The following is a 217,833-nucleotide window of genomic DNA, read 5'->3' as shown; positions in this document are numbered from 1 at the left end:
ACCTGTGGCTCAGGGAGAGCAGACACCGGCCTAACCCCAGTGGCCTTGAACGTGCTAGTGGGAGTGCCCCAGGCACACGTCAGTGCCGCTGGAGCCTGGGTGGGCAGCTGCTGCTCCGTGTTGCCAGGCACACTGAGGATGCGGCCCGGGCTGTGGGGCATTTCTGGGAAATCTGGTTTACCCTTCAGCAAAGGAGAGAACCACCCGAGGGGACAGACCTTTGCACCTGCCCCTGCTTCCCTGCGTGGGAGGCTGACATGGGATGGGTAGTGGCAGTGGAAAGACTACAAGAATCATAGTGTCACCAAACAGGAGCCCTGGTACCACTCAGCTCCTATGCAAACCCAGGGAGCTCTGTCCCCAGCTGCCTGGGTGTCTTTAGGCCACTGTCGATTCGCCCTTTGGTCATTGGCAGCTGTGTGTGTGACTGCTTCCTGGCACAGCCAGTTAGGACTCCCATTTGGGCGAGGTGCTCAGGGCAGCCATGCACATCAACCCCCGGCCCCTAGCACCTGCCCCAGCGCAGTCCACGGGCAGCTGGGGAGACACCTGCATGGGGCCTGGTTCTGAGCTGTGGCAGCGTCATCCTCCAGCTGGTGCCCCCTGTGACCGGGTGTGTGGTGGGGGTGGGATGAGCCTTCCAGGCTGCCCTGCCTTCAGCCCCCTTCTTGGTGAAACTGGGGAGTGTGAGGTTGGCTTCAAGATGCTGAGGAACCAGTCCTTGACCAGGTTGGGGTCTGTCAGTATAGCCCCCCCAAAATCGCACTCGGCCTGTGGTCAGTTCTAGCCATTGGCCAGGAATCAACTCCCATGAGGGGTTCGGCCCTTAGCAGCATGGTGGGTGCTCACCCATCCCCTTGCCCTCTGCCTACACCTCCAGGCTGGTGACCAGCAGTCTGGGCTGGGGTCTTGGGGTCTCAGCTTGCCCCTCGTGTGGTGCCTGTGACAGGCTGGGGTCCTGGTCCCAAGCTTGTCCCTGCTCTTGCTTGTACTAAGTATAACTTGGAGTGAGGAATGTGGTCTTTCCAGCCAACCATTCGACATTGAATTGTGTCACCACATCCCCCACACAGACATGTGAAGTTCTCACCCCCAGGACCTCAGTATGGGACCTTTGGAAACAGGTCTTTACAGAGGTCATCACGTTAAAATGAGGCTATAGGATGGGCCCTAATTCAATATGACTGGTGTCCTTTTAACAAGGGGAAATGGGGACACAGAGACAGATGCACACAGTGGGAAGGTGGTATGAAGAGTCACGGAAGGCCATGTGAAGACAGAGGACCAGAGTGAGGCAGCCACAAGCCCAGGGACACCAGATGGCCAGCAAAGCACCAGAAGCTGGAAGAGACCAGGAAGGATTCCCCTACAGGTTCCTGAGGGAGCAGGGACAGCTTGATTTTGGACTTCTGGCCTCCAGACAGAGAATATATTTCTGTTCTCAGCCACCCGGTCTGTGGGACTTTGTGACAGCAGCCCCAGGAGAGAATAACAGACCACCTCTTCAGGGCTCCTGATTTTCAGACGGGCCCTGGATCCTGGTATGGGTTCCCTTTGCCTTCAGCCATCCTAGCATTGCCCGAGCGTATTGTGCATACACAGTCCGTTTTAATACTTGGCTAGACACTATCCAGTCTTAAAGATCCTAACGCCCTACCACAGGTGTTTATTTTCACGCACGTGGGTGTTCAGGGTGGCAGGCAGCTCTTCACAGTGATTTAAGGACCCAAGTCCCCTACCTCTTTTAGCTCTGGTACCCCTTAGGGCCTCAGGGTTCCTGCATCCAGCGTGTAGATGGGGGAGGAGAGTGGAGCAGGCAGACCTTTCTCAGTACCACAGCAGGAAAGGGACACACATCACTTCCATTCCCTTTTTGTTGGTGAGAACTTGCCCCATGGCCTCACCTTAGTGTAAGTTCCAGCAAAAGCTCCACACTATAGAGGGGACCAAGAATCCTCGTGGACAGTGAGCCATCTTGGCCACAGCCAGCCCTGTGACATCATGTTTTGGTTTATTGTTTTTCAGTTTCCTAAAACTAGCTTTGCAGGCACACGGTCAAAGGTCAGTGGGCAACAGTGTGACTCCTCAGCACCACGTAATAGGACTGCAGCCTTTTCCTGGGGCTGGGGGTCCTCAGTCCCCCCAACCTCCGGCCAAGTCCACGGTGTGGTGCTGCCTCCTGCAGCCCTCCTGGTGCCAATCTGCTTTCCACCCAGACTCCAGCTTGGAGTGAGGGATTTGGTTTTTCCATTGTAAGAAACAAGCCCAAGTCATATTGGCTTAAGGGAGGCAAAAGGGAAGGGCCATGTAGTGGCTCAAATAGTATGTCTACCAAGACACTGATGTAACTGTCACCAGGACTCGTGTCTAAGGGGACTTCATTCTTGGGCACACTCTCCCCTGCTGTTGGAAAACCTCCCTGCAGGCCCAGGTTTTCCCACCAGTTTAGCCATGGCAGCTCCTGTAAAAGTCACAGGCTAGCTCTGCCCTGCGTCTCCTTTGGCACAAACAGTGCCAGCATGAAGCTAAGGAACGAGGACAGTCCTCCCACCAGGCCATGTGGCCTGAGAGTGGGTGCCTTTGAAGAGCTCTAGGCTCCCTCTGCAACTGTCCCCTCAGCCCTCAGGACCCTGGCTCAGAAGTCATGCCCTTGACCTCTGGGCACACAGGGTATATTAAGTGTTGGCCCTCCCTTCCCCCCTGGACTCTGCCAGGTACACCACAGGCCTGAGTGTGTGGCTGTTTGACAGGAATGGGAAGCTGCCCTGAGGAGTGACACCACATCCGAGGTCTCTGTCCCACTGGTGGGAGCAGAAGGTAGTGCCCCAGTCCAGCCCTAGGCTAATCCTCATCTCGGTTTAACTCGGGCACCGACTGGCCTACACGTGCCCCAGTTCTGTGCCTCAACTTCCCTGTCCTTGTCAAGGGGCCCTTGGACTGTTACTTGTCCAGGGAGGCAGTGCTGCCCACCCAGCTGGCTGAGGTGCCAGCAAGGCCTAATTAGCCCACTGCTGGGGGTGGGGCCATCCCGAGAGTGGAGCAGCCCGCTGAGGTCACCCTGGACACCGCTCTTGGAAATGCCAGCTACTGCCCTGCCCACAGAGGAGCAGGCCAGGGTGTGGGGACAAGGCCCTGGCTCCCCCGAGGCCTGGGCGTCCTCCATGCCTGAGTCAACGCAGCACATCCGTCCTCCATCTCCCCGCCTGGGCCTCACCCGCCGCCCCCACACCCCTCCTGCCCTAGGGACGCCAGCCAGGAGGCTGCTGGCTGACGCCACTGCCTACCTGGGGAGGAAGTGGGCTTGGCAGGACAGGGCCAGTCCTTGCTACGTAAGCCAGGGAGACCAGGGCCTGAAGACCAGTCAAGCGCTTTCATACCTTAATTTATTGGCACTTGAACCCTGAGTTCCTCAGTGGTGCTTTGGCGCCAGCTTTCAGACATTGGCACTATTGTCAGCTGCTGCCAACAGTTCTCTCTGGCTCACAGATTCAACGGGAATGTAGCCACCACAGGCCTCATTCCCAACACTGGACGCTGGGCTCAGTTGGGCCCCCTACATGTGTCCTCATTTGGGCAGAGGAGCTGTTGCCCCCTGCTGTCCCCCGAGTCTTGCATTCAAGGCCCCCTTAAGTTGGATTCCGCACAGCGCTCAAGCCAAGGGTCTCCGCTTGTCCACGAGAGTCAAATCCCACGGGTGGCGGGCTTCGCTGGCCTGCGCAGGGCTGTGCCCTGCTGGGTGGCGGGTTTCGCTGGCCTGCGCAGGGTTGTGCCCTGCTGGGTGGCGGGCTTCGCTGGCCTGCGCAGGGCTGTGCCCTGCTGGGTGGCGGGTTTCACTGGCCTGCGCAGGGTTGTGCCCTGCTGGGTGGCCTGACCGGGCTGCCCCCCGAGCAGGGTTGGCTCCGTTGGCTGCACTGGTCGCCTGAAGGCTGTGGTTGGCTCTGTTGGCGGCACGGGGGGCACTGCCCGCCGGGGACTTGGGCGGCTTGAGCGAGCTGACCGCCCGGATGAGGCCCATGCGGCGGCGGATGGAGTGGTCCAGGTTGATGGTGCAGCGCAGGAGGCTCTGAGCCTCGGCCACGGTGAAGGGGAAGTCGGCACCCAGGAAGCGCTCGAAGAGCTCGGGGTCGCCGTCCAGGTCGAATACATTCTGCAGAGCCTTCGTCATGGTGTGCAGCTCACTGCTGTTGTCGCAGAACACGTCCCAGAGGCGCTCGCGGGCCTCATGCGCGCCCCCGGACTGCTGCCGGTCCTCCAGGCACTGCAGCACCCAGCTGAGGCGACAGGGCCACTGGTTGGCGAGCACGACCCAGGCCACGGCCTGGCGCGGCGTGGGGCCTCCGAAGTCCCGCCGCTGCTGCTGCAGCAAGCGCACGGTGATGGGCACGGTGTTGACGATGCGTCGCATGGACACCACGTTGTCGGGCACGTACTCGTAGAGGCAGTCGCGCTCGTTGTGCAGGCAGAAGAGCGCCTCCTGGATGCGGAGCGCCGCCTCGGCGTCGATGCAGCTCTGCGTGCGCTCGGCCCCCGCCTGTATCTCCACCGCCAGCAGCTGCGCGCCCTCGTCGCCAATCGGCCGCGACGGCTGCAGCTGGCGCGTCATCTCGCGGTAGAGCAAGTCGTCGCGGCTCTGCACGGCATCGTGCAGGAACTGTAGCTTGGTGCGGCGGCCCATGATGGGCACGGAGAAGGGCAGCGTAACGGTGCGGTTGAGGAAGAGGTAGCCATTGTCGGCCGTGCCCTTCATAGAGCTGGCACTCTCCAGGCACGCGGCCAGGATGCTGGGGTCCACCACCAGGATGAAGATGAAAGGCGCGTGGCTGTCGGACAGCAGCGTGTTGATGGCGTTGAGCACACCCACCACGCGCTCCGGGTAGCACGTGTCTAGCCCGGTGACCTCGAGCACGATGCGCAGCCGGCACCGCTGGTAGATCTCCAGGAAGCACAGGAAGTCGGTGAGCAGCTCCACCTCCTTCTTCACCTCGCACATGAAACCCAGCTGGCTGCCGAACTTCTCGTGCGACACCAGCCGTTCGATCTTCTTGCGCTGGCTCACGAACAGGTGCTTGCCCACCGAGTACACGGCCATGAGCAGCCCCGAGCCTGACAGCGTAGTGGCTGCACCGCCGAACAGCCGCATCAGGCTGCTGCTGGCGCCGCTGTGGCTCGGCACGTGGGTGCCCAGTGACAGGTAGAGCAGGGCCACGCCGAGGCCCAGTGCCGCCACCAGCACCACCAGCGCCAGGCACACGCGGCGCCGGCAGTGCCACTCGCGCTGGCGGAAGGCCTTTGTCGTGGCTGGCTTGTTGCCCAGCACCGAGTACAGACTGAAGGGCAGCGCTCCGTAGTGGTGGCGGATGCCCTCACACAGTGTGGTCACCAGGCCGGCCCACAACTTGTCGGCGCCCGCATACTGCCAGGCGCTGAAGCGGATGAAGAGGAACTTCACGTTCTTGCGCCGCAGGTGCACCTCAGTGATGACCGGCTGCAGGAACACCAGGTACCACAGCAACTGCGGGAAGCCCCAGCCACGCACCGACCGAGGCCGCCACTGCACTTGCTGCAGCAGCTCGGCCTCGCGCTGCGTCGCCTCCTGCTCCATCAGCTCTGTGGGCGCGGAGAACGAGTGGGTCAGCGTGAGCGGCTGGGTGGTCTGGGCGGGGCTCGGGCCTGGGCGGGCCTCGTCTGGATGCGGGGCTCGGGCAGGGGCCTCGATATACGAGCCAGGGCACCGCGGAAACAGCTGGGACAGGTGCTAAAGGTGCAGGAGAGGCTTGGAGCCGGGCTTGGACCGTAAACAGTCTGAAGGCAAGGCCGAGGGTCGCAGTGTAAGTAGAGCCCCCAGAGGAGAAAAGATAGGAAGGGGCAGGGAAGGCTCTAAGGATGCGAGGTTTTGAGGAAAATGTTGGGTAGCGAGGGTACAGCCTTGGTCTGATTTTCCTGACTTACTGCTGCTCCTCCTACAGCTTTCAGCTCAGCTACCTCCTCCAGGAAGCCCTCTCTGATCCCCGGGCTGGATTAGGCACCCCCTGGCTTCCCTGTTGCAGTCGTCTCACCCACTTTGAGTTGACACTGTTTGGGGACAGGTGTGTCTCCCTTTCTGGACTGTGAGCCCTTGAAGGGCAGGGCCCTGGTTGTCTTGGTCACTGCATGTCTGCTGGGCACCAAGGAGGTGCTCGGGGGATGTCTGAAGGCTGGATCATGAGAAGCTGGGGCAAGATCTGTCTGCCATAAGGTCAGTGAACGAATGAGTGGGAATGTGTCAGTCACCTAGCACAGAGTAAGTGCCTTAGATGCCACTTCCTTTTTCCTTATCTTTTCTCCTTCCCAGACTCTTGTGTGTTGCTCTATGACAAAACAGGGAAGGACTTGGGCTTGTTTAGTAGGTGCTCACCAGGGCTGGGCACACGGAAGTGAGTGATCGCCTCCAGCCCCTCTGGCCACAATTGGGGCTGGGGTCTGAGCTCTATTGGTTTGCACCAGGGCCAGCCTGCTGCAGGTCCTGGCCAGATTTCAGCTCATGTCTTCAGTTCACACCTACCTATTATGAGTCTTGTGGGCACCAGGCCTGAGCTAGGGCTGAGGAGAAGAGATGGGTCTGGGGAACACAGAGGCCAGTAGAGACTTGGCTGGAGCCTGCAGCTTCAGTGAGGAACCTGGGCTTTCCCCTTAGGGTGCTGGGAAGCCATAGAAGGCTTTTGAGCAGGGGAACTACAGAGCTTGATCTTAGAAATCTTATTATAGAAAGATTCCTTGAAGTGGATTTGGCAGGGGAAGGGGGCGAGACTGGAGGCCAGGAGGCCAGAGAGGAAACTGGAGCGGGAATCCCGGGACAGAGGCTGTGGGCACGGGTGGGAGCTGGTGAAAGCTGAGTTATGGGCCTCTGCGCTGGGGAAGGCTGGGGCTGGGCAGGAGCCAGACGCGCTGTGTCTTGTGCCCCGACCCCCAGTACACACAGACCCTCACCAGTGATCTTGTCCAGCATCATGTGGAGGCGGCAGCCGAAGGGGGCATAGAAACCCACGGTCACAGGGACGGGCACATGGCAAAGGGTCTTGGCCAGGCAGCTGCAGTAGACATCATCCTCTGTCAGGATATCTGGGGGCCAGGGTTGGAGAAGGGGTAGAGGTGGGGAAACTGAGTCAATGAGGCTGGCCAGGCACCACCCTCCTCCCATCTGCCCTCCAGAGTGCCTGCCTCAGCCCCTCCCTGCACAGCCATCCTCCCCAAGGTGACTCAGGTCAAACGTCAGATGGATAGGGGTTTCTGTGGCAGTCCCCTCCTCCAGCGCAAAATGTACCCTTCCGGGCCCCCCAGAAGCTGACCCCAGACACTAGGCAAAGGCTGGGAGGCTAGACTATCCCCATCCCCAGCCAAGAGGCCTGTGGAATTTGACTGCACTGGCCTTGGGTCACCAGGCCATGATTCCCCTGGGAAAAATCTTCAGACTCCAGACCCTAGGACGCTTAAGATGTTAGCTCTGCTAGCCTGGCTCCAGCGTGAAGAGGCCCCAGTGACCACAGGCTCCTCTGTTTCCTGCCCACCCTTGACCTCTCTTCCTCTCCATGACCCCATGGCCACAGTCACGAATGCTGCCCTGAGCCCAGGCAGACCCGTCTTCCAGTCCTGGCCCCGGCACCTTTCTCTGCATGACCCTGGCAGGCTCAATCCCCTATGAATGGGGTGGCAGAGATGCTGGGGGCATGGATAGGTGCCAAAGGGTCTGGCTGGGGACAGGAATGGCTGCTCAGGGCACAGATTCCGGTTTAAATCCTGGTACCAGGCACAAGCACCGTGGTGTCCTCTCTGCAAGGGATGTCCTGCCTCCTCCCTTGGGCCCCCACTGAGCACTACTTCTTGGACCCAGAGTTGGGATACCAGAAAGGTAGGGCTCAGTTTTAGGGGGGCACTGGGCCAGCCTCACAGTGCCTGGTGGGGATAACACACCCACTTTCTGAGGGGTTGTGGGCTACAGGAACCGTGGCTCACTGAGGGCCAGCTGGGCCTGGAGGCATAGCTGGGAGGCCAGGGGAGCCTGGGACAAGGTCAGCTGAGAGGCGGTGGCCAGTGCGGATCTGCTTCCACTCTGCCTGATGGGTGGGTGACCTCACCTGGTTGAGCCTCTCCTTGACCGTGTGTGAAATGGGCATCGTGGACCAGAGGCTCCAGTGACAATGCTGGGCCTGACCTGAAGCCCCAGTCCCTGCTCAGCTGTTTCCAGCCAGACTTGGAAACCACCCACGAGTCTCTACCTCCGCAGTTGGGCCAGCAGCACCTCTGGCCTGACTTGGGCGTCCACCCCCACCTCCCACAGTCCATTCTGTCAGAGCCTGAGGCAGCTCCCGTCCCCTCTGCCCTCTCTGGCTCCTTCTGTCCTCTCCCCCTCACTCCCTGCACTCCAGCCACACTGACCTCCTTACTGTCTCTTGAACAGGCCACCTCCGAGTCTGCATTCGCTGATCCTGCTACCACTTACTTGAGAGAATGGCCCTGTCGTTGCTCAAATGTTGCCTTAATGAGGCCTCGGCTGATGATGCTCTTTAGCTTGCAAACCCTGACGCTCCCTATCTCCTCTGCTGTATTTTCCCCCAAGTGGTTCTCACGGGGTGATGCACTTTTAAACATTCCTATTTCTCTTGTGTCCTGTACCCGCCACCCCCCACCGCCTATAGAACGTGAGCTCTGGGAGGGCAGCTGTCTGTCTGCCCTGCTCCTTTTGCCCCTCCACCCCCCTCCCAACAGAGCCTGGCATCCGCAACAGGCGTTTCATATCTAGTCACAGAAAGAATGGGTGGATCCCTCCCATCATTGCATTGCTCTCTCCATCACCTGGGCCACTCCCTACCTCTTGCTGCAGCTGCTCGCTTGACCATCTCCCCCACACCAGAGCTGGCCAGCAAGCTGTGCTCATCACCCCTGCCCCATGTCCCCCATGGCCTGCTGGGCCAGGGGACAGCGCTACTGAGATAGAAAGCAGAGTCAGGGTGTCAGCATAGGGAGAGAGCTGGGGCCCAGGCCCCTGGCCAGCCCATAATAGAGGCACTATGGACAGGCCGGGTCTAGAAGCCTTGGATCCCAACAGACGAAGCAGAAGTGGCTGCCCCGAGGCCCAGGGTCAGGGACGAGCGCCTTCCCAGACAGGGACCAGAGCAAGGGATGAGGGCAGGCCCCAGGCCCGGGTGGGAAGCGTGGCAGCAGAGACAGAGCCCCCAGGAGGGCTGGGTGAGCACCGGAGCTGTAGGAGGTGAAGGGGCCGCAGGCTGCTGGGACAGGCAGGGCCCGGGTGTCAGCGGGCCTGCTGGGCTCCAGGAGGGTGCTGGCTGTGGAGAGCGGCGCTGGGCCGCTGCTGGCCATGGCAGGTGCCGTGGTGGGTGCCAGCGGTGGCTGGGGGGCGCTGGCCGGTCTCATGGGGGCAGTGGTGTTTGTAGGTGGCCCCTTCTGGCCACTGGGAACAGGACAGAGCCGCTGACGCAGGGGGCTAGGAGGTGGGGGCCAGGGCTGCTGCTGCTGCTGCTGCTGCTGCAAGGTAGGGGGCCTATGGCCCCAGCAACAGCCCCTGACACCCTCCCGGTAGCTGTGGTAGGCCAGCAGCCACCGCCCGTGGGGGGGTGGCTGACAGGGCCCATGGGCTTGAAGGGCTGCTGGGTCATGGCACCACTGGTGACAGCATCCTGGAAGGAAGGAAGTAGGAGGTGACTGGGCCTGGGTCCTGCACCCCTGGGGGGCACTGGCAGGATCCTGGTTGGGTCTTCAGATAGAGGCTGTGGCTGATCCTCGGCTGAGGCCCAGGAGTCAGAGAAAAAGCAAGGAGGGCTCTGTGCCCCACCATGGGTCAGGGGAAAAGAGCTGTAGGGCTTTACCTGGATAAGGGGCTGGAGAGGGGACAACACCGAGTCCCGGCTACTCCTAATGTCTTAGTCCCTGGGGGACCCCTGTGGGGGTGACAGAGGAATCCACGGGGAGCTGGCCTGGTTAGTCCAGAGGCAGCTAGAATGATGGGATAGGGCAGGGAATGGGAAGATGGGGGCATCTGGGCTCCGGCCAGGCTAGTGGGAAGGGGGCTGTCCTGGAAGCTGTAGGTCACCCCAGGGAGCTGTACCTGCCTCATGCATACATGTTCACTTGGGGGTTTCACTTTTCTATCCCTCCTCCCACCACACTGCTCCCCAGAGGTTGGGGGGCAGCCCCCATGGCCTGGAGATTTGGGGAGGTAGACTTCTTCTCATACTGGGGGAAGGGCAGGTGAGGTGGGCCCTCCCTGCTGACATGCCCAGCCTAGGCTCCCACCTTTGGGCCCCCCTGGGCCCGTATGCCGAAGCCTCTGTGGGGAGTGCTGGTGGCTTCTGCCCTGGGTCTGAGGTTCTGCTCCCCCATCCAGTCAGCAGTCTCCCACTACAGCCCTCTCTCCTTGCTAGATCTCCCCCAGACTGAACGCCTACCTTTTTGGTGCCCCAATTCAGGGTCCAAGAAGTAGCTCTCAGTGAGGGTCCGGGGAGGCAGGGTGCCCTTGGCGAAGTGGACAGTACAGTGCTGGTGCATGGCGGCTGGGGGCCTCCTTGGGGAGGGAGATGGTGGTCTCAGTGCCCAAGCCCCTGCGGCACCAGCAGCAAGAGCCCACCGCAGGGACAGCCCCGTGACCTCGCACAGGTGAGAGACCCCATCTCCGATGTTGGGGTCCTGAGTCACCCAGGTAGGGCAGAGGTGCTCTTCAGAGTAAAAGTGAGAGATCAGGATTGAGTGACAGGTGGCCAGATTCGGGAGAATGGAGAGGGGAGGGGGTGCGTGGTAATTTGGGGTGGGTGAGATTTCCAAAGATTGGGTGATTGGCTGTTTGGGAGCTGCTTGGAGTTTTCAAGAGGCCAGGACATGGGTGGTGAGCAGATGTGGGCTGGGGAAGCGTGGGAGCCGGTGGGGGGCTGAGTAAAATTCAGGAGAAACTAGACATTGGGGCTGTGTGCTGTGGGAGGTGGGGAGCTGGTGCCATTTGAAGGCCATGCATCCAGTGCACTGAGAGCTGGGGGGCAAGGAGCACCAAATAACTGAATCTCAGGGCTGGGTACATTTGGGGGCTGAATGAGGGGCTGGGGGGAGCAGAATCTGGGGGTATGAATGAAAGCAGGGTGGTCCAATTTGGGGAGAGGCTCAGCACACTCAGGATAGACGGGGTGCCCTGCGTGTAAAATGTGAAGCACTGAAAGCAGAAGCGAGGGAAGGATGCTGTTTGGGGGGTAGGACAGGTGAAGCCAAGGGCAGAGGAAATTAGGGTGGTGAGAGTTGGGCCTCAATGAAGGTTGGGGGCCCCTGCCTGCCATCCCCCCCGCCTGGGGTCCTCCATACCTGATGATGGCCTCACGGCCCCAGCTCCCTGCCCCGCCGAGCTGCTGTGCCAGCCCCACCACCAGCAGCACAGGCTCAACTGGTGAGGCCCGGAGCTGAGAGCCCAGCTACCCAACCGGTTTGCCTGCCCAGTCCCCGCCCCTTCCCCCGTCATACCAGCACCTGTTCTGGTGCTCTCTACTCTAGAGGACTGGGGGATCCCTTACCTTGGGTACCATGCAGGAGCCCAGTACGCAAGGTAAGGGATGGAGATGCCTGGCCACACTGCTGCCTGGTTGGGACCTGCCAGAAAGTCTATAGGGGCCAGCCCCCGGGCACTTCTGCTGTGGGTGGGAGGGGACCTGGGGCAGTGATTGAGTCCAGGACAAGAGAAGACGCAATACTGGTTCAGATGCCAGCTTTGGGGCCTTTGTGACCTTGAACAAGTGACTTCACCTCTCTGAGCCTCGGCTTCCTCATTGCTGAATGGGCCATTGTTGGTGCCTACCTCTCGTGGTTGTCAGGAGCCCGCTGAGCACAGAGCTTGGTACATACTAGTGATGACAGCAGCTAACATTTGCCGGGGGCTGAATGACCCACTTACCAGGCAGCTCTGAATGTTTCAAATATAACACGCTATGTATGCTATGCGGGCTTATCAGGGGCTCCACATGGAGCACACGCTGTCCACACAGTAACCCCTCTTCCGCACCACACCCTGGTGGGGTGCATGTGCTGCCCACTTCACAGGAAACTGGGGAAACTGAGGCCCAGAATGCTGAAGTTCCTTGCTGGGTCATGGAGACAGGGTGGGACCTTGAAAGCAGGCAGTGGTCTGTGCTCAGGCTCTGCCTCCTGCCTGCTGGGAGGTGGCGGGCTCCTTGCAGACATTTGTCAGGAGGTAAGGGCAGGGCTGGGGCTGAGCAAGGGGGGCCCAATACCATGGGGGCCCTGCCCTGCAGAGGTCCTAGGCTGCCAAAGAGTGGCTGCCCAGGGAGATGGGTCATCTCACAGGGACAGTGCCCAAGACAAGGGGTTCAGGACAGAGGAAACTCACATGCAGCCATCTAGGGGGTCTGCCTGGTGACCAAATACTGTCTCTGCCTGAGCTGGTCTGTCTCTCCTCCCCCCGGCCTTCAAGCTGTTTCTCCTGGGAGGGCTTCCTCCCTGTTCTCCACCAATTTGGGACTGTCATGACGCTACCCCAGTATGCCCCCTCCCCCCAGCCCTGAGGGAGGCAGGGCTGGTATATCTGAATAGGGGTGTCTGTGGGGAAGGGGCCTCCAGGATGGGCCCCTGAGCCTCTTGAGGGCAGGGCTGGGCCCATTGCTCCACCCCCACCCTCACACAGGGTTTAGCTGAGTAACTGCAATTCACTTGGCCAGCATCTGCCTGGCTCTGTGCTGGGCAGGGTCAGATCTGCGGACGGACCCAGAGGTGAACAAGTAAACAGCTTGGGCGGGATGAGGCCATGGAAGGGACCACCAGGGAGGACGAGTGACTGCTCAGAGAGCCTGGGTGGTTACTGGACACCCAAGAGGGAGCAGGAGTTTGGGGGTGGCTGGGGCAGGGCAGCCCCGGCCAGGAATGGCATGTACAAAAGGTACAGAAGCAGCAGCCCAGGGAATTTGGCCCTGGGTGTGTGGGCAGGGGAGGGCAGGGCAAGGCAGGGCCCAGACTCTACAAAGGCAGATGAGCCCCTGCTCTCGGAGTGTTTTAAGCAAGGAGACCCTTCCTCATCCCATTTGGGTCTCACCCCAGCCTCGGTTGGCAGCTCTGAGGCAGAGGTACTTACCCACATCAGGCAGCAGGTGGCAGAGCCCGGGCAGTCCAGGTGTGTGATGCCAGGTGCTATGAATGTAAGCGGGAGGAGACGGGGTGGGGGGGAGGATGGGGGCTCACTGTCCTGGGTGTGACTCCCATGGGCGAAGCATGTGTAGTGTGTACGCCTGTGTGTGGGGGAGTGGGTGGGGAAATGAGGGTGTCTGGCCCACTTCCATCCATCCCGTCTTGGCCATCTACCCTGCCTGCACTTCAGGCACCTGGCCTTGCCCCCCAGGGAGAGGTCCCACTGGGTGGAGGGCAGCCCCAGACTTGTTGACGCTGGTGGGGTGGCCAGGCCAGGGCATTTGTGCAGGGAGGCGCCACGCTCCACAGCTCAGACTGAGGGTGGAGGGGGTCCAGAAGGGGAGCAAATGAGGGGTAAGGGGCCACACAGGGTGTTCTGCCCCCTCACCACATGCCCTGTAACACAGTCGCTTCACAGACGCCCCCTGGCCCCTCACCCCCAGCACTCAAGACAGTGACCTCTACCTTCCACTTTGCACCTGGCTCCACATAGAACCTTTATTGAGCATCTGCCAGCAGTTTGTGACCTGTCCCCTGGTGGCTGGGACCACCCCGCCCTCAGGACACCCCCACCTCCCTGTTACACCCACTGTTGAGCACCGTGATGCCTGAAGCAGCCTGACCCCTTGCCTCGCTCATCACCCCCGGAGTCTGGGGTCCCCAGCACCAGCCCACGGGCCACCCCCAAAGGCAGCGCCCTGGGGTCCCTGGGCCAAGGCGGCTGAGGCTCAGCTGGGGCTGGGGCCGTGGGGTTCCTTAGGATCTCTGGATCACCACCTGGAACTTACCTGGAAGAGAAGGGCTGGTTTTAGCTGGAGGCTGGGATCTGAGAAGAGGTAGAAAGCACCCAACCGCTCAGGCCCTGCGCCAGCAGCCTGGGCGGCCTCACTGGTCCAAGCGGGTGTGCTCCCGCCCACTGGCCTGCATCCCAGGGCTGTGTGGCCAGGGGCACAAAGATCAAGCATGTAGGTTTCCGGGGAGAGGCCCACATGCACGGGCCTCTATGGCATGTATTGCTCAGGTCCTAACTACTTGGGCCCCAGGGCCCCCCATGGGTGGGCCTGGCAGCCCAGAAGACAGAAAAACAACTGGAGGGAAGCAGAATGGAGGGTTGGCTGCAGGCTGTCCCCAGACAGGAATGGGCTTCAGCCTGTCTGATGGAGGGCACTGGGGGTCAGAACACCCCCTCATTCAGGCTGCAAGTTACATGGGGTCTGGCTGCCTTTGGAGCCCCCATTTGGATGACTTCTATTATGTCCACCTGGGTTCCTGTTCTAGGAAGACTGTCGCGACCACACCAGGTCACTGAGGGTTCTCTCTGGGCTGGCACACACTGGGGAAGCAGGCTGGGGGACCTCAGGGGCCAGGGGCATGGATGCGCCACACCTACTGTGGGGTCTGGCACGTACCTTAAGTTCTCAGGGCCTCAAATTCCCCACCTATAAAATGGGGCTCAGTGGCCCGGCCCTCGGGAGAAGGGAAAGGGGAGCTCTAGAGCCCCCACAACACTCAGGAATGGCAGGAGTCTCCCCCCTAAAAAAACTCACAGGCTGGCAAGGCTGCCACGGAGGCAGTGACCAGGCTCTTGATGCCCAGGGTGCTGAGAGCGCCACGCAGGAGGCCGCAGGTGAAGGCCAGGAACTGGGGATGGGGGTGGGGGTGGGGGCACAGGTCACTATGGGAAAAGGAGAGACCAACACCCAGGACCGGAACAGGGCCGCGCTGGGCTTTGGACTTCAGTCGGGTCAACCCCTTGGCCTGGGGTGAGGCTTACGTTGGGGTAGGAGCTGGGTAAGTAGGGGAAGTGAAATGTGGATATCTCTCAGCACCCCCATACCTTGGGTGCTTCCTCCAGATACTGCAGGCCCGAGGACATCCGGATGAGGAAGGGGAAGCTGTTGTCCTGTAGGACGTAGGTCCCCTAGGGACAGAGGGAGGCTGTGGGGGCTGGAGCAGTGCCTGCGCATGTGTAGTGGGGGGAGGGCAGCGAGGACGTCCAGAAGGACACTTCTCTCCAAAACACTGTGGTCATGGCCCCAGGCTTCAGAGCTGCAGAAGCGCCCGCGGGCTTCCGGGACCTGGTGTTGCCCAGGGGGTGCCGGTCCTACCCCTCTGGCTGCATGGCTTCCCGGGTAAAAGGAAGGGTCCCCGCTTCCCCGGTTGTGGTGAGAAGCTGCAGGCCTGGCCGAGAAGTGGCAGCGGGGCCAGGCACAGCGTAGACACCTAATGGGAACTCTGACATGGCTGAGATAGGCAGTGTCATGCCGAGGCAAGAGGCTGCCAGCCGTAAGGCCTGTCTGCTCTGGGGCCCATCCTGGGAGGCTCTTGGAAACTCTCGAAACAGCCGCCACATCCCACTGCAGCTGCCTCAATGTTCCTGCCTCCCCAGCAGCCAGGCCCCATGGCTGGGTGGCTACAGCCTCCCTCAGTGGCGGTTCCCCTCCCAGAGCTTGTATACTTCACCTCTGCCTGCAGCTAGGAAGCCAGGTGCTGGGTGCGGGCACACACCTGATGATTGGTGCGGAGGCTGTCCATCTGCTTTTGAAACACGGCCACCCACAGGTCTTTGCACAGGAATTTGAGGACATCTAGCTCCTCTCTGAAGGCCAGCGTCTCCCGGGGTAGCCTGGGAGGCAGTGGCAGATACTTGGGCCAGGCCAGGGTCAGGGAGCCCAGGGTGGGAAGGATGGAGGAAGCCAGGCTGGGTTCTTCACCAAGTAATGCACCCTCCCATCTGGGGCCAGCTGGAAGGGGGGTGGGGGGGAGGGCAGGAGGGGGCTGGCGCTCACCTCTCGCCCATGGCCTGGCCCACGCGGAAGCCCATGCCCTCCAGGACCGACAGGCTCATCTTCTGTCCCTAAAAGGCCAGGAAAGAGAGGCTCAGGGGCCCTTGGCCATCTCCAACCGGGAGCTCCCAGGTGGAGCAGCTCCAAGCGGACTAGCCATCCCTCCAGTTCAGCACTGCAGGGCCAGGGCAGACTCCAGCCTGTGGAGTGGGGCTGGCCTTGCCCCTCTGCCCCATGGCCCCTCCACTCCCTTACCCGCCTCCGCAGACCCCATCAGCCTCAGGACCAGCTCCCCCTTGCTCCAGGAAATATGGGGGTGTTTCCCCCACTGAGCTTCACCCCTGCTCATTGTAAGCACTTTCAGGGTACAGCCTTACAACTCCCTAGGAGATAGATAGCACTCTGATCACCCTGGAAGCTCAACGTGACTTGTCCAGGGCTTATGCGGCAGCAAGGCGTGGACCCAGCGCTGTCAGCTGGGGGCTATAAAAGTCAACTACGATCATTATACCTTAAATATCAATCAGCCAGGAACCCTGGGAAGAACGCACAGGGGCTCTAGAGGGAGAAGTTCCCTTGGGTGCTCAGGGAAGGAAGTGGCAGCCAAGAGGCATTCTGGAGGGCAGGCCAGGGCCCCACGGTGGGAGGGGGGCAGCATGGCTAAAGGAACGCAGACTTGCAATTTTCCTTTGAGTGACCTGGAGAGAGCTGAGGGAGGCCCAGGTTGGGGCATCAGAAATACCAGGTGGGCCTGCGGTGTGAGGCACCAAGCTTGCAGACAGTGTGGCAGAGCCGAGGTGGGAGAGCAGAGAACCCTGGGAGGGAGGCAGCTGGCTCTCCTGGCTGGCTCCTCTCAGGTGGCTAGTCCCCAGGCCTGAGCCCCTCCAACCTTCCCCCACCTCCTCTCTGGCCACCAGCTTCGTTTGGGAATGACGTCTCCCCAGGCTCAGGCCATCACAGAGGAAAGGCTCAGGCTTCAGGCCTTTCCACTCACTGTTCCCTCTGCCCGACTCCTACAAGCCTTCCTTACCCCCCTCCCAGGGTAGGTGTGCAATGCAGGCCCTGCCCACTCTGTGCTGTCACTGAGTGGGGACACAGGCCTTTGCGCCTGGGAGGTACTCAAGCAACAGATGCTGAAGAGTGATTTCTTTACAATCATGAGAACGCCCTCCAGCGGGAGAAAAGCATGCCCTCAGCTAGGCTGGGAGTGCTCCTCTGAGGAAGCTGAGTCTGAAGGAAGAGGTAAGCAGGGGATGGAGTAGGTGGGAAGGCCCCCCCAGGCCCAGGCCACAGCCTGAGAGGCAGCAGAGTCCTCAGCTAGGCTGGGGAGCTCTGTCGGGGGGGCAGGGGGGGGCGGCAGAAAGGTTTCCACAACTTTAAGTTTCCCTTCAGCGAGCTTCAGACTGCCTGGGTTTGAATCCTGGCACCGCCACTTACTGGATGGGTGACTGTGGGCAAGCCATCTCACAGCCGTGCCTGTCTGCCCATGTGTGAAATGGGGCCAATGGCAGTCCCTACCTCACAGTGGTGTGACAGCTCAATCATCAAGGGCCAAAGTGTCTGCTGAAAAGACTGGGTGTGGTGTGATCTGGGGAATAATGAGAAAAGGGAGGGAAAAAGAGGAAGTAGGAAGGGAAGGGCCAAGGAAGGATGAGCAGGTGACAGGGGAAGAGAGGGTGGAGGAGGAAGGGAGAGAAGCCGGTGCACCTGCCTCTGTCACAACCTGTCTCCGGGGACTCTGCAAAAGCTCTTCGGAGATTAGGGGTTTATCACTATTCCCAGGGAAGGCGGGGCAGACTCTCCCATTCATCGGAATCTTCTGGAGCCTGCCTGGAGCCAGTGCTGAGTTTACACAACAGCCCCCTGAGAGGAAATGGGATAATTAGGAACAGAGGGGAACCCCTTCGAGGAGGCTTATCAGTGTGGCACCACTGGAGCCCCCACACAGCGCGGGTACTAGGAGGAAAGGACAACCAGACAAAGGGAAGTTCTTGGAAATGAGAAAGATCGTAGCCAAAATAAACATCTGTTAAAAGACAGCTGAAAAATAGACAAATGCGTAAGGTAGATAAAGCTTCCCAGATTGTCCAGAAAAAATCCTGAGGTAGAAAAAAATGAGAGAAAAGTGCTAAGACATGTGGAAGAGATTCAGAAAGTCTAATATTCCTCTGAGTGCCCAAGAGACGTGTGGACCAATGCGGGAGAAGAAATAATCAAAGCGATAATAAGAGAAAAATGTGCTGAGCTGAAGTTAGAGTCGAGTGTTGACAATGAGAAGGGCCACGGAGCTCTGAGCAGGACAAATGGAAGACAGAAACCAAACGCCCTCTCTGGCCCCATCCTGAGCACTTGAAAAGGAGAACAGCCAGGAGAACATTTGAGACTGAAGAAGGCAGGAGTCAAGTGACAGCTATGTGCCTGGCTGCTTCCTCTCTTCACTAGCCCTGCCCATGGTTATTTGTGAGGTTCAGTTCTCACCTGTGGGAGCCACTCTGAGCAGACCCAGGCAGGGGACCAGGGAGGGAGCAGCCCTGGTTCCTGCCTTAAGAAAAGCACAGGGGGAGGGAAATGAGTTCTCAGCGTCCTCAAGGTCACTGGCCCCAGAAGACCCAGAATCAGTATGAAGAGTGGACAGGTGAGTGAGGAGGGGTGAGGGGGAAAAGCCAGCACAACTCCCACCCTGTTGTCCTGGGGCTGTCCTCTCCAGTCCCGTCGCATCCCCGCTACTCCCAGTGGTCGCCCAGTCCTACCTCTTCCACCCCTAAGTTTGGCCCGCCCAGGCCTCTGGTCCAGGCTCCTGCAGCAGCAGCCCTTCCCACCCACGCTCCATCCAGCCTCATTCATGTGGCCGGGGATCTTTCTAAAAAGTCAGTCTGAGTCCGGCACACAGCAGTGTAAGTCTTTTAGGGCTCCCGTGCCCTCAGGACACAGTCTCAGGTCCCCTGTGGGCCCAGAGACCCACAGCTGGCTCCCCATCTCATATGTGCTGCGCCCCCTCCAGGGCTCTGCCAGGAATGGGGAACTGGTTGGTTTCCGAGGTTCTGGCCAGGACCTGATAGCTGTTACAGTGGTACCTCGGTTTTCAAACATAATTTTTTCTAGAAGACCGTTCGAGTTCTGAAACGTTCGAAAACCGAGGTGCAGTTTCCCCATAAAGTAATGCAAAATGGATTAATCCGTTCCAGACCTTTAAACTGCAAAACTGCAACCCCTAAAACTGCAAATTTAGCATGAATTTTGCTATCTAATGATACCACAGATCCATAAAATTTACGGTGTTCATAAACTGAAATGTTCGTCAACGGAGACGTTCGAAAACCGAGGTACTACTGTACATGCACCCCAGGCCCTCCTGAGAGAAGGGGCCGGCATGGGCACTCACTGGGCCTTCGTGGACAGAGTTCTGGCCAGCAGTGCTCTTCCTGGGCCACCTGCCAGCGCTCACAGTAGTGGATGACAGCTCATTATCTACATACACAGGAATTCACTCCTTGGCCAACAGCTCCCCTTTTTTTCAAAGCTACTGAGGTGGAGAAACCACAGCCTCCTCTTCCCTGATTTTTTCCTGCTTGGAGAACAAAGACCCTTTGACGTCCTGGCTCCTCTGGCCAGTCTTCCATTCTATGTAACCATTCAGAAGAATCCATTCAATAGCCACAAATAACCAGGCTGGATGTGGAGATCACAGAAGCTCCAAAGAAGACAGGTTCCCGGTGCCTGTGCTGTGGGGATAGAGGAAAACGAGCCACCGTTCCTGCCCTCAAGGAGCTCTGCAGCGGGTGAAGAGGCAGACCTGATGCCGACAAGTTTTGGAGCCCGATGCCTGAGTCCTGATTTTGCCTCTGATCATGGCTGTGTGGCCTTGGGAAAGGCCCTCCCTCTCCAGCACCTCAGTCCTTCCTCTGTAAAATGGGACAACACCTACCCAGAGGACTGTTCTGAGGACTAAATGCGATAAAATATTGTGCTGGGGACACCGTAAGTACCCAAGAAACAGGAGGGACACCGTAAGTACCCAAGAAACAGGAGGGACACCGTAAGTACCCAAGAAATAGGAGGCCTGCATTTGGTTCAGACAGGACACTTGTTGGATGACAGATAAGGAACAGAGAGAGGAGCAGCGAGGAGCAAAAGAGCACTGCGGGAAAACAGAGCAGTTTCCCACGACATGCCCCTGAAAAACGGGCTCCCAGGTTGAAGGAATGTGGGGACACTGCCAGAATTCTCACCCCTGGCTGCGCCTGGAACCACCCAGAAGTTTTTCAAGGCCTGCCGCCCAGGTCACATCCCAGCCCTGCTCTGTGGCAATCTCTGGTGTGGAACCTGAGCACTGGAATTCCAGGGGCAGCTGGGTCGAGGGCCACTGGCACTTGTGTGTTCTGAAAGTGCTGTGGTGAGCAAACCTGAGGGACCCAGTGTTCCCCAAACTCACTTGACCACAGAAACCCATTAAAATCCTCCAGGAGCATGTCAGGGAAATATAGGCCAGGGTTTATAGCACAGGCTTTGGAAGTGGGAGGCCTAGTTGCATTCCTGACTCTGCCACTTGAGAGCAAGCACACCATCCATCAAAGCCTGTTTCTTGATCTACAAAGAGGCGCATCATGCCTACCTCTGGGCATTGGTAGGAGGATCACAAGAAATCAAGAGAGTTAAGCCCATGGGAAACACACGTGGTAGGTGCTATTATCAGTCACTACTAAGTGGGTCCCAGTCCCCACCCCACCCTCCATAGCACAGGGGTTGCACCTACTTCTTCAACAAATCCATGCTGAGGACCTACTACTATGTGCAAAGGACCTACTGTTCGGTGACCCACACAGACCTGGTCCCAGCCCACACAGTGCAGTCTGGTGGAGATGGATGCGATTCAAAGGATCATACAGATACATCATTCAGATATATGTACTTACTGAGTGTGATGAGGGCTACCAAGGAAAAACCGGGGGGGGGCGGGGGGGGGCTGCAAGAATGTAACTTCTACTGCAAGTCAGATCCCCGACTTCTGGGGACTCATGGAAGGCTTCCCTGAAGGGGTATTTGAGCTACGATTGGAAGGATGAATAAGTGTGAATGCAGTGAAGATGTGACAGGTGAAATGAGCTGGATGAGGGAGGAGGCTGGTGCAGAGGCGGCAGGGGAAGGGACAAATGGGAAACACTGAGACAGCAGAATGTGCAGGGCTGGTTGAGGGCTGGAGGTGACGGAAAAGGTACATGTCGGGGACTACTGAGTTTCCAGCGTGAAAGCTAGGATGGATGGGCTGCTGAGACATTGCAACCTTGTTGAATGAATGAACTCAGAAGAAACCACATTGAGATCATAACACACCACACCCTCATTAGGGCTCCTAAATTGGGAAGAAAACCTAAGCCAATAAAAATGTTTTGTATGTAGCTGATGATGATCACGGTAAAACTAATAATGAGAAAAGTGACCACAGCCCCCATTTATTAAGCATCTATTCTCTCCTTAACCCTTTCTTCTTTGTAACAGAAGAGCTCCCATGTTTTGAGGGCTGATTATGTGCTAGACCTCACACTAAAAAGTCTGAGCTCATTTATTCTTCATAAGGACTAACTTCCAAAATGCTAAGCATGCTCCTACCTCAGAGCTTTGCACCTGTTGTTCCCTTTTCCTGGAATGCTCTTCCCTCAACTTATCCCTGGGGCTTGCTTCCTCCCTTCTCTTCCTCAGAAATACTCTCCTCCACCATCCACCCCTTGATCCCTCTTCTTTCCGACTTTACTGAAGTTTTTTTTACAGAACTTTTCACTAGCCGGTGTCAGTATTTATTGTTTGACACCCCAACTGAAATGTAAGCTTCTTGAGGACAGGGAAACAGTGCCTGGAATATAACAGGTGCTCAATAAGTTTGTTGAATGGATAAATGTCCCACTTGGAGATTTAGGTGCTATTATGATGCCCTTCGCCCCGCCCCCCCCCCCCCCCCCCCCCGCCCGTTCTTCCGCCTCCCCACCCCACTCTGGTTCAAGCATTTGTTGCTCAGTCTACTTGTGTAGGACACAGCTCCCTGGCCCATGCTGGTATTATGAGCCTTGCGCTCCCCGGCGGCCGAGGCAGTTGGTCACCAGTCGTGGGTCCGGCTGCTCACCCCAGCTCTTGCCAGCTGCCGCCTGCTCACAATGGCTGCCAGCCACTCACGCTGGCCACCGGTTGCTCATGGCAGTAGCACATGGTAGTCCAGGGCAGCTCACGCCAACCGCCAGCTGCTCCCCGTAGCCCAGCTCCAGGGAGAGCTGTTGTTCACAATCTTACCTGTAGAGGGCGGAGCTCACTGGCCCATGTGGGAATCAAACCAGCGACCTTCGCATTAGGAGGGCGGCGCTCCAACCACCTGAGCACCGGCCGGCCCATGATACCCATTTTATAAAGGAGGAAACTGAGGCACAATGCGATGAGTCAATGTCTCTAACACCTAGTGAGTGGCGCAGGCCACTTCTGGGATTCAACCCAGAAGTCCTCAGTACACATCCAATAATGGTAATTATTATAATTACTACCCGCTCACTCTGTGCCGGGCTTTGAGCTAAGAACTTTACCCCGAACTGTCTCAATTCTAGAAATAACGCGAGACCGAACTGGCTGGGACCCCTTTTCTGCAGAGAAGGAAGCCAGCGCCCCAGATCGCCCTGCGAGATAGGGGCGGGGCCGTGGTTCGTGCCGTGCCCCCCGCCTCCTCGGGGCCTCGATCCCGCCTTCCCGCCGCAGCCCTTGCCTCCACACCCCACCCCCTGTCCCCACCACCCCCGGGCCCGGCACTCACCCCGGGGCCGGGGTCGGGGTCGGGGTCTTGCGCCCACAGCTCCGCCACCATCTCCGTGTGCAGAAACTCGAACAGAACCGCGTCCGCCATGCACCGGCCTCGCGCGCCCAACTACCGCCCAGCGCTTCGTGCTCTCATTGGCCCGGCTGAACTAGCCCCGCCTCCCGCACCCAGGCGCGAGTCCGCTTACTCTCGCTTCCATTGGTGTTCCAGCCTAGCTCCGCCTTCTTCCTCCAGCCTCACTTGGTGCGCTGGAGAACCTGAGAGACTGCCTGTCCCATTTCCCGGTCCTCGAGCATTGCCATTGGCCGAACCGCTGGTTACATGTGACATAACTCGTTTTTAAAAATCCCTATTTGTCCACTTGCCTCGCGGCACAACCCGGAAGCGCCAGCCCAACCGCTTCTCTATTGGCCTTAGCTCCACTCACGTGACTCTTCATATCCTCCATCAAAACTGGTTCTGAAGACCTGCTTCCTGGTTGGAAGCCGAGCGGCCCATGTGACTGGCCAACGACGGCCCAACCTGCTGCCCTATTGGTTTGGGTTGCCATCCTCCTCCCTCGGTACAAGACCCCGCACTTGGCTGGGTAACGGATCTCGCAGTCTCCGAGCTTCTGCGACCCGGTATGATATCGCTACTTCCCGCCCCCACTAGTACACCCTCTCCAGAGTCCAGGTGGACTGTCACCCCTTCTACTATAATCCTGGCGCTGGTCCCTGAGCAGCTTCCGAGTGTGGTTTCTGCTAGGAGGCAAAATCGGAAAGAACCCAGTTTGGGACTTTGGGAGCTCCGGCCTCAGAGACTTGATCGAGCTGGTCCTCAGTTTCCCTATCCGTACACTGAAGAGGTTGGGGTCCAGTAGCCCCCATCAATACCGGCAGGGAGGATTAGCCTCGTTTGCATAAAAGGAAACTGAGGCTCAGGCAGGGGAAGCAGTTAGCCACAAATCACTGAGTCAGTGGAAGGGCTAGGAATCCAGAACCTGCGCCTTTTAACCACGGCCGGGCGCCCGCCTCTCACGCCGTCGCTTCTCTTTTCTCCCTAGCTCGGCGCCATGGCGTTCCAGGGTCGTCGGCGGAGGCCGCCGCGGAGACCCGAGACAGTAGTGCGAGGTGAGGCGGCCGAGACAGACTCGGAGCTGTCTGTGTCCTCGTCGGAAGAGGAAGAGCTGTACCTGGGCCCTTCCGGTCCGACGCGCGGTCGCCCCACGGGGCTGCGGGTTGCCGGGGAGGCCGCCGAGACCGACTCGGACCCTGAGCCAGAACCGACGGCCGCGCCGAGGGACCTGCCTCCTCTCGTAGTGCAGCGGGAAACGGCCGGGGAGGCCTGGGGCGTGGAGGAGGCCCCGGCGCCCGCTCCAGCGCGCTCGCTGCTGCAGCTCCGATTGGCAGAGAGCCAGGCGCGGCTGGACCACGACGTGGCGGCCGCAGTGAGCGGCGTATACCGCCGCGCGGGCCGCGACGTGGCCGCCCTGGCCGGTAGGTTGGCGGCCGCCCAGGCGGCGGGGTTGGCGGCCGCCCACAGCGTGCGCTTGGCGCGGGGAGACCTCTGCGCACTGGCTGAGCGCCTGGACATCGTGGCCGGCTGCCGCCTGTTGCCCGACATCCGCGGCGTGCCAGGGACCGAGTCCAAGCAAGACCCCGGACCTCGGGCCTAGCCATGACCCACTCCCCGCCTGACTCTGAGCACTGGGGGAGGCCTTGAGACCTCTGGGACCTGGCTCTGTACCCCTTTTTGTTCCCTTCCCATCTGGCTGTCACCTTCAGGGCTAACCCCATCCCCTGGATAACGCCGTGTGTGCTGTGGGTGGCATAATTGTGCTCAGCCCCGCCCCTCGCATCTGGTTCCTCCCCTTGGTCCTGGCCCAGCTCCCTGGTTCTGAGTCTGTGTCTGAGGCTTGGCTCCAGCCTCTGGGTAATTGTCCACTCCTTGATCAGTCTCTATCTTGGGGGCTCACTGTGCCCCATCTTTCCTTGTGCTCTGCCATTCTGAGTTTGGTTCCTGCACAGAGCCGATGCAGGTTCTTTCCGCAGGAGCCCCAGGATCTGCATAGATTCTCTTGCACCTTCCATCACCCCCTTGGCTCTGCCTCTAGTTCTAGCTACACTTCTGGAATTTTGTGCCCTAGTCTGGGCCCTTTTTCTGTTCTCCAGTCATGGCCCTGGTTTCATCTCCTAGTTCTAGTCCTTGCTCTGCCGTCTGTCTCCTTCTCCACTAGCTTAGCTCCTCCCCTAGGTTTGCTCTTCTTTCCTGGGTCCAGTTGTACCCTTAGGATTGGTTTTGCTTCTTTTTGCTGTTACCATCCTGCTTATACTACCTGCCTGATCCTGGGCTCCAGAGACCCCCTACATTTTCCTTCATCAGGCCCCAAATGGGGCCCTGATGCAAGAGGCCCTCCTCCCCACTCTTCAGGCCCAAGATGGCATCGCCTCCAGATCCAAGTAAATGTGTCTTCCGCACCCTCCAGGCCAAGGTGGCACTTTGTGCTCAAGCTCCAGATACAAGATGAGCCTCTTCCTGACTCTACAGGCTAGTAGTGGCACTCTTCAGGCACTTAGGGCCCAATACAGCCTGCGTGGCACTTTGGGAGCAGCATAACACCTCTTTGCAGAGAAGTACCACACGCATGGTGTTTGCTCACTGTGTTGACCCCTGGATGGTAAGAGGACTTGGATTTCTGGCTCAGCCCAAGGTCTGGGGTTAATTCCTTTTGTGTGCTCCTCACCTGCTCCTCCTGGTCCCAGCTGTAGCCCCAATCCCATTAACATCTATTCCCCTCCCCACTCTTCTCCCAACCTGAAGCTGAGTTGAGCCCCCAGGATGGAGAAGTGGAAAAGCACTCTATGGCATATTCATTAAAATGCAAAACAGTTACTGATACGGTCAGTTCCTCTTGTCTCCCACCTAAGCTGGGGATGGTTTGGTTGGTGATTTCTCTAAGAATGGGGCTCCCAAGACAGGGATCCTTCCTGCCTAGCCTATTGAAGGAGAAGCTGTAGCTGGAAATCAGGGCCCCTAGAATGAATGAGAACTGGGCTACCGATGAGAAAGGGTTTACTACTTTCCCAGACGCTGCATATGGGTTCTGCACTTAGTAGTAATCCAACCCCATTTGTATGTGAGACCCAAAGACTAATTGGGACACATTTTAAGTCCTCTTCAGATGAATTTAAATCAAGATTGCTCTCCATTAGGGAAAGTAGAAAGTTTGAAGTTTGATCTGAGGGCAGGGACATAAAAAACACTCTAAAAAATTACACTGTATGGTGGCATTACATTTCCATACCAAATCTCTGCCTAAGAAGTTTGCTGGTAAAGTCTGAAACTAGCAAGGTATGGTGGGTGTAAAGAAGGCCCAAAGAGATCAGGGTGGCCTGACATTGAGGCAGTAAAATAGGTTACCCAGAGGCACTTGGCAGCTTGAATGGACTAGACGCGGTGGGTAGAGGTAAACCCTCGGAGCCAATGGTAGAAAGAGTTGCACCAGAGTCAACTAAGAAATAGTTCCCCATCTTCTATTAAGTTAAATGGCGGGTACTGGTGTGTGACTGGGGATGGACTGACTGTCCACAGAAGGGAAAATGGACCCTCTGAGGGTGCTGGGGTCTAGGGAGATTGTTATTTAAGCTTTCCATTTTTTTAAATGCAGGGCAATTGTTTGCCTAATGTATTGCTTTTGACAATATCTGCAATTGTCTTGAGACAAATTGTCTTGAGGCTCTGTTCTGCAGTTGGCAACACAAATGAATCAACTTGGAGGTACTCCTAGAGTCAACTCTAGTTTTTCTAAAGACTCAAGGCAAGGACTGGAAATTTTAATTCCTTTTTTCCTCCTATTTTCCCGCTAGCTATTTTTAAAGAATTGACAAACAGTTATTTTATTTTATTTTATTTTATTGGGGAATATTGGGGAACACCGTGCTTCTCCAGGGCCCATCAGCTCCAAGTCATTGTCCTTCAATCTAGTTGTGGAGGGCACAGCTCAGCTCTAAGTCCAGTCGCCATTTTCAATCTTTAGTTGCAGGGGGCGCAGCCCACCATCCCATGTGGGAATTGAACAGGCAATCTTGTTGTTGAGAGCTCGTGCTCTAACCAGCTGAGCCAACCGGCCGCCCCGACAAGCAGTTTTTACAGTAAAACACTGAGAGATTGTCCAGCCCAGCCAACCACATTATTTTGGATTTGCATCTTTTTATCAGGGAGATTTTCCAACTCAGCGGAAATGAAAAGATTTCTATGTTCTGGGTTTGGTGCAGTGTATCTGAAAAGCCAGTATGACACAGTCCCGCAAACATTTTGGGATCTCCACCTTCTTTCTGATGTTAGGCCAGTTCCTCATTGGTGGAAAGGATTCTGGGATCACTCCTATTAGACCTTTGAATATGGGCCTCAACCTGTCATTTCATGCTCATTTGCAGGAAGGTCTGGGAGGGGTTCTGGCCATCAGTTTCCCCAGTGCGGGGAACTTTCTCCAGGAAGCCTTGGCACATAACTACAGTGTACTCATGGGTGGGAAGAACGTGCCTTAAAAGCCAGTCAAAACCCCTATGAGCATGGTTATAAATGGCCACTAATCTTTCTAACTCTCTAAATTTGGTATGAGCTTCTGAAATTGGGAATAAAAGGGCTTTGCCGTTTGAAAGGACGTGAACTCTAGTGGGGTACAGGATACGTTCACAAAGTACATTGCACGGGAAGGCCTGAAGCTGGTGGGTTTTGATTACAGAGCCCTGAGAAGGAGGAATAGTCAGAGATGGCAAGGCTGGTGGAGCTTCTGCCAAACTGTCCCTGCGATCAGCGTTTACATAAGTAACCTGTGTCCCTCGGGACTGCAGATGAGGCCAGAGTGCTTTCTGGAATTCTTGCAGGGAAAGCCAAGTTAACACCAGCAGCTGGGCATTGGAGGGGTTTTCTGGGAAGATGGAGGAGTTTTAGGGATTAAAGGAGTTTGCTGAGGGAGTGAGGCCAGATTTTGGGAAGGGAGTTTTAAGGCAAGGGCCCCGAGATCCAAAGAGATCTTCTGGAGGGCCAGAGGCAGGGGGCAATGGGACATCTAGGCATGTGGAGAAGGGGGATTTACGGTGGATGTGGATTTTAATTTTGTTCAGGATTTGTTTTTTAAGTTTTTTTTAAAGATTATTTTTCTTTTTAATTTTAATGGGGAATACAGGGAAACAGTGTGTTTCTCCAGGGCCCATCAGCTCTAAGTCATTGTCCTTCAATCTAGTTGTGGAGGGCGCAGCTCAGCTCCAAGTCCAGTCGCCATTTTCAATCTTTAGTTGCAGGGGGCGCAGCCCACCGTCCAATGTGGGAATTGAACCAGCAACCCTGTTGAGAGCTTGTACTCTAACCAACTGAGCCATCCGGCTGCCCTTTTTAACCTTTTTAAGGGAGGCCCTAAGGCTAGTCAGAATACTCTTGTATTCCTCTTTCAGTTTGATCTTAGGTACCAATAGACATTTGTTTAGGATGAGAGCTCTCTAAAATCTGTTTCAAATGTAAAAGTTTTTCCAAATGAAAGGATCCCTCAACTGGCCATTTGATAAGTAGGGTTTTCAAAAGTATTGTTGCCAAAAAACAACAACAACGGGTTCTTGGTGTACACCACTGTAAAGCATTCAAGGACTCACCGAATAAGCCAAGTAAGCAGCAGATTTATTAAAAGAAGGACAGGAAAGTTTCAAGAAGGTGAGAGTAGGCAGGCCTGGAGAAGAGCAGCTGCTCCGAAGAACAATGAAACTTGGGAATTTATTTCACTGTAAATGAAGGCGCACAATGTTCAAGACTTAAGGGTGGCTTATAGGCGTCCTTAGGTGGGGCCTTGCTCACCACTCCTTCCCTTGCGGGAGGAGACATTTTTGTCCCTATTTGGTTCTAGTTGGAATTGTCATGGCGACAAGAGGTGGAGATTTCCCTAACAGAAATGCTACTAACATTATGACCCATTATCACTAGCTGAAGTTCACTTTGAGGGATAAGATGGTGGCCTGGATCTGCTCTCAGCTACCGAAATCTAGTTCTGAAATCTAGTTCTGCCGGCCTGGTAGCTGCACGTTTTCTTAAGAATGATCTCTAAGAATGATCTCGTCTACTCCCTCCTTTGTCTCCCCTTATCTCCTCCTTCCCTTCTTCCCCCTCTCCCCTGAGGACTTATTCTTTCTGCCAATGCCAACAGTACAGGCATTCCAACAGTGACTCAATCCAATAAACCTCATCATGGAAAGACCCAGAAGTAATTTTCCTGGATTAGAATACATGTTTACCATGGATGCAGGAGGCATCCCCAAAACCGGTACAGAAGATGTGGCCCCCATGATCCACAAGGTTGAAACTGCAGAACCAGGTCAAAATGGTCCTGTCCTGTTTCTAACAAGATGCTGAGTTGCATTTCAGAGTCAACAGATCAAAACTAAAAGTCATGCAGCTGAAGCATGCACAGAGGAGAGAACTTTGACCTCCAGCTTACCCAGAACCAAAGTCTTTCCCAACCCCACGAAACCAAAGGACCAGGAGGACATAATCAGAACTTGAACACCAGAATCCTTTCAAAAGTGCAGGGTCTGTTGTTCAGGTAGATGGGTGCTGAAGCCCCTTGCCATATTCGTGTACCTTACCATAAATGACCAAGTTCCAAACTCTCCAATCAAAACCTGTCTGCTCAGCACTTCCAAATATCAGCCTGTTGCCCCGAACCCTCAATCTTTGCCTTTAAAAACCTTTGATGAAAAGCCTTTGGGGGGCCGGCCCGGTGGCTCAGGCAGTTAGAGCTCCATGCTCCTAATTCCGAAGGCTGCCGGTTCGATTCCCACATGGGCCAGTGGGCTCTCAACCACAAGGTTGCCAGTTCAATTCCTCGAGTCCCACAAGGGATGGTGGGCTCTGCCCCCTGCAACTAAGATTGAACACAGCACCTTGAGTTGAGCTGCCACTGAGCTCCCGGATGGCTCAGTTGGTTAGAGCGTGTCCTCTCAACTACAAGGTTGCTGGTTCAACTCCCGCAAGGGATGGTGGGCTGCGCCCCCTGCAACTAGCAACGGCAACTGGACCTGGAGCTGAGCTGTGCCCTCCACAACTAAGACTGAAAGAACAACAACTTGAAGCTGAACAGAACCCTCCACAACTAAGATTGAAAGGACAACAACTTGACTTGGAGAAAAGTCCTGGAAGTGCACACTGTTCCCCAATAAAGTCCTGTTCCCCTTCCCCAATAAAATATTTTTTTTTTAAAAAACAACCATTGGGGATTTCGGGTTTTAAATGAAAGCTTCCTGTTCTCCTTGCTTGGCACTCTGCAAATAAAATGGCTTTAATTTCTCCATTGCAAACCTCCATCGCTGGTCAGCGGTTGGCCTTTCTGCGCACCAGGCAGGAAAACCATTTTTCAGTTCAGCTGGGTAACAAGGTCATTCCCAAAGATAGCCTAAGAAAGCGAAGATCCACATGTAGTAAACATTGTGTTTATGAAAACTCATGTTTTTCAGTCTCCCACAAAAATGAGACACTTTCAATCACAGACCTGATAATCTGTGACAACGGGCAGGCCATAATGAAGTAGGAATTTGTCTCTGTGCGTCCCCAAATGATGCAGGGGAGTTTGGAGTGAGTGAGTGAATGCCGGGATCGTGTCTCATGAGACCGAAGAATGGAAACGCGGACCCAGGAGAGGCAAAGAGTTTTCAAAAGAGGATAGTTTATTGAAAGCAAAGGGTCAGAGCTCCTGAGCGGGAGGGGATCCCGAATGGGGGTGCCCCATGACTGAGGCAAAAGCTCTTACATTTATACCTTCCTTTGCCTGTTTGGGGAAAGGGAACTGTTTGAAGAAGGGAACTGTTTGAAGAAGGGAACTGACGCCTTCTAATGAAATGCGTCTACCAGGTTTGTTCTGCTTGCCCATCCTAAAGGAATTAGCAAAGTAACCCACTGTTATCTACCAGATCTGTTCCATTTGTCAGGCTAAAAGGAATCTTATGATTAATCTCAAGGCCTTGTTACATTATGTCCTGGAGCAAATGAGTGATTTCAAAACCTGGAGTTTTAGAATATGGCTGTCTTTGTTTATTCCACCAGGGCCCTCCCTGTCTACCTAGGCACATGCTAGCTAACCTGTCTCAATACTGGGGTGGGACTTTCCCAGCACTTCAAAAGCAATGAGGTTAGAGACAACGCAGTCCCTTATGGATTGGGAGCCCTTCTTAAGACAAACTCTCGAGACAAAATGCTGCTCTTCACTTTCCATCTGGGGTTCCTAGCCTGCTGACTAGCCACTTGCTGCAATCCTGACAACCTGTGCCCATAGCTGGTGGAAATCCAAGAAAGTATTCTCACTAGTTTACAAAGCCAAGCTCTCAGGACTCAAAGGAGAATCTTATCTGGTTTGCTTTTTAGCTGGTGACTCACAGCAAATTTTGTCCAGATGCCAGTCTAGCGAAAACTGTAAACATACTGGGCTGTGAGGTTGTTTCGAACAACCTCACAGATTCTACCCTGTGATTTTCCTTATGACAACACAAGAGACAGAGGCAAGGGAATACAATGACCATCTCTGGAATTAAATCAATTAAAACCAGGAGTATTCAAAAACAAAAATCACAAGTTGCTATACCCAAAGAACTAGTTCACACAGATTTTCTCTGGCTAATGTGAATTTAGAAAGGGAAACTGCAATAGACAGTTGATCAGGCTCCCATCCAAAGATCCAGGAGATTGAAAAGAATTCTTATCTTTTGCAGCCTTTGTCAAGTCCCAGGATCTCACAGCTGCAGCCTCCGGAGTGGGAGAGCTTATATACCATCATCTATCTGAATGGGGAAAAGGGGGGGAGAGAGGCACTTACAGGAGAGCACATGATTTTTATGAAAGATAACTGGGCCCTTAGGAGAACAGATAGGGGATTTGAGTTTGTGACAATGTCTGTCTGGGCATGCTGTCTCTTCTCCTGGGATGAGAGTCAACCTTCCTTGGTTGATAAAACTCCTGTGGAGAAGATTTACAACAAGTGAGTTTTTTTTTCTTTTCTTTTCTTTCCTATTTCCTTTCCTTTCCTTTTCTCTTTTCTTTGCTTTTTTTTTAAGACATGATTTTAGGTAGCTAAGGATAGGTCAGAGAAAATCTCTCCCACATTTGTTGATTCTCAAATGTTTTGGGCTCAAAATAAATCGTATGCCAACACCCACTCCAAAGCACCCTCCTTTCTTCTCTTCTAAGGCAGAAGAATCACCATCCACCCAGATAAACAAAAGTTTGAGGGAGTTCATTACCATTAGACCTGCACTGTAAGAAGTGACAAAGAGTCCTTCAGGCTGAAACGAAACAAAGTTAGACAGTAACTTGAAGTGTATGAAGCTAGAAAGGCCTCCAACGAAAGGTAATACATGGGCAAATATAAAAGCCAGTATTATTTTAAGCTTGGTTTATAACTTCACTTTTTATTGTCTACAGAATTTAAAAAACTGAGGGAAGCAAAGTTTGCCACCCCAAAATGTGCCTCTTTTGGATATTAATTATTTTAAGCTGGCTATTTTCAAGAAACAAAAGACTTGGGGAAATCTCTGACCTTCCACATAAATAACAGAGGAATTTAAGTAGAGGACTTGTTCCAGCTTATTATAAATAACACTAGTTCAATATGAACTAGTGTGTGATAGACGGGGAGGAACTTAGCAAGGCCCGTTTGATCAAAGTTCTCTCTGTGCCTCATTGTTAAAAATAGCTCAGCAAACATTTATTTACCAAACATTTGCTTTTCCATCTCCACGGGAATTGCCTTCTTTTCCTTTGAAGTGCCAGACTCCAACTTCCCCTTCTCTTAGCTCAAGATGGCGTTAACTGCCAAGCCTTAACTGCCTGATCTGCCCTCAGGTCCCATTTTTAATTTTTTGATTTAACAGTTTATTATGAATGGTAAGTGTCATTTTAAAAACATCGGTCCCTTAAACCATGTAGAAATAAGTATGAAAAAAGTCTGCAAAACAAAACAAAACATACTTTAAACATGTTTAAGGATAGAGATTCTCTGAAATTCCAGATTTTCCAGTCGCTTCATTATTATGCTACGGCAGCCAACTAATCCTTAACTTCAGGTGGAGTTAGCTTCCTAAATCCAGTTTCATTGCAGATTCCAACTTCTATGTTATCTTCTGTCATTTGCCCTTCAAAGTTTTCCTTCAGGGTTGATATGGCTGTATGAATGGCATCTTCAAGTTCTAGATATCTTCGTTGTATCTTTTCTCAAGGAAAGTTTTCCCATTCACATAGTTCTTTCCCATTGCTGTGGCTTTCCAGACAAAGTAAGCTCAGATGGATCTGACTGAAATAAAAATGGGCAGCCCTCATTCCAACCACAAATTAGTAAAGAAATTCCAAATGGATGAACACCACCTGACTGGGTATAGTCTTGCATCACAAAAGCTACTCTCTGTACCAGCTGAGCCATGGGAATGGGTTCTTGGTAAACAAGACAGTATTGCTGAGCCAGTTTTCGAGCTCTGTGCACAAGCACTCTGAAATCTGGGCCCGTGCCGCTAGACACCAAGCCTCTGTTTGGTAATTGGTTCCGCTTTGTGTACACTTCGCTCATCATACAGAATGGATTTCGGTTTCTTCTCAGTTGCTAATACCATACCATTTGAAGCTTTAATTCCCACCGAAGGGGCTCCTTCAACTACCGCAGCCAAAGCATATTCAATCTGGACACGTTTACTAGACGGGCTCAATGTCGTCAGCAAAAAGCTGTAACCACGCTCCGCCATCTTCACCCGGAGAGCCCAGGTCCCGTATTCTTAAAGGACCCTCATATGTACATATGTAATAAATTTGGTCATTTTCTCCTGTTTATCCGTCTCATGTTAATTTGATTATTAGTCTAGCCAGAAGAACTTAGAAGAGCAGACGGAAAATTAATTTTTCCACCCCCACAAGACCAATGTATGTATTATTTATAAATTATTAATGTGATCAAGCATTAACAGAATGAAAAAAGAAACACATGATTATCTCAACTGATGCAGAAAAAGCATTTGACAAAATATAACACTTTCATGGTAAAAACACTCAACAAACTTGGAATAGAAGGAAACTATCTTAATGTAATAAGGCTGTAGATTAAAAGCCTACAACTGACATCATACTCAGTAGTGAAAGACTGAAAGCTTTTCCCCTAAGAGCAGGAAAAGACAAGGATGCCAGCTTTACCATTTCTATTGAACACAGTATTGGAAGTCCTCGCCAGAGAAATTAAGCAAAAAGAAAAAAAAAGAAAGAAAGAAAGAAATGAAAGGCATCCAAATTGGAAAGGAAGAAGAAAAATGATTTGTGTTTGCAGACAACGTGGTCTTGTATGTAGAAAACTCTAAAGATTCCTGTTAGAGTTGTGTACAAACCTGTTAGAACCAATAAAGGAAATCACAAAGTTGCAGGATTCAAAATAGACACGCAAAAATCTGTGGTGTTTGTATACACTAACAATGAACAAACCAAAAAATAATTTAAGGAAACAATTTCATTTACAATAGCATCAAAAATCATGAAAAATAGGAATAAATGTAACCAAGGAGGCAAAAGACTTGAAAGTGTAAAGACTGTTCCTGGAGAAGGTGAGCCTGGTTGTAGACAAGTACAGTCAAGTGTAAGACTGTTTTCAGATGACTTGTACAACAAAAACTACTTCGGGGACTGGAATATAAAAAACAAGGATCAAAAGTCTTAATTCGGAGTTGATGTGAAGGGAAAGACCATGCTCACAGCCAACATTTGAAGTGGATTCCTTAGACATTTCATCATACAAATGGAAGCATTTAACTCTGGAAGAGGTTATGAAAAGAATAAAAAGAGACGAACACAACTGGAAGCAGAGAGAGAGAGAGAGAGAGAGAGAGAGGGAGGGAGGGAGGGAGGGAGGGAGGGAGGGAGGGAGGGAGGGAGGGAGGAAGGAAGGAAGGAAGGAAGGAAGGAAGAAAAAAGAAAGAAAACAGTCTGGTACTGATAAAAATGAACTGGCATCTTAAGAAACTAACCATAGAGCTGGGAGGTCTTTGGATGGAGCTGGTCCCCTTGTTAGCTCTCTAGTCCTGACTTTCTCTTGAAACTTGTATGGCAACTTCCCGGGGAAGGGATCCATTTTTATAGAGGCCATCTAGGGAAGGGGGCTCTCTCTTTTTGCATGGGTGTGAGGCCAGGTGGAGCCCAGCCAGAGGAGTACGTTCTCACACTGCTGTGGTGGTTTTTTTCTTTTTCTTTTCCAAATAAACTGCACTTTTGGTGAATTGTCTGGAGAGTTATTTTGGCCAGTTGACAGTACTCACATATGAGCACACATATAGGGCAATGGAACAGAATAAAGCCCAGAAATAAACCCTCACATATATGGTCAGTTAGGTTTTTGTTTGTTTGTTTTTGTTTTTGTTTTTGTCATCCTCTGTGTATATTTCTTTGGGACTTCAAAACAAAATTTTCCAAATGACAACCCAGAGCCTTCTGCCGATTCTACCACTGTCGTGCAGGGTGTCATGCAGGGTCTCTGGTCCCGCTCCCCATACAAGAACGCAGGATATGGTGAGGCCAAAAAGGAACACGCAAGGAGCCATAGATAGGGGAGTCATACCACTATATTCTCTCTGGCGGCACTATACTCTCACTGGAGGCTGGATCCACACTTGCCAGCCCAGCCACCATCTTCTTGCTAGCCCCCATTCTCTCTCTCTTTTTCCTCCTTCTGCTAGCATACCCACAGCAGTTATATTAGTGGCCAATGGCTCACTGGTTACAGCTGCCGGCCAACTAGCCACAGCTTATGGCCATGCAATCACAGTTGGCCATTTACTACCTGAGCCAACACCTTTCTATGTGAGGCCGAGAGCCTGGAAACTACTTTCTGGGGCTCTGCCCCCACACTCCACCCCTACAGGCTCTCGCCTCACAATCTACGCGACAAGCGTCTTCCGCGAGGGGCCCTGTGCGAGGAGCCTGAAGGTGAATGCAATATCCTGGACACAGCCAGGCTCTCTGGGCACAGCCAGGGTTTCTCAGGGCACCACCAGTGCTTCTGGGCACAGCCAGATTTCCTGAACTTCTTAGGGTACCACCTGTCTTCCCGGACACAGCCAGGGTTTCTCAGGGCACCACCAGTGCTTCTGGGCACAGCCAGACTTCCTGGACTTCTTAGGGTACCACCTGTCTTCCCGGACACAGCCAGGGTTTCTCAGGGCACCACCAGTACTTCTGGGCACGGCCAGACTTCCTGGACTTCTTAGGGTACCACTAGTTTCCCCGGGCACAGCTAGGATTTCCCAGGGCACTGCCACTCTCTCTAGGAACAGCCCGACTTCCTGGGCACAGCCAGGGTATCTTCAGGGCTCAGCCAAACTTCCTGGACTCAGCCAGGTCTCTCAGGGCACTGCCACTCTCTCTGGGAACAGCCCGACTTCCTGGGCACAGCCAGGGTATCTTCAGGGCTCAGCCAGACTTCCTGGACTCAGACAGGGCTCTCAAGGCACTGCCACTCTCTCTGGGATACAGCCCGACTTCCTGGGCACAGCCAGGGTATCTTCAGGGCTCAGCCAGACTTCCTGGACTCAGCCAGGGCTCTCAGGGCACTGCCACTCTCTGTGGGCACAGCCACACTTCCTGGACACAGCCAGGGCTCTCAGGGCACTGCCACTCTCTGTGGGCACAGCCACACTTCCTGGGCTCGGCCAGGGCTCTCAGGGCACTGCCACTCTCTCTGTGCCTCTCAGGGTACCCTGCTGGAACAACAGCGACTCACAATCAAGGTGCTTACATATTCTCAATGGCGGCCAGTCAAGAGACAAAAGCAAATATCCCCCAGTTCCACTAACAACAGTTCCCAAACAAACAGTCAAGCAGTCCATTAAATTAGGGATGGAAGGCAATTCCCCATAGTCCATAGTCATTCGCCAGGGCTGTCCTGGGGTGAAGGACGACCTTGACCTCACCCTTATCTCCCACGGAGGACTCAGCAAGCATTACCTCCTGGGACTATAAGTCCTGCATCCGGGCTGCCTGAGCAGGAACTTCCCCGGCCCACAGGGCTGCAACGACCTTCGCTTTCTCCGGCCTGTGCTGGTTGGGGAACCATCCACATCTTTCCACCTCTCCACGGGGCTCCATCTCTGCAGCAGCTGCATGGCTTTTCCTGTGCTGGTGGGAGAACCGTCCACATCCTCCCACCCCTCCACGGGGGTCCAGCTCTCCGGCAGCTGCTCCTCCTGGTCTTCCTGAGACTGAGTGTTCATACACACAAACTGCTCCACCGTCCTTTGGAGAGCTTTGGCTGGCACCATACCCTGCTCGCTGCGCCATTTGTCGTGTGGGACGGCCTGTGGGGTCTCTGGTCCCGCTCCCCATACAAGAACGCAGGATATGGTGAGGCCAAAAAGGAACACGCAAGGAGCCATAGATAGGGGAGTCATACCACTATATTCTCTCTGGCGGCACTATACTCTCACTGGAGGCTGGATCCACACTGTCCGCAAACCGCCATCCACGCTTGCCAGCCCAGCCACCATCTTCTTGCTAGCCCCCATTTGCTGCTGGTGTAGCCACAGCAGTTATATTAGTGGCCAATGGCTCACTGGTTACAGCTGCCGGCCAACTAGCCACAGCTGATGGCCATGCAATCACAGTTGGCCATTTACTACCTGAGCCAACACCTTTCTATGTGAGGCCGAGAGCCTGGAAACTACTTTCTGGGGCTCTGCCCCCACAACCACCCATCTGACATTATACAGAACTGAAGCTCAAGGAAGTCCCTGGATTTAAAAAAACCAAACAATACGAAAGAAATAAAGTTGGTCCCTTACCTTACATCATATGCAAAAATTAAAATGAATCAAAGACCTAGCATAAGAGTTAAACCTGTACAGCTCTTAGAAGAAATCATTGTGGAGATGGATGAAAATCAAAGTTTTAAAAGAAACTGTTAGAAGAAAACATAGAGGAAAATCATCATGACATTGGATTTTTTTCCCCAAAGATTTTATTGGGGAAGGGGAACAGGACTTTATTGGGGAACAGTGTGCACTTCCAGCACTTTTTTCCAAGTCAAGTTGTTGTCCTTTCAGTCTTAGTTGTGGAGGGCACAGCTCGGCTCCAGGTCTAGTTGCCGTTGCTAGTTGCAGGGGGCGCTGCCCACCATCCCTTGTGGGAGTAGAAACCAGCAACCTTGTGGTTGAGAGGACACACTCCAACCAACTGAGCCATCCGGGAGCTCAGCGGCAGCTCAGCTCAAGGTGCCATGTTCAATCTTAGTTGCAGGGGGCAGAGCCCACCATCCCTTGCGGGACTCGAGGAATTGAACTGGCAACCTTGTGGTTGAGAGCCCACTGGCCTATGTGGGAATCGAACCGGCAGCCTTCGGAGTTAGGAGCATGGAGCTCTAACCACCTGAGCCACCGGGCCGGCCCACGACATTGGATTTTACAAGGATTTCACAAATATGAAGTCAAAAGCACAGACAATATATATACGAAGGCCTAACAATTAAGTTCGTGAATTTGTTGCAACGATGTTGCTAACCTTTTTTGATATCAGAGGGATTTTCATTATGAATTTGTACCAAATGGACAGTTAACCAAGTCTACTATTTGGAAGTGCTGAAAAGGTTGCGTGAAAAAGTTAGATGACCTGAACTTTTTGCCAAAAATTCATGGCTCTTGCATCATGACAATGCACCAGCTCACAAGGCACTGCCTGTGAGGGAGTTTGTAGCCAGTAAACAAATAACTGTATTGGAACACCCGCCCTACTCACCTGGTCTGGCCCCCAATGACTTCTTTCTTTACCCAAAGATAAAGGAAATATTGAAAAAAAAGGAAGACATTTTGATGACATTGAGGACATCAAAGGTAATATGACGACAGCTCTGATGGCCATTCCAGAAAAAGAGTTCCAAAACTGCTTTGAAGGGTGGACTAGGCACTGGTGTAGGTGCATAGCTTCGCAAGGGGAGTACTTCTAAGATGAAGGATTCAGCACTGAGTATGTAGACAAATATGCATGATTTTTCTTATCTAGAATATTCAAATTCATCAAGACAAAAAGTAGACTAAAGATTATCAGGGGCTGGGAGAAGGACGGGTGGGGAGTGGTTATTTAATGCATACAGAGTTTCTGTTTAAGATGATGAAATATTCCTGGAACTGGACAGTAGTGATGGTTGCACAACATTGTGAATAAATTAATGCTGTTAAATTGTACACTTAAAGAGGGGTAAATAGTAAATTTTATGTTGTATATTTTACCACAATAGTAATAAATAGTAAACACTAAGAACAAGTTAAAAAAGGAAAAAGAAATAGAATTTGTAAAGGGGGAATGAGGAGCAAGGCTATGTAAAGCCTTTGCTTTTTTTCATTCTGCCTGAACAGCAAATCTGTAGGTCAAGTTTTTCTGATAAACTCTGTGTATTGACAAAATTTCCTGGTGATTATCAGATGAGGCCTCCATCAGCAGCTGAGTTCAGCGACCCAAACAAAGGTCACCTGTGGGCACGCATAGCCCAGCTCTGTGGGAGAAGCCAGAAGGCTTTCTCAGGCTCAACAGGGATGCCGCGGTCGGGGAACGGGACGGGGTGTGGATGTGTGTGTGTGTGTGTGGGTGTGTGGGTGTGGGTGAGTGTGTGTGGCATACAGCCCAAGTGTAGCCTAATTAGATCTTGGGGAAGGTGCTAGGGCTCATAGGCGTGGCTCATCGTCTAGAATAAAGCACCCGGAGTAGATAGAGTGAGGGGCGGGGCGAGACGCTTGATTTACAGTGTGGGCGGTGCTAACACTGAGTAGGCAGACAGGCGAGTGTTGAAATAGCTGCTTCCGAAGGCAGCCTTCTAGTTTTGGCGCTGGGTCTGATGACGTGGAGGGGGCTGTAATGGAGTCGGAGTGGGACGCACTGAGAGCGCTGGGGATGTTTACTGCCGTGTACCTGCTGCTGTGGGTGACCTGGGGGCTGAGCTACACAGTGTATGTGCACCTGCTGCCCCAGGCACGCCGGGGTGCCCCTTGGCTCCGGGCACACGGAGCCTGGGCAGGTGAGGGGTGAGGGCTTTTTGCCAGGCGGGTAGGGGTGGGGGCCGCAGGAACAGGACTGATGACAGGTGAAGGCCCCCAATCAGGCCCCCAATCAGAGCAGAGGCAGGGGTGGAGGTGGAGGGCTCCTGGAAGCAAGAGAGGTGAAGGCTGGGTGGACCAGAGCAAGACAGACACCGAGTCCCCGAAGCTACAGGTGAGGGGAGCAGGTGTCAGAGACCCAGATGAAGGATGAGGACCAAAATGGGATAAGTTTGGGTCACAGTGAGGGGGGCTGAAGTGGGACTGGGGCACAGTGTCAAGCTGCCCCTCCTGCTCTTCCTCCTTCTCTCCTCTCTAGTGGTGACAGGAGCCACCAGTGGCATCGGCAGGGCCTATGCCCATGAGGTGAGCCAGGACTTGGAAACTCGTGGGTGCTGGGAGCTTCTCTTGTCTGCCTGTGGTCAGCTGAGAATCATGCACTTTATCTGGTACCCTCAGCCATCCCCCAGGATGCTTTCCCTCTGCTCCCCTGCCTGAGGGCAAGTGTTTATCCTGGGCTTCTCTCGTTCCTTGACATTCCCCTGATTCATCCATTCAAAATGTATTTATTGAGCACCTTTATTGCCAGGCACGTTCCAGGTGCAGCGGGTACAGCAGTGAACAAACTGGACTGAAAACATCAGAAGACCTTGCTCTCACAGAGCTCACGTTCACTAGAGTGAGGGGAGACAGGTGCAGAAAAGATAAATAAATCAAATGTCTAGTGTGTCAAATGGCAGTAATGGTGAAGGGGGTGGGAAATCACAAAAGGAGAACAGGGAGCCCAAGGATGTGTGGGTTCCCATTTTTATATAGCGTGATCGGAAAAGGTGTCACTAACAGGGTGACATTGGGAAAAGACCTGAAAGACATGAAGTTCATGTGGATAATTGGGAGAAGGGATTTCCAGGGAGAAAAAGCAGCCAGGGCAAAGGCCCTGAGGTAGGGAGCGTTGCTTGTGGGAGAAGCAGGAAGGTGGCCCCTGGGATTGTCTCAGAAACGGAGAAGGAGCAATAGGAGATGAGGACAGAGATGCAATTTCAGGGCAGATCCTGGAGAATCTGGTAGGTTATTGTGGAGACTAACATTTACTAAGTGCGATGAGACCCGGGGAGGGTTTTGAGCAGAAGACAGATGTGATACTGTAGGGGGTGAGGGTGGAAGGGGAGAGCTCAGCTAAGAGGCTCTTGCAAATCCAAGCATGACATGCTCATGTCTTAGACCAGGGTGACAGCATTGAGGTGTGAGAAGTACTTGAATTTTGGATTGATTTAAAGGCAGAGCTGACAAGATTCACTGAAAAAATTGGATGTGGAGTATGACTAAATGTTTGACCTTGTAACCTAAAAACTTGTTAAACTCACTTCTTAGTTCTTGTAGCTTTTTTGCAGCTTTTTGGGGTTTTCTATGTAGACAATCATGCCATCTGTGAATAGACCATTTCATTATTCCATCTAGGAAATTCAGTATGATGTTGAGAGGAGTGGTCAGAGTGAACACCCTTACCTTGTTTCTGCTCTTAGGAGAAATGCATTCAGTCTTTAACCATTAAGTATAGTGTTAGCTGTATGTTTTATTTGTGTGTCCTTGGTAAGGTTAACGAAGGTTCATTCTATACCTACATTGCTGAGAGTTTTTAATCATGAATGGAGGATGAGTTTTATCGAGTAATTTTTCCGTGTTTATTGAGCTATTTATATGGTTTTCTTTAGTCTGTTTATATGGTAAATTACATTAATTGATTTTCTAATGTTGAACCAACTCTATATTCCTGCTGTAAACCCCACTTGGTCATTATCTATTATCCTTTTCATAGGTTGCTGGATTTGATTTACTAATATTTTGTTGAGGATTTTTGTGTCCAAGTTGATGAAGGATATTGATTTATAGTTTTATTTTCTTGTAATACATTTGTTTGATTTTTGGTATTAGGGTAATGCTGGCCTCATAAAATAAATTACTACAAGATTTTTGACTAGAATACCTCAAAGAATGGAGCTGCAATTACTGAGATGGGGTTAACTGAGGGAGGACCAGGTTTGCAGGAAACAGGCAGGATTTAGTTCGGGACATTTTAAGTTTGAGATGCCAGTTAGGCGTCCAAGTTGAGAACTATGCAGTTGGGTATGTACTCTGGAGTTCGGAGGGAACGTCCAAGCGGAGATATAAATTTAAGCATCAACATACCAATGCCATTTAAAGTCACAAGACTGGATGAGATAACCATGAGAGTGGGTGTAGATGGAGAAGGGGCACACAGTCTGAATCACCGCCAAAGTGGTCCCTGGAGCACCGGAAGTTAAGAGGTATGGAAGGTGAGGAGGAACAAGCAATGAGGCAGAGTAAGAGGAAAGCTAGGGATGGAGGAGAGATCTTACAAGCCAGGTAAAAAACGTTTTGAGGAAGAGGGGGTGATCAGCATGTCAGTTGCTGCTGGGAGGTGCTGAGAATACAGCACTGGCTTCACCAACAGTGGACGTCATTGGTGACTAAAGAGGTTTGCATGCCGTGTTGGGGGGAGCCCAACTGGAGCAGGTAACAAGAAGGGACGGGAGGAGAACCCGTGTAGACAATCCTTTCTTGGAATGTTGAATGAAGGAGGGGCTGGAGGATAAGAAATGAGCCAATGCCTGGACAGAGAAGAGGGGAAGGATTATGGCAGGTTTGCATGCCGATGGGAATAATCCAGCAGAGGGAGAAGTTGTAATGCGGGGGATGATGGGAGAAAAGCTGGAGCGATGTCCTTGACTGGCCAAAAAGGGAGGGGAAGCTGGGGTGATATGCTGGGCACTGGTCTGTCCCATCACTGCATCGTGAGCCTCATGAGGGCAGGGCTGTGGCTGTCTTGGTCAGTGCCTCCTAGCACAGGGCCAGGTACAAGCAGATGCTGGGCAAATGTTTGTTGAATGAATGAATGTCCTTCACAGCATCAACCTCTAGGAGCTGTTGAGATGTTTGTATCCAGCCCCCCTCCAAAGCTGATGGACACTCAATCCCACAAAACACGTCACCCTCAGACACACAGAGGGACAGACATGCACCAAAATGCTACTTAGCACCCATTCCACAAATGTTTGCTAACTCTATTTCAAGGGGAGAGGCTTTCAAGGCAGAAGGAGCAGCATGTGCAAAAGCCCAGGCACAGGAAAATCCAGGGGATGCTTTTGGGGGCTAGATGAACTGTTGGTAGTGCCTGGACTCCCATAGAGGGCCCTTGGCAGTAGGTATGGCTGAAGACCCTGGCTGGAGCCAGGCCACACAGGTCCAGGGGGGGGAGCATGGTTTTGTCCCAAGGTCCCTGGGGAGTCAAGGCAGGTTCTGTGGAGGAGAGCTTTGTGCTTTAGAAAGAGCTTTCTGGCGACTGAATGGAGGGTAAAGAGGAGGATGTAAGACTGAGTCTGTCATGGGCACCTTGTGTCCCCAGCAAAGAGCAGGTGCTGAGTAAACACATTTTAAATAAATGTATGAATGAAGAAAGAAACGAACACTTGAACAACTGGATTCTTATATCACCAAGAACAAAAGCCAAAGTCTTCACTGGGGCTTTCAAGGCCCTGCAATCTGATGCACAGCAGGTCACTTTGCTCAGTGCTTGCTAGACTCCGTGCTGTCCTCTAAGCTGCCAGCCTTTGTGCAAGGGCCTTTTTGCACTTGCTGTTGCTTCTGCCTGGAATACTCCTTCCCCGGGAAGCATGCTCCAGGAGGGCAGGCTTTTGTTTTTCTCTATAGTTTACTTCAGCAACCACAGCACCTACAACTCTGTAACGCGCAGTCAGCACACAGTCCACATTCGTGGATTTCGTGGATAAATACATGATTGAATCCCCCACAGCTCGCTCGGAGAGGTCTGAACATCGTCCTCATCAGTCGAAACCTGAGCAAGTTGGAGCACGAGGCAAAGGAGATAGGTGACCACCCACGGGCGGCCGGGCGGGGCTATACGGGGGTGTGGTCAAGGGCGGGGGCGGGGCGGGACGGGCGTGTTAGGAGGGAGGGGGCTCCAGCTGTATCTGGGCCCAGGGAAGGATGAGGTAGGGTTGGGGCAGAGGTGGGACTGGGTTCCAGCTCAGGGCCTGGCTCCCACTGCCACTCTTCCCAGAGCGGCTTCATGGCCGGGTCACTCGAGTCATCCAGGCCGACTTCACCGGGGGCTTGGAGATCTACGAGGCCATTAAGGCAGGATTGAAGGACCTGGAGATTGGAGTCCTGGGTATGTGCCCATGCCTGCTTGAAGGAGCCATGCCCTCAAATGCCCTCATGTTTACCCTGACCGGAATCCTACTGTGGTCGCCCTCTGTCTGCCCCTGCCGGGTCTCCCTGGGACTGCTGAAGTGACACAATTTGTCCCCTCTCGTTCAGTGAACAATGTGGGCATGCTGTATGTACCTGGCATGATGAAAATCCTCGACTGTGACAACGTCTCCAAAGTGAGTGGAACCGAGTACTAGCCCGCTCAGTAGCTCTTGCTCCCCTGGTGGAAAACCACGTAATACGCTACCTTGGTTAGAGCAAAGGACTCTATTGCTTTCAGCTGGAAATCGTTTTCAAAGCTGCACATCTGTGATGTTTAGGATGTGAAGGGGGTCCCCTTGGATGGGGCTCCCTTCTGCAGTGCCCAACTGGTACAACTGTTCAAGGTAGTCTGATCCTGCCCTTTTATATTCCCTGCTGCTAACTTTAAGGGGGAATGAGTCCCATGGGAAAACCAGTGCCTGCCATTTTAGAGTCTGGTTTTCTAAACGTTTGTTTGGGGTCATTCTTGAACCCATGGCTTCTTTTCTCTTAATCACCTATACATTTATCCCCATACTTCTTCTAATGGCAGTCACATGGTCTCTTGTACCTCAGTTTCAGATGCCTACCTCTTTTGTTAAATTAAATATTATTATCTTTATGGGTTTTTTAAAATTCAAGTTACAAAAAGTCAAATATTTCTACAAGGGTTGTTAAAGATAACTCATACTTTTAAATAATATGTGTCTAGCATACATTTTGATTTCTCAGTTTTAGCCATTATTTAGTGACTACAATGAACGGTGAGGCACTCATGCCCACAACACAAACACCCCCTCCCAGGCTGCCGTACCCCAGCATAATTCGTAGATGTCGCTATAGAATCACATCACTATGCATTTGAAAACGTTGTTCACAGCTGAGCCAGGTAGTGGTCTATGATGATTTTTCCTTTTTTTAACTTTTTTTTTTTTTTCTCCCTGGAGTTAGTCATTGTCTTGATTTTTCACCTTCTTGGGGTTCTATGTTTTTATCGCTACTTCAACTCCAAACTGTAACCTAAAAACATAAAAGTGTTCAAGCAATTTTATCTTATCGCTGGACTGGTTACCCTCTTTGCCACAAGTCCTGGGACCTCCCTTTATCTTCTCTTAGGAAGCCCCTGTTTTCTCTATCAAATGTCATAGCATTTTTAAATTTACCCCCTCATTTTGTTGGAACATATCCTTCAGTAGCCTCCTAAGAAAGAATGCATGGGTGGTGAAATTTTCAGCTCTGTTTTCTATAGGTTATGGACTTTGGATAAATGACTTAATTTCTCTCTGCCTTAGTTTCATATCTATAAAATGGGAATAAATATTTTTGTTGGCTTCATAGGGCTATTAGGACAATGGAATGCACATAAACCTAAGTTGTGTGCTCCATAAGTGTTAGGTATTATTATCAGACATATACAAAACAAGATCAGGATGTATTTTTAATTTTTAAATATTATTTCAAAATAACTCATATTCTCATGTTATAACATTTAAAGAAGTTAGCTGTGTATTCTGCCTCTGGTATTAGAGGCAGTCGTTGTTTGAAACTAACCCTGTAAATGAGAATGATTAGGAAAGCTGGATAAAAATTAAAAAGAAAAAACTATTTGAAGGCATCATATAACTACGAAAGCAATGCAGTTTTGTAGCACCAAGATTTGAACACATAGCTTTCAACATACTGTTTGGTGCTGCAACAATAAAAAAAAATGTAATTCAAAGCTTTGGGAAACATCCCAGGCTTTCAGTTGGGATCCTGAAGAGCTATAATCTAGGAGTGAGGGTAAAGTAGAAATAAGTTAGGTTTCACAGGAACTGAAACCGGGTTTCAAATCATCTCGATCTGGTTGGGGGATTCATGTGATCTGATATTTGAGTGCCCCGAGTTTTGCTGCCTGGAAGCATCAAAAACAATCCAGCATTTTTAGAAGAAAAGATGCACAGTTGACCCTCCAATAAGTGGGTTTGAACTGGGCAGGTCCACTTACATGAGGATTTTTTTTCAATTGACCTGCTCAGTTCAAACTTGTGTTATTCAAGTGTCAACTGTAGTCCAGAACTTCAAATTGGCAATACAATTTTATATTTACTATCCAGCACTCAACAAAATTAGAAGAAAAATCATGACTACAAACAAAAGAAGTGATAATGCAAACAGGTCCACATGTGACCGAGACAATGGAAATATCAGCATAGATTGTTAAAACGGTGGTTACCGTTTTAACCATTAAACAAAGTGTACAACTCAGTGGTATTAAGTACATTCACAATGTTGTACAGCCATCATCGCTGTCAGTTTCCAGAAGATTTTCATCATCCCAAACAGAAACTCTGGCTCTATTAAGAAACAGCTCCCCATTCTACCCTCCTCCAAATTTCTGTTCTAGTCTTTGCGTCTGTGAACTTGCTGATTCTAGATACTTCATACAAATGGAATCATAGAATATTTTTCCTTTTGTGTCTGGTTTATGTTACTTAACATAATGTTTTCAGTTTCATGTATGTTAGAGCAAGTATCAGCACTTCATCCCTTTAATTTTCTTTATTTTTTAAATTGTAGCAAATATACATCACATAAAATTTGCCATTTTAACTATATTTCAGTGGACAGTTCAGTGAAACCATCAGCATCACCCAGCTTCAGAACTTCCTCAGTTTCCCATACTGAAACTCTGTACCCATTAACAATAACGCCCCATCCCTCCCTTACCTTTAGCTCCTGGAAACCACCATGCTGCTTTCTATCTCTATGAGTTTGAGCACTCTAGGTACTTCATATAAGTGGAATCATCGAGTATCTGCCCTTTTGTGCCTGGCTTATTTCATTTAGCATATTTTCAAGGGTCTTTCATGTTGTAGCATGTGTCACAATTTCCTTTCTTTTTAAGGCTAAATAGTATTCCATTGTATATATACACCACATTTTGTTTATCCATTCATCCGCTTATGGTCACTTGCGTTGTTTCTACCTTTTGGTTGTTGTGAATAATGTTGCTGTGAACATTAGTGTACAAATATCTGTTTGAGTCCCTTCTTTTCATTCTTTTGGCCATATACCCAAAGTGGAAGTGATGTGTACAAGATTAGTTTGGCTAATCATGAGATACCATATGAATTTTTTGTGGGGTTTACTATTTCTGCAAAAAATGCTGTTAGTTTTTTAAATAGATTTCATTGAATCTATAGATCACTTTGGATAGTATTAGCTTAGCAATACTAAGTCTTCCGATTCATGTACACAGGACGTCTTTCCAATTACTTATCTACTCTCTAATATGTCAGTAATGTTGTATAGTTTTCAGTATGTAAGGCTTTCCTGCTTGATTCAGTTCATTCCTAAGTGTATTTATTCTTTTTGATGCTATTATAAATGGAATCATCTTCATAATGTCCCTTTTGGATAATTTGTTGTTAATGTATAGAAATGCAACTGATTTGTCTTTCTGTGTGTGTGTTGATTTTTGTATAGTGCTACTTTACAAATTTATTTACTAGTTCTCACTGGTTTTTTTGTGGGATCTTTAAGATTTTGTACATATAAGATCATGTCATCTGTGAATAGAGATAATTTTACTTCTTCCTTTACAATTTGGATGCCTTTGATTTCCTTTTCATGCTTAATTGCTCTGGCTAGAACTTCTAATACTATGTTGAATAGAAATGGCAAAAGCCATTTAGAGAAGTAAAAGCTTTCAGTATTTCACCATTGAGTATGATGTTAGCTGTGGGCTTTTCATGTTTATTATTTATACCTTTATTACGTTGAGGTAGTTTCTTACTATTCCTAGTTTGTTGAGTATTTTAATCATGAAAGGGTGCTGAATTTTGTCAAATGCTTTTTCTGCACCAATTGAGATAATCACGTGGCTTTTTCTCTTTATTTTATTAATGTGTTGTATTACATTAATCAGTTTTCATATGTCAAACCATCCTTGCATTCCAGGAATAAATCCCACTTGGTCATGTGTATAATCCTCTTAATGTGCTGCTGAATTTAGTTTGCGAGCATTTTTTTTTTTAGGACATTTACATGAATGTTCATAAGGAATATTGGTCTGTAAACTTCTTTTCTTGTAGTGTCTTTGTCTGGCTTTGATATCAAGGTAATGCTGCCTTCATAGAATGAGTTAGAAGGTGTTCTCTTCAACGTTTTTAAAGCGTTTGAGGACTGGCATTAGTTCTTTGAATGTTTGGTAGAATTAATCCGTGAAGCCATCTGGCCAGGGATTTTCTTCCTTGGGAAGTTTTTTAAATTATTGATTCAATCTCCTTACTAGTTATGGGTCTATTCAGGTTTTCTATTTCTTCCTGACTCATTTGTAGTAAGTTTTATGTTTCTAGGAATTTGTCCATTTCTTCTAGATTACCCAATTTGTTGGCATACAGTTGTTCATAGTGTTCTCTATAATTCTTTTAATTCTGTAGAATTAATAGTAATTTCTCCCTTTCATTTTTTTCATTTTAATTTTTATTGAAAGCTGTATGTAAGATTACTTTATTCCTGCATCTTCTCAATTGTTTCTTCCTTATATTTGCCCTTTTCCTTTCCTACTTGGCGAGATTTGGCTTTCCGTTCAAGGATCTTTTTGCAGTCCTGTTCCAGCTTTGGTCTCATGATAACCGCTTTGTAGAGTGTAAATGCCCAAATGAACAGTTATACCATTAGTCTTCTCCTGCTGCACTCATTCAGTGTAGATGACGTATTTCTTCCTGTAAACCTGGGCTACTTTGCCAATTTGCTGTCCTTTGTAGTGTCCTCGGACAACCTGAACTTCATCATTCTTTCGGATGGGCATGGATCGAACATTGTACTTCTGTCTCAGCTCTTTGGAAAGAGGAGGAGATATAATCTTCCTGCAAATGTGGGAAGGTGCATTGAAATGCCCTCTACAGTTCTTGTTCCGGTCAGAAGTCACAAAGCAGTTGAACTTCACTTTGGCCTCTGGTGATTCAGCAATGGCCACAGAAGAAAAGAGCTCACTTTCATTTCTGATTTTAGTAATTTCAGTGGGTTTTTTTTTCTTACTCAATCTAGATAAATGTGAATTTTGTTCATCTTTTCAAAGAAATAACTTTTGGTTTCATTGATTTTCTTTATTATTTTTCTATTCTCTATTTTATTTTTTTCTGCTCTACTCTTTATTATTTATTTTCGTCTGTTAGTTTTGGGTTAGTTTGTTCTTCTTTTTCTAGTTCCTTAAATTATAGTGTTAAGTTGTTGATTTGGATTTTTTTTCACTTGATCTTAGCCAAAAGGCCGAGAAGCTGGATTTTTTTTCAACGTAAGCATTTATAACAATAAATTTCCCCCTTAGCACTGCTTTAATTATATCTTATAATTTTAGTATTTGTGTTAGTATTTTCATTTGTCTCTAAGTATTTTGAAATTTCCTTTGTGATTTCTTCTTTAATCCATTGGTTTTTAAGAGTTGTAGAGGTTCTTCATGTATTATGGATATTAACCCCTTATCCAATGTATAGTATGCAAATCTTTTCTCTGATTTTGTGAGTTGCCTTTTTACTTTCTTGATAGTGACTTTTAATGTACTAAAGTTTTTCATTTTGATAAAAATACAGTTTATCTATTTTTTATTTTGTTGCTTGTGCTTTTGGTGTAATATCCAGGAAATAATTGGCAAAATCAATGTCATGAAGCTTTACCCCTATGTTTTCTTTTAAGAGTATTATAATTTTAGCTCTTAATTTTAGGGCTTTGATCCATTTTGAATTTTTTGTATATGGTCTTTTGCTTCATGTATGTTGGGGCTCTGTTGTTGGTCTGTGTAAATTTATAATCTTGTTGCTGCATTGATATTTTATAGATTATAACACCCTTCTTTGTCTTTTATAATTAAAAAAACCTTAATGTCTATTTTGTCTGACAGTAATATAGCTACCACAGTTTTCTTTGGTTACTACTTGCATGGAATATATTTTTCTATCTTTTCATTTTCAGTATCTTTTCATGTTCAGTATCTTTGTGTTTTTGTATCTAAAGTGAATCTCATAAGCAGCATATAGTTAGGTGATGTTTTTAAATCCAATCTGTTAATTTCTCTTTTAATAGGAGAATTTAATCCATTTGTAAAAAGTAATTACTGATGAGAAAGGATTTACTTCTGCTATTTAGTTATTTGTTTGTGTATGTCTTATTCCCCCCTCTATTTCTACTAACATTTTTATTTATTTTTATTTTTTTATTTTTTTTATTTTTTTAAAGATTTTATTGGGGAAGGGGAATAGGACTTTACTGGGGAACAGTGTGTACTTCCAGACCTTTTTTTTTTTCCAAGTCAAGTTGTTGTCCTTTCAATCTTAGTTGTGGAGGGTGCCGTTCAGCTTCAAGTTGTTGTCCTTTCAGTCTTAGTTGTGGAGGGCGCAGCTCAGCTCCAGGTCCAATTGCCGTTTTCTAGTTGCAGGGGGCACAGCCCACCATCCCTTGCGGGAGTCGAACCGGCAACCTTGTGGTTGAGAGGAGGCATTCCAGCCAACTGAGCCATCCGGGAGCTCAGCAGCAGCTCAGCTCAAGTTGCCGTGTTCAATTTTTTTAGTTGCAGGGGGCGCTGCCCACCATCCCTTGCGGGAGTCGAGGAATCGAACTGGCAACCTTGTGGTTGAGAGGATGCGCTCCAATCAACTGAGCCATCCGGAAGCTCAGCGGCAGCTCAGCTCAAGGTGCCGTGTTCAATCTTAGTTGCAGGGGGCAGAGCCCACCATCCCTTGCAGGACTTGAGGGATTGAACTGGCAACCTTGTGGTTGAGAGCCCACTGGCCCATATGGGAATCGAACCGGCAGCCTTCGGAGTTAGGGGCATGGAGCTCTAACCACCTGAGCCACCGGGCAGGCCCCTCTACTAACATTTTTAAATTTAGTTATTTTTTGTAGTGACCATTTTTATTCCCTTCTTCTTTCATTTTATGTATATTTTAAAAGTTATTTTCTTAGTTGTTAGCTTTGGTATTACAATTAACATCTTAAACTAGTAACAAGCTAGTTTTAATAATACCAACTTGTTTTCAATTGTATGCAAACACTCTGCTCTTGTACATATCCATCCATCCTTGTTTATATTGTTGTCACAGATTACATCTTCATACATTATGTGCCCATTAACATAGATAATATAAATTTATAGTGATTGTTTTATACATCTGCCTTTTAAATAGGAAAAAAAATAGGAGTTGTAAACCAAAAATAAAATAATGTTGCCTTTTCTGTTTACCTATGTAGTTATCTTGATCAGTTTTTTCTTAGGGCTTTGAGTTGTTTTCTAGTGTTTTTTAAATTTCAGCCTGAAGGACTCCCTTTAGTGTTTCTTGTAGAACAGGTCTACTGGTAATGATTTCCCTTAGCTTTTGTTTACCTGGGAATGTCTTAATTTTTCCCTTATCTTTGAAGGATGGTTTCGCTAGACATAGGATTCTTAATTGACAGGTTTTTGTTTATGTTTTTTTTAGGACTTTCAATATGTTACCCATAGCTTTCTGGCCTCCATGGTTTCTGATGAGAAATCAGCTATTGAGCACCATTTGTTCATGATGAGTCACTTCTTTCTTGCTACTTTCAAAATAATAATAATTATTTATTTATTTATTTATTTATTTATTTATTTATTTATTTTTAGTGAGAATCTTTTTTTTTTTATTTGAGGAAGGGGAACAGGACTTTATTGGGGAACAGTGTGTACTTCCAGGACTTTTTCCAAGTCAAGTTGTTATTCTTTCAGTCTTAGTTGTGGAGGGCGCAGCTCAGCTCCAGGTCCAGTTGCCATTGTTAATGCAGGGGGTGCAGCCCACCACCCCTTGCGGGAGTCGAACCCCGGCAACCTTGTGGTTGAGAGGACGCGCTCCAACCAACTGAGCCATCTGGCCACCTGGGAGCTGAGCGGCAGTTCATTGACTTCATTCTAGTTGCAGAGGGCGCAGCTCGCTGACCCATGTGGGAATCGAACCAGCAGCCCTGTTACCCAGAGCTCGCACTCTAACCAACTGAGCCACCCGTCCACCCCTACAAAAGTTTATTGATCAAAAAAATCAAGGGAGAAGTTTATAAAATGAAGGTGAAAATCTCCCTTCTCTCTGTAAAGCATTCCCCCAAAGAGACCCCCAATTAAATATGTGGTAGGTATTTTGTTCTCTATGCATATGGAAGCCTGTATATATAGGTTTTATCTGGATGGCAGGCAACCTACTGTTCTGTGCTATACCTTTTACAAGTAGACATATATCGTGGGATCATTCTAATTAGAAGAAATATCTGACCCATTCTTTTTACTTACTTTACTTGAGCATTCAAGATATTTCCTATTATATGTGATTACAAACAGTGTTGTAATGAGTATCTTTGGACATATTCATTTCCCACATGTGTGAGTATCTTGGAAAGAAGTAAATGTTCAGAAATGGAATTGATGGATAAAAGGGCATGTGCATTTTAAATTCTAGTGGGTGCTACTTAAAAAAAACAAAAATGTGTTCCATGTTAAAAGGAAAGTAAGCTAGGAAATAACAAAAGATGGGAGTTAAGGCAGGTTGGTGAAGGGAAGAACTGATGGTTCCATTTTCTTCCCCAGAGACTCTCGGATGTTATAAACTGCAACATGATGTCTGTGGCCCAGGTGAGACTGGGCTAGGAGGGGCTAAGTCCAAGGTCAGCATAGCTCTGACCACTCTGGGTGGTCCCCAGCATTCCCCTGGACTGGGCTGGCCTGGAGGAGGTAGTAGGGGACTATTCCCCAAAGGAAGGCAGGGGTATGAGCGTGAACTTGAGGAGGGGGCAGGTGAGAGGATTGGGAAGGGAAAGATGGGGCCCTCTCCACTCTTCTCTACAGATGACCGCCATTCTCCTGCCCCAAATGGTCACCAGGTAAGAGGCATCTCTTCCATCCTGGACCCTCCCCCTTCCAAATTCCAGGCTTTTCCCCTTCCGCAGCTGTCCCACCCGTGTTTCCAACTCTTCCCAGTCCCTCTGGCATTTCTCAGATTAGGGCTCGGCTCAGGGGTAGAGGTAGGGAAATCACCTGGATCCTCTCAGCCTCACCTTTCAACTAATGCTTCCTCCTCCAGGCGTAAAGGCATTATCATCAACATCTCTTCAATACTTGACAGGAGACCCTATCCACTCTTATCAGTGTACTCAGCTTCTAAGGTACCCAGAGCCCACAGACTCAAGGCGACGGCTGCCCTGCCATGCAGAGATTTCTGCAGAAGCCCTGGGGGGGGGGGGGGGGAGAGAGAGAGAGAGAGCGCCCACTTCAGTCTGGGGCTATGCGTAAGTCAGACAGACATCTGGGGCACAGTCCAGTGGATGAAGCAGGCTTTTTTTTTTAAGAGAAGAGGCTAGGGGTGGAGAGAACACGTGAGGTGGGAAGGAGATCAGAGACTGGCCCTGCTGGAATGGAGAGTGGGTGTGTGGGAATAGAGGGAGGGCTTAGAACACGGAAGAATTCAGGTGTTAAGGTGAGGACTTGGGCAGGGAACCTGGGGGCCTTCTGGACCCATGGGGTATTCTAGGAGCAGGGACAGCGCTGGGGCAAGGGCGGCCTGGATGAGTCTGCACAGTGATGCTGGCGGGCCTGGGACCTCCCTCTCTCCTTCCTCCATAGGCTTTTGTGCGGAGCTTCTCCCAAGCAGTGGGCGCAGAGTACTTCTCTCAAGGAGTCATTGTGCAGGTGCCTGACCACGGGGGCGGGGCTCCCAGGGGACAAGGCGAGAGTGGCAGCTCAGAAGGGGCGGGGCTCTGGAAGAGGGTATGAGTTTAGAGACAATAGAGGCTCTGGGGTTGGGGCAGGGGATTTCGCAGGGGACGGTGACTCAGAACGTCTTTAGTGGAGCAGCCTCAGAAGCGGTGGGTTGTCTCAGGGGACGTGTCTTCGAAGCGCGTGGCCCGGAGCATGCACTAGAGGGGCGGGCTCTCTGAGACCCTTGTGGTAGAGCAGCAAGTAGGTGGACCTCTGGGATTCTCAGAGAGGGCCTGGGAGCTTAGGCTGGCTTGGGCAGGGAGTTCTTTCCTTTACCCTGTTTCTCCCTGCAGACGGTGAGCCCCTCAGTGGTTGACACAAATATGACCCGTCCCATGAAATTCCAGCAGCTCAGAGTGAGTCCCGAAGACTTTGCTCGCCAGGCGTTGGACACTGTTGGCCTCACCTCCCAAACCTTTGGGTGCTTCAGCCACGCTATACAGGTGCCTTTATGGGACAACTACAGGCATAGGGCTAGATGGAACACTCGGGGGCCCAGGTCCACTAGTCCTCAGAAGGGGGGAGATGCCCAGAAGAGGGCAGGGCCACACTTTGGCCTGGGGACACAGGAGAGGAGATGGGTGACCAGAGGGTAACCTGACTTCTGGTTCTTCTTCTTCCCAGAGTTTCCTGGTGGATCTCCTCCTGCCCAGCTGGTTTTGTCACAGTAGATGGGGAGTAAAATTTTTATTTCTGTTTGGGGTGTACTCTAATAAAAGTAAAAATGCTCTCTGATAAAAGGCCTTGAAGAGGCGTGACCACTAGTTCTCTCCTCTCCCGCACCCCTTACATAGTCCCGGGCCAGGGCTGTTGGTGTTCGCAAAGATGTCCCACACGTGGGATGGAGGGACAAGCAGGCCCGTGGAACAGAAGTGGACCCCGGAATACCTGGACACTTAGTGAAAACTGCGACCTCTCAAACCTCTAACATTTTTAATATGTGGCTCTGAGACAATCAGCTATTCAGAAGGGGGGGGGGAAGATACATATATATATATACACACATATGTGTATATATATATATGTGTATATATATAAATGTAGTGGTGATTGTTACAAAACTTTGTGAATACACTAAAAATCACTGAATTGTACACATTTAAGGGTGAATTTTATGGCATGTGAATTATATCTCAATAAAAATAATTTTAAAAATAGAGTCCCCCCAAGTGTGTGTGTGTGTGTGTGTGTGTGTGTGTGTGTGTGAATCGGAACCATTCCTCCCACCCTGCACCTGCATAAATAATCCAGAAATCCCCATGTCAAATGGAAACCCAACAACTAGAAGAATACATGAATGAATTCCTTTCCATCTGGGGAGTAGGAGAATCTTTCATTAATACAGAAAATTAAAAGCAACAACAAAAAGAATCACTAACAAATATTGAACACTAGCTAATGATATGCAGGCTGAATTATTTAGGGAATGTGTACTGATGTCTGCAAGTAACTTTGAAATACATTGAAAAGTTAGGTGAATTAGATAGAGGAATGGATAGAGTGAATAGAAATATAAGATAAGTATGGTAACATATTAGTAATAGAATCTGAATGGTAGACACGTGGGTGTCCACTGCACAGTTCTTTCAACTTTTCTGTATGTTTCAAAGTTTTCATGATAAAAGATTGGAGGAAATCCAGGAGCAGTAAAATAAATTTATAAATAAAACTACTTATGCATATTTAGAAATTACTTAAGAAAATATGATTCTGTAAGCAAAGTAAAAGTGTGACAATCTCAGGAAATATTTACAACTTACATCATACACAAAATGTTTATCTCACTATATAAGAAAAAGACCAAAAGGCCAATATTTAAAAATGTATGAAAGAACTAAACAGAAAGTTCAGAGAAACAAATACAAACAGTCTTTAACTATATGAAAAGGTGCTCAACTTTTCTCATAATAAGAATAATGCCAATTAAAATGACTGAAGTAGCATTTCTTGAGTAGACAGGCAAAGAGTTAACAGGAGTGAGCTTGTGAGTTACCAGGCAAGAGTTAAAAAGAGCAATCTTGTGAGCTAGCAGGATGAGATATGCAAAGAGTTAACAGGAACAAACTTGTGAGTTTGCAGGAACAAGCTTAAAAATTCACTGCTTGGCTCAATCCCCGCCCCTACACACACACACACGCCGGCTAGAAAGACACCTGCAAGCTGACAAGTACCTTACATCCATCATAGATTGGAACAGGACGGTTCCCAGAAGAGGCAAATTGTGACTGCAAGCTAACAAGCACCCTACATCCCGCATAGAGAAATATAAAACCCCAGCACTCTTTCTCATTGGTGCAGCCATCTTCTTTAAACACTGCCGTGGTCATCTTCACAGCCTGACTTTCAATAAACTTTTTCTCACTTTCCTATTTTTCTGAGTCTTGTGAATTCTTTCACGTTCTGCAAATGACCAGAGGTACCCCAAAACAATGTATTTCTGACCTATGAAATTGGCAAAAATGCGTAAGTTGGAAATGTATAGCTGTTGGACATTCAAAATGGTACACCTCCATGAGGAGAGATTTGATAATAGCTGACTAAAAAAATAACACAAGTGTTTACTCTCATACCTAGCAAGGCCACTAGATTATACCGGGAAGACCCACCTCCACAGCTAGAGCAATCAGAGATGAGAAGACCTCACCTTAGGGTCAAGTTTGACAACTTCAAAGAATAGAAAGGAAGCGCAAATCTCTGGAACAAGTGGGGCTATTTTTTACTTTCTCTTTTGAAGATTTTTAAACCTGTAAAAGTTATAAGACTAGAACATGTATACACATCACCTAGATTCACTGCCCATTATTATTTGCTTTTATCTCTCTCCACGTACATGTGATTGTATATGTGATGATGACAGTGATGGTGATGATGATGATAATGATGAATGGGCCATTTGAAAGTAAGTTGAGACATCATGATCCTTTATTCTTAAATGCTTTAGTAGGTAATTCCTAAGAACAAAGACATTATCCTAATAACAACAATGTAGTGATGGTATTTAGGGAATTTATCATTGTTAATACACAGTCCACATTCAAAATTTTCCAATTGTCACAATAATACCTTTTTTAGCAATGTTTTTTCCTGTCTGGGTTTCAATCCCAGGTCATGTATTCATTTAGTTGTCATGGTTCTTTAGTCTCCTTTAACCTTCAGCAGTCCCTCATCTTTTCTTTGTGCTCCATGACACTAACATTTTTTTGGCAGAAATGTTTGGAAGTTGAAAAACAATGTGAGTTTTATGGAGTAAGGGATTTATTATAAGCATAAGATCTCACACAATTGCAGGTGATGGTAAAGAAAGAAGGTCCAGAAGAGGAGTTGAGGGATCAGTGGAAAATCACCTCTTGAAACACTGCTGTAGGTGGATAAGTCAGCTTTCAGGAAAAATCTGGGATGTCATTATATCCAGTTGCCAGAGTAGGATCACCAAGACAGCTAGTGAAGAAGTCGGTGGAAGGCTATTGCCTCTGCATGTGGTGGTATGCCTGGGTCACTGTTGGTCAGCAGCAGGGCAGAAATTTGAGAAGAGATGAGTAGAGAGTGAGGAGGAAAAAAGGTCCTGTGCTTTTGCATCTCTCTCTGTCTCCCTCTCTTTCTCTCACTACAGGGGAGAGTGAGAGCAAGCTGGAAACCCTCACTGGCACATCTCCATTTGTGTCTTGCCACAGCTAAATAGAATAACCATCCAAGAACAGTGACCATGTTTCACTTCTTCCTTTGAATTTTTATGCACATATTCTCTTTCAGCCAACTCTAATCCAGAACCATGCAGGGAAGGGGAGTCTAAGGAAGGTAGGTCCAGCTCAGCCCAATTGACAAAGTACAAAACCACCACCAAAGTGTTCCCTGTTTCTCTATTCCCTAGAAGGGTTTCTGTAAGACTGGTGTTCCTTCCTTAAGTGTTTGGAAGATTTCACCAGTGGGACCATCTGGAGTTTTGTGGAAAAAATTTTAATTATGTATTAAATTTCTTTGATAGATATAGGACTATTCAGATTTTCTATTTCTTTGTAGGTCAGTTGTGGTTTTATTTTTCAAAAAATTTATCCACTTCATCTAAATTTTCAAATGTATCAACATGAAGTGGTTCATATTATCCTTGTATTGCCATTTTCATGCCTGTAGGATCTATAGTGATGTCTCATTTTGATTCCTGTTTTTGGTAAATTATTTTTCTCTCTCTTATTTTTTTCTTCATTGGTCTTAATAGGGATTGGTTGATTGTATCAATCTTTTAAAAGAACACCTTTTGGCTTGTTGATTTTTATATGGTATGTTTGTTTTCTATTTCATTGATTTCTATTCTAATTGATGTTGTTTTATTTTCTACTTTGTTTTTTAATTTGTTCTTTTTCTACCTTCTTAGATATTTGATTTAAAAATTTACTTTTCTAATATTTGCATCAAAGCTATGCACTTCCCTCTAAACATAATGTTTCAGCATCCACAAGTTTTGCTATGTTACATTTTTACTGTTCTTCAGTTAAAAGTTCCTTATTCCCATTTTTATTTCTTTTCTGATTCATAGACTATTTAGAAGTATGTTGCTTAATTTTCAAACATGGAGATATTCTACTTATTTAAGTATGATAGTACTCTAATGTAATTCAAAAGTGATTGGAGAATATGTACTACATAATTTTCATCCCTTGAAAATTTTAAAGGCTTGATTTATGTCCCAGAATATGGTCATTTTGGTAAATGGACCATATTGAAAGCCTTTCTTTATTCCTTGATAACTGCTTGCCTTGAAGTCTTCTGTGCCTGAAATTATAATAATATAGGCAGACCTACTGGCAACAAATTCCATCCGTTTCTGTTTGTCTGAGAAAGTCTTTCTCTTTCGCTTTTGAAGGATAATTTTGCAGAGTTTTTTCTCTCAGTACTTTAAATAGTTCTTTCTATTCTCTTACTGCTTGCATAGTTTCTGACGATAAGTCAGCTATAGTTCTCATCTTTGTTCCTCTATGGATATTAGATAAGATATTTTTGGATAAGATATCCTCTATGGATATTTTGGGTAAGATATCCTCTATGGATAAGATATTTTTTACTTCTGTTTTTTTCCCTTTATCTTTGATTTTCTGTAATTTGAAATTGATCTGCCTCGATTTTTTTTTTTTTTTTTTTTTGACATTTATTTTCTTTGGTGTTCTCTGAGTTTCCTGGGTCTGTGGTTTGGTGTGTGACATTAATTGGGGGAAAACTCTCAGTCATTATTGTTTCAAAGATTTCTTCTGTTTCTTTCTCTCCTTCTCCTGATATTCCCATTACTCGTATGTTATATCTTTTGTAGCTGTCCCACAGTCCTTGGATGTCCTGTTCTATTTTTTTGTTTATTTTTGTTTTCAGTCTTTGTTCTCTTTGTTTTTCAGTTTTGGAGGTGTCTGTTGAGATATCCTCAAGCTCAGAGATTCTTTCCTCAGCTGTGCCTATTAGTAAATTGTGAGGACAGAGTCCCAGAGAGCAGTTTCCAGGCTCTCGACCTCGCGTGGAAAGGTGCTGGCTCAGGTAGTAGATGGCCATCAGATGTCATCAGATGGCCATCAGCTGCAACCAGTTAGCCATTGGCCACTAATATAACTGCCGTGGTTACGCTGGCAAGGGGGTTGGTTTGTTGGCAGAGAAGCGGATTGCGGCTCCTGCTTCCTGTGTCTCCAACCCAGCCACCAGTGAGTATAGTGGTATGACTCCCCTATCTATGGCTCCATTGGTGTTCCTTTTTGGCCTCACCATATCCTGTGTTCTGGTGCAGGGAGCAGGACCAGAGACCTGCATTACATAAACCCATCAAAGACATTCTCTATTTTTGTTACAGTGTTTTTTATCTCCAGCATTTGTTTGTTGGTTCTCTCTTAGGATTTCCATCTCTCTGTTTACATTGCCCACTTGTTCTTGCATGCTGTCTACTTTATCCATTACAGTAAATTAGTATATTAATTGTAGTTGTCTTAAATTTCAGGTTTGATCATTGCAACATCTCACCATGTCTGGTTCTGATGCTTTCTCTGTCTCTTCAAATTGTTTTGGTATGCCTTGCAATTTTTTTCTTGATAGCCAGACATGATGTTCTGGGTAAAAGGAACTAAATAGCCTTTTAGTAATGTGGTGATGAGGTGTGGGGGTGGGGAGAGGAAGTATTCTATAGTCCTATGTTTAGGTCTCAGTCTTTCAGTGAGCTTATGCCTCTAGACTGTGAACTTCACAAGTGTTTTCAATTTTTTCTTCTCTCTTAAGTGGGAGAGGATGGCTAGTGTGGGCTGGAGTTGGGTATTTCCCTTCCTCAGATCAGTTAGGCTCTCATAGTACTCCAGCAGGTGAGGCTCTGCTTAACTAATTTCTCCTGAGGGCAGACATTATTAAAAACAGAGCACTCTGGAGAATTTAAAAATGGTCTTTTCGGGGCCGGCCCAATGGCTCAGACAGTTAGAGCTACATGCTCCTAACTCCGAAGGCTGCTGGTTCGATTCCCACATGGGCCAGTGGGCTCTCAACCACAAGGTTGCCAGTTCAATTCCTCGAGTCCCGCAAGGGATGGTGGGCTCCGCCCCCTGCAACTAAGATTGAACACGGCACCTTGAGCTGAGCTGACTCCCAGATGGCTCAGTTGGTTGGAGCGCAGGCTCTCAACCACAAGGTTGCCTGTTCGACTCCCGCAAGGGATGGTGGGCTGCGCCCCCTGCAACCAGAAAACGGCAACTGGACCTGGAGCTGAGCTGCGCCCTCCACAACTAAGACTGAAAGGACAACAACTTGAAGCTGAACGGCACCCTCTACAACTAAGATTGAAAGGACAATAACTTGACTTGGAAAAAAGGCCTGGAAATACACATTGTTCCCCAATAAAGTCCTGTACCCCTTCCCCCCCCAAAAAAATTGGTCTTTTCCCCCACTCTCCCTGCCAGAAGCACAGAGGGATTTCTCTCTAATACTTACTGTGGGAACCTACTTGAGCTTCTGGAGGTAAATCTCACAAAATTGTGTGTGTGTGTGGGGTCCTCCTATGACTGTGTCCTCCTTGCGTTTTTAACTCTTGGAATTGTCCATACAGCTTCCAGCAATTCATCAGTGATGGTTCTGGTTTTCTTACCCTGGCACTGGTTTCCATTTCTGCTTCTGACTTTCTGCTCAGGTAAATTATTATTCTCTATGTATATTCGCCTGTCAGTCTGTGGGTACAGAGTCCCAGAGAGCAGCTTCCAGGCTTCCAGCCTCACGTGGGAAGGTGCTGGCTCGGGTAGTAGATGGCCATCAGTTGTAACTAGTTGGCCATCAGCTGTTACCAGTTAGCCATTAGCCACTGATATAACTGCCGTGGCTGACCTAGCAAGTGCGGACTGCAGTTAGCAAGGGGTTGGTGAGGTGGCCAAGAAGCGGATGGTAGATTGCGCATCGTGTGGCTCCTGCTTCCTGTGTGTCCAACCCAGCCGCCAGTGAGAATGTAGTGGCATGACGCCCCCATCTATGGCTCCATGGGTGTTCCTTTTTGGCTTCACCATGTCCTGAGTTCTTGTGCAGGGAGCGGGAGCTGAGACCCCACATGACACAGTCTCTCCAATCTTGGGAGCAGTGGTTGTCCTGTGTCCACATCTCTCTTAAGCATCCTAGATGACTTGTTGATTTTTCAGTCCAGATTTTTACTTGTGAAGATTGAATGATGACTTTCAAGATCGTTACATGTGAAAGTGGAAACCAGAACCTACCTAAAGGGCCATATACACTTGCAAAGAATGTATACTCTGTAGTTGTTGTGTGTTTTATATGTGTCAATTCACATTGATTAATTGTATTGTTCAGATCTATAGTCTTTCTGATTTTTTCTTTTTTTTTTTACTTTTCTATCAGTTATTCATGAAGCATGTTAAAATTTCCAGCTATGATTATGGATTTGTCTACTTCTTTTAGCTCTGACAACTTCTTTCTTCTTCTCCTTCTTCTTCTCCTTCTTCTTCTTCCTCTTCTTCTTCTAGTTTTTTAGTTCTGGTAACTTTTATGCTTTTGAAGATATGCTATTGAGTTGTAAAGGTAATTTGTATATTCCAAATTCAACTTCTTTGGCAGGAATACATATTGCAACTATTTTATCCCAGGTTTTGGCTTACATTTTCATTTTATTATAATATTGTTTTGAAGAACAGAAGTTTTAAGTTTTGATGAAGTCCCATTCATCTTTTCTTTAATGGGTAATGCTTTTTTGTATGTTGTCTAAAAAACCTTTGCCTACCCAAAGTTTGTGAAGACTTTCTCTGGGTTTTTTCTAAGAGTTTTATAGTTTTAGCCTTTACATTTAAGCCTATGATAATTTTTGTGTGTGGTGTGTTAGGTTCAGTTTTTAAAAAATATTTAAGGTATCTTTATTGGTTTTTATTAAGATGTTTTTAAATTTTTCAATTATAGTTAATAGATTCAGTTTTGTTCATGCAAATATCCAGTTGTCCCCAGCACCATTTCTTGAAAAAACTATCTTTTCCTCTCATAGAATTACACAGACATATTTATAGAAAAGCAACTGTGGGTCTATTTTTGTGGCTCTCTATTCTGTTTGTGTGATACGTATCCTTACACCAATACCACACTGCAGCTTTATAGAATGTCTTTAAAATCATGTAGTAAAGCTCTCTGTCTTTGAATTTCTATACAAACTTTAGAATCAGGGTTTCATTTTCTACAAGGAGAGTTTGCTGGGATTTTGTTTGGGTTTATTTCTGGACCCTTTATTCTGTTCCATTGATCTATTTGTCTGTCTTTATGCCAATAACGTACTGTTTTATTACCATGGTTATATAATAAATCTTGAAATCAGATAGTGTTAGCTTAGCAACTTTGTTATTTTTCAAAGTTGTCTTGGCCTTTCTCGGTCCTTTGCATTAACATGTGAATTTAAGAATCAGCTTGTCAATTTCTACCAAAAAAGATTGCTGGGATTGAATCTATAGATAAATGATTTATTTATTTATTTAGTTAGTTAGTTAGTTTCAGGTGCACAAAACAAAGTAATACTTAGACATTTATCATTTATATCCCTCACACTGTGTCAGCCCCCCTCCTCCCATCCACTATCCCTCTGACATCACACACAGCCCTTACATTTCCACTGTCTCTATTCCTAATGCTGTACTCCGCTTCTTGTAAGTATGTGTGTGTATGTGTGTATATATATAAATTTGTAGTTGACTTTCATTATTGTTCAGCTTCAGCTTCAGGTGTACAATGCAGTGATCAGGCATCCATAGATAAATTTGAGGGGAATTGACATCTTAACAATATGAGATTTCTAATTCATGAATATGGTTTATTAAGTTTCTCTTTAAATTCTCTCATCAAAGTTTTATAGTTTTCAGTTTCTATATCCTGCACGCATTTTTGTTAGCTTTATATGTAAGTATTTTATATTTTTGCGATGATGTTGTAAATGATATTTTTAAATCCTATGTTCCAAAGGTTTGTTAGTAGTACCTAGAAACACAATTAACTTCTTATGTTCACCTCGTATCTTACAACCTTGTTAAAATCACTCAGTGCTAGTCCTTTTTTTCTAGAATACTTAGGATTTTCTATATACATAACCATGTCATCCACAAGTAAAGAGAATTTTGCTTCTTCTTTTCCAATCTGTTACCTTTTATTTCCTTTTTCTTGCCTTATTGCCCTGGCTAGGATCTCTACTACAATATTGTGTAAAAGTGGTGATAACAGACATCCTTATCCTTTTCTTGATCCTGGAGGGAGAATGTTGTCAGTCTTTCACCATTAAATGTTAGTGGAGGTCTTTGTAGATGCCTTTATTAAGCTGAGAAAGTTTCATTCTATTTCTGGTTTGCCAAGAATTTTTATCATGAATGTCTGTTGAATTATGTTAGATTCTTTTCTTTTATTGAGATGATATGATTTCTCTCCAAATTCTATTAATGTGGTGAATTTGACTGATAGCTTTATGGTGGGTAAATCCACCTTGCAGTCTGGAATAATTCCACTTGATCAAGTTACATTTTTATATTTTGCTGTAGGAGATTTGTGAATATTTTGCTCAGGGTTTTGTATCTATGTTCATAAGGGATATTGGTTGTACTTTTCTTTCATTGTAGTGTTTTTGTCTGATTTCAATTTCAGGGTAATGCTGCCTTCATAAAATGAGTTGGGAAGTACTCTTTCCTCCTTTCTATTCTGAAACAGTTTATGTAAGAGTGATATCATATCTTTCTGAAATGTTTAATAGGATTCAACTGTGAAGCTGTCTGGCCCTTACACTTTCTTTATGGACAGGTTTTTAAATAATAAGTTGACTTCTTAAATAGCTATAGTGATATTCAGATATCCTATTTCTTCGAGTGTCAACTTTGGTAATTTACATTTTTCAAGGAATTTGTCCATTTCAACTAAGTCCCCAAATTTATTGGCATAATATTTTTCATAATTTTTTTTATTCTTTTAATTTCTTTCTTTCTTGAATTTAATAACCTTTTACATTTATTTTCATGATTTGATCTAGTGAGAAGTTTATCAATTTTATTAACCTTTTCAAAGAACCAACTTTTTTTCAAACTGAGTTTTCTTATTTTTGGTCAATTTCCTGTATCATTAGTTTCCATTCTTATCTTTATTGTTTCTTTCCTTCTGTTTACTTTGGGTCAAATTTGCTCTTCTTTTCCTAGATTCTTACAGTAGAAGCTTGGATTATTGATTTAAACCCTTCTTTTCTAATGTAAACACTTGAATATATACATTTTCTTTTTTAATTAACTGCTGTATAGGATGTCTTTATATTTAAAATGCATTTATTTTGGGCAGTAGATAGTTGTACCTTGCTTTTTTTATCCAGTCTGAAAAATTTCTATCCTATAATTGAATATTCACTGATTTAGGTTCAATGTGATTAGTAGTATGACAAGGTGTAAATTTATCAACTTGATTTTTTTTTTCTGTCTATCTCATCTAGTCTTTGTTCCTTTTCTCCACCTTCTTTTGGATTAATTGAGTATTTTTTATGACTTTATTTCTCTTCTTTGTAGGTTTCTTAGCAATTGCTCTTTGTTTTGTTATTTTAGTGTTTGCTTTAGAGTTTATAACTTTAACTTATCACAGACTACCCTCAGGTGATTGACCACAAATTCACATACGGTGTAAGAAACTTGCATAGCGTATTTGCATATCTCCCCTCCCGGTACTTGTGCTATTGTCACACATTTCACTTTTACATATTATATATTCCACATCACATTGTAATTATTTTTGCTCCAAGAATCAATTTTCTTTTAAAGAGATTTAAATAATAAGAAAAACAGTTTCTATATTTACCCACAGAATTATGGTTTCTGGTGCTCTTTATTCCCTTGTACAGATCCTGATTTCCATCTGGTATTTTTTCCTTCTGTCTGAAGAAATTTCTGTAATATTTCCTGTTGTGCAGGTCTGGTGATACATTTTTTAAGCTTTGGAATGTCAAAAAACTTGTTTTTACCCTCCATTTCTTAAGTTTTTAAAATTTTAAAAACTGTAGTAAATATATATAACATGAAATTGACCATCTTAACCATTTTTAAGTGCACAGTTCGGTGGCATTAAGTACATTCACATTGCTGTGCAATCGTCATCATCATCCAGCTCCAGAACTTTTTCGTCTTCCCAAATGGAAACTCTGAACCTATTAAACAACAACTCCCATTCCCCCTCCCCCAGCCCCTGGCAACCACTATTTTACTTTCTGTCTCTATGAATTTACTACTCTATGTACTTCATGTAAGTGGAATCATATATATCATTTGCCCTTTTGTGACTAGATCATTTTGCTTAGCATAATGTTTTCAAGGTTCATCTATGTGAAGCATGTGTCAGAATTTCCTTCCTTTTTAAGGCTGAATCATATTCCATTGTATGGACACACCACATTTTGTTTATTCATCTGTCAGTGTTGGCTTTCTACCTTTTGGCCATTATGAATAATGCTGCTATGAACATGGGTGGACCAATATCAGAAGCCATGCTTTTAATTCTTTCGGGTTTATACCTAGAGGTGGAATTGCTGGATCACATAGTAATTCCATGTTTTCCATACTGTTTTCCACAGTGGTTGTACCATTTTACATTCCCACTATTAGTACACAAGTGTTCCAATTTCTCCACATCCTTGCCAACACTTATTATTTTCCTTACCCCCCCAGTTTTTTAAAAAAATAATAGCCATCTTAATGAGAGTGAAGTGGTACCTATTGTGCTTTTGATTTGCATTTCCCTAATGAACATATTTTCATAGGCTAATTTGCCATTTGTATATTTTTTTTAGAGAAATGTCTATTCAAGTCTTTCACCCATTTTTGAATCGGGTCGTTTGTTATTTTATTTTTGAGTTATATTCTGAATATTAATTCTCTGTCAGATATATGATTTGTGAATATCTTCTCCCATTGTGTGGGTTGTCTTTTCACTCTCCTGACAGTGTCTTGATTCACAAAAGTTTTTAATTTGATAAAGTGCAATTGCTCTATTTCTTGTTGTTGCTGCCTGTGTTTTTGGTGTCATACTTAGGAAACCATTGCCAAAGCCAAGATTGTGATTTTACCCAATGTTTTCTTCTGAGTTTTATAGTTTTAGCTCTTCATTTAGGTCTCTGATCTTAATTTTTGTATATGTATAAGGTAAGGGCCCAACTTCATTCTTTTGCAGATGAGTGTCTAGTTTTCCCAGCACCATTTGCTAAAAAGTAAGAGACTGTCCTATCTCCCCTTGAATGGTCTTGGCATCCTCGTTGAAGAAAAGCTTGATCATATATGTGACAGTTTGCTTCTGACCTCTCTATCTATTTCATTGGTCTAGACGTCATCTCTATGCCAGAACCACACCATTTTGATTACTGTAGCTTTCTGGTAAGTTTTGAAATCAGGAATTATGAGTCCTCCCACTTTGTTCTTCCTTTTCAAGAGTGTTCTGGTTTTTCTGGGTTCCTTGAAATTCCATGAGTTTTAGGATGGAATTTTTTTATTTCTGCAAAAACACCATTGGGATTTTGATAGGGATTGCACTGAATCTGTAGACCTCTTTGGGTTGTATTGTCATGTGAACAAAGTATTAAGTCTTCGAAACGATAAACATAGAATGTGTTTCCATTTCTGGGGTCTTGTTTAATTTCTTTCAGTAATGATTTTTAGTTTTCAGTGTATGTCTTTCAGTTTCCTGGTTAGATTTATTTCTAATTATTTTATTCTTTTTGATGATATTATAAATGGAATGGCTTTCTTAATTTCCTTTTCAGATTATTCATTGCTAGTGTTTAGAACTACAACAGATTTTTGAGTGTTGACTCTAGTATATGATTCCAATTATATAAAGTTCAAAAACTGGCAAAAACAATCAATGGTGTTGGAACCAGAATAATGATTAACCTTTGGGGGGGAGGGGTTGGGAGGAGATGTAAGTGGGGAGAATGGAAAGGTCTATATCGTGACTTGTGTTGGTTACGTAGATGTGTTCACTCTGTAGAAATTCATTGAGCTTTTCACTAATGATCTGTGTGCTTTTCTGTGTGTTTATTATACTTCTATAAAGAGAAAGAAATCCAAGGAGAATAGTGTATGAATTTGAAGGTGGGAATCTCTTGTCTCCCTCCAATCCTATTCCTCAGAGGTAACCATGGATACAAATTGGGTAGTATCTCTACCTATGGAGTTATAAATATGTCTACTGAGATGTATCCACTGTGTTGCACTTTGCATTTTTCACCTGACAGTGTATCTTGGAGGGTGTTTCATGTCAGAATCTGAAAAGCTGCCTCCAATCTTCATCAGCTACAGTGCATAGCTTTTGGGGCCAGCTGACCCTTGACTGTTTCCATCTTTGCTACTTGAACAGTGTAGCAATGGCTATCTTCTTTCAAGTGTCTGTTTTGTATCTGTGTGACTATGGCAAAGGAATGCATTCCTAGAACTGAGGTTTCTGAGTTCAAGGATATGATCATTTTCAATTTCCCTTTGAAAACCACTCCATGTATAACAAAGTGCATTCAGTGAGACTATAAGAAAATGTAAGGGGTGTATTGTTTCCGTTTTCCTCCTTAGGGCCTCTGGGATATTGTGAAATGTAAGACGATGTCTGTGGGCCAAGTGGGGGCTGCATCTCAGCACACGTGCCTCCTCCTCCAGGAAGTTCCCCCCCAATTCCCAGACAAGGTCAGGCATCCTTTGGGCTCCTCCAGCTCCCTGAACTCCCGAACTCTAGTCCTGACCACTCTGGATGATAGATGTATCTACCCCACTGGACTGTCAATCCTGAAAGAGCTATGCCAAGACTATTGAGGTCACCACAGTGTCCCCAGAACTGCCTTGAACAAGGTTGGCAGAGGACGAACTCAAATGATTGAATGAACTCATTCAATGGGAGATAGGAAGGAAGGGATAAATTTATAGGAACAAAGGAAGTGGGGGCTCAAAGGATACCCAAGTGGGGGACAGGACTCAGAGTCCCCAGGGACCTAGAGAAGGGGCAGGACGTCAGAGGCAGAGGGGGTGGGAAGGCTCAGAGAAGAAAATGGAGATTTGAGGAATGGGAGGGAGCCGTCCAGAAGGGGACAGGGTCTCAAGAAGAGAGATAGAAACTCAGAGGGCGGTGGCATCTCAGGGAGAGGCTTGGGGACTTGGAGAGGGGACTGGGGTTTAGAGACGGGGTTGAGGCCTAGGGAGGAGTGTGGGAGCTCCGACAGGGGGTGGAGGTTGCAGAAGGCCTGGGGCTGAGGTTCTGAGGTAGGGTAGGAGTTTGGTATATTCTCTCCTTGCCCCTCCTCCTCTGTGTGATAGCAAAGCCCAGGCTTGTCTCAGACTTGCTCAGATGCTTGGATTCGGCCTGCTGATGAAGGGGACCAAGGACTTTGCTGGACAGACATTAGATACCCTGGTCTTTCCCTCCATACCTCTGGGGGCCTCTTGTACACTGGGTGTTTTGATGGGGCTGCTTCAGGCTGAGGGCTCAATAGAAAATTACCTGCCTGAGTTAACAGTTCAGCAGAAAGGCACTGGCCCATTCTGGAAGGGGATGAGGGGGCGGGGAGGCCCCAGAGTGAAGTGGACCCTGAGCCCTGGTGCATCTCCTTCTCAGAGTTTCCTACCCAGGTGCCTTTTTGGTCTTGGCTGCAACTTCATGTTTTGATGAAGCTAAATTATCCTGGTCCCAGTTGAGTCAACCCCAGTCCAAGCAGAGTGCATGGCCACCTGGCGCCTCCCCTTGCTTTCGCTCACCCTGGACCACGGCCATGGCCCAGATGAAGAGTCTCCCTTACCCTCTCGCTCTATCTTTTCTCCCCAGTGATGGGGCTGCTCAGCCACTTCCTGGCTGTGTGACCAGCTGGAGTCACAGTCAGGGCTTTGGGGACCTCCTTGGTGCACCAGGGACAAGAACACTACCCATCTCCTGGGTGGGGGGGAGGCGGTCTCGGACCAGCAGCAGGTGAGCAGTGCAGTTAGGCACGCGGTACGTGGCTGCTCAGTGGACAGTGGCTGGGAACTCTTGGAGTCTTTCTGATTGGGGTTCGAATCCTGGCTGCTGCCTCCAAGGTACTGTCGCCCAGCTGGTGCCTAATCTGAGCCTGCTTCCTGCCTGGGACAAGCAATCCTTCCTCCCAGGGCCAGGGACATGGTGACATGAGATGCTGTGCATTGAGGGCACACAGATACCCAGTGACGAGCTGCAACCCTGTCCCAGTCGCACAGCCAGGAAAGGGTGGGGTGGGGATGGAACACACCTCGGAGCCCAAACAGCCAACATTTCCCCAAGTGCTTTCCATGAATCGGGACCTGTGCCGCCTCCTCGCTGAGCCCTCCCGGCCAGATCACTCACAGGGTGGTTGTCGTAAGAGCCTGGAGTGTACCGGTGGGGTTCTCACACTTGTTGGGTGGGTGACTGGCTGCATTCCTTCCCCTGTCTGAGCCTCTGTTTCCAAGTCTGCAAGTTTGCTGAGAAGGGGCACTGAGTGAATCCCCAGGGGCATGGGACTCGGTATACAGTACGTGCTAAATTATTGCAGCTTTTAGGACACTTTCCCCCATTTTATAAAAGTAGAAACTGAGGGTCCGGGTAAGGTCAGAGTTTCTCAGGTCAGACCAAGAAAATGTTTGCAAAATCTGTAAAGAACACTGCCAAACTGAGACGAATTCATCTTGAATTAAATGCCTACAAACTGCAACATGTTAACTCTTCGATTCCTCTTCTTGTGGATCAGTGACACTGAAAGTGTCATTTCGGGAGTTGAAGTAAGGAGGATACATCCTCTGGACATCTCGCTTTGTCTTGGGCAAAGACCTCCTAGAGAGGGACAGGAACCACACTGGCCAGAGAGGGTCAGCTTCCTGCCCAGGGTTACACAGCGCTGGGACTCCAAGAAACCTGAGTCCGCACCTTCCCGAGTTCATGTGCGTGAGGCCACCCCAGCTCCAACGCTGACCCCTGGTTGCCTCCTCCTTCCGACTTCTCAGGAAAAAAAAAAATCATGCCAGGAAGCATCCATCATAGGCTGTCCAACCAGGCCGGAGGGGCAGAGGTCAACAGGGAGGTGACCTCAAGGTCTCCAGAATCCGGCGGGGCTGGGGGTGAGAAGCTGGAATTTTTCCCACCCTGAGATTTTCCTGCATCAACCCAGGAGGGCGCCCTGGATGCCGCCGGCCCTGCCCCCAACCTCCTTCCTCTCTTGACACAGCTTCCCGGTTAAGGATAGATGGGGAGGGCAGGCCAAGGTGGAACCGCCAGGCCCAGGAAAGGAGAAGCACTTTGGTATTGACAAAATGGCTCAGAGTGGCCAAGGGTTGGCCACGGAGATATGCAGCCTGCCAGTGGACCCTACCTGAGCACCTGGGTGCAAAGAAGGTGGCCTGGCTATTCCTGGCTCGCAGGGCCTCCCTTGGTCTCCACTGCACTGCCCAAGAGTTGGACCTTAGCCCGGCCTTGGGCGTGTGAGAAGCCCTTGGCCCTGGGCCCTGCCCCTGGTCCTTCCTCCCCCCACACACTGGGGACTCAGCCCTTCCTTGTGTTAAATAGAAACCTCTTTATTCTAAGTATCGTACATTCCTTAATACATTGGACTGGAGCCAGACCTTGAGGTGAGGGGAAAGGGGGGGCCTGGGATATTTGTGTAGAGCCTTTGCAACGCCACCCGCCACACATTGGGCTGAGGAGGTGGTGCTGGGAATGAGTCTCCTGGCCTTGGGAAAGTCCTTGCTCCCTCTTGCCCTCATTTCTCTCCTGTACAGGGAGTTTGCGGGTGGGTGAGAAGACCTCTGAGGACCTCTCCCTCCCAGGGGCTCTGTGGTCCCAGGCAAGGAGTCCGGAGGACTGTGTCAGCAGCAAAGATGGGGAGCACTGAGGCGGAGGGCTGGGAGAGTCTCAGCGTTGAGCCCTACGCCGGGATGGAGACAGAGGCCGAAGCCGGGGCAGATGGGCCAAACTGGGCCTGGCCAGCCGGGAGAGGGAGAGGTGGCCCGGGAAGAGAGGGAGGCCGAGGCAGAAAGATGGGCGGGGCACGGGGATGTCTGCGAAGAAGGCACGGTTGCGAGGGGGGGACAGGGCTCCCCCCTCAGACAGTTCCAGGTCTCGGGCCACAGCCAGGATTTCATGGCGGGCGGCTGTGTTGTGCAGGCCCCGGATGTCAAGGAGAGCGGCTACATGCTTCCGCCTGGGGGTAGAAGAAGGGACAGGTGCATGGGGGTTCTGGGCTCCAGGTGCACACCCCGCCCACCTGTGGATCCCACCTGACCAGCTCCATGTCAGAACTGTCTTAGCTCTGGAACCCCTCCAGATTCCCCCTCCACACCAGTCCCACAGATTCCTCTCTGTTCCCCAGACCCCCACCCGCTCCCCCCAAGCCAGCCTCCTTCCAGACCATCACTTCCAACCATTCCCAAATCCTCCCACTCACAAGGATTCCAGAACCCTCGCCTCCAAACCCAGCACAAGAATCTTCCTTTCCACCCCGGTCTCAGCTCCTGATTAAAATAACCTTTCATTTTCAGCCCCAACTTAGCTGAGACAGCCTAAACATTTCCCTTCTGGCGCCCTCACACCTGTTTAAGCTCTGGCATCTACAGCAGCACTGAACTGCATCTTCACCCTCATCTCAAACAGCCACACGTCATCACTCAAATGTGGTGCCCACCCACATCCCCAACCTAACCCTCACCTCACTTCAAGGCCTGGTCTGGAAGTTTCTCAACAGTTCCAGAGCCCTCAGCCAAAGCTCAACTCAAAATCTCTCAAACCCATTCTGGAATCTTCATCTCCAATTCCAACCTTAGAATCCTCATTCATTTCACCCCCCAACCCATTCCCAGAATTGTGCTCAACCAAAACTTTATTCCAGAACTGAAATTTACTTTGGGGACCCTCATTCTCAATTCAGACCCAACTCTATCCTACAGCCCTTGTCCCTAAATCTGACACAATGGAAACCCCCACCTCAGTTCCCGATCGCAGATCCAAAACTCTACTCCAGAGCCACCAACATATTTCAACTCAAGATCCTGAATCCAACATTCATTTCCAGAACTTTCCTTTCAGAACTCTGGGGCCTTCACTACTCCCTTCAACCCAGCTCAGTGTCTACACCGCCCCACATCCCAGGTTTGGAATCTCCACAGCTCCAAAACACTCACCTAAAATGAGGCTCAAGAACCTTCTAACTCAAGTGAACAGCCCCCAAACTCAGCTTTGGAACTCTCCTTCCAGCCCAGCTTGAGACCTCTCAAACCGAGATTCATATTCAAGTTCAGAAACCCCAATCCAGTAAGAATGCTGGGTCCCCCACCCTGATGGGACTCCAGGGCTCTGTGCCTTCCCAAGGACGTGAGCGCCGCACCCCAGAACCAGAACTATCCATCCTGAATCAGTTCTGGAACCCTCACCCTCAACCCTGGAACCTAAACCCCACCAATGCTTTGTTTCTCTGGGGACAGAATGTCTGCCTGCCCGAATAGCACCTTGGTACTGCTACCACTGCCACCACTGCCACCAGCATCCCACATTTACAGGGGGCAGTGTGGTGTGGTGGTGAGGTGTGCTAGCTTTAGACAGCCTTCTGCCTGGGTTCAAGTCTCAGCTTTGCTACTTGCTGGCTGTGATATTTGGGGTAAGCTACTTAGTTTCTGCCCGCCTCAGGTGGTGCCAAGCACTTAGAACAGTGCCGCCCTTCTCTTACAGAGTGGGTGTGTGAGATGCTTTCTTAGGTCTGGCATAAGGACTCAGAAAGTAAGAGCTGATATCGCTGCTGCTGTCACAATTGAGCGGGATGACGACGATTTCCTAATCCTATGAAAAGAGTACTGTTATCCCCGTGAAACAGATGAGAAAACGAAGGTCAGAGAGGACCACAGAGAAAGGAAATGGTCCACCAGGATCTGAATGGTGCCTGCCGCTGTGGCAATGCGTGTGCGCCCGTGTGCCGGTGCGTGTCCCCGTGTCCCCCGCGGTTCCCCTGTTGGGCCGGCCCTTCCTGCCGCCAGGCGGCCCCGCGCCCCCCTGCCCTGCGCTTCCTGTGCTTGCTTGTTTGTTTTCGAGCCCTGGTGGCGGCGGCAGCGACGGTGACGGCGGCAGGCGAAGGAGGGAAATCGTATTAATAATGCCCTGGGTCCAGCAGGAAACGGCCGTCAGACACGCTCGCCACCTCCCTCCCTCACCCCAGAGGCAGGAAATGCAGGGACGGATGCCAAGGCCCTCCGGAGACCTCGGCCTGGCAGCGAAGTGGGAAGGGGACACTCACCTGATGTCTGGATAGTCTCGCACCAGCACCCCCACCTCCACCTGGATGCTGGGAGTGTCTTCCAGCTGCAGGACTTCGGCCAAATGGGGCACTACGGCATCCAGCCACGAGGCCCGGGACTCCTGCAGGAGAAGGCCCAGGGCTCACACTCTTCCCAACGCCCCCTCCGCGAACCACACCCTCTCAAGGCCCAGCCCCTCCTGGCCTCAGTTTCCTCATCTATAAAACGGGGCAGAGGACAGACTGTGATCACAAGTTCTCTGGAACATTTGGAAATTTGAATAAAAATGCATAATAGAAGCTACTCCCAGTTTTGCAGTTAATTTGGAGCACCCCGTAGAACCTCGTCCAAGTTTGCAGACTTTGGGGGGAAACTGGATACCTGTACAAGTGATCACTGCCTTCTCAATAAAATTCCCCCCCCCCCAAATTTCCAAAGACTCCCGATTAGAAACTTCTGGAATCAAGTCTGATAAGGCCCTTTGCGTACTGCTGATGACAACTGGGTACAAATAAATGTTGGTGGTTTTAAATTCTTGAATTTGGGAACGCTAAGATTCTGAGTTTCTGTTGCATTTATTTGGCTTCCACCTGTGCTCAGAATAATAGCTGATGTTTGTAGTGTCATCTCTGTGCCTGGTAGGGTTCTAAGCACATAACTGATCTCAGCCCCCAACGATGCTTAGGGACCATAATTCTACTCATTTGCGCGCAGAGGCCAGCCGTCGCCGGGTTTTGCACTCACAGAGGGCAAGGCCTGGCGTGTTACGGGTTGCTATGGACGCAAAGTTGAGTGAGAGTCTTATTCTAAGCCCCGGTCTTGGCTGTCGGTCCTTGGTTTCGGACTGCCGCCCCCACCCCCACAGCCACACTGACCAGCCGCCTGAACAGCCTCTGGAGCTGTGCCGCGTCCTCCCGGAGTCTCCCGGCCACGCGGCTGCGGGTCCGCGCCGAGCGGCAGCGCAGGCGCCCGCGGAGCAGGGGCCGCACGTACTCCACTAGCGCCCTCCGGTGCAGCTCCGCTACCAGCGCCTAGGAACCGGGGGAGACACGAGAGCGTGTGAGCCGCCGGTGACCCCCCTTGCTGCTCCCCACTCCGGGCGCCCAACGGGAACCCCTGCCCAGCGTACAGAACGCCAGTCCGCCTCCCCGCGCCCAACTCCCGAGGGTGACCCCGGTCCTGTCTGATGATACCCTCCTCTTCCCCTAAACAACTCGCAGACACCCCCTATCGGCTCCAAAGGGTGGCCCATCCCAGCCCTCTCCCCATTCTCCGGAGTTTCACCTCGCCCTATGCCCCAGTACTCACGGGCACCGCTCCCCGCAGACCCCAGGCAGAGCGCCACCTATCTCACCCCGAAAGGGCTGCTCCCCGCCTTGAAGGGGTCTCCCCAGCACCCTCCTTCCCTCTCCTCCCCCCAAGCGGCCGCACCTGGTAAGGCTCATCCTGCATCCTGCGCAGGGTCAGGGCCTGCGCGCCCAGCGTGCCCACGATGCCGTCCAGGGCCTCGGGGCTGCTCAGCCACTTCCTGCGCATCAGCTTGTTGAAGTGCGGCTGGGAGAGACACAGTGGGGGGGGGGGTGTCACAGCTCCCCTTCCCGCCACCCTCTTTCTTCATTTACCAGTTCAACATACCATGTCCTCAAACCCTGCTTGGAGCTGAACCACGGCCGTGTGGTGCTGGGGACAGAGCAGTGACCGAGACAGCCTCAGCTCTGCCCTCCTAGGGATTAGAGTCCAGAGGGAACGACAGACACATCCCCAGACAGTAACCATCCAGGGCTGGGATGGGGGAGCCCAGGCAGGGGTTTAGGAAGCCCAGAGGGATGCCTGAGTCAGCATAGAGTCAAGGAGGACTTCTTGGAGGAGGGGACACCTAAGCTGAGGCCCTGGGTGAATGGTCACTGTTAGCCAGGTAGTGGGTGGGAGAGAGAGTGGCTCAATCAGAAGGAAGTGTGAAGTAGACTCAGATTTCAGAAAGGCTTGCCAGTCGTAGGAAGACCAGAAAGGTCAATTTGCAGGGCCCAATGCAAATGAAAATGGGAGACCCTTGTTCAACAATTAAGAACTTCAAGACAGAGACAGTAGAGAATTAAACGAAGCTCAGGCCCTTCTAAGCAAAGGGAGCCCTGTGTGACTGCCTCCTTCTGTGCATCCCTGAAGCTGGAACCAGTGATGGGGCAGAGGAGGGATTAGGTTGGTCAGATGGTGGGGGCTGGAGCATGCAGGGGTCCTCTGGGCTGTGTGAGGAGCCCCCCCTTTCTCATGCTGGCACTGCGGAGCCATGGCAAGTTCTGAACAGGAGAGGGAAAGGGTCAGGTTTGTGCTTTACCAAGATCTACGGGAGGGGGCAAGACTAAGGCAGAAATGAGGGTGGGGAGGCGGGAAGGAGGATAAAGCGGGGACAAAAGCAGTCAGAGGAGATGAGGAGGTGAGGGGGGAGAAAGGAGAACCCAGGTGGTAGATTCACAGGACTAGTAGTAACCTGCTGGGGGGAGGGGAGGGAGGCCTCTGGACAAGATACTGGAGGTGGGATGGGCAGTGGGTCTGTCCTTGAGACGGAGGCTGTGGGGAGCAAAGGGGACACGCTGCGGTCTGGGTGGATACCAGGAGGGTGAGGTGTCGGGAGACCTCCAGGGTTGGTGCCCGCGGGATTCTGGAGCAGGTCCCTGTTCCACTCAGCCCAGCACCCCCATCCCGCTCTCTAATCCAGACAGTAGCCCAGTTTGCTGAACCTACAAAAATGGGGCCTGTGGGCTCTTGTTGAAAAGCGAGGGGGAATTAAATGAGCTGATGTCCCTGGTACAGTGCCTGGCTCAGGACACGTTACTGTTGCTATAAAGTCTACATGTATGAAGACAACGATGGCCAATACCCGCGGGCCAGGGCCGGAGCTAAGCCCTTTATGGCCACCATCCCATTGCTTCCTCACTGCCACCTGAGAAACCTGGAAGTCCTCTGTTGAAATGGAGGCCCCAAGAGGATAAGCAATATGCCCAAGTCCCCCTACCTGGAAGCCGGGCCTGAAACACAGATTGTACCCCACCTCTGGGCACCCCCACACTCCCCCTCACCGACTCACTTTCGTTCACATACTTGTCCATTTAGTCACGCAATAAACACTTTCTGAGCCCTTCCTGTGGGCCCAGCCCTAGGTGGGTCACTGGGGACACATGAGAGAACCCTTGGGGACACAGCGCAGAATAAAACAAACAAATGCTGGATAATCATACACAGGTCAGAGGACTCTGAATGCCAAGGTGATATTTGATGACATTAGGGAAGTTTTGCTCCATGCGTCAGGTATGAAAACGGCATTGTCGTCATGTTTGTTTAAAAAGGATTCCTGAGCTTTTAGAGATACGGGTTGAAGGGTTGATGGACGGTGTTAGGATACAAAGGACCTGCTTTAAAAGAATCCAGTGGGCAGGAGAAATGGGGGGAGAGATGAGACAAGATCAGAGTGAAGCTGATAGTTGCTGGACGTGGGTGATGGGTCCCCAAGTGGTTGTTCTGTCATTCTGTCTACTTTTGTATATGTTTGAAATTTTCCATAGAAGCCACTATTTTAGAAACTTTCCAACAAATCCTTGCCCTTCGGGAGCTAACATTCCAGTGGGAGAAGACAAACAAAGCAAAGGATATAGCATGGCAGGTGACAGTAAGTGCTTTGGTGACAAATAGAGCAGGGAGTGAGGAAGGGAGTCTCGGGACGTCTATTCTATTTATTTATTTATTTATTTATTTATTTATTTATTTATTTTCTCTGTTTTTCTTTTGTGTGCTTCAGGGTGTCTATTTTAAATAGGGCAATCAGGAGAGGTCCCACTGAGAAGGTGACATCTGACTCAAGACTTCAGAGGTGAGAGAGGGAGTTATGTGGCTCCTGGAAGGAAGAGTGGCCCAGGCGGAGGCAACAGCAGGTGTAAAGGTACTGAGGCTGGAACGTCTGTCATGTTCAGGAGCAGAAGGGGGGGCGGTGTGGCTGGAGTGGAGTTACGTGAGGGGGAAAGTGGAAGATGAGGTCAGAGAGGGAAGAGGCGGACTGCACAGGGCCTTGGAGGCCATGGCAAGCACTTGGGCTTTCGCCCGGAGTGAGCTGGGAGCCATGGAGGGTTCTGAGCAGAAGCGAGACACGAGCTGATGTACAGCCTGGATGGAGCATGCATTAAAACCACTCAACTGCACAGCTGTCATCTCAGTCCCCATTCCCCCCCCCCCACCCTGCCCACACTCTCATCCACGTCTGAACCCAGCTCCATCCAGGCATGCACAAGAGCCCAGAGAAGGACGAATGGGGCCCTAGGGTCTCAGAGGGGCTGGGCAGGGATTTGGGGGACCTCAGAGGGGAGGGACTCTACCCAATCCCTAAGGCCCCTCCTGCTGGTGGCTCTCTGTCCTTCCCTGGACCATATCCTCCCACCTCTTCCTTCCTGTATCCCTCTCTGCCGCCCCAAATGGCCCAGACATGGCCATCACCCCCTACCCCCGCCTGCTTCCCAAACACTGAGTCATGGGCTGAAAGGAACTGAAGGATGGGGGGGTACACTCCTCTATCTGGCACAGGCCCCACCAGCCCCCTGCCTCACTCACCTGCAGCTCCTGGAACAGGAGGTCGGCCAGGACACGGTGGCAGAGCCGGGTCACACGGTCCAGAGCACTGGCTGCTGCTTCCCGAGCCGGCTCACTTTCAGGGGGCCCCACTCGGGCCAGGCGCTCTGCCAGAGCCCTGTGGGGATTAGTGGAGTCAAAAGTCAAGTAGCCCCAACATTCAGCCCAACTGCCTGGACCTGCCTTAGATGGACCCTGTTTTATGGGACACAGGGATGACAGGTCAGATGGGGTGCTGGGAAAAGTCAGGGGCTCTGGGGAGGTTCTGGAGGCTGAGAAATATCAGGGGATATCTGGGAGACTGCAGAATTTGGGGTCTCTGGGGAATGTCTGGGGGCCTACAGGGTGTTGTGGGATGGAACACCCTGTTCCTCTGGGTGAGAGTGGAGAGGTCTCCATTCTCAAAGTCTGTGATTCTAAATGTCTATACAGTGGTACCTCGGTTTTCAAATGTAATCCGTTCCGGAAGACCGTTCGAGTTCTGAAATGTTCGAAAACAGCCCACAACTAGGCCTCAGGATCTTGCACTCAGCGGAAGCTGCGTGACATGTTCAACTTCCGAGGAGCGTTCGAAACCCAAGCATTTACTTCTAGGTTTACAGCGTTCGTAAACCGAAATGTTCTTCAACGAAGACGTTCGAAAACCGAGGTACCACTGTAATTCTAAAATTCTACCCTTCTTGTTTTCTGTCATTGTAACGGTCGATGACCCTCCATCACTGAAAGGAATGTATCCCTGAGTTCCCGTGTTTATAGGAGTTGACCGATGTGCCAGGTTTTTCTCTGCAAAAGAGTGGAGCCAACTCTCCATCCTTTGGGGACAGAAGAAATAGATGATGGTACATCCAAGCAGTGGAACACAGTTCAGATATGAGAAAGGAATGTGGGAATTCTTCGTGGGTTAACAGAAAGATCTCGAAGCTGTTAAAGGAACAGAGTGTGTGCCATATTCTACCATTTGTATTTTTTTAAACAAGGAAAAGGAGTAATACGTATGCATATATTTAAATGTATTTACTTATATGTGCATTAAATATATGTATTCTGTGTATAAGATATGCGTATATCTACATATGCATGAAGTGGGCACAGTATATATGCCTATCTACACTTATTATGTATACATATTTACTGGTGAGTGTTTCAAATATCCCTGCAAAGGAATGGGAGACACTAACAATAACCGGCTGCCTCTAAGTGGGGGTCGGGGGAGGAATGTGGTGGGCGTGAGACTTTTCACTGTTTTAAGTTAATGAAAAAGAAAAGTAAGATTAAAAGGTTAAAAAAAAATAATTCTTAGAGCGTGTGTCTGGCTTCCAGGCTGCGGAAATTCTCACACCCGAGCGTTCTGATGAGTCCATCCTTCCAGTGCTCGGTGATGCTGTGGCTTTTTCTAAAAGTCCCAGGTTTTAGGCTTCGAAGGTCCCATGTACCTACCTGCCTTTGGAGGCCAGCTCTGTGATCCCCACCCAGGATCCAGGCACCTCAGTTCAGCTGGTCCCCTGGGACTGGCCCTCTCCCCCATGCACTGTGGGTGCTCTCACCTCAGGGGCGGCCCGCAATTGACCAGGGTGATGATCCTGCTGACATAGGTGTCGGATAGCAGCTCCCGGACTCCTGTGTTTTCATGGAATCGCTCCACACGCTGCTGGAAGCTAGAGGGAGGAGGAGGGGGAGGGCGGCACAAAGGTCCCTTGCTGGGCACTTAGCCCTGCAAAGCCTGCGTTCCCCACTGCCTGCTGCCCATCCTGCCTTGATTTTTCCTTTCATCTCTCCTCTGTTGGATCCTGGGTCCTGAAGCTCACCTCCCCACTGCAGCGCCCCCCTCCCCCCCCAATGCCCGACCTACCCCCAGCCACCATACCTCTGCAGGAACTCCGCCAGCGCCCCCAGGCAGCAGTAAGCCATCCGCTCCCCAAACTCCCGGCTGATGCGGGGCGCTCGCTCTGTGTGCTCTTCCAGCAGCTGCATGGTCCAAGGGGATGAGAAGGGATGAAGAGGGGGTGAGCCCCCACTTTCCCACCCGGCACTGTCCAGCCGATCCTCCTCCACCTTCCCGCTCCTACCTCACACACGTCCTGTGCCAGGCTGCTGGGCCAGTCCTCTGTGCTCCCCCAATGCTCCTCGTCCTCCTGCAGAGCCCGGAGCAGGGCTGCCCGAGTCTGAGCCTGGCGTGGGCAATGGGGGGAGAAGCAGGAGTTGGGGTCACCTGGGAGCCTCTCCCTCTCTTTCTCTCCATGATCCCCACACCTTAGCCCCAAGCAGGTCTGGAGTCTACCAGTGAGCTCGTCAAGTTTACACTGGGGAGGAAGGCTGGACGGGAAAACACCCCGAGCCTTTTCCATTGCTAAGTCTGTGATTTGGAGCTCGATATTAAGTGTCTGTGGTCTGAACCTTCCTCATTCTACTACCCAGAAGGTTTAAGGGTCAGTGCTCATTATTTGATGGCCCTAAGACTCGGCTCTCAGGTTCTACAAAGCAAATCATTCAAGATTGTCAGATTCCAGGATTCAAAAATTCCCAGGGTCTGGGATTCTAAGGTTAACACATCTCTGATTTTCTGGCCCGATGTTGTCTTCAACTCAGTGAGTCTGAGAATCTAGATATGTTGAAGTCTAAGATTCTAGACTCTCAAGTTGCAAAAATGCTGATTTCTGTGGCTGGAGCAGGACCTACATTCAGGCAGGAAACCCCGGTGACCGGGCTAGGTGCTTACGGTTGGGCCATTCTGCTGAGTGGTGCCAGTCCCAGTCAGTTATTAACCATGTTTAGGACCAGCCGTGCTTATATGCAACGATGCTTGGATGCCTCCGTCTCTGAGTCTCTGGGTCTGTGAGCTGAGGTTCTGTGACAACTTTCTCTTGCTCTGAGTTTTGAATGTTCAAATGTACTGACCCTTTACTGAGTGTCTCTATGCCCAGCTGGGTGCTTTGCAGCACTGAACGACTGAATGTAAGACAGAAGTGATCAGTATGGGCTTACACGCCTATGTCTTTTGGACAGAACTCAGAAGTCCACAACGGGGAAAGGGAGATGGAGACAGCAAAAGGGGGAGCGGAGGGACCCCCAAGCCCAGTGTCTGCAGAGTGCCTCCCCCGCCCTCCCAAATCCCCAAGGCCAAGTCTCAGGTACCTTGACGTCTGTGACACATTCATCCTCCAAGCCCCGCACGGTGCCAGGCGACAGAAGGGACCCCAGCTCCCCGTTCTCTAGGGCGACCACATCCACCAACCCTAGGACCTCTCTGGGGGTGGAAGGTAAGACAGGGAGGGAGGTCTGTGAGAGGTGGGACTGGACAACTAAACTCTGCCCATCTCCAGCCCTTCACACCAGTGTGTGACCCTGGGCCACTCCCTTCCTCTCTTGGGGCCAGCTTTGCTCATCCCTCAAAGGAAGTCTCTGAAATTGTGGCTCCCCTGGCCCCAGCTCTCTGAGTCAGCTGCCTGATGGATGGTGTCCGGGCAAGACTTGTAGGGGTGAAGTCCAGGCTTGATGAACTGTGGGCACGCAAGGTCTCACCCATGATCGGCTTCACCAGACAGAAGCTCCCTTCCACCTCCTCTCCTAGTCCCTACTGCGTCTGCTGGCCCTGGAGGCTTCTCCAGTCCAGCCCTCACTCCCCACTTTTATACACCTGCATGCCCCAGCCTGTGCAGTTCTCTCTCTCTCTCTCTCTCTCTCTCTCTCTCTCTCTCTCTCTCTCTCTCTCTCACACACACACACACACACACACCAGACTTTTGCTCATGACATCTTCTCAGCCATAAGCACAGCCTCTCTACGAATTGGACTTAACTCATGTCCCACCATTCCAGGAAGATTTCCAGACTCCCTTTCCTGCTGCCATCTCCCAGGAATGATGGTGTGAAAGTGTCGTTAACATATATTTCCAAGTGGGACCTCAGGGGTCACTACTGTTGGTAGCTGTAGCCTTCCCATTCTTCTAGGGACAGCATCCTGATTTTGTTTGAGGAACCACCCAGCCCCTTCACTCTCCAATGTGTGGTTTGGGTGCGGCCAACTCCCTTTTTCCTGGAGTGCGTAGGTCACAGTCATGGCTAATCACCGTATTCCATCTCCCAGCCACAAGAAGAGGTATGTTTTAGGATTCAAAAGCTTGATGGTTATCAGATTCCAGGACTGGGAGCGGCAATGGTGCTGAGGTTTTAGATGCTAAGATTACAGAATTCAAGGGGCCAACAAGCCTGGAAGGATGAGTGGCGTCAAGGGTGTACGATCCAAAGAGGGGAGGGGCTAAGGTTCAGGGTTTGAAGGCTCACTGGTGCTAAGATTCTAGTTTTGGAAGCATCATCAATCCTGAAGTTCTAAGATTGGAAGAGTCAACAATGCTAATGCCCTAGGATCTAAAGAAAGAGCAGTGTCAGGGGTCTAGGATTCTAAGGTGGACAGTGCCAAGATTTTAAGACAAGAAGGGTGAGCAGTGAGTGCTAAGATTGTAGGATTGGAAGGGTCAATGGTGGATGTTGCTAAAATTCTAGGTGTGTAACTGTCCACCACGTGAAGATTCTAGGATTGGAAGGGTGGACAGTGTGGAAGTTCTGGGACTAGAAGGATGGATTCAAGGAGTGTCGGTGGCCGTGATGCAAAGGTTCTAGGTTTGGAAAAATCAGCGGAGCTAAGATTCTAAGACTGGAAGGTGCTAAGCTTTCAGAACTGGAAGGATGGATGTGCATGAAGGGTGGACGGCGCTATGATTCTAGTATTGTAAATGGCACCGGGGGTCATCGGTGTTAACGTTCTAGAATCCAAGGTCGGCTGTTCCAAGGTCCTTGGGATCTGGAGGCCCTGGCTGGGGGTGGGGGCCGGGAAAGGGTTCCACGCGACCTAGTGTAATCCGTGGTGCGGTGTGCGGCGGCCCCCTCTCACCTGGGGTACACCTGGTTGTGCCAGTACAGCAGCGCGTAGCGGTCGGCCAGCGGCAGCCTCCGGCGGGCGGCGGCCCCCAGCCACTCGGCCAGCGCGCCGTGGTAGCCGCGCAGGTAGACGCCGAAGGCGCCCAGGCCGGCCGGGTAGGCGGGTGCCAGGCGGCCCCGCACCACGCCCATATCCTCCAGCAGCCGCGCCCGCAGCGCCTCCAGCTGCCCCGCCAGGCCGCCGGGCGCTCCGGGTGCCGCGGCCTCCAGGCGCTCCCGCGCAGCGCGCGCCACCGCCTCTGCCCAGTGGGCACGCAGCCTGCGGGCTGCCCCCGGTCCCCGGCGCCCGTCGGCAGCCTCCTCCTGCACCAGCACCTGGCCCAGCTGCGCCACGGCGCCCGCCCCAGCGCCGGCGCCCAGCCCGGGGCCCGCCAGCGTCTCGCGCACCAGCGCCCACAGCTCGCGCTGCAGGGCCTCGTACAGCAGCGCCACGTCTCGCGCCCGGCGGCCCCCGCCTGCGCCCTCAACCTTGGGCGGCCCAGGCGCGCCGCCCCCCGACGACGCCAGCTCCTCGGCCTCCAGCTCCAAGATGTGTTCGTCTGCTCGCGCGAGCTCACGCTGCTGGATCAAACTCAGGATTTCCAGCACTGTGGGTGCAAAGCGGGAGTCAGGGGGAGGAAAACAGGCGGGGGGGGGCGGGGGGGCGGGGAAGTAGGGGAACCGGAGAGAGGAGGGGAGGGGGAAGGTGTGCTGTAGAGAGAGGCGTCAGGGGCGGTTCCGGAGAAGCGGGAAAAGAGAAGGGTGTCGGAGGAGAGGTGTGGGGACCAGGGGGAGGGAGGAGATGGGGAGGGGAAATTTAGGGCTGGTGGGAGGGGGGCAGAAGTAGAGCAGGAGGTCAAGGGAGGGGGGAAGGGGAGAAGTGAAAGGGGTGCAAGGGGTCAGGGTTTGGGGAGGGGAGGATGGGGGCGAGGGGCTGGATGAGAGGGCAAGGGCCAGGGCCAGCACGGCAGGGAGGGGTCGGGGACGTTAGGGAAGGGAAGAGAGGGCTTGGCCATGGCAGCCAGCGTCCGCATGTGGGAAGTAGGTTAAAGGACTAGATAGAGGGTGTCACATTAGTAAGAGGATTGGAGGGGGGAGTCAGAGGAAGTGCGGGACGAGGGGTGAGAAAGACAGGAGAAGGTTAGGGGACGGGGTCAGGGGTCAGGGCAAGAGAGAAGGCACCAAGGGGTGGACTAAGGGTTGGGGACATCAGAGGAGTTAGGATAGAAAAAAGTGTATCTGGGCCAGAGAAAGGGGTCAGAGAAGGGGGGACGGGTTGTAGACATGGAGGGGATAGAGAAGTGGGAGGGCTGAGGGAGAACAGTCCCAGCCAGGTAAGGAGAGAGGGATGGAGAGAGCTGGTGGACCAGTGGGCAGGGCAGAAGCTTGGACAAGGGGAGAGGATAGCAAGACCAGAGATGGGTCTTTGGTGGGTGGGGACAGCTATTGGGGGTGATGAGTTCAGACTCCCCAAAGAGAGGGGAGCCTTGGGCTGAGAGGCCTCTGAGTGAAGGAGGGGGGGTGCCAGTGGCCCAGGGTTACCCCCGACATCTCCACCCCCCTCCACTTCCTCCCTGGCAGAGAAACTATTTCCTGGCCAGGGCTATTTCTGCCCATCCGTTTCCAGAAGGCGGGGGCTCCAGTCACCCCCTTCTCACCTCCCTGCAGTGCCCTCCCAGTCCCCAGGGAGCAGGGGCTGAAATAGCCTCTGGTCAGGATGTGGAGGGCATCAGAGGACGCACAAACGGCTCTCCTGAGGTCCCCAGCACGGGGACAGCATGGGCTGTCCATGGGGGGAGGGCTAGGAGCTGGGATGGGGACTGGGGATGGGATTGAATGAAGGTGGGGACGGGGACAGGGTCGGGGATTCAGAGGGAGATGAGGATGAGGTGAAGGTAGGCGTTGGGAGGAGGGAGGTTCGGGTTAGGGTGAAGTCGGGGTTGAAATCAGTACAGGGGGTGGGAAAGGAATTGAGAATGACGTCTGGCGTTTGGGGTAGGAATGGGGTTAGAGACATGGGTGGAGGTGAGTTTAGGTGAGAGTTGAGGATGGGTAAAGACAGAGGGGCATGAGTGTGAAGATGAGGTTTGGACGTGAGCTGGGGTTATGACTGTGGATGGAGTAGAAGAGGGAGGTTGAAAAGGGGGGTTAGGATTGGGACTCGGGATGGGAGTGGAGATGGGATTAAGAATGAAGGAGGGGCGGCCGGAGGCTCAGTGGGTTAGAGCACGAGCTCTGAACAACAGGGCTGCCAGTTCAATTCCCGCATGGGACGGTGGGCTGCGCCCCCTGCAACTAAAGACTGAAAACGGCAACTGGACTTGGAGCTGAGCTGCGCCCTCCACAACTGGATTGAAGGACAACGACTTGGGGCTGATGGGCCCTGGAGAAACACACTGTTCCCTAATATTCCCCAATTAAAAAAAATTAAAGATTTGTACCTGATTTATTAAAAAAAAAAAGAATGAAGGAGGAGGTTGAGTTTGAGGTTGGGTTTGAAATTGGGGGCTGGGGAGGGGCATCTAAAGACTAGCATCAAATGAGGAAGTTGGGGAGGGGGGTGAAGAGGAGGAAAATGGGCCACGCAAGAGGGCTGGACCGATTGGCAGTTGTCATGGTGATGGGCAGAGTGAAGAGGTTAAAAATGGCCTTTGGAGAAAGGAATAGTTTGAGGACAAGCATATGATGCGTCTCAAGGTGGACGTTGCTGCTGGGGTTGGAATAAGTATGGGGTAGAAACCAAAAAGTCATTGAGGAAGGCACTGGGGTTTGGGGTGGGATTGGGGTTGAGGATACAGATGGTGGTGTTATGAGTTAAATTGTCCCCCCCCCCATCCAAGATAATAGACTAGTGAAGTCCTAATTCCAGGACCTCAGAATATGGGACCTTATTTGGAAACAGGTCTTTACAGAGGTAATCAAGTTAAAAGGAGGCGGTAAGGTGAGCCCTACTCCAGTATGACTGGTGTCCTTATAACGAGGGGAAAGTTGGACACCAAGACAGACATGCACAGAGGAAGGTGGTGGGAAGAGTCACAGAGGGAACGCCATGTGAAGACAGAGGACCGGAGTGATGCAGCCACAAGCCCAGGGACATCAGATGGCCAGCAAAGCACCAGAAGCTGGAAGAGGCCGGGAAGGATTCCCCTACAGATCTCCGAGGGGGCACTTTGACTTCAGACTTTTAGCCTCCAGACCGAGAGAAGAATACATTTCTGTAGTTGTAAGCCACCTAGCTTGTGGTACTTTATTACTACGGCCCCAGGAAACTAACACAGAGCGTGGTAGATATGGGGTGAGATAGCCAAAAGATGAAGGTAGATGTTGGGCACAGAGCTGAGTTTGAACATGAAGCTTGGACATGGGCTGAGTTGGGAATGAAGTTAAAGGTCAAAGCTGAGGCTGAGGGTTTAGGAGTGGGATAGAAGAGGAGAAGGGACTGAGGATGAAGGAGGAGGTTGAGGTGGGGCCAGGGTTGGGGCTGGGGATGGGATCCAGTGGTGCATGGAGGTTAGGGAGGGGCATAAGGTCAAGGTGAAATGTGGGTATTTTGAAAGGAGCCGGGATTGAGGTTGAATTTGAGAATAGGGAGGGAAAGAGGGTTGAATTTGGGGATAGGGCGGGGATTGGAGGAGGTGGGACCAAAGTTGGTGGTTCACTTGGCGCTGGACATGGGGTAAGGTTAAAGATAGCAGGTGGAGAGAAACAGACTGGGGGTGGGCATGGGGATGGGGAGCACGACAGACTGCCAGGGGACCAGCTGGCGTTGTCCCTGGAGACAGGCAGATACAAGTTGGAGATGGGGTCACAGGGGAGGCTGGGGTGGGGTTCAGTGTGAAGCCTGGGGACGGTCAGGGAGAGGGGTGGAATGGGCACTGTGATTCTCTCAGGCCTGGGCCTGGACTTACCTGACAATGGTTCCTTCATCTTTGGGGGCTCTGGGACCCTGGGTGGGGGCTCAGGAGCCGCCTCGCCTGCAGGTACCACTCTCTCGGCCAGTGACACTCGCCGGGGCTTGGGCCCGCGCCCCAGTCTCAGGAAGGCCAGTCTCCGGGCAGCCTCCCCAGTTGCCTCCTCATCGCCCTGGCCTCGGGTCCCCTGAAGCCTGCCCAGGAGGCCAAAATCTGCTGAGCTCCTGCGTATCCCTGGTGTCAGCACACGGCCCAGGAAAGAGCGGGGCTGCCCGTCACTGGGGCTGCCTGCTCGCCGGCCAGGGGTCCAGCCCAGCCGGAAGGACGCCAGGCCTGCCAGCTTCTCCAGAGTGGCACGTCGGCGATAAGATGTTCCATTGGGCAGGGTCCCTAGCTCCCCGGCCTCTTCTTCTTCCAGCCCTGGAATTTCCTCAAAGGGGTTCCTAGAGGACATCCGGGGCAGGGTCCCTGCCCGGGACACCTTAGAGTCTGCCACCCCTAGACTCTTTAGGATGGGCATTTTGACAGGCAGGGGACCTGGGGAAAAAATAATGGACCATCAGTGGTGTGAAGAGAATGGTAGTGTCAATGACAATGCCTGTGTGTCCCCAGCACTTTGGGGCATGTGTGCCAGGCACGGGGCTGGGCACTCACAATCCCAGGAGGTGATTATGCCCATTTTGCAGATGCGGAAACAGGCTCAGAAGGCCAACGTGGCTTGCCTAACATCCCAATGATTTGGGGACAAAGGCAGGCTTCACACCCAGACCTGTCTGATTTCAGAGCCTGGGCATCAACATTCAGACCCTCCCCTACAGTACTCCTGCCCTAGAGTATCATCTTAGTTGACCCTCCTCCATGAAGAAGCAGGCTCAGAGAAGGGAAGCGTCTCTGTCAAGGTGGCACAGCTGGCAAAGGGCAGAGACTACTTGGGACCCAAGTCCCCCAGACATTCAGGTCACACGGCTGGGACCTGTCGCCTCCCCTGTCCAGTCAGTAGGCCTGCCATCTCTGCCCATTCATTCCTTCAGCAAAACCTCACTGGGAAATACCCACAATAGGCAAATCTACACCGAGAGAGAGATTAGTGGTTGCCAGCGACCATTTAATGAACACAATTTCCTTGTAGGGTGATGGAAATGTTCTGGAACTAGGTAGACGTGATGATTGACAACATTCTGAATATACTAGATGCCGCTGAATTTTATACTTTAAACTAATTAATACGGTGAATTTTGTTATGTGCATTTTACCACAATCAGAAAAAAAACTTCCAGGGCAGCTGGTTGGCTCCGTGGTTAGAGCGCTGTGCTCATAACACCAAGGTCGCCGGTTCGATTCCCACATGGGCCAGTGAGCTGCGCCCTCCACAACTAGACTGAAAACAACGGCTTGACTTGGAGCTAAACTGCACCTTCCACAACTAGATTGAGAAAAAAAATGACTTGACTTGGAGCTGATGGGTCCTGGAAAAACACATTGTTCCCCAATATTCCCTAATTTAAAAAAATAAATAAATAAATAAAAAGAAAAGAAAGAGAAAAGAAAAAAACCTTCCTAGGTATTTATTTGCCCTGGGCCTGACCCTGTGCAGGCACTGGGGACACAGCGGAGGCCAAGGCAGATCTAGTCCCTGCCCTCAAGGGGCTTGAAGCTTCCTGCCCATTCCATCTCCTCAGTCCTTCGTCTCCCTTCCTCTCCATGGCCCCTGCCCCAGTCCAAGCCCCTTCCCACTTGCCTGCCGCAGCCTCCTCCCTGGTCTCCAGTCTTGGTCCCTCCAGTTAACCTTTGAGGATCTGTTAAAGCACAAACCTGCCCTTCCCTTTCTGCTAACCTTCCATGTCTCCCCAGTGCCCTCAGGACAAAATTCAGGCCCCTCTCTTGGCAGCTGTGCACCTTGCCAGCGCTGTCCCACATTCTCTTCCTTACTCCAGATTCCTCTGCATGTCAGCATCTGTCGATCCTGCTACATGGAAACCTGTTCTTCACGTTCCATTTATTCTTTAGGACCCAACTCCAATGCCCCCTTCTCCAGGAAGCCCTCCCTGATGCCCAGACTGGGTCAGGTGCCCCCCTCAGAACTTCCCCTACCGTAGCCCTGCCCACTATGAGTTATCACTGTCTGAGAATGAGTCTCTGTCCCCCACTGGACTTTGAGCCTCCAGAGGGCAGGGTCAGGGCTGTCTCTGTCACCACTGTGTCTCCAGCTTCCAGGCCAGGCATTTAGGGAATGAATGGGTGATAAACAGGAAATGAAGGAAGGAGGTAAGGACTTCATTCCTTGTGGGGAAGAGGAATGATGAGTCAAGCTGGAGAGGTCAATAAGGAGCAGGCCACACAAGGCCCGAAGGCTGTGACGAGGGATTCTGGCTTTCTTCTGAAGGTGCTGGGGAGCCATGGGAGCGTGCTTTTTAAAATCACGAAATCATCCAAACATTCAGAAAAGTATAGAGAACAAACTCAATGACCAGCCCTGTGCCTACAATCCTAGCTGCATCTACCGCAAACTTTGGGTCTATTCAGGTTTTCTTAACAATCAAGCATTACAAAGGCACTGAAGCCCCCAACGCCCCTCCCTGCCCCCACTCACCCCAGCACTCTCCCAAGAAAAGCAGCATCCAGAATGTCCAAGCCAATCTACCCTATGCCCACGCAGACTTGTATTCAAAAATAGTATCTTGTTTTGCATGGTTTTAAACTTTCTATAAATGCTATCATTCTGTGTGAGTCCTGCAACTTCCTTTTTTTGGCTCCCTTATCCCTGCCTCACTCTGTGACTCTAGTTGATTTATTTTAAGTGCTGCATACTATTCCATTGTGTAACTATGACAAAACTGTGTAGTGTCAGATGTTCACATATTCTATTATTGCTGGACGCATACGTGGTTTTGAACCGGGACAGATTCTGAGCAGGCGAAGGACAGGGTCAGGACTGTGCATGTGGGGTGCATGGGAAGCCTGGGGGCAGGTTGATGCTGAAGGCGCCCTGAGTGGGTGGAGCCACGGCCTTTTCCTGGTGGGGAGCTCCCTTCTTTCCTTCCCAACTTCAGCCTCTAGACCTCAGCTGTTGTTTTCAAGTCTCCGGTTCCTAGAAACACCCTCCCAGACTATCTCCAGTCCTCAAAGTCCACTACCCCCCAGAGAGGCTGCCACCATGGCAATCTCTTGCCTGGAGCCCCTATGGCTGAACACAATCGATACCACCCCTCAAACATACACACTCTTCACACACTGATTTTTCCATCTTTCATTTTCCAAGCGGGTTTCAATGCACCTCATCCCCAAAATGGCTCCACCATCTCCCCAGAACTGGCTCCAACATCTCTCCCCCAACTGTACCTCCCCCTCAAAATGGAAGGCTCCAATTTCCCTCCAATTGAATTGAACACTGCCCAAGATAGACTTGACATTCCCCCACTGGCTCCCACATCCACGCCCAAACTGGATCCAATACCCCTAAACCAACATCCTCAGACCTGGCTGCAACGTTTCCCCAAAACCAGCTCCAACGTCTTTCCCCTTCCTGGCTCCAACAATCCCCTCTGCAAACTGGCTCCAACATCCTGCCCCCTCCAGTTCCCTCTGTGCCGCCCCAGTGCCAGGCCCCTGACTCACTTCCGAGGCATCCCCAAGCCCCCAGCCCCCCAGCTCCCACAGGATGTCTTGGCCACCAGAGCGTCCCTCTTTGGGCTCCTCCTCCTCTTCCTCACTGCCAGCCTTTCCCCAAAGGCCCAAACCCTCCGCTGGCTGCCTGACCTGTTGGCAGAAGTCTTCCCCTCCAGTCCCCGGTGCCCGTATGGGAGAACTCTTACAAACTGGGCGTCCAAGCCCGACCCCAGCCAATCCAGCCCAACCCGGCCTTGCCCCCAAACAACACGTCACCAGTCCAGCCTGTTTCCAGTTTATCCACATCTTCACTCCCAACCCGGTTCCCATCCCCGTCTCCTGCTCCATCTCCATCCCAGCCCTTGTCCCCTCTCCCGTCTCCAAAACTCCATCGCTTGGGGATGGAGCAAAGCACTCAGCCCTCCCTGGCCTCAGTCTTCCTACCTGAAGTTGGAGGACGTCAGCCCCAACCAAACACATCTCATCTCTCTTCTCCCTTGGGGTTCCAAGCTCTCCACTCCTTGCAGCCTCTCTGGATCTCCAGAGTGCCCCCTGCACCCTCCTCCTGCTTCCATCTCTCCCTGCTCTCTTGCGGGCACCCTCCCAAGGTAAGGCCTCAGATTGTCTCTTTGCCCCCAGCCTCTCCTGGCTTCAGGGCACATGTTCTCTTCCCAACTCTGAGCAGTGCTGCTTTCTCTGCCCCAGCACACTCACCTCTGTTGCCAGTGTCTTCTCCCTCTGTGCCTGCTGCTGTCCTGTCCTGAGGCTACTTTGGCCAGGACTGCTGAGAGCTTGGATCTGAGGAGGGGGGGTTAGAGGAGGTCAATTTCCTGTCAGGAAACCCCTCCCTCTCTGGGGCCAGCAGCGGGAAGGACTCGTTATCTGTCTGCCCTTTTAGGCCAGGCTGTGGTTGGACTGGGAGGACGAGTCCGGCCCCCACCCTGACCCCCCACCCAGCCGGAATCAGACCCCCCCTGCCTGCTTTTCACGCCTCCCAAGGTGACAACACCATCCTGGGCGCCTGGGGAGACACCCCCTGCTGGACACAGGCCCAAAGCTCTCTCTTGGTTCCCTGATCTAGGTGAAGACATGAAGGAAGGTTCTGCTGGGTTCAGAGGCCAGGATTGGAGGCCTAAAGGGGTGGCACGAGGCATGGCTTTAGCATTGTTGTTCCCTTTGCCTAGAAGCCCCTGTCCCAGGTCTCTGCGTGGCCCCATCTTTTTTGTCATCCTGATCTCAGCTCCAGCATCCCTTCCTCAAAGGAGACATTATCCTAACCAGCAAAAGCGCTTCTGCCCCCCTGCAGTCTCTCTCCCCTAGGTCAGGGACAGTGCTCTGATTTGTCAATTCCTTCATAGCACCTTCCACAGTCTGAAACGATCAGATTGCTCTGTCTCCCGTATAGATTTTCTACTGCTCCCATTCAATGGTAGATTTGAAGCAGATGGTGCTTACCTTGTTCATCTTTATATCCCTAGATCCGTGCTTAGCACAGAGTAGGTGCTCAGTAAAGATTTGTTAACCGAATGCACAAATGGGGATAGGTCAGGGCGGAAGTTGAGGCTGGAGGTGGCAGGTGCGGGTGGGATTGGGAATGAATTGGGTGTTGGGTGGAGTTAGATGCAGGATTCAGGTAACTTTTAAGGTTGGGATTTAGGTATAGGTGGCCTTTCAGGGGCTGGGGCTGGGACAAGTGATCATTTGCTTAGGCAAAGTTGGGGTTGGGGTTAGCGTTAGGGTTAGGGGCTTGGCTTGGGGGTCACTGCTCCTACCTCAGCCCCAGCAGTAAGGGCTCTTTAGACAAGTAGGTTTGGAGAAGTGGTTCAGGGGTTAAAGGGGAGGAGGGACAGGCTTTGTCTTTCCCAGATCAGTGTGGTAATCAGCAGGTGGCCCACGGGTGGCAGCTTAGCTCAGTTGGTTAGAGCGCCTCGCTGCTAACACCAAAGTTGCTGGTTTGAGGGCCGGGCCGGTGGCTCAGGCGGTTGGAGCTCCGTGCTCCTAATTCCGAAGGCTGCCAGTTCGATTCCCATATTGGCCAGTGGGCTCTCAACCACAAGGTTGCCGTTTCGATTCCTCGACTCCCCGGAAGGGATGGTGGGCTGCGCCCCCTGCAACTAACAATGGCAACTGGACCTGGAGCTGAGCTGCACCCTCCACAATAAAGATTAAAAGGACAACAATTTGACTTGGAAAAAGTCCTAGAAGTACACACTGTTCCCCAATAAAGTCCTGTTTCCATTCCCCCACCCCCCACCCCAAAAAAAGTTTCTGGTTCGACCTGATCCCCGCATGGGCCACTTTGAGCTGCGCCCTCTTTTAAAAAAAGGAAAAAAGAAGGTTGGGACCAAGTGGCTTGTTAGGGGCCATGATTGCTGTTGGATCTCTCTCATTTTTTTAAATTAAATTTTTTTATTGAGATATAATTCACATGCCATAAAATTCACCCTTTTAAAGTGTACAATTCACTGTTTTTCAGTATATTCACAGCAATCACCACGATCTAATTCCAGAACATTTTCATCACCGCAAAGAGAAACCCCTGTAGCCCATTGACAGTCACTCCCCATTCCCCTCTCCTCCCAGCACCATGGATTTACTTGTTCTGGCATATAAATGGAATCATACAGTTGAGCTTCCTTCGCTAGGCATACTGTTTTCATCCATATTGTAGCCTCCCCTTCTTTAAGCCTCAGTCCCCTCATCTGGAAAATGGACTGGGAGCAGTATTGGGAACGAGGGAGCCAGGGTGCTTGTGTACCTTACGTGTGTAGGGAGGAGATCTGCTGCCCTCGTGTGGTGCGTTGGAGAACTGCAGCTCTCTGTGCCAAGGCTGGGAAGGAATTGGGGATGACTCAGCCACCCCAACCCATCTCCAGGACCCGCCCCTCACCCCTCAGAGCCCTTGGGATCTCAAAGCTTCTCTAACACCATTCTGAACTCTTCCGTCTCCGCTTCTCACCGTCCCTAAGACTTCTTGAGCCCCATTTGCTGAATAGTAATAGTAATGTCACCACTTATGAAGTTCTAATCTGTTCCCAATGCGAAGCACTTACATAGTCTCATTAATTTATTGCAGACTGAGGTTGCTACTATTATTATTCAGGGACAGGAACCCAAGTTCTGAAGTTCAGAGGCACTTGGGTTCAAATCCCAGCCCTGCCTCTGACCACCTATGTGACGAACATGTGATTTTTCTCCTTTGGGCCTGTTTCCTCATCTGTAAATGGGGTTCATAATGATGCTTCAACCTCATGGGGTGGCAGAAGGGATAGAGTTCAGAATCTGGCAAGGAGGAAGCCTTTGTGAGTCTAGTAGCTGATAGTATCCACCAGGAATACGCTGGTAAATGTTTAACAACCAGCACTCTGGGGGGTAGGGGTGTGGAGACTCAAGCATTTGCCAATTCCCATCCTGTGAATGTTCCCACCACAGCTAATTTCAAGCTGACAGCACTGAAAGCGTGTTCTTTGGACGGGGGTGAGAGATGCTCAGTACCTCATTAAACAGCAGTTTCACTATGCAGATACAACAGATGTAAAAAGCCTCAGATCATAGATAATAGTAAAATAATTAGGATAGGATGAGTATTTATTACTTTTGTTTTAAATATAATTGAATTGTATGTTTGCACAGTTTAATTTTTAATAATGGCTGTTTAACAACCAGTTCCAAAATTCCTGAGACTTGAACAATCAGCTGGCTTGAGCCAGGTCCAACACACGGCTGTTATCATAACACCCACTTTTTTAGAAAGGGAAACTGGGGATCAAGAAGATGGTCAGACAGGGGCAGGTCATGGACCCCATCCAAGGGCCGTGTGATTCTGGGGCGAGGACCATGCAATGACCCTATTTCCTTCATCCCATTCTTGTCTAGAGGGCATGGGTGGCCCTCACAGCACTGGGTGACCTCAGGGAAGCCCTTGCTCTCTCTAGTCTCAGTTCGCAAATCCGGTAGCGGCAGAGCCCTGCCAGGGAGGCAACATACGAATCCTCCCCCTCACTTTATAGCCTGGAAACTGAGGCCTGGAAAGGGCAAATGTCAGCCCTGAGTGACAGAGCTGGACAGAGAGTCCTCAGGCCCCGGCTGGGGTACAGAAGAGAAGAGACTGCAGCCCACCAGCCTGCGGCCTGGAGTTTTCTGGGAGGTAGGAGGCAGCATTGCTAGAGAGATTGGTCACTCCGCTGCAGTGGCTCCGCCCAGAATACCATCCCCCACCGCCTTTAGCACAATGTCCCCAAGAGCTTCCTGGGCTCCCTGAATGGGTACAGGGTGGGCTGGGAAGGAGAAAGTGGACAGCCCCATCTGCCTGGTTCTTGCCTCTGGGGTTCCTCTGCCTCTTCTCTTTATCTCCATTCTCTTCACGGGTCTTTGCGTCTCTGTGTATATCTATGTGTCTCTTTCTGTCTCTCCCTCTTGTCTCCGTTTGTAGATCTCTCAGTCTTTGTCACTCTTTGTGTCTCTGTTCTCTGTATCTGTCTTATTGTGTGTGTGTGTGTGTGTGTGTGTGTGTCTTTCTCTATGTTTCTTCCTCTTTCTGTCTCTCTGTCTCTCTCTTTTGGTGTCTCCCAGTCTCTGCGTTTCTCAATGTCCTTCTCTGCGTCTCTGGCGCTCGGCCTTAGCGTTTCTCTCCCCATCTCTTCCGGTGAGTCTCTACTCTCCTGTGAGAACATGCTAGGGATCGACGCGCTCAGACCTGCCTCCGCCTCCAGAGCCGCCGACCAGCCCGCCCAGGCCTGCGCCTTTAAGGGCCGGAGGCAGGGGGCGGGGTCTCTGCGGCCCCGCCCTGCCCGCCCCTCCCCCTGACGTCCCTTCCTCCCCGACCCCTCCACCGCCTCCCTCCGCCGCCGCCCCGACCGGCTCCGCGCCCCCTCCCCGGCCCCCGCCCGTCAGCCCGTCTGCCCGTCGCCCCTATGGCGCCCGGGGCCCCCACTGCGCGGGGCCACTAGGACCCTCGGCGTCCCTTTCCTTCCCCTTTCCTGCCCCCCTCTCCCGCGGCGCGAACCCGGGTGTCCACGGCGCCCAGCTTTTGAGCTCGCGTCCTCAGGCCGGCGGGGGGGGAGGGGAAAAGGGGACCCCGGCACCCCTGCCCCCCCCACCCGGCCGCCCAGTCCCCCGGGACCCGGAGAAAATGTCTTCGCGGACTGCGCTGGCCCCGGGCAACGATCGGAACGCGGACACGGTGAGTGGGGCCCGGCCCCTGGGGGAGCCCCGGCCGGATCTAGCCACCGAACCCCTCGTCCTGCTGTGCCACTCGCTGCGCAAGCCCCTACTCTCATTTCCTGGGTCCTGCCCGGCTCGCCACCTCCCGACCCCCGCCCGGACTTCCAGGCCTTTCGACCCTCCCCCACTCCTCAGCCCAGCCCGACCCCTGAGAGCGCCCCTCTCTCGGGACCCCGCTCTGGTCCCTCTGCGGACCGCTTCCGCCTGGGTCTATTCCCTCCAGGAAGCCCCCTCCCCTGCTTTCCAGGAGCCCCTCCCTTCTCCGGTGTGTTCTTAAGCCCCTTCCCCTTCAGGCTGCCGGCATCCGACCACTCGCCCTCTGCCGGATTTGCAGGGCTCCTGACCCCAAGGCCCAGCCCTGGTCCTCTTATAGGAAGGCCTGCCCCAGTCCTGCCTCTAGCTCCAGCCTTCCCCGCTGGATCTGGATCTGGGCCCCCCAGGAGCCCCCCTCCTCTCATTCCCAGCCCTCTGCCCCTCCTGGCTCCTGTGAGCACCCCCTCACAGGAAGCTGGTTTCCACCTTTTCTGGGCCCAGGGCCCTTTCCAGCTTGTTCAAGGTCTCTCCACTCCCAGGCCTGGGCCCCCTCTTCCAAGCAGCCCTGTCCCAGGATTCCCAGCACCCTGGGTCCCCCCCAGACGCTTCCGGACCCTCTCTGGTCTCTTCCTCTCCCTGGAAGCCTTGGCCTCCAACTTCCAGGCCCCTAGCCCAGTCCCGCATTTCTAGGCCCTGGACCAGTGTGACTGCAGGCCTCAACCTCCCTGTGTCAACTGCTCAGCTTCAGGCAAGCCCCCTCCCCAAGCCCCCAAGCCCTTGATCCTCTGCTTGTCCAGGCCCTTCCTGCAGGACACCATCTCTTCTCCTAGATCTCCAAGGTTTCATCCGTTCACCTGCCCCAGAGCCTCCCTCTTCCTGGTTGGGGTCTAGCCTCCCAGGGAAGCCCCCTCCTCGGAAGTCTTCCCCAGCTCACACCACCTGACCTCAGATCCTCCTTCCAGAAGACTCCTGGTCTTGCCCTGCCACTCAGCCCTCTTCTCTTGATGTCTGTCTTCTGGAAGCATTCTTTACAAGTTTCTAGGCCCCTTGACCCCAAGGCTCAGTCTTTATTCCTCTGGGCTGCCCCTTGCCCAGGGCTTGGAGGCCCTGGACCTTTCTCTGGTTCCAAGGGCGGCTCCTATAAAACCCCTTCTTTGACTTCTAGGAGTTTCCTCAGGTCCCTGGTCCAGGGATCCTTGGCCCCTGACTTCCACTGCCCCATGGCTTGGATCCTTTTTACTATCCCCAGGCCCCCTGTCCCTACACCACAGACCAGAACAATCCTGATTGCTCTCAGCAGTTTTAAAGACCCTCCCACCAACCAGTGCCAGACTCATCCACAGCTAGGGTCTTTGTCCCTTTCCACAGGCCTTCTGCTAGGTCCCTGCTCCCCCCAGCACCCCTCACCCCAGATCTCCACCAGAGAGGTTTATCTCTGCCCCTTCATCTTGTAGGATCCTCCCTCCCAGATATCACCACCTCCACCTATCATACAATAGGCCAGACTCTTGATTTGGAGTCTCCAGTGAGATATGCACCCCTAGTCACTACGGGAAGTGCCAAGGAGCCCACAGGCCTGGGTTTAAATGCTGGCTCTGCCAGCCGGTTTGCACTGTGTCCTCGAACTAAGGCTTCTCCCTTTCGGAGACTCAGTTTCTTGCCTTGAAAAATGGGGACAATCCCTCTAGTCCCTTGGAGGATTATTTGGGATGATACCGGTGAAGCCTGGCACACAGGATGCGCTCCGCACATGTTCATGCTATTGTGACTGGATCTGAGTCAGACGGCTGTGGATTCTCAGCCCAGGACTGTCACAGTTGTTGAATGAGCTTACAGATCCACTCCCTGCTCAGAGACTCAGTTTCCTCCGTTTCTTTATCTCTGTATGGGGTTGATCATGGTACCTCCCTGTTACGGATGTTTTAAGGACCCAAGGAGATTGTGTGAGTAAAATGCACAGGGCTAGGCTTACTGTAGCTGCTATTATTCATTATTATTATTACTATTAGTACTACTTTGATTGTTCAGATAAGCATGGGTTCAAATCTAGTTTCTGTCCCTCCCTAGCTGTATGACCTCAGGCAAGTGACCTCCCCTCTCAGCACCTTGGTTTCCTCATCTATAAAATGGGGCTCCTGGGAGCACTTTGTCCTCCTTTTGTTTTTCAGATTTGTGCATATGGGGTGGGGGGTTTGGGGAGGTCTAATCCCCTTCTCTTCCCCCAACTCTAGTGTGTAAGACCTGCTTGTCAGTCCTGGCAGGGGTCACCTCTCTCCCTCTGGAATCTGAAGTTGCAAACCCCCCCCCCCCTTTTTAGCTCATTACCAGTCATGATGACAGCCATGTAGGGTCATGCTCCCCCACCCCAAGTTCCAGGCCCCCTCACCCCCCAGCCTCTCTGGAGGTTCCCTAGCAACAGGCCCAGTGTTGGGGCACCAGCCGGGCTGGGAGGGAGCGGGGCCAGCTGGTGGTGCCAATTTTAGCTCCCGCCCCCTCCCCCTGGGGGCTTTGTCACCCACTGCCCCAGCTGCCCCTTGCAGGGGTCCCTCACCCACACTGCCTTCAGTGGGGTGCCAACCCACCCCCACTTGGCTCCCCTGGTGCCACCTGATGGGGATTCTTCTCCAAGCTGGTATCTCAGTGGGGATCTTATCGGCTGGATCTCCACTTCCCTTCCCACCCTCCCCTGGAGGAGGCCCAGTGGGATGTGGGAAAGAGCTCAGCACTCAGGAGTCAGCAGGCCCGGGTCAGAGCCCCTACCGCTCTGCTCCACCTGCCCTGTGACCTTGGACAAGGTATTTACCCTGCCTCATTCTTGGGGTCTCTGTCTGGAGAGTGCAGATCATAATTGGACCCACGTCGGAGGCCACGTGAGGGCATAGTGGGCGAAGGGCAGTGGTTAGGGCTTCAGCACGGGTGGTTTTTCCTGCCCCATGTGGGGAACATTGTATTTCTGCCTTTTGTGAATGAACTGTGTGACCTTGACAAGGCAGCTCCTCTCTCCAAGCCTCAGTTTCTCCCCTGAATGTGAGGATGCAGACGCTGCCCTCATGGGCTCTGGGAATTAAATGTAGATGACATACTTACTAGCCCAAGACTTGGCCCTAGTAAAGGCTGCTTAATAAAAATGATGTGGACGTGTGAGGCATATGATAGGGTGATGAAGAAGACCATCAACTCTGGGGGAAGCTGTCTGGGTTCAGATCCCAGCTCTGGGCCTCAGTTTCCCTACCTATAAAATGGGGATGGGGATGTATTGATGGCCAGTGCTCATTAAATATTGGTCATCATGACTGTTAAGTGGCCTGGCAGTTTTTCTCCAAGAGGCAGCCCTCATCTCGTTGCCTACCTGGCTTTCTCTCTTCCTCAGCTCCCTTTGCAGGGCTGAGCAGAGCTTTCTGGCTGGGGGCCTGTGGCTCCCTCTGTCACCAGCACCCTGGGCCTCAGGCCTGAAAGGGAGGCACAGTCTCTGGGGCTCACAATCAGGACAGGGCAGCCTGAAGCAAGCAGGTGACCTGTGGGGGTGAGAGAGACAGGACAGCAGGAACAGAACATCGGGGACAGATAGGAGTAATGGCGGGGGAGACAGCGGTCAGGGCGCTGATGGAGCAGCAGTGTTTGGTGGGGGGCGGGGCGAGCGAGGAGCAAGGTAACAGTGGGGCTAGAATGACGTCAGGGCAAAATGAAAAACTGTTGGGCACTGTGTTTGGCGTTGAATTTAGGATTGGAAGAAAATGTTAAGGGCACTAAACTGGGAACAAAATATGGTATTAATATTTGGGTTTGGAGTAGAATTTGTGGGCTGGAGTGGGGGCAGTGGTGGAGAAAACAGGATGTTGGAGGCTGTGAGGGGCGGGGTGGAGCGTTGGGACCAGTCAACGTTGACTGGGGTTGAGGGTTGCAGCATTTAGAATGAAATATTATGGAGCTGATGGAGGTTCCAGTTGTTAGAAAACAAAGTTGGGGGTAGACAAAGTGCAGGGAGGGCTGAAGAAGAGACCTAATGTTTGGGGCACTGGATGCTACAGAGTTGGGGGGCCCCAGCATCTTTGTTCTTGGAGGCGTCTTTTTGTAGAAAAAGGCAGGGTACTCAAAGGCATCTTGCTTTTTTTCTGGCCTGGGCTAGAGTTAACCTCCCCAGTGCTGGGTTCCACTGAAGGCAGGATCGGACGGGCGCTGCCCACCGCTCACATTCCATCTCCCCCACCCAGCATGGCACCTTGGGCAGTGGCCGCTCCTCGGACAAGGGACCATCCTGGTCCAGCCGCTCCCTGGGTGCCCGCTGCCGGAACTCCATCGCCTCCTGTCCTGAGGAGCAGCCCCACGTGGGCAACTATCGCCTCCTGAGGACCATCGGGAAGGGCAACTTTGCCAAAGTCAAGCTGGCCCGGCACATCCTCACTGGCCGGGAGGTGAGTTGAGGGCATGGGGTGGGGCTCAGGGTTGAATCCTGCGGCACCAGTACTTTGTGGGAGGTGAGATGCGGTCGGGCTTGGCCCTCACTGTGCTTTGTGACCTCAGGTAAGTCCCTGCCTCTCTCTCAGACAGATTGGAACATCTCAGATTTTTCCAGAACAATCTAAGTAGCAGAAAAGAGCCAATTTAGGGCATCCCTGAAATTGTCAGGAAATCTCAAATCACAGGCAGAGCCATGTATTGTATTTCTAAGAATTCATGTGGCTTTTGTTTCTGAACCTGGGCTGCCTGCCTGTTTTATGATGGTGAGAACACAAGAAGTTCATTTATGTTCTCCATTACACGCTCTCCCCACCTTCCCGTCCAGAGCGGGCATAAGTCCCAAGTATGGCAGCATTGCAGAAAGGGCCCATTCGCGCAGACCTTGGGACCTAAATATGATGCCTCTAATTCACACTTAATGAGGAAAAAATGATGGTGGGTGGGTTCATGACTCCTCTGCACCCCATTCAATTTTAGAGCAAGTGTCTGGAGTGGTTTCTTCTACCTTGGGTGAACCCTCTCCTGCCCTCACACTGTCTACACCATACACACAAAAGACACCAGGCCCCAGTGGTTTTATGGGCAAATTCTACCAAACATTCCTGTTTTATGACAGTACTTCCAGAGACTAAAGAAGGAGGCTGCACTGCCCAACTGATTTTAAGTGCTACTTCGATGATAACCACAAAAGCAGATAAGAAATGAAATGGTGGGCTAGCCTCACGCATGAACGTAGACACCAAAATCAGAGAAAGCGTGTGATGACAAAGCTGCGTTGCTCCCAGGAATGCACAGTTCTTTTCAGATTCACAATTTATTCATGTATTTTGCCACATTTATAGATTCAAGGAGAAAAACCATGTGATTGTCTCAATACTGGCATACAAAGTGCTTGACAAAAATTAAAAACCCATTTGTGAGAATACGAGCAAAGCCAAAGGACCCTCTCCCCCACAAAGAACACATCGTTCCCCTTATGTTGGTCTTGAACATGATTCCAGGGGTTTCTGAGAGGACTGGCTTCTAAGGGCCTCCGAGGGGAAGAATTCTGTTATCCAGTGGATCTGAGGGTGGTTGGGGGTGGCCCCAAAAGCCTTTGGGAAAACTACAGGCCTAGAGCTGGATTAAGAATTTTAAAGGCCTCTCACTATGGAAAAACTTAGGTGCTCTAGCCCAAGTGTAATTCAAAATTAAAACTAAACTGTAAAATAAGTATAAAGAGAATTCAGTAACATTCTGATGTTCCCTCCATGATGACTACCTCAAAGCTCTTTTAAAACTATGTGTATATATATATATATATATATATATATATATATATATATATATATATATATAGTTTTAAAGTGTTTAAGAAGTACACTTTATCAGGCTGCATAAGGTCAGATTCCAGCCCACAATACTAGCCACATAACCTTGGCTGAGTTTCCCCATTTGTAAAATGGGGATAATTCGAGCACTCATAAGATTGTAATGAGGATTAAAAGAGTTTTCGTTTGTAAAGCACAAAGACCAGGCCCTGGCACATGTGACTGCTCGGTAAATGTAAGCTACGGTTATTGCTCATTGTTCCACAGTTCGTACATTCAAAACAAAGATGTGATGGATGAATGATCTAAGATGCCCTCACAAAGGGCCCCCTCAAGGTCTTGGTCACCCTCACACAGGCCCCATCCAGACTCCACTGTGGAATAGGGGATATTTCCTTACAGAAATAAGGGTAGCACTGAACATGGTGGGAACAGCATGTGCAAAGGTCCTGAGGCCCAGATCCCCCATCCACTAGGAATGGCCCAGGTTGAGGGCTTTCTGTGAGGGGGCAAAGGAATGGCATCCCATGGTGATCTGAGTTAGGGGACCTTGCCAGCCCAAGGGCCTATGGTACTTTGACCTCCTCCCCACCCCCGCCCTGCCTTCCTTCTTCCATTTCCAGGTTGCCATCAAGATCATCGACAAAACCCAGCTGAACCCCAGCAGCCTGCAGAAGGTGAGGCCCAGGGAGAGGAAGCAGGGCGGGGAGAGGGTCCTTGGAACCACCCACCCTAATCTTTCTCTTTCATCCTTCTAGCTGTTCCGAGAAGTCCGCATCATGAAGGGCCTAAACCACCCCAACATTGGTGAGAAGGGGAAGGGAGTGGGCTCATAGGCTACCCACCAGGGCACTTGGGGAAGGAGTCGGGGACAGACCTGTTTTCTCATAGTAATATTGCTGCTCACTGGCCCTGTGACCTTGGCCAAGTCACTTACCCTCTCTGAGCATCAGTTTTCTCCTCTGGAGTGGGATTGATAAAAGGGCTGACATCAAGGTCATTGTGAGGATTGGATAAGATAATGCATGCAAAGCATTTAGTTCAGAGCTAAGCTGTGGGAGCTATTGTCATCAATAGCAATCATCATCATTGTCATTATCACTAGGCAGAGGGGAGAGAGAGGGCTTTTTAGGGAAAGAAGTGGGATTTAGCCTTGCCTGGATTTGGCTGCAGCATTTATCCACCCATTTGTTCGTTTACTCAGTAAATATTTGTTGAGTGGCTGCTGCATGCCAGATGCTAGGGACCGAGTGGTGGAAAAAATAGACACAAATTCCTGGCCTCATGGAGCTGACATTATTGTGAGAAAGTAGAAAAGGTTGTGACATGGGGCTGAAGAGTTGGGAAAATCCTGCCATCAGTAGGGAGCCATAGAGTGTTCTTGAGTAAGGGGTATTATGGTCAGCGTATCTGCATAGTTACTGAGTGCAGGTCGGGTGTGGGAGATCGCTTCCTACATAACCCCCCTACCCTCTGGCTATTGCAGTGAAGCTCTTTGAGGTGATCGAGACTGAGAAGACGCTGTACCTGGTGATGGAATATGCAAGTGCTGGTGAGGCCCCTCCCCTCCCTACCCTGCCCTCTGCGGTGACCGGAGAGGGTCCCCCTGACGCCCTTGGCCTCTACCCTGCAGGAGAAGTGTTTGACTACCTCGTGTCACACGGCCGCATGAAGGAGAAGGAAGCTCGAGCCAAGTTCCGACAGGTTGGGGTCATGGCTGGGGCTGGGGCTGGGAGGGGTGCCTGGGTCCCTGGGGATGAGTCCGATTGTCCAATGACCTGGGGGTGTGGCTTAAGTCTGCGTACGGGTAAAGGTGGAGAGTTGGGTGTTCATGGGTGTGCAAATGCCCAGGTGTGAGGATATCCAGATGTAGGTGTGCAGGTGCCCCGCTGGGTGGGTGAGGCAGGCAGGAAGGTGCCCAGCTGTGCAGGTGTCTGATGTGTGGGTGTGAGGGTGTGTGTAGTGTGTAGGAGTGTGGCTAAGAGAACCTGGAGGTGCCGGGGAGCCGAGGCACGTGAGTGTGGGAGTGTGGATTAGAAGATGTGTGGGAAATAGCTATGTTGGTGCCCAGGTGCTATGTACGAGTGTAGATGTGTGGGTAAAAGTGTGCATGGCAGCCGGAGTGTATGAGTGAGGGGCGCCCAGCTTGGGTGTGTAAGCCTGTGGGTAAGAGGACATGCAGGTACGTGGGTGCCCAGGTGGCTGGGTAAAAGGGCATGTGGTTTCAGATGTGTGGCCATGTGGCTGCCCAGGTGTGTGAGACGGTGTGAGGGGTCCCGGGTGTGCGTATACAGGTTTGGTGGACAAGAGAGTGTATGGTGTAAGGATGTCCAGGTGGATGAGGTGTGTGGGTGTCCAGGTACGTGGCAGTGAGGTGCCCAGATATGTGAGAGGGCATGCAGGTGTGAGGGTGCCCAGGTGTGTTGGTAAGAGGGAATACAGATGTGAGGGTTTGGTGGGTGAAGGGATCCGAGCGAGGGTGTCAGTCCGACTGTCCAGTGGCTCTGACACAGTTGTACGGGGTGTGGGGAGCTTAAGCCTTGGTGTGTTGAGGTCATGGATCTATCTACAGGTATGCGACGTATTCATGCATGTTTCCAAAAGTGAAAGTCAGGAGGGGGCTAGTCCTCATGTCTTGGTTCCAATGTCCCTGTCAGGAGGGCATTCTAATATCTGGGTGACAGAGTGTTTGCCTGTGCAGGACCCATAGCATTTCCTACTGTGACTGAATCAGGGTGTGAGGCCCCAACATCTCAGCTTGTGCTTAGAGGAGGCCTGAGGTCCAGGGGCTGGGTTGTGAGTGGGCTCACGGGGTCTCTGAGGGAGGCTGAAAGGTTTGGGGTCCACAAGTAACTGACCTTCTCTCCCCTTCGCCCCCCCCCCAGATTGTATCGGCTGTGCACTACTGTCACCAGAAAAACATTGTACACAGGGACTTGAAGGTGAGCCCCCCATCCCACTGTGAGCTCCCAGCTCAGCCCCCAGCGCTCCCGCTTGTCCCCAGCCCCTCCTCCAGTCCCCTGGGGTTCCCCTGAACCCTCCACCACATTACCCCCTTTTCTCCACCTGCTCCTCTCTGAGCATTCAGGGCCCCTCGACTTTTTCCCCAGCCTTTTGTGACAAAAGCAAGGCCAGCAGAAGGGGGACCGGGTCGGGAGTGGGGCAGGAGGAGAGAACAAAGGGGAAAGAAACAAAGTGTCCTGGAATGGCCCGGATGGTTACATGTGTACTGGACAAAGTCACTGGGACACGATAGAGTTTGTCACTCTCAGAACCTCCAGAGTCTTGGAATCTCTCAGACTTTAGAACATTCAGGAATCTTTGAGAATTGAGATTTTAGAGCCTCAGTCTCCAGGGTCTGAGACTCCCAGGCATCTTAGAACTTGAGAAGGACCATTGACAGCCCTGGAGCTAGCACCCAGCAGGGAAGGGACTCAGTAGGCCTGGACTCTGCTGCGTGGTCAAACTGAACAGGGGCAGCCCCCTCGAGAAGCTTCATGTCCCGGGGTCCCTGCTCCACACCCCCCACCCAGAGATAACCTCACATCTCAAGACTTCTTATCTTAAACCAGAGAGATAAATGTTTGGGTGGCTCAGTCAAGTCTTGGCTGTGATTTCTTGAGAACCTACTATGTGTCAGCCAGGCCCCCGTGCTTTAAGGAAGTGCTTCTTAAGGTAGTGCTTCTTGAGTGAAGGACCTGGTTTTAGTGTTTTCAATTCCCAAACCATTGTGGGCAGGTACTTTCGTAAAGTACAATAAAATGAAATGAAAAAACCATGTACAAAACGCAAGCCCAATTTTTAAAATTGCTGTTAAATTCAAAAAACATAAAATTCCATTGTCAAGTTGCTGTAGAAGTTTCTAAACACTCCCTCTCTCTGTACTGCCCTGACATCCCCATGTGGCCTTCTGAGGAAGCACCCTTAAGGTGCTGGGTAAGGGTGCCACGATTGTGAGGATGGAGACCTGGAGGAGGCACGCCCCCTGGTGGAAGGTCCTGGAAGTGGCTAAAAGGGATTTTGGGATCTGGTTAGTGCACCAGGGAAACCAACCTAGACGTGAGGATGGGGCTGGCCTGTGGCACCTCAAATGCCACAAAGGGAAATGTCACCCGCGAGGTAGACTGAGATGCCATCAGATTGAAGTTTGGGTAAGAACTCTCTGAAGTGTGTGTCTGTGGGTTCTATCCCTTTGTTGGGTCAGAGGTGGGGAAAGGCGGTCCCGAAAAACAGCAGGAGGGGAGACCGTGAGAAAGCCAGAGATGCTGGTGGCCTGGGCTAAGGAAGAGCTATGGTTGGGATGGGACACACGTGGGCAACACTTTTTTTTTCAAAACTTCTATTTATTTAAGTGTGTTTTCCCAGCACCCTTTAGCTCCAAGTCAAGTAGTTGTTTCAGTCTAATTGTGGAGGGCGCAGCTCATAGTGGCCCATGTAGGAATCGAACTGGCAACCTTGTTGTTAAGAAGAGCATTGAGCTCTAACCAGCTGGGCTAACTGGCCGCCTCCGTAGGCAACATTTTGAAGGGTGGATCTGTGCATCGAGTTGTGGTCAACTGGGAGAGGCAGGGTGCTGGAGGCTCCTTCCTCATTCAGGCCATGGCGGGGCCGGGCCTCTTGGATTCCAGCCTTGCTACTTTCTTGCTGTGGACATAGGTAACCTCCCTGAGCCTCAGTTTCCTCACCTGTGAAATGGCGATTATAAGAACATATGCAACCAAAAAAAGACCAAACCTTATAACAATACAAAGCATTTACTGAGTGCTGGCTACACCCCACATGCTGTGGTTGGTGCTTTACGCTTAACCTCAGCTTACAAATAGGGAAACTGAGGCACAGGGCAGTCTGGTAACCCACCCAAAGTCACACAGTGAGTGAGTGGTGGAGCTGCGATTTGAAGCTAGGATTCTTCCAGAATCTGTACTCTTAACCCTACTTTCTGCAGCCCCTCTTATAAAATAAATGACAGTAGATGAAGCCCAGTGCATTATAGGTGTGCAGTGAGTGTTGTACAAAATGACTGTTTTCATTTTTATGGGTCTTGAGCAGTCAGTCCTCTTTTTTTTTTCCTGCTGGTTAAACTAAAGCTCAGAGAGGGACAGGAGGTGGCCTGAGGACCCACAGCTCTGCAGACCATGTGGACAATAATAATAGCTAACCTTATATAGTGCTTACTGGGTATAGAATATTGTTCTAGGTCTTTTACACATATTAACTCACTTAATTCTCAAACAGCCCTGTGAGGTAGGGACTGTCATTACCCCCATTCTGTGGATGAGGAAACTGAGGCCCAGAGAGATAAAGTTACTGCCTGGGGTCACACAGGGAATAAGGGACTGGGCCACAGGCTGTCAGGTGGAGCAGCTCCAGAGCCTGTGCTCCTATCCTCCACACACGTCCACCCTCTGCCCTCTTTTTCCCTCCCAGGCTGAGAACCTTTTGCTGGACGCAGAGGCCAACATCAAGATAGCAGACTTTGGCTTTAGCAACGAGTTCACGCTAGGATCGAAGCTGGACACATTCTGCGGGAGCCCCCCGTACGCCGCCCCGGAGCTGTTCCAGGGCAAGAAGTACGATGGGCCGGAGGTGGACATCTGGAGCCTGGGCGTCATCCTGTACACCCTCGTCAGCGGCTCCCTGCCCTTTGATGGGCACAACCTCAAGGTGCTGGGAGGGGCTGGCACGGGGGTCTTACTCTCCTGGGCAGGGTCTCTCTAAGCCTCATCCCGGACACTTCCTCTGCAGAGGTAGGGAGCTGGCCTGAGGTCACATGGCAAAACGGAGGTCAGGCAGGACCCAGGTCCCCACGGCTGCATGGCCAGCCCAAGTGGACTGCTGTTGGGCTTTGGGGCACAGGCTTTGCAGCTAGAGGACTGGTGTTCAAATCACAACTCCCTCAGTACATTTTTGTTGCCCACCATCGATGGTTCAGGCTGTTTCAGGTTTTGCAGATACTGTGTGAACAAGCGAGGCAGAAACCCCTGCCTTCCCACAGCTGCACTGTGGGTGATCCTTGAAAACACGCTTAGTAGGAAAAGCCAATCACAAAAGGCCACGCATTGTGTGATTCCACTTCTGTGAAATGTCCAGAAGAGGCAAATCCAAAGAGACAGGAAGCAGATTAGTGGTTGCCTAAGTCTAGGGGAGGATGGGGAAGTTGGAGAATAGGGTTTCTTTTGGGGTGATGAAATGGTCTAAAATTGTGGTGATGATTGCACAACTCAGAGAATATACTAAAAACCACTGAATTGTGCACTGAAAAATTCCTGCCCTCATGGACCGACATTCCAGCAGCTGAGCCAGGCAGAAAACCAAATAAATAAGCAAAATATATTATTGCAGATGCTGGCCAGTGCTACAGGGGGAAAAAACATAAAAGGGGTGGAAAAGTTTTTTTTCCTTTGAACTTTTTATTCTGAAACATTGCCAGTCTATAGAAAAGCTGTAAGGCTAGAACAAAGTACACATGGTACCTTTCAGGAGATGCTCCAGTCACCAGCATTTGGCCACTTTTGTCACATCTATTTGTATATGCTCATGGTGTCGCTGTGGTCATCGTTACTGATGGTACATTTCGGAATTAGTTGCAGACACACTGTTCTTTTTTAAAAGCAACATATTAGCAGGTATCCGCAGAGACCCGGGTATTTTCCCGTCCACTGTCACACTCAGGAAATCCAGCGTTGATGCAGTCCTGACCTCTAACCCATGGTTTACACTCAGATAGCGTCCCGAGGACCTCCTTGGTAGCTCTTTTTCCTCCTGCTCCAGCATCTACTCGGGCTCCTTATGTGGCATTCAGTGTTGAGGAGGACAGGCCATCAGAGCAGAGACTGGGTGAGGAGGAGGAGGGAGCCCCTTGTTCACAGTGGCCTTGGCCGAGCAGCCAGCCCCTCTGAGACTCAGACTCCCGCTCTGGTCAGTGAGGACCATAAGGTACTAACCTTGTAGCAGCGATCCAAGGACTCACTGCGATGAGGCAGGAAAGTGCTCACTATCACAGAAGAATCTTTCTGAGCCCCAAGCATGAAGCCAAGAGACCTTTTCAAGGGTCTAGGCCAGTGACTCACCTGCCCCAGGCCCTTGTCACCTCCTGCTGTACTGGTTTCCCCTCCAGTCACCTCAGGCCTTGCTGGGCAAAGGAGACACAGCTGGGCAGGTCCCAGCTCTGTCATTTCCTTACTGAGTGACCTTGGACACGTCCCTTTCTGAACCTCAGTTTCCCCTCCTGTAGGTGGGGACATTAAGAGTATCCACTTATAGCCAGACTGGGTGTGTAAAGCCCTTCACCGGGATCTGGCATTTAACGAGGTGACATGCTTGGGGGCAGCTCTGATGGTGGTGATAGTGGCCCGATGGCACCTTCATGTGACAGAGGCAGTGTGGTGCAGTAGTGACACAGCACAGGCTCTGGAGCCCGACTGCCTGGGTTTGAACCCAGACCCTGTCAGTTTCTAGCTGTACAATCCCAGCACTAGTGACTTAACCTCTCTAGGCCTCAGTTCCTTTTCTGGAAAATGGGCATTGTGACGTGCTTCACAGCATTGTTGCGAACACAGATGGAATGTGGGTAAAGCAGTTAGAATACCGCCGGCACGGGGCGAGTGCTCTGAAAGCGATACTCATTATTATGAAATATTCACGACCCTTCAGGCTGTAATGATCTGCAGACCCAGGAGGCTCCCCAGCCCATGTAGGAGAAGGCCCTGGAACAGAACCCCTAGCCCAGTCTCCAGCAAAGGGCTTCACCCCAAGAGACCCCCTCCCCTCATTCACCCTCTCCATTTTCTCTCTCCGTACATTTTCTTCTTTTTTTTTTTTAAGTTATTAGGGTGACATTGATTAATAAGCTAAGTTTCAAGTATACAGTTCTATAATATGTTTTCTGTATATCACATTGTGTGTTCACCACCCAGAGTCAAGTCTCCTTCCATCAGCATGCATTTGACCCCCTTTACCCTCTTCTACCTCCCGCCAACCCCTTCCCTTCTGGTAACCACTCTTTATTCAGGATGGAAGGGGCCCTCCCTGGTCCTCCAGGCCACAGGGCATGGAATTTACAGCCTTGGCAAGGACCCTCATAAAAAGCTCATAGTTCTCTGGAAAGACAGACGTATCTAGTGGGGAAGGTACAGCGGGGAAAGGGAGGCGGGCAGGGTCCTCCTCCCTCCTCCCCTATTGGAATCCTAATTAAATAGCACTTGCTCTGGTTCCAGTGTGTGCTAGGCATTTACTTCTATAAATTCACTCACACCCTAGTCCATGAAGTGGGTACTGGGATTCCTATTTACAGATAAGGAGACTGCGACCCTACTGGCTGGCTCACCTGCCCACCTCCCCTTGCCTGGCTTATAGAATTCACTTTCTCTGTAAGATTTCCTCTGAATGGAAAATTATATAGCTTTAAAAATAGTACATTTTCTTGGAAAGTTGCTGCATCTAATGTTCTCATTTTATAGGTGTGGAACTGAGGTCTAGAGAGAGTGGTAGGGTTTTGCCCACCTCGTTGGGGCTGGGACTCAGAGCTTTTGTTACTTCTGTCTGAGATTGAGACAAAGATGAGTGTGTGTGTGTGTGTGTGTGTGTGTGTGTGTGTGTGTGTGTAATGGGTGGACAGGAAGGTTGGGCCTCTCCCCCAGTAACCCTGTCCCCCCAGGAGCTGCGGGAGCGAGTCCTCAGAGGGAAGTACCGGGTCCCTTTCTACATGTCAACAGACTGTGAGAGCATCCTGAGGAGATTTTTGGTGCTGAACCCAGCTAAACGCTGTACTCTCGAGGTAAGCTGTCAGCCCCACAACCCTCCCCTTGCAACCTCCGTGCCCTGCACCTTTCCTCTACCGTTCCCACCTGCCTAAGATCCGCTGCTGGAAGGTGGGAGCCGGGCAGCCCGGGAAAAGACTCCTGGGCCTGTCCTGACACCGCTGCGCCCACTCCCTGCCATGCCAGTAATTAGCTAATGAGCTCCTGGGATGATTACAGGGTGCTGGGGACCTAGATGATGTGGGGGCGGGAGGGTGGCGTCAGAGGCTCCAGCAGGGGGAGTGGGGGTGGGGCAAGGGGGTGCTAGCTCTCAGGAAGCCCTCTATCCTGGGGTGTTAAGCCTTGAGGTGGGGGGGCAAGACAGGTAGCCCCACCTGGGGGCCTGCCTAGGGGGTACGCAGCTGTAATTTTCCTAGTTTCTTCTGACGTCTGTCTTCCCCTTCCCTGTCCTTCTCTGATTCCTGCAGCAAATCATGAAAGACAAATGGATCAACATCGGCTATGAGGGTGAGGAGCTGAAGCCATACACAGAGCCGGAGGAGGACTTCGGGGACACCAAGCGAATCGGTGAGAGTCAGGGAACGCAGGTGCCCCAGCTCCTCAGGCCCCCAGGCCACCGAACCAGGGGTAGGAGCTTCCCAGCACCAACCCTTTTGGTTAGTGCGTCAGAGAAGGTTGCAAGGCAGTTGGGGAAAGTGGAGAAGCCTGGGCTCCAACCCCTCTGCTGCTGCTTTCTAGCTGTGTGACCCTGGGCAAGTGTCTTCCCTTTTCTGTGCTTCTATTTCCTCATCTGTAAAATGGCACAATCATAGAACCTATCTTGTAGGGTTGTTATGAATATTAAATGAGTTAATCTACATAAAGTACTTTATATTAGGCATGTAATAAGTGCTGATGTATGTTAGCTTTGACTATTAAGGCACAAAAAGAAGTCACAAGTCACTTGCAGAAGAGTTTGGTCACAAGTCATCAGTAATCCGCATGTTTGGGGAAATCCCCACCTTGGCATATGCCTCCGCCTCCACTCCTTTGGTCCTGATCCTCCCGGCCTGGAATCTTCCAACACTTGACCCCTAAAGCATTAGCCCTGGAAGAGCTCTTTAGGAACCATCCAGTAACCCTCTCTTCTACAGCTGAGGAAAAAGGCCACCATCAGAGCTGGCTACGTTAGTCAGCACTTTTGTGGTTGCAAGTAACAGAAAACCCAAGCCATTTTGGCTTAAATCAGATAATAATAATAATAGGTTGAACCATAGGAAATTGCCACTTTTATAGCAATTTAATATGGTTTAACCTAATAGTGATAAGTTAATTCATTCACATAACTAAAAAGGCTAGAGTATGTCAGCCTACAGACCCAGCTGGATCCAGGTGTTTAGAGAGTTGTTGGGAATCTTCTATGTGGTGGCGGCTTCTTTCCTAGGCAGCTCCCCACATCCCCACACCACGCCCCCACCCCCACTTCCCAGGAGCAAACTGGCAAGATATACTAGTGGCCTTGGATACTCGGTCAGGAAGAGAAGCCACTTCCTGATGAACTACTAAAAGCCCTAGGCTGGTGATTATTGGCTACCCCTGAACCAATCAGTTTGGCCTTGGGATGGGATGCTGTAATTGGCCAGACTGGGGTCATATGCTTGCCCTGAACCAATCAGTCACTGTGGCCTTATGGATGGGACACTCTGATTGGCCAGAGCTGGGTCCTATGCCTGCCCTTGGGACTTGGAACAGGCAGGAGTCAACCAGGTGATCTGAGCTGGGAAAGAATATTCTTCCAAGGAAAATCAGGGTCCTCCTGGCAAAAGGGGGAATGGGTACTAGATAGGCCAAAGAGCAGGCATTGCTAATGTGATACAGAAACAAGTGGAAGGGAAGGGTCTCGGGACTGAACTGCCTCTCCATCTCCCCTCTCCCAGAGGTGATGGTGGGTATGGGCTACACGCGGGAAGAAATCAAAGAGGCCTTGACCAACCAGAAGTACAACGAAGTGACCGCCACCTACCTCCTGCTGGGCAGGAAGACTGAGGTCAGAAGGTGCCAGGGGCATTTGGGTTTTGCAGTGCCCAGGGTGGAGGGACTTCTGGGGCAGAGGGAACGTGGAGCTGAGGCTCTTTGTGTGTCATCCTCTTGCAGGAGGGTGGGGACCGGGGTGCCCCAGCACTGGCCCTGGCACGGGTGCGGGCGCCCAGCGACACCACCAATGGAACAAGCTCCAGCAAAGGCACCAGCCACAGCAAAGGGCAGCGGAGCTCCTCCTCCACCTACCACCGCCAACGCAGGCATAGTGACTTCTGTGAGTATGGCTCCACACCCTCACATGCCATCCCTGGCCCCAAAGCCTCCACCCTGTGTTACGTCAGGGTTCTCTGGCAGGCAAGCAACAGAAACCCATTCAAGCCAGTTACAGCAAAGGGAAGACTTTCTTAGAAAGATGCAGGGACATTTCATGGAACTTGGAGGCAGGAATGTACAGCCAGGCTCTGGGAGGAATCAGAAATTGGAAAAGCAGCCATACTCAGAATAGACACTCGCTGTGTCTTGCTTCATCTCTGCTCACCTGGTTTTTTGTTTCTTTCTCACTTACCGTACCTTATCTTTTCCCAATGTCTCAGCTCCTTACATCTAATTTTAGAGACTAGCCCAAATGGTAGCTGGAATCTCCCTGATCCATTTGTCAGGGAGAGAGCTCTGATACCAGGGTCCACTTGGGATTAATCTACTGTGATTGAGACACAGGAGGATACATTGTACAAAGTGGCTGCTGAGAGCTTGCCTTCTGGACTTTCCTCCACGCTGAAATGTGGGGAGCCCCTTCCTTACTAATGGTAAGGGGCTGGACAGACACCTAATTGTACCCCACATTCTATAACTGAAGGTATCTCATCCCCTTCAGAAAATAAATAGGCCCCACCACCACCTTCACAGATTTAGGCATAGAAACTCCCAAGAGGTCTCTTACTTACACTCTCATCAAATGTTAATCGTCTCCACTATTTTTTAACAGCTTTATTGAGATATAATTCACATACCATTCAAAGTGTACAAATCAGTGATGTTAGTATATTGACAGAATTGTGTATCACCACAATCAATTTTAGAACATTTTAATTACCCTAAAAGAAACTCCACACCCCTTAGCCATCCACTTCCAATCCCCCCTCCACTCTACCCCCCAGACCCCTGACAACTACTAATTGATTACCTGTCTGTACAGATTTGCCTATTCTGAACACGTCATATAAATGGAATTACACAATATGTGCCGTTTTGTGTCCGGCTTTCATTTAGGATAACATTTTCAAGGTCTCTCCATGTTTTAGCATGGATTAGTACTTTATTCCTTTTAATTGCTGAATAATACTCCATTGCATGGATAGACCACTTTTTCTTTATCCTTTCATCAGTTGATGGACATGTGGGCTGTTTCCACCTTTTGGCTATTGTAAATGGTGCTGCTGTGAACGTTTGTGTACAAGTTTTTGTGTGGATGTATGTTTTCATTGCCCTTGGGAAATACCTAGGAGTGGAATTGCTGGGTCATATGGTAACTCTATGTGTAACAGTTTAAGGGATGGCCAGGGTGGTCTCCAACTCTCTGTTATTTTGCAGCCCTTCTTATCTCCAGGGTGAAGCTCTTTACTCTGGGAGAGGCACTAGTATGGAGAGAGGGGTGTCAGGAAGCTCAGCATCAGCCCTAAACAGGAAGTAAGGGTTTATGGATGGTCAAGCCATTCCCCTCCCCTGGGTCTCCTTTTCCCCACCCATAAAATAGCAAGACTGGCCCAGAAAATCCTCAGAAGCTTGTGACTCCAGCATCCTATGGTTAGAACATGTACCCTTTAAAAGCCCCCACATGGAGACCTTCTGGGTTCCAGGGGTTCTCGGAGTGAAGGATTGTTGACAGGCGCCCCTTATCCATCACTGCAGAACTTTTATTATGGTTCTGGGACTTTTTCTTTTTCTTTTCTTTTCCTGGGACTTTTAACTATTAAGATTCATGAGGATTTAACATGCCGAAGTTCTGATTGTCTGAAGTTCTAGAACATGTTTCTAAACCTGTAAATACCTAAGATGTACTAAGGGGCCAGATTTATTTTTTTTTAATTAAAGTTTATGGGGGTGACAATTGTTAGTAAAGTTACATAGATTTCAGGTGTACAATTCTGTATTACATCATCTATCAGATTGGTTTTTAAAATTAAAACATGCTTCAAATGTAGTAGTACAGAAAGGGTAGGCAATAAAAATGTTTTCATGTAATGTATTTCTCCCAGCCACCCCACCCCCACCCCATTCTCCTTGGAGGCAACCACTATTACTGGTTTTATATAAATTATTTTGAAGGGTTTCATTTATAAATACATAAAGAAGTAGTTATGAACAGAAGGAGGAAGATAGAAAGAAAAGAGACATATAAAGATATGTAGATACTATGTTAACATACTAATATACTATAAAGATAATATTCTCTCCTTTTAACACAAATGATAGCCTTTTTGAGATGCTCATATATAAACAAGGAGATACAGATCAGATATGCACTTTCCTCCTTTTTTATACAAATGGTAGTACACTGTAGACCTCATGCCTTGCCTTTTCTTTGTAGGCTGTCTTGAAGATTGCTTTATTGTTACATAAAGAGCTTTCTTTTTCTTTTTCTTTTTTATAGCTGTATAGTATTCCATAATCTTGGAATACTATACAGAACTATCTTGGCTTATTTAGCAATTCCCCTATTAAAGGGCATTTAGGCTGTTCCCAATCTTTGTGCCTTTAAAAACAGAATGACGCAATGCATACCTTCTGCGTGCATCGTGTCATTTATGTAGAGTTTCTGGGTCAGTATATGTGCGTGTGTCATTTTGGCAGATATTGTCATAGTGACCTATGCAGAGATTGCAGCTGATACAAGGAATTCTAGGCTCCCAAGGATCACCCAGAGTAGGTTCTGGCTTTTCCAGGTGACACCAGCCCTAACTGTCCCCTCCTTCCACCAGGCGGCCCATCCCCTGCACCCCTGCACCCTAAGCGCAGCCCGACCAGCACGGGGGAGACGGAGCTGAAAGAGGAGCGCCTGCCTGGCCGGAAGGCAAGCTGCAGTGCTGCGGGCAGCGGGAGCCGAGGGCTGCCCCCCTCCAGCCCCATGGTCAGCAGCGCCCACAACCCCAACAAGGCTGAGATCCCAGAGCGGCGAAAGGATAGCACGAGCACCCCTGTGAGTAGCCAGGGGTGGGGAGTAGGGTCAGGGGTGCGACCACCTGTGGCCCAGCCTGTAGATGCCACCAGATTCACATCTTTTAGACCCTGCCATTTCCCATCCTGTTCCCCAGACCATCACACAGGACTCCTTGTTACTTCCTTTCTTTCATTCATTCATTCATTCATTCATTCATTCATTCATTCTCGACAGACATTTATTGAGTGTTCTCTCGTTGCCTGAGCTCGTTGCCTGAGTTTTCACTCGTTGCCTGATGCTAGTGTGTCAGAAAGAAGAACTACACGTTTTGGGCAGGAAGGATTTAATACAGGGAATTAGGTGTGGTGCTTACAAAATTGTAGGAAGTGCTGGAGGAGCAGGCAAAAGACTAGACCTACAGGAATGACATCTCACGACAGCAGACCTGACCCACCAAGGGACCTGCCACCACTGGGGCCACCTCTCATGTTGAATTCAAGAACACATGATCATGGCTACAGGATAAGACTCAAAAACTTCTTCCTCTACCAGAAGAGCCTCTTGCCACCGAGAGGTCTGGAGAATGGGCACTGGAGCCCTGCTAAAGCAAAGACCCGCATCTCATGACCTTGCCTGTGTGAGCAGAAGTCAAAGGGGACAGGAAGGTGACTGCCACCCTATTTCCACCTTCCATATCTTCATGAGTGCAGAGATTGGCAGGACCTGTTCCTACCCAGAACCGAGCTGCAGAGCACTCTGGGGAATGTGGTGTTTGGCTTTTCCTGCTTCTGCAGCTCCCTAGAATGTTACGGTGCAAGCTGAGGGAACCAAAATATCCTCAACATAGGGAGACAAGGGTGGAGGCAGATTATAGGAAACTGGTGAGGACTCTGAAGCCACATGGACCAGAGTTTGAATTACATTGATGAGCTATGTGACCTTGAGCAAGTGCCTTCACGTCTCTGAGCTTCAGTATTCCACCTGGTGAAATCAGCTTATCACAGAACTTGGGTTGTCGTGAGAATAAAGTACTTCACACAGCAGCTGGCTCAGTAGCACTCAGTAAGAGCTATGTTGTTAAAATAAAACCTAAATTATAAGAAGCTAGAAAAGGAACAGCAAATTAGCCCCCCAAAAAAGTAAAAGGAAGGCAATAATAAGAAAAGTCAGTAAAGGAGAAAACATACACTAGAGAAAATCACGAAAGCTGAAAGCTAGTTCTTGAAAAGAGTAATAAAAGTGGACCCCTAGCAAGACTGATTAAGAAAAAAAAGATAACAAACACAAATTAACAATATCAGAATGAAAAAGATAACTATGGGTTTGTTTGTTTGTTTTAATTGGGGAACAGTGTGTTTTTCCAGGACCCATCAGCTCCAAGTCAAGTTGTCTTCAATCTAGTTGTGGAGGGTGCAGCCCACTGGCCCATGTGGGAACTGAACGGGCAACCTTGGTGCTATGAGCATTGCCCTCTAACCACCTGAGCCAACTGGCTGCCCCCAAGATAACTATGTTTTAACATAAGATGGTAAGAAGGTAGTAGGAGCTACTCTAAGCCAATAAATTTGACAACTTAGATGAAATGGATAAGTATCTTTAAAAACACAGTGAACAAAACTGACATGAGAAGGAATAGAAAACCTGAATAGTCAAAGAAATTGAATCCATAATTTAAACCTTTCCCATAAAGAAAATTCCAGATCCAAATGGTTCTAAACTGGTGGAATTCTTCCAAACATCGAAAGAAGAAATAATGCCAATCTTTTTTTTTTTTTTAAAGATTTATTGGGGAATATTGGGGAACGGTGTGTTTCTCCCGGGCCCATCAGCTCCCAGTTGTTGTCCTTTAATCTAGTCGTGGAGGGCACAGCTCAGCTCCAAGTCCAGTTACCATTTTCAGTCTTTAGTTGCAGGGGGTGCTGCCCACCATCCCATGTGGGAATTGAACCAGCAACCTTGTTGTTGAGAGTTCAAGCTCTAACCAACAGCCATCTGGCCGCCCCTCCAGCAGCTCAGTGGCAGCTCATTGTCTTCAATCTAGTTGTGGAGGACAGCTCACTGGCCCATGTGGGAATCGAACTGGCGACCCTGTTGTTCAGACCTCACTCGCACTCTAACCAACTGAGCCATCCAGCCGCCTGAAATAATGCCAATGTTAGACAAACTTTCCGAGGTTAGAAAAAGAGGGATCACTTCCCAAATACATTTTATGAGGCAACATAATCCTGATGTGGTATTTCTTATCCTCAGAGAGCTCACTGTCCAGTGCTGGGTAGGGACATATATGTGAACAGATGTTGACGATACAAGGTGATCAAGGCTGCACCGGGGAAGCCAAAGGAGGCACCTGACTTAACCTGGGGCCTGGGGTGGGAGTAGATTATGAAGTGACATCTGAAATGTGCATAGGAGTGAGTCAGAGGAAAGGTAGGAGGAATATCCAGGTAGCAGATGAGACAGCCTCAGCAAAGGCAAAGAGAGAGACACTCTGGCATGAATATGTTAAAAAAAACTTTGATGAACTGTACTGGGGGGGTAGAGTGGGGAAAGAGGTGGACAAGGCTGCTCCTGGAACCTTCTCTGACCCTCTCTCAGCTCCAATGGCCTCCCTTGACTCTTAGCCTAGATTGCTGGAATGAGCCATTAGCCTTGTCTTTGGGTCCTTTAGCCCAGAGTAAACCATCAGTTTACACATAGGCCCCTACCTCGTTCATAATGAGGGAGGCCAGGGAGGGTAAAAGCAGGGAGTTAAGGGGTACCCTTTTACCCCCTCATTCCCCTCCTGGCCATGTCTCCCACAGAACAACCTCCCTCCCAGCATGATGACCCGCAGAAACACCTACGTTTGCACAGAACGACCAGGAGCTGAGCGCCCATCCCTTTTGCCAAATGGCAAAGAAAACAGGTAAGGAGGGGGTGGCAGTGAGGAGTGCGGAGTGGGATGAGGTGGGCAGGGCCCCTCTTGATCTAAGATGATAGATGTCGGGGGAGGGGTGCCATTGGGACTGGGGAGTATATGTCTCTGCCCTTCCCTTGGCAGACTCTACCCATGTCCTCCCCCTCCCGGACCCCCCTGAAAATCTTCCCCCCTTAATTAATCAGTCATCAGCACAGGGTAGCGTCTGCCCTGTTCTCTGCCCACGAGCCTTGGGAATCCAAGTTGATTTTTATTTTATTTTTTTAATGATCCATTTTTAGTACTTAGAAGCCCCAGAATGTCACAGCTTCCACATCCTCTGGTTGGCTGGTTTTCAAACTTATTTTGCCTGAGTCTGTTCAGTCTCTCTCAGCTGGCAAGTGAGGGGAACCAGTGCAGACTGGCTGGCAGCATAAAAAGGAAATGAATTTGTTCACATCCAACTTCAAGTCCAAGAGTGGGGTGGGCTTCAGGAGAATGACTCTCCTGCCCATCAGGACTGTAGGGATATAAAAATGGATATAAAAATACTAGTAGCCAACATTCATCAAGCAGTAACCATGTGCCAGGCCTCTGTACTTTAGGTGGTTGAATGTCCCTAACAAGTCTGTGAGGTAGATCCTGGTATCACCATTTTACAGCTGAGGAAATGAGGCACAGATAGGTTAAGTAGCTTATCCAAGGCCACACAGCTGATAAGTCAAGGAGCAAAGATTCCAGAATCTGTATTTGTAATCACTGTAATGCATGGCCTTTCATCTCTAGTCAAGTGACGATGTATAGTTAGATTATAGACTCAGCTGCTGAAACAAGGAGACCCCAGGTATAGTGGCTTAAATGAGATGGAAGTTTAGTCCTCTGTGACAACAATCCAGAGGTAGTCAGGAAAGGTCCTTCAAGGACCCAGGTTGATTCTGTCAATCTCAACATGAGGCTCCAGCTCTGGGTCTGAGGCCACTGCATCAGTTGCCACCATTTTCCAACCAGCAAGAAGGGTGAAAAGAAGGTGGAGTGAAAGCAGCATTCTTTTTATAGAGGCGTGACCCAGAAATGGTACCAAGTACTTCTGCTTATATCCCATTGGCCAGAGCATAGCCATATGACCACCCCTAGCTGCAAGGGAGACTGGGAAATGTAGTCTCTGGCTGGATGGCCATGTACAGCGCTCATACTCTTAATTAAAAGTTTGGTTACTATAGAAAAACAAGGAGGATGAATTTTGGGGGAGAGGTAGTGGCATCTGCCACAGTCAGGGTTCTCTCTTTAAAATCCAGGCTGGTTACTGGGGTCCCTGGAAGGATAGAGATTGGAGGTCTGACCTCTGCTATCGGGACTGGGAGGGTCAGGGGGGGCTGGAGGAGGGTCCTGGTACAGTGGGACCACCACTGCCCACACAGCATCCTGAGAGAGTTAGGAAGACAGTCCCTTCCTCCTTATTTTCACCTGTTGAAAAATTGTCATAATTAATATAGATACTCTTAACATTACACATCTGTTCCTTTCCCAAGTTTGGATAATGAAAGTTCAGATAGCAGAGTATTTACAAAGTTGATTTGGTTCCTGAGGTTTGGATCGCAAATAGCAATAGATTCATCCAAAAAGGTATGAGTCTATTCAATGACTGAGTTTGGAGAAAGGAAAGGTTGGTTAGGGGACAGTTTGGAAGGGCCAGTTTGAAGAAAGGACAGTTTGAAGGAGGGATGACTTAGGGGTGTTGGGAATGGGTAATATAATACTAATTGTACATACACAGCATGTACTACTGTACATGGCAGCCCTGTCTCCGAGCTCTAGGTTAGGAGGAGTTTATGATCTCGGGACAGGACAGTGAAGAATCAGAGGGGCTGGGGACTTGGCCTGCCTTGAGGTGTGGCCCTGACTTGTCCTTCTTTGCCCACAGCTCTGGTACCCCACGGGTGCCGCCCGCCTCCCCCTCCAGTCACAGCCTGGCTCCACCATCGGGAGAGCGGAGCCGCCTGGCACGGGGTTCCACCATCCGAAGCACCTTCCATGGTGGCCAGGTCCGAGACCGGCGGGCAGGGGGCGGGGGAGGCGGGGGTGTGCAGAATGGGCCCCCTGCCTCTCCCACACTGGCCCACGAGGCCACACCCCTGCCCACCGGGCGGCCCCGCCCCACCACCAACCTCTTCACCAAGCTGACCTCCAAACTGACCCGAAGGTAAGCCCCACGGGACATGGGGGCAGGGTGCAGGGTAGGGGGCTGATGGGGCCTAACCTGTCTTCTACTCTGCTCTGCCTCCTGTACCCCGACATCATCTCCTCTTCCTCCTCTTCTTCCTCCTCCTGCGTCACCCTTCACCTCCCTCCTCACACTACAGGGTTACCCTCGATCCCTCTAAACGACAGAATTCTAACCGCTGCGTTTCGGGCACCTCTTTGCCCCAGGGATCCAAGATCAGTAAGTCCTGTCCACCCTCCACTCTCATTGGCTCTGCCTCCCTATCTGCATGTCTGACCTGTGTGTGCGGGCGTGGAGGGAGGGGGGCACTGTCAGTCGGGGAGGGGTCTGTACCTGGGGTCATTTACTCATTTAATAAGCAATAGTCTGGCCTCTGGAGCCAGACTCTCGGGGTTCAGACCCCAGCTCTGCTGAGTGACCTTGAGCAAGTCATTCAATCTCTCTGGGACTCACTTTTTCTCTTCTGGAAAATGGGTATAGTAATAACAGTACCTTCCTCATAGGGTTGCTTTGTGGATTAAATGAAGTGATATATGTATAGAGTGAGTTTATAATGTTGCCTTGGAAAATGTTTTATAAATGTTTTCCATTATTCACTGAGTACCTACTATATGCCTGGAACCACCCTGGGCCCTGGAGTAGAGTGAACCAAGTGTACTTTGTCAAGCCCTGCCCAGGCAGAGCTGACATTCTACTAGGGGACCCAGAGAGGAAACAATAAATAAGCAATATATATATAGACTATCACATAGTAACAAATATAAGGAGAAAAATAGGGCAGGGAAGAGGGCTCAGGGGTGTGGGGAAGGGCGGGTGCAATTTTAAATGGGGCAGGCCTCACTAAGGAGATGTCATTCGAGCAAAGCCTGAAGGAGGGATGTGTATGTGTGTGTCTGTTGCCCCTTCTATATATAGGTGTGTGTCTTTGCCCACCTCCTCTCTCCTTTGTCTTCCAAATTCTTTAGTATCTTTCCTGTGACTTACACTAACCATTACAGAATGGGCTCCCCTTCTGGGCATGGAAAGGGAAATCAAATCCTGACTCTAGGCCTTCCCCAGCCCAGCTCCAGCCAGGGGGGTTCCTAACCCGGGCCAAGGCAGGAGCTGCCCAGAGTCCTAGAGGTGGTAGGTTGGGGGAGGGGGCGCCCTACGTCCAGATTAGACACTCTGCCCCCCTCTCCTCCCTTAGGGTCACAGACGAACCTGAGAGAATCGGGGGACCTGAGGTCACAAGGTGAGTTTGTGTGCCTACCCCTGACTGCTACACCAGGCCCTCCCCCTGGCCTGCCTCAGAGCCCTCTTGTCTCAGCACCTCCCCCCACTTCCCCTGGTCCTTAGATAGAACCTGAGCCTCATCATCCAAGGCCAGCTCCCTGAGATGCCCCTGTGACATCCCTTCTCTACCAGCTCCTCTTCCTCCCCCTCACCAAATGATTTCCCCTCATTTCCACCCCATCCCTGAGCACTTGCTCTTGACCATCTTTAACTTCGGCCTCTTCCATCTATAACCAGCTCCTCCCCCTGTTGACACCATGCCCCCTTTCCCCTCTCATCCAATGAGGCAGAATGGTGGCCAGCTGGTGGCAAATATTATCTACCGTGTTTCCCCGAAAATAAGACCTAACCGGAAAATAAGCCATAGCATGATTTTTCGGGATGCTCATAATGTAAAATAAGCCTTAATGCGTCTTTTGGAGCAAAAATTAATATAAGACCTGGTCTTATTTTCGGGGAAATACGGTATATAGCCCTAGGTGGAAAATTGTTAGACTTTGAGGGCCAAGAGAGTCTGTATCCTGTCTATTCAGCTCTGCTATTGTAGAGCAAACAGCCCCATTCAATACAAACACAAATGGGTGTGGCTGTGTTTCAATACAACTTTTTTACAAAGTATAGCTGTACTTTGCCAAACCCTGCTGTAGTTTGACACAACACCAGTTTGGAGACCCCAGTGGAAGTAAAGAGCTGCCCCAGCAGTTCCAACAAAGTCGGTAGACTGATTCCTATTGACTGGGTCACATGTTCATCCCTAAAGGAATGCCTATGGTCAGAGAGATGGAGTACTCTTGATTGGTTAGACCTGGTCACATGCTCATCCTTGAGGCAATCACAGTGGCCAGGGAGATGGAATGCTCTCATTGGCCAGAACTGAGTCATGTGTTCACCCTTAGCACTGGGAGGCAGAGTCAGCCCGACCTAAACTGGAAAGGCTAGATCTGCAATGTTTTTCAAAAGGATTACTCTTGGTATCATACTTTAGGCAGGATGTTTCTTTGTTGTGCAGGGCCCTCTTGCCAATTGCAGAACATATATTGTCTCTGATTCCCCCCCCACACACACACACACAACTTAATAAATCCCCATGGTGTTCCCATCCCAAGACATTGTGACAAAAAGCCCCCGAAATTTCCAAATACCCCTTTGGAGGACAGTACTGCTTCTAGGTGAAAACTCCTGGTCTAGAGTAGGGAGAGTTGGTCCTCCAATGGAAAAGTGATTGTTCTTACCAAAAAAAGGATGTATTAGTTAAGAAATGAGTTTAACTACTAGAACAAAGAGACCCCAAAATACCGACAGGAATAAACTTTTCTCTCTCACAAACCATGTGGCCAGGCCAGGCTGGCAGGGCCACTCTGTTCCTTGAGGTCATTCAGGTAGCCAGGTTCTTGCATCACCATCCCTTAGGACCTTCTCGTCTTCACGAGGCTGGCTCTTGCTGCAATCAGGTCCAGCTCACAGGACGTGGAGCGTAGGAAGCCAAGGCATGCAATGTCCTTTGGAGGAGGTGATGTGTGTGGAGTTGCAAATGTCGTTTCCACTCACATCCTGGAATTTGGAGACTGAGACCGTGTCTGGCTGAAGAGGAGGCTGGGAAATGTAGTCTCCAGCTGGGCAGCTGTATGTCCAGCTGAAACTATGTTACTAGAGTAAAAGGGGATGACAGGTTTAGAGGGGACAGCTAGGAGTCTATCCTGAAGAGTGGGAGCAGTGGGTTACCTTCCTCTCCTCTCCCATCTGTGACCTCGAATATCTTCCCACCCCAGTTGCCATCTACCTTGGGATCAAACGGAAACCACCCCCAGGCTGCTCCGATTCCCCTGGAGTGTGAAGCTGACCAGCTCGCGCCCGCCCGAGGCCCTGATGGCAGCTCTGCGCCAGGCCACCGCGGCTGCCCGCTGCCGCTGCCGCCAGCCACAGCCATTCCTGCTGGCCTGCCTGCATGGGGGTGCGGGCGGGCCCGAGCCCCTGTCCCACTTCGAAGTGGAGGTCTGCCAGCTGCCCCGGCCTGGACTGCGGGGAGTTCTCTTCCGCCGCGTCGCGGGCACTGCCCTGGCCTTCCGCACCCTCGTCACCCGCATTTCCAATGACCTCGAGCTCTGAGCCACCATAGCCCCGGATCCCCTTCTCTTCCTCTTCTTTGTCCCCTTCACTTCTACAGGAGGGAAAGGGGTCAGGGAGGGGATTCTCCCTTTGTCATCCCCTCAGTTTCCCTGAATTTGATTTGGGGGCAAAGATTGTCCCCTCTGCTGTTCTCCAGGGACGCTCAGCATGAGAAGCATGAGGGGGCTTAGCAGGGGAGCTGGCACCTTCCTGGAGCCTCCAGCCAGTCCTGTCCCCCCTCACTATGCCATGGGGCACCTGAGGAGACTTTGGGGGAAGGGCAGGGGCAGAAAGGGAAACTGAGGACACTTCCATTCCTCCCAACAGTGCAAGAATTAGGGCTTGGGCAGGGGGTAGGAAGAGTTACTGAGCCTGAAGACTGGAGAATTGGGGGGGCTGGGAGTGGGGGTCAGAGAGGCAGATTCTTTCCCCTCCCCTGCTCCTCATGCTCGAACCCCCCCTTCCTGCTCCTGGCTGGCGTGGGGCACTTTGTACAAATCCTTGTAAATACCTCCATGCCCTCCCCTCTGCAGAGATCTCTCAAGGAGCTGCCACTGTCACCTCCGGTTTTTAAGTTATTACACCCCCACCCTCCTGTCAGTACCCTTATCTGCAGCCTGTTGCCCAATAAACTTAGGAGAGTCCCCCCTCCCCCACCCTGACCCTGGGGTTTTCCTTTCCCTGCCTTCACCTACAAGTGAGATGAAGAGGAGGGGTGTGACTTTGGGCCAGTGGTTTCTCCTTTCTGAGCCTCGGTTTCCTCATCTGCAGAATGGGAGTAGGGGTGTGAGGGTCAAGGATGATTTTGAAAGAGGGCAGGACAGAACTCGGCCTTATCCTTGAGGCCCCCAGTTCCTATATGGGACCCCCATTCATCCATTCATGCCCACCCACATGTTATACCAGACTCTAAGCCACTTCTTACTCCAGTAGTACATTTATTCAATAAATAGTCATTGACCGGTGCCTACTCCGTGCCAGGCCCAGTACTGGACATGGAGATACAAGGAGCCCCTGTCTATGGAGGACGTGGGTTCTGACACAACCAATAGAGAAACCATTGCTTGGGAGCCCAGAAGAGAGAGGAGGTTGGGGAGGTCACTCCAGAGGAATAGATGCCAGAGTTGGGCTTTGAAGGATGAGTAGGAGTTGACCAGGTATTGGGTATGCCCTGGGCAAAAGCCTGGAAGTGGGGGTGCATGGTATATCTTCAGAGAGCTGTGGGTAATTTCAATGTGGCTGCTATGTTGTGGGTGAGTGGAGAACTAATGAGAAATGCTGTATTAGGACTAATAATCCATCTACACTTAAGCAAAAGGCTACTTGTTTGCTTATTTAATAATAGTCCAGGGGTTCCTGACTTCAGATATGGTTGGGTCCAGGCAGCAGGCCATCTCGTCTGCTTTTTCTCAGTGAGTTTCATTCTAGTAGTTTCATCCAGTAGATACTCCCTAATGGCAAAGATGACTCCAGTAGTTCCAACTTTCGTCCTTCCAGCTTAGTTTCTGCAGCAGAAAGTTCCTCATTGCCAACTTCCAGCAAAAGTCCCAAGACAGACTCTCATTGGCCCAGAAAAATTGTGTGATCATCCCTGAACCAATCGCTGGTGACTCAAGTGGCCAGGCCTATACCTAGAGCTGAATTTAGAGGGGGTTCCCAATGGGAAATCAAGATACGAGCAGGAGAAGGGAAATAGAAGCTTGATTGACTTAAGCCATTGAGGACTGTCCAGGACATGAGGGCAGGGCTTGTTCACCCAGGGCCTTGTGGGCCAAAGTGAGCAAGTTGGGCTTTCATCTGAGGGCACTAGGGAGCCATGGAGGGTTGTATGCAGGGAAGAGGCTTAACTGTGCCTCAGTTGCCTATTGCCATGGTAGGAATATCTTGTGTTCTTCATGGGGCTAATAGGAAAGTTACATGAGAAAATGAAGGGTGGTTAAGATTAAGAGTGATCAGTGTTGAAAAAGCCAGGGTCTTGGGCAGAACTGCTTTCCTGTCTTATGTGTGATGCTGAAAGGTTTTTATAGTTGGGAGGGCAGGAAAATGGGAGTGTCAAGGGAACAAGCTCTGTGTTGGGGACACAGTGGTGACCAAGACAGCCCCAGCCCTGCCCTCGGGGCTCAAGTCCAGTGGAGGAGGCAGCTGTGTCCTCAGTGATGACCCAGAGTGGGCAGCGCTGGTATGGGAGTCCAAAGAGAGTGCGTGCCCCAGCTGGGGAGGCCGCCTGAAGGAGCAGCTATCTGGACACTGCAGGATGGGGATGGGGAGGTGTGTGCATTCTTGGTAGAGGGACTGCGGTGTACAGTTGAATGGCTGGGAAGCAAGAGAGAAAACAAGTCCTTCAGCAAATGGCATCTGATTCCGCGTGAGTCGAGTCACTGAGAGAGAGATGGCTGGAGATGTTGGCAGGGCCTTCAAAGGGCACTGGGGATCCATGATGAGGTGAGCAAGGAAGAGACGGACAGGTCTGTGCTGTTATGGGAGGGAAGGAGACAGATTAGAAGAGTAGGGAAGAGGTCAGGCGGGGCAGAAGCTGGGGAGAGGGGGTGAGTTTAACGCTTAGGAGACAATGGTCAGGATGGCCATGGTAGCTGACGCCTGGACTGAGGATTTGGCTGCTCAACCTGGCCAGGCTGTAGTGTTTGTGGTCTGTGGCCTCTGAGGGATGGGGGTGGGGAATTGGAGCTGGGATTTAGTGATGGGGTCTTTAATTGGGGATAATATTGTAAATGACATCCTGGCATCTGACAGGCCCTGCATGTCTTGAACCTTTGGGGTCTCCTATCCGTCCTATTTCAGGAATCTCGGGGGATTCTTGGGCATCCCTGGGCTTCAGTTTTCCCTTCCTGGGACTAAGTTCTCTGAAAGACCTAAATACGTAACAGGAATGCTCTGACCCAAGCCCCAGTCTGGAGGAGAAAACAGCATGAGCAAAGACAGTAAGGTGGGAATTGCAGGGTGTAAGGAGCTAAAGAATATATAGGGGAATAGTGGGGAAAGGGCTGGAAAGACGAGCCTTCAGCAAATGGTACGCATTTCAGTTTGACCATGAAAAGTTGCAAATAGGAGGGTGTTCTAGGAGACGTGGGAGTTAATGGCAGGTTCTTGGGCAAAGTAAGGGACATTGAGAAGACTGGTAGGAACTATAAGATGGATGAAGTCAGACCTCACAGGAGGCCAGTGAAAAGTATAATGAGGTACGTGTGATGAGATGCATGGGAGGTCAACTGGAGGCTCCTGGGCCAAATTCGAGACTCAGACATTTTGTTAGGTTTCTTCCTTACATGGATCCTGTGTTTGAGATCTGAGCATTTGTGATCAGGAGCCAAGGTTGGGAAGGGCCCGAGCTTGGTTATGTGACACTAGGCCACACCTCTCTGGGTTTTAGGTTCCCCATAGAGCCTTATAATTTTTGGATTGCACTACCCTAATTTTTCCTCATTTTAGAGATGGGATGAAATGTGCCTAGTGCATGCCTAGAGAGGGCAAACCACTTCGAGATCACACAGCTGACAATTACAAAAGTCCCTCGTCCTCCTCCCTCAATAACCATCGCACACAAAGCTAAGGCCACCATTGCTTTTATTTGTTGCTTTGGAGAAAAAACATGAGCTCCAGATGTGCAGGGCGCTCTCCATTAGCTCCTACTGGTAAGCAGAGCTCTGGAAAAAGGAGAGGTGAGTGTGAGGGAGGTTTCTCATTGGCCAGAACCCAGAGGATGGAGCCCATTGGTTGGAACTCTGGTAGCAATTGGAACTCCAACAAGGTTGGATAGAGCCCTCTGTTGAGCCAACCATTATAGGCGGGCCTCCAGGGGAAAGGGGCGGGGCAAGGGATGAAGGGGCGTGCCTCCGGTGGGCCGGGTCCTCCCTTTGGCTGGGGCTCCAGCAGTCGGCGGCGGGCAGGCTGGGAGCCTATTTCTGGGCGGGGATCATGTCGTCGATGGACTGGCCCTTTTCCAGCTTCTTCTCCATCTCCACCATGAGCTTCACACCATCCACCACCAGCTGCACCTGTTCTACCTCAGACGAGCCCAGCCGATCGGCGTTGGACACGTCGAACACTGAGCCCACGGCAGCTGTGTCCACGCCACCTGTGGAAGCAGGAGGCAGGAGCGTGAAGAGGGAGCAGAGGTACAGGAGCGGAGCCCCGAACGCTGTCCCCGTGTCAACCGCGACACACACATGTATTGAATGCCTACTATGTGTAAACAAGTTACGCGCACGCAGAGCCTCCTAAATGGCTGTCTACTCGCGGGCGCAAGTCTCCAGCTTTGGGAACCTCACCTCTCTATCATCCAACAAAAAAATATACATGGTGGATAAGAAAGTGAGCCCTGGAGCCGGGCTGCCTGGGTTCCAATCCTAACATCTCCCCTTTATAGGTGGGACACTGAGGCCGGTAGTGGGCCAGGGACATACACAATGTATATTATATAACCATGATGATATCATATTGACTCCTATGAGATAAGGCCCATTTAAAGAGGAAGAAACAGGCTCACAGAGGGGCAGCCCATGCCGACCCTCAGGACTCGGGGGAATGCCCCACCTCCCCTCTCCCCTCCTCAAATGGCCCGCCCCCGACGCCGCGGTGCAGGAGGCGGGGCCGCACCTGTGCCCCGCTTCTGCAGGCGCAGACGGCCAAGGATCTCCTCGAACTTGGGATGCTTGCTCAGCTGCGCTAGCTTCACGTGCACGCCTCCACGCAGCCCGGTGCCCAGATTGGATGGGCAGGTGAGCACGTAACCCAGATGCTCATTCCACATGAAGGGGTGGCCGGCTTTCTTGAAGATCTCCTCAATCTGAGGTAGGGGGAGACAACCAGGGGTCAGCACCAGCGGGCACCCCCAAATACACCTGCAAGCCGGACGGCGTGAGGAAATGGGTAGGAGAGGGTTCTGCGGGGTCGCGGCGGGGAAACCCGGAGGGATGAGATTCTGAGAGGAGGCATCCGACCACACGGACTACCGCAGGATTCTGAGCGGGATGGACTTGAAGACGCTTTGGAGGCGGGTCTTGAGTATAGGGATGGAGCCGGGGGGCAGGGCCTTGGAAAGCGAATGAGGCGTGCCTGAGGGGCGGGGCTAGTGTGTGGGGAGGAACCGGGTTCCGAAGAACTGGGCCTTGGGAAGGGCATGGGGCGTTCAAAGTAGAGTCAGAAGTCAGCCCGCAGGGGCAGGCACCCACCTTCTGCAGCCCCACGCAAAAGCGGCGGAAAACCTCCTTCATGTTGCCCCCCTTCTCCATGGAGATGACTCGGAGGTGGTCCTCCTCGTTGACCCACACCAGGAAGCTCTTGTTGTCGTTGTGCCTAGGGTGGGGCGCAGCAAGAGGCCAGGAATCAGCTTCGCGGGAACCCCATTCCCCGCCCTCTCGCAAACATACCCACCGCCACGGGGCAGCGGGCTGAGGAGTGTTAGGTGGTGGCATCTGCTTTCTCAGAATCACAGAAGCTCGCATCTGTAGACTATCACAGGATCTGTAAAATCTCTAATTTGGGGATCAAGGACTTTTAGGGTCTTAGGTCGTTGAACAGCATTAAATTATAGACTCTTAGAATCAGAAGCTTGGAATCATAATTGATAAATCTTGGAAATCCTACATCTGGTTTCAGGACCCAAGAATCTTCCTATCACATTGTGACATCCCAGAAACAGTCTTGGAACCATGAAACTTTAGGAGCTGGGAATGTTTGAAACCATGGAATCACAGAATCTAAAATTAGTGGAATCTTAGAACATAAAAATATTTAAAATCTTGAAATCTTAAAAATCATCCCATCTGTAAATCTTAGAACCTACACTCTCCAAATCGTTTGAAACCAGTTTCTCAAAATCTTTTTAAATCTTTGACTATTAGAATCAGGGATTCAAAGATTCATTAAAAGCCTAATTAGCAACAATAGTAATAAAGATCATACTAATAGCCACGATGTACTGAGCACTTACTATATAGCAGGCGCTGCTTTAAATTCTTTACATAAATTAACTCATTAATCCTCACAAGAACCCCAACAGCTATGAATTATTGTGATCTGCATTTTTATAGATGGGGAAACCGGGGCAAAAAAAGCTTTAAATAATGTGCCCAATGTCACACAGCTAGTAAGTGGCAGGACTGGGATTTTAACCCACAGAGTCTTGGTCAAGTCTATGTCCTCATTGCCACTTCTCTGGTCCAAGTTTCCCAAAATGTGACACATAGACCACAGGGTAGGCCGGCATAGAGGGCATGATCATTTTCTGGTTGGAAATATAATTACTTTTATGGTCTTAATTTTGGTGGAGGAAAGAGGAGGGTTGTGCGGGGACTGGAGGAGGCTGTGGGGAGGGGAGGCCTTGGAGCAGGGGTTCTTACCAGATGCCCCGGGCGTCGGGCCAGTCTCGGGCCATGCCTGAGGCCAGCAGCAGCGGGGACACGGGCTTGTCAAACAGGAAGTGGTCGTCGATAAGCTGCTGCTGCTCCTGCTCTGTCATGCTCTTCAGAGGGTAGTATTTCCCCTTGAACTCGCCAGTCAGGCTGTTGAGGGCTAAGAGGCCACAAGAAGGAACCGTCAGCAGTTGCAGCCTGCCCCCCATGAAGCAGGGTGTGGAGAACCCAGGGACCCCACGCTGCTGCCTGTGATGGGCCTGGGCCTTGTGGATGTCCTAAAGGTGCCTGAATACTGTGTCTAAACCCAAATTCATGAGCCCCCAAATGTGCTCCTCTCCTGTCTGCCCAGCGCCCCCCCAACTCTCCCCCAACAGCCACACCATGTGCTCAAGCCAGAAAACAGGATTCTCCCCTTTCCTCGAGCCTCACATCCAATCCACCTGCAAGCAATAGTGTGCTGGTGCCTGCATCTACTCGTTGGCAGGACAGATAGTCAAAGTCTCAGGAATTTGGGGAGTCATCAGTAAAAATTATTATAATATAGTGTATTTGGCATTTGTATATATTCATATGTGTAATAAATATATAATGTGTATAATAAGTATATTTGTATATATGTATAATATTTATATAACACATATACAGAGGGTACCAAAAAATGTATATACATTTTAAGAAAGGAAAACAACTGTATTAAAATTGTAATACTCAACGTATACCGATAACAAAAGATGAACACAAGTCACATTTGACTCCTGCAATTACAAGAGGTGCTCAAAGTGGTTACCATCAGCGTCCAGAACTTCTGATTATGGCGAACTACGGCTTGAGCAACGTTGACCAAAGCTTCCACTTGTATCGCTACACGTTTCAATTTCCTCACACAGGACCGTGCGTCTCAAACTTATCACAAATGCGTGCAATTGTCAGGCGTGTTGGAGGTTCTGTTGCAGACTCACGCCTCCATTGTCATTGTACTTCCACAACATTCTCGAATTTCAGATACCACTTCAAAATGGGTTGCGCTCCTCGAACAACAACTGTGCGTCCACCATTTTCTTTGACGCTCCTGCTTGTCGCACGGTGACGCCAGCATTCATTTGACTGACGCCATCTTTTGAGTGACCATCATACTACACATCGCTACCGTAATTCAATTCAACTTCGAAAATGTAGCTAATACATTGATATCATCTCTTAAAATGTGTATACATTTTTTGACACCCCTGTATTTATTTATATACATTTTATACATTATTTATATAATATTCTATATAATGTATCTCATATACTATACACATATACTATATTATTAAAATAAATTAGATAAACTTACAAATTAAATAAATTATATTTAAAACAAAGGTAATAAATACTCAAAACTGTCATTTCCTAATTATTTTACTACATTTCCTATCATCTATGTTTTTGAAGTTATCTTCCTCTATCGTATCTGTGTGGTGGAAACACTATATGATGACGTGCTCCCATGCATCTCTTCCCATCTCTGTATGATGATGTCACATGAATAGCTTAAAATTGGCCATGGTAGGAGAATTTACATGACAGAAATTGGCTATCGCTGCAAATCAGAGCTATTTTTTTCGAGAGCCAGTTGTTAAACATTTATCAGAACAACACAAGCCCTGATGATTCTACCTCCAAAACATTTTTCTCCTCAGCCCGTTGCTATCCCTCACCCTTCACCTGGACCATTGTAACCCCCTCACTGTCTCTCTGCTCCTTCACCCACAGTCTGTTCCTTACTCAGCAGCCAGAGGGCTCCATGTAAGTCTGAACCGGTCCTTCCTCTGCTCACCACCCTCCCATGGCTTCCCCCTCTCTCAGAGTCAAAGCCAAAGCCCTCTGGACAACCCATAAGGCTCTGCCCAACCTGGCCACCCACACCCCTCTGACCTCATCTCCACCCCTCAGCCCCAGCCACAGTGGTCTCCTTGCTATTCCTTCCCACCTCAGGGCCTTTGCACTTGCTGTTCCACCTGCTGTAATTCTCCCTTCCTGTCAATCAGGTCTCACCTCCTTCCTAAGGAAGTACCCCGTCATTCTCTGCCACACCCCTTATTTCTTGGCTTCATGGCATTTTGGAATTATCTTGTTTTGTTGGTTTCTGTGTTTCTTTTCATTTCACCAGGCTGACAGCTCTGTGAGAGCAGCAACATTGTCCATTTTATTCATCATGAAAGCCCCAGGTGCCCATACAGAGCCAGATCAACCATAAATGTTTGCTGGCTGACTGGATGTCAGGACCCTGGTGCAACTAGGTGTCTGCATGGATCTGCTCAGAGTGCCTCAAGTCTTGACAGAACCCCCAGACTTCCACGAGGGGGAATGCTGCCAGCTGTCACCAAGCACCCATGATATACCAAGCACTTTCATGTTTGGGGAAATGAAGGACCAAAGGGGGCCAGGGACCTGCCCGTGGTGGAGCAGAGCCAGAGCTGGGTGACCTTAGCAATGGGTGGGGTGGGAGCTCTCACCTTCCACTGAGAGTTTCTCCACGGCCCGGCGCTCACCGCGGGAGCAGTGGGGGGGCAGCGTGTAGCCCTTGATGCTGCGGCCTGTGCGGACGCGGCTGCTGAGCACGTAGTTGGGGTCCAGGTCATCTCCACCCTGGAGGGCAGGTGGGTGTCATGTCCAGTTCCCTCTGGCTCTCTGCTGCTTCCTTTGGCTCCTCCTTCCCCACTGCCCTCCCTGCCTCTGTCTCTCCTGCCTTTGTCTCTCCCTTCTTTCTCTCTCCATCTCTGTCTCTGTCCCATCTCCTCATCTATCTCAGTTTTTTTCTCCACACCTTTCTTTCCCCAGTTCATCTCCCCATTTCTGTTTCCCTTCATCTCTGTCTATTACTCTCCCTGTCTCTCTGACTCAGTCCCCTGTATCTCGCTCTCTGTCTCTTCTCCCATTGCTGACTCTCTCCGTCCTCTCTGTATCTCTGTTTCTCCCTTTCCTGTGTCTACTTTGTGCCTGCCTTCCCTCTCTCTCTCCTCCCTTTTTCTCTTCCCCCTTCCCTCTCTTCCTGTCTGTCTTCTCTCTGTCCCATTCCCTGTGTCTCCATCTCTGTCTCTCTGAGTGCCCCTCCCACCTCAGTCCTTCTCTGTGTCTCTCTGCCTCTGTCCTTCTCCCTCTCTCCTCCTCGCCCCTCTGCCCTATTTTCCCCACACCTTGCCTCCACCACCACCACCCCCCGGGGGCAGCCAACCTTGAGGTTCTCATGGTTGAGGTCAGTCTTGTGCTTGTCGGTGGGTTTGTAGCCCCCATGCCGATCCTGGATGATGGGGTCGAAGAGGTCCTTGAAAACTGCATAGGACTCCTCGTCTCCGGCCACACAGCCCACGGTCATGATGAAGGGGTGACCTGGAGGGGTTGGGATGAGGTCAGAGGTGCTTGTCTCCAGCAAGGACGGCCTGGGCTCCTGGGTACAGTGTACGTGTGTCTGTGTGTGCGTGTGCATGTGTTTGGGTCAGCGGGGGTTCATTCGATACCTCTGGGTCAGAACTGAGAAGGCTGAGGGTTGGTGAAAATGGAGAGGGGAAGCTAGGAGAGGTCAAGGTGGCAACTGGAGTGAAGAAAAAAATGCTGGGAGCAGGGCAAAGGAGAAAGGAGAGACTCAGGGGGCCAATTATAAGGTACTAAAAATATCACCACTTCAGAATTCCCAGATCATGGTATCTTCACCTAAAAATGTTCAGAACCTTAGAGTATCAGTTCCCATTGATAGACTCTCAAGACCCTCTTACTTCCCGGATGGGGAAACAGTGGCCCGAAGAGACAGGGGCCCTCTCTCCTAGGTCACATGATCAGTTGGAGGCTAAGACTAGAACCGGGTCTCCTACCACCGGTCCACTCCCCCTTGCAGGGTATCCTTGGATAAAGAACCACAGCATCCATTACATCCCGTCACATTCTGAGTGCTCACTTTGTGACAAGTGCTACTCCAGCACTGTGTGTGTATGGGCTCCTATATTGTCACAACATGGGTACCCGTTTTCTAAGTGAGGAAAGTGAGGTCCAGAGAGATTCAATGACCTTCTGGGGGAAGTCTCGCATTAGACTCGTGTACATTTATTGAGTAGTTCACTATATGCCAGGTCCTGTACCCAGCCCTCCCCGCATATGAACTCATTCGTTTCTCACAACAGCTCCGTGAGTATGGTCCCCACTTTACAGATGGGAAGACTGAGACCTGCAGAGGTAGGATCGAGGTCTGGCCGGCAGCCTCCAGAGCACCCCCCCTTCTTGTCCCTGTAATGCCCCACCACGGAGGCTTACCTGGGTTGTCCACACCTGTCTGGATGACATCGTCCAGAGTGAAGCCCGACGGAGTCTCCTTGTCCCGAAGCTTCTTGTAGAGGTCAGGGGTCAACACCTTGGCCATGTGATTGTTGTGCTTGCTGAGGTCCGGGTACTCTTCCTCCGGCTTGTAGTTCAGCTTGAACTTGTTGTGGGTGTTACCGAATGGCATGGTGGCGGCGTGGGGGGCCTGGTGGGAAGAGGAGGTGCGGAAGATTAGCTTGTATCCAGCAGAGACCACAAGGGAACAGAGCGAGTCTTTGCCGGGTTCCTGTGCTGTGTGACTTGGAGCAAGAGGGGTCCCCTCTCTGAGCCCCTGCCTTTTGACAGGATGCATCAGGAGTCTTGGGTTAGGATACCAGTTTTGCCATATGTTGGCAGGTGACTTTGGACTAGTAATCTTGCTAGAGACTCAGTTTCTCCAGCTGGAAAATGGAGGGGGAAATCCTTGGGTTGGAGTAGTAATTGGGGAACGGATAAGAATGTAGTTTCTAGAATCAGACAGCCTGGGTATGAAGCCCAGCTCTGCCACTTACAACAAGCTCTGTGACCATGGGCAAGTTGCTTAACCTCTCTGTGCCTCATCTGTAGAACTGGAATCATAACAGCACTCACCTCATGGAGATGCTGGGAGGATTACAGAAGTTAATGTATGTAAAATACTTAGAATAATGCCTTGCACACAATAAGCATTATTTTGCTCACGATAAGCACACAATAAGCTATTATTGTTGTTGTTTTTAAGGTCTATGTGAGGAGCTGGTGAGAAGGTGAAAGGTGATGCTGGGAATAAGTGTGTGAGCAGAGAAGGAACAGTCTCTCCCGGAAGGTTCTTGGGTGCTCAGTCAAGGGATGAGGAGCAGGGTGGAAGGGAGGGGGCTGGGGGTCTGCCCCACCTCTGTGTGCTGACAACTCTCCCACAGAGCTCAGTTGGGAAGAAAAGCTCAGCCTGGAGGTGGGGGTTCTACAGAGCTGGGTTCAAATCCCACCAATGCCATTTCCCTGAGCCTCTCTGAGCCTCTGTATCCTGCGAACTGAGCCTTCTCCATGAAGTTTCCAGGAGGATTCTTTGGCTGGCTGAGTACAAGCCCTGGCATGGAGTTGGGGCCCAGTACCTAGGGGTACTGGGTTATTCTTACTTTTTATTCACAAGACCCAGAAAGGAGGAGAGACCCTTCAGTGGTGGGGACAGGGGTGGGAGGCTCACTCCCAGCTCCAGGAATCCAAGCAAATGAGAATGTGGGAAGACTGGGACCAGGGTGAGCTGAAGAAGGCTGAGGCATGGGGCCAGGGGGGATGGGAACCCACGAAAGATCTTTGGAGCTGCTGTCCAGGGTTGGGGATTATTTTTAGAGCCTGGCGGACTCCTCCTCCGCATCCAGCTGCCACACCCCACCCCACCCCCACATTCCAGGGGCTCGCCTTGCACCAAGTCAGCAGGCTGGAGACAGGTGGGTCAGGGTGGCCGGGGACACGCATCCAGGCCTCCGCGGGGCTCAAGGGCTTCAAGGCCAGAAACCTCCCTTCAGAGGGTGCCCCTACCCCCATCCCTACTAGGGTCATATCAGGAGAGGACACTGAGGCAAGATGGGTGCGTCCAAGAGACGTGAGCAGAAGTAGCCCAGAGCCACACACACACATCACTATGGACCCCCAGATCACACCATCAACAGAGTTATATGCACACACCTCCCAGCTCAGGGTCACACCCAGGATACAGGCACCCATGCAGGAGCCACAGAAAGGCAGACACAAGGTCACACTGCTTTGGGACACAACAGGGACCCGCATGGTCACAAACGCAAAGACTCCACTGAGCCTGTTCTTGTAGACCCTGACAAGTGACATACAGACTTCTCCCATGGCTTGTGGAGCCGTGTTCTGGTGACAAACCACCATGAACACAGGTCAGGCCCTCAGCCCCTTGCAGCTGGCAGTTGTCAAGACTCCTTTTGTCCCAGGATCCCTCCCCAGGACGCTTCGCTACAGAGATCACAAGTCACAGCGGGGGTTGGGGGCTCACAGGTGGAGGCGACTCCCAGGCATGAGGTCAACTTTCCCACACACTGACCCGCCTGTGTGCAGGAGGATTTGGAAGCAGACATGCAAGACCACGTCCAGAGCCAGGCTGGCCTCTGGCACCCATGGGGCTGCCACCCTGATTCCCACCCCAGCAGTACCTGTCTGGGCTGTGTTGAAAGGGGCTGTCTGTATCCTGGAGGCAACACTGACCCAAAGGAAGAACCTGCAGCCCTGGCTTTATATATAGGGCACCCTCCCCCCCAGGTTGTGCTATTGGCTGCGAGGGGCTGTCCCCAGGGAAGGGGGTTGGAGGGCAGCTGAGCCTCTCACCTCACTGCCCGGGCATTGTGCCCACGCTGAACCCAGGCATGCCTTGAGCCCAGCCCCATGGCCTTGTATGGGCCGCCCTCGGGCAGCCCCACCAAGCTGATCCCCTGACCAAGTGCTGAGTCGGGCTGGCAGGGACAGCTGGCCCCCTGCCGGGGACACTGGATAGTCGCAGGAACCGTCCTGGACACGTAGACGCCACCCTCCCCGGCACTCCACAAAGCTGCCAGCCCCCTCCTGTACCCAGCCCTCTCCTCAGCCCCCAGGGGGCTTGACTCCAGCGAACGGCAACTCAGGAGCCTTGGCCCTGGGGAAACCTTGCAATGGCCGCCGGAGCGCCAGGTATCTGTTTTCCAGAAGGGAAAACAGAGGTAGGTCCAAAGAGGCTGTGTGACTTGCCTGGTGTCACCTAAATACGGTATAGGGAGAATATGACCAAAGCTGAGGTTGGAACTCAGGGCTGCTGCCCACAGAAGCCTGTGCTTACATGCACTTTCCTCCTTGGGAGTGTGTGTGTGTGTGTGGGGGGGGGGTGGAAACTGAGGCTCCACTGAGTTGAGATTCAAACTCAAGGCCGGGGTTGGAGGCAGTAGTCCAACCCTCCCCACTCCACCAGCCCAGTGACGGTGACGCTATGAGATTTCCGCTGTGGAGGGGACAGGGAAGGACTCGCCCAGGATGGGGGTTTATTTTTAGAACACACTTCGCTGTCTCCTCTGCGAAAGCCGAGAACCCGGGGCGCTGGGGATGGGGGGGCACGGGCAGGTGTTGGGGGGTGGGGTCACCACGTGTCCGGGTTAATTATAACCAGGCCTCTCGGGTGTCCCGGGCCTTGCCTCCTTACAAGGGCAGCCACAGCCCCAGGAGGCCGTCCCCACTCCCAGGGGAAGAAGGCGGGCGGCGACTCTGGCCAGAGCACGGGTACCCTACTCGCACAGATCTGGGTGTAGCAAGAGCTCTTGGCACCTCGATTGTGACTGGAGACCTCAAGGACTGACGAGGGGAGTGTGTGGAAGGGAGGAGGGCACTGAGGAAGCTGCTTCCTCCTCCTGAATGGCACCAATATTGCAGGTCAGGGGGGCGGGGGAGTGAGTGAAGGGAGAGCCCAAGATTGCAAGAAGAGAACGTTCCCTTCCCTCGGCGGCTCTTCCCTCCTCCTGGCTCTCCCCCATTTCTTCCTCGGCAGATGGGGACAGATCTAGGGAAAAGGTGCCCTCTCTGTTTCACCCCTGATGGGGAGAGGGTTGCTTAGAAAACTTTTCCTTGCTGCCCAAACCCTGATCTCTCCACCCGCCTATCCCTTCCCAGCAAGGCCAGAATGGCAAAGGTCTCCTTCATGGTTAGGGAAACTGAGGCCCTGAGGGCTTAAAGGAACTGGCTTGGAATCATCATGTATTTATCATTTTATTTTAACAATTATTTATTGAGCTCTTATTGGGGACACAGCAGAAAACAGCCGAAACCCCTGCCCTCATGGAGGTGACATTTGAGTGAGTGAACAAGTAAATATATGCTGTCAAGTTGGGGCAATAAGGCTTTGAAGGAAATTGAAAGAGAGTAAGGGATAAGTGATGGCACAGCAGGGGAGGTGAGGTCAGGCCTGTCTGGGGAGGTGACATCTGGGCAGAGACTTGAGGGAGAAGAGGGAGCCAACCATGTGGGGAATCCGGAAGGGGAACAGCAGGTGCAAAGGCCCCAGGTGGGAGTGGCTTGGCATATCTGAGACAAGGGAGGAAACTTCAGGGCTGGAGCAGATGGGGTAGAGGGGAGAGTGGAAGGAAGAACATGAGGCTGAGGCGGGGACAGGAGCAGACCCTGCAGGCCCTAGAGGCTGTGAAGGAGTTTCCATATCACTTTGAGTGGGATGGAAGCCACTGAGGGTTGTGAGCAGGGGAGAGACAGAATCCAGTATACGTCATATTACCCTTAATGCCTGAACTTCATCAAAATGTCTTCCTTTCAATATTTCCTTTATTTTCAGGTAAAGAAAGAAGTCATTGGGGGCCAGATGAGGTGAGTAAGGTGGGTGTTCCAATACAGTTATTTGTTTACTGGCTAAAAACTCCCTCACAGACAGTGCCATGTGAGCTGGTGCATTGTCATGATGCAAGAGCCATGAATTGTTGGCGAAAAGTTCAGGTCGGTTTTGTCTAACTTTTTCATGCAGCTTTTTCAGCACTTCCAAATAGTAAACTTGGTTAACTGTTTGTCCAGTTGGTACAAATTCATAATGCATAATCCCTCTGATATCAAAAAAGATTAGCAATATCGTTGCAACAAGTTCGTGAACTTAATTGTCTGACCTCGTTTATACCTATTGCCACAAAAATGCTGTGAAACACACCACCCCAAAATGCAGTAGCTTTAAAAAGGATGTGGGTTTGGCTGATTTGAGCTGGGCTCAGCTGGGAAGCTCTGCTCCATACTGTTGAAAAGCAGACAACAGGCCCAAAATGGATTTATGCTAAGCCCGATGTCACCAAGACTTAATGACAGTTTCAGCTCTCCCAGACATGGAATCTTAAACCTGTCAATCAGGAATTGCCCAATCAGCACTAGTTAGGTAATCTGCCTCATAGACCCCTGCCATCTCCTAAGGGAAAGTGACCTTGCAATAACCAAGCTGCTTTTTTGCCTAGAGTAACTTCCTTGTTCCAGTTCCCTCCTGCCTACATGCCTTTCATTTTGTACAGCTCCTCGGAGCTCCTTTCTATCTGTTCTATTGGATGCTGCCCAATTCAAATAGATTTTTGCTCAAATAAACTTAAAAATTTCAATGTGCCTCAGTTTATCTTTTAACAATATGTAGATGTTGTGGGGTGTGGGCTGAATGGGGAGCAGCTATACGGGGGACCGTTTCTCGGGCCTATGCCAGGACACAAAAGGAAATGTTCAAAGCCTCTTAAAGCCGAAGCTCCGAAGTGGCACGACTGTCACTTGTGCTCCTCTGCCATTGGCCAAAGCAAGTCACATAACCACACCCAAAGTCAAGGCCGTCAGTCTACCTTCATGGGTAAGGGTTTTTTTTATTTGTGTTTTTCTTAGATGGGCACTGATGCTCATACATCCACACGCAATTCATGTCCATGGAATATCTCTGAAGGATATTAGAAACTGGTAATCATGTTTGCTTCTGGAAGGGTGTCTGAGGAACAAGGGAGACAAAGACCTACTTTTCACTCTATAGTCTTGTTCTCTGGGAACATTTTTTTTCTGACAGTGCATTACTTTGTAAATTAAAAAAGGGGGAGCTTTTAAAAAATTATGGCCAAAGGTGAAAATAGAAAAGCCCCCAACCCATTCCCCCATTTTCCTGACATGGCAAACTGAGGCCTCAAGTGATAGGATGGAAGTTTTGTTGAGTGACTTCTTGGCTGTGGTCTTGGACAAGAGATTTTTCCTCTGTGAGCCTCAGTTTCCTGCTTTTTAGATGGGGCCAGTCTAGTGCCTGCTTCAGGGTGGCTGTATGGATTCAGGGACTCTGCTACTCCTTGGCTGTGTGAACGAACGAGTCACTTGACCTCTCTGTGCCTCATCTTCTCCTGTGGAATGGAGATCATCAAAGCATCTACCTCAGCAGGTTGGTGTGAGGATTAACAGGGTTAATGTACAAGACATGGCATAGGGCCCATCCTGGGTAAGAATTCAGACATCCCAGTCCTCACTGGTGTGCAAAAGTGCTTGCACAAGGCTGGCCTAAAGAAACGACCACCTTAGTTAACATTTTTTTCTTTCAGACTTTGTTTCGTTTAATCCTCACCACCATGCTATGTGGTGAGTGTGATCATTCCAGTTTTATAGATGAGGAAATCGGTGCTCAGAAAATCATGACTTGCCCCAGGTTACATGGAAAGGAAATGGCAAGAGCAGGATTTGAACTCAGATCCACTTGACTCCAATTCCCTCCCTTGGCCCATACCCACATTAATACTGTTTACCGTGAGCTACTCTGAGCTAAGCCTTTTACGAGGATTATTCATTAATACCCACCACAGCCTTGTAAAGTAGGTTACCCTTGTGAGTCCCATGCTACAGACCAGGAACCTGAGGCTCAGAGAGGTTAGTTCCTGGCTCAGGGGTCACACAGCTAGCAAATGACGGAGTAGGGAGTCGCACCTTGGTGGCCTGGCTCCACTCTGGTCCCTGGGCTGCCTCCTAGTAAGCATATGGCAGAACCACCATGCAGTGTCCTGAGGCCAAAAGAATTGGGAGTTGGGAGGGGGGCTGTTCAGCTGCCTCCTTCTACTCTGTTCCCTAAAAATAATCTGGAGAAGTTAGAGCGTGAATTTAGGTTTTATTTTCCGTCATTCAATCAACACCCACTGTCACACCCACTCTCCCGAGTGCTTTCTCGGCGTTCCTCCTGTGTTGGGTAGCACTGGGGACACAATAGTGAGTCCAGTGTGGGAGATGATGACTCAGAACGGGTAGGGCTGGGATGTGGGAGCCCAGGAGCCTGCAGGAGTTCGGAAGGAGCGTGTCATTCAGCCTGGGGGTATCGGGCAGAGAAAGCTTCCAAGAGGAGAGAGCCTTCGCCTTGAGGCTTGGAGAACAGGTGCGGAGCTGGGCTGGAATTTGGGGCCTGGTTCACGGACCAGCAGTGCCCTCTGCTGGAAATTTCTTGTAGTGCAGTGACCAGGATACTGCAGAGGTCCGGAAAAGCCCTCTTTAGACTAAATAAATTGTATGATGTTAGAATCCTGTGCACCCAGCTTTAGCCAGTTTACGTTTCTAGGACTTCACTCAGTCATCCAGTCACTCAAAAAAATCTCAAATATATTGTGATGGAAGGAGAACTGACTCTGGGTGGTGAACACACAATGTGATATATAAATGATGTATTATAGAATTGTACACCTGAAACCTATGTAACTTTACTAACAATTGTCACCCCAATAAACTTTAATTAAAAACAAACAAAAAAATCTTTACTGAGAACCTCCTTTGTGCCAGGTTCTATTCTAGTGCTAAAGATGCAGTGCTGACCATGCAGAGTCCTGCTCTCAGGAGCTGACATTCTAGGAGGGGAGAACCAATAATAAGTCATACAACCAGTAGCTAATAATTGCTAAATACTTCCTATCCATTTATTAACTCATTCAATCCTCACAGCCTTTGACTCTCCCCATTTTACAGATTAGAAAAACTGAGGCACAGAGAGGTTATGTTACTTGCCCAAGGCCTGCACAGCCAATAAGTGCTGAGATCTTATTCGAACCCAGAGCCCAGTTTTTAGCCATTACATTACTTCGTCAATAATGTGATGTAACATAACATAATACAGTGGTACCTAGGTTTTTTAACGTAATCCACGAGTTCTGAAACGTTCGAAAACAGCCGACAGCTAGACCTCAGGATCTTGCACTCAGTGGAAGACGTGTGACAAGTTCGACTTCTGAGTCGTGTTCAAAAACCAAAGCGTTTACTTCCAGGTTTACGGCATTCATAAACCAAAATGTTCGTCAACAGAGACGTTCGAAAACCGGGGTACCACTGTAATGTGATATAATGTTACATAAAATAATTGTAGGCCCTGAAAAGTTTTGTGAACCAAATCAAGAGTGGGAAAGAGGTAGTGGTTTGGTGGGAGGGTGTGATTTAGACAGGGCAGTCAGGCAAGGCCTCTCGGAGGAAGCGGCCTATGAGAAGAGACCAGAAAAAAGGTGAGATCTGTGGGAAGAGAGGTCCAAGCAGGAGCACAGCCAAGGCGAAGGCCTGGCAGCAGACACTGCAAGACCATGGTTCTGGCATCTAAAGTTTCCAAGATTCCGAGTTTTTAAGTTGCTGGCTCGCCGACGTCCCCATTTCTAGGCCTCTAGCGCGCTGGAATCATCCTCAGGTTCAACGTGCCCTGGAGGCTCCAGGCTCCTCCTCGGAGGTGGTGCTATTCCCACTGGGCCTTCGCTGTGGGGCTAAACTTTCCCTGGGCGGTGGGCGGGGCCGACCTCACCTGCAGGGGGCAGGGCTCCAGGCCGCCCCGCCCCTGGGAGGACCCACCCCAGGCCCCAGACGCTAGGCGCAGCTGGGAGCGGCGTGCGGGAGACGGCAGGGCCCTGTACAGGAGAGCGGGTCTGGGAGCGGGCCGCAGTCAGGTGGGCGCCGGAAGTGTGAGGCGGGGGTCCCGGGGGTCGCGAGAATGTGGACGGGGGCGGAGGGTGAGGGCTGGGCCTGTCGCTCCCCTGGGCCCGCTGGCCTGACAACGAGGACAGGCCTGGGGGCCCCTGGATGCCCCCTCCCCAGCCCTGGGGCTCCCCCGGCTCTGGAGGCCCATCTGGGGCCCCACCCCCTCCCCCGTGCACAGGTAAACAGGAGCGGGGGCGGGGCTTAGGGAGAGAGAGGGGCCCCTTGTGACCGCTTCTGGGAAGCTGGGGTGCACTGGTCTGGGCAAGCCGGCCAGGGGTAAGTTGTGTGCTACGCGGGGCTGACCATGATGGGGAACTCCTGCCTGCGAGAGTATGCATATAGTGTGTGGTGCGTGTGTATTAGTGATGGTGTACGAAGCTCAGGTGTGTGTGATGGTGTATGAAGCTCAGGCGTATGTCAAGATAGTGTCAGGCTGTGAGTATGGGTGTGAAGGGGAGATGGACTGTTTGTGTAACCTTAGGAGGGCACACAGGGACTGTGTGAAGTGGTGTGGGGCTGTTTCAGTGATGTGAAAATGTGGGAGACCTCTGATGGTGTGTCTGTAATGCTCTGTGTGTATGGGAGGGAGTTGAACTCTTTGTAGGATTAGGTATGAGTGTGACTAAGAGGTTGCATAGCTGTGGTTGTCTTTCTGCCAGTCATATGGGGGGTGGCAGGGAGGTGGGCAATGTGTGCAACAGAATGGTTGTGTGGGGTGTGTCTGATTATCATTGTCAGCTGTATGGTTGTGTGACAGGGCTGAGCACGTGAAGGGGAATCAGCTGCTTGGAGGACCGTATGAATGTATGAGCTAGTGTGTGTCGAGGAAACAGCCCCAGTGCTATGTGGCTGTGCGTGTCGCTGTGACTGTTACTGTGGTTGGCTGTGGGTGGTGCAGGCGAGGCTGTGTCTGGAGCATTCAGCTCAGTTATTTGAGATTGTACATGAGGTTGTGGGAGGTTGTGTAAATCGGCAGGATTTGTGATTGTCAGGATGGCTCTTGAATTTGTGTGATTGTGTTTGACGGTTTATGGGGTTTGTGTGTGAGGTGTGAGACTAAGGATGGTGTGACATACATACACACGCACATATATAGAAAGAGAGATGGATAAATGCCCAAACACATATACAGAAAGAGAGAGGTTGAGGGTGATGAAGCCTGCGGTCTATAAAACACACAGGATTATGTGCTACCCTTACTGTGCATCTAAGCGTATATGATTGTGAACTTGCAAGCAGGTGCAGAAACCGCTGGGCTGCTCATGGTGGACAGAGCTGCTAGAGTGAAGCATGCCTCAGAGGGTGTGTGCATGTCCCCACAGCTGTCTGTGCCCTGGGCACCCACTTATGGCAGCATAACTGAGTCTGAGTTCAGGGGCCATTTGCACGTCCATGTTTGAAGCTCTATATGTGTATCCATGTGCTCATGTGCAGACGAACAAATCCCTGGCCAGTCCTGCAAGGGGTGGGGGGGTTGGAGGACATGGGGAAGATGGTGACAGGTCCACAGCGAATCCTGGGAATGTGTGTGCGTGCTCGGAGGAAGCACTGGGCATACAGTGGAGACTGGGCTGCTTGCGGAAGTGTGGGAGAGGCATGTGTCATGGGCATAAGTGCAAGGAGACACTCTGAATGTGAGAGATTTGGGATTTGGTTATATTTTCGCGGGTGAGGGAGGAGAGGCAGAGAGTTCGTTTCTGCATGTGTTGGTTTTTATTTCTGACAGGAAAATATAACTGTGTGTTAGTTTATATTTCTAAGACGGGAGTGTATGTGTGTGCGCCTGCGTTAGTGTGTTGCATTAGGTTGTATTTTGAAAGGAAAATATGTGTGTGTGAGTGTATGTGATGTGTTTGATTTTTCAGAGGAGAAAGAGCTGTATTTCTGAGAGGGGAGTGTGTGTGTGTGTGTGTGTGTGTGTGTGTGTGTGTGTGTGTGTATGAGGGCCTGAGCCACCACCAACTGTGTCATTGACTTTGTCACTCACATACAAGCCACATGAAGTCCTTCATTTGAGACCCCCCACCATTACAATCTGGGTCTCAGACCCTCAGCTGTCACGAGGCCAGTGTGACATCCATGGGCCACACCTGCCACACGTGTGTCCCAACACGCCTTGGGCTGGCTGAGCCTGTCTGCAGTAGAGGGTGGAGCCCCTGATCCCTCAGGGTCTGTCAGCTCCTTAGGCCCCCAGAGCCCATACAGGGTGCCCTGAGCCCCCCCCCCCCTTATCTAGAGGCCTCCTCTGCTTCCAGTACCCCAGCCCCTCGGCTGCTCCTCCTGCCCCACCCCACCTCCAGTGGTCTGACTGGTTCCCAACAAAAACACCCTAAGAGTGAGCTCAGGAGAAGCTGCCGCCTCCACATGCCCCGCCCCACACACCCAGCGGAGGAGGCTGCCTCCAGTCCCAGGTCACACAGCCAGGAGGTCTGGGCCAGGGTATCTAGGGCCCTTGGGGTGGCGAGGGCTGGCCACATGAGCTGGGGGCAGGTGGGAAGCCACAAGCCAGCTGTTTGCCTTCTTTTGGTTGGTCATCTTTGGGGTTTTGGAGTTGCCCTCATGGCTGAGAACAGGCAAAGCTAGATTAGAATGTTCCCAGTTGAGGGCTGGCCAGGATGGGTGTGAGACAGGGTGCTGGCTGGAAAGAGGAGGGTACAGAGGCAGAGCGCTGGCTGGGATGGCTGGATAGGGAGATAACTAGGAGTCCTGCTGGTCAGAATGGCGTGGAGGCTGAAGGGCTGGCATGCCTGGCTTTGGCAGTGATTCCCCAATCCCGCTGCCCCCCAGGAATAGCAATGTCTATGCAGGTGGCAGCCCCCGGAAGTGTGGGGCTGGGCCCAGAGCGCCTGAATCCTGAGGAGCTGGTGCGGCAGACGCGACAAGTGGTGCAGGGGCTAGAGGCCCTACGTACAGAACACCATGGCCTGGCTGGGCACCTGGTGGAGGCCCTGGCAGGGCAGGGTCCAGTGGCTGGCTTGGAACTATTGGAAGAAAAGCAGCAGGTGGTGAGCCATTCGCTGGAGGCCATCGAACTAGGGCTAGGCGAGGCCCAGGTATGAGAGGGCCTGTGGGGGGAGGCTCAGGCCTGGGTGGGGTCTGGGAGTGAGAGGGCCCATGTATTCAGGGGACAAGCCTGGGACAGGTGAGACCTAGGGAAGCCAGGCCTGGGAGGGGGAGGCTCTAGGCCAGAGCTGGGATCCCTAGGCAGCGTTGGGAGGGCCCTTGAGTATGACAGGAACCCCTGGACCAGATGGAGTCCTTGCATAGAACTGCAGGTCCTGGAGAAACTTTGGGATGCATGGGTGGGACATGAAGTGTCCCTGGGCATAATTTATGTGCCTGGGTGAAATCAAGGGGCCCCTGGGTAAGATTTGGATATGTCTCTGGGAGCCTCCGTGCACCCTTGGAGTCACCCTGGAAGGGTTTCTAGAATCTGGCGGATCCTGGATAGAACAAGGTGCTCTGGCTTGACTTGAGGCCCTGGGCTGGGCCAGGGGCTGTCTGGCAGGGTAGGGACCAGGGCCCTGACTCTTGACCGCCAACCTGAGGCAGGTGCTGCTTTCCCTGTCGGCACATGTGGGCGCACTGGAGGCCGAGAAGCAGCGGCTGCGAGCACAGGCCCGGCGGCTGGCCCAGGAGAATGTGTGGCTGCGGGAGGAACTGGAGGAGACGCAGAGGCGGCTGCGGGCCAGTGAGGAGGCTGTGGCCCAGCTGGAGGAGGAGAAGAAGCACCTTGAGTTCCTGGGGCAGCTGCGGCAGTATGACACACCTGCCGAGATCCAGGTGCTGCGGGACGGGCGAGGTGGGGGCCATGGTGCGCCAGGGGCCTTGATCCTCCTGAGATAACCCACAGCTCCCCAACCCTCCATTGAGCCTCAGTGTTCTAGACCCTCAAAGAACTCCCCTACCCACTAGAACTTCCACAGGAGCCTCCAGGTCCTCCCCAAGCACTCAGGCAACCCCTGCGGCCCCTGACCACCACTTCCCTCAAACCCCGAGAGATTCAGGACCCAGTCTCTGGAACAAGCTCCCAACCCTCTGACTTCCCACTTTCCTGTCCTCTCTACAGCAGCATGACTCCCCCCCTCGCCGAGACAGCCTGGCCTCCCTGTTCCCCAGTGAGGAGGAGGAAGAGAGGAAAGGTGGGTGTGGGGGAGACGTGGCTGTGAGGAGCTCAGTCAGGAGGGTGAAAGGGCGAAGCTGGGGAGAGACCGCTGAACCCCAAGGTCTCTGAGCAGCAGATGAGGGAGGTCAGGGCAGGGTGTCAGGCGGATGAAACAGGTGGCTGTGGGAGGTGACAGCAAGCAGGTGAGGCTGGAAGGCACGACACCAGGCCGGCCATGGTGGCCACAGCCCGAGCCAGGCAGGTGCCCATGTTTATATCCCACGGGCCAGTAAAATGCCTGGGAAGCCAATCTAGAAGTCAGTGCAGGGGCCCATGGTCCTGGGGCCAGTTGGGCAGCGAGGCAGCTGTAGTTCTTGGGTGAAAGTGTCACTCGTGTGGGGCTGGAGGGGCAGGACTGTAGTGACTCGGTGCCCATCACCCCCAGGTCCTGAGATGGTGGGGGCCGCAGCAGCTCAGCAGGGTGGGTATGAGATCCCGGCCCGCCTTCGGACGCTGCACAACCTCGTGATCCAGTATGCAGGGCAGGGCCGCTACGAGGTGGCTGTGCCGCTGTGTCGCCAGGCCTTAGAGGACCTGGAGAGGAGCTCAGGCCACTGCCACCCTGACGTGGCCACCATGCTCAACATCCTGGCGCTGGTGTACCGGTGAGGGCCGCAGCTGGCCACAGCTGGAGGGGCAGCAAGGACGGGAACCGTAGTTGGGTGGAAAAGGGGGACCCTGGTGTCCTGCTCTGTCAGCATGGGGCACTGGGATGGTGGGAGAGATCTGGGGAGGCCACTGTGACCCAGGCAAAGAGGAGTCAGGGAGCATGGGTGACAGAGACCCCAACAGAGTGGGGACAATAGGATGGCCAGAGGCTTGGCAGTGATCTGGAGGTGCAGGTGTGGGGAGACCCAGAAGGGACTCCCAAAGGGTGCCATCCATGCTTGGTTCAGCCAGGTCCCTGGGCCTGCCACCCCAGTTTGGCTGACTCCCCTCCATCCCTGGGCCACCCCATAGGGACCAGAACAAGTACAAAGAAGCCACAGACCTTCTCCACGATGCCCTGCAGATCCGGGAGCAGACACTGGGCCCTGAGCACCCTGCAGTGAGTTGGGGCCCAGGAGGAAGGGCTGTGGGCTGTGCCTTTCAATCCCTGACCTGCTTCCCCCAACCCCACAGGTGGCTGCCACCCTCAACAACCTGGCCGTCCTCTACGGGAAGCGTGGGCGATACTGTGAGGCAGAGCCCCTGTGCCATCGTGCCCTGGAGATCCGTGAGAAGGTCCTGCCCCCTGCCCAGTCCGAGTCCCTTGTCCTGTGACGCCCTTCCCTTTTGATCCTGAAGTGCTCCCTGATCCTATGGTACCCCTTTTATGCCCTTCCTACTAGATGTTGTAAGCCCACAGTTTGAGCCTAGAGCACCCATTCCGGTGACCCACCACCCTTGACCTTCTGTGAGCTCCCTTTGATCTTGACTCCTGATCTCTTTTAACTCCTCATATGCCCCCCAACCCTTGATCTACCTACCCATTTGACCTTGTATCCCAAGGTTACAGTGGTTTCTGGACCCCCATGACCTCTAACCTGATGAATCCCTAGGTTGATAGTGTAACTTCTGCTCTCCAGCCCCAACCTCATGTAACTCTCCACTTTGACCCTGTAATCCCTAACCTCTGACCTCTATTATGGCTGCTGGCATCACGTGACCCACCAATCCTGGATGACCCCGATGACTTGTGACCCCATAACCTCTAGGTCCTGGGCGCTGACCACCCGGACGTGGCTAAGCAGCTCAACAACCTGGCCCTGCTCTGCCAGAACCAGGGCAAGTTTGAGGAGGTGGAGCAGCACTATGCCCGAGCCCTGAGCATTTACGAGGCCCTGGGTGGGCCCCATGACCCAAACGTGGCCAAGACCAAGAACAACCTGGTGAGGGTGCCATGGGTCCCAGGGGTGGGGGGTAGATGGGTCACATGATGGGGAGGTACCCGTTGGCTCCAGGGTGGGATGCTACAGAGGCCAGGAGCAATCCCCTCTGCCAGGCCCATGGAGAAGGGGGTCCCCTAAGACTTGGCTTCCTAGCTGAGCCCTGACTGGTGAGCTCACTTAGCACAGAAGACATGGAACGTCAGGAAACAGGCAAGTTGGTGGCAGCCAGCGAACAGTTCCAGTGAAAGAGGAAGCTGGAGAGATTGGTTGGGAGCCGATGAGCGCATCAGACATTTATTGAGCTTTAGATCCCCTGCTTAGTATTTTCCTGTACCATCCGTTTTTTAAGGGACCCGGTGAGGTAGGTGTTCTTGTGGCCCCCATTTTGCAGATGAAGAAACAGGCACAAAGAAGTTGTGTCGCTGGCCCAAGGTAGAGCGGGAAATAGGCTGAGCCAGGAAGTCTCCTGCCCTGTGTCCCCCAGGCAGAAGTGGGGTCAGGCTCCAAGCCCACTCTGCTGTAGGTGGAGGCCTGGAATGGGGTGGGGCTGACAGGTCTGGGGGCAGTGCTGGGGCCTGCGGAGCTCCCAGATTTGAGCCAAGATCACAGGCTGTGCCCTTCTGCAGGCCACAGCCTACCTGAAACAGAACAAGTACCAGCAAGCAGAAAAACTATACAAAGAAATCCTCAGCAGGGAGGACCTGCCTGCCCCTCTCGGTGAGTCCCCAGTCCCTCCCCCCAGGTGGCTTCTCCGTGTCCCCACCACAATGGCCCCCATCTGTTCCCCAGGAGCCCCCAGCACAGGCACAACTGGTGACACAGAACAGCAGGTGAGGATGGGTTTGGCTCCAGCTCCCAGGCTGGGAATGGGGACTGGATGGGATGGGGACTGACTGGTGTCCCCCGTGCCCTCCTCAGACCCATCGTCGTCGGAGCAGCTCGTTCTCCAAGTTACGTGAGTCTATCCGGCGTGGAAGCGAGAAGCTGGTCTCCCGTCTCCGAGGCGAGGGGACGGCAGGGGCAGCCGGGTGAGTGTTGGATCAGATCAACAAAGAACCCTGCTATCTGCAGCCCACTCCATTCCCTGTCCTGCTCAAGAACCTGTCATGGCTCCCATCTTCCCTGTGACACATACAGTCAAATCGGATGTTGAAGAGGTCTTCCCAGCGTGGGAGCCTGACGCTCCTGGACTCACTTGTTTCCTCTGTAGGATGAAGAGAGCTATGTCACTCAACACACTGCACACAGACAGTGCAAGGGCTGCTGGGACCCAGGTGAGCGGGAAGATGGGCACCTGGGTCAAGGACAGAGTGGGGGTCATGCTGACAGGCTCAGAGGCAAGAAAAGGGTGGAGACAGTCAGGCTGGCATTGGGAGCTAAGGGCTGGTGGGCTGGGATGGACCCAAGAACAGGAGAATGGACGGGTGGGGACAGAAGGATGCGCAACACAGCCATTGAGACAGACAAGCTGGCAGCCATCCTGCTGGAACAGGGCTGTCCTGCCCCTCGCCCACCCTTCAGCCATCCCTTGTGCCTGTCCCCAGTTCCCGAACCGGCACCTGAGTGAGGCTTCTCGGACCCTCAGCACCAGCACCCAGGACCTGGGCCCCCGCTAAAGTCGACAGAACCACGTGGCTCAGCTTCTCAGGGAGAGGGGTGGACAAATGGGGTCCTTTCATCTCCCTGCCTCTTGGGTGTATTGGGCTGCCCTCTTCCTGAGATTAAAGGCTATGGATTTGGCAGCCAGGAGCGTCTGCCTGAGGTTTCCTTCCTTCAAAGGTCTTCCAGTGACTCCCCTGAGGCCCCCTCTAAGCCGCTGGGACCCAGGGCCAGGTAAGGCTGGAGTCACCAGGAACACCTTTTGTAGCCGTGCCCGCACCTCATGCTACAGCTGCTGTGCAATCTGCTCGATCCTCCGCAGCGTCTCCTCCGACTCCAGCTGCTCCAGGCTGAGCAGGGACAGGCCCAGCTGATCCTCCTGCAGGAGAGGGACGGGAGGGAGGGGTCAGGCCAGGAGCCGGGAGACAACTGCTGCACAGGCGCAGAGGCAAGAAAAGGGTGGAGACAGTCAGGCTGGCATTGGGAGCCAAGGGCTGGTGGGCTGGGATGGACCCGAGAACAGGAGAATGGATGGGTGGGGACAGGTGGGCACATGCCCCAGATGGGGACAGAGAGGTGGCTCACAGGACAGGATGCATGAATTTCAAAACACCCATATAATACAGAGAGTGCCATCCCTGTAAACAAGACGGGCCAGAGGAGGAAGGTGGCAGCCAGACAGCTGTGTCCCAGCTAGGGAAGGGTCAGCTTCCCAGAGGCCCCACCACCTGTGCCTGCTCACCCCACCTCCTCCGGCTCCCACGCACCTGCTCACCTACTGGAGGGGGACACGCTGGTGGCTGTAGCCCTTGACTTGCCCCCAGTTCCCCGGCCTGGCATGTGGGCACACACAAACCTCTTTGTCAAGGGCCCTTCCCGGAGGAGGAGCTTAGCCTGGGAGGGTGAAGGGAAGTGAGGGCTGGCCAACTCAGGCTCACCCGGTGGAATGGCTGTGCCATCTGCCTCAGGAAGTACTTGGCCACCTGGACCCCCTCATCCACGGTCAGGTTGAGGTTGGCATCAGTAAGGTGTTCTTGGATCCAGCGGGGCAGCTTCCCCCGCTTGTCCACCCGGGCAAACCGCTGGGCAGGAGGGTGGGAATGAAAGGGAGGGTGTCAGGAGCTTGGGTTGGGGGTAGGGGGGCATTCAGGCCACCCTGCCCAGCTCTCCCCATCTGAAAAATGACAAGGGAACAGCCAGGTTGGTGGGGCCCCTGAACCCGCACCTTGTCAGCAAAGACCATGAGGCCGTAGTCTGTCTTGCCCCTGATGGCCCGACCCACACACTGGGCCGCGTGGCGCATGGCATCGAAGGTGAGAAAGTCGTTCTCCCGGATCTGGAACTGGTCCCGCAGGTATTCCAGCCGTGCCTGTGCGTGAGGAGATGTGGAAGCGGTCCCCTCTTGCCTGTCCCTCCACATTCAACCCCTTCCTCACACCACGGAAGTCCTGGGGTTGGGGGTCAAGAGAGACCTTAACATCCTACCCACCCCAGGTGCTGCTCACCTTGAGAATGCGGCTCTGGGTGTAGACATAGGGGACGCCAAACATGATGACGGCCCGCCCGAAGTGGTGCACTGGAAGGAGGGGGCAAGAGGGGTATTACCAGTGTGACAGGCTGGAGAGCCACCCTCCGGTGGCCCAGGAGCAGGGAGAGAGTGGGTGTGCTCCGAGGGCCCCTGTGTGTGCCCTGACTGTGGGTGCCCTAGGGGAGCAGAAGTGGCCAGAGCTCCAGGCAGGCTCCTGGGGAGGGGAGAGCCTAGTCCACTCACCAAAGTCGATTCCCTCGGACACTTTGCCTCGAGCCACTGACAGCAGGATGGCCCCACGGCCGTTCTCGCAGGCCTGGGGAGGGGAGGCCAGGACAGAGCTGCACCCCTGAGAGCTGCCCCCTTTGGCCCCTCTCTCAGTATCCCCCACTCCCACCTACCTCTTGGTACTTCTCCAGGGCGACACTGGTCTCAGCCCCATCTTGGGTCTCGATAAAAAGCAGCTTGTTCCTCTGGATGTTTTCGAGGATGCCCTAGGAAAGGACACCGGGCAGACCAGGGTGTGTTGGCAGCAGGATTAAGCACACAGGTGTCCTCACCTCACCCCGGTTCCCTTCTGTCCCCAGCAGACTCGGGAGGGAGAGTGGTGGCACTGGCACGCCTCACTTCTTTTGGGAAGCCCTGTGATCTGGGTAGGGAACCAATCCCCGCATCTCATCTTTTGGACAAGGGGGTAGGCATGGGGCCCAAGATGGCCAACTGGGACACTCTACCCGCCCCACAGCCAGTGATGGTGGAGAAGCTGAGGTAGGACAGGTAGAGCCAATCAGAGGCTGCCTGGAGACGTCAAGTGATGCTGTAATAGACACGTGATCAAAGACACACAGACCAGTGGAACAGAATGGAAGTTCCAGAAAACATACCCCCTCACAGATGGACACCGGTGCCATTCAGGGGGGAGAGCTCTTTTCAATTAATGGGGCCGAAGCAACTGGATTTCCATAGGAGAAAAAAATGAACCTTGACGCCCAACCTCACACTGTCCACAAAGATGAATCTGAGGCACCTCAACAGACCTAGATGTGAAAGCTAAAACTACAAAACTTTCTAGAAGGAAACACTGGAGACTATTTTGGTGACTTTGGGGTAGGCACAGGTTTCTTAAATAGAACACAAAAGGCACTTCGGACGTGGAGCTCAGGTGGCCAGCAGCCACCTTTCCCACTGTGGAAAGGGCCCGAGGACAGGACCAGGGTCCTGGCTGTGAGTGGATGAGGTTCCCACGCCCACCATTCCCTGGTGCTTGGATTAGCCAGTCCACTCATGTCACCCCAAAGAGCTTGCTTTCACCTCCTCCAGAGAGCTGGGCCATGGAGCACTCAGAAGCAGAAAGGACAAAGCGGTAACCCCTACCCATATCCTGTCGCCACCCAGTGCCCAGCTCCCAGTCTCCAGAATGCCCCATGCCCCTGCCCACACACTCCCCAGTAGATTCTTTGTCCTGAGTCTCTGGCCAGCCTTAATTCTCCAGAACCTTCCGTTAATAACATAGCACCCAGCTGGAGTCACACTTGCTACCCAGTGTAACCATACCATAGATAATGGGGGGACATGGTCATGGGGAACCCAGAAAGGAGGTATGTGGTTACCTCTCCTGAGGGGTTATGCCTTTGAGGGAGGGGCCCACGGAGTTGTACACTATTTATTCCTTAAATTGTTCATATGTATCTTATACACCATCCTGTCACCTATGACACATGTCAACATTTACAACATGAGTAAAGCGAGCACACAGAGGAACAGAGCCAAGAGCTGAGGAGCCAGGAGCCTTCAGGTGCATGGGCGGCTGGGGTGGTGAGAGTACCTGCTCGTACCAGGAGGCCACAGTGCTCTCCATGTACTGGTAGCTGGTGAAGAAGGCCACAATGCCATCAGGGACCACGGCAGACATCTCCAGCAGGAGGTTTCCATAGTTGCGGATCACCGCTGTGAGGGATCACAGATTGCACCCTCTGCTGGCCTGGGTTCTCCTCCCCACTCCCCATCAGCGTTCCTGTCTAAGGCCCGGTCTTAAAGTTGGGGTTCCCAGAAACCCCACTGAGGCCGTCTGTAGGGCTATTTATCGCTCACATTCCACTTCTTCCAGGCCCTAGGGAGGAGTCCCCCACCCCCTGAAATTAGGCTTGGCCATGTGACTTGCCATCGCCAATGAGTGCAGAAGTGGCTGTGTCACTTCCGTCTGAGCACCTTTGTTAGCCAGTATACAATTCACCATGATCACCATGATAACCTCTTGTCACATGTCACCAGCACAGTGATGTGTCCAATAGTGGAGGTTCCCAGAGAGGTGACACTGGCAGGCCCCCACCAACCCACAATGGCATGTTTCGTGGGCAAGAAGTAACCTCCGGGTAAAGCCACTTCAAATCGGGGCTATTTGTTACTGCAGCAAGTCTTAGGCCATACTGACCGATAAATCTCCCCTCTCGGAACCCAAATAAAACCCCCTAGGCAGCATACCAATATCTTCCCGGGTCTCAAATTTGGAGCTGATGGCCACCTGGTCGTTGCCACGGCCAATGATCTGGAGATAGCAGGAGAGATCACAATAAGCGAAGCAGCAGCAACCAGTCCAATGTGTGAGTGCTGGAAGCCAGCTGATGCTGTTCTAAGCTTTTTATAGACATGGTGTCACTGAATGAATGCTCAGCTACTCTGCTATCAGCACTGCATGGAAGAATGACCTAAGGCTCAGAGAAGGTGAAGAGAAGGTGAATCGCCTACCCAAGGTCACACAGCAAATAAACGGCAGAGAGGGAACTGGACCCAAGTCTGCCCATGTCCCCAGCTAGCAAGTACGCTCCACTGGCCCCAGCCTCCCGCCAGTCAGTTCCAGGAGAATGCTCCTCACCATGACCTTGAGAGCCACTGCTACAATCCCACAGCAGCCTCACAAAACCATGCTGCAGTGTGGTCAGCACCAGTCCACAACCCCCAAAGGGCAATTCCCAAAGCCACAATACTCTGGGAAGTCCAGATATTTAAGTTTGGCACAAACTCACAGAGTAGGGAAACCTGCCCTCCCCGAGTCTATTCAGAGTCCTGACTTATCTCCCTTTTTGACTCTACATGCTTCGCTGATGAAATAATCATATGACTTTAACTGGAGGTTGCTGCCCACACCCCGCTGGGAGTGGTACACAGCACACAGCATATGCCTCGTTTCTAAAGTCGGGAAAATTCTCAATTCTCAATTCTAAAGCACATCTGGCCCAAGGGCTACAGATGAGGGTCTGAGGGTCCATGTTACGATGTCCAATTTACACAGGAGACTGAGGCAGCACAGAAGGGTCACTTACCAAGGTCACAGACAGATGATGAACTGGGCAAAGCCATGCTAATCAAGAGCCAGGTCCTGGGCCCCATAAGTGTGTTACACCCCTTAGCTCACGCTCCCCTCCACCACCCTGGGAGATCAGGGAGGAGGCATTTCCATTTCACAGATGAGAAAACTGAGGCCGGGGGTGTACACCCACAGGAAGAAGTAGCATCAAGCCCAGGTCTGTGTGCACCCAGAATCCGTGTCCTGAGCTGTAAAGCTCTCCTGCCTCAGCAGTGGCGGGAACAAAGAGAGGAAAGGCAGCCGGTCACCCCACCTCCCACATACCATGGGACACAGGCAGACACGGGCCAGCGTCATGGTGAAGGTTGCCATGGTGACAGGGTGGAAGTCCAGGATCTTGGGATAGATGTCCAATGGGGACAGCGTCTGTAGCAGGGACAGCAGGACAGATCTCAGCAAGACTGGGCAGGAACTAGGAGCCCCTCAGGGGAGAGCTGGGGACTGGGGGGTGGAGAAGGATCCTCACCCCAGAAGTGATAATGACAGACTGGAAGCGCTCGAACACAGGTTTGATAGCCAGAGAGGCATCCATGCAGCTGCGGGGAGCAGACGAGGATGGTGAGGGCCTGGCTGGGGGGCTGGGGCCCACGGTCTGTTCACGACCCCTCTGGGGTTGGGTCTCACCTGAAGTGCAGGATGGGGTTGGCAATGGTCGGGGTCCTGTCGTCAAAGGGTTCGATGATGATGGTGAAACCTACAAGGGGCCAGTGAGATTCCCAGGGTGCCAAGCAGTAACCATGCCCATTCAGCTAGTCCCCAGTCCCCACCCCCATAGTGAAAGGAACCAGTCACCAGCAGCCCAAGCCTAAAACCCAGGCATCTGAGTCCAAAATTCACCCCAACCTGTGCACTTCTCCCCAGGACCACAGCTGTGCAGACGTTCATAAAGGATCCTGAGCAGAGAGCACCAAAGATTCATTCTCCAGTCTCTCCCAGGGCCGTAACGGCCGCCCTGCCACTCAAACCAAAGCCTTGGTCCTTCTCCCACTACTTTTCTGCCTAAGCCGTCAGGAGGCTGTCAGCTCTGCCTCCAAAGTCTATCTGCAATCTGACCTCTTCCGCCCCTCTCCCAGTTCAGCTGCCACCACCTCTGTAGTTGCCGCCTTTCCTCACTGGGCTCCTACCCGTGCTCCCTTCACAGTAGCCGAAGCGACCTTGTGAAATCCTGAGTCAGGTCACACCCCTGTCTTGGTCAGAAGCCCCCCATAGCTCCCCACACCCTTCCTGAGGTCTAGGATCATCTGTGGAAACCTGCCATTCTGACCCATTTTCTCTTGCTCACATGCCTCCTGCCTAACTTTCAAAAACCACCAGTCTCACTCCACCCCAGGGCCTTTGCACTTGCTGGCCCTATTGCCTGGAAATCTTCCCAAGGTGGCTGGCTCCATTTGGTCATTTGGGACTCAGCTCAAATGTCGACTCCTCAGAAAGGCTTTCTTCCCTGGCCATGCTGGCCACTGCAGGTCTGCTCCAATATGACAACCTATCTGTTTCTCATGAAAACTGTGACTTTCTGGAATTATCTTCCTTGTTTGTTTGCACCTTCGCTACCTATCTTCCCCTCTAGAATATAAATCCCAAAGGTCCTGGAAGAGGTCTTCCCTGGTTCCTGCCTGGCCTGTTTATTGAATAGATGGCTGAATTCAAATATTCAATTTCACTTAGTAAAAAAAAAAAAAAAAGTCAAGTCCTCTGTGCCTAGCCCTGTGCAGGGGACACACCAATTACCGAGACATCTCTGGCCCTGTTCTCTCAGGGCTCACAATCCAGTGATGGGGACATAGATCTGTCCCCACTGACCACCCAAAGTGGGCAGGGCTGGGATGAGGGAGGCCAGGGGTAGGGGTCTTGAGAACAGCCTGGGGGGCAGAGAGGGCTTACTGGAGGAGGGGACATCTCTACTGAGCCAAGAACTGAAGGCTGAGGGGGACATAGTTGGAGGCTGGAGGATGGGGAAGGATATTCCAGGTAAAAGAATATGAGGTATTGGTAGATAGGTAAGTGGGGAGGATAGGAGAAAGATAGCCTGAGAGGGAAGACAGAGTGGGATGGAGAGATGGACACAGAAGGAAGCTTCCCGTGGGACTTGCTGCTTGAGAGGCTCTGGGGTAGGGGGACAGAATCTCCGTCCTCCTGCTGAGGCCGGGCCTGACCTGGTTTCCTGGACAGAGGAGTAATCCCCAGGGATCAGACTCACCTCAGCCAGCTTAAAGCTGAGGAAGGGGAGGGAATGCTGCTGGATAAAGGCGCTAAAGCCTCCGGATCACTTCCCCTCTCCCTAGCGAGCTGGAAATCTAAGGATCATCAACTCTCTCCCCCTTGCTCCCCACACCAGGCATTAAGTCCCAGCCTCTTTACCTCCCACATCTCTCTCCACCCCTCCCTTTCTCTCGTGCAAACCTGCCCAGGCTCCTCCTCTCCTGACCCCAGTCCCTGCCAGAAGAATCTTTCTAAAGTGCAAATCTGCCCCTGTCCCTCCTTTGTTCAGAACCTGCCATGGCTCCCCAGTGCCCTCAGGTACAGAACGACCAAGTCCTCACTGCACCCTGAGTGTGAGTTGACCCCACAGAACGTCTCTGGCCTCATCTCATACCATCGCCATTCCCATCCTTCTCCAGTCTGCAGCCAGAGGGAGCCTCTGAAAATACAAATCTGAGCACAAGGCTCGCTCACTCAAGAATTGCTGCTGGCTCGGCTCCACAGTGCCCTCCAAGCCCAAACTCCTGAGCACAGCCCTACAAGGTGCGAAGTGTCCAAGTCCTACACACAATCCTCTGGACTCTGCTGGGATCGTGACTGCAGCTGCTAGGGGGCCCAGCAGAGGCAGGAAGGGGTGCGCTTACCCTTGGAGTAGGTACTAACAAGAGTGGCGAAGTTAGCCAGGAGGGTGAGGGGGGAGAAGTCAGCGAGGTCGGCAATCTCCAAGGTGTGCAGGAGGGAGCGGAGGCGTTCTGCGCAAAATCTGGTGGGGAGGCAAGAGGGGGTCGGGGGTAGTGGGAAGCAGAGAAGACCGGCAGCCCTCCTCCAACAGAGCACGTGGCCATGCCTCTGCCTCCCCAGGTGACTGGGTTGCTCCATGAGGGCAGGGACTGGGGCTGTGTCGCCTCTGTGTCCCCACATTGTACATCTGCATGTCATGCAGAGCCACGGCGGTACAACGGCACACACAGAACAATAATCACACATCCCAGAGTCATGTGGTCACACGTCACACAATCTGATACGCAGGTCTCAGTCAAAACAGGAAATCCACAACCACACCTAGAATCCCAAAGTCACAACATGAATCCTGCACGGCCGCACGGTCATACGCTTGCACCCAGAACCTCACACCGTCTCAGTCACACTCGGCCACCCTGGTGACACATACAGCCTCCAAGTCCCACATGCACACACACCCTCGCAGTCACACACACTACATCACACTCATGCACACACAAGACCACCCCCCCACAAACAATGATGGTCAGGCTGAGGCTCTCACCATTTGGGGGCAGGTCATGGAGAAGGACCACCTGGCTCGGACCCAGGTGGGCAGTCAAGAGTTTAAAACCTCTCCTGGATGTCATTTCTTCAAGTCTGCCTTCTCTTCTCCCCCCACCCCACCCCTACCCCCCTGGGCTCCCCCATCTCAGCCCTCCCGGCTCTGGGTCGTCCCTGTCGGGGGATGGGTCTATCTCCCCGCTAGACTAAGCCCAGGAGGGCAGGGCCAGGGTTGTTTTGGTCACCACGGTGTCCCCAGCAGAGCAGGCGCTCAGGGAACATGTGTTGAGCGGCTAACGCCCTATCTTTGCCTTCACAAGTCTCCAACTGGGGGCAGACTGCCCCACCCCCTCAGAGACGGGGCAGCCAGGAGCTTCAAAGCCCTACAGGCCTGGCTTCGCACAACTACCCCACCCAGTGCTGTGTGACTCTGGGCAATGGCTTCCACACTCCGAGTGACTGTGTCCTCATCTGCAGCACGGGGACACCATACTGAGATTCCAGGAGATACAAAATGTAAAGTGCTTAGCTTATCATCAGTGCCCAAGACAGAGTAGGTACTTATATTCCTGCTTGCTCATTTAACCACCACAGAAACTCTAGAATAAGGAAGATGACCCCCAACCCATCTTACAAAGGAGGAAACTGAGGTTCAGAGAAGACCAGTGACCTGAAGCCCCATCCTACTTTTGCCCTCAGGCTCGAGGGGCAATGAGAGGCACTAGTGGGAGGAGAAGGGGTCCAGGAGGTCTGGGGCATTTCCCCCCAGCTCACACCCTGCTGGGCCTTTTCAGGAGCCCCTCTTTAGGGCCGCTGTCGCCCCTGCCCCTGTGACTTGGGGTGGAAATACCTCTGAGCTCTTGGCTACCCAGGGGCCTTGCCACCCTTGATGGCTCCTCTGCCCTACCCACCCCCTCTGCAAAAAGTGCCTGTCAAAATCTCTTCAGGTAAAGTCTCTGATCAAGCCATGTGCTGCCTGCCAGCCCCCTGCCCAACACAGGGACAGACGACCAGCTCTGACCTTGCCCTTGGACTCGCCTGCTCTGGCCAACACGTGTCATGTGTGCTCCCTCCACACTCCTTACTTACGGCTGACAATGGCCACATGGTGGCCACAGGCGCAGAGGCTCTGCGAGGATCAGGGCCTGCCCCCCCGCCCCACAGGGACCCGACACCCGCAGCTACGTGGGGCCGCACCTGAGGGGCTTGCGCTGGATGCACACGCGCTGCGCCAGGCTGCTCAGGAAGGCGGGGGGGCTCTCCTGCACGACGTGCTGCACGCGCAGCCGCCACTTGACGTACTCCAGCAGCCGCCGGAGGAAGCCCAGGAAGTGCTCGGCCGTGCGGATGGAGCCCGGCACCGCCTCTGCGGGGAGGAGGGGTCAGCTGCCACGCCACAGGAAGAGTGGGGCCGGGCGCAGGAGGCAGTGAGGACAGCAGCTCACCCTGCAGCACCTCGTCGGGCAGCACGGGGTTGGCCAGGTGCGCGTTGGTCTCCCGGGCGGTACTGGCCTCCCGCAGCCCTTCCACCAGGCGCCGGTACTCCTCCCGCAGACGCTGCTCGTCGGTCTCCTTGATCCTGCGGGGAGACAGATTGTAGGAAGAGCAGGAGACACCTGAGAGGGCACTGCGATGGGGCTGGTGTGGAGGCAGGTCAGGGAGAGAACACGGGCTTGGGAGGCAGGTGCTGGCTGGCTGGGCCAGGGCCAGCACAGGGTCTACCAGCCACTTGGGCCCCCACCTGAGCACTGTCTTCTGCAGGGTCTCCAGGTTGCCCTGGCATCGGTCCAGGGTCCGGCGGGTGAGGTTGACACTCATGGAGTCGATGCAGACATTGTCTGGAGAGGAGAGGAGAGGGGTCTGGGCTCCATCAGGCAGACAGGGCAGCCTGAGGGGCTGGCGTCACTTCCTTGCCCTGGCTCCCTCCTCACCAATGTTGTGGGCCTCGTCAAAGACCACCACAGCCTTGCGGGCCAGCTCCTTGGACACCAGGTCGGCAATCTTGGGGTCCAGGAGGTAGTGGTAGCTGTAAACCACCACGTTGGCATGCAGGATCTGGGGGGCCGAGGAGGGCAGTGTTACCCCAGCCTAACTGCCACCTCTACCCGCCCACACCAGCACATCACTCCATCACAGGTCCACAGAGGTTAGGCAAGGAAAGACAGACACAGGCAGATGGACAGGCAGACACAGACAGACAAGACACAGAGGCGAGGCAAGGCACACATATAAGCAAGTTGATAGAGACAGAGAGGCACAGACCCCTAGGGAGATACAGGCAGACAGGCACAGGTAACCGGAAGGGCAGGCAGCCTGTAACCCTCACACGCGCCCTCTTCCCACCCCCTGCCAGCCTCCTCACTGAGTAGCGGGCAAGGAAATATGGGCACCAGCCCTGGCGCCGCCCCACTGCCTTCAGGTCATCCAGGTTGTAGATGCCAGCGGGGAGGGGCACTTGGCGTCCATGAACGTCAAATTCCTAGGGTGGGGCAAGAAGATGCCTGGGGGTCAGGGAGATGCGCTGTCCCGGGGGCCTGGCTCACCCTCCCTTAGCCCTGTCCCAGCAGGCACCTCGTAGAAGCGGCAGTGGGGCAGGCTGGGGTCCTGCTGGTACTGCGCCCGCACGTAGGAGGCCGTGAGGCTGTGGCATTTCCCGTCGACATCCTTTCCAAAGCGCAGGGGTGTCACCTGGGGAGATATGGGGTACATCTCAGCACTGAAACAGGCTGAGAACCCCAACCACTACTGGAACCTGGGGCTCTACACCCCACAGCTGGGTGCAATGGGAGACTGTCCTGTCTGGGGTGAGACTCGGGGATTTGGGGAAAATGCAAACCTCAACCTGTTTCATTATTGAACAGTTAAGACACTTGGGAACTTATTGCAGGGATGCAAGAGTGGCAAAATTGTCACTCTTTAATTATTACTTTTAAAACATTAAGCCCTATATACAATGGATTATTCTTCAGCCGTAAAAAAGGAAATCTGGCCGTTTGCAACAACATGGAGGCACCTTCAAGGCATTACACTAAGTGAAATAAGTCAGGCAGAGAAAGAGAAATACGCATGATCTCACTTACAATGTTTAGATGTGAAATCTAAACAAAATTTAAAAAAGAAAAAAGAAAGAAAACCAAGCTCACAGATACAGAGAAGAGATTGGTGGTTGCCAGAGGCAGGGTTCGTGGGTGGGTTAAAGGGGTGACGGGGGTCAAAAGGCACAAACTTCCAGTTATAAGATAAATAAATTATGGGCATGTAGTATACAGCATGGTGACTATAGTTAAAAACACTGCATTGCATATTTGAAAGATGCTAAGAGAGTAGACCTTAATTTGCATCACAAGAAAAAAACGTATAACTACGTAAGGTGACAGATTAACTTAGACTTATTGCAGTAATTATTTTGAAATGTATACAAATATCTAATTATTATGTTGGACACCTGAAACTAGTATGTCAATTATACCTCAATAAATACAAAACATTAAGCCTTGAAGATTCTTTAGCTTGTAGATAAAGGATAACTGCTTTACTTTTAAAATGCTCAAACACCTAGGACCCTGGCAAGGTCTAAGAATCAAAGGAGGTTCTGATTGCACAGTATGAGAACCCACCTTGCCCTTGCCCTGCTCTGTCCCCTCCAAGTCTATGTTGGTGGCACCATCACAGCCCAGGGCTGCCTGTCCTCAGAACAAAACCTTCTCCTTCCCCAAAGGGAAGGCTCAAGGCTGCCGACCCTTCCTCCTCCTTTTCCCATTCCATCAGTCACCAAGGCCTATGCTACTTCTCTTTAATTATTATCCATCATACGTATTATTTCTCATATATTCTTACAAATAATGTTCTAGAATATATATTCCATGAGTTACCACACATCAAGTGCTTAGAACAGTGCCTGGTGCACAGTGAGCCAAGTGGCTTTGTAATATAATTCAAAAATAACAAATATTCTATGTGTGATATATCTACTAATATCGTGGCAGTTTCTAATACCTTTTAGCTCTTTGAACATGCTAAGGGTAGACATCCATTATCTCACCCAATCTTACCAACAACTGTACGAAGCAGGTACTTATTTATCCCCATTTTACAGAAAGGAAGACTGAGGCCAAGACTGCAGAAATCTCCTAAGAGTACATAACTAGTAAGTTACAGAGCCAGGAAACTAGGCCTGCCAGCCTCCAGGAACTGCCTTTTTAACCTCTCCCAGGCTGGGGGAAAGTAGGAAGGCTCCCCAGTGGTATCCGCGCCTCAGCCATGAAAAGATGAGTTGGAATTTTACATGTGAGGAGAGAATTCTATGCGTGGCCCCTGCATATCCCCTGAGAGGTCTAGTCTGAGGCTCTAAAATTCCTGGTTGAATGTAAGAGTTTCCTCAACCCTGGGGCTTTGGGTGAGGGGAGGAATGGGCACTCACCTCAGGATGAATACACAAGTTCTTTCGGGAGCTCAGAGCCAGCCCCAAAAACGGCAGCTTCTCACCCTCCTGTTTCTCATAGAAGTTGAGCAACTTTCGAAGCTCCTCAATCACCTGTGCCAGAAGAGAAGGGAGGGGGAACTCAACCTCACTGAAAGCACAAGCCCCTGCCCAACCAGGCCCCAGCCTCCCAAACACCACCCCCCCAAGCTGCGATGGCAACCACAGGGGGACCAGCGAAGTCCGGGGAGAGTGAGGAAGCACCGGCATTGGCTCTAGCTCACCTTCTCAATCTCAGGCACAGTCCTCGAGCAGTAGATGAGTTTAGTCACCTCCAGTGGATATGCCTGCGGACAACAAAGGGCTCATCCCATCCAGCCCTTTCCCTCTTCCCCTTCCACAGGCCCAGTGGGTCACTTACCCGCTGGTACGCCATGATCAGGGCCAACAGGGACACTGTCTTCCCAGTGCCTGAGGGCATTTCCAGGACTCCATGGCCCTGCGTGTTGGGATAAGACATAGGCTCTCAAAACTCCGTCCAGAATGCCACTATCTTGAAATGGCAGGCCAACACAGCAATTAAATTTGGGCCCCAGGGGCAGTGGGTTTGAACCCCACTTCTTTGCTGAGTGGTCTTATGCAAGCGCCTTCACCTCTCTGGCCTCAGTATCCTCATCTCTAAAATATTTAGCATAGTACCTGATACACAGTGAGCCCTTTTCTTTAATTTAGCAAACACTTCACACTTACTCTGTGCCTGGCAGTATTTCTAAGTGTGTTACATCAGGGTTTGTCAACTTCAGCTCTATTTATATTTTGGAGCCCGATAATACTTGGTTGTGGAGCGCTGTCCTGTGCACTGCAGGATGTTTAGCAGCATCTGTGGCTTCAAAACACTGTATGCCAGTAGCACCCCCACTCCACTAGTATGCCAACCAGGAATGTCTCTAGGCATTGCCAATGTCCTCTGGGAGTCAAAATCACCCCCAGTTAACAACTGCTACCTTACTTAGTGAATTAACTCATATAACCCTCACATTAACCTTTGACTTAGGTACTATTAATACGCCGATTTTGGAACAGGGAGATTAAGTGATTTTCCCAAGGGGGCACACAGCTGTGGGTCCAGAATCCCAACCCAGGTAGCTGACTCCAAAGTCTACATATTCCCAGCCACAGAGTAGCTCAGCCTTTGATAAAATCCAGCTGCTGCTAATAACTTATTTTTGTTTCTTTTTGTTGTTTTCTTTCTTTTATTAACTATTATTATTTTAGATAATAGGAGGTTTTGGAATGCTGGCTCCCCAAGGACCTCTAATTTCTAATCTAGACCCCCTGCAATCTCAGTCTTAGCCGCCTGCGTGGCAGCCCCACCTGTCAGGTGGGTAGCGGCGGACGGGGCCCACGCACCTTGGCGTCCAGCGTGCGTTTGAGCTCCAGCATGTAGGAGAACTGCTCGGGGTAGATGTAGTCGTACGGGAAGTAGACCAGCAGCCCGTCCACGTTGAGCCTGGCGGCAGGGGCCGCCGGGTCAGTCCCGGGTCCCCTAAACCCTTCTTCAACCCCCACACTCCCCTGCCGTCGGGCCGAGGGAGGTTACCTGCCAGGCACCGGCCTGCGGGTCCCCCCGGATATACCCCCGTTCCCCAGGAGTCTCTGGGTCTCCTCGTTATCTCCTCGCTGCCCATTCCCGTTACCGTACCGTGGGTCCCCGCGGCTATCTCCTCCCCATCCCTTCAGCCTCCCCTCGCCCCGCGGGGGCCCCGTGAACGCCCACCGGTCCCCCCATCTTTCAAGTCTCCACGCCCAGCCCCCCTCTCACTTCATGGCGATGGCCGGTGAGAGAAGCGGCATGGACCCGCCCCCTCATGAATATTCAGTGCGGCAGGATCCGTGGGGCGTCCTCAAGGCACCGTTGCACCTTCCTCACGACGCCACTGGCTGATCCCTCCCGTCACTCTATTGGGGTAGAACCAATCAGGATAATGCGCATGCGCACGGCAATACGAGGACGGGCTCGCCAGGAGAGGCGTCGCTGAGGATCGCCGAAGACCAAGAACAAAACATGGAAGAAAGAGAACCGAGAGAATCGATCCCATTCATTAGGATTCGGTCTTCTTCATCTGCTCAGATTATTTGTGTAGCGAAGAAAGTCTAGGGGAAAATAACAGGAAAATTGCGAACCTCTTCGGGGCTCACTAATTAGGAATTGCTTCGCTGCACCAGACAAACATGCACTCTTTTTTTTTTTTAAATTGGGGAAGGGGGGAAGGGGAACAGGACTTCACTGGGGAACAGTGTGTACTTCCAGGACTTTTTTTTTTTTTCCCAAGTCAAGTTGTTGTCCTTTCAATCTTAGTTATGGGGGGTGCTGTTCAGCTTCAAGTTGTCCTTTCAGTCTTAGTTGTGGAGGGCGCAGCTCAGCTCCAGGTCCAGTTGCCAGTTGCTAGTTGCAGGGGCGCAAACCACCATCCCTGTGGGAGTCGAGAAATCGAACTTGCAATCTTGTGGTTGGGAGCCCACGCTCCAACCAATTGAGCCATCTGAGAGGCAGCTCAGCTTAAGGTACCATGATTCAATCTTAGTTGCAGGGGCGGAGCCCACCATCCCTTGCGGGACTCCAGGAGTTGAACAGGCAACCTTGTGGTCAAACATGCACTTTTAAAATGCCTGCTGTGTCCTAGACTTCTCTGGGTTAAATAACTCCTCTTATTTATTGAGCTCCAACTGTTTGCCAGATGTATCTTAATCAAGCAGTAATGAAAAGGCACTGTGGTTTGGTAGTTAAGGTATGGATTCTGGAACCAGAATGCCTGGGCCCAAATCCTGGCTTCACTGTCTACTAGCTGTGTGACCTTGATCAAATTACTTAACTTCTCTGGGGTTCCATTTGCTCACCTACAAAGTAGAACAATTAGATTATCTACAATGTAGATGACGCTTAAACTAACCCACATAAAGCAGTTAAAACTGGGCTTAGCACATGCTAAGCATTCAAAAAATGCTAGCTTTTATGTGTTTGTTTGACAAATAGCTTTGGGGTGTCTACAGTGTGCCTGACCCTGTGCTAGACCCTGGATTGTCACGTTCTTCATAATCGCCTCACTTTCATTCATTCAATCATTCATTCATTCAATCATCATATATTCCCTGACCCCTGTTCTGTGCATGACCTTTACTGGGTGTTTAAAAGCACACAGCAGTGACCCACCAAGACAGCCTCAGCCATGCCCGCTAGGGTCTCACATTCCAGTGACTTTCCCCAGACAGTGAAAACCCAGAATGGGCAGGCAAGTCCAGGAAGTAGCCCCTGACCTAGCTGTAAAGCCTTTAGCAAGTTTTCTCTGAGACTCAGTTTCTTCACCTCTAAAGTGGAGATGATGATACTGACAGCAACAAATGACATTTATTATATAGTCATACAAATGAGAATATACCTCCAGAGTTAGACAAAGGCTCTGAAAATAGGTACTGGGGGACTAGAACTCATAGGGTGGTAATGGTAGGGGTGGATGTTGAGCCAGTTAATGAAGTCACCGAGTTAACCCTGAGCCTTAACGAAAGGAACACTCAGTGGGAACAGCTACACACACAGAGATGCTCCTTTCAATACCACGGACACAGAAAACAAACTGGGAAGAGCAAACACAGTTTACATTGGATGGTTGGGAGTAAGCTATGGTGATGTCTTCCATTTAGGAATTTGCACACCTCACAGTATATTCCTGCCCCATCTCGCTGCTTATTTTTCTGCTTCCTACTTGCCTCCAGTAGTGGCCTCTTTGTCTGCAGCTTAGTCTCCCTTACCTTGTCCTGCCTCACTCCTACTGCTCACCTTTAGGTCTCAAAGAAATATCCCCTCCTCCAGGAAGCCCTCCCTGCCCTCAGGCTGAATCAGGCACCCTCTCTGGGCCCCCCATCTCAGCCCTGGTTACTCTGTTAAAGTGGGGGGGGGGGAGGGCGTGTTCAAGAATATAATAAAATGAAATTGAGTGTTGAACATACACTTCTATTGGACAGGTACTGTCCTAAGCATCCTGTCACCTAGCTGACATCATTTCTCCCTGTCCTCTTTCTTATCTATTCCTCCCAGTCACACCTGGCTTCCTGGCACTAGGCCTGCATTATTCAGCTAATCTGTATAACAACTTATCCCCAAAAGTAATGGTTGAAAAAACAGCATTTATCATCTCACCGTTTCTGTAGGCCAGGAATTGAATGCAGCTTCAGTCATCCCAGCTCAACTAGAAAATGATCCACAACTAAGCTCACCAGATGATTGTTGGCAGGATTTACTTCCTTGCTGGCTGTCATCTGAGAGCCACCCTCAGGTGCCTGGCACGTGGGCATCTCTGAGGGCAGCTGGTTTTATCGAAGCAAGAAGAGCCAGAGAAAAAGGCAAAGATGGAAGTCACTGTCTTTTATAACCTAATGTCAGAGGGGACAGTCCATCACTTTTGCTGTGTTTCATTCCTTGGGATACATCATCACATGCAGCCCACGCTCAAGGGGAGGGGTTACTCCAGGGCGTGAATACCAGGAGGCAAGATGGGTGGGAGAAGTCTTAGAATGACTGACTCCTGCCTCCTCCTGACCTTTGCAATTGCCCCTCCCTCTGTCTGGCTCTTTCCACAGATCTCTGTGTGGCTTCCTCCCTCAAGCCTTTCTCAAAGGTCCTTTCTTCTCTGAGGCCTTCTTTGTTGTTTTTTTCGTCTTGTTTTTTTAAAACTTTTATTTATTTAAGTGTGTTTTTCCAGGACCCATCAGCTCCAAGTCACGTAGTTGTTTCAATCTAGTTGTGGAGGGCGCAGCTCACAGTGGCCCGTGTGGGGATCGAACCGGCAAACTTGTTGTTAAGAGCACTGCGCTCTAACCAACTGAGCTAACCAGCAGCCCCTCTGAGGCCTTCTTTGACCACCTTTAAATTGCAATACTCCCTAGGTAGGCTGAATAATTGTCCCCAAAGATCTCCAGGCTCTGATCCCTGATACCGGTCAATGTCACTTTGTGTGGTAAAGGGTCTTTGTAGGTGTGATGAAGTTAAGGATCTTGAGATATCCAGGTGCTCCTTAACAGTAATCACAAATGTCCTCAAAAGAGGGAGATTAGACAGAAACAGAAGCAATGTGACACTGAAGCAAGATGCTCCGCTGCAGGCTTTGAAGATAGAGCAAGGGGGCAGAGCCAAGGAATGCAAGGAATGCAGCTGTGGAAGCTGGACAAGGCAAGGAAACAGATTCCCCCCTTAGTGATCCGAGGGTGTGCGGCTCTGCCAACACTTTGATTTCAGCGCTGTGAAACTGAGTTGGACTTCTGATCTTCAGAAGTGTGAAAACATAAATGTGTGTTGTTTTAAGCCACTGAGTTTGGGGTCATTTGTTACAGCAGCGATAGGAAACTAATACACATCACATATACCCCAATATAGTCATGTGATGTGTTTCAGTCAACGACCAACTGCATGTACGACGATGGTCCCATAAGATTATAATATCGTTGAAAAATTCCTATCGCCTAGTGATATCGTAGCCATCCTAACATCATAGAGCAATGACTTACTCAGGTGTGTGTGGTGATGCTCGTGTAACCACCTACTGCACTGCAGCTTATAGCACAATTATGTACAGTACATAATACTTGATAATGATAATAAACAATTATGCTACTGGTTTATGTATTTACTATACTATACTTTTAATCATTATTTTAGAGTGTACTCCTATTTATTAAAAAAAAAAAAAAAAAAGCGTGCTGTAAACAGTATGCTGTTAGGCCAGCAGCAGCCTCAGACATCTCGTTTACCGCATCTACTGATTGCACCATTTTCCCTGGTGCTTGATTTAATCTTGTGTTTTTGTACAGCAACATACTGTGCAGGCTTATAGCCTGGGAGCAATAGGCTAACCATACAGTTAGGTGTGTGGCAGGATGCACCGTCTAGGTTTGTTTAAGTGCACTCTATGATATTTGCACCATGATGAAATCTCCTAACGACGAATTTCTCAGATCGTATCCTTGTTGTTAAGTGGTACAGATATAATGATGCCCTCTCAGGAATTGCTGCAGGTTCATTCCATTGGAATAGAATCCAAATCTTTCAGGAGTTGATAATTTTTTAGGTAAGATGATGCATACATAGGAGATGTTTTTTCACTAATTTCTACTTTCGTAGAATTTGGAAAATTTTCAGAAATTTTTAATATAAATAGTATATTCAGTTAACTGTTCACATCACAATGCTTAAAGAAAATCAAACATCACAAATATAAATAAGTTCCTCTGGGCATTTTTTTTTATTCCTTTTTAGTCTCAATGCATACAAAGATAACTACTATCTAAAACTTAGTGATTTTTTTCTTTTTTTAATTGGGGAAGGAGAACAGGACTTTATTGGGGAACAGTGTGTACTTCCAGCACTTTTTTTTCCAAGTCAAGTTGTTGTCCTTTCAATCTTAGCTGTGGAGGGTGCCATTCAGCTTCAAGTTGTTGTCCTTTCAGTCTTAGTTGTGGAGGGCGCAGCTCAGCTCCAGGTCCAGTTGCTGTTGCTAGTTGCAGGGGGCGCAGCCCACCATCCCTTGCGGGACTCGAGGAATCCAACTGGCAACCTTGTGGTTGAGAGCCCACTGGCCCATGTGGGAATCGAACCGGCAGCCTTCAGAGTTAGGAGCATGGAGCTCCAACCACCCGAGCCACCGGGCCGGCCCCAAATTTAGTGATTTTTTTAAATTCTCCTCCTTAAGCTGGCTTGCACTATTAAAAAAAAAATCACCTCACTCCACATTCTTTGTGGGGAAAAAAACAAACCAGTTTACCCATTTCTGTTTATTAAGGACAATTTCAAATGGACACCGAAGTTGAGAGAATAGCATAATGAAGCTCCACATACACGAAGCTTCATCGATTTCCAACTCAGGGCCCATCTTGCTCTGTCTACGCCCTAACCACTTCCCCTCCTACCAGTCAATTATTTTGAAGCAAATAGCAGACATCCTATCTTTTCATCCATAAGTATTTCAGAAGGTACCCGAGGAATGCAGGCAGCTTGTAGAACCTGGAAAAAGCAAGGACAGGGCTTCCCCCCTAGAGACATTAGTGGCTAGTGTGATTGAGGAACTGAATCTTTAATTTTTATTGAATTTTAATTAATGTAAATTTAAATAGTCACATGAGGTTGGTGGCGACTGTACTGGACAGCGAAGACAATGACAGTACTGTAGCTTTATGTTTTGTCAAACAACAAACAGAAAAAGAGAGAGGTGCTCATGCTTTATCAAAAATCCTCAAGGAGCAGTTTATGAAATAAAGAAGTAGGGCAGAAGCAAAGGAAAGTCATTCTTTAGGGTCGCACCCTCAACAAGTCCACATGGAGCTCCAGTAGACAAAGCCCGTCGGAGACATCTCACAATCCATAATGTCAACACACAGAAGGGAACAATCCATCATGAGTTAGAACCAGAAGACACAACAGAATACAGGTGACGGTCCCAAACGTCAGATGACAGAATTATCAGACAGGTACTACAAAATTACTATGCTTAAAATGTTTGAAGACTTAAAAGAATCCAAAAAATGAAAGAATATCAAGACACACCACACACACACACACACACACACACACACACACACACACACAGCAGACATATTTGAAAGAGGAAGGATGGGATTTACAAGGCTACTTTAAGACTGGTTTGCCCAAAATAGTAACAGTGATGAGCATTTAAGTCAGGACAGAATCTAGAAGGAAGTCCATTTCTGTGCAAACTACCTTTATTTATAAAGAAAAACTTCCCCATTTTGTTATAAAACCAGCACCAAATGAAGGCACTTGGTTGGGGGAGATCCTGGGAGAGAGAACAACCTGCCTCATCTGCCCCCACTGCTGGGAGAAATGGGGGCAGAGGTGACTCCCAGGTAAAGCCCGTGGAGGCGACCCATCCCAGGCTTCAGGAGGATGGTAGGTTGGCTTGCTTTGAGGGGTTGGGGGAGGGGGTGGTAGTAGAAGTAGGGGGCACTTTGGATGGGATCTGATTTGGCAAATGGGGTTCTCTTTTGTCCCCAGTGATTCCACAACGACCTCCCACGGCTAAGACAGGTTTCTAAAGTTAAGGCTGGGGTTCTCCTTCCCCCTGGGCTTCCAGGGAAGCAGAGAGCAGGTGACAAAGGACCCCCACCCCTGCAGGGCTTGGGGCGCAGGGAGGTGCAGCAGTAAAACAGCAGGAAGTCTGGAGTGAAGGCAGGGCTGCTTCCTCCTGTCTCCCTTGAAAACGTCCTTGTCTCCAGCTAGACCTTATTCCTCTGAGTCTTCACCCTGGGGAAGAGCTGAGGGACGACAGGAGCTTCAGACACCAGGAGCTCCCATCCCCTGATTCCACCCCCAAATTGGAGTCACCTATCCACCCCAAACACATGGACTGTCTCCATCATCCCATTTCTTCCTAAGGGCTCCCTCAGCATCTCCCACACCACTCTGGAATTCCCCGAGTCCCCTGTCACCTCCAGGCACCAGATGGGGCCTTCCAATCAGCAGCCTGCTTGATGAAATGGCATATTCTGAGTCTCCTACCCTGCCTCTCCCTACCTCCTGGCTGTTTGGTTGGGACCCACCTCCACCCATCCCTAAATCAAAAGATTCTTCTCTCCGAGGCATATAATGGGATCTTCCTGATGTCTGCCCCTAATGTAGTGGAATCTCCCTCAATTCTACCATAATTGTATTAATGAATTCTTCCTTACCCTGCCCAATGCAGTGTAAGAAAAACTTCCACACCTGTAAAATACAATTCTTTAACTTTCCTCTGCACTAAAATATATTTCATTGATCCTCTTGGCTAAAATTCTTTACTTCCCATTAATATAATTAGGGATAATAAAAAAAATTTGAGCATGACCAATCAAATAACCAGTAAGGCAATATTGGTACGTATCCCAGGAAGTACCACCAGTAAGGGGCTCTCCCTTATCGCCCCATTATTATAATGGGGTTTTCCTCTCCTCCCCCCAACCGACAATAGATTCTTCTGAACCCCCCCTCCGCCTATGTAATGGACTGTCCGTCTTGCCCCTTTTTCCTGTGACCACCCCTTTCCCCAAACAGCCACCAGGAAGCCCGCACTGTATCTCCTCTGGGCTCACCCCGAAGTAGTTACGGGGCACGTAGCCCTCCTGGCCATGCAGCGTGGCCCACCACCAGTCCGTCTCCTCCGGCCCGTCCCTCCGGAGCACGGTGACTGACTCGCCCTCCCGGAAGGACAGCTCGTCTCCGAACTCAGCGCTGTAGTCCCAGAGGGCGTACACCAACCCGTTGTACATCAGCCCCATGCTCTGCTCCACGTCTGAAACCCGAAACGGCAGGGATCCTGAGCGCCTGGTCCAGGGGGACCAGGTACATTCAGGAACACGAGGCACTCTGAGGACAGGGAGAGGCCCCAGAATTTGGCGCCTGCCCCAGCTAGGATTCCGGGGCTCATCTCTTCAAGTAGAGATGAGCCACTTGAAAAGTTGTGTACCCCTGTCTGGATAGGGGCACCTAAACTAGAGTCAGCTGCCAGGACTGGCAATTTCTAAAATTCGAGAACATTGGGGTGCATCAACCTGGGCCACCAGCCCCCGAGGCAGGGTCATTGGTCCCCATTCCCTCTTGTACACTGTTAAGTCCCCATGTCACTCCCAGACATACAGTCAGCGACAGCCCCCCACAAAGTGGTACAGTATCCACAGAGGACTCAACACCTCCTTCAGAAGGTACAGCCCTATTCCACCTCCTCCAGGTGGTACCCTCTCCTCCTTTCCAGATGGTGCAGTCCACACTGCTCCCCCTTCCCAAGTGATAGTCTCCAAAAAGGATGCATTAACTTGTCCAGATGGTACAGCTCACCTGAAATAGCCCCACACTCTTGGTAAAATTTTCATCCAGGATTTCGCCCCCTTTCCAGATGGAATAATCCACCATGATCCCTCTATTGATTCAGTCACCATGTTCCACCAGGTGTGCTGTCCAATCTCTACTTCACCCTCACAGAACTCCCACGTGGCAGACAGGTAGGACAGTACACTACCCGTGACAAAGGTGTAATGGCTCAATCCTCTTCCCCCCAGTTTACAGCCCTTTCTCTCTTCAGTGAAGGGTCCAATCCCACTCGGCCGCTACTCACCTGTAAGGCAGGTGTTACAGCCCCATGGCTCTCACCCACTTTCTACACAGCAGGCTGTTGTGTAGCCCCTCTAGGCTCCCCTCTTACAGCCTGCCTTACTCCAGTTCTGCGAGGTTCTTAACACTGCCCTCTGATACAATTTGCCCCTCCAGGTGTGCAGTACAGACCCTATGCACACCTCCGTAGTACAGCCTACCTAGTTCCTCCCATTACCTGGTTGGGTGATGTCGCCCCCCACTCCTGGAGGTATATGGTACAGCCTCCTGTCACCCTACAAATGGAAAAATCTCCAAGCCCCTCCGAAGAAACCAGTCAGTTTACCTGACAGCTGTGTAGTAATGATAGCTCCTACAGGTAGCACAGCCCACCTGCCCAGCCCTATGCCAGGTAGATGCTATAGGGCTCCCCATACACGCAGGTGAGAAAGTAGATGAACAGCGCAATCTCTCCAACCACTCTTCTCCCCACAGGTGTCCAGCTTGCATGGCACAACCACTATGACCCCCTCTCCCTTGAGGTGCCCCCGCCCCTGCTTGCATCTGCAGAGGCCCAGTTCTCCCCCCGCAGGTAGTCCTTCCCGCCTCCCCCTCCCTCTGCGATCCTGTCACATAGTTGGAAGGGCCTGAGTCCTCTCTCTCCGGAATGGCAATCGGCCGCCTCCACCTCCACCCCCCCACCAACACCTGCCAGCTGAGCGGCCCAGTCTCCACGACCTCCTCCCCCGAGAAGTTGCCCAGCCCTGCCTCGCACCTGCCAGGTAAGTGGCGCAGTCCGCATAACCCTCGCGGTAGGGGTCGCACTTTTCGATGGCGGTGGCACCATCGCTGAGCGTGGTGGCGAAGATGGCCGCGCCGTGCTGCACCAGCGCCGTGCAGATGGCCGTGTCGTTGCACGAAGCCGCGCAGTGCAAAGGTGTCCTAGGCGTGGGAGGCAGGCGTGAGCGGCCGTTCACCTGCCTGCAGGGGCCCCGGCCCGCAGCGCTGTCCCCGCCCCACGCGGGTCCGGGCTCACCAGCCGTGGCTGTCGGGGGAGTTGACGTTGGCGCCGGCCGCGATGAGGAAGTCCACGATGGGGTAATTGGCACCGCAGATGGCGTTGTGCAGGGCGGTGATGCCCTCCTCGTTCGGCTGGCTCGGGTCGTTCATCTGGGCAGACAGAGGCGGACCAGGAGGCTCAGTACCCGCTGCGCTCCCGCGTTCACCGCCCCACCCCACCATCCCTGCTCCCCGCAGCACTCACCTCCTTTACTGCCTGCTGTACCACGTCCAGTTCCCCGGTCAGCGCCGCGTCCAGCAGCAGCACGAGCGGGTTGAGACGCGCACGGCGGGCCTTTCGCGGAGAGCCCGCCTTCCGCAGCACCGAGCGCATCTCCTGGGGGAACACGGCGCGAAGTTTCAGGGACTTGAGGCAGGGATTGTTAATATATCCATTATCAGAGGGGTAAACAGGGGTTCAGGGACTAAGCGGCAGCTGCCCCAGCTCATCCAACTAGATGGGTTACAGCTGGGATTGCAACCTAAGGAGGTACAGAGGGCCGTGGCGAGTGGGGTGCCTCAATTCTACAACTTCTGGTTCCCTAGGAGTCAGGGAATCTGGTGATTTGGGAATCTTGGGCAGGGAGACCTGAGAGGAAGCTGGGAGACAAGAATCTATGATTGAGAACTTTAATATTTTACAGTTAACTCAAAATGTTAGTAATGGTTCTCTTCTGAGTGCTGTGATTTTGGCCTCTTTATTCTACTTTTTATCTATTTCCACCAAATGTTTATGATGTTTGAGTATTCTTTTTTAGAGAAAAATGTTAATTCAAAATATAAATCTGTATACCAACATATTAGTGCACTAATCTATGACTTTATGATTCAAATGATAAGAGTCTTTAATTTCAGTTTTGGTAACTTCAAGATTGAATTATTGAATTCTGTGAGTTTTCCAGTTTCTCTGTGGCCTGGACTTTGTGATTCTACGAGGGAACTGGACCATTTCAAGATGTTGTCATTCTTCCATTTGTGATTTTAAGATCCTAAGCCTCAACATTTCTTGGCTCTGCCCTCAGGAAGGTTTGGGAGTAGGTATTTTGGGATTTCCACCTGGTCCCCACTTCTCTGGGAATTGTTCCCCTTCCTGTCTACCTGCACTGAGTTATCAGGCCTGTTCCATGTGACTACACTCCTCACCCCCAGGCAAGATGAAGGGATTGGACCAAGACCAGCAGGAGACCATCCCCTGGGCAAATGATAACAGTAATAGTAGTTAACAGTTAAGTGTCAGGCACTATTCTAAGCTCCCTGTTAATATATTTAATCCTCATAGCAACCCTATGGTTATTCACATCCCCACTTTACAGATGATGAAACTGAGGCCCAGAGAAGCTAAGTGTCTTGCCCAAGATTGCACAGCTGGTAAGTGCTGTGCAGCTGGGATTCGAACCCAGGCAGCCTAGCTCAACACTTAACCATGACACTCACAGCCTCAGAAACCAGAGACTTCCTCTTGAACATCTGAATGGAAGGAGCTCCAAGTAGAGTCAGAGAACCCCATGGGCTTGAACTCAGATAATTTTGAGTCAGGGCTGGCTGGGCCATTTCTAGCCATGGCATTGGCTTGTTGAGATATAAGAGGAGAGGGCAGATCCCCACAGAAGGCAGACACAAGAAACTATGTGTGGCAACCAGTGAAATGGTGACTGCCTTGATTCAGGCAGGCTTTTCAGGTCCCAGAATAAACCCACTGTCTGCCAAGATGCAGTCATTATTGTAATACTCCAAGGTTGTAAGACTCCAAGATTCCTAAAAGGATGCCCTTGTGGGGGGTGGGAGGGTGGGGATCGGAGAGGAGCAGAGAAAGTCTCCCGGTGGCCAAAACTTCTGGATACCCTTCCATGTGCATTCTTTCTTTCTTCTGAACACAGGCATGCCTAGGTTAAAGGCTACATTTCCCAGCTTCCCTTGCAGCTGGCTTCCTAGCCAATGGGATGCGGCAGATGTGATGTGTACAATTTCCAGGTTCTGTCCTAAAAGGGAAGGGGCACTTCCATGTGCTAACTAATATACCCCACTTTCCTCCTATATTACTTACCATGTTCTGCAGCTGCTCTGGTGGGCTGCTCTGGGGTGGGGCCGGGGGTGGTATGGGAGCTGGTGGGGCAGGAGCAGGGGGTCCCACCCTGGCCTCGGATCCCTCAGTGATGGGAGACAGCTCTGGCTCAGGTCCTCCAGGCCCGCCATGACGATGGAAGAGGCGGCTGATGATCTGCTGGTACTGCTTCTTGTGGGTGGGGGGCAGGGCTACAGCAGGGCTCTGCTCCATGGATCCCCTGCGTTTGAGGGGCCGAGGAATCTCTGCCAGCACCCGTGCCACCTCCTCCAGCTCAGGTACCGACTGTGCCTCGGGTGGCAGCGCTGGCTGCAGCCGCGTAGGGCTGAGGGGCCGAGTTACAGCACCTTCATCTGTATCGCCAGCTTCCAACACTGGGGCTAGCAGACTCTCTAGCTCTGGTTCAGGCTCCAGCTCAGCAGGGAGTTTGGGGGCGCCTAGAAGGAAAAAGAGTCCCATCAGAGTGGGTTCTGGGGAGACCACCCCCAAGACTCCCTCCCCACAACTTCCAGAACCTGCAACCAGCACCTGATTTGCTCTGTGACCTCAGGACAGTTCTTTGCTCTCTCTGGGCTACATTTTCCCTGGGCTGTGACTAATATACAATGATGACAGCTCCCATTTATCAAGCACTTAGCATGTGCTTTACATGCCTGTCTTATTGAATTCTGACCTTACTACACTGTGAGGTAGACATGATTATCATCTCCTTATTACAGAAAGGGAAACTGAGTCTCAGAGAGAGCAAGTCAGTTGCCCAAAGCCACACAGTTGAGATTTGAACTCAGCTCTATGTGACCCTATGCTCCTACCATCATGATAGACTTGACATTCTAAGAATTTCCTCTCTTAATACCTCAGGCAGAAAACTGCTGGGACTAGAATCCTGATACTTGATGGTCTCTTCTCCATCTTATTCCTCTCTATCAGAGCTTCTAAAGCAGGTAGAAATAATAATGATCATTCTCTATACATTATTTCATTGAATGCCCATCTTAATCTATGCAGTATATATTATTAGTCTTTCTTCACAGATGAGAAAACAGAAACTCAGATAGGTTAACTAACTTATCTTGAGTCACACAGCAAGTCAGTGATGGAGAGGGGCTCAAAACCCACTCTGCTTAACTCCAGGCCCTCCATGGGTCTCACACCAAAAAATATGAATAACTGTAACTAATATGATAGCTATAAGCTTACTACTATACATCAGGCACTATTTTAAGGACTTTATACGGGTTAATCTAATACCATATCCCAATAAGACAGGTTCTATATTCATCTTTTACACTCAAGGAAATTGAGGTCCAGAGAGGTTAAGTGACTTGCCCAAGGTCACACTGTGTGGAGCCAAATAGTCTGACTCCAGGACCCGAGCAAATTCCCATTATTATCTGGCCTAGCTCTCTGCAGGGATAGTGACTGCAAACAGGTGTTTGGCTTTGATGGCTCTCCCTGCTGGGCTGGTCCCCAACTGTCTGTCCACCCTTCACCCAGCCCTCTGGGACCCCCACTGCTGACTCACCTTCACTCATAGGGGGCCAAGTCTGTTGGGGGAGCTGGGGCGCTGGGGCAGAGGGTTGAGGCTGGAGCTGAGGCTGGGGTTGTGGCTGGGGCTGGGGCTGTGGGGGCAGCTGGGGCTGTGGTTGGGGCTGAGGCTGGGAAAGTAGGTGGGGCTGGGGGGTTGCCTGGGGCTGGGGAGGCAGCTTAGGTGGAAGAGCTCGGGAGAAGATGGGGGAGCCAGGGAACACAGCCCTGCCAGCCCCATGTTCCCAGAAGGCATTCTGCAGCTTGAATATCATGCTGAGGGGGATGGGGCGCTGGCGGGGGACACCGCGGGGCTGGGGGTTGGAAGGAGGCATGGGGATTCGGCTGACAGGCTGCCAGCTGCGGGGCAAAGTGCCTGATGGCCCCGAGGAGCCCAGCGATCGGCGGTAGCTGCCCACATCAGAACGCCTGTCGTTGGCCAGAGGGGAGACCTTGTAATTTCGGGGCAAGGTGGCGCTGGTGAGGTTGTCCTGGGGTAGAAAGAGGGAAGGAGGGAAGGAAGAAGGGGCTGAGGTGGAAGAAAGACCGGGGGGAAGGAAGGATAAGGGAGGGGAGGGAAGGAGGAAGGAGGGAAGGGCAAAAGGTGAGGAGGTGAGGGAAGCCAGAGGAAGTGAGGGAAAGAGGGGAGGGAGTGGGTAGAAATCTAGGATAAAGAAGGAAGAACTTAGGGAAGGGTGCGGAAACTGGGGCCAGAGCCAGGAGGGGGAAACTTGCCCTGACCCTGCTGCCCGCCTTTGCCCACCAGCCCCCTCCCCAAGCTTCTCTAGTCCCTCACCTTGCTGGAGGCCCCCAGCCCATCCAGGCTGCTCTCTCTCCAGGGTAACAGCTGCAGGCCCGGTGAGGAGGGCCGCGAGAAGACGTCCAGGCCTGTGAGGCAGGAATCATTAGGCTCTGGGGATCGTCTCTCTGGCTCCCCCACACCCCCGGCCTCCCATCGCTCACGTTCATAGCTCGCTGTCTGTGAAGACTTCTTCTCATATGCCACGTCCAGGTCCGACTCGTTCCAGGCTTTGGGGGGCCGCCGGCGCAGCATTAGGTCATCTGGGGAGAGGTGGCGAATGAGGATCCGGGAGGAGGCTGGTCTCAGGCACCGCACTCACTCCCACCCTCCACGTTCTGTTCCCAGGTTTACCTTGAGCGCGCAGAGGCGGAGCGAAGGCGCTGCCTCCTGTGCCCATCAGGGAGCTCCCAAAGGCAGCCGGCGCGTCGTAGGTGGCTGGGGGACGCGGCGAGGGTCCGCGCTCGGGGAAGAACACCTGGGGCCCCTCCGCCAGGGGGCTGCCACGCGGAGAGCCGGCGCGGCCCAGGTAGTCGAAGGGCGTGGGGGGACCCTGCTGACGGAGAGGGCCCTGGCCGGGCCGTGGGGAGGGCGCACGGCCGAGAGAGCTGCCTGCGCCATCAAAGGCACGGGACCGGGGCGACGGAGCGCGGTCCAGGCTGCTGTATCCGTCGGGCTGCAGGTAGAGCGAGGTGCGCGGTGACGACGGCCGGCCCTTAGGGGACAGCGAGCTGTAGGGGAGCAGAGCCGGGGCGCTCTCGGAGCGTCCGAACGAGGTGTCTGCGCCGTCGCTGGTCGCCTTCCGGGAGGACCCGCGGCTGCCGAAGGGCTCAGGGACCGGGCTGGAGCTGTACCGGGACAGCTGGGGAGAGTCCGGGACAATGGGGTGATTGATGTCAAAGGAGACATGAGTTAGAGGGTTGGGAGGAGGAAAAAGAGGTCATCAAAAATCAACCCAGGGGAGTTGTACTGGAGCTGGAGATTCAGGCACAGAGAGCCCAGTAAGGGGTGTTGGGGAGCCCTGATATCAGGGCCGAGGCTAGCCTATACAGCGCTTTAGTGCCACTTAGAAAAAGGCCACTTTCCTTCCGAGGGTCCTGCTAGATGACCACTTCCACTGGTCCCCACTTTAAAGTGTCCTTAAAAAGCCCACAACTCGCACAATACTACCGGACAAACTTGCCTGGCTTTAAGGGTCAGGGTGGGGACTAGGGCTAGCAGGCTCACCCTAGGGGGGGCTCCGGCCTGCGAGCCAAGAGGCATTGGAGAGTCTGACCACAGTGACTCCAGCTGCTTGGTCAGTTCGTCCACCTTGGCGGCTGCCGTGTCCAGCTCCATCTGCTTCAAGTCCATGTGCTTCATGGCCAGAGCTGGGCGGGCAGAAGTAGTGGTAAGGACAGGGACCTCCAGGCAGGGACCCGCCTTTGCCCCCAGGACCCCGCCGGGCAAGCCCCGCCCCCTACCCCAGCTCACACTTGAAGTTCAGGTCCAGAAGTTCCCGCGCGGTCTGGAATGCCTCGCTGTCCATGGTGCCAGCCGGAGCGCCTGCGTTGCGGGGAAGAGCCTTCTCAGACGCCGCCCCTCCGGATCCCGCCCACAGGGAAGCTGAGCCTCGAGGAGCAGGACAGCGCCTTTACTCTGCTAGTTCCTTCCACTGGAAGCCCTATGCCCTTCCACTTCCCTGGCTGGGGAATGCCAACTCCTTCAAAACCATCCTGGAAGACTCAGGACAATTCATTCTCTTTACATGGCTCCTTGTCCATCTCTCTATCTCAGCCCTAATAAGACTTGAATCATTCCTTCAACAATTATCCATTGATCACCTACTATATGCCAGACATGATAGTGAACAGAGGATGCAGTAAGAATCACTGTCAATTACTGAATGCCTACTAGGGACCAGGAGACACTGTGCTAGATGCTGGGGCTATTTTCTAAAATAATAATTGTGCTGCCTACTGTGTGCCAGGACCTGTGATAGTCACTTGATATAGGCTAGTTGCTTGGTATAATGAAATAAAACAATCATCTATTGAGGAGCCACTGCCTCTTGAAATTGTGCCAAGTACTTTGCACCCAATAAACACCTCATTCAATGGTCAAAATCACCATAGTAGAAAGTGGAGCTCAGAAACATTTGTTCGAGGTCACCCTGCAAGAAGTTTCACACTTGGATCTAACTTGTTATTTTGGGGCGTTTCCACCAGACTGGAAGGGTACCAGAGGATCATTCAGCTTCCTCTCCCCAGAGTCCCCACCCAGAGGAGACCTGGTTCACAGGGACCCAGTGTTAACTGAAAGAAGAAGGAGGTGGCCAGTGGGGGTTGGGCTGCTGTGGTCACCAGCCCAGTGGGCTGGAGCCAGGCCACCAGGAACCAGTCAGGCCAGCACTATCCCCATCCACACAGTAGCCACCATGCCTGCCAACTCTGCCACTTCCTCAGGCTTCCCCGATAGCTTAGCTTTGGCGGTTCAGGCGTGGGCAGCAGGGCGGGCTAGGACATGCTGATCCCGGCCTCTGTCTGGGAAGCCTCAGGACAGAACCTGTTGGGGCTGGTGGCTCATTTGGGTGTGTTGTGAGTATGTAACCTTGGGTGATGGGTCCCCTTTACTCCTTGGGCCTATTTCCCCAATAGTGAAGGGAGGAGATAAATCAGCTCTTCTGAGAGGCCCCTTCAATCTCTCAGAGGCCTAGATTCTAAAAATGTAAGGACCTTGAGATTGTAATTAAAATTATACAGAGCATAAAGCCCTCAGCTTGAGAGCCTATTGTTCAAAAATTCTGAGTCCGAGATTCTGTCTTTGGAACATTCTAGAATTGTCCAATTTGGCTAGCCTAGGTTTCTCCACCTTCTTGCACCATGTTCTATCTATCCCAGGATCCCACTGTCCTAAAAGTCTAGGTGACTCTATGCTGTAGTGGAATGGGTAAGAGCACAAGTAAGGAGCCAGACATCCAGGGTTCTAATCTGGTGGCACCACTGGCCCACCCTGACAAGGGTGCCTCGGTTTCCTGATCTGTGTAACGAGAAGAAACAGCGGTCTACTTCAGAGGACTGTTGTGAGGATCCAATTGGCCAGAAGGTGCGAGAGCTATTAAGGCTCTGAGATTGAGGCCTCGGAAAGTAGAGACTGCAGGAGTCAAATCTCAGGTCTTTTAGAATATGATACACTGGAAACACTGTGTGTCTGTTAAAATATAAAAATTGAACAATTCTATGCAGCCTCCAATGCCAGCATTCTGGCAGCGAGCACTTCTTTCGGGGATTTCATGATTTCCAAATTTCTAAGACTCTCAGATCACACGCTGACATCCTCTCTGCCTTGGAGGAAATGCCGAGGCTGGGCGTGGGGCGGTCCCGGCGCTGGCGAGGGCAGAAGGGGTGTCGGGGCCGCCAGGGGGCGCTCCGGGTCACGGCCTGACCCCAGCCCCGCGGGCCGACAGCGCAGCGCCTGAGCTCAGACCCCGGGAATGCACGGCGGGCCCGGGCAGGTGCCGAACCTCCCGCCGCAGGGGAGCGAGGGCCGGGCGGGGCGCGAGGGCGGCACGGGCGGCGCCTCTACTCCCAGTCCCTTGCCCTCCACCCCCAAGTCCTCTCCGCCGGGCTCCTCTCCAATCCCAACTCCAGCTTCCCCCCTCCCTTCCGCCCGTAGCTCTCCTAAACAGGCCTCCTCTGCACCTCAGCCAGGTCCTCAGGTTAACAGTGGGGAGGCGGGGCGGGGAGGCTTCCCGCAGTGATCATCCTCAGGAAGAACCGGGTTACAGCGCCTGGCTGTCCTGGGAATACCCAAGTTGGAATCTTACAGCTCTGTGCGGACAGAGGCTGGGAGAGGTCCCACCCTCTCTGGGACTTGGTTTCCCCCTCTGGAGACGTCTGTGGAATGGGCTAGTGCCTTCCCCTCTCTAAGCCTTTACCTTGGGCTAGTTATTTAGCTTCTCTGTGCCTCAGTTTCCTCGTGTGTATAATGGAGGGATTAATACCTTCACCTCAGAGGGGTGTAAGGTTTGAGTGACATAATATAAGTAGTGTTTAGAATAGAGCAGGCACCAAATAAAGTTCACAAATATAGGATTCTTAATTACAGCCTTCATTTGCTGATCATTAAGATAACACGGTCTGGCACAGAGTGAGGGCTCAAGACAAAGTCATTTTTTCCCCCCTCAAAAGGGCCCTTTCAACTCTTTCTGAGATTTTAAAAGCCGAGAATTTTGACCTTTGGAATCTTGGCTTCCTGAGCCCTAAATTCTCCTTGTACATTCCTGAGTTCTGGCCAGAGGTCTTCCCAATAATTTGGGCACAGGGGCATGGAGAGCTATGGAAGTCTCCAGAGAGAAGGCCAAAGCCCAGGGTGTGAGCTGCCCCACTCTCCAGCGTCAGTTTCCCCACTGAGGTAGGAAGAAGTCATTCCCTGGGGAGGGGTCAACAAATTTCATTGGAAGTGACACCTTTGGACAGTTGCCTGCAACAATGGGAACTACCCGATTTACCTGCCAGCTCTGAGTCTGGCATGCTGTGAGTTCTGTCTTGGTAGCTATGGTTATTATTTTTAATGTCATCACAGGTTATCACCAAATGCCCTCCAAGTCCAGATTTTAGGAAGTTCTTCCTTCTTTCATCAGAGCCCCTTGCCTCCCCCACCCCCTTGTTTAATCCCTTCACATGACGCATGGGGTTGGAGAGAAGGGAGAGACAGAGAGGGTGCAGGCCCTGCCCTCCCCCTGCTTCAAGGACAGACACACACCTCCAGAATTAGCCTCTACCCCTCACTTATCTCCCACGCTACCTCAGGTCAGAGGGATGGGGGTGGAGGTGACATTTCTCACCTCGGGGTCAAGGCGAGGAGCCCTAGGAGAGAGAAGGTTAGTAAGAAAATCTGGTGGGAGTAGATGGAATCCAGTCCCCCAGAGAGCTGCAGAGGGAGGGGGACATCAAATCTTGACTCCCAACTCTGTGACCTCTAAGCCTTAGTTTACCCCCATCCTTCGTGTAAATGACTGTGTAGTGCCCAGCCAAGCAAGGCTCCCAGAATCCAACCCCACCTTCTGGAATTCTGTCCTGAGTTCTATCTAGAACGCCCGCCCTCTTCAAACCCCAGATGTTTCCCACCTCCATGGGGCAATCGGAGGCACCCCGCCTGCGCCAGGGGGCGCCCTGGGGCGTAGGTCCCTTCTCTGGTTAAGCAGGTCTGACGCCTCGGTTAATGACATGTTGGGGATCGCGCAGCGGCACAGAGGAGGTTGGAGAGCTGCCCCGGTCCCCCCCCCAGCCCCCACCCCAGAGCGGAAAGTGGGGCCGGGGGAGCGCCGGACACAGCCTCCATAGGGACCCCTGGTGCTTGTCCTGCTCCATTTCAGAGACCCGGTTTCCAGTATCCCCACCCTACCCCTAATTCTTCTCAGAGACCTACATGCTGGGTCAAGAAGGCAGCTAGCTGGAGGGCAGCAGAGATGGTCGCTCACTCAGAGCCCCAGCCGCCCGAACTTTCCATTTCTGCCCAAGAATCAGGTATCATCCACTACCTCAATTCTACTCAAGGACTCAGGCTTCCGAAAGCACCCAGTTGGAGGGAGTCAGGAGTCCCAGCTCCAACGTCTCCCCAGGACCAAGGAGTCTGAGCCCTCCATTCCAAAATCCCAGGCATCCGGGCCCTCTTTCCTCTGCTCAGTACATCAGGTATCCGAGTTCTCTCCTTCCAAGGACCCTGACGTCTGCGCACCCCCAATGCCGCCCTGGGACGCGGCGTCCGAGTCCCCTCCCAATCCTCCCAGGGACCCGGGTACCGGGGTCCTCCAGAGCCGCTGGACCCCAGGGAGGGGAGGAGTGGAACTCACGGATCCGGGGCAGATCCTGGTACCGGGGGGCTTCCTCCGGCTCCGGCTCCGGCTGCGGGGAGCAGAGGACGGGGCGGGGCAGGCGCCGGGAACAGGTTAGACGACGTGACTCCGGGTGGAGGGAGGCGGGTCCCGGAGTGGAAGGGAAGCTGAGGTCCCCTCGAGCACCTTGGGACTTGTAGTCCCGAAGGGGCAGGGCGCAGACTGAGACGTTCCCATTTGGATTCATCCAAAGTCCATTTCACAGACAGGTAGGGCGAGGCCCAGAAGCCGAGGGCGATCTGGCCACAGAAATAGAGTCCCGACTCCTACTTCGTTGTGGCTGCAGGAGATGGACTCCTGAGTCTCTGCCCCACCCCTCCAGACTCAGTTTCCCCCTTCTTAAGTGAAAAATTGGACACCACCAAAGGGGCAGAAGGTTAGAGGCATGGGGAGATTCATATGTCCCGCTCCTAGGGCGAGAAGAGGGCCTCGCTAAATCAGTCTCCCCTCGGGTCTCTGAGCCTCAGTCTGCCCGTCGGTAAAAAGGGCGGGTTGGATCCTTACAGGATTTCCCAGCAACAGCGCCCAAGGCTGGGACTGCAATCCCCAGCAGCGTACGCGACAGACATCGGGCACCTCCCAGCCTCGCGTCCTCTGGGAATTGTAGTCCCGGAGCCCACAGAGGCGGCGCCCGGGTGTCTCGCCCACGCTCCGGAATCGTCTCACGATCCCGGGTGGAGAGAACGCGTCCCCTTCCCCTGACGCTCCCTTCGCTCTGGGAAGCCAATCGCTCCCTGAAAGGGGAGCGCCCCAATTCTGGAGTAAGATCTGAAATCTCGGCAACCGGGACAGGAAGCGGCTCTGACACACCGGCCAGGAATGCAGTCGGGTCACCCTGTCTAGCCGCCGTCTCGCGGCTCCGCCCGCCACCCCCACGCGATGCGGTCCCTGTAGGATGGGGCGTGGGTGCGTCCCCCAAATCTGGGTCCACGTGCCGCTGTTTACACATCCTGGGGGGCCGGAAGGGGCGCTGGTCAGGACTTCTGCTCCCTCTCCCTTTCTCAAAGCCTTCGTGAATGTGCCCCACGCACGAGACTAAATCTTAGGGGCCATCTACCCGTCTCATTTGACCCACAAGCGTCGCTGCTTAGCCCGCGCGGCCCCACGGGTGTCTGGCTCTAGTCTGGAGGCTCCGCCCCGGGACCCATAGGCTCCGCCCCCTATATTTCCCGCTCCCCTAGAATGCAGAAGCCCCACCCCTGGCTGGTGCTTCACGCCCTAGGGAGGAATTACCCCTTTTCCTCCATTTTCCCACCCATCCCATTCAAGTTCCATACTTCCGAGGCATCTGTGCCTCCCTACAAAGGACCGCAACACGGAAAGCACAGCCCTGCCAACCAAGACTCTTACCTATCTCTTTAAGGATTTCAGACCAATCGATATCTCTGTCTCTTTAAGAGTTAGGTCCTATAAATGTGGCTGCCCCTTTAAGACGACGTTGGAGTAAATGATGTCTGAGAAATCGGGGGGATGACCACTGGAACGTGACGCGGCTCTACCTCCCGCCCCACATCGAATAATCTACTTTTTGGAGCAAATTTTCGGGAAAAGACGTTTTCTTCGCATGTATGCTCTGTACAAGTGGAAATGTCTCCCAGTTCTGCTCATAAAGCGAGCGGGCTCCGAGAGACAGCCCCGCGTCCCCGCGCCACATGGGCGCTTCCGGGTGAGGCCCCACCCCTTTGGTTCCACGTGGTCCGCGGCGGAGCCAGAGCAGCACTGGATGAGGGTTCTGCGTGTGGCGTGGGTATCGGGATGGCTGGGGCCCAATCCAACGGTGAGTTGCTTCACGGCTGGCCGACGGGGTGCAGAGGGTTGGCTGGCTGGAGGAGAAAGGGGCTCCCGGGAGCGTTAGGACGGAAAAAGGGACGTCTCCAGAAACAGACCTGCGAAAAGTATGCCCTGTGGAGGGCGGGGCGGGGGGGTCGGACGGATAAAAGATATCTTTAGGGGACTACCGGGTTTGGATCGGTGGAGTTGTCTCCGGGAAACAGGCCGTCAGAGAGGAGAGACCTTATGAGGGCATTGTGCCGTTCAAGATAGGACCAATGGATCAATAGGCGCCCTGGATTGGACCGGCAGGAAAGTGTCAACGGCCTCCTGTTTCCCCTGCTGCAGGTGCTGCTCGGTTCTCTTGTCCCCCCAACTTTACCGCGACGTCCCCAGCCTCAGAGCCCACTCGTTTCTCCTTGGAGGCGTTGACGGGCCCAGATAAGGAACTGTGGCTTATCCAGGCGCCTGTAGACTTCACCCCAGAATGGTGAGTGGTCCCATGCCACCTCCTGGGAATACTCCCCACCTGAGGGGCTAAACTTAGGGGAAATTTAGAGCGACTTGTCCTAAGGAACCCAGAAATGCTGCTTCTCAGTTCCTTTCCCGTACCACCCAAAGAATCTGACCAAGCTTCTGTCTTCCCCTTCTTTCAGCCTCAATGGCCGGTTCATACCTCTCTCTGGCTCCCAGATTGTGAAGGGCAAGTTGGCAGGCAAACGGCACCGCTACCGGGTCCTTAGCAGCAGCAGACCCCAGGCTGGAGAAGCGACCCTGCTGGCTCCCTCAGCAGAGGCAGGAGGTGGACTCACCTGTGCCCCAGTCCCCCAGGGAAGCCTAAGGATCTTAGAGGGTCTCCAAGAATTCTTATCAGGGACCCCACTGCAGCCCATTCCAGCAAGCCCCCCACCCCAGATACCCCCTGGCCTGAGGCCTCGTTTCTGTGCCTTTGGAGGCAGCCCACCAGTCACAGGACCTGGGTCAACCTTGGCACTGAGGTCACCAGCCTCTGGAAAGAGGAAAAAGAAGAGGCATAAGTCTGAGGCCTCTGTTCCTCAGGAGGCAGTGAATGGGCATGGGACCCTGGAGGTGGACACAGCTTTGGGGCCCGTTGAGATGGATGTGGGAAAGAAAAAGAAAAAAAAGCAACCAAAAGAACTGGAGGTGATGGAGCTGGTGGCAACAGAGCCCATGGCTGAGGTGTTGGAACCTCTGGGAATGCTGTTCCCATCCACCAAGAAGAAGAAAAAGAAGCCAAAAGATACAGAAATGGTCGAGCGAGAAACAGGGATGCTGGAGCAAGAAGAAAAGCCCATGGAGCTGGAACTCATGGTTAAAACTGAGCCTCTGGGAGAGACAGTCCTATCCCCCACCAAGAAGAGGAAGAGACAGAAGTGGACAGAAGGGACTGAGCCAGTGGAGGGGATGAGAATCGAGTCTCAGCTGCAGGTAACGATGAAACCACAAGAGGAAGCCATGCCGTCCTTAAAGAAGAAAAAAGAAAAGGGGTACAAAGTGCTGATGGAGCCAGGGATTGAGGCTATAGGGCCAGAGATGAGACCTCTGGAGCTCCAAGGGGAGAAGATGGAGCCTGAACTGCCACATGAAGTTGAGCTTCAGGCCAAGGCAGCTCTGACATCCACCAAAAAGATGAAGAAGAAAGAAAAATGGCCAGACGTGATGATGGAGCCAAAGACAGTGGTGCTGGAGTCGCAAGAAGAGGCCATGGTGCCTGCACTGGCAGACGACCTTGAGCCTCAGGCAGCTCTAGCATCCACCAAGAAGAAGAAGAAGAAGGAAGAAAGAGGGCATAAAGCAACAGAGTCAGGGATTGAAATGACTGACCCACAAGGAGAGATGATAGAGCCTGAACTGCCAGATGAGGGTGAGCCCAAGGCCAGGACAGATCCAACATCCACCAAGAAGAGGAAGAAGCAGGGCCAGGAAAGCAGGGTACCAGAGATGGCATCCCAGGAGAAGATACCAGAGCTGCCACTGAATCAAGAGTCTGGAGGGGTGGCTCCCACTGGACGGGAGAAGAAGAGGAAGAAGAAGCTGCAGCAGGATCCTGCATAATATCCTTCAGGGAAACTGACGACGGCAACTAAGAAAACATGAGGTGGCCACCTGGGCTGTCAGAAGGCAAGAGAAGAACCCCCTCCTGTGTACCAGCACACCAGCAGGAACCTGGACCAGGAAAATGCTTTATTGTTACACAGAGGATCTCCTTGGCAGCTGAGGTCATTAGGGCACTTTCAGGAAGGGCTCATGTAGGACATCAAATAGTCTCCGGGCCTGGGTTGGGGGGGAAGAAAAAAAAGCAACCAGTCATTAAATGAGTCATTTGTTTGGTATATTGGAGTGGGTTTTGGTTCTTTTTCCTCCCAGCCTGGAGGGGGCTCTGAGGACTAGGAGAGAAGTAGCCCAATCTGGATTCTCTCCCATGCTGGCTGTGTGAGGTTGGGCTGGTCCCTACCCTCTCTGGGCCTTGATTTTCCCCATCTGTAGGAGAGACACTGTGGGCCTTCTGAAACCTTAGAACTTTGGGATCTGGGCTCCCATTTATTTGGGGCCCCCTCCTGCCCCTGACCTGTTAAGCCCATTCCCAAAGCTCTTACCTTCTGGGGCCCCAGGCCTGGGCACAAAGTCAGATCTTCCCGAGATGCAGCTATGAGCTGTTCCAGAGACTGAGGAAGATGGGAGCGAAGGGTCAGGGGAGGTGAGCACAAAACTCTACCCTGCCCCAGCTGATCAGGGATCTAAGATATCCCTAGAAGGAGGTGAGGTCCTGTGGAATGGCAGGGGAAGCAGGAAGGATGGCGGGGGGGGGGCGGGGGCAGGGAGGTAGAAGGGAAAAGGTAGGGGGGATTCCTCAAAAAGGCAAGGGGGTAGAAATGCCTGTCTCGAAAAGGTAATTGTTCCTTACCCCAAAAGTAGCCAGGAGGGTCTGACTGTCCGTTTTGTTGACTGACTTCACGGTGGTCAGACATTCAGTCACCTGGAAGGGGAGGAGACAGAGATATGTGCACAGGGCTGAGCCTGTGAGGGCAGTGTTGGGTCACTGTTGTGTCCCCAGACTGCCGTGCATGCAGAAGGCGCTCAATAAATGCCTTTTGAACTGATTAAAAGGTCATCTCAGAGTGACCTGGAAGTAGCTGAAAGGGTGTTAGTCACATGACAAGATAAATACCCTTTATCTCAACGAGGTTCTGCCCAGGGGAAAATGAGGCTTGAATCGGACCTGGGTTCAAAACTAGACTCCTGCTTTCATCCTGTGAGGCCTGGGCACAGGAACTGACCTTTCTGGGCCTCCATTTTCAGGCAAGTGGGGGTCCTAATAGTACATACCTTAGGGGTGGCTGCAGACATCCACCGTTACTCTTATCATGTGAGCCCAGAGTCAACAATTCAGCAAATACTACCTGAGTACCCACTGAGTGCTGGGTGGTGCTGGGGACACAGCAGCCACCGAGACATCCCTGTCCTCCTGGAGCTCCCAGTCCAGTGCGGGAAACAGATCAGTTCCTGTCAGGGGTGACCTGACCGGCAGGGCTGGGATTGGGGGGAGTCCAGGGGGGACATCTGGCCTGGGGATCAGGGAGGGCTTCCTGGAGAAGGGTGCATCAGATGTGAAAGATGGGATTAGATAATCAGGCAGAGGGAAGAGAATGAGCACATACTTAGAGGAGTTAGCTAGGCCTGGGAGAAGTGACCGAATATGAGGGCAGGGGTGAACAGGGCTGCTGGGCCACATAGGCAGGGCCTGGTAGAGCACAGCAAAAAGGTTGGGCTTTCTCTGAGGGCACTGGGAGCCCATGGAAGGGTTTTCAGCTGGTGAGGGCAAGACCAGGTTTGTGCTTGGGAAGACCCCTCTAGCTACTATTCAGGTAGAAGACGGAAGACTGGAAGCTGAGGCTGGGCTTGTGGAGAAGTATGACTTGAGATCGGGACTGGAGTTCAAACACACAGGAAGGAGCTGGGGGGAAGCCCAGGCAGGGGGGTGAGGTGGCCTCACCCGGGAGACGAAGTCCTGCTCCAGTTTCTCCATCAGGAGGTCTGCTGGCTTCTGCTCGTAGGCCTTGTAGGTCTCCAGGTACCGCCCGGCCTCCTCGGGGCTGGAGAGGACATTCAGGTCAGGCGGGGTGAGGAAGGGTCATGTTTTAGATTGATTTCATTATGGGGGTAGTAATTGCTGACACGAAAGATTCCAAACTCTTAATACATAGTTTCCTCTAAACATCCTTGGGCCATATCTCCTGCTGGGTGCATCTTACACATCTTTTCTGGCTAAGGGCCAGAGCTCGGCAGCCTGACCAGTTGGGTTCAGGCCCAGCTTCCTACCTGAGTGACCCTGGGCGAGTGATTTTAATCTCTGCGCCTCAGTTTCCTCATCTGTAATGTGGGGTGGATGGAAGAACTGACAAATAAGTCAACGCTCTGTAAGTGCCTGGCACTTAGAAGCCTGTTTTATGAACTGTTAGTGATTCTAGAAGGGACGTCAGCGCTGGGTTGTCCATACTGGATTTGAGAGGGAGGAAACCCAGACATGTTGTTTCTTTTCCCAACTACAGGAAAAAAACCTCAGCAACATTCAGCTTCCCACTACCAAGAAAAACAGCTTCTGAAGGTTTTATATATCCCACCTTCAGAAGGAAAGCTCCGGGTGCTGACTGCTGAATATTTTTCAGCAAGGAATACAATTTAATAATCACCAGTTTTCACATTAGGCACCTTTATTTTTGACATGTAATTAACTGTTTCAAAGGTAGTGGAAACAACTAAATCATAAAAAGGATCTATCTGTGTGCAGAGTAAAGTAACTCAAGTTTATCAGCACCAGGAAAATGCTAGCCTTTTTTTCTCTTTGGACTTTGAGAATAGTGAGTTGAGTCAATGTATTATAAATAAAGTATTTGTCCTGAAGCATTTTCTTAGCCTTCAAAATCCGGCTCGTAAGCAATGTTTGTTGATTAAATGATGATTTATATTCTTGAAAGAAACATTCATTTTCTAATTCTATTGTTTTCCATAAGATAGACTTTGTTGCTCTTCTCTCATTGCAGCAGGTATTATTATTATTATTTTATTATTAATTTGTTCAGGACACATAAGTTAGTACACTATACTCCAGTTCTACAATTTGCTTTCATTTTTGCACTCTACAATATAATCAGGACATCTTTCCATGTCAGCAGACAGAGCTCAACCTCATTTATTTAATGGTTGTAAAATATCCCACAGTTTGGATGTAAAGACATAGGAAACATTCCCCACGTGGGGGCGTAGCTGAATGCCAGGCACCGTCCTAAGCCCGTTATGTTCAGAAACTTCTGGCCTCCCAAGAGATCCTATAAGGCAGTTATTAGTTTCAAACCATTATACAGAGGGGGAAACTGAGACCAACGGGGTTGAGTCACTTGCCCAAAATGACACAGCTGGCGAGGAGGAAAAACAGCCCCCTGCACGTGCTTGTCTCCCCCAGCTGGGCACTTCACACTGTGCTGCTTATCACAAGATGGAGTGATTTTTACACTTGTTTTTGTTTTAATCTATAACTACTGCATAAACACATTTTTCCAAATACTCTAACAGTCTAGAGGTACACACCTGGAGGGAGGGCACAGAATTATAAATACGTTTACCATTTGGCCCATTCCTTGGGTTCAGAAATGGGTGTGTTGATGATAACAGCAAAAGACAAACTACCCAAGTGTCCACTAGTACAGACTATTGACCTGGTCCATATACACAAGGGAATACTGTGCAGCTGAAAAAGAATGTGGATCCAGACAATGGGATATTACTCAGTGATTAAAAATGAGTTACCAAGTCACCAAAAGACACAGAGGAACTTTAAAAGCATATTGCGAAGTGAAAGAAAACAATCTGAAGAGGCTACAGTGAGTAATAGAAACTCTATATTGGTCTCTGTCTTGTTCCTGGCACAGAGCTCCTGAAACCCTTGCAAATTCCTAAGTAATAAGAGCATTAGGGGCATCTTTTGTTCTGAGAGCTCCTGGATGGTTCCTGAGTGGGGGCTGGTCATCAGAAATACCAAGACATGGTTAGAAGCTCAGTTAGTTTCTGCTATACCCCCATCCTTCAGAGCAGGGAGAGGGGTTGGAAATGGAGTGAATAAATGATCGTGCCTACATGAGGAAGCCTCCATAAAATCCCAGTAGTATGGGGTTGGGAGAGTTTCCAGGCCGGGAACACATTCACACCAGGAGGGTGGCACCCCATCTCCACAGAGACAGCCGCTCCTGCACCTGGGACCCTCCCAGACCTCGCCCTATTTATCTCTTCACCTGCCAATCATCTGTATCCTTTATCATATCCTTTAATAAATTGGTAAACACAAGTGTTTCTCTGAGTTCTGTGAGCCATTCTAGCAAATTAACCAAACTGGAGGAGGGGATCGTGGGAACATCCGACTACAGCTGGCTGGTCAGAAGCACAGGTGACAACCTGGCCTTATGACTAGCATGTGAGGTGTGTGTGGTGGGGCAGTCTTGTGGGACTGAACACTGAACCTGTGGGGTCTGACACTATCTCCAGATAGTTAGTGTCAGACTTGAGTTAAATTGAAGGACACCCAGATGGTGTCGCAGAAAATTGCTTGGTGTGGGGAGAAACCGCCACACATTTGGTGGCCTGAAGTAAAGTGTGTTGTGTGAATAGTAAAGGATATACAGGATAAAGAGCCATAGTGGGGAAGAAATGGATTTTTCCCTATACACGAGAACTGGGTTTTTCTGTTTCAGCTACATACTATGATTCCAACTGGAGGCATTCTGGAAAAGGCAAAACTATAGTGACCATAAAAGATCAGGGGTTAGGGGGAGGGAGGGGTGAACAGGTGGAGCACAGAGGATTTTTAGGGCAGTGAACTATTCTATAGGATACAGTAATTATGGACACATGTCATACCTTTGTCAAGACCCACAGAATGTACAACCCAAAGTGAACCCTAAAGTAAACTATGGACTTCAGTTAATACTAACATATCAATATTGGTTCATCAATTGTAACAAATGTACCACACTAATCAAAGAATATGTAAATAATAGGAGGAACTGTATGCAGGGGGAGAAGGGGTATGTGGAAACTCTGTTCTTTCTGATCCATTTTTTCTATAAACAGAAAACTGCTCTAAAAAAAGTTTATTTTTTTAAAATGGGGACACTATATACTACATCGCTGTAAAAAAAAAAAAAAGGCTGCAAGAAAGAAAGGCTCCTCTCTATACTGATACAGAAAAGACCTCCAGATAATGACAGTGCAAGGCAAAGAATACAGTAGTATGCAGACAGTTCCCGACTTACGATGGCTTGACTTAAGATTTTTCGACTTTACAATAATGTGAAAGCGATACACACTCAGTAGAAACTGGCTAGGCTAAGCTATGATGTTCGGTAGGTTAGGTGTATTAAATGCATTTTTGACTTACGATATTTTGAACTTATGATGGGTTTATTAGGATGTAACCCCATTATAAGGTGAGGAGCAAATGTACATTGTATGCTAACTTCTAAGAAAGGAAGAAAACTAATGTTTTCACGCGCTGCTTGCGTTGTATAGAAACATTGGAAAGAAACCAAGAAACAACAGTGGTTACCTGTGGGGTGGGAGGAGTGGAGCAGGAGGAAAGGGTAGAAGAGAGACTTCTCTGTATATACTGCCTATACGGTGTGTACACACACACACACACACACACACACACACACACACACACACACACGGTCTGACAATTAAGTTCGTGAACTCATCCTAGAAAAAGTGCTACATACCCCACTGCTGAATATCACTATGGTCACCTTTGAAATACTCCCCTTGGGAAGCTATGCACCGATGCCAGTGTCTGGTTCACTCTTCCAAGCAATTTTGAAACTCGTTCTGGAATGGCCATCAGAGCTGTCGTCATATTACCTTTAATGTCCTGAATGTCATCAAAATGTCTTCCTTTCAATATTTCCTTTATCTTCGTGTAAAGAAACAAGTCATCAGGGGGGGGGGGCCAGATCAGGTGAGTAGGGCGGGTGTTCCAATACAGTTATTTGTTTACTGGCTAAAAACTCTCTCACAAACAGTGCCGTGTGAGCTGGTGTGTTGTGATGCAAGAGTCATGAATTGTTGGTGAAAAGTTAAGGTCGTCTAATTTTTTCATGCAGCCTTTTCAGCACTTCCAAGTAGTAAACTTGGTTAACTGTTTGTCCAGTTGGTACAAATTCATAATGAATAATCCCTCTGATACCAAAAGGGTTAGCAACATCCTTGCAACAAGTTCACAAACATAATTGTCAGAACTCATATGCTGATATATACATATACCAATTTGAACTACATGAACATATTATCTGTTCTTTAACAAAACAGTTTAATCATGATATATTCGGAAGCCAAATAGTTGTGCAGAGAATAAAAGTCCCTTCGCCTCAGTGCCTACTCCGCTACCCTCCCCAGAGGATCCAGAGCTGGAGGCCAGGAGCCCCCTTCAGTTTACTCACATCTGGATCTGTTCATTAACAGAGCTTGATTCCTTCCTTTTATATGTAAATAACAACAGGATGCTGTTGGGTTCTGCAACTTCTACGGATGCTATAGTGAGTGATGCCACAGGCATGCTGGTGGATTTGCACACAAGCAGGGCTCATCAAAAAGGAGAAATTCCACGTGAAGGAATTTCTGTGTCTGTTTTGTTTTAATAGCCAATCAAGTCTCCTGCTAACCAAACATGCAGGTGCCTATTTATCCATCCATCTTGACGTTTTCACCAAATTAATGGGTGAAAAATGGCACCTCATTTTTCAAAATTTGTTTCTTCCTGATAAGCTGTATGGTTGATGAATTTTCATGCGTTTTTGTTCACCTATATTAGACTTTATAAAAAATGTGCCTACCTTTTTCTTACTGATTTGCAGGAGGTTCTGTATATATATAAATATATAATGAATATGTTTAAATATATTTGTACTGTATAAATATAGTTTATATGTTCATATATAAATTAGGGATCTTAAGTCTGTTATATACACAAAAAGTCTTTTCTCAGTTTGTCATTTGCCTTATAATTTTGTTTACAGTACTCTTACTACCTGGAAGTTTTAAATTTTTAATTTTCTCAAATCAGCCAACCTTTTCCATTATGGATTTTGGGGTTTGTATCTTGCTTTGGAAAATTTTTCCTACCCCAAGATTATAAAAAATATTCTCCCTTAAGATTTCTTGTTACACTTTTATTGTAGTTTTTTCTTTTTATAATTCATCAGGATTTACATTTGGTTTATGGTATGAGGAAGGGACATCTTTTTTTCCAATGAGAGAACCAATCTAAATGGTCTTTAGAAACCTGGACATGGAATTGATTCTTCGGCCAGATTTCACATCTAATTACTAAGTGCCTAGTACGGGGAATATGACGTACATCACCTGCCTTTGTGTCTACATCCCTATACAAAAGATATTAAGACCCTATTTTACAGATGAAGAAATTCAGGCCCAGAGAAAGGCAGTGCTGGGCCAGGCTCACACAGAGACTTCTTGGGGGAAGAGAAGGGCTGAGAAGGTGGAGGGGAGGGGAATGACTCTGAGGATACAGCCTGACCTTGGGGAAGAGCCACGATCTCACCTCCAGGCAAGGATCAGGGTGCAGTCAGCCAGGATGCACATCTTAGCCAGCTCCTTGAGGGCCTGCCGAGGGTCTTTCTGGTACAGAAGAAAATCAGAATGAGAGATCTGGGAGGAAGGAAGGAACTATATTCTTGAAAACACAGTAGCTTGGGGTGCCAGGAGCCTTCTACTCAACTGACACTCTGTCAGCTCCGACTGGGTGACTGGCCTGTGCTGGGAAGTGCCGGGACCCACTAGTGACTGAGACAGCCCTGGTTCTACCCTCCCAGGCTCACAGTCTGAAGAGGGGGACAGACTGGTCTCCAGACAATGATAACCCAGAGTGGCCAGGGCTGGGGTCGGGGAGACAGAGGTGTGTCTGACCTGCCTGAGGGATCAGGGAAAGCGTCCTGGAGGAGGGGACATCTAAGCTGAGACCTGGAGGAGGATGAGGAGTAAAGGCAGAAAACGGAATCTTAGAGATAGGGAAGAGCATGTACAAGGACAGGAGCTGAAAGAGGGCTTGAAGAATTGCAGTTCAGTCAATATGGGATAGAGGATGGGAAAGAAAAGATTTTCACACAAGTTAGACATAAGCCCAGCAAGTTGGACAAGGGTTGGGTCACACAGGGCCTCAAGTTCCATGGAGGGCACTGGAGAGCCACTTAGGAGTTTTGACACCAGATCTATGCTTTAGAAAGACCCCTCTGGCTGCTATAAGGATGGAAAAGGTCGAGGCTGGAGGCCATAAGACAAGGTAAGAGGCTGAGGCAGGGACCCAGGTGGGAGAAGGGGACTGGATCAGGCCAGGCTGCAAGGATAGAGCGGATAAAACAGATTAAAAAAACATTTAGGTGGCAGAGGGCTGGGACTAGTTGAAGTAGGTGTGGGGAAGGAAGAGATGGATAATTTACCCTCCCACCTCCTTGCCAACACAGGGTGTCAATCTCAGATGTGAAAAAAGGTTCCTCACTGAGGTTTTAACTTGCATTGCTCCTTGGAAGAAATTCAATAGTCCACTTGGCTACCGTGAGACCCACCACTCCCCACTGTACAGATGTGGCCAGTGAGTCTGGTGGGCAGGGACCCCTGCTTACCACGTCCACCTGGACGAGCAGGACTCGCAGGGCGAAGCTCTTTCCGAGCGTCTGCAGCCGCTGGTGGATATAGTCTGGGTGGAGGTTGTGGTAGCGGAGGCTGGGGGCAGGAGAGAGGGAAGGGATGGGAGGTCTCACGTCCCAAGTCCCCGGAACCCTTCTTTAGTCTCACTGGAATGCAGAGGGCTTGGGCAGCTTTGCCAGGGCTGAGGCTCAGAGAGGTTAAGTGACTTGCCTAGGGTCACCTTTCAAAGAAAGGGCACAGAGGGGTTTGGCAGTGAGGGCTGCTTGGCTCTGGCTGCCTGGAAGGTTCGACCCCTCCGCCCCAGGTTTTTGACTGAGGAAGGGAAGAGACTTGGGTTTTGAGTAGAGACCAGGAGACCAGTGCCCTAGAGAATGTAGACCGGGGGATGCTGCACAGCTGGTCTTGGGAAGTAGGGCCCATCCCGACTGTGGGCTTTAGCCTCAGAGGACACTGGTGGGGGGAGGGGTGGCTCCTCCACCTGGGGAACTAGGGGATGTCTCCGCAGGGAGGACAGGAACTTAGAAGTTTCACTTCCCCCTTCTGGTTCTGTCTGGAGAGGGGCCCCCGGGAGTGCAGGTGGAACTTATTTCATGGAGCAGAAGTTAGAGAAATCCTGGCTCTCGTCAACTCGTCCTGGATGTTGGAGTCACTCAGTCAGGGACACGAGTGACCTGGCCTCCAACTTGCTCAGACCCAGGAGTCCGGGCCCCCAGCCCCAACTCCCCCACATGCAGAGTCTGGGCCCATAACTCTTGTTGCCCCAGGGACCTCCAGGCCCAGAGCCAACAGGGACATGCCTGAAGGTCTCCCAACTCACAGCCCAGAACACCAGGGCACACCTGGTGTTCTGGGCTCCCAAGCCTTCCTGGAGGGTAGGGCAGCCCTGCAGAGCTCACCTGAGGAAGAGGGCACAGGTGCTCTGGCCCAGCACGTAGTCAGGAACCACGTCGCCAAATTCCCAGGGCACATTGCGCACAAACTTCAGCACAGGGTTGCCCCTCTGGGGAGGGAGGAAGGAAAGACCAAAACCATTAACAGGGATGACCCTGGGACCGCTGCTACTCCACGGCCCCCTCCCCCGACCTCTCCCAACACCTCTCCGTCCTTCTCCTGCCCTGTGCCTCGGTCTTGCAGCTTCGCTCTCTTCTTCTCCCCAGACTCCTTGTTCTCAGTCTGGAATGTCCTTGGTACTCCAGCTGACCTAGGCCTTAGCTCAAGGATCCCTGGGTCTGTCTCCAGCTCAGCCATTTCCCAAGCCCAACCTGGGCATCCTGTGGTCCGATGGACACTTCCCCCTGGATGTTCACCTCACTGCGTCCAAACCACGCTTAGCAACCGCCCCCACACCTGCTCCTCCTCCCAGTCCCATCTCAGGACAACCACACCAACCAGAAACCCAGGCCTGGTCATGGACACCTCTCTCCCCCCCTCCTCCTCTAGGCAAGTATCATGCATAAATGCCTCCCCCTCCACGGCCACAGCCCCTGCCCAGGCCCCTACCTCACCTCCTCCTGGTTTCCTGCCCCACTGGTGTCCCCTCCTGACCACCCTCCAAACAGTAGCCAGAGGGATCTGCCTAAAACACAAACCTGCCCCTCCCCTGCTCTAAACCGTGCAGTGGCTCCCCAGTGCCTTCAGGAGGAAGCTTCACGGAGCTCCACAGGTCAGGCCCCCCCGGATGGGCATCTGCTCAGCAGGCTCCTCTCTCATGCTCATCCCAGAAAGTAGCCTGTAGCCCAAGATCGAAATTCTCCAAGCAAGTCAAGCGCTAATCTATCCAATTAGTATTTATTGAGCACCTCCTGTGTGTCTAAGTGTTGGGAATACAGCAGTGACTAAGATGGACAAAAACCCCTGCCCTTGCGGGGGACACAGACATTCAACAAAATAATCTCAGGGATCAACGTGTAATTTCCAAGTGAGGTAGAATTCAGTTCTAACAAGAGGGTGGGACCTGCTCTCATGATGGGGTGTGGGTTGGTCAGAGCAGCTGGAGTAAGAAAGGTCTGTCTGCACAGGTCCTAAGGCCCACAGGCCCTGGGCCATCTGACCTGAAGTGCCGAGGAGCCATGGAAAAGCTTTTGAGCAAGGGGAGGGCAGGATCATATTCTAATTTTTAAAGGATATGGCCACAATCAAAAAGACAATGACAGGTGGTGAGGATATGGCGAAATTGGAACCTTCACACACTGCTCGTGGGAATGTAAAATGGTGCAGCGTTTTAGAAAATAGTGTGGAGTTCCTGAAAAAGTTGAACATAGAGCTACCATACACCCAGCAAATCCACCTAAGAGAAGTGAGAACCTATGTCTACACAAAAACCTGTACACAAATATTCACAGCAGCATTTTCACAATAATCAAGAAGTACAAACAACCCAATGGATTGTCCACCAATGGATGAATGGATAAACAAAATGTGGCAAATCCATAGAATAGAATACTATTCAGCAATGAAAAGGAATGAAGTCCTGACACATGCTACAACACGAATGAACCTTGAAAGCATGATGCTCAGTGAAATAAGCCAGCCATTAGTTGACAGACATTTGAGTTGTATCCAGTTTTTGGCTACTGTGAATAATGCTGCTGTGACCATTTGTAGACAATATTTTGTGTGGATGTGTATTTTCATTTCTCTTGGATATACACCTAGAAGTGGACGTGTCAGGTCAAATATTAACTGTGTGTTTAAAAGTCTGAAGAACAGCCAGACTGTTTTCCAAGGTGGCTGCACCATTCTCCATTCCCACAGCCGTGTCTGAGGGTTCCAATTCCTGCACAGCCCACAACCCTTGTTACTGCCTGTCCTTTCGATGACAGCCATCCTAGTAGGTGTGAAGTGGGATCTCAGTGTGGTTTGGATTTTCGTTTCCCTGATGCCTGATGATATTGATCATCTTTTCACATTTTTGAGTCTTATCATTGTTTGTATAAAGAATGCCAGCTCCATCAATGGCAGAGACTTTATCTGTTTCCTTTCTGTCACTCCACCCCCAGAGCCTAGGACAGTATCTGGCAACCTCTTAACATATTTGTGGACTACAAGTGGATGAACCCCCATTTCAAAGGCACAGATGGGTCAAGTTACTTGCCCAAAATCACACAGCTATTGTATAGCAGCGCAGAATTCGAACTCAGGCCTGTGCTCAATAAACAGTTTTTGCATGAGGGAACAAACCCAGGACAGGAAATGTAGCTGCACTAACACAGTGTCACACCCCCAACAAGAAAAGTCGGGGGGTTATGGACTGAATGCTTGTGTCCCCCAAAATTCATATGTTGAAATCCTAACCTCCAACGTGATGATACAAGAGGTGAGGGGAGATGATTAGGTCATGATGATGGAACCCTCATAAATAGGATTAGTTCCCTCATAAAAGAGACCCTAGCAAGCACCCATGCCCCTTCATTCACTGTGAAGACACAGTGAAAAGACAGCTGTCTGTGAACCTCACCAGACACCGAATCTGCTGGTGCCTTGCTCTTGACCTTCCCAGCCTCCAGAACTGTGAGAAATAAATGTTTATTGTTTAAGCCGCCCAGCCTATGGTATTTTTGTTATAGCAAAATAATCAGATGTAGGGTGTCCTTATCCCACACACGGTAGTTGAGTAGTTGAACGAATGAATGATGCTACCGAGAGTACAATGGCTATAACTCAGACCTACTTCCACTGCCCACCAGAAAGCTAGCCCTATTACCGTGTTTCCCACCAAAACTCTCAAAGCTCCATTTCTCTATCCCCTTCCTCACCTGCCGGGGGCTCACAATGATGCTGTTGGATTTTGTCCCCAGTTTGGGGGTCTGGTTGGGGGTCTCTCCTGCCTGGTGTTCTGGCCCTGAGGGATGTGTGGCTCCAGCCCCTCCTGCAGGTCCCGAGATAGCATACTCAGCGTAGGTCTGAGGGGCTGCCTGGGCTGAGCTCTCCATGTTGGGATGGCTCCGTGTGGATCTGAATAAGGGCTTGGCCTGTGGGAAAAGATGGGGGCAGGGATCAAAATCTGAATCAAGCCACTTCTCCCCACTCCTTGGCCTCTACTCTGGTCCCAGCCACCATCTTCTCACCCTTGGACCACTGTTGTCACCTCCTCACCAGATCCCTGACTACACCCTTATCCCCCATAGTCTGTTCCCCACACTGTCATCATGTCCCTCCTCTGATCAGAGCCCTTAGGTGGCTCCTACCTCAGAGTAACAGACAGAGCTGTCATTACAGTCCATGAGACTCTAGAAGATCTGTCTCTGCCTCTTGCCTCAGAGACCTCCCCTCCTATCTCTTCCCCCTTGCTCTCTCTCCTCCAGCCCCAGTGACCTTCTTGCTGCCCTCAAACTTGTCAGGCTCTCTCTGGCACTAGGGCCTTTGCACTGGCTGTTCCCTCTCCCCAGAGATAGCTCACTCCCTCTCACACTTCTGCCAAGATGTCACCTCCTCAGAGAGGCAGTCCCTTAACTGAAAGGTAGCACCTCTCCCTCATCACACCCCATATCCTTAGCCCACTTTGTTTTTCTTCATAGCACCTGTCACAGCCAGTACTCAGCACCAGCTAATTTTTTTCCCTGTGGGAACAAGACCTCAGTGTTGCCAGGTCCTTTGATTTACCAAGAAATGTCGAAACTGCAGGCTATTTTCCCCAAAAAAACCTTCCAATTCTTAAATGTCAGCAATAAATTCATGCTTTACAAAACCACAGTACTGGCCACATAAAACACATCCTGGGACCACTTGCTGGTTGCCAGTTTGTGGCCTCTGCCTTAGTCCTCTCTTAGAATCACCATGACATTTTACAGACAGAGAAACTGAGACTTGCACAGAGAAAAGGACTGATTTCCCAAAGTGACCCAAGTCTCAACATGTCCTAACACATATTATGGCCCCACAGACCCCTTCTTCTGAACCCCCGCTATCCCAGCCTTCCAGCGTTTCTCCCATCTTCTCGTCCTACCCCGGGAGGAGGGGCCTCATCCTCGTCTAGTGGTATGAAGAATTTCTTTCTTGTGGGTGGCCCTGCGGGCTGCCGCATTCCCTCTTCATCCATCCCAAGGTTCTGGGGCCTGTAAATGAAGACGTGGCGTCGGGAGCCAGTGAGACATCAGCGTCTGCATTTCCATCCTCCCAGCAGGAATCCCCACTCACAGCCATCCCCCCAAAATCCCAGAGCTCCACAGCATCAAGTTGAAAACACTAGGTTCTACAAAGTCTCGCCCGATGGAGCCTCCACCTGCGGCTCGCCCCGCCCCTTACTGGTTCGCACATTCCATTCGCCACGCCCCTCAAGCCCTCTCCTTTCGATTCGTCCGACCCCCACCATTCCCCCGCCTTCCCTGTGCCGGACTCGGTCACTGTCCCCGACCCTCCGTCAACCCCGCACCAGGGCTCGCACCTGGATGTCCTCCCCTCGCTCCACCTCCATCTCTGACACCGCAACGATTGATTGGCTTCCGCGGCTGCCAATCGCCATCGGCCGTTCCCCCACCGTCCCATTCTCCCGCTCCTCTCGCCCTGACCCGGCTGCGCTGGTGCGGGGAGGACTTACCTCCTCTCCCAAAGCCGCTGGGAAAAGACCGGAGTGAAATCAGGCGTTCCCCCGCCGGCTAGGCCAGCGCGTCCCCAGTCTCGCCGCACTTCCGGCCTCTCTAGCCCTCGAGCCCGCCCTGCCCCAGAAGACCATCCCTGCTCAGCTCTCTATGGTCGTGGAGGACTGCGGAGGTTTGGGTTGGAGAGAGCCGATGGTCTACTGGCCTGAGCGTCTATGGTTGCCAAGCCTCTCAATTTCGGTGCCCTGATCGAGAGCCTCTTGTGTGCTCAGGCTCTGGAAATGGTTCAGTGAAGAGATGGTGGGAGATCAATCTAGGTCCCTTCTCTCTGTGCAGCCTTGGGTTTGAATCCCAGCTCTACCATTGACTTAGCCTCAGTTTCCCCATTCATTCATTTTTTCCACACATATTCCCCAAGTGCCTCCTCTGCTCCCTGTCTTGTGTGGGGTAGCGCGAGTGACACACCGGTGACTAACGATAGCCCCGAGTTGCTCTCCTGGAGCTCATACATAGTCCAGTGGGAAAGACAGACCAGGTTCCAAACAGTGACGACTCAGAGTCGGCAGGGCTGGGATAGGAGACCCCAGTGGGCAGTGGCAGGGTGTGTGGGTGTCTGGGGGGTAGGGGGAACCTAACCCAGCCACAAGGTCAGGAAAGATTTCGTGGAGGAAGGGACATCTAAGCAGAGACCTGGTTGATGAGTTAGTATTAGTCATTTCCTGAAAGGATAGTATCACACTGTTCTAACTTGCAACGCTGATTACTATAAGGAGAGAGAACATGTTTTTTGAGTTTATTGGTGTCATATATTTTTGTCTGCTGTCAATTGCTTGCTCATATCCTTAGCCCATTTTTTAAATGGGGTTGTATGCCTCTTTTATTACTATTAATTTGTAGGAGTACTTTATGGTTTCCGATTCTCTTAATCAGTTACATACATTCCACATATTTCCCTCTAGTTTGTACTTTGTATTTTAACTTATTTATTTGCTTATTTATGTCACACGGAAGTTCTTAGTGTTTATTCGTACCTATTTATCAATCTATTCCGTCTGACTTTTGCATTTGGTGTATTGTTTAAGGGGCCTGTCATACCCCAAGGTCATAAATATATTCTATCATTCCTTTTAATACTTTCCTGGTTTTGGTTTTGTTTCTGTCTTTAATCCATATGAGACCTAGCTTTGACAATGCACTAAAGCAGGAATTTATAATGGGTGTAGCCAGTTGTCACAATTACATTTATTTTAAAAGTCAATCCTTTCCCCAGTTTTAATATTCCACCTTTATCATGTACCAAATTTCTATATATATATATATATATACAGGTCTGTTTCTGACATTTCTATTATGTTCCATTGATCGCTATATCTGTTCCCTTCCTCCTGTCATTTTTATTTTGATATATTTTGATGTAACATCAGGCAAGCCCCCCTCTGATCAGTTTCAAATCTGTCTTTACCATTCTTGTACATTTTCTCTTCTAGATGGAGTTTAGCAGCTGCTTTTTTAGTTCCATGAAAAACTCTATTGGAATTGAGATTGGAATGGCATTGAATTGACAGATTAATTACAAGAAGATACAGGTTTGTATTAGTTTCCTAGGACCCTGTGACCAAAAAGGAACAAAAACTGGGTGGGTTAAACAATAGAAATGTATTGTCTCACAGTTCTAGAAGCTGAAAGTCTAAAATCAAGGTGTTGGTGGGTCCATGCTCACTCTGAGCCTGCTGCTAGGGAAGGACCTGTTCCAGACCTCTCTCCTAGCTTCTGGTAACCTTAGGTGTTCCTTGGCTCGTAGATGGCAGTCTTTTCCATGTGTCTCTTCACATCATCTTCCCTCTGTGCACATCTGTCTCTGTGTCCAAATTTCCCTGTTTTATAAGGACATCAGTCATATTGGATTAGGGCCCGCTCTAATGACCTCATTTTAACTTGATAATATCTGTAAAGACCTTATTTCCAAACAAGGCCACATTCTGAGGTTCGGACTTCATTATATCTTTTTGAGGGGACACAATTCAACCCATAATGATTCTGTTACTTTTTATAATCTTCTTCCTTCTGAATTCATTTTACTTCTTGTTAGAGTACATTCTTTTCGAATTCTTTCAGAGACCATTGTGGATAGTAACTCCCTCACAATGGAATCTCAAATTCTGGGTTCCTAGTAATTTTTCTGGTAAGGTTAGAAGATAGTGGTCCTCCATCTCCCCAACTTATGGATTGCTGATGAGAAGTCTACCATCCCCCGATTCTCCTTCCTTCATAAGCAGTATCATCACTGGCTGTAATTTGTCCCCAGGGTCACTTACAGCAGTGTGACCTGGATCCAGCAACCCAGCTTCTGTGTGTGTGTGTCAGTTTGCTCATCTCTAAAATGGGGACAGTAATAATATAAATATTATGAGGATGGAATGAGTTATGCGTAGAGTGCCTAAAACTGGACTGGGCACATGGTGCTATATTCAAACTCGTTACATGAATAAAATAACCCTGGACCGAGTCCTGGGCAGCAGCAGCTGTGGTGGCCACCATTATATCACAATGCCATTATACAGGGCGGGGCACCCGGAAGGAGCTACCAACCGGTGTTGTGTGAATGAACAAAGCACAGACCCCAAACCCTAAGGCAAGGGACTTCACCTCTGGGAGTCTCAGTTTCCCCATCTGTACCTGCTGAGATTGTGGGAATTCAATAAGACCACAGAGACCTGTCTTGAGATGGACTGGTTCACTCATTCCTTGAATAATTACATACTGAGCACCTACTATGTGCAGACACTGGGGACATAGCTGTGAGCAAATCAGACCAAGTCTCTGCCCTTTGGAACTGATATTCTCATGGGGGACACAGACCGTAAGAAAGAAACCCACAAATAAGATTTTCAGACAGCCATACATGCTAGAAAAATAAAACAGTGCTATGAAACAGGCGAGGGGGAAGGGGACCACACAGTCACAGGAAGGACTCTATAAATAATAAATATTGCCATCAAATGAATTACCATCAAAATACAGTAGTCCCCTCTTGTTCACAGATTTGCTTTCTGCGGCTTCAGTTACCTGCAGTCCACCATGACCCGAAAATATTACATGGAAAATTCCAGAAGTAAACAATTTATAAGTTTTAAATTGTGCCGTGTCCTGAGTAGTGTGATGAATTCTCACACTGTCCTGCTCCATTCCACCTAGACATGAATCATCCCTTTGGCCAGCGTGTCCACGTTGTATATGTTATCTGCCATTAGTCACGTAGTAACTGGCTCAGTTATCAGATTGACTGTCGCAGTACCATAGTGCTTGTGTTCAAATGATGCTTATCTTACTTGATAATGCCCCCAAAGCACAACAGTAGTAATGCTGGCAATTCGGATATACCATAGAGAAGCCATAAAGTGCTTCCTTTCAGTGAACAGGTGAGTACAGTACAATAAGCTATTTTGAAGGAATCTACTGTAGATTCAACACTTAGTACTATGAGCCTCACAATACCCCCCCTTTAGATAACTGTGGGAACTGAGCTCATTTGACAAATGTGGGAACTGAGCCCCAGAGAAGTAGAGAAGGATCATAGAAATGTGTCTTTGAATCCAAGCGCAGAGAGCGTTTCTATGAATTCAATCTGGGCGGGACTCAGTTTCTCCCGCTGGGAAATGAACTGCCAAACAGACCTGCACCTCGTGCGTTTTCCGCCAGAGGGCGATGGAGCCCCACAAGAGGACATCAGGAGCTGCTTCGCCAGGAGTCAGGACTCACAAGGGGACAAGCGGTGGCTGATCGCTTTGCTTTTCTAGACTCAGTTCTCTTTCTCAAAAGTGTGGCAAAGGCCCCGCGGCGTGCGGTTAATTTAACTCTGAGCCTTTTTACATTAGTTAAGGGGCGGGGGGAAGGTGCCCTCGGTTCTACATTATTTGTAAATTTGATTTCTACACTCGATTGGCAAATTGAACTTTTGGATACCGGATTCGAGTCTTCCCCGCTCCCAGAGTTGTGAGTTCGAATATTCCAGCGGTCCGCACTCCGATTCCGCGTCCTTCTCACAACAGCTACAAGTTTAAACTCCAGCCCCAACCCCAAGTTTCCCCGCGACTCCTCGAGTCCGGCTTCGGCTCCACTCCCAAACCTTCCGTTAATCCCAACTTCCAGTTTTCTCTGAGCTGGGTAGAAGTGCGGAGGGGATGGAAACTATGGGGAACCCCCAACCCTAATTCCGCCCAAGAAGCTCTGGGCTTGGGGCGGAAAGACGCTTGGCCGAAGGCTCTGGAAACCGCAGCGCGGCCGAGGGGCGCAGTGACCCGGCTGCCGTCCCCTCCCGCCTCTAAACTTAGCCGCGGTGACGCGCGGCCGGGCTATCGCTGCATGGCCGGGGACGCAGGGGGGCCCGAGTGGAGGGAGGCGGCTCCGCTCCGCGAGCCTCTATTTATAGCGCCCGAAGCCCGAAATAGCGCGGATCGGATCCGCCAGGATGACGCGGGAGCTGCGGAGACTGATTCACCCGGCCCGGAGCGGCGGTCCCCGGATGGGGGACAGTGGAGGAGCCGACCTCGCGCCCTCCTGGGCACCTCTTCTACTGAGAAGTCCCAAATTTCCACCGGTTACTACTGTGGCTGGATATACGGCAAAAGGGAGGATCTGCAGCATGAGAGACTGAGGTTAGATCGGAGGTGGAACTTCCCTCAAAGAGCCCAGAATCTGGGAACTAACTTTATACAGGAAGAGGTTGGGAAGGAGAGGAGATGAACCAGATAGGCACATCTACATCTCACCAGCAAAAGGATAGAGACGTCCTGGGGGAAAAGGAATGGACATAATCACCTGGCCAGTCACCAGGCCAGAGCATGTCCCCCTCTCCACTTGCTGTATAGCTCCTTGCATGCTCTTCTCACTCTCTACAATGCCCTTCCCTGACTACTTAGTCTTGAACTCATGCTCTTCAGGGACCTGGTGATAAGGGTAGTGCCTCACAAATGAAAACTCTGTGACCCACTGGACCGGGTGCTCCATGAGGGCAAGGCCAGGCCCTTCTCAGTTATCACCATGTCCCCAGCACTGCCCAGAAAAGTCAGGCCTCTGGAGAAATTAATTGCATGAATAAAGTGTTGGTAATAATAGAAAATGACATTTCCTAAATTATAATAGCAAATGTTTATTGTATGCAACATGCCAGGAGTGATTCTCAGAGTTACCACCTATGGGTTTCACTACAACCCTAGGAGGGAGGTGCTTTTATTATTTTCATCATCACGATCCCCATATTAGAGATGAAGAAACTGAGGTTTGGAGAATATCCGAGCTCACCTTGAGCTAATTTTCTTAATTTAGAAATTAAGTTACTAATTTTTTTATTTTGGAAAATATGATTATTTTTAATTAAAATGATATGATATATGTTAACATGAAATTGTTTATCATTTTTAATGAATCAAATATTTCTGAAATTTATCAATTTTCATTTCCAATACAGTGAATATTCATTGATAGATATAATCCACATCAACAAAAGCTCTTTGGGGTCCTCAATAATTTTTAAGAGCATAAGGGACCCTGTGACCAAGAAGTTTAGGAATCACTGAATTAATAATCATATAAACCTGACAAGTGCCATGAAGATAAGAACGTGGGGACATAATTTTAATTGGGGGTGGAGAATGGGGGGGAAGGAGACATTTTTCTGTCAAAGGAGCATTTAAGAAGACATGTAAAGGATGACCTGGAATCTGCTAGGTGAAGGGAGGGAAAGCTTTCAAAGCAAGCAGGAACAGCTTGTGCAAAGACCCCTTGGTAAGAAATTGCTCAGTAAGTTTGAGAAACATAAAGAAGGCCTGTGCAGCTGGAGCACAGCGAACAAGTGTAGAGTGGCAAGAAAAGAGGCTGGGCAATCAAGGGACCAGATCATATAAGGCTTTGAAGGCCATGGTATTTTGCACTTTATTCTGAGTGGAGAATGGACTGTAGTGGGGGCAAAGATGAAAGGAGGAAACCCAGGGAGGAAGAAACTGCCGCTGTCCAGGGAAAATCAGATGGAAGCCTGGACTACATTGATGGGGAGTCACGAAGAATGCTTAGGTTGGAGGGACTGGAAGTAATGTGAACCAGAAGAGCAGACTGGGGAAGAAGGTTGAGAATTCTGATGGAGCCTCTTAGGGTTGGAGAAACATTCGAGACATGCCAGTGGGACTGTCAAGTAAGCAGGAGGGAGCTCTGGACTCAAGATTGAAATGTGAGAGTCACCAGTGTAGACACCAATGGTATTTTTCTAGTTTATTAACTCCTTATCTTATTTCTATTATAATTTCTAGTTGACTGATGCTATTAAATTTGTTGGCTGACCTTTTGACAAGCAATCTGGCCAAATTCGCATATTAAAATAGTTTGTTGATTTTCTTAGTTGTTCCTTGAAAATGATCCAAATGACAGTTTTATCTCGTCTTCTAATTTTTGGACCTTATTTATTTTTCTTGTCTTACAGCATTTGCAGACTACCAGGACTATGTCAAATGGTAATGTTGATCAATTTTCATATATTCCACATCACAACCTTCTGAGATGACTTCTCTTGTTATCCCCATTTATAGGAGAAACTGAGGCACAGAGAGGTTAGTTTCTTGACCAAGGCCACACAGCATGTAAGCAGCCAAACCAGGACTCCAACCAAAGCTTGTGTTCTCAACCACTGCCTTAAAAGAAAACTCAATATGCATTCCATATTTTTTTTAACAAGCAAAGTACCCTTCAAGTTTCCACAGTGACCCCTGGATCTTGGATAAGGTTCTGGGGGCCTGAGATCCAGTTCCGGCTCCACCCACTTTCCAAGCCTCAGTTTCCTCCTGTGAGATGGCACCTGAAAGCCACAGAAACCATGCCTTCAGGGTGGAAGACAAAGGCCCCCAAACAGATTATATTAATTTCCTGTGGCTGCCGTAACAAATTACCACAAACGGTTGCTTAAAAGAACAGAAATTTATTCTCTCACAGTTCTGGAGGCCGGAAATCTGAAATCAGGGTGTCAGCAGGGCCACACTCCTTCCTTGCCTCTTCCAGTTTCTGGTAGCTCCAGCCATTCGCTCCAATCTTTGCCTCCGTCTTCACATGGCCTTCTCCTGTGTGTTTGTGTCTTCTCCTCTGCTGTCTTATAAGGACACTTGCGTTGAGTTTAGGGCCTGTTCAGATAATCCAGGATAGTTTCATCTCGAGATCCATACCTTAATTACATCTGCAAAGATGCTTTTTCCAAATTGGCTCACATTCACAGGTCTCAGGTAGACAAATCTTGTGAGGGGAGGGGCCCACCAGTCAGCCCACTGCAAAGATCAAAACAGAAAAACGAGGGCCGGCTCGGTGGCTCAGGCAGCTCAGGCGGTTAGAGCTCCATGCTCCTAACTCCAAAGGCTGCCGGTTTGATTACCACATGGGCCAGTGGGCTCTCAACCACAAGGTTGCCAGTTCAATTCCTCGAGTCCCGCAAGGGATGGTGGGCAGCGCCCCCTGCAACTAAAATTGAACATGGCACCTTGAGCTGAGCTGCCACTGAGCTCCTGGATGGCTCAGTTGGTTGGAGTGCATCCTCTCAACCACAAGGTTGGGGTTTGACTCCCGCAAGGGATGGTGGGCTGCGCCCCCTGCAACTAGCACGACTACTGGACCTGGACCTGAGCTGCCCTCCACAACTAAGACTGAAAGGACAACAACTTGACTTGGAAAAAAGTCCTGGAAGTACACACTGTTCCCCAATAAAAAAGTCCTGTTCCCCTTCCCCAATAAAATCTAAAAAAAAAAAGAAACGGAAAAAAGAGAACAAGAAATTATGTGGTGAGTTTAGATTGGGAAGTGTCCAAAGCTCTGTGATGGCACACATTTGTTCCAGCATAGAATGTTGGAGCACTCGCCCTCGAGAACCCAAAGTGGTCTGTACATCCAAGTGGTTGTTAGAGGTTGTGCGTGTTCACACATTCACCTGGACATCTCCCCTTTGAGGATGGGAGGTCTTGAAGAGAGTTTTTCATTCTTCAACTGTTATAAGAAACTTTCTCTTTCACAAACTTCAAATAATAAAAGCCAACACTTATACAGCACTTAATATGTGCCAGGCCCTTCTAAGTGTTTGTGAATATCTATGAATTAACGTATTACTGACAAAATCCCTATGAAGTCTCGTTGGTGACTACCCATTTTATAGAGGAATAAACTGAGGCACAGAGAGGTTGGAGTTGCACTTGGAAGTTTCAAGAGCTAGGATCTGAACCCCACAATCTGGCTTCAGAGTTTAGGGTCTTGACTGGGAGCCATGCTGTCTCCTGTCACATTTTAAATCTGGACTTTGAAGAAGCCACACTTCCAGACCCATGGTCAAACCGTTGCCCACCGCTGTGCCACTGGCCACATATGGCTCTTGAGCACTCAAAACATGGCTGGTCCAAAATGAGATGTGCTGTGAATGTAAAATTCACACCAGATTTTGAAGACTTGGTGCGATAAAAGGAATGTAAAATATCTCATTAGTAATTGTTGCTTCTGAGGACATGTTGAAACAATATTTTGCATATATTACGCAATGGTTAAGTAAAATACATGAACAAAATTATTTTCATCTGTTTCTTTTTTCCTTATTTTAGTGCCGCTACTAAGAAATTTAAACTTGAGACACATGGTTCACATCATATTTCTCGTGGACAGCTCTGGTCCGTGGAATTTGCCATCAGTGTGTTCTCCATCTGGGAAAACATAGGGTGCTAGTGTGACATTTGTTTGCCATTGAGCCTTGGAGTTTCTTGTGATGTTCTGGAATAATCCATGTCAGCAACACATTCAAGCAGAACGACGGATGCTCATGTCAAAATGTGACCTGCAGGGGCCGGCCCAGTGGCTCAGGCGGTTAGAGCTCCGTGCCCCTAACTCCAAAGGCTGCCAGTCCGATTCCCACATGGGCCAGTGGGCTCTCAACCACAAGGTTGCCGGTTCAACTCCTCGAATCCCACAAGGGATGGTGGGCTCGGCCCCCTGCAACTAAGATTGAACATGGCACCTTGAGCTGAGCTGCCGCTGAGCTCCCAGATGGCTCAGTTGGTTGGAGCGCATCCTCTCAACCACAAGGTTGCCAGTTCGACTCCCGCAAGGGATGGTGGGCTGTGCCCCCTGCAACTAGCAACAGCAACTGGACCTGAAGCCGAGCTGTGCCCTCCACAACTAAGACTGAAAGGACAACAACTTGAAGCTGAACGGCACCCTCCACAACTAAGATTGAAAAGACAACAACTTGACTTGGAAAAAGAGTCCTGGAAGTACACACTGTACCCCAATAAAGTCCTGTTCCCCTTCCCCAATTAAAAAAAAAATCTTTTTAAAAAATGTGACCTGCAGAGGACCTCAATAGACATTTCTCCAAAAAGGACATATACATAGCCAATGCATCACTAATCATCAGGGAAATGCAAAATAAAACCACAATGAGATACCACCTCACTCCTGTCAGAATCGCGATCATCAATAAATCAATAACTGTTGGCGAGGATGTGGAGAAAACCCTCGTGCACCCTCATGCACTGTTGGTGGGATTGCAAATTGATGCAGCCACTATGGAAAACAATATGGAGGCGCCTCAAAAAATTAGAAATTGAACTACCTTATGACCCAGCAATTCCACTTCTGGGTAATTATCCAAAGAAATCCAAAACTCTAACTCGAAAAGATATATGCACCCCTATGTTCAATGCAGCATTATTTACAATAGCCAAGACATGGAAGCAACCTAAGCGTCCATCGGCAGACAAATGCATAAAGAAGATGTGGCACATGTATACAATGGAATATTACTCGGCGATAAAAAGAATTAAATCTTGCCATTTCCAACAACAGGGATGGACCCATGGTATTATGCTAAGTGAAATAAGTTAGAGAAAGATCAATACCACATGATTTCACTTATATGTGGAATCTGAAAAGCAAAAGAAATTAACAAACAAAACAGAAAAAACTCATAGATACAGAGAACAAACTGACAGTTGCTGGGGGTAGGGGGCTTGAGGGGCTGAGTGAAAAAGATAAAGGGGTTAAGAAGTACAAATTGGGGGCGGCCGGTTAGCTCAGTTGGTCGGAGCGCAGTGCGGTTCGATTTCCACACGGGCCACTGTGAGCTGCACCCTCCACAATTAGATTGAAAACAACTACTTGACTTGGAGCTGATGGGTCCTGGAAAAACACATTTTAAAAAAGAAGTACAAATGGCAGTTACAAAACAGTCATGGGGATGTAAAGTACGGCATAGGGAATATAGTCACCAATACTGTAATAACTATGTATGGTGCCAGGTGGGTCCTAGACTTATTGGGGGGATCACTTCGTAAGGTATATAGATGTCCAATCACTATGTTGTACACCTGAAACTAATGTAATATTGAATGTCACCTGTAATTTAAAAAAAAATTTTTAGTGTGGCCTCTAGAGGATGCTCTGAATTTCCTGCTTCATTCTTACCTGGATGAGGAAGCTATTAACTAATAGAGGCCACAATGCCACCCACGACTCTGGATGTGGAATATATGTTTTATTCATAAATTATATACATGTTGCCTCTATTGAGAATGTTATAAAATAAAAATTTACAAAACTGAGATACTCAACAGAACTGGATGAGCCAGGCTGCTTGAGGTCATGACTTCAAATCCTGACTCTGTCCCCTCTCAGGCCTGTGATTCCTTCGGTGAGTCACTTGTCTCTGCTTAGTCTCAGTTTCTTCATCCAGAAGCTGGGACTGTTTGTTTCTGTCCCAATGAAACTGTGTATGCAAAGGGCCCAGCACATACTTCCTGGCAGAGAATGAGCCACACCGACTAGGTTTCTTGAGGGGAGGGGGCCAGCTTAGGTGGAGGGAGTCACACAAGGTTTCTCAGGGGAGGGGATGATTGAGTTGGACCTTGAAGGACTGAAAATATTCACTAGGTGGAGAAGGATGGCAAAGGTATTCTGGGCAGAGGGAACAGAGCATTCAAGGTCTGGAGGCATGCTGGGACATGATGCATTTAGGAACAGGCAAGCAGTTCGGGTATTATTTGAGGGCAGAGTGAATGTGCATCGGGGAAAGCGGGTAGCAAGAGATGAGGCTAAAGAAGGCAGCAGTGTTTAGGTCACGGGGGCCTTGTAGATCTAGGAACTGGAGCACTGGGGAGCCACAGCAGGCTCTGAGCAGGGGAAAGATCTGACAGGGGCAGGTTTCTGGTTTAGCAAAATCCTTTTAGATGAGAGGTGGTGGGACTGAGGCAGGAGACCAGGGAGGAGTGTAGGGCAGGTATAAGTGGGGGTAGGGGATCGAGTAGAGAGGGGGAGAAGGGAGAAACTATAAAATCCTTAAAAGATAGAAAGGAAAGGAGTGATAAGCTATGGGAGATAAGTGGAGGAAGACATCCAGGATGAGGCCCCGGCCTCTGGTCCAGGAGATAGGGTCAATGTGGGACTATGCCTGCGCTGGACACCTAGGAGGAAGAGGCACAGGAAGGAAGTTGTTTAGGTCAGAGTGAAATCCTGTGGGACATCCACGGGGAGGCTTCCAAGAACTGCTAGACTAACTTAGGTCTAGAGTGCGGAAGAGATGGTGGCAGGGGGCTGAGACTGGGAGGCCTTCAGAGCTCAAAACAGGGCTGAAATCCTAACAGTGGGAGAAAGCGGAGAGACAGTAACGTAGCCTCACCACAGATAGCGATGACTGTGGTAAGTGTCTCTGCCCAAGGGAGCAGCCTGGGTGCCCGGTTCTTATCCTGGTCTATTCCTAAAGACACAAAAATGAGCAGACTCAGAGCCCCCACAGGAGTGGGGGAGCCCACTGCCCAGTGGGGGAGCCCAGATGCACACAAGTAGTCCATACATCCACAGGAGCAGTGTATGATGAACGGGGGCTTCAGGTGTTACAGCAGTCCATTCTCAAGGACTAGGGGCAGTGGAAAGTGTCAGGACCAGTTCCTGGGGCGGGTTGGTGAAGGAAAGTGAATTAATCAGGAGTCTCTCAGCTTCAAGTGCAAACTAGTTTATGGAAATATACTGGCTCATGTTAAAAAAAGATTAAGGGGGTAAAACTGCCTTCAGTCACAGCTTGATCCAGGAGCTCAAATGGTGATATGAAGTCACTGTCTAACCTCTGTGTTTCATATTTGATTTTTTTTCTCGGGAAGACTTTCCTCGAGGTAGCAAAGATGGCACCAGCAGCTCTGCACTCACACCCTACTCTCTTAGTGACTCCAGTGGAAAGAAAGCTCTCCTGCCCCGTGGTTCCATCACCCACAGGCCCAAATGGATCACATGCCCACCCCTGAATCAATCACTGTCATCAGAGGGCAGAAGAACTGGAATGCTCTCATTGGCCAGGCCTGAGTCATGTTCCTTTCCCTCCCATGTGGCTGGGAGGGAAGGGAGAGGGGAAACAGGTTTCTTCATCTGTTAATGGGGCATGGGAACAGTACCTCACCTTCTAGGTTTAGGGTGAGAATTCAGTGAAACAAGGCAGGTGAGGCATTTAGCAGAGTGTTGACACAGAGTAGGTGCTGGATAAACGGAAGCTATTATTTTTTAAAAAGTAACCAATATTACTACTACTGCTGATGGATGAATGGTATCTGTGTGCTGGGAGGAGATAAGCTCACGGACACAGGATGGGACCAACCTGAAGCTGAACAATCACGCAGTGGATGCTCATGCAATCTACATTCTGCAAGCTGAGCCCCCAGCTGGGTCCTCTGCAGGCTTCTGTCTCCAGATCTGTGAAATGGGATGAAGGAATTGAATTAAACCAGGTTTTTAAAAATGCCTGATCTCATCATTCAGGTTGCAGTTAAGTGTCACCTCCTCAGAGAAAGGCCTTCCCTGACTACTCTTCCTAAAATATCCCCTTTATTTTCATATATCATCCCATTTTATTTTTCCCTCAGTGCTTATCACAGTCTGAAATCACCTTCTGTATTTACTGTCTGTCTCCCCAGCAGAACGTCAGCCCCATGAGGACAGACCTCTCTATTTTGTTCACTGCTGCGTTCCCATCATCTAGCACAGGGCCTGGCACACAGGTGATCCTTGACAAAGATTTGGTGAAGGACTAGATAAACACTACTAATAAAAAGAAATAGTGCCTAGTTTTATGATAGGTAGTGAGTTCTCCATGAAGAGGGGGTGTCCAGGCCGAAGCTGAATGATCGTACTTTGCAATTCAGGCTACAAGGTCCCAAAGAGTTCCTCTACCGGCCTCAGTTTCCTCATTTAGAAAATAAGTATGTGTGTGGAGTCGGGGCTGGGGAGGACGGCTGGACTCACCGCCCAGCTCCAGCCTGCGATGCCCGCGGGGGCCACCAGGGGCGCCTCCGCCCAAAAGTCCGCCGTCAGCCGCTGGAACGCCGGTGGATACGTCCGGATGTTCCTGGAATATTCTGAGCCTGCCGGCTTCCAGGCGCCCAGGGACCCAGAAGGATGCGGGGTGTCCGGAGCCAGCGATCCGTGCTCCTCGCAGTGCAGGGGGGCGGCGGGAGGTGGTGACTCAGGCGCGCGCCCCCGGCCCCCGTTCTCGCGAGGGGGCGCGCACGGCCTCGGGAACCCGCCCGGCGCCCGCTCCATTTTTACCAGAGCACTACTAAAAATAGTCGCCGCACTCCGAGCGGAGCCCGAAATAGCGGCCCCCAGATAAGGCAGGACGACTCAGCGCTTCCGGGGAGCGGAAAGGGAGGCAGCGGGGGGCGGGGGGGGCAGTGGTGCTGGGCTCAGCCGGGCCCCGCTGTCCCCACCCGGTCCTGGCGTTCGCACTGACCCCCAACTGCGACCTCAGCCCTCATCCCCCAACCTGTCACCGGCCTTGCTTCATCCCTCCCCTCTCCCCACCGCCCCTTACACGCCTCATCTCCTGTCCTCCTCCCTCTATCCCTCAGCCCTATTATTCCTCCCCTTCCCTATCCTAATCTTCATTTCCAGCCCTGCTCCCCCAACTGTCCCCAGCCTACCCATCCCGAAGCCGTGTCCCTATTCTTCCTCCCTACCCACAGCACCAGTCTCTTCCAAATCCTTCCAGTCTTCAGCCAACTTCTGTGAGGTGAGGATGGGAGGTCACAGGAAGTCAGACACAAGACCAGCAAGCAGAGAGGGCTGAGGTGAAGCTCTGACTTCTTGGTTTATTTCTATAGTGGATGTGGTGGCCTTAGGTCTGAGTCTGGGCCAGTTTCCTCATCCTGTGCCCAGCCTCGGGTTTCAGCCAAGGGCCGGGGTTGGGGCTCACGCTGGGGACAGACACAGGTCTGTCACCAAGGTTGGGGTCTCTGTGTCACCAGAGTCGGGGCCCAGCCTGGCACCCGTCGTTTTGTTCACCAATCCCAATTCTGTGATTCTTTCCTGGCTTGCAAGTCAGTGATTGGACACAACAGCTCCAGGCAGTGGAAGCAGCCAGAACTTTGCTCCCTCTGGACTTAGGTCCCCCTTTTGCATCTGAATCCTCTAAGTCACCTTCCCCTTCTGAAATTCTGTGACTCTTTCAGTGCCTACTCCAAGAATCAGCCTCAAGAATCTTACATCGCATGCATTATCTCAAGGTTCAAAGGCAACACTTTCTAGTCAGCAACTTCTAGTCTCTAAAATATCACAGGACAGAGAAACTGCCCTGTCCTGTGTGGCCCCAGGGAGCAGAGTGAAGTAGACAGATGTTGGTTCAGGCAGAAATGCTTGGCTATGGATGGAAGGCAGCTTTAAGTGGTGGTAAGGTCCTGT

The 217,833-nt window shown here is 50.9% G+C and overlaps 13 protein-coding genes, 1 long non-coding RNA gene and 2 pseudogenes across 40 annotated transcripts; 6 read left to right on the top strand and 10 right to left on the bottom strand.

Annotated features, from left to right (window-relative positions):
* Positions 1-3,366: 3,366 nt before the first annotated feature.
* Positions 3,367-10,549, bottom strand: NKPD1 (NTPase KAP family P-loop domain containing 1). 2 transcript variants are annotated; one of them, XM_074314148.2, is made up of 4 exons: positions 10,440-10,549; positions 9,231-9,671; positions 6,967-7,098; positions 3,367-5,607 (listed from the first exon to the last, which is right to left on the bottom strand). In XM_074314148.2, the coding sequence occupies exons 1-4, from the start codon at positions 10,537-10,539 to the stop codon at positions 3,650-3,652; spliced, it is 2,631 nt and encodes an 876-aa protein (XP_074170249.2). In that variant the 5' UTR covers positions 10,540-10,549; the 3' UTR covers positions 3,367-3,649. The 2 variants fall into 2 exon arrangements, with proteins under 2 accessions (XP_074170249.2, XP_074170251.1); XM_074314150.2 differs by lacking the exon at positions 9,231-9,671.
* TRAPPC6A (trafficking protein particle complex subunit 6A) lies at positions 10,477-23,208 on the bottom strand. 5 transcript variants are annotated; one of them, XM_088800111.1, is made up of 8 exons: positions 22,738-23,208; positions 15,954-16,021; positions 15,673-15,790; positions 15,002-15,085; positions 14,712-14,805; positions 13,953-13,990; positions 13,112-13,167; positions 10,477-10,555 (listed from the first exon to the last, which is right to left on the bottom strand). In XM_088800111.1, the coding sequence occupies exons 1-7, from the start codon at positions 22,825-22,827 to the stop codon at positions 13,117-13,119; spliced, it is 543 nt and encodes a 180-aa protein (XP_088656237.1). In that variant the 5' UTR covers positions 22,828-23,208; the 3' UTR covers positions 10,477-10,555; positions 13,112-13,116. The 5 variants fall into 5 exon arrangements, with proteins under 5 accessions (XP_088656237.1, XP_088656236.1, XP_088656238.1 ...); XM_088800110.1 differs by lacking the exon at positions 22,738-23,208 and adding an exon at positions 22,230-22,650; XM_088800112.1 differs by lacking the exons at positions 10,477-10,555; positions 13,112-13,167 and having other exon boundaries at positions 13,637-13,990.
* A 4-nt stretch (positions 23,209-23,212) lies between these two features.
* Positions 23,213-25,618, top strand: BLOC1S3 (biogenesis of lysosomal organelles complex 1 subunit 3). Its single transcript, XM_019754831.3, has 2 exons — positions 23,213-23,363; positions 23,786-25,618. Exon 2 carries the CDS (start codon positions 23,795-23,797, stop codon positions 24,395-24,397), a length of 603 nt encoding a protein of 200 aa, XP_019610390.1. The 5' UTR covers positions 23,213-23,363; positions 23,786-23,794; the 3' UTR covers positions 24,398-25,618.
* A 7,166-nt stretch (positions 25,619-32,784) lies between these two features.
* On the bottom strand, positions 32,785-33,497 carry LOC109459907 (proteasome subunit alpha type-2 pseudogene; annotated as a pseudogene).
* A 5,813-nt stretch (positions 33,498-39,310) lies between these two features.
* LOC109459904 (very-long-chain 3-oxoacyl-CoA reductase-B-like) lies at positions 39,311-54,967 on the top strand. Its single transcript, XM_019754814.3, has 11 exons — positions 39,311-39,778; positions 40,117-40,163; positions 43,630-43,705; positions 43,897-44,007; positions 44,157-44,224; positions 52,642-52,686; positions 52,900-52,934; positions 53,135-53,216; positions 53,674-53,739; positions 54,102-54,251; positions 54,433-54,967. The coding sequence occupies exons 1-11, from the start codon at positions 39,619-39,621 to the stop codon at positions 54,541-54,543; spliced, it is 951 nt and encodes a 316-aa protein (XP_019610373.2). The 5' UTR covers positions 39,311-39,618; the 3' UTR covers positions 54,544-54,967.
* LOC109459905 (large ribosomal subunit protein uL24 pseudogene) lies at positions 48,564-51,547 on the bottom strand (annotated as a pseudogene).
* A 15,844-nt stretch (positions 54,968-70,811) lies between the features above and the next one.
* On the bottom strand, positions 70,812-91,424 carry EXOC3L2 (exocyst complex component 3 like 2). Its single transcript, XM_019754797.3, has 12 exons — positions 91,294-91,424; positions 86,971-87,510; positions 83,037-83,670; positions 81,282-81,393; positions 80,216-80,317; positions 80,014-80,114; positions 79,694-79,804; positions 78,132-78,267; positions 74,970-75,092; positions 74,414-74,569; positions 73,538-73,659; positions 70,812-71,458 (listed from the first exon to the last, which is right to left on the bottom strand). Exons 2-12 carry the CDS (start codon positions 87,491-87,493, stop codon positions 71,170-71,172), a joined length of 2,409 nt encoding a protein of 802 aa, XP_019610356.3. The 5' UTR covers positions 87,494-87,510; positions 91,294-91,424; the 3' UTR covers positions 70,812-71,169.
* Positions 91,425-95,392: 3,968 nt separating this feature from the next.
* MARK4 (microtubule affinity regulating kinase 4) lies at positions 95,393-125,002 on the top strand. 2 transcript variants are annotated; one of them, XM_019754875.3, is made up of 18 exons: positions 95,393-95,761; positions 100,047-100,247; positions 102,227-102,280; positions 102,362-102,410; positions 103,090-103,155; positions 103,237-103,307; positions 104,489-104,545; positions 107,031-107,267; positions 110,260-110,379; positions 110,830-110,929; positions 112,279-112,388; positions 112,496-112,655; positions 115,360-115,577; positions 118,340-118,443; positions 120,356-120,634; positions 120,795-120,874; positions 121,845-121,889; positions 123,700-125,002. In XM_019754875.3, the coding sequence occupies exons 1-18, from the start codon at positions 95,711-95,713 to the stop codon at positions 123,762-123,764; spliced, it is 2,067 nt and encodes a 688-aa protein (XP_019610434.1). In that variant the 5' UTR covers positions 95,393-95,710; the 3' UTR covers positions 123,765-125,002. The 2 variants fall into 2 exon arrangements, with proteins under 2 accessions (XP_019610434.1, XP_019610433.1); XM_019754874.3 differs by lacking the exon at positions 120,795-120,874.
* Positions 125,003-127,601: 2,599 nt separating this feature from the next.
* On the bottom strand, positions 127,602-136,952 carry CKM (creatine kinase, M-type). The gene is made up of 8 exons (XM_019754876.3): positions 136,899-136,952; positions 134,698-134,908; positions 133,628-133,782; positions 132,909-133,041; positions 130,396-130,567; positions 129,226-129,349; positions 128,651-128,840; positions 127,602-128,129 (listed from the first exon to the last, which is right to left on the bottom strand). Exons 2-8 carry the CDS (start codon positions 134,888-134,890, stop codon positions 127,951-127,953), a joined length of 1,146 nt encoding a protein of 381 aa, XP_019610435.1. The 5' UTR covers positions 134,891-134,908; positions 136,899-136,952; the 3' UTR covers positions 127,602-127,950.
* Positions 136,953-143,050: 6,098 nt separating this feature from the next.
* On the top strand, positions 143,051-150,973 carry KLC3 (kinesin light chain 3). 5 transcript variants are annotated; one of them, XM_019754899.3, is made up of 13 exons: positions 143,051-143,159; positions 145,978-146,243; positions 146,743-146,973; positions 147,263-147,332; positions 147,741-147,960; positions 148,316-148,403; positions 148,478-148,579; positions 149,053-149,226; positions 149,853-149,943; positions 150,016-150,056; positions 150,145-150,254; positions 150,437-150,500; positions 150,771-150,973. In XM_019754899.3, the coding sequence occupies exons 2-13, from the start codon at positions 145,986-145,988 to the stop codon at positions 150,840-150,842; spliced, it is 1,521 nt and encodes a 506-aa protein (XP_019610458.3). In that variant the 5' UTR covers positions 143,051-143,159; positions 145,978-145,985; the 3' UTR covers positions 150,843-150,973. The 5 variants fall into 5 exon arrangements, with proteins under 5 accessions (XP_019610458.3, XP_019610457.3, XP_074170246.2 ...); XM_019754898.3 differs by having other exon boundaries at positions 147,260-147,332; XM_074314145.2 differs by having other exon boundaries at positions 149,853-150,056.
* Positions 149,494-165,576, bottom strand: ERCC2 (ERCC excision repair 2, TFIIH core complex helicase subunit). Of its 2 annotated transcripts, none has more exons than XM_019754893.3 (24): positions 165,443-165,576; positions 165,031-165,130; positions 164,042-164,119; positions 163,905-163,967; positions 163,621-163,734; positions 161,772-161,888; positions 161,563-161,679; positions 161,132-161,255; positions 160,942-161,038; positions 160,646-160,779; positions 160,398-160,566; positions 158,561-158,679; positions 156,342-156,411; positions 156,184-156,253; positions 155,982-156,083; positions 154,835-154,898; positions 154,179-154,300; positions 152,755-152,847; positions 152,597-152,669; positions 152,331-152,401; positions 152,051-152,194; positions 151,764-151,907; positions 151,106-151,204; positions 149,494-150,430 (listed from the first exon to the last, which is right to left on the bottom strand). In XM_019754893.3, the coding sequence occupies exons 1-23, from the start codon at positions 165,472-165,474 to the stop codon at positions 151,112-151,114; spliced, it is 2,310 nt and encodes a 769-aa protein (XP_019610452.1). In that variant the 5' UTR covers positions 165,475-165,576; the 3' UTR covers positions 149,494-150,430; positions 151,106-151,111. The 2 variants fall into 2 exon arrangements, with proteins under 2 accessions (XP_019610452.1, XP_019610455.1); XM_019754896.3 differs by lacking the exon at positions 165,443-165,576 and adding an exon at positions 165,221-165,371.
* A 4,802-nt stretch (positions 165,577-170,378) lies between these two features.
* PPP1R13L (protein phosphatase 1 regulatory subunit 13 like) lies at positions 170,379-186,466 on the bottom strand. Of its 7 annotated transcripts, none has more exons than XM_019754857.3 (14): positions 185,027-185,140; positions 184,019-184,040; positions 180,667-180,738; positions 180,421-180,563; positions 179,548-180,055; positions 179,358-179,456; positions 179,191-179,282; positions 178,393-178,885; positions 176,850-177,304; positions 175,011-175,142; positions 174,783-174,916; positions 174,522-174,688; positions 172,753-172,952; positions 170,379-171,939 (listed from the first exon to the last, which is right to left on the bottom strand). In XM_019754857.3, exons 3-14 carry the CDS (start codon positions 180,719-180,721, stop codon positions 171,901-171,903), a joined length of 2,517 nt encoding a protein of 838 aa, XP_019610416.3. In that variant the 5' UTR covers positions 180,722-180,738; positions 184,019-184,040; positions 185,027-185,140; the 3' UTR covers positions 170,379-171,900. The 7 variants fall into 7 exon arrangements, with proteins under 7 accessions (XP_019610416.3, XP_019610414.3, XP_019610417.3 ...); XM_019754855.3 differs by having other exon boundaries at positions 183,979-184,040; positions 185,027-185,134; XM_019754858.3 differs by lacking the exons at positions 184,019-184,040; positions 185,027-185,140 and adding an exon at positions 186,419-186,466.
* POLR1G (RNA polymerase I subunit G) lies at positions 185,836-189,192 on the top strand. Its single transcript, XM_019754859.3, has 4 exons — positions 185,836-185,974; positions 186,467-186,845; positions 187,187-187,328; positions 187,495-189,192. The coding sequence occupies exons 2-4, from the start codon at positions 186,656-186,658 to the stop codon at positions 188,912-188,914; spliced, it is 1,752 nt and encodes a 583-aa protein (XP_019610418.3). The 5' UTR covers positions 185,836-185,974; positions 186,467-186,655; the 3' UTR covers positions 188,915-189,192.
* ERCC1 (ERCC excision repair 1, endonuclease non-catalytic subunit) lies at positions 189,029-203,147 on the bottom strand. 6 transcript variants are annotated; one of them, XM_019754863.3, is made up of 10 exons: positions 203,106-203,147; positions 202,515-202,623; positions 201,325-201,540; positions 198,466-198,569; positions 197,545-197,644; positions 196,467-196,543; positions 190,854-190,953; positions 189,765-189,836; positions 189,457-189,525; positions 189,029-189,133 (listed from the first exon to the last, which is right to left on the bottom strand). In XM_019754863.3, the coding sequence occupies exons 2-10, from the start codon at positions 202,605-202,607 to the stop codon at positions 189,083-189,085; spliced, it is 882 nt and encodes a 293-aa protein (XP_019610422.3). In that variant the 5' UTR covers positions 202,608-202,623; positions 203,106-203,147; the 3' UTR covers positions 189,029-189,082. The 6 variants fall into 6 exon arrangements, with proteins under 6 accessions (XP_019610422.3, XP_019610419.3, XP_019610420.3 ...); XM_019754860.3 differs by lacking the exon at positions 203,106-203,147 and adding an exon at positions 202,953-203,072; XM_019754861.3 differs by lacking the exon at positions 203,106-203,147 and adding an exon at positions 202,814-202,949.
* On the bottom strand, positions 203,122-216,947 carry LOC148757548 (uncharacterized). 4 transcript variants are annotated; one of them, XM_088800107.1, is made up of 3 exons: positions 216,400-216,947; positions 215,756-215,850; positions 203,122-207,741 (listed from the first exon to the last, which is right to left on the bottom strand). In XM_088800107.1, the coding sequence occupies exons 1-2, from the start codon at positions 216,694-216,696 to the stop codon at positions 215,794-215,796; spliced, it is 354 nt and encodes a 117-aa protein (XP_088656233.1). In that variant the 5' UTR covers positions 216,697-216,947; the 3' UTR covers positions 203,122-207,741; positions 215,756-215,793. The 4 variants fall into 4 exon arrangements, with proteins under 4 accessions (XP_088656233.1, XP_088656230.1, XP_088656231.1 ...); XM_088800104.1 differs by lacking the exon at positions 203,122-207,741 and adding an exon at positions 209,722-210,410 and having other exon boundaries at positions 216,400-216,946; XM_088800105.1 differs by lacking the exon at positions 203,122-207,741 and adding an exon at positions 209,722-210,269 and having other exon boundaries at positions 216,400-216,944.
* Positions 207,623-212,960, top strand: LOC109459927 (uncharacterized). Of its 2 annotated transcripts, none has more exons than XR_002139453.3 (3): positions 207,623-207,761; positions 209,579-209,609; positions 211,722-212,960. It is a non-coding gene; the product is annotated as an uncharacterized LOC109459927 (long non-coding RNA). The 2 variants fall into 2 exon arrangements; XR_012490018.2 differs by having other exon boundaries at positions 209,579-209,705.
* Positions 216,948-217,833: the final 886 nt, after the last annotated feature.

Source organism: Rhinolophus sinicus, chromosome 8 (genome assembly GCF_057876585.1).
Source record: "Rhinolophus sinicus isolate RSI-liver-muscle chromosome 8, RSI-T2T, whole genome shotgun sequence".
NCBI lineage: Eukaryota > Metazoa > Chordata > Mammalia > Chiroptera > Rhinolophidae > Rhinolophus > Rhinolophus sinicus.
This window is presented reverse-complemented; position numbering and strand designations above follow the sequence as displayed.

Excerpts from the sequence above, each read along its gene's own strand:
- BLOC1S3 (XM_019754831.3), top strand. The coding sequence starts at position 23,795 with ATGGCGTTCCAGGGTCGTCGGCGGAGGCCGCCGCGGAGACCCGAGACA.
- LOC148757548 (XM_088800107.1), bottom strand. The coding sequence starts at position 216,696 with ATGGAGCGGGCGCCGGGCGGGTTCCCGAGGCCGTGCGCGCCCCCTCGC. Across the intron at positions 215,851-216,399 it reads TCGCAGGCTGGAGCTGGGCG|ATCTGGAGACAGAAGCCTGC; the intron begins GTGAGTCCAGCC and ends CCCATTTCACAG.
- ERCC1 (XM_019754860.3), bottom strand. The coding sequence starts at position 203,053 with ATGGGACGGTGGGGGAACGGCCGATGGCGATTGGCAGCCGCGGAAGCC. Across the intron at positions 197,645-198,465 it reads ACCTGTGCCCTCTTCCTCAG|CCTCCGCTACCACAACCTCC; the intron begins GTGAGCTCTGCA and ends TCCTGCCCCCAG. Across the intron at positions 196,544-197,544 it reads TGCTCGTCCAGGTGGACGTG|AAAGACCCTCGGCAGGCCCT; the intron begins GTAAGCAGGGGT and ends CTTCTGTACCAG.
- EXOC3L2 (XM_019754797.3), bottom strand. The coding sequence starts at position 87,493 with ATGCCCATCCTAAAGAGTCTAGGGGTGGCAGACTCTAAGGTGTCCCGG. Across the intron at positions 78,268-79,693 it reads AATTGCGGGCCGCCCCTGAG|GGCTCTGGCAGAGCGCCTGG; the intron begins GTGAGAGCACCC and ends TAATCCCCACAG. Across the intron at positions 71,459-73,537 it reads CGAGACTATCCAGACATCAG|GCGGAAGCATGTAGCCGCTC; the intron begins GTGAGTGTCCCC and ends TTCTACCCCCAG.
- CKM (XM_019754876.3), bottom strand. The coding sequence starts at position 134,890 with ATGCCATTCGGTAACACCCACAACAAGTTCAAGCTGAACTACAAGCCG. Across the intron at positions 133,783-134,697 it reads GACAGGTGTGGACAACCCAG|GTCACCCCTTCATCATGACC; the intron begins GTAAGCCTCCGT and ends CAACCCCTCCAG. Across the intron at positions 128,841-129,225 it reads TTTGCGTGGGGCTGCAGAAG|ATTGAGGAGATCTTCAAGAA; the intron begins GTGGGTGCCTGC and ends CCCCTACCTCAG.
- NKPD1 (XM_074314148.2), bottom strand. The coding sequence starts at position 10,539 with ATGCACCAGCACTGTACTGTCCACTTCGCCAAGGGCACCCTGCCTCCC. Across the intron at positions 9,672-10,439 it reads TGAATTGGGGCACCAAAAAG|GATGCTGTCACCAGTGGTGC; the intron begins GTAGGCGTTCAG and ends CCTTCCTTCCAG. Across the intron at positions 7,099-9,230 it reads CTTCACCTCCTACAGCTCCG|ATATCCTGACAGAGGATGAT; the intron begins GTGCTCACCCAG and ends CCTGGCCCCCAG.
- POLR1G (XM_019754859.3), top strand. The coding sequence starts at position 186,656 with ATGTCTCCCAGTTCTGCTCATAAAGCGAGCGGGCTCCGAGAGACAGCC. Across the intron at positions 186,846-187,186 it reads GGCTGGGGCCCAATCCAACG|GTGCTGCTCGGTTCTCTTGT; the intron begins GTGAGTTGCTTC and ends CCCCTGCTGCAG. Across the intron at positions 187,329-187,494 it reads GTAGACTTCACCCCAGAATG|CCTCAATGGCCGGTTCATAC; the intron begins GTGAGTGGTCCC and ends CCCTTCTTTCAG.
- TRAPPC6A (XM_088800110.1), bottom strand. The coding sequence starts at position 22,337 with ATGGGTATCATGGGCCGGCCGGTGCTCAGGTGGTTGGAGCGCCGCCCT. Across the intron at positions 16,022-22,229 it reads GTGAGCTCCGCCCTCTACAG|GGACAGAAGATGAGCCTGTC; the intron begins GTAAGATTGTGA and ends CTGGCCTTTTAG. Across the intron at positions 13,168-13,952 it reads AACCAGCCCTTCTCTTCCAG|CACCTGGCATCACACACCTG; the intron begins GTAAGTTCCAGG and ends TTACATTCATAG.
- KLC3 (XM_019754897.3), top strand. The coding sequence starts at position 145,986 with ATGTCTATGCAGGTGGCAGCCCCCGGAAGTGTGGGGCTGGGCCCAGAG. Across the intron at positions 150,057-150,144 it reads CTGGTGACACAGAACAGCAG|ACCCATCGTCGTCGGAGCAG; the intron begins GTGAGGATGGGT and ends TGCCCTCCTCAG. Across the intron at positions 150,501-150,770 it reads CAAGGGCTGCTGGGACCCAG|TTCCCGAACCGGCACCTGAG; the intron begins GTGAGCGGGAAG and ends GCCTGTCCCCAG.
- ERCC2 (XM_019754893.3), bottom strand. The coding sequence starts at position 165,474 with ATGCCGCTTCTCTCACCGGCCATCGCCATGAA. Across the intron at positions 165,131-165,442 it reads TCACCGGCCATCGCCATGAA|GCTCAACGTGGACGGGCTGC; the intron begins GTGAGAGGGGGG and ends CCCTGCCGCCAG. Across the intron at positions 161,256-161,562 it reads ATTTCCTTGCCCGCTACTCA|ATCCTGCATGCCAACGTGGT; the intron begins GTGAGGAGGCTG and ends TCGGCCCCCCAG.
- MARK4 (XM_019754874.3), top strand. The coding sequence starts at position 95,711 with ATGTCTTCGCGGACTGCGCTGGCCCCGGGCAACGATCGGAACGCGGAC. Across the intron at positions 103,156-103,236 it reads GATGGAATATGCAAGTGCTG|GAGAAGTGTTTGACTACCTC; the intron begins GTGAGGCCCCTC and ends TCTACCCTGCAG. Across the intron at positions 121,890-123,699 it reads GGGGGACCTGAGGTCACAAG|TTGCCATCTACCTTGGGATC; the intron begins GTGAGTTTGTGT and ends TTCCCACCCCAG.
- LOC109459904 (XM_019754814.3), top strand. The coding sequence starts at position 39,619 with ATGGAGTCGGAGTGGGACGCACTGAGAGCGCTGGGGATGTTTACTGCC. Across the intron at positions 39,779-40,116 it reads GGCACACGGAGCCTGGGCAG|TGGTGACAGGAGCCACCAGT; the intron begins GTGAGGGGTGAG and ends TCTCCTCTCTAG. Across the intron at positions 53,740-54,101 it reads CTCAAGGAGTCATTGTGCAG|ACGGTGAGCCCCTCAGTGGT; the intron begins GTGCCTGACCAC and ends TTCTCCCTGCAG.
- PPP1R13L (XM_088800102.1), bottom strand. The coding sequence starts at position 185,255 with ATGAATCCAAATGGGAACGTCTCAGTCTGCGCCCTGCCCCTTCGGGAC. Across the intron at positions 179,457-179,547 it reads TCCGCCTCTGCGCGCTCAAG|ATGACCTAATGCTGCGCCGG; the intron begins GTAAACCTGGGA and ends ACCTCTCCCCAG. Across the intron at positions 177,305-178,392 it reads TTGGCCCCCTATGAGTGAAG|GCGCCCCCAAACTCCCTGCT; the intron begins GTGAGTCAGCAG and ends TTTTCCTTCTAG.